This window comes from Cetorhinus maximus, chromosome 7 (genome assembly GCF_964194155.1).
Source record: "Cetorhinus maximus chromosome 7, sCetMax3.hap1.1, whole genome shotgun sequence".
NCBI lineage: Eukaryota > Metazoa > Chordata > Chondrichthyes > Lamniformes > Cetorhinidae > Cetorhinus > Cetorhinus maximus.
Genome location: NC_135885.1, coordinates 49,252,736 through 49,541,093, shown reverse-complemented (window position 1 = coordinate 49,541,093; position 288,358 = coordinate 49,252,736). Strand labels below are relative to the sequence as shown.

The window sequence follows — 288,358 nt, the reverse complement described above, 5'->3', positions numbered from 1 at the left end:
ATACTGAACAGGTCACACAGCATCTGTGGAGAGAGAAACAGAAGATGGTATTTAATGGCGGCTATGGGGGTCTCACTGGCTGGCTGGATAGCCAGCGTGAGTCCCACATCACCTCTTTTAGGGAGGGCCCGCCATATCAAGTGCCACTCAGGCACTTAACAGGATCACAGCAGGCCTTCGCCCGTTGGCAATTTGGGGGTGGGGTCCGCTCGCCAACGGGAAAATGACGCGGAATGACGTCGGGAGGAACCCCCGACGTCATCCCGGTCCCTTTAAATTTTTAGGAAGGCGGGCGGACAGCGAAAAATCAGCTGTCCGCCTGCCGACCTGTCAATGGCCAATTGAGGCCATTGACAGGCTAATTAAGATAATTAAAGACCTGCCCATCCAACCTTAAGGCTGGCAGGCAGGCCAGGAGCCCCAGAAGGCTCCTGATAATGCACGATACCTCATCCACTGGCGTTTAATAAAGTTTATGTCCTTTTTATTAACATGTCCCATCTCGTGTGACATTGTCACATGAGGCGGACATGTTAATATTTTTATTTTTCTATTTTTAAAGTTTTTTAGACTGTCACTAAACTCCCTGAGACACCACTTACTCTCAGGGAGCAGTGTGCTCTTTTGCGTGAAAGAGCGCACTTTGACAGCTGGGGATTCCCCCACCCCTTGCACAGGAACGGGCAGGCCGCTGGGCGGGCCTTAATTGGCCCGCCCACTCAAAATGGCGGTGGGCCCCGTTTTGGTGGTGTGGGTCGGCTGTCCGCCCACCGTCGAGCTGGTGGGGCCCGCATGCCCACCGAGGGCAAAATTCTGCCCACTGTTTGGCTTAGCTTCTTATGGCTAGGTGTAACATTTTACCATCTCTTTGAAATTCCAGCAAACCTAATTTATCTAAAAATGCAAATGTTCCTCATGTCTCACATTCTAAAACTTCAGCCATGTTTAAGTATTTAGCATTTCAAACCTAGCTTCCCTTTTGATAACTCAAAGCCTCCAGACCAGTTGTCTTCAATTCAATTAAGTCCCCCCCATGCACGCGCACACACACACACAATCCAAACCCCACTATTAACCTACCTTTACAATAATCACAATAATATTATGATAATTATTATAATTTCGGGACAGGTGGGCATTGAATTCCATCCAGAGTTAGCGTTTTGGGTTGGGGAACCTTTGCCAAAACTGCAAGCTCTGGTAGAAGGTCATTGGTCTGAAATGTTAACTCTGTTTCTCTCTACATAAATGCACCCTAACCTGCTGAACATTTTGTGTTTCTCTTCCAGATTTCCAGCATTCACAGTATTTTGCTTTTGACTTTCTTGTCATGATTGTCAATGCCTCACAAATCTCTTCCTTAGTCTTCTCTAGCATTCAAGACAAATCTCTTTGGATAAATGGTATTTACTGTTTTTCAGGCACTTCAGACTGTCTAGGGCTTTCATATCAATTATGTTTGCCCAGGATAATTGTTTGAAAGTAAGGGTAGCATTTCATCATAATTGATTTCTTAAATTTTCATGTTTTATTTACTTCAGGCTCTGCATTTGACCCACTGGGACAATCAAGAGGTCCTGCTCCACCTCTAGAAACAAAGAATGAAGATACGTAAGTTAGAGTACAAAACTGCTTCACAGCATGTGGATCTTAATTTGGAATTAAAAAATCCCCCTCAATAATAATTAACCATTCACTATATAATACAGCAGATCTTTTTTGTAACATTGAGGTAGATTTTCATCCTTACTGCCTGGACAGTAAGCATCTTCTTGGCAAAGCACAGAAATTGGTGGGGGATCACAGCTATTATAGGATCTGTCTGCTTTTCCTTCTGTACATGAAAGGAAAATTGGGCACATTCTTTTACTGGTATGCAGTCGTCTTCACCACATTTTCCTCTCTGCACTGATGTTTCGTGGCTCGGTGATAAAAGTGATGGGGTCAGGTCAACTGGCTATTTTAAATCCCCACCCAATTTTATTCTCTATTGGCTGATAGCACTCTAGCCCCCAGAGACTTGAGCACATAATACAGGCTGGCATTTCAGTGCAGGGCAGAGGAAGCACTGCACTGTTGGAGGTGCCAATTTTTGGATGAGATGTTAAACCAATGTCCTGTCTAATCTCTCAGATGGGCATATAAGATCTTATAAAACTAATCAAAGAAGAACAATGACGTTCTCCCTGGTGTCCTGACCAATATTCATCCCTCAACCAAAATCACTAAAATAGTTTGTGTTTATTATATTTCTATTTAGCGGGATCTTGCTGTGTGAAAATTGGCTGCCGGGTTTCCTACATTGCAACAGTGACTACACTATTAAAAAGTCTTTTGTTGGCTGCAAGTCATTTTGTAGTGTCCTGAGGTTGTGGAAGGCATTATAGAAATGCAAGTTCTTTCTTTCTTTAATAAATCAGGAAAAGAAAGCAATAATTGTGTAAACTATCAGATATCATCAAAACACAACTGGAATGCCTTTCAGGAAAGGGAGCTTGCACCACATGGCCTGGTCTAGACGTGACTTCAGTCCCACATTACCTGGTTGACTGTTAATGCCCTCACGGTATCCAAGGATGGACAATAAGTGCTGCCTTGCCAATGGCACCCACATCCCAAGAACAAATGAAATAGGTTTATCTGGCTGAATTATGCCCTGCACAATTGGTGCATTATTTGTTGGGTTAGTCCTTCGTTCTATTGCATACAGAACACAAAGTATTATATACAATGTGTGGGTATTGTATGGAAAATATGCGCCGTACTGTACTTGACAAACTTGCCATCATCAAATGTGATGGCTAGTGATTATTTTTATTTACTGTTATAAAGTATATGCATTTTGGGTTCAACGTTATATTTAGAAAAATACCTGATTCTGAAAACTGTCACTTTCCAGAGCTCCAGTAGATTTTCTGCAACTTTTTGATGGTTCTAAATTCATAGTTGACTTTCTATTTCCTTTCCACTTTCAGTTAATTTCATGTGACTAGATGGTCTAGAATATTTTCTGAATATCTTAAAAATATATTTTCATTATAGGACTGGATATTATACCTATTTTTGGCAACCTGGTAAAATGAGTCAAAACAATTTTTAATGCAGAAAATTTTTGGCTGTCTGATGTAAATTATTAAAGCCTACACCAACATTTATCATTGTGCTTCTCATATAATCGTTTTTAGGCCGGAAGAAAAAGTTAAGAATTTAGAGAAAACCGTGAATGAGTTGATTGAAGAAAGTTGCATTGCCAATAGATGTGGTGACCTGCAGTTGGTAAGAATCTCACTTGCTGAACATGTTCAACAAACATGCAAAATTGGTGGGCAGGAAAAGGCAAAACTTGTCTTTCAAGTCTGCCCCATACCTCATTATGACTTGAGGATCATGACCAGACAAATCCCACCCCAATACCCCTGCTACCATGTAAACTCCTAGGAGAGGCAAAAGCATAAGAAAAAACACAACCAAAGAATGAAAATATACCCTGGCAAATTCCTCTCTGATCCCCACAGGCTACCAAAACCAGTCTAGGAGATGGAAAATTCAGTATTTAATGCTGTGAGTTAAGTTCTGATCATGAAAAATTTCTAAGGAGAACAACAGTTCCAGACATAGACTGATGAGTTTCAACAGGAGGGATTAAGTATTCTCAGTGATGGCATGCTCACCACTGAATCAGAAGCTATGGATTCAAATTGTACTTCAGGTCTTGACCATATAACCTTGGCTGACACTTCAGGTAGAATACTGAGATTGTGCTGATTTATCAGCATTCCAGTCTTTTGAACCATTAATCCAAAGCCCCAGACTGAACTTTTAGGTCCTGATGGGGAGATCATGGGAGTCTTTGAAGCCCTCCCTGCCTTTCTGGCTTCAGCTGCAGGCACAGGCTGCCTTGTGAAGTCCTTAATTGGAAGGTGAACAGGGAATCAACCTGTTAATAGGCCATTTCCCTTAAGATTGCGACGCCATGCGGCAGCAGACACCAGCCGGGTCAGAACCTGGAAATGGCCCTGATCCTTTGATATTTTCTTTATCAGGAAGATTCCACCCATCATCATCTTTGCCACCACTTGCACTTCTCAATAATGCACCTCCTAAGTGCTTAACCAACAATATCCGTTGACAACTCAATATTGAGAAGATCAAAGCAATTCTGTTTGGCTCCCAGCAAAAATTCTTCAAAACCATTGCTGTCCCTGTCAATTCACTCAGGCTGAGCCTCACCAAGCTGGGTTTCACCTCGACAATGTCACCTGCCTCCTGTAAGACAAGATGTCCAATTTTCCCGTTGGAGGTGGAAACCTGGAATCAGGACCAAAACTGAGTGGCATTCCTGCCTCCATCGCCAGGCTGCTGGGGACCGGGATTTTGCGGCCACTGGGGCCTTAATTGACCTCGAAGCTGGCTTGCTGCCCACTTTGGCAGACCCAAGGTGGGAGTGGAGGCTGTTCGACTCTGGGAGTGGGCAGGTTAAAAGGTCTGCCTCCACTTCCATCCATTCACAAATACATTGGCCTGGATCTTCAGATGGGTATGTGACAAACATTGAGCTGTATTGGTAAGGCTCAAAAAGTATACTTAACTTAATTTAAAAGAATTTCAAAAGTATGTTAAAATTTAGGTATATTCCCCCCCACCCCATGACCCTCCCATTCACCTTATCACCCCATCCCATCCCATCCCATCCCCCAATCCCCCACTCATACCCTTCTTCTACCCATCCATATCTCTATCCCTTATCCACTTTATAAACATATGAAATCATAAGTCCAATTATAAAATCTGTATTGCTTCCAAGAGCCCAAAAACCCCCTAAATAAACAATATGACTCTTCGGAGTAGCTGTACAAACATGATCAAGAGTTAAATTGTTTATTTGGGGAATTTATGGGCTCTTGGATGCAAATGCTTTTTAAGGTGTTTATAAGCACTTGACAGTGTTGATACAGAGACTCTCAAGTATTTATAAACACATTAAAAGCCTGCATTGCATCCAAGAGCGCATAAATCCCCAAATAAATAATTTGGCCTCAGAAATGCTAATCTCAGCAGATGTCTAAACTGAAAGCATAAAAGTAGTCGAAAGTGCTTAAAAATTATTTACCTTCCCACCTCCATGCAGCTGGTGTAAAATCCGACAGCCGCAGAATCCCAGCCACCTTGCACAAAATCTAAGTGTATGCTATAATGCAAATTAGCTAGTTAATATGACCTGGGTTGTTTTGGGCCCACTCCCTCTCCCACCCTTGGGAAAACGGTGGAGGGCTGAAGTGGAGGCAGATTTCCAGCCAGCCGCTCAACGGCTGTTTATTTTGCAGACCCGCCTCCACTCCCATCTGATTTGCAACAGGAAGATTCCAGCCAAGGCATCCCAAAATGTTTCACTGATACAAAAACAACTGGATGCCAAGTAATACTAAAAGGAGAAAAGGAGGAGGCCAGAGGCGGTGATCCAAGGCATGATCAAAGCTACAGATTTGGAAGAGGCTTTTGAAAGATTCAAGAGAAATAGCAAGACAGTGGTTTATGTATCTTTGCTCACACAATGTTTATCTATGCTTTTGTGACCTCCAAACTCAGTTACTTCAAAGCTCTCCTTGTTACCCAAATTTGCCCCTTACAAGATGTAACCCATCCAAAATTTGCCAAATATACATTATCTGTCCTAATTACTTCTGTCCTTGCCAGTTTTACTTGAATCACTATCCCCAATGACATAGAGATATGGGGATAGTGTGGGGAAAAAGGCATTGTAGTGGATGATCAGCTATGATTGTATTGAATGGCGGAGCAGGCTTGATGGGCTGAATAGCCTACTCCTGCTCCTATGTTCCTAATGTATCTATTTCAATATAAAAGCAAAATGCTGCCGATGCTGGAAATCTGAAATAAAACAAAGTGCTGGAAATATTCAGCAAGGCTGGCAACATTTGTGGAGAGAGAAACAGTTAACATTTCGAGTCTAACATGATTCTCCTTCAGAACAGTTCTGATCTTGATCACTTCTTGATCATGCCTTTAGTCACCACTCTGAAACCTTATCTTACCACTTCATGATGTTCAGTTCTTTTTTGTCTCTCTGACATTGAGATACTTTGTTACATTAAAGGTACTATACAAATGTAAATTATTCTGATTTGCCTGGCCCAGTATTAAGGTATCTCTCTTTTTAAAACAAAAAACATTTGTCATTTCCTGGTTGAGATGCAATGGATGTCATTATCACCTGTATCTGCCAGTGCAACTCTATACCTGACTGAGTGGGAATATGCGAGTTAGCACTTAGACCAGACTATTTTAATTTTATTTTACCCAAGTGTTTGTTTGTAGTATTTAGTGTCTGTCCAATGAGAATTTCAAAAAGTGATGCATAGCATGTTGCGTTTTCAGTAGCTTTCTTTGAAACATACCTGATATTTAGATTCAAACTTTTAAACTATGCATAATTCCTTTTGTACTGCTTAAGGCTCTGGAAAAAGCAAAGGAAGCAGGAAGAAAGGAGAGAATACTGGTGAGGCAGAGAGAGCAAACAGCATCTTCAGATCATATCAATCTGGATCTTACTTATTCAGTGAGTTGGATAACGCATGACAGCCATCGCTCTGTGAGATGCTTTGAGAGATTAAAATCTGGATGAAGTATGACGCTTAACACTGATTACCAAAATATGGGTTTTCACTTTAGCGTGGCAGATAGAATAGGGCCGGTATGCGCCCTTAATGTTGCGACTTTCACTCTAGCATCATCTTGTGCTGGGGCCGATGGAGCATGCCTGATCAGTGTCATTTTGGAGTGGCCTCTGCTGGTCCCCGAGACTTTCTACTGCTTTTTCTCTCTCTCTCCCTCTCTCGCACTTGCTCTCTCTCTCTTGCTCTCGCTCTCTCTTTCTGTCTTGCCACTTCCCTGCCTGACTTTCTCATTCGCTGCTCCCCCCTCCTCTGGACTCTGTCACTCACCTCTTCCCTACCCCTGACTCTCTGACTTGCTGCTCCTCTGCCCGACTCTCCCATTCACCTCATTCCTGCCCCACTCGCTGTTTACCTCCCCGATTCTCTCACTCGCTGTTTCTCTGATCAACTCTCCAGCTCGCTGCTTCCCTTCTTGACCCACCGGCTCGCAGTTCCTCTCGTTCCATCCCTCATTTCCTCCCTCTTGCTGCCCTTCTGAATCCTTGCTCGCAGCAAGGGTTTGGGAGAGGAAGCAGTGGACAGGAAAGTGACAAAAGAGAGAGAGAATGGTATGAGGGAGAGAGACAGCCTGTGGGAGAGTCAGTGAGTGGGAGGTGAGTAGAGAGAGTTAACATAATTCTTCTATATTTTTAAATTTATTATACTTTAATAGTTATTTCATTTACGAATATAGGAATTTAGGAATGTACACTGTTTCAACTTAGAGTATAATGTTTTAATTTTTTTTTCTGACGGGAGAGGCCCTATAGAACGTAACTATAACTTTTACATTGGTTGTAAAGAGAGAATCTGATTAGCTTAAAGATTTCAGGAATGCGACTACAACTTTAAGTGAGGACTTACTGTATAATGTTTTGAATTGATCCTATAGCAAAAATATTAAAATTGTACAGCTTTATTTTTAATTGTGTGTGTGTTTTCCTTAGGTACTTTTCAATTTAGCCAGCCAATATGCAGCTAATGACATGTTTGCAGAAGCATTAAATACCTATCAAGTGATAGTAAAAAACAAGATGTTCAATAATGCAGGTAAGATTGAAGTATTGTACATTTAAAAAAATATATAGATGGTTCGTTGTTTTGAGCTGCATTTTATTTATCAGTAAGCGTATGTTGGAAATATTGTGATTTTGTTCAGTTTTGAATCTAATGACAGATTACCTTTCATTATACTCTTGGAACCATTACTAAATATAATTAACTTTAGCCATGGACATTTTAGAAAACAGTCTTCTCTGTTGCTGCTACGATATGTTGAGTGAAGTAATCTCCAGTAATTGGTGTCAGTGTATTATAAAGCTGACATAACATCAAATGCAAAAACAAAATACTGTGGTTGCTGGAAATCTGAAATAATAACAAAAAAATGTTGGAAGACTTAATATTTCAGGTCGATACCTATCATTAGAGCAACACTTGGGCTGTAAATGGTTGAGCACTTACTAAAATAAATATTTTTAAATTGTAAAAAGAAAAATCCAATGATACAAATTTTAATTAAAACAAAATTTGTTTGCAACTTTCAGGATATTAAGTAACCTGTTGCTCCTTAGATCACAGAAGTGACTGCAAGCAGTGTATCCCTAAGATGTTAGTTTAGCAGGAATTTGTGCAAATATAATTTTAATAAGACTAGAGCAACATATATAAGAACTTACATGCCTTTACAATGTTATTGTTTGGGGCAAGTATTTGCCACAGACAGATGTATTTCAATTTTTACTCAATGTCTGTTTGCCTGTATCACTTAAGAAACAAGGATAGCAAGAAAATAAAATTGCACTATGAGACATGCAATAGTCCATGAAGTAATAAAATTCAAAAATATTATATCAGATTTGCATATTTTTGAAAGGGAGTGAAATTTTGACGATAGAAAACCCTGTTTAATTTTTAGTGTGGATGGAATGATTTCAAGTTTGTGCTTGCAATAATTTCTGAACATCATTGATGGCAATAATTTCTGAACATCATTGATGGCTATTTTAGATGTTATTTGATCTCACCCTTTTTCATAAAGTAAATTCTGGTAGTAAAAAGTAAGGTTTAAAATTGGGTGATCAGAACTAATGATTTCAGTTACTGTGGACAAAAAGCTCATGGCTACCTTGAAATTAACCCAATTGTTCAGTTTAGAAGTGGAGGAAAATCTTGATGGTCAAAAAGGGCTAAAGGACCCGCCGTATAATTGTTAAGAATTCGATGGATGTTTGCTAAGGCATGTGGTCTATGTAAATCACAATTTGTGAATACTTGGAGAGTTTCTTATGAGTTTGAATACCATGTACAATGAACTTAAGTAGCATTAAGGATTTAACTATCTAGTAACCATAACATGCTCACCCTACAGTCTAAATGGGGTTAAATATTAATGAACAGTAGTATGTATGTCATTAAAAACTAATCCGTGAAAGCTTAATGTTTTATAAAAAGGGACAGAGAATTTAAAAGCAAAGAAGCACAGTTGTAATTATACATAGCGTTAGTCAAATTTCATTTGGAGTATTATGTTGCCGCCCTCAAAAGGAAGGATCTACTGCCCTTGGGAAAAACATTGGAACAAGTATAGGCTATTAAGCCCCTCAAAACTGTTCTATCATTAGATTTGATCATGGCTGTTCTGTACCTCAACTCCATTAATTTGTCTTTGCTTCAGATCCCATGATACTCTTGCCCAACAAAAATCTATCAATTTCAGTTTTAAAGTTTTCAGTTGATCTAGTATTCATAGCCTTTTGGGAGAAAGAGGTCCATAATTCCATTATCCTTTGTGTGAAAAAGTGTTTCCTGATTTCTTTATTCATTCACAGGATGTGGGCTTCGCTGGCTGGACTAGCATTTATTGCCCATCCTTAGCTGCCATTGTTAAGACACAGCAGTTGGTAAAGGTTGAGTCATTTAAACCCCAGACAGAAACTTGAACAACTGTCATAACCTATATTTTCAATTGATATATTTGAGATGCAGCTCTGAATTTAGGAATAAGACCACCGAGCCTCCAAAGCATTTTATATAAAACTAAATTAAACATTTGTTAATTTAACAATAAATTAAACATACACATGTCTACAAATTGCTACCATAATAACTTTTAAACAAATACTCAAATTAATCACTCCCAGGTAAATCTTCCAAGGCAACAGTAACCCATAAACTTTAAACAGACACCAGGCAAAGCATATTTGACCTCACAAATTCAAAATGAGGTTCCTTGCAATTTAGTTCCTTTCCTGACACAGTTGTTGGCTTACAGGCTGGTTAAATCTTAAATGTCTCTGACTTACACACACAAACTCCTTTCTGTTTATACCTAACTTTTCCTTTGAATGTAAATTTTCCATTGTATCCTAGGCTTTTGACATCACATCTTCTAACAATAACATTTTTACCCCACTAATTTTATTAGTAATATAAACACATTGATTGACGTCTCCCAGCTAGGTGCAAGATTTCATCCATTCTTTTGAATGGTTTATTTAAAAATGCAAATTGCTCCCTTGATATCCATGTTTCTAAACTTCTCCATGTTTACCTAATTACCATTTCAAACCTACTTCTTTCTGTACATCAAAACACCCAGACTAGCTGGCTTTAATCTCACTAAGACACACACACAGATACACACACAGACACCACTAAACTCTATTTGAAAAATAATTTCCAAATAACATTATAGACATTAATACCTCTTCATGACACCCTTGAGAAGGCCTGGCTCTGATTTTAAGATATGACAGCTTGTTTTGGATTCTCAACCAGAGGAAATGGCCCCTCTGTATTTACTGTATTGAATCCCTATATCATTTTAATAGCCTAAATTCAATCACTGCTCAACCTTCTCAGCTAAAGGGAATACGAGGAACATTTGTGCAGCCTGTCCTCATAATTTTACCTTTTAACCTTTAGTATTGTTTTGGTGAATCTGCCCTGTGCCAAGGCCAGTATTGTTTGTCTTGAGGTTTGGTACCCAAAATTGAACATAGTAGCTCAGATGGAGTCTGACAAAGGCTTTGTACAACTGAAGTATCATTTCTTCATTTTTGAATTCCAACCCCCCTGAGATAAAGGTCAGTTGCCTTTTTGATTACTTTTTGCACCTGTGCACCAGCTTTTAATAATTTGTATATGTACGGACATTAAAATCCACTTGCCCCACAGCTGCAAGTCTGTCAACATTAAGTCAGTATTCTAATTTGTCTTTCTCAGATCCAAAGTGGATTACCTAACCCTTCCCTGCATTGAACTCCAGCTGCCACAGTTTTGCCCACTCATTTACGGACATTCAAATTAGGAGCAGGAGTAGGTCAATCGGCCTCTCGAGCCTCCTCCTCCATTCAACAAGATCATGGCTGATCTGATTGTGGCCTCGATTTCACTTTTCTTCCTACCCCCTATACCCTTTGACTGCCTAGTCAATCAACAATCTATCAAACTTGGTCTTAAAAATATTCAGTGGCCCTGCCTCCACCCACCCCTCTCTGGGGAAGAGAGTTCTACAGACGCTCGCATCACTGAAAGAAAAACTTTCTCTTCATCTCTATGTCATCATAGACATAGTCTGTCTATGCCCCTTTATAATCTTCTGCTTCCATCTGCACAAATTGCTAAGTTTCTTAACTTAGTGCTGTCTGCAAACTTGGATATACAACTCTTTATTTCCTTCTCCAGCTGAGTAATACATATAACGGAAAGCTGAAGTCAAGCAGCCACTCAGAGGTTGATATGAACCTGGTATGAAAGGTCTTAACTATGAGTAAGTTTGGGTTGTGCTCCCTGGAGAGGAGGAAGCTCCAGAACAAGAATAAATAATCTTAGAATTTGTACTAAAATGTTTAAAAGTGAATCCAGAAAAAATATTCAAAATTCAGAAATACACTACCTCAGATATATTATCAACTGAAATGTTTAAAAGAGGGATAGATGTTTACTTGGGAAATAAGGATGTTAAGGGACTGGGGAAATGACTGGAACTTGGATCAAGAAGAGTTGCCGTGGTTAATAAATTGATTGGCTGAATGGCTTATTCCTATTGCTAAGTTTCTATAAGTGAAACATTTCAATATCCTTGCTTCTATGGAAGAGCTTTAATAAAAGTGTTTTTAAAATGTTACTTTTACTGGTAGGTCGGCTGAAGGTAAACATGGCAAATATTTACTTCAAGCAAAGAAATTATCCTAAGGCAATAAAATTTTATCGAATGGCATTGGATCAGATATCAAGTTCCCATAAGGAGATGAGGTGGGTGTTAGTAGAACTATTATGGTGAAGCAGCTTCTTTCCCTCACCTACACAAAAAAAGTTGTAAGTGTATATTATGACAATTTTTTTTTTCAATTTTTCTGCTCTTTCCCTACATCAGTAAGTGTTGGCAGGTTATTTGACTGTGGAGATTATTGCAGCTATGCTGAACACTGTTCTAATCAAACATTTACGTACAGTGCTCCTCAGCAGAGGTTACCGAATAGCAATCAGAAGATGGAACCCTGGTCTCTTATTTTTTATTCTTTGTAGCCCAAAGTGTTGAGGCCAATTGTAATGCCTCAGCTGTTGCCTTAGCTGAGATCAGCTAAATCAGCACAATCCTGAAATTAAACCTCACACCTCCTGATCTGTATGACTTTGTGGCAATTTCACTCTCCTTCAAACCTACCTTTTTGAGCCAATAAAGAGGTCGGGCCAGTGTCAAATTTTGTTTCTGTGAAGCATTTTGGAATGTTTTTGCTACATTAAAGGCTCTATATAAATACAATAATTGTTTCTTTTGTAACATTGCATGGTTCCATTCCTGCTTTCAGCCCATCTGTTTGACCAAACGTTTGGTCACCCTCCTGATATCTTCTACTCTGGCTTGACATTCATTTTTGTCTGATTATGCCTCTGTAAAGCACCTTGGGAAATTTTTCTCTTTTAAAGATGCTATAAGAATACAATTTATTGTTGCATAAGATTCCCACTCCTGTCAAATTTTAGATGGTAGTTCCCAAAGCCTACATTACATATTATCTTGCACCAGTGGAATGGAGTTTAGCACAAGTATAAGGTCTGTCCCATTGCCTATCACTTAGCTAAAGCATGTAGGTGTCGATCAACAGTTAAGCAGAAATTGCATTTATATGCATTGAGAAGCTAAACAACTGTAAGTAACAATACATATTATAGATGCTGCAATGAGTGGAATATCTAGCTTATACTTCATTTTGCAGTTGATTTTGGGAAATAGATTAAGTGAAGGATAAATAGTAGGCACAAGCTGGGTATGATACTAGTCTGTTGGATGAACTGTGCAAATTAAATTGGTTTTATTTGTTGTGTCATACTCAGTGCATGCCAGAATTTTTTATATCTATGAATTTCTGGGTATGTTTATGAAATTGAGGTGCCAAAAGTGTTTTTTTTCTTAAAAGGATCCTAAGTCAACATTTAAAGGTGTTGAACTTAACTGGTCCAGAAAATCTGCACTTAAATGTTTATTGTAAGAATGCATGATGCTGGTGTGTTTTATTGATGACCATGGGATTGTTATAATATTCAAGTAGTTTTAAGGAGTACCTTAAAGAAGGAGAGAGAAAGGAGGCAGGGTTTAAGCAGGGAAGTCCAGAGTTTAGGGTGTAGCCAGCAGAAGGCATCTCCATCAATGTTGGAATAATTAAGATCAGGGAAGGGCAAGAGACCAAAATTAGAGAACTGCAGCTATCTCAGGGTTGTGGGGCTAGAGGAAGTAGCATAGTGGTAATGTTACTGGACTAGTAATCTGAAGGCCTGGACTAATGCTCCAGAGGTCTTAGTTCAAATAGCACCTGGGGGAATCTTAAATTCAATTAATTAACAAATCTGGAATAAAATATTAATCATAATGAAATTAGCAGATTGTCATAAAAGCCTATCTGGTTCCCTAATGTCCTTCCGGGGGGTAATTCTGCCATTCTTCCTGGTATGGCCTACATGTGACTCCAGAACCACAGCAATGTAGTTGACTCTTAACTGCCCTCTGAAATGACCTAGTTTTATCAACCTGCTACAGAAAAGTTGAATAAGTATAAAATCAGGCCAACCACCTGGCATCGACTTGGGAACTGGAAACGGCAAAGGCACTTACTGCCGAATCGACTCTGCAAAGTTCTCTTCATAACATCCTGGGCTTTCCCAAGGTTCTCACCATCATTGATGCCAGTCTTGATCCAGTTCAATTCACTCCACATGATATCAAGTAATGGCTGAAAGCACTGGATATAACAAAGGTTATGGACCTGAACAACATCCCGGCTGTAGTACTGAAGCCTTGTGCTCCAGAACTAGCCATGTCCTTAGCCAAGCTATTCCTGTACAGCTACAATACTGACACCTACCTGACAATGTCCTGTCCACAAAAATCAGGACAAATCCAATCTGCCCCATCGATCTACCCTCAATAAAGTGATGGAAGGTGTTGTTGACATTGTTATCAAGTGGCACTTAGTCAGCAATAACCTGCTCACTGGTGCTCAGTTTGGATTTTGCCAGAGCCACCCAACTCCAGATCTCATTACAGCCTTGGTCCAAACATGGACAAAACAGCTGAATTCCAGAGGTGAGGTAAGCGTGATCGAGTGTGGCATCAAGGAGCCCCAACAAAATTGAAGTCAGTGAGAATCAAGGGGAAAAAAAAGGAAGATGCCTGTTGGCGTTGAACGCCATTCATCTTAGCCCTAAGACATAGCTGCAGGAGTTCCTCAGGGTAATGTCCTCAGACCAACCATTTTCAGCTGCTTCATCAACGATCTTCCCTCTATCGTAAGGTCAGAAGCGGGGATGTTCACTGATGTATGCAGTGTTCAATACCACATCTAGATACTGAAGCATGCAGCAAGAGCTGGGCAATATTCAGGCTTGGGCTGACATGTGGTAAGAAACAGTCACATCACAAGTGCTGGCAATGACCATCTCCAACAAGAGAGACTCTAACCATCTCGCCTTGATGTTCAAAGGCACTACCATTGCTGAATCTCCCACCATCCAACATCCTGGAGTTACTGTTGGCCAGAAACTCAACACGACCAGCCATATAAATACTGTAGCTACAAGCATAAGTCTAAGGCTGGGAATTCTGTGGCAAGTAACTCGATTCCTGACTCCCCAAAGCCTGTCGACCATATGAAAGACACAAGAGTGTGCTGGAATGCTCTCCACTTGCCCAGATGAGTGCAGCTTCAACAAAAATCAAGCAGCTTGACACCATCCAGGGCAGCCGCTTGATTGGCAACCCATGCTCCACCTTAAACATACACTCCCTCCAATACTGGTACAGAGTGGCAACAGCACCTTACAAACCCACAAAGCACAGGATGACAAATGCATGGGAACACCACCACCTGCAAGTTCCTCTCCCAGTCAAACACCATCCTGATTTGGAACTATATGGCAGTGCCTTCACTGTCACTGAATCAAAACCCTGGAACTCAAGCCCGAACAGCTCTATGAGGTGTACCTACACCATTTGGACTGAAGCAGTTCAAAAGATGGCTCACCACCACTTTCTTGAGGACAATTAGGGATGAGCAATAAATGCTGCGATATCAACATCCCATGAACAAATGAAAAAATATAAGCCAAGGAGGAGTGATAGGGATTTGCAAACAAGTATGAAAATTTTAAATTTGATATATTACCAGACCAGGAGCCAAGTCAGGAAGCACAGGGGTGATGGATGAACTAGACTTGGTGTGTTTTAGAATGTGGGCAGTAGAGTTTTGGTTGACGTCAAGTTAATGGAGGGTGCATGATGGGAGGCTGACCAGATCAATGTTAGGATAGCCAAGTCTATGGCTAACAAAAGGCATGGGTGAATTTCAGCAGTGATGAGCTGAGGCAAGGGTAGAGTTGAGCAATGTAAAGCAGGTAGAAGTAGGTGGCCTTGGTGATGGTGAGGAAATGTGATCGGAAACACACCCCTAGTTCCAAGTATGATGCCAAGATTGTGAACACCCTGGTTCAGCCTCAGGCAGTTGTCAGGAAGAGGGAATGGAGTTTTTGGCAGGAACTGAAGACAATGGCTTTGGTCTGCCCAAAGTTTAGTTGGAGGAAATTTTCTATTCATTCAGGGCAAACAGCCTGATGATTTAGGGACAGTGAGGATTGGAGACAGCCTCCTGAATTCAATACCTCCTAAAAGCTATTTTGAATAACAATTATAATTTAAAGTAATTTAAAATCTTATAGCCAAAGAACAGAAAAAATTGTTGCACAGGCGTGAGAACTTCAGTTATGTAGATAGATTGAAGAAGTTGGGGGTTTTCGTTGGAAGAGAGATGGTTGAGAGGAACTCTGATAGAGGTATTCAAAATCATGAAGTCTCTGGACAGAGGATATAGGGAAAACTATTCCCACTGGTGAAAAGATCAAGAACAAGGGGGCACAGATTTAAGGTAATTGGAAAAACAAGCAATGGAGACACGAGGAGAAACTTTTTCACACACAGTGGTTAAGATCTGGAATGTGCTGCCTGATGGTGTGGTGGAAACAGGTTCAATCAAGGTATTCAAGAGAGAATTGGATTATCATCTGAAAAGGAAGGATGTGCAGGGTCATGGGGAGAAGGCAGAGAAATGGCACTAGGTGAATTGCTCATTCAGAGAGCTGGCGCAGACATGATGGGTCAAATGGCCTCCTGTGTTGTAACAATTCTATGATTCTGTGAAAATTCTTATTCTTTGTCTCTTACGAGGTATAGAATGTAATACTGAAGGCTAATTTAATATTGAATGTCAGCTGCTCATATCTTTTTTTCTTTTTATCAATTTTTTCTCTGTTTAAACAGGATTAAAATAATGCAGAACATTGGTGTTGTATTTGTCAAAATGGGACAGTACTCTGATGCTATCACCTCGTTTGAGCATATTATGAGTGAAAGCCCAAATTTAAAAACCAGCTTTAACCTCATTCTGTGCTACTTTGCCATTGGTGATCGTGAAAAGATGAAGAAAGCATTCCAGAAGTTGATAGTGGTCCCACTTGGTATTGATGAAGATGACAAATACATTCCTCCTAATGTAAGTAAATTAAGAATTAAATGACAAGGTAGAGGTGCACTCTGATTATATGTGTAAACTTACTAGGAATGTATTATTTATGTTTGTAAAAATATGACCTTATTTCTGGTATAAAAGTCAAAATTAATGTGAAGAACAAAGAAAACCATAACAATTAAGTGTCTCCTCATTTATTATTTATTCAAGATTTTAACTCAGGATACTTGTCTTAGTTATTTTTAATAATTGATATTACAGTAATACTAATTTGGTTGATATCTATCGAGCTAGTAACTTCTACACAATTTTCTTATGAACTTTCATTGTTGACACAGACAAAGTAATAACAAAATCACTTATCAAAATTTTTTAGAGGCCACTTTAAAGAAATTACACTTGCTTTATGAATCATCTAATACTTTTACATATTTGTCAAGTCAATACAATACAGTTTACTGTTGACAATTGAGTCACATTTTGCACCAAAAATTCAAATTATCCAGTAATTCTAATTAAACAACATAAATAACACACAAAGATAGGAATTTGGTGCTCTAGAAATGGTCAGATAATTTAAGTTAAACAACTATGTGTATACAGTATATATCTAGAAGTTAAAATGCTGTTGTGGTGCTGATGATGTCACCAGGCCTTGACTTTCCAATGTAAAGTAGACTCATGCCTACTTGAGGCAGGCACCTTTCCCATGCCTGTGCTATGATAAGTTAAGTTGGTGAAGGGTGGAAACACATTAGGAATGTGTGCAACCCCTCCCACCATCTGAACCACTGACTCGCATTGCTCCTGCCAGTTGGAGAGTTGTTTAAAACTTACCCATATGTTATAAGTTTGCGTGTCCCTGCCCTTTAAAGCATACCCTCTGACTTTCCCTTTGTGAAGCTGCAGGAAGCCTACAAATATACATGAGAGGGAGATAGATGTGGTCTGAAACTAGAGGACGTGCCAGTCAGTGATTTTGACACAAATTCACATTACTGATTATGGAAGTCTTGCTATGGATTTATTGGTGTCTGCACAGTTGATTAAATGGTGCCAGTTTAGATTAATTAGATCATCCTTTGAAACCCAGTTCCTTTTCTTATAACAGCTGTTTAAGTGCATTTGTTTCACAGATCATTGTATTTGCGTTTCAAAACAAACCCTTACTGCTCATTTGATAACTTAACTTGAGCTCTGTGTCTTCCAAGTTTAGAATCATTGAGTGACATGATCCTGCAATCCTGAGTGATGATGCACTTTATTTTGGTTGCTCTAGTCTGTTACTTAAGTTACAAAGGAAAAGAAAGGAGCATGTTTATTTACTGGTTTCCTTTCCTCTTGTCATTGACTCATGCCCTCGAGATGCAAAACATAGGATAAAAGGGCAGAGTACTTTCTATTGCTGTCAAAATTTGCCTGGATCCAGTTGCTATTGGACAGGCTGTTTATTCATGCCATTCTTAGCCTCCTTTAAATATCCTTTGAGGTGATGAATAAGTGCATGGTAGATATTGGGCGTTTCATGTGAGTTTATTTCTCTTTTCTAATCAGTATGAGGCTTAGAGGTCTATGTTGATATTGTTTTGTTAGTAAATCTATTCTATTCTTCTCCAACACCGCCCCACCAACCCCCAAGGAATGTAATTTGTACAATTGACATTTTATCAGCTCCTATTTTTGATAGTTCATTCTTCTTCTTATGTACACATTATTTCATATGCTTTTTGTTTTTTTCACATTGAATGCACATTGCGGGCTGGGTTTTATGGGTGCTGTGTTCCTTATCCCCACCCTTAATATAAAGTCAGTCTGGAGTGTGCCCTTGAAAAGCTGGCAGCCGCTCAGCCATTTTACACTCAGAGTGTTAATTAGCTCAGGGCGAGACGACTTCTGGGGAGTTCACAATGACTTTCTCTCCCTCCGAGTTCCCAGTGTCCCCAGTTTCACAGTGATTCTTCAACCATGCCAGAGTTCAATGACAATCTTTCTCGCTCAAGTGCACAGTGGCACTTATTTGACGATGAAGCTCTTCTTTCCCTGAATATGCAAAGATGCCTCTTTTTTGCACACAGCAGTTTCAAAACATTCTTATTTTCTTCTGTTCATATGGAAAAACTCTTATTTTTCCCTCCAGTTCGCAGACAGGCTTCTCTTTTTCCTACTTTATAGGGACATCCTCTTTTCCAGTATGCTCTTTTACCATCCAACTCCTGCTGTTGCTTTCTTCAGCAATATCTTATAGATCAATGCAGTAAAGCAGGCTACCTTCATTCAATGTTGCTTTAGGCCATTATCTTTCTTTCTACTGGAATTTGTTTCTGAAGGTCAAATCCTGGAGAGGTTCAAGATCATTAAAACTGAGTTATAGTGACTCATGGGAGCAACCTGAATGTTATGGGGGTTGTTTAATTTGCTGTTGAAATAGTTGATGTTTCGAGTCCTCATGACCCTTCAACAGAACTAAGTAAAAATAGGAGAGGGGTGAAATATAAGCTGGTTTAAGGTGGGGGGTGGGGTGGGGGAGAGAAGTTGCGGGGGGGGGTTCATTGTAGGGACAAGCAAGCAGTGATAGGAGCAGATAATCAAAAGATGTCACAGATAAAGGAACAAAGAGGTGTTGAAGGTGGTGATATTATCTAAGAGAATGTGCTAATTAAGAATGGATGGCAGGACACTCAAGGTACAGCTCTAGTGGGGGTGGGGTGGAAAGACTGACAGGGCATTACAGGTATAGATTTAAAAATAATGGAAATAGGTGGGAAAAGAAAAATCTATATAAATTATTGGAAAAAACAAAGAGGGGGAAAATCGGAAAGGGGGTGGGGATGGAGGAGGGAGTTTAAGATCTAAAATTGTTGAATTCAATATTCAGTCCGGAAGGCTGTAAAGTGCCTAGTCGGAAGATGAGGTGCTGTTCCTCCAGTTTGCGTTGGGCTTCACTGGAACAATGCAGCAAGCCAAGGACAGACATGTGGGCAAGAGAGCAGGGTGGAATGTTAAAATGGCAAGCGACAGGGAGGTTTAGGTCTTTCTTGCGGACAGACCGCAGATGTTCTGCAAAGCGGTCACCCAGTTTACGTTTGGTCTCTCCAATGTAGAGGAGACCGCATTGGGAGCAACGAATGTAGTAGACTAAGTTAGGGGAAATGCAAGTGAAATGCTGCTTCACTTGAAAGGAGTGTTTGGGCCCTTGGACGGTGAGGAGAGAGGAAGTGAAGGGGCAGGTGTTGCATCTTCTGCGTGGGCATGGGGAGGTGCCATAGGTGGTGGTTTTCAGAAAAATATCAACCATGCATGTTTTATAGTAAGTCAGTGGAGGCTTTATGGCTAAGTTTGTGCTTGTAAATGAAAAGCATCAGCAAATTAAACAAAACAAAAACAGAATTACCTGGAAAAACTCAGCAGGTCTGGCAGCATCATGCTCAGCCTTAGTAAACACAGCTGGCTCCACAAAAAAATCAACAGTGACTTCATATAGCTCAGCTGTAGATTGGAATAGTGAACCAACCTCTAGCACCTCACCCTCTAACAGATCACTCAGTGCTACAACAGCTTCTTTCTCGTTACCTTCTTCTGGAAAGAACCAATCCAGGCCCAAAAGGTCGTCTTGCAGATGGCCACTGTCTGCTGCAGTGTATTTGTATCTGCCACCTCTGGCCTAGCTTCATAAAAAACTGAGAGATCCACAACCTCATTATTTGCCTGGGGTCTAGTAAATGGTTTCTTTGTGATGGGGAGGAAATTGCAGCTCAATGAATAAATCTCACCAACTGCTGTAGGCTGGAATTCCACTGGTTCGATATAAAACTTCTGAAATTCTTCCATGAAAAGTATCAAGCTGTCTAAATGCAGGTTGTCATTTGGTTTTTCAAGAATTCCCAGTAGTATGTCAACATCTCCACTCAATAAAGATATGCCTTGATTGTGAACAACATAGAGGGAGTCAACGATCTGTCATCTCTTGTAACAAAGAGGGACAATTAGCCGCCCTTTTTTTGGACGGCTTGTGCCACCTGGACCTTGCAATTTAATATTTGATGGGTGGAGGAGTACTGACTGAAGCCAGTCCAGATGACCAGCTAGTATGTTAACGCCAGCTCCAGTGTCAATTTTCAAGTTGGTGTCAAAGCCTTTAACTTCCACCGTAACTGATCAATAGTTCTGATTTACTTCCCCTAGAAACTTGAATTTTGCCTGTCATTGTTTCCAATTTCTTGGATGGAGTGCATATCATAAATATTCTCTTGTCTTCTTCCTCTATTAAAGTTGTTGGAATAACAAGTGTTTGAAATGTCCAGTCTTCCCGCACTGGAAGCACTCTGTGCCCCCTGCTGGGCAGTCTTTGTGTCTGTGCTGTTTCTTTGCACCATAGTGTAAGCATCTTAAGATAGCTGCTGTGGGGTTTCCTGCTCTTTTGCACATTTTGGTGGGCTTTTGAGTGGGTGGGGCTGCCTCCCTGGAGCCTACCCAGTTAACTCAGTCATCTAGAGCCCCTGTATCACAATGGATTAAAGCCCGATTTAGTTCTGAGTTTGGCCTGCTTAATGTACTGATCTGCTTGATCAGGTATCGTTCCAGGGTTTCAGGGTTTGTTCCAGAGTGAGATGTGCATCGAGCACTTTTAATACAGTTTGGAAGTCTGTGGAGGTCTCTTCTACCCCCTGTCTCAAGAGGACATGGCCGGTGGCTGGTCCTATGGTGTAAAGGAGTAAACTAACCTGGTGCTGCTGCTCTTTAGTGTGCAATCCTGTGTTGCTTGATTCCAGAGGAAGTTTATTTATCCAAAATTCCTAACCCTGGCCTCTCTTTTGGTCCTTGAGGCCTTCGAACTGCTGCAGAAAGGGCAGTGACTGTTTGACTGGTGCTGGCATCGCTACCACTTTCCAGTTGGCCGCCTTCGATATGTTTGTGGATTTTTCCTACTATCAGGTTTTCTTGCACTTTCTTGCTGTGGTCCCGTCAATGGCACTAATCCTTCATTTAGGTTGATGTCACCATGGCTCTACCATGATCATACACTGGTGGCATGGTTGCTGGCTTCTGGTTTGTGTGACCTATTTTATCTAGAAGAGACTATAGTCAGTCTGGTCATTACTTCAAACTGGTTTATTAACACAATATATAAGATAGATTACAAAGTAGCTATGTCTTTCATGAGTAGAGACTGTTCCATCCTCTCTCCCAAGTATCTAGCACTTGAATACTGATGTCACTGTTACACCATGGACTATACCACTCATTGTCATAACTATTCTATTAACCTGTTACCCGTTGTAATTAAAATTGCCCATCCCAGGAACCATTCTGGTAAATCTCTTCTGCACTCTCTGAAGGACCCTTGCATCCTTCCTAAAATGTTGTGACCAGATCTGGACGCAATACTCTAGTCATAGCTGCAACAGCAGGTTAGAAACTGGGTATTCTGCAGAGGGTAACTCACCTGATTCCCCAAAGCCTATCCACCATTTACAAGGCACAAGTCAGAAGGGAGATGGGATACTCCCCACTTACCTGGATGAATGCAGCTCCAACAACACTCAAGAGTCTCAACACCATCCAGGACAAAACAACCTGCTTGATTGGCACCTCATCCACCACCTTAAACATTCTCTCTATCCACCACCGATGCACCGTTGCAGCAGTGTTTGCCATCTACAAGATGCACTGCAACAACCCACCAAGGCTCCTTCGACAGCAACTTCCAAACCTGTGACATTTACCACCTAAAAGGACAAGGGCAGCAGATGCATGGGAACACCACCACCTGCAACTTCCCCTTCAAGTCATATACCATCCTGACTTGGAACTATATCGGCATTCCTTCACTGTCGCTGGGTCAAAATCTTGGAACTCCCTTCCAACAGTGCTGTGGGTGTTCCTACAACACATGGGCTACAGTGGTTCAAGAAGGCAGCACACCACCACCACCTTCTCAAGGGCAATTAGGGATGGGCAATAAATGTTAGCCTAGCCAGTGACACCCACATCCCATGAACAAATTTTTTTTGAAACTCTAGTTTTGGCCTAACCAGAGCTTTATAATGGTTCCTTTTTACGTGGACAACTATGCTATTCTCATATTTTCTCCTTGCTGGCCTTATTTTCTTCTTCACCTCCTTTCTCAACCTATTGTATTTGACCTGGTTCTCACTTGAAGAATTCACTTGAAATGCATCATACACCCTCTTTTTTTTGTTTCAGTATAACCTCTATTTCCTTCATCATCCATGGAGCCCTGATTTTGGTTCCCCTTGTTGGAATGCCCTTGTTGGAATGTACCCAGCTAGTACCTGAAGCATGTCTTCCTTAAAAATCATCCATTGTTCCCTTACAGTTCTTCCTGTTAGTCTTTGGTTCCATTTTACCCTGGCTAGATCCCGTATCATCAGCCCTCTTCCAGTCTAGACATTGTACGTTATATAATTCCTTGCTTTTCTCCATCACTAATCTAAATGTTATGATATGATGATCTCGCTTATCCAAGTGTTCCCCCACAGACACTTCGTCCACTTGGCCCACTCATTTCCCACACAGATCCAGGAATGCTATAGATGTAATAGAGTAATTTTTGTTTCAGAGTGAACCTGTCTCATTGCAAATTATTTCTAATTTTTTAGGATGATCCACATATGAATCTGGTGATAGAAGCCATCAAGAATGACCCACTCAGACAGATGGAGCGAGAACGGTAGTATACATCTGCTGTTTTGAAAATAACGTGCCACTTTTTAAATTTGCACTTCTGGAGCAACAAGTTATCCCTGTGAGCCTTTAAACTTCAAACAACCTGCAACAAGGGTGGCATTTCAATGTTTTTTAAGTCACATGTTCCATATGCTAATAATTAACTACATGATATTCCTTAGAAAGCAGATTACAGGGCCAGTTATCAATGTTGATTTTTCTCATACTTCTATCCCAATACTGTATCCCTGTGGAGAAATCATGTAGCTAAATTCTTGATAATAATACAGAGATGCAGACTTTTTCAAATATCAAATTCTTGCCATTAAATAATGTTTTCATTGATCTGTTTTTAGAGGAATTATTCATAACATTTTGAAAAATACCTGATAGGGAACCATTTTGATGTATACTACAACTGTGTTAAGGATTCTATTACAAAGACAAATGTAACCAATTATGTTCCATATATGTTTAATTGTGCAGGAAAGCAATGGCAGAGAGATTTATTATGACAGCAGCTAAGTTGATAGCACCCGCAATTGAAGCATCTTTTGCAGCTGGATATGACTGGTGAGAGTTAATTTGGATTAATACAACAACTCTGGACAGACTGTCTTAATCAAGTAACTTAAAGGAAACATTACATTAAAAAGCCCTGGGCAGGATAATTGGCTGGGATTTTATGCTAAGCTGGATCCCCACCACCCTGGGGTAAATGTCGGGGGGTCTGGGGGTGGTGGTTATGGGTGCAGCAGGTCCACACCAGTGGCTTGCCCCGCAGCTATTTAATGGTCAGTGGGCTGTTAAGTGACTTGAGATGATACTCCCACTGCCCGCAACCCTTACCTCTTCTGGGAAGAAAGCCCTGCCTCCAAGAGCTGTTGGTCAATCAAATGGCTGGCAGCTGTCTGGTTCCACAGCACCGCTGGGACTACATCCAGCCCCCAACGGCAACTGTTGCTCGAGCTGGACACTGAGGTAAGTGGGGGGCATCTCCCAGGCTGGCAGGCCGGGGCAAGGGAGTTGGAAGGGTGAGCGGCAGTGAAAAGACCAATGGAGCAGGGGCGGGGGAAGACCTTGGGGGAGAGGGGGATGGGAGGGCCTCCATGGGCCCCTGAGGAGGAACCCCCATTCCTGCCATCAGCCCAAGCCGTGAAAGCTGCTGGGCTTCACAGTGGCGCTAGGCATGGGAAAAGTTGCAGTGTGGCAATAAGAGGCCTTAAGTGGCATTAACAGTGTCCATAGGATTGTGCCCAATTTTAGACCCCGGTCCACCTGCCAGCTCTCCTCTGGGGGCAGGGGGTGCATAAGATTAAGCCCAATTATATCTGTATTTACTTTCAAATACAAGATATTGATTATATTATCATAAAAGTTGCAGTGTTCTCCATCAAAGAAGACACGTGGGTAATCTGCTGTTCATCATCTGTTAATGTTGTCCTTGAACCTGCCAGCAAGAAACCTGTGAATATAGTCTCGGTCTAATATTCTTTCCTTAAACTTGGGTCAGGATCAGAGTTCACTTTTTGGTGACTTGTGCTTTTGAACCACTTGATGCAATGTTCTATTACACTAGTGCATTGTGCCCAGAATAAATTCAGTTGCGGCAAATTCCATTTATATTGCACCTGTAACTACGAGCATCCCAAGGCACTTTACAGAAGATGTGTCTGAAACACATGTCAAGCCACAAAGGAAATACTGGCAGTGGCGACCAAAAGCCTGGTAAAGCAGTAGGCTTTGAGGAGGTTTTTAAAGGATAGAGAGATGGAGACCAAGGGGCTTTATGGAGCAAAATTCTAGAAATTAGAACAAAAGCAAAATACCACAGATGCTGGAGATCTGAAATAAACACACAAAACGCTGCAAATACTTAGCAGGTTAAGCAGCATCCGTTCAGAAATTAGAATTCAGGTGACTAAAGGCTTTGCTATCATTGGTGGGGACAGAGGGGAAGGTACCCATGAAGCCAGAGTCAGAGTAGCAAAGGCTTTAGGGGAGCATATATGGTTGGAGGACAATGCGTAGTTGGGGTGAGATGAGACTATAGAGGAATTTGAGATTGAGGACATTTTAACCTTGAGACATTTTGGGATGAGGAGCCTATGTGAGTCGGTAAGGTGGATGAACAGCCTCATAGACCAGCAACTGCAGGCTGTCTGTGGCATACTCCAATGATGTTGTAAATGATTTTGCTCCTGCATTAGCTCCTGTCCAGTAGCATATAGATCCCTTGACTTTATAGTTGACTTGGTATGGGTGACAAAAAGGCTAGTTCTGTTGTCTTTCTCTCCTGTCACCTACACTTTTTTTTAATTCAGTGCATCTTCCTTTGGTTTTTTTGGGATGCTAGCATCTATGCTGGCTGTAAGGGAGGAAGTGCTTGATGCAACCTGGTGTAATGTGTCAGATTCTATGGTGTAATTTGCAGCTGCTTCATCTAAGGAAGAATCTTTAGGAAGAGAAAAGAAAAAAAGATACATAGTACATCCCAAAGGCATTATTGTCAAAGAGAAGTAAGATCATAAAACATATTGTGCCACACGCAGCTGCTTGAGGATTAATAAAGTGACTATGGGAGGAAACTAGAAAATGGAGGATGTTTGCAAAGTGGTGTCAGCATTTCAATCTTTTCCACAGCCTCTCGGCCAACATAACCTCTTTTTTTTTTATTTTGGACCTTTTTGCGCGTTAACTTAAAATGGCTGACTTGTGCATGGCGTGCACAGGAGCTTTTGGATTGTCGCACGACTATGCAGCTTGAGGGAAGATTGCTTTTGGCCAAAAAGCATGCATTAGCTGTTTTAACATGGTAGGCCTATCACACATCCTAGTCCTCTGTCTATAGTTGTTCATAGTTTTGACCTGGAAGCAGAACAGATTTAGAAAGATTAAAGCAACCATCTGAGCACCCAAACAGCATCTGATAATCCCCATCGAAGAGCCAGAACTTTGTAACCTAGTTAACATGTAGGGCAGAATCTTCCCAGTTCAGAAAGGTGGGCTTGAAGGCAGAACTGGGAGGAAACCGATATGGTCCTTTGCCGCAGGCGGATCATCACTGCCAGAGGTTACCCACCAGCAGCAGATATCCAATATGAATAATTATCTATGCATTTTTGGGCTGACTGGGGACATGCTGGGACCTTCCCTGTGGCAGACAGAGCCCCACACTGAGGTTCAAGCCCAGTGTATGGCTGAAGATGGCTTGCCAGCGGCTGGTTTAAAAGGGAACAAGTTTCCACCCAGAGTTTCTTTTGGCAATACTCTTCGTGAACAGCACTTTCAAATGTTATGTGCAAAATATTACTGTGGATGTCAGTAGTTGTGCCCAGCACCTTCGGTTGAATAAAAATGTTTGGGGAAGGGTATTTTGTCTTTGCTCTGCACCCTCAAGGAGATAGCACAAAAAAACATTCATATCATACCTTCTGCAAGCATGAGCATAAAATTAGGTGTATTTATACTGCACTGCTTCTGACATGAGCAAACATTTTATTTATTTCTCCTAGCTTTCATGGATTTAGGCTATTGGAGCACTCACTTCTTGGCTTTCACCTAGTAGCTTGGCCCCCTGGTTAAAAATTGTGGCTTATGGTTCCAAAGAATGCTATTCTCCTTTGCTACGACTCCTGCTGAAGGTGCTCCAATATGTCAGTGCTAAATGCTGAAATCGTTTTCATGGCCATCATTGTACATGTTTTGCAAGAAATATTTGCTTCCAACCAGTTTCTGCAATCCTTAACTCACCATTAGGAGCAAGCAACTGTCCTTTAGTTACTGCTGACTTGTCTAGTTTTTTGCATTTTTGAGCCTACTAACATGGAGGACTTATTGAAATCCTTTACTGTGTATAGGGATCCACTCCATTGCCAGCATAATTGCAAAATGCCAGTGGTTGAGCACAACCTTGATTTTGCTGGAATCTCAGAATCAGGGTTATTGAGTGTATTTGCACTTGTATTCCAGTTTCAATCATTCATTAAATCAAAGCAATGCAATATTTGTAATCCGATAATTTGGCACCACAGTGGGTTAGGAAATTGATATCTAATCTTATGATCATGGGTTCTAATGAAGACTAGATTGTTGCTCCAAATGTTTCCTCTCTTTGGTATAAAAGTCTAAGGAGATATATTGGGCCAACTAGCTTTGTAATGGCTTTTCACAGCTTATCTTAACTATATTTGGTCATTAGTCTTTGGAATTCTCTTCCTTAGAGGATTCTTTAGAGAACAGTGGAGGCTGGGTCATTGAATATATTTAAGGCTGAGTTAGACAGATTTTTAATTGACAATAGAGTCAAGGGTTATGGGGGGCAGGCAAGAAAGTGGAGTTACGGCCATGTCAGATCAACCATGATCTTATTGACTGGTGGAGCAAAATCAAGGGGCTGAATAACCTACTGCTCCTATTCCTTATGTTTGGCCTACTTAACCAGAAGCTGTGAGAAATGGAAACTTGACGTGGCGTAGTTTGTAGTTTCATGAGAAACTTACTGTACATCTAACCCAGGATTGCTCATCTTAAGGTAGAATTCAAAAAATGGAAATATATTACATGCTCTATCACTGATAGCTTATACTAATCAAGTTAACACTATCCTAGGTCTGCTCTTCCTTTCCCCAAAGTAGCTTTGTAACATGACATGTATAGTTTTAACTTGATTAGTATAAGCTATCCTAGGTCTGCTCTTCCTTCCCCCAAAATAGCTTTGTAACATGACATGTAGTGTGAAAAGAATCTTTGCTTTTAAGGAATGATTCATATTTGAAATTGTTAATTGCTACAGGTGTGTGGAAATGGTGAAGGCTTCCCAATATGTTGAACTGGCTAATGACCTGGAAATTAACAAAGCCATTACTTACCTACGACAGAGGGATTTTAACCAGGTAACACAGGATGACACCATTGTTATTTCTGCTGAATACTTGTAAACTTGTAACTTCAACACACATCCAATAACATATCCAAACAGAAAAAAACTTGGAAAATTACCTTCTAAGAATCTAGTTACACTTCTGTTTTGCAATTAAAAAATATACACGCAGGAACAATGTAATCATGAAACAAAGTGCAGGAAGTATCAAACAGGGTGATCTGCATTTAAGAGAGAAAGTTGAGTTAGCATTGCTGGTCAGCTTCTTCAGTAGACCACCCTTTGGAAGCTCATTTTCTCTCAGTCCCCACTGTATGCAAAGAGTTGGTCTGTTGTAACTGAGCATTTTAACTTCTGTTTTCTTCTGGAAAATGTAAATCTCCATTTCAAATTATCCATCTATGGAGCAGTTTATTAATGATGGCCTCATGCTTTTGGCAATTCTTTTCAAAAGCTTACGAAAGATTTCCTGGCATTTTCATTAGCTTATGACTGCTGCAGAGGCATTGAGTTCCACATTCTGAATACATTTGTTATTTTGGGATTAAGTTCGTTGATTGCGAGCTAAATTCAGAAGTTCTTCTGATTTAGTCTCCATTATTGGCCTATTGCCAACTGTTATATGCCAGCAAGTCACCCATTCAGAAAAGAGTACAAGGGTATGGCAAAAAAAAGACTGAAGAAACATAAAAAATGACCTTGGTATAATCCTATGTACGCATGGAAGTTAACTAAATGAGGAAAAGTTAGATTACCAACTGTAGCTGTGGAATGGAATTTAGTGTCACCGATGGGGGTCCTGCCCACCAGTGGGAGAACTGATGGGAACTCTGCGTTGCATTTCTGACACTATTTGAGTGCAATCAGGAACTTACCTGGATAATACCGGACTTCCCACTGAATTAAGGCCCCATTAGGGTGGAAATCTCACCTTGAGAGCTGCCAGCCAATCAGAAGCCAACAGCTCGCTAGTACCAGCAGTGCCACCAGGAGCGGTGGCCAATCCCAGCAAGGTACAGAGGCCTTCACCAGGGACAGTTCTTTGATTCCTGGAGAAAGGTAACTGGTACGGGATTGGGATTGTGGGCAGGGATCACCAACAAGAAAGAGGGGGGGGAGTCAAAAACAAGCCCCCCCTCCCCCCCACATTTTTCCTGATGCTGAGTCCCTTGATTGGCACTGAGGTCTTGTGAATGAGGGAGCCCCCCGCCCCTGACGAGGACACTGGGGTTTGCTTGGCGGCTTTCTGTAGGCATAGGACACCGGTGCGAATCCAGTTAAACCCCTGAGCCACCATTAAAATCCTGGTTAGCTCAGGAATATTTGGTCTCAAGTGACGCATTAACAAGCCTAATTGCCTTACTGCCACCAGGGAGCAGGTTTCCTGTGTCAGACCCTTCCCACCATTCACTCAATGTGGGACAGTTTTTCCACTGCCAGGAGTCGGACACGTGACCTCCCGACCGATTCTTCCAACCCCCCTGCCATCATGTCCACTCCAGCAGGCTCCATTAAATTCTGCCCATGGTCTTTCTCATTTTCCTATGAAAAAGGTTCTATCTCCATACACAAAGCTCTCCTTAACTTTATCTTACGATGCGTGAAGTTGCTTTTTCATGTATTATAGTGAGCTCTTTTTATAACCGATACAGTTTGTTTGGACAATCAGTTAAGATGGGTGAACCAAATGCATGTACAAGGTTTGTTGGTTTGTCAGCAAAACTATTAGTTTATCTAAAACTATTAGTCAGGGAGCTCAGACACCAGTACGACCCAAGGCAAACACGTCTGCAGAAAGTGTCTGCTGCTTGTGGAACTTTGGCTCAGAGTCATTGAACTGGAGGCTAAGCAGCAGACAACGTAATGCATCAGGGAGGGGGAAAGCTATGACTGCGAGTGAGGCAGGCATGGAGGTTGAGAGGGAAGAATTAGAAGAGCCTCAGCCTTTGCAATTGTCCAACAGGTTAGATGTTCTTGCAGCTTGTATGGATGAAAGTAGGGTTTGCAGGGTGGTTGAGCGAACTGATCATAGCACTGTGGTACAGGAAGCTATTCAAGTGAGTGGAGTTTGTAAGAATGCAGTGGTAGGAGGGGACAGTATATTCAGGGGGATAGACACAGTTCTCTGCAGCCAAGAACAAGAGTCCAGAAGGCTGGGATGCCTGCTTAGTGCCAAGGACATCTGCTCTGGGCCGGAGAGGAACTTGCATTGGGAGGGGGAGGATCCATTTGTTGTGTCCATGTAGGTACCAATGACATAGGTAGGAAGAGGAAAGAGGTTTTGCATCAGGAGTATGAGCAGTTAGGGGCTAAATTAAAAAGCAAAACGTCAAAGATAATAATTTCTGGACTATTACCTGAGCCACGAGCAAATTGGCATAGGATAAATAAGATTAGAAAGTTGAATGCATGGCCTAAAGGTTGTTGTGGGAAAAATGGGTTTCGCTTTGTGAGGCACTGGCACCAGTACTGGGGACAGTAGGAGCTGTGCCACGAGGATGGTCTCCACCTGAATCGTGTTGGAACAAGCGTTCCAGTGAGTCATATAACTGGGGAAGTAGAGACGGCTTTAAACTAAATAGTGGGGGTGAGGGATAAAATGAGAGAAGATGTGATAAATTAATGGGAGAGGACAAGTAAGAGAGCAAGGTAACAATAAGGGTAATGGTAATCAGTGTGGCAGGAAGGGACAGAGCATACAAACATAAGAGTGTGCCCGCAGATAAGGCTACAGGTTGCAAAAATAGCAAAATGACAAAACTAAAGGCTCTGTGTCTGAGAGTAACTAAAGTGAACTTTGGTCCTCGAGAGAGAGAGAGAGAGAGTTTAGGGAATAAATAATCAAAAACAAGGAAATGGCAGATGAATTGAACAGATATTTTGTGTCTGTCTTTACTGTAGAAGACATAAAAAACATCTCAGAAATAATTGTAAATCAAGGGGTGAAAGGGAGGGAGGAGCTTAAAACAATTACAATAAAACTAAAGGCTGACAAGTCCCCAGGTCCTGATGGACTTCATTCTAGTGTCTGAAAAGAAGTGGTTGCTGAGATAGTAGATGCGTTGGTTTTAATTTTCCAAAATTCCTAGATTTTATAAGGGTCCCATCAGTTTGTAAAATAGTGAATGTAACTCCTCTATTCAAAAAAGGTAGAAAGCAGGAAGCTGTAAGCCAGTTAACCTAACATCTATCATAGAGAAAATGTTGGAATCTATTATTAAGGAGGCTATAGCAAGACACTTAGAAAATCTCAGTGCAATCAGGCAGAGTCAACATGGTTTTGTCAAAGGGGTTAGTGGTTGACTAATTTATTAGAGTTGTTTGAGGAAATAACAAGCAACGTAGATAAGGGGAAATCTGTAGGTGTGGTGTACTTGGATTTCCAGAAGGCATTTGACAAGGCGCTACATCAAAGGTTACTACACAATATTAGAGCTTGTGATGTAGGACGTGACATATTAGCATGGATAGAGGATTGGTTAGCTAGCAGAAAACAGAGAATAGGCATAAATGGGTCATTTTCAGGTTGGCAAAATGTAATGAATGGAATGCCTCAGGGATCAGTGCTGAGGCCTCAGCTGTTGCAATCTATAACAATGACTTGGATGAAGGGGCTGAATGTATAGTTGCTAAATTTGCTGATGACACAAAGGTAGGCAGAAGAGTAAGTTGTGAAGAGGACATAAGCACTCTGCAAATGGATATAGATAAGTGAAGTGAGTGGGCAAAAATTTTTGGCAGACGGAGTAATATATGGGAAAATGTAAACTTGTAAACTTTGGCAGGAAGAATAGAAAAACAGTATGTTATTTAAACAGAGAGATTGCAGAACTGTGAGGTGCAGAGGGACCTGGGTGTCCTGGTACATGAATCACAAAGTTAGTATGCAGGTACAGCAAGTGATTAGGAAGGCAATAGAATTTTGCCATTTATGGCAAGGTAAATGGAATATCAAAGTAGGGAAGTTTTACAACAGTTGTACAGGGCATTGGTGAGACCACATTTAGAGTACTGTGTACAGTTTTGGTCTCTGTATTTAAGAAAGGACATCATTGCATTAGAAGCAGTTCAGAGAATGTTAATTCAACTGATACCTGAGTTGGGGGGATTATCTCATGAGAAAAGGTTGGACAGGTTGGGCCTGTATCCACTGGAGTTTAGAAGAATGAGAGATGATCTTATTGATACATATAAGATCCTGAGGGAACTTGAGAGGGGGATGCTGAAAGATGTTTCTCCTTGTGAGAGAGACTAGAACTATGGGATACAGTTTAAAAATAAGGGGTCTCCCATTTAAGACACAGATGAAAATTTTTTTCTTTCAGGAGATTGAGAGTTGATGGAATTCTTTTCCACAGAGAGGAGTGGAGGCAGTCATTGAACATTTTGAAGGCAGAGTTAGATTTTTGACTAACAAGGGTGTCAAAGGGTATGGGGGTCGGCAGGATAGTGGTGTTTAGGCTGCAATCAGATTAGCCATGATCTTACCAACTGGTGGAGCAGGCTCGAGGGGCCGAATGGCCTACTGCTGCTCCTAATTCATATCTTTGTATATCTGGACAAATAAACAAATCTTCTACACATTAACTTGTTCGGTACCTTAAGAGAAAACACACTTTTGCAGACCTTTTTGTCTCTAAAGTCCTTGAACATGTTGCTCCTCAAATCTATGCCCATCACCCTCACAACTCCACATTTGAATCGCTCATATCAGATTTCCTTTCCTGCCACAGCATCAAAGTCACAAATGACATCGTCCATAACTGACCGGTGCATTAATCCTCCTTGTCGTCCTCTGTCTTAAAACAGTCTTCTGTTGTCGAGCTCCTTAGGATGTACTTGCTTTGTTATCTTTTTACTTATTTGATGATAAGAGGGTTTCCAACAATAGCTTCTATTCCCAACCTACACCATTACCTCTGGAACGCTCCCAAGATCTATCTTTGGGTCCCCCTCTTTCCTCATTTATGCATAGCCCTTGGTGATATCATTTGTAGACATAAGAGCTGGATTTGGGTGGGACCAGAAATTCTCTCTCAAAATCAGTGGACGTTTGGTTGCCTCTCCGAATTTTCCATCCCGTCCATGACAGGCCCTGCCCAAATCCCAGCCAAGGTTTGCTGCCACATACACACTTAGCCCTAACTTTTCAGCATTTTTCTTTTTTCCTCTGTGCCCAAGTTGTTTGCCTGCTTGTTCAACATCCAGTCGTGGAAGAGCTGCAATTTCGTCCATTTAAACATTGGGAAAGCTGAAGTTGGGGACTTTGACCTCCACAACAAATTCCATACCCTTGCCACTGATTCCATCCCACTTCTGGCCTTTGACTTAGGCTGAACTAGATGTTTGCAAGCTCAATATTTTGTTGGACCCCAAGCTGATACCTTTGTATCACCAAGTCTGCCTACTTCCACCTCCAGAAGGCTGCCCACTTCAGTTGCAACAACACTTAAATCTTGAAACCGTCAAAGCAGCTATTTTGATTGGTGCTCCACCACTGAGCTCAATATTTCCATACAAATGTGGATTATTTACAGAATACACTAAAGTTTATTAAGCTTTCTACAACAGTCTGCCCCTCGCAACCCTGTGAACTCTAGCGTCAAAGACAAGAGCAGCAATACAGTATTATGGGGACACTGTCACCTCCAAAATCTCCAAATCATACACCATCCTGACAAACATAAATCACCAGTCTCTCACCATTGTTTTCTCAGAATTCTAGAATTTCCTGCTTAACACCATCAGAGAACCACCATCAGTACAACAATTGTAATAGGCCAAGAAGAAGGCCCAGTACTATCTTTTTCAGGACAATAAATACAGCCTTGCTAGTGATACCCATATCCAAAGAACAAATAGAAAAATGAATGACAATGAAATAAAGCAAACGTGTATATAACATCTGAGGGAATGGAAAAGGTAAATCTGGATGTCATTTTACTGTTTTGAACTTCTCACATGATGGGAGATGTAGAGGCCCTTGAAAAGGTTCAGTAGAGGGTTACCAGATTGATCACTGTCTTTAATCTAGAAAGGTGTAAAATTTGGCAAAACTTGATCTGTTTCCCAGTTGATTATTGATATTTGGAATAAATTGCCAGTTCCTGCAATTGGTATGGATTAGCTGTAAACATTCCAAAGGGAGCTGAACAATTCTTGGAGGAAGCTGATATTCCTGCATACAAAAAATAGGAAGAATGTTTGAAAACAAAATGACCATAGTGTTTATTTCCTTGACCTCATTTTATTTTACTATCTTTGACAGTTGGAGAACAATTTCCTAGAATTCTTTCTTCCCAACATTGACCTACGATTTTATTAATTTGGTGTTTTACTGTCCCAGGAGGCTACATGGCTACTGTGGATGGAAATATATGGGGGAGGGGGGGAGTTGGAAAATGGCTGAACCGATTGATGGGTCAGCCAGCCTTTATCCCTCCATCTTTTTGTATGTCCGTATGTACAAATTAAATTGCAAGAAGCAACAAGGCCTTTGACTTTTGTGTATATATTTTGTTGCTCCTTTAATTCATTGAAGAAATAACCTGTATATGTACCACAAAGCCCATAATAAACACTTAATTCACATGTCAGGACTAGTCTTGAGCTGTCAGACTTTTGAACTGTGTCAGCTTTATGTAGGTTGTTGCTAGTTTTCTGGGTTAGCCTTTTTGATCTCGTACTTCAGCTGCTGAAGTGTCCCTTTCGTCCACTATTCTGAAGTGTCTCTTTCGTCTAATTGCTTAGGTTCAAAGAAAAGGTTCCAAATTTAGATTCTGGTCACAATGACTTTTGTGGTCAAGTGTCAGTTAAAGTAGACTGTTGAAAATGAGTTTTTGCAAGCCATTGCTATATATGTTGCAGATCATTTGTTTATTTTAAAATTGTGGTGACAGTATGATTATAGAAAAGAGCTTTATTGTATATGCCACATCTCTTATTAAAACACAGAAGGATACAGCCATGGAAATAATTCTAACAGAAAGTCACTAAAGGCGGAATCATCCCAGATTTGCACTAAGTGCAGCAGTGCGATGGCAGGTTTTCATGCCCTATCATTCCAAACCTGCCACATTATTTATGCACTCCCGGGAAACACATCGTTTCACCCGCCCTGGCTGCCGCCATATTTAAAATCCAGCCGCAAGCATACATCTCAGTGCTTCAGACCACCACTGCTGCAAAGAAGACATGGCCCTGAAATTGAAGAAAACTGCAGCCCCCAGGTTCAGCAGCGTGTCCCTTGAGCCCCTTTTGAATGCCATGGAGGCCCGCCAGGATGTCCTCTATCCCCACACTGGCTGCAGGATGGGCAGCAACAGCACTAACCTGGCTTGGGAGGCAGTGGCAGCAGTGGTCACTGCCAACACCCTTCAAAAGAGAACAGCCACCCAGTGCCGCAAGAGGATGAACGATCTCCTCCCTTCTGCCAGGATAAGTCACTCTTCTCATCAGTGAGGGTCCAGCAGTACAACATCCACCAGGCAACCATGCTGTGAGTGATGGGTCCTGTTTCACAGGCCACTGCCTTGCACTAATTATATCCCCTTGCTTTTGTAGGCAAATCTGTCAAACAGCCAATGGAGTCCATGACCCAGAGCCCCCAGTCAAGCCCCGAAGAAACCACTGAAGAGGAATCTGGTGGCACCCTCCCTGATGTCCCATTACAGCACTCACCCACACCCTCTACCAGTGCAGAGACACACCCAACACCTTGGTGGCACCCAGCTTTAGAATAGCCCCAGGATCACAATCTGGTGTGCGCATTGCACTGTCCGATCCACAGTAGGTGGAGACAGGGACTTCCCAGGTTTCTGGCACTCTAAGGACTGCTGGAGGCCACAACTTTGCTGAGTCCGATTCAAATAACAAGCCTCTGGTCTCGGTTATGTCACAGTTGCTGGAGCTGCGGAGGCAGACTTGGGAACATCAGGAAGGGATGTCAGATTGCAAACACGATGGAGGAGTCCACCTGCCTTCATTCTGAGGTGATAGTGCAATGGCATGCCGGCGCTGAGGTCAACACTGGTGGGATGGTAGCCACCTTGGAGACCTTGGTCCAGGACTTTGCTCCCGCACTGCTGTGCTGGCTCTACTCCATTGCTGATGGCATAGTCGGCCTCCAAAAGTGAGAGGGGTGCCAGGCAGCTCAATCTCACTCCAGCTACCCCTGCTCCTCGAGCAGTCAGCCTGGGGCACCCATAAAGAGGAGGATCAGCACACTCTGGAGTCCATCCAGGTGATGCCAAGTGTGTCCAGCCTATCTGACTCCCCTCTTCCTGTGACCTCAGCAGCTCCATCTCCACAGGCCGAGGAGAGTGCCACCGCCACCCAGCAGGACACTGAAAGCAGGCCGGGGCCCTCCAAGTCTCGGCCCTCCAGAGGATGCCCTCCAGAGGATGCCCTCCAAGGTGATCACAGACAAGGTGTCCCAGTCAGCAGGCTGCCTCCGCCTCTGCTGTGGATATGTGGGGAGCACCAAGACATAACGGCAGGATTAGGAAAGTTTGGAGAATTAGTTGCACAGCCTGGGCATCACTTGTATATACTGTTCACTATTGTCAATAAACTCCCAAGAATGTCTCCCTGCCTATGGCTCCTTGTTCTGATGAGCAGTGTTCTTGTCACTCAGATGTGAAACCTTTCTGCACAATCTAAAGTCAGGTGTCTCAGTCCAGGGTCTCTTCTCTATGCTCTGTGCAGCCTTCAGACCAAAGTGATGGTCCGGCCTCACACTCCCTGGACACATTACTGATTCTGCGCCTTGATGGTGCTTGTCATTGCTGCCGGAATGTAGTGGGCAGGCACTACAGAGTTCTCTCATTCTCACGGTGTGCTCTTAGAACCTTTAAGGAGGGGCTGGCACCTATCTCTTTAGCATCTGTAACCACTGATGCTGTGCTCCTGAAGGGCTCAGGTGCTGAAGGCAGAGGATCAGATGCTTCTAAAGTTTCATGGCTGCGTCTCTATGATATGACCCTGATCACTGAGCGCAAGTGATCTGCCCTCGGCCAGACAGGAGTCAGACATCCTCAGAGGCTATGTGAAGATTTATGGAGTGTCCTCACTGCATGTTGTTGTCGTCATCCTCCTGCAATCAAGTGACTATTAGGGTCTCCATGACAGGAGCATTTTCACAGAGGGTATTCGTGCTGCCATAAGCCAGACTGGATGCACTATAAGGGTCTATTGGGTCACCTCTCTGCATGTTGTCATCATCCTCCACAAATCTAGCAGCTATGAGGGCCTCTCGAGCATGCCTGCCTTGTCTAGTCAGTGCAAAGGCCTCATCCCCTTCATCGTCACCTCCAAGGACCTCCACCCTCATCTCCGTTGGCGACGTCCTCATCGGAGGAGACGTGCAGCTCCTCCATCTCCTCCTCAGCCAGCTCGTTCCCCCATTGGAGCACCAAGTTGTAAAAGGCACAGCAGATGACGACAATGCATGACAACCTCTGTGGACTGTATTGCAGGGCTTCACTAGACCGGTCCAGGCACTGGAACCTCATCCTCAGCATTCCGATGGTCTGCTCCACCAAGTTGCGAGCTGCAGCATGAGTCTCACTATACTGTCGCTCTGCTGCAATCTGAGGCCGCTGCACGGGTGTCATCAGCTATGGCCTCTACGGGTAGCCCTTGTCCCCGAGGAGCCATTCCTCCAGCTTCTCTGGACCCTGGAAGACTTTAGCAATCTTTGACTGACTGAGGATATAGGCGTCATGCACACTCTCTGGAAACTGTGCGCACATCTGCAGGATGTGTTTCTGCTGGTCGCACACCAGCTCCACATTTAGCGAATGGAATCCCTTGTGGTTGATGTAGTTTATCGCATGTTGCGACAGAGATCTGAGGGCCACGTGACTGCAGTTGATTGCACCCTGAACCTGTGGGAAACCCAAGTTCTGGGTGAATCCAATCACTCTTGCACCTTGGCTGTTCTGGTCCTGGGCAAAATGCATATAGTTGTGTGCCCCCGCAAAGATGGCATCTGTGACCTCACTGATGCATTTGTGGGTGGAGGTTTGTGAGATTCCACAGGTCACCTGTGGAGCCCTGAAAGGAGCCACTGGCATAGAAATTGAGTGCTGCAGTCACTTTCGTGGCCACTGGCAATGGATTCCCTCCCTGTCCCCGTGGCACCAAATCCTGCAGTAGCTGGAAGATGTGACCAACCAGTTCCTTAGACGTGCATAGTCTTCGGCGACACTGGTTCTCGGTCATCTTCAGAAATGAAAGCAGCGTCTATAGATCCTGTGTGGCGCTAGGCACCAGTATGCATTGGCTCGCTGTGGCTCTTGGGTGACGTGTGAGGGAGCCCCAGCTGCCCCTTCTTCCTGAGGTTGCTGCTCCTGTCTCCCCGCAACCAGGAGCCTCAGTCATTCTCTCCTCTGTCATCTTCGCACTCTGTAGCCATCAGGCATACAAGTAGTTCACCAGGCTCTGTGATCCTGATGTATTCCTCCTGCAGGATGAAAGAGAGAAATACTTGGTTAGCATGGATGTACTAAGAACCTGTCCTGGTTAAATGTGACAGTTCCCTAACGCTTCCCGGAGAGTGCTGGCCACCACTTGGGTCGCCAGAGATTAGTGCACTGCATGGCTGCCCTTATTAGCTTGAACCACGGGGGAGAGCAGTCCAAACTGGGATACTGTCATTGCATGGGGCAGTGAACGCCTCCAGAAGTGACTGCTCCATGGCCAGCTTTAGCAAGGAGTTTGTATAACATGTGCAGTCGTCCAACTGTTCTGCAGTCCACTAAAATGCTGATGAATTTGCAGTCTATGCTGGGGGTGGGGGAAGACTCTGGAGCACTTGGTGGCTCTTTGATGCCCCTGTGTTGCTTGAGTGGGCAGATAAGCTAGGAGCCCAATCCCAATCATATCAATGTGGCTGCGCCTAAACTGTCTCAGTTTGCAGAGGAATGGTCACTTTATACAGGTTTCCCTAATGCATGGCCGCTTCCCTCACCCACCCTACCTCCCACCCTGAATGCTTGTGCGCTATATTCAATGGCAGTGCTGCCCTTGCCCCTCCTTCTCACCACGAGTCACCTCAATGGCAGCGCTGCCCTTGCCCCCCATGCCACCAGTCACCTCAAAGCAGGGCTGTCCTTAATCCCTCCCGTCACTGATCACCTCAATGGCAGGGCTGCCCTTAACACCCCCTGCCACGAGTCGCTTCAACAATTCCAGCGGGCTGGCCTGATAATGATATGCTGATGTATTACAATGAGGTTCCTGATGTCCAATGGTGAGAAATGCGGCCCGCTGTCAGAGGGCCGAGTGGATGATTGCAAACTGGTTTCCTGCCTTCGTAAAACCAATTGCACCATGTTGTCTGCTCACGCCACCGATCACGCCCAGTGCCAGTGGGCACCGAAAATTCCACCCTAAGAATTTTAGTGGAGTTTATGTTATATCACGAATTAAATTATAGGAGAAGCATAGGTAGAGGTGACCATAGTGCATCTTCCAATAGCACAACTAAAATTTCACAGTTAGGGTTATTTAACTGCTTTTGTATCTCTGAATGCTAGGTTAACAATACAAATTCAGAAATACATAGCGTTGGATTTTCATCTTAGCGCCCGGGTATATAATTGGTATTGTAGATCAGCTGCTTATTATATAAACTGTTGATTTTCATTGACATTTATTTCAATGGAATTATGTCATTGGATCTTTTATGGCCACCTGAATAGACAAATGGCTTAAAGTCTTTTCGGAAAGACTGCAGTATGAAGAATGAAGTGTCACCTTGGACATGTGCTCAGGTCCTGCAGTGGGATTTGAATCACCCACTCAAGGACCCACTTGCAACCACCTGATCAAACCAGCTGTCTTTTTATAATGCCTTTCTGTTTGAGCGTACAACCTTTTTACAATATTTTTTCATGTGTGTGACAATTTTTGTTCTTGGGTGACATTACAAGTTAGTCCTGGGAAATGGGACACTTAACTGTGTACACCCAGAAGTATACTTTCATCCACCATCTGGGCAGTAATCTGGTGGGAAGATTGCCTGTGCTTTTCATAACATATCTGAATTTCATTACATTCATTTTAGCAGAATGAAAATTAAGCAAGCTTCATAAAGAATGTGTGATTTTTTTTTTTTCCCTGCCACTTTACCAACTCCATAGTGGAGACAAAAATCTAATATGCAGTGTTAGCTTCAAGCAATCTTAAGTTGAATGCAACAAAATGAGTCATTTAGCAGTACAGAACTTGAGTATTGCTGAAAAAAAGAAAGCTACATATATTAATACACAGGGCCCTGTTCTTTGTAGACAGAAAGAACATGTACACGCATTGTGCCTGTTTCAGCTGAACAAAATAAGTGACAGCCATACGCTGGTTCATTCCTCAAGGCAATGCCTTAACCAATCAGAGTCAAGCTGCCTGGTTTATATTTCAAACATGCTTGGCAGTTAACTATCAGTCATCATCAATTGGTGCATTCTCCATGGTAACACCTCTATCAATCAGAGTCCATTTACCAACAATCAACACTCTCTTCTCATATAATACAAATTGTTGTTCCTTTTACATTTGGTGTTCTTGCAAATTGTCCTGATGAGTGCATGTCGAAAAGCTTTTAAAAAGAAGCCTGTTTTCAGCAATACAGCAAAATTAGTTGCACAATAAAGTCTTCTCTACTTTTCTCCAACAATGTACCTGAATTCCAGCACTTGAGCTGGCAAGTGGCTTCACTGAGTAAGAGTGTCAATTAAGTACTAATATTGCCAAATTAGGAGCTTTACAATGTTGTTGACTTATGTTTACTCGAAGCTAAGTTAAGACAGCTAATCTCATTTCATGTAATAGCAGCCAGCAGGCTGAGACTTCATAGCATCAGTATAGTCTGGATTTGAATCCAATTCCCAGAAGTGAAAGCCTAGTGCATGACTCCATCTCCTAGTATATTCTATGTTTCAGGACATACCCATACACTATTTCACTCTTGTTAATTTTTAGATTATTGTACAAAACTCTAGCATCATAGGTGATAAGAACTTAGCAATGTAAAAATAGTATTTATGATAACCTTGGATTAATTTTAAACTCTATTAATAATGTTGGTAAGTCCTCTATATGTGTGCACATTTCTGTTTACATGCTTTCTGTTTTCCATCTGGTAGCAGCTACTTGCATGTGCTTTCTTTAAAAAAGCTTTATTTCTATTATTTCTATCATTAGCCTTTTTTTTTTTTGCCACCATTTCAATCTTGATCTGTATTTCTGTTTCACCTCACAGTATGACAAGGTGGGTATAAATTCCATTTGACTGTGATTTTACACTTTGAGGGTTATTTTGGAAAGGTATGGCAGTCTATATCTTTCTTCATAGTGTGAATAATCTATTGACACCCAAAGGGATTCAAAATGGAAATTCAGAAGCATTTATAACATTGTCAACTAGACCAGTAAATAGAATGACTTGAGTTGATGATACTAAAAAAAACATTTTGACATTATTCCAATTTAAGGAACATTTAAGTCTTGTTCAATTGCCATGGCACTTTTCTATTATGGCTGTTGGACTGGTCTTTATTTAAATATGTTTAGTATGGTTGGCATGCTCCAGTTGACAGAAGACTACATAACTTAGTCTCTTCTCATTTCAGCTGTGTACAATAAGTATAACATCTTAGAAAAGTGGATGTGACATTAATTTTATATCAGGCAAAATGATTTCTGATAAAAGCAAAATAATGTGGAATTCTGAAATAAAAATAGAAAATGCTGGAAAAACTCAACAGGTCTGGCAGCATCTGTGAAGAGAGGAACAGAGTTAACATTTTGAGTCCGTATGACTCTTCTTCAGACTGGTTTCTGATGTGTTTTGTCCTATGTTTTTTTCCCAAAATGCCAGTAAGGTAAGAAGATGTTGGCAGAAACAGCATTGTATTTGCGCAGTTAATAAATGCAAGCAGACCTGTGAACTGTAATTTATATCTCTCTCATGGTGCTGACCATTACTTGAATCATCATTCATAAGCCATCTGGTTATCCAACTCAGGATGTAAATTATATCCTAAGGACCTATGCGCCCACCCGGATAGACGCCATAAAATGAAGAGTCATACGGACTGAAAATGTTAACTCTGTTTCTCTTTCCACAGATGCTGCCAGACCAGCTGAGTTTTTCCAGCATTTTCTATACTATGTAGCATGCTATCTACTGTTTTAGTAAGTAGGTAACATTCAAAAAGTATTTGGAGACTACCTATTTTTGGTTGGTTGGGGTAGCAAGCAGAATATGGAATACAGCTAAAAGTAGCAGAGTGAAACTGTTATTCATGGGCTGAGAATATTCTTTCAAGATCTGTAAACTGAACAGTTCTATGTGTGTTGTTGTGTTTCAGAATATTGATAATATAGTTTTAAATTTATGTAATCTAGCACATGTGTGCTTTCATCCCCATTCTAATGCAGCCGTGTATTTAATTATATTTCTTTAAGCATGAAGATTGTTATTTCATATAGACAGAATTCTGGGTTTGCTCTTTGATCAGAAATAAAATTAATGTTTTTAGTTATCAGACCATTTCTTATCATTTTAGCTTTGAGCAGTTTTTATGAAAGGTAAGTGACAATTTATTAATTTACTTTTGATTTGTAGGCTGTGGAGACCCTGAAAACGTTTGAGAAGAAGGATAGCAGGGTTAAGAGTGCAGCTGCGACAAATCTCTCTTTCCTTTACTTTTTGGTAGGTGTTGAAGAATATTGGAATAGGTCATAATTATGGCATTTCTTATTTGCAGACACAAAACACAAACAAGTCAGATTTGAAATTTTTTTCTATAGTTCATATATTGAAGCATTTATGCATAGTTCTTGCAATTCCACATTTGGAATTCAGCATTTACCAGCCAATGTATTATAGTTTTTTTTCCCCTGTTAATTCACAGACCAAGTAAATTAACAGTGGATCAGTCAGTGTTGTTTTATTAAAATTATTATATGCTCCCAGTTCACTTAGTGATTGGATGTACCACATGGTATTGTACAGTTCCACATAGACAAGAAAGATCCCAGGTTCAATAATATGAAAGCAAATACTACAGGTGCTGGAAATCTGAAATAAAAAACAGAAAATGCTGGAAATAGTCAGCAGGTGTGGCAGCATCTGTGGAGAGAGAAACAGAGTTAATGGGCAGAATTTTCCCATGGGCTTTGGGACTGCAACATTGGGACTAAATGGGTCCTCGAGCCTGCACTTCAGTGAAATTCCAGGAGGTAGCCTCCTATTAAGGACTAGTGGGTAGACTCCCAATCCTCCTGGCCCATGGGGAGAGGTGGCCGCTTCTAAGGAAGGTGGTAGACGTTGAGGGTGCCTCAACATGCAGGTGCCCTTGAAGGTGTAAAGTTAAATTAATAAATCAGAGGAGGGAAAGCAGTAAGACACTTGGATTGGTGGGAAACCTCTCTGGAAGGATCTTTGGGGCTCTGGAGGCTGCCTTTAATTCCCGCAGCTCTCCCTTTGGAGGATGGAGCCTTTGGTTACGATTGCCCTCTCTGCTGCAGGGAGGCTGACTCCATTAAGCTGGCAGCTTCCACATATGGTGATGTACGCTCTGCTGCCTGCAAAATCTCCCCTTATTGTGGCCTTAACAATGTAAATTGGCTGCCCAACTTCGTGGTGCAGGCCAATCAGGGCCCGTACCTCCGAGAAAGTTCCTCTGTAGCGGGTATGTGTTGAGGAGCCTTCCCATTTTGGCTCCCCACTATTTTTCTGGTGCCCATACTCCTCATCTGCAACTTAACTACATGGGACTGGGAAAATCCAGCCCAACATTTCAGCCCTGTGATCTTTCTGATGAAAGGTCACAGACCTGAAAGGTTAACTCTGTTCCTTTCGCCAGACATGCTAAGTGTTTCCAGCATTTTCTGGGGTTTTTTCCCCCAGCTTCAGTACTTGATATACTTGTAATTTAAAACATTTTTCTGTAAAACCAAAAAAAAAATCCTGAAGATTCAGGTATTGCAAAGTGAAACACACTTTTCCAATAGATAGGTAATATGAGTCCACAATCTTTTTATTTATGTTTGCCCATGTTCATGCTTTCAGTATTGCCTTCTCCATCATCATTGCACAGAAAGAGTGGAATAATGGAAGTTGGAAGTTTCTACAATCACCAGCAATGCTTCTTAATAATCAACAAATGCAGGAAACATACTTGTCTTGGGAGATATTGGTCTTTTCTACTTCGGCTAACCAAGAGTTTTATTTTTATTCTTTAACGGGACGTGGGCATCGCTGGCTAGGCCAGTGTTTATTACCCATCCCTAATAGCCCTTGGGAAGGTGGTGGTGAGCTGCCTTCTTGAATTGCTGCAGTGCATGTGGTACAGGTACACCCACAGTGCTGTTAGGGAGGATGTTCCAGGATTTTGACCCAGCGACAGTGAAGGAAAAGCAATATATTTCCAAATCAGGATGGTGAGTAGCTTGGAGGGGAACTTCCAGGTGCTGGTGTTCCCACTGATGTTATGGATTTTGTTGCAAGGAGAAAAAGAAATTGCCAGCAAAAAGTCAGGAACACATTAGCCATTTGCAGATTAGATTCATGTTATCAAACTTATGGATGATAGAACAAGCAACTGAAGATTTGATCAATTCAAGTGTGGGCAGCCATGGGCAATTAGAGATGAGCAATAAATGCTGGCTTTGCCAGTGACACTGATATCCCAAGGACGGATAAAAACAAAATAGACAAATTTAGCAGATGATCTTGATCATGCATGTGCTGCCCTTGTCCTTCTAGGTGGTAGAGGTCATGGGTTTGGAAGGTGCTGTCGAAGGAGCCTTGGTGAGTTGCTACAGTGCATCTTGTAGATGGTACACACTGCTGCCACTGTGCGTTGGTGGTGGAGGGAGTGGATGTATGGGGTGCCGACCAAATGGGATGCTTTGTCCTGGATAGTGTCAGGCTTCTGAATGCCGTTGGAGCTGCACCCGTCCGGGCAAATGGAGTGTATTCCATCACACTCCTGGCTTGTGCCTTGTAGATGGTGGACAGGCTTTGGGGAGTCAGGAGGTGAGTTACTCTCTGCAAATCTCCCTGCCCCTGACCTGTGCTTATAGCCATAGTATTTATAGGGCTGGTCCAGTTCAGTTTCTGGTCAATGGTAACCCCCCCCAGGATGTTGATAAGGGCTTCCGCAATGGTAATGCCATTGAATGTCAAGGGGAGATGGTTGGATTCTCATTTCTGGAGATGGTCATTGCCCGGCACTTGTGTGGCACGAATGTCACTTGCCACTTATCAGCCCAAGTCTGAATGTTGTCCAGGTCTTGCTGCATACGGGCACGGACCACTTCAGCATCTGAGGAGCTGTGAATGGTGCTGAACATTGTGCAAACATCCACGAACATCCTCACTTCCGACCTTATAATGGCGGAAAGGTCATTGATGAAGCAGCTGAAGATGGTTGGGCCTAGGACACTACCCTGTGGAACATTTGCACTGATGTCCTGGGACTGAGATGATTGACCTCCAACAATCACAACCATCTTTTTTGTGCTAGGTATCACTCCAATCAGTGGAGAGTTTTGCCCCCGATTCCCATTGACTGCAGTTTTGCTAGGGCTCCATGACGCCACACTCAGTCAAATGTTGCTTTGCCTAGATGTCGAGGGCAGTCACTCTCACATTTGTGCAGTGCAGTGCAGCTCATTTTTCCATGATAGGACTAAGGTTGTAATAAGGGCTGGAGCTGAGTGGGCATGGCAGAACCCAAGCTGGGCATCGGTGAGCAGGTTATTGCTGAATAAATGCCGTTTGATAGCACTGTTGACGACCTCTTCCATCATTTTGCTGTTGGTGGGATTAGTTCAGCGTAGGATACTGAGTTTAAATGATTGAAAAGCCTTTGTTGGAAATCTAATAAATAAAGGTATGAATTGACATGACCTATAATGATAAAGTCAGGCACCTGCATTTTTTTTCTATTGTGACAGTAGTGCAAAATGTTACTTTTTTTATGTATGCCCTATGTTTGAAAGAAGACTGTTGTGAATCTCCTGTAATTGAAGTGGTGGAGAAAATACAGACTGGAATTCATTTTCATTGGGTTTGTGCAGGAAAATGATTTTGGACTTGCAGACCGATATGCAGATCTTGCAATGAATGCTGATCGATATAATCCAGCAGCATTAACAAATAAAGGAAACTGTGTCTTTGCACGCGGCGACTATGAGAAAGCAGCTGAGTTTTATAAGGAAGCCTTGCGGAATGATTCCTCTTTTACTGAGGCACTCTATAACTTGGGTGAGTTGCAATGTAACTTCTATTTCACTTACGATGAATGGGAAATCTTATGACTTATGAGTACGAATCCTTTAATATCTTTAGTGCCATTCTTATTCCAAGAATGCCAGTTTTTAGGTAGTTTACTCGGTGTGCACTATTTATTTAGAATTGTTCTTAATTTCATGTATCCAGAGTTTATCATTTTCTGCTAAACACATATCCATTTGCATAATTCGTTCAGATTATTTTGCTTCTTATCTATCTCTATGCTATTTTGTCACCTGGGTAGTATATATTAAATAAAATTTTATAATATTGTGAAAAACAAAATTATGTTAAAATAATGCAAAATATATTCTCCTCTAAACCATTATAAATAAGTGAACAGTTTAGTACTAGCCATGGACCCCAAATGAATTTTTCCTTATTTATTGTCTTTACTCCCTATTATTAAATATTTCCTAAAACTCCAAGTTATAACGTATCTACAGATGGACCTCATCTATAAGCTTAGTTACTTCCTCAGTACGTCAAAAGAATTTCAGCTGGACCCATTGCTTCTAAATCAACTACTTCCATGTCTTCTCCACTCTTTAGATGAGAATTTCTAGTATTCCCCTGTAGAATAATTCATACATTTTTTCCTACTAAAGATGTTAGGCTAGCTGGTCTGTAACTTGCAGGTTTACATCTCAAACTTTTGTTGACTGTCAGGATATTTACTATGCTCCAGACCCTATATAATTTCAATGATCCTGGAACTCCTAAAATATTTGCCAGAGTTTCTTTTATTTTATAATTAATTTCCTTGAAGTTTTGAGATTGTATTCCATACGAACAATGGACAGGTAATTATTTGAGTTTCTCCATTACACATATTTTATTGATGTCTATTTGTTTTAGAGATTCCTAAGGCAAAATGACTGGATTATCAGTGTTCAGTGGTAAATGTGAATAAGCTTCTGTATGTCTGTGATTTAATGTGGAAGTTCTTTTACCTTGCATTTAATTTTTTTCTCTATCAACCTTTACCCTTAAAAATATATAGTATGGACATGGTGAAAATCGTATTGCAACTATGTACGTTGACAATCAGATCATATTGGATCCACCTACCTCAAAACAAGTGTTCAACCACAAATACACCATAAGTAGGAAATATGATGTCATTGCTGTCACAGAGACATGGTTGAGAGAGGGGCAGGATTGGAAGCTCAATATTCCAGGATATAGGGTCTTCAGGCAAGACAGGGAAGGAGATAAAAGAGGAGGAGGTATCGCAATATTGATCAAGGAATCAATTACAGCAGTAAGGAGGGATGACATCTTAGAAGGTTCTTCAAATGAAGCCACATGGGTAAAACTGAAAAACAAAAAAGGAGCAATCACATTGCTGGGAGTGTACTATAGGCCCCCAAACAGTCAGAGAGAAAAAGAAGAGTAGATATGTAGGCAAATTTCAGAGAAGTGTAAAAATAATAGGGTAGTAATAGTGGGGAATTTCAACTTCCCCAACATTAACTGGGTTAGTCATAGTGTGATAGGTTTAGAGGGAGCGGAATTCTTAAAATGCATCCAGGAGAGCTTTTTAAACCAGTGAGTAGAAGGTTCTGGACTTAATTTTAGGGAATGAAGCCAGGCAAGTGGTAGAGGTATCAGTGGGGGAGCATTTTGCAGATAGTGATCATAACTCCATTAGATTCAAGGTTGTTATGGAAAAGGACAAGGATGGGCCAGAAATCAAAGTACTAAATTGGGGTAAGGCCAATTTTAATAAGATCAGATATGATTTGGCCAGAGTGGATTAGGAGCAGCTACTTTTAGGTAAATCTGCGCCAGAGCAGTGGGACTCATTCAAGAAGGAAGTAGGGAGAGTATAGGGCCAACATATTCCAGTAAAGACAAAGGGTGGGACCAACAAATCCAGGGAACCCTGGATGCTGAGGAACATACAGGATTGGATAAAGAGAAAAAGGGAGGCTTATGGCAGATACCGAGGGCTCAAAGCAGCAGAAGTCCTAGAGGAGTGTAGAATGTGTAGGGGGAACTTAAAAAGGAAATTAGGAGAGCAAAAAGAGGGCATGAAAAAACATTGACAGGTAAAATAAAGAAAGATCCAAAGTTATTTTACAAGTACACTAAGAGTAAGAGGATAACTAGGGAAAGAGTAGAGCCCATTAAGGGCCATAGTGGTAATTTGTGTGTGGAGCCAGAAGACATAGGTAGGGTTCTAAATTAATTCTTTGTGTCAGTGTTCACAAGTGAGCGGGACGACGTGTGTATGGAAATCAGGCAGAAGGACTGTGATATAATTAAAGAAATTCACATAGAAAGGGAGGAGGTTCTAAGTGGCCTGGCAGGCTTAAAAGTAGATAAATCTCCAAGCCCGGATGAAATATATTCCAGGCTGTTGAGTGAGGCAAGGGAGGAGATAGCAGGGGCACTGGCAATAATTTTCAATACCTCTCTGGCCACAGGAGAGGACTGGAGGACAGCCAATGTGGTACCGTTATTCAAGAAGGGAGGAAGGGATAAACCAGGGAACTACAGGCCAGTCAGTCTAACGTCAGCAGTGGGGAAACTATTGGAGGCAATTCTGAGGGACAGAATTAATCTACGCTTGGAGAGGCAGGGATTAATCAAGGACAATCAGCGTAGTTTTATTAAGGGGAGGTCATGTCTGACCAATTTGATGGAATTTTTCAAAGAGATAACTAGGTGTGTAGATGAGGGCAATGCATTTGATGTAGTCTACTTGGACTTCAGCAAGGCTTTTGATAAGGCCCCGCATGGGAGACTGATAACGAAGGTAAGAGCCCATGGGATCCAAGGCAATTTGGCAAATTGGATCCAGAATTGGCTGAGTGACAGGAAGCAGAGTGTGATGGTGGAAGGGTGTTTTTGTGACTGGATGCCTGTGTCCAGTGGGGTTCCACAGGGATCTATGTTGGGTCCCTTGCTGTTTGTGGTATACATAAATGATTTAGACTTGAATGTAGGAGGGTTGATCAGTAAGTTCGCGGATGACATGAAAATTGGTGGGGTGGTAAATAGTGAGAAGGATATCCTTAGATTACAGGAGGATATAGACAGGCTGGTCAGATGTGCTGATCAGTGGCAAATTGAATTTAATCCTGATAAGTGTGAGGTGATGCACTTGGGCAGGACAAATAAGGCACGGGAATGCACAATGAATGGTAGGACCCTGGGAAGTACCGAGGATCAAAGGGACCTTGGTGTGCATGTCCACTGGTCCCTTAAGGTAGCGGGACAGGTAGATAAGGTGGTTAAGAAGGCATATGGGATACTTGCCTTTATTAGCCGAGGCATAGAATATAAGAGCATGGAGGTTATGCTGGAACTGTATAAAACGCTGGTTAGGCCACAGCTAAAGTATTGCGTGCAGTTCTGGAATCCGCATTATAGGAAGGATATGATTGCACTAGAGAGAGTGCAGAGGAGATTTACCAGGATGTTGCCTGGACTGGAGAGTTTTAGTTATGAGGAGAGATTGGATAGACTGGGGTTATTTTCCCTGGAGCGGAGGAGATTGAGAGGGGACATGATTGAGGTGTATAAAATTATGAGGGGCATAGATAGGGTAGAAAGGAAGGAACTTTTCCCCTTGGTGGAGGCATCAATAACCAGGGGACATAGATTTAAGGTGAGGGGCAGGACGTTTAGAGGGGATGTGAGGAAGAATTTTTTCACCCAGAGGGTGGTGGGAATCTGGAACTCACTGCCTGAAAGGGTGGTAGAGAAACCCGCATAACATTTAAGAAGTATTTGGATGTGCACTTGCAATGCCGTGGCATACAAGGATATGGGCCTTGTGCTGGAAAATGGGATTAGAATAGTTAGGTACTTGTTTGACTGGCGCAGACTCAATGGGCCGAAGGGCCTTTTTCTGTGCTGTAGACCTCTATGACTCTAATGCAGTAGAAGAAAGGATGCTGACACTGACCCTATATAAGACTATAAATGTCAACAAATTTTCATGTTAGGCAATTAAGCAACACAGAGTGTTTGGCTCGCAGTGCACTGAGCGCTAGGATGCAAGTTTGGTCCCACAATTTCCTCTAGTAATAAAATAAATGGAAGTGGATGGCTGATGCTTCCACACGTTCGCGGAGTGAAAATCAGAGTGCCAGCCTTGTAGAATTCTCAATCGTCCATAATCACTGGCTATGATGGCTATAACATGATGATGTAATTTTGAGGATAGAACTTGATTTCTTTTTCCTTCTCTTTTCAGCACTGGGTCATCTCTGTCATGGCTCATCCTTCCCCAGTGGGAAGGGAAGGCAATTTGCTTTCAGAGTTCCACCCATGCAGCTGTAAATGATCTCTAAGAGGTGGCTGTAAGTGACCCATGCATTACTCTCCCTCTCTGCAGAAAATTATATGGTGCTTACTCTGCACCATTCAAAAATTATACAATTATGGTAAGGAACTTTATGTTGTGAGGGCTTGCAGGTATAAATTCTTATCATGAGATAGGTTCAGATAAAAACGGCACCTCAGATCATTTATTGTCATTCCTCAAGAAGACTAACATTACCACTTCATCTCACCATTCCATGGTACCATGCAATAATTCTCCAACACACTTTTCTAATTTGTCATTTCTTTACATTCTTGTACTTTTTAAATCCAGGTCTCACTTACAAGAAGTTGAATAGACTGGAGGAGGCTTTGGATTGTTTCTTGAAGCTCCATGCAATCATGAGGAACAGCGCTCAAGTTATGTACCAGATTGCAAGTCTGTATCCTTTCCAAAACTTTGAGGTTGTAGAGGCTTCATTTGAAGAGCTAAGGAATTTTCAGCAAGTGATGTTTGTATGAATATTTTGGGAAATACTGCAGCTTCTCTGATGATTTTGTGGATAAATGCATTGCCTAATGTAATAAGAAAGAACTTGCACTTTCATAGGGCCTTTCATGACCTCAGGATATCTCAGTAGCCTTTACAGTCAATTAACTGCTTTTTGAAGTGCAATCATTATTGTAATGAAGGGAAATACAGCAGTTAAAGTGTGTGTAACAAGATAGCACAAACAGCAATGAAATTGTCCAAAACAGTAGAACCAGAGGACATGACCTGCACTTCAAGTTAGGTCGGGGGAGGGGGGAGGCGACAGCAGCAAACCTGTAGAAATGTGGGCTCATGACAGGCAAAGAAGGGGAGGCTAAACCTTTTAACAGGGAATATGTCCCCAGCCCACTGTGTATTGCCGTATTTATGGTGGTGGATTGCAAGGCATGTGGGTCTCCTGATTGAGAGCCTGATTTAAAGTTAGCTGCTGCCAGCTGGTTTTTCAGGGCTTGAGAAATCTCACCAGCAAAAGGGAGGCAGGAGCTGTTGGTTCCAGAAGTTTTTATAGCGCACATTGTGCCATAAATGCTTTAATAACGGAAAATGGCTCAACTTCAAGGAGTAGGCACAGCCTGGAAGAATTTGTGTTTTTAAAAGACGCTGCCCCTTAAAGGGTTAATACATGAACTCTGGTTGCTGCTGTTCCTGGAGAAGGCAGCATTGTATAAGAAAAGGTAACTAAGCAGTTTTAAAGAAGCTGGAAACCTCTTGACCCAGGTGGACTGTTTACAAAAGGGTCACCTGGTGGTTTATGCCTTTGATTGAAAAAAAGACCATGCCTGGAAACTGTGTTTAAAAGCTGGTGGGCTGGTTTTGCTTTGGTGGAGAAAACAAGAAGCATCAACTGCTTGGCTAAAGAAGACAACAGCTCCTGAAGCTCCAGACCCAGACGAAAGCAAAAAGTGAATGGAAGCTGCTTCGAAGTCACTTCTGAAATCGACTGACTGGAAGCTTTCTGCAAAGTCTGCCTGAAAAGTCGTGCAACAGTCATTGTTTGTTTTGCAGAGCAGTGCTGGGAGACCAACCATATAACCCGGACACCATTTTAAGGACTCCATCATCTATCCTTTTCCCTTGAACCATTGACATTTAACCTTTTGGCAGAATTCCTCTATTGTATTTTTTGTGTGTGTGTGTGTGTGTTTATACGTGTTTGTTGGTGTGTGTGTACGAAACCTGGGCATTGAGTGGTCATTCTGAAATTCTTAGGTAAAGTACGTATTTGACCTTATAGCTAGCTGGAGAAATCATTTAAATATATGTTGTCTAGTGGACTTGGTCTAGTGGAACTAGAGACAGTTAGTGCACTCCTCCCATCTCAGTCGTAACAATTGTCAGCAAGGAGATGCAGGAGTACACGCCAGGTCCTTAAGGAAGCTTTTGAACCCCTCGGCTGCCAATCACGGCCTCTTTCCAGCATTTGTTATGATTGACGACATTCCCCCCAACCCTGATCATCCGCCTGATCCATGATTGCAGCCAACACCCTCCAGCTCACCACCTCCCAATCTCTGGCCAGCCCAGCGATTGAAATTGCTAGGGCCTGTCCCCAAGGATTACTAGCCGCAACCTCCTGCTGCTGCTTTACCCATTCAGCAGCAAACAGAACAAAAAAATTGCAGTGAATCTCTGCTATTAAATTTGACAAGATTTCCACATCTCTGGCCTTGATATGTTTCCCCTGCACTCACCCACCTGGTCCTCACTCTCCATAAATTTTGAGAGAGACGGGCCAGTGCAGGCCCAGAGGGAATTGGGCTTTGCCACCATGGATGGATTTCCCCAGATCCAAAGGGTCTTTTGATTGCACCCACATAGTCATCAAGGCACTGACAGACCAGCCAGCTAGATCCATCAACTGAAAAGGCTTCCCCCTTACTGAATGTCCAACTGGTCCATGATCACAGGAAGTGCATCTTGCAGATCTACACTCGGTTCCCAGGCAGCTGTCATTATCCCTTCATCCTGCAGTCCCAGGTGCCGCACCATTTCAGACCAACATCCAGGCTCTGTGGGTGGCTGCCGGGGGATAAGGATTATCCCCTGAAGGGGTATCTCCTGACCGCTGCCCAGTACCCCCACACAGAGGTGCTACAACCATCTCCTAACACAACCTGCATTGAGCTGACCATTGGCATGTTGAAGATGTGCTGCCTTGACCATTAGGGTGGTGCCCTGCAGTACAAGTTGGCCAGTGTGTCCTGTAACACGGTCGTCTGTTGAGTGCTGCACTTCATGACTATGCAAAGAAGCCTGGAGTTGGATGAGGAGGGGAGACTGATACACCACTCTTCCTCATGGGTATATGGGGACAAGGAAGACAAAGACGATTAAGGGGGCATTGCAGAGGAGGCCAGGGGCTACAAATTGGAGAGAGGCTGCCAATGCCATCCCAGGCCTCACAGCGATCAGCAGACTGGAATGGCCACAAGGATCACGCTCAACTGCTGGTCTCCTAGGTTTATGGCAGATGACTGCAAAACTCAACTTCCATCAGAGAGAGAAATTATTCTGCAAGCATACACATCTGGATAATTCCATTTCTACCCAGAGACATGAAGCATAGGGTCTCCATGTGAAACTGCCCACTGTTGATTGTGCCTCACTGTCCTCCTGGTCACTGGTGATGTGTGATGTGCTACTCATCTTGTGCTTGATTTTGGCTCCACCAAGGTTACTGTGTCTACAATGGTGGGTGGTGTGGATATGATGGTGCAGGCTCTGTGGAGTCCCTCATTGCTGAGTAGCCTGGCGATGTATGTACTGTTCCACTCTGTGGATTGCTGGCTGCAGAACCTGTAGGAGGTACAAGAAAAAGGTATTGCTGAGAACTCGGACAATTTAGTAGGTGCATCAGCACAACCAACCCCATAAATGACAGCGATAAACTAGCCACAGTGTGCACTGGACAGGAGTCTGCTCCATACCCTTCACCCGAGGATAGAGCTAGCAAATGACCCTTCTCATCTCAGCTCCCAGCCTCACCGTCGTCGATGACCTGTCTCGATGGCACCACAGTAATGTCCAGCACTATCTCTTCCATGGCTGTGAGATGGTGTTGGTCCAACACTCTGTCCAGACACTGTGTGCAATCTCCCAGTTATTGTGAGCCCTCATTCCTGCAGGATGAGGAGAGAATGATACATGAGTAGGTTGCCCTCCCTCAACTCTCACAGCATGACATTGGAGAAATGTTGGCATCGTGGTATTGTCACTGGATATTAATCCAAAGGCTTTGGGTAATGCTCTGGGGACACGTGTTCAAAACACAACATGGCAGCTGGCAGAATCTACTGTTAATCATGGCACAGTAGATCCAACATGTAAGATGGCCCAATTTTTTTGCCTAGAAGTCACGATTTTGTACCTATTCAGCATATAAATGGTACCCTCCACCCACTTTTCAGCTATGGCATGTTATACTCACATTGGTAGTCAGCCTCAATTTTTCACCCCACAAATGCATGTTTTACTTGTACCTTATGATTGAGTGTAAAGGATCAAGCAGGTGTTCCAAGCTGAATGAGAAGATGCGTTGGAGTGTAAGACACGCTCACTCTTTGTGTCGGATGCTGATGACATTTCAAAATGTCATGCGGTTCGTTTTTATATTCGGTGTCTAAGTTGATGCCAGTTTTTGGAGGGATTTTTTTGAGGCTTCAAAGATCAAATGATAAGCCAACATCTATGGTAAACTCAATTAATAAATTCAATTAGTTTTTTAAAAATCTGGAATTGAAAGCTAGGAGGTGATTTCAGCCAGAGACCGGGAACAAAATCTCCCGTTTCTCAACCACAGCCTCAGTGAGGACCTCCAGGAGGCTTCCATAAATTTTGGGTCCACTCATGTCTGTCTGCCCCTACCAGTGCCGACTTGATCCTGATCAGCTCCCTGCACAGACATTTTCGCAGCAAGTGGCAGGCACAGTCATTGCTGTCGTTCACCTTTTCAAAGGGCCCTCCAGTCCTATGTCCTGCCTTTTGATCACTCCTTGGATTTGCTGATTGGGAACCAAACCCATCCCAGGGCCAATTGGATCATCTGCATCTGGAAATTGCATTGCATTAGTGATGCTGACACCTGGTGGGATCGGAACCCAGAACTGCTCTGATGGGCTGGTTCCTCACCCAGCCCAAGGTTTGTGCAGATTAGTTTTGAATTTATCATCCTTCAAGTACAAACTATGTCCTCTGGTTCTACTATTCTGGGCCAAGTAAAGGAGCTTATCATGATCTACATTATCTAGTCCCTTTTGAATCCTAAAAACAGCAATCACATCATGCATCAATCGTTTGCTCGTACAAGCTTTGATCTGAAGCTGTTGAATTGGATGCTCCTGCCTTTTTTAACTTATAGGAAGATGACAACAAAGAGGAGCTTCTCAAATTTCTCTTGTAGGGAAGGGTTTGGAATGAAAAAAGAAGCTAAATCTTCTTAGAAGATAGCTTTAGCAGTACAGAGACATGGTTGCAAGATGATCAGGGTTGGGAAATAAATATTCCAGGGTACACAATATTTCTGAAAGACAGAGAGAATGGCAAAGGAGGAGGGGTAGCCCTGATAGTAAAGCATAACATAAGATTAATGAGAAAGGATGTGGCCTCTGAAGATCATGAAGTAGAATCAGTATGGATGGAAATTCAGAATAGCAAGAATCAGAAATGCTGGTGGGAGTAGTTTATAGCCCCCTAATAGTAGTTATACCATTGGACAGAGCATTAAACAAGAAATTATGGAACTTGTAACAAAGACAATGGATGGAATTGTCCCAGGTTCGCACAAGTGCGGTGGCGGGTGGATAAAACAGTGTTTTACTTGCTGGCCGCAATGGCAGCTTCTTATGACGTATCGTCCCACACCCGCCATATTAATTATGCATTCCTGGGAAACATGCTGTTTTGATAGCAGGTGGGTGGGCTCTGATTCACTGACCACACCGTCACCTCGCAGTTTCATTGCACCGGGTGCCACATTTAAGTACAGCTGCATGCACATCTCTCAGTGCCCCCAGTCCAGGACTGCTGCAAATAAGACTTGGCCCCGAAAGGCAAGAAGACTGCAGGTTTAATGATGCTTCCCTCGAGCACCTTTTGGACACTGCCTGCCCACCGTGATGTCCTCTACCCCCACTCTGGCTGCAGGAGGGGTAGCAATATTACCACTCATAATGACTTAGTAAGCGATGGCAATGGTGATCAGTGGCAATGCTGCACAGATGAGGTTGGCCACTCGATGCAGATAGAGGATGAGTGATCTCATCCGTGTCGCCAGGGTGAGGCAATCATCTCAACACTCTAAACTCACATGCTCAAGCCCATCATACATTCACTGGCATCTCACTCACTGCCAGCTCAGGGACATCACCACTCACTCTTTCACATTCCCCCTCACATCTCCATCTGGCCTCATCTGCTTTGGAAACTGCCTCCTCAGCCCTCACCATCTTGAGGCCACTTGTACAGATCACCTTGTGCTTCCACACAAACCCTGGGATAACCCCCTTCCTCAGTACAGCCCTCACCCTGCAGCCTTTTCCCTTGCCTGAGGCCACTCCCCCCCCCCCCTTCCCCCCCTTCCCCAAGCAAGCCCTAGCCCTGCATAATTATGGGGGACTTCAATCCTCATGTAGACCGGGACAATCAAATTGGTAAGGGTGCTCCAGAAGATGAGTTTGTAGAATGTTTTTGTGATAGTTTCCTGGATCAATACTTTGTGGATCTGACTCAGGATGAAGCTAGCTCAGATCTAATATGGTGCATTGAGGCAGGGTTAATTAGTAATGTCATAATAAAAGATCCACTGTGAAATAATGATCATAATACCATTAAATTCCATGTTAAGTTTGAAAGTGACTTGAAAATTGCAATCAAGAATCTTAAACTTAACAAAGCTAAGGGGAAGACCTACTAAGGTTGATTGGGTAAATAGACTAAATGGTATGGCTGCAAATGGACTGTGGGAAACATTTAAGTAAACAATTCAAAATGTTCAACAAAAATATATTCTATTCAAAAGCAAAAGCTCATCATGAGACACCCATCTGTGCCTCACTCAAAGTTTAGGATAGTATTGGATTAAAAGAAGAGGCTTATAATGCTGCAAAGAACGGTAGCGAGTCTGAGGATTTGGGAGTGTTTGAGAAACCAACGAAGGGTTGGTTGATAAAAAGGGAAAAAATAGAATAAGAGTAAACTAGCCATAAATATAAAAACAGATTGTAAGAACTTTTATAAGTATATAAAAAGGAAGAGAGTAGTTTAAGTAAACATTGGTCCCTTAGGAGCAGAGACAGGAGAAATTATCATGAGAAATGGACAGAGGCATTGAATATATATTTTGTGTCAGTTTTCACAGTAGAAGTCACAAGTTGCATTCCAGAAATAGAGTATAACCTAGGGGCTAAAAAGAGTAAGGGAATTAAGATAATTAATGTCAGCAGAGAAAAAATATTGGAGAAACTTACAGGACTAAAATCTGACATATCCCTGGGACTTTATGGCCTACACCTTAGGATTCTAAAAGAGATAGCTGCAGGGATAGTGGATGTGCCTGGCTATGTTTTCCAAAAATTCCTTAGATACAGGAACAGTCCCATTAGATTGGAAGTTGGCAAATGTAACACTGTTTTTCAAGAAAGGAGGGAGAGAGAAAACAGGGAACTACAGACCAGTTAGCTTAACACCAGTAGTTGGGAAAATGCAGGAATATATTATTAAGGAAGTCTTAACAATGCAAATAGATAAGTATAGAATGATTAGACCAAATCAACATGGTTTTATGAAAGGGAAATACTGTTTGACAAATTTATCATTGTGTTTTGAGGATGAAACTAGTAGGATAGATAAAGGGGAACCAGTAGTACTAATATACCTAGATTTCAAAAAGGCATTTGATAAGGTGCCACACAAAAGGTTAGAAGGCAAGGTGAGGGCTTATGGAATTGGGGTAATATATTAGCATTAGAGAGGATTGGTTAATGGTCGAGAACGAAGAGTGGGCATAAGTGTGGCATTTTCAAATTGGCAGGCTGTAACTAATGGAGTGCTGCAAGGATCAGTTCTGGGGCCTTAACTATTTACAATCTATGTTAATGATTTGAATGAACAGACAGAGAGTAATGTATCTAAGTTTGCTGATACAAAGCTAGGTGGAAAGGTAAGCTGTGGGGAGGACAGAGGCTGCAAGAAGGCATAGACAGGTTAAGTGAATGGACAACAAGGTCGCCGATGGAGTATGATATGGGGGAGTGTGTGGTTATTTACTTTGGTCATAAGAATGCAAAAGCAGAATATTTTTTAAAAGATGTGAAACTTGTAAATGTTGAGGTTCAGAGAGAATTGGAAGTGCTGATACAAGGAAGGTAGAAAGTTAGCATGCAGGTACAGCGAGCAATTAGGAAGGCAACTGACATGTTGGCCTTAATTGCAAGGGGATTGGAGTACAGGAATAAAGAAGTCTTGCTGCTTTAGAGAGACAACATCTTTAATACTGTGTGCAGTTTTGGTCTCCATATTTTAGAAGGATATACTTGCATTGGAGGTTTACTAAGTTGATCCCTGGGATGAAAGGGTTCTCCTATGATGAGAGGCTAAGTAAATTGGGTTTATATTCTCTGAAGTTTAGAAGAATGAGAAACTATCTCATTGAAACATGCATGATTCTGAAGGGGCTTGGTGGGCAGAAGTTGAGAGATTGTCTTTACTGGTCAGGGAATGTAAAACACGGGGCACAGTCTCAGGATAAGGGACCGATCATTTAGGACTGAGATGAGGAGGAATTACTTCAGTCAAAGGGTTGTAAATTCTCTACTCTAGAGGGTTGGGGATGCTCCATTTTTTGAATATATTTAAGGCTGAAATAGACAGATTTTTGGTCTGTCAGGGAATCGAGGGATTATGGGGAGCGGGAAAGTGGGGTTGAAGCCCAAGATCAGCCTTGATCATATTGAATGGCAGAGCAGACTCAATGGGCTATATGATCTATTCCTGCTCCTATTTCTTGTGTTCTTGAGAGGTAATTGAGCCATTTGAGTTCATAGTAGCTGGTGAGTTCAAAAATGTTAACAGGAAGAAGGAAGCAGGATGGAACTATGCCCTAAAGAGTTCATAAACTCTGCATCACAAAGATAAAATAGTGAAACTGGAACTAAAAAAACCTTTACCATTTCCCATGCTCCTATTTTAATCCTGCCTCCACACTGACTGTGATTAATACCCCTTGTTCTCACATTTTATCCCACCAGCCTGTACATTTGTCAAATCATTTTTGCCATCTTTTTCACACCAACAAAAAAGATAGATTTGAAAGAGGGCTTTTAAAGTAGAGGGAGGTGAAGAACTGGAGGAGTTTAGGGAGGGAATTTGAGAGTGTGGGTCTTAGTGACTTAAAGCATAACAGGTTGTGACATGTGGTAGAAAGTATAATGAGGAATGGAGGTTTCAATAAGGGGAAAGGTGTTGCCACCAGTGAACCAAGTTTCAATCAAAAGCAGCATGTTTTTGCAATCATCTACAATAATGTTGTGCACGGCAAAGCCTTATGAATGAATGGGTATTCTTCAGGAAATGCAGTGACTAGCGGTGATTGATAGTTTCCAAGAAGGTAGTGGTGAGTGGAGTGAGTTGGATAAGATGGAAGTTGGTGAGGTTACTCCTACATGAGTGATTGGGCAGGTAGGTAAATGTGGGAGAAGAGTGGAGCAATTGGGGTTGCTGCTTATAAAGTAGCAGCAATGTATTGCTCAATGGGCACTTTGCAGAATGCCAAGAGAAGCACAAAGAATTACTCAGTGCTTATTCAAGGTGGATTTCAGTGAAGAATATGTTTAGAAGAATAGGATGGCAGAGAAGAAGTCATAATTTGGGGCTAAGTACCCAAGAAAGGAGAAATTAAAGATGGTGGCAGATTTTAACACTCATTTTCTTTGCAGCAGGAACTGCTAGCAATGTGGGATGGATGTGTTGCCACTCCTTCCCTTTTATTTTGTTTATCTTAAACTTTTTTTCAGTTCTGATGAAGGGTTATATGTGAAACATTAACTTGCCATTTCTCCTCACATCTGCAGAAGAGCAGGATGGCGGAAAAGAAGTAACTCATTACTTCATCTCTGCCAAGCTACTCTTCTGCAGATACTCCTGACTCTCATCTCCCTTGAATAAACTCAGATTATGCCTCACTTTGTATTCTGTGAATGGCTCATGGCTGTCTCTTTATAAACTGTGACCTCAGATGCCCTATCCTTCTGTCTCACTGATCTTCCTGCTAACTGACTGCTGACTGTTTCCAGCATTTTCTGGTATTTTTAGATTCTTAGTATTTACTACTCTTTGCATTTTGCTTGTTGATTATTTACTTGTTGTGCTGTTCATTCTCAATTGCTACTTGTATATAAGAATGCAGATAATTATGACAACAGCTTGAAGATTATTTTATTGCAGCATCCAGATTGTTGTCCATGAATTCTGTGTTATATTGGAATTTAACCCTGTGTCACGGTCAGAATTTATGTTTTCTTACTGTCCACGATCAATGTGTTTTGTATGGATGGAGTGTTTGTTTTCTTACCCTCAGAACAATTTCCACAATTTAAATAATCCCAGCAGCAAGCTTTTTGTGAATTTAAAAATAAGGAAGGTTCTTTTTTAACACACACTTCCCCGGGAGATTTAAAAACCAGAATCTCACTCACTTGGCTCACCCACGTTATCATTCATGCAACGGTTAGATACAAAAGAGGGAAAAAAAACAATAAAATGACAATTTATTATTGTCTCAGTCTCTTTTGTGACAGGCCTATAGTTTCTTAGATGAGTTAATGCCTTGGTTGAAGTGAAGGTCTTATAAAGCAGAGGATTTTCAGTAAGCTGTGAAGTTTCTTATATTCAAGTGTCCAGGAGGTTTGGTTCTCAGGTGAACTCGAAGTTGAAGTGAGTCGGGAGTAATTCTTCTCTCACTTTCAAGGGATTGCTGTTTATTCCTTGGCTGCTTAGATGACTCTCACTAGTTTGATGGTTGTCTCTTCGATCTCTGACTCTGAGCAGCTTCTTGCTGAATTTTTAAAGTAGACTACAAAATGACTTCCTCACCATGTGACTTGTACAAGTTCAAAGTTCTTTTTTCCAAAAAAGGGATGGTGTATATTGATTACACCCCCTGTGTTGTCATTTGACACTTTTAAATTTGCCCTGTCTAGTTTAGATAAGTGACCAAAACTGTGCAAAGGATGGTCAATGGAAATCCTTGCACATTCGTCTAATAGACATGGAGTTTTGATGTTTATTTTGTCCAGCTGGGAGGCAATAGGTCTTTTGTTGATGATCCATCCTTAAACAAAGGGACATGTGAATTCTCCGAATGGCTGTGAATGTCCATATTTAATTAGGTATTTGCTGGACTGTCTGGAGCCCAGAAGCCATTTTAATACACTATTTGTGTTCAAAATGATTAAAGTTTGACTGAAAGTTCATAATATACTGGAACATGACACCTGCTATCATATTATTGTTACCGGAAAAATATCCGCATATGACAGTAGACATTCTGACTTTGAAAGAAAATCTGATCCTTGACTTCCATTGTTTGAGATATGAAATGTTGGAAGATCTTGCCCAAGCCATTGAATGGCTCATGCAGTTGATTAGCGTTGCCCCCACTGACCCACAGGCACTTGCCAAATTAGGGGACCTGTACGACAATGAGGGAGACAAGTCCCAGGCCTTCCAATACTATTATGAGGTATTTAACCAGCAATGGAAATCATAAACTAGCTAGTCTGGGGACTTTTTATAACCAGTTATTAAACTAGTGGTGTCATTGAATGATCAAGTTAACAGTATGGGTCTCAAAATCATTCAGGGTATGTGACACCAGCAGTCAAGATCATGGCCAGTAATGCCCTCTAACACTGACCCTGCCAGACTATGCAGGATCACAGGAAAGGTGATAGCGTAATGGTATTCTCTATGGGCTAGTAATCCAGAGACCCAAGGTAATGATCTGGGGACCCGGGTTCAAATCCCATCATGGCAGATGAAGGAATTTGAATTTAACTGCAAACTCAGCCCTGTCGACCTTGCAAAGCTTGGGTTCCGCCAGGGCCACTCAGCTCCTGACCTCATTATAACCTTGTTTCAAACATGGACAAAAGAGCTGAACTCCCGAGGTGAGGTGAGAGTGACTGCCCTTAACATTAAAGCCGCATTTGACCGAATGTGGTATCAAGGAGCCTAGCAAAACTGGAATCAGGGGGAAAACTGGTTGGAGTCATACCTAGCACAAAGGGAGATGGTTGAGGTTGTTGGGGGTCAGTCATCTCATCTCCAGTACATCACAGCAGTAGTTCCTCAGGGTAGTGTCCCAGGCCAACCATCTTCAGCTGCTTCATCAATGACCTTCCTTCCATCAAAAGGTCAGAAGTAGGGATGTTTGCTGCTGATTGCGCAATGTTCAGCACCATTCATGACTCCTCAGATACTGAAGCAGCCCATGTGCAAATACAGCAAGACCTGGACAATATCCAGGCTTGGGCTGACAAATGGCATTTGTGCCACACAAGTGCCAGGCAATGACCACCTCCAACAAAAGAGAATCTAACCATTGCCCCTTGATGTTCAATGGCATTACCATCACTGAATCCCCAACTATCAATATCCTGGGGATGAATAAAAACGAATCTAAAAAAAATTAACCCTGAAAATACCTGTGTCACAGTGGAGGTTCACCAGCCCATACAGACTTTGGTGCCTGTTTCCATCTGGGAAGGTTTTGTTTTTATTCATTTACAAGATGTCGGCTTTGGTGGCTAGGCCAGTATTTATTGCCCATCCCTAATTTCCCTTGAAAAGGTGGCAGTGAGCTGCCGCCTTGAACCACTGCAGTCCCTGTGGTGTAGGTGCACCCAAAGTGCTGTTAAGGAGGGAGTTCCAGAATTTTGACCCAGTGACAGTGAAGGAACGGCAATATGTTTCCAAGTCATGATGGTGTGTGGTTTGGAGGAGAACTTCCAGGTGGTGGTGTTCTCATGTACCTGCTGCTCTTGTTCTTCTAGATGGTAGTGGTCGTGGGTTTGGAAGATGCTGGCGAAGGAGCCTTGGTGAGTTTCTGCAGTGCATCTTGTAGATGGTACACATTGCTGCCACTGTTCGTCTGTGGTGGAGGGGGTGAATGTTTGTGGAAGGTGTACCAATCGAGGGGACTGCTTTTCCCTGGATGGTGTCAAGCTTCTTGAGTGTTGTTGGAGTTGCACTCATCCAGGCAAGTGGAGAGTATTTCATCACACGCCTGACTTGTGCCTTGTAGATGGTGGACAGGCTTTGGGGAGTCGGGGTGAGTTACTCTCTGCAGGATCCCTAGCCTCTGACTTGCTCTTGTAGGCACAGTATTTATATGGCTAGTCCAGTTCAATTTCTGGTCAATGGTAACCCCCAGGATGTTGATAGTGGGGGATTCAGTGATGGTAATGCCATTGAACATCAAGGGGCAATGGTTAGATTTTGCCTTGTTGAAGATGGTCATTGCCTGCCACTTGTGCGGTGCAAATATCACTTGCCACTTGTCAGCCCAAGCCTGGATATAGTCCAGGTCTTGCTGCACATGCACATGAACTGCTTCAGTATCTGAGGAAGTGCAAATAGTGCTGAACATTGTGCAATCATCAGCGAACATCCCCACTTCTGAACTTGTGATGGAAGGAGGGTCATTGATGAAGCAGCTGAAGATGGTTGGCCTAGGACACTACCCTGAGGAACTCCTGCAGCGATGTCCTGGAGATGAGATGATTGACCTCCAACCACAAACATCTTCCTTTGTGCTGGATATGACTCCAACCAGCGGAGAGCTTTCCCCTCTATTCCCTTTGACTCCAGTTTTGCCAGTGCTCCTTGATGCCACACTCGGTCAAATGCTGCCTTGATGTCAAGGGCAGTCATTCTCACTGCACCCTCTGGAGTTCAGCTCTTTTGTCTATGTTTGAACCTCATTACAGCCTTGGTTCAAAGCTGAGAGGCCCTGAACAGGTTTATGTTAAGTAAGTGCCACTTGATAGCAGTGTCGATAACCCCTTCCATCACTTTACTAATGATCGAGAGTAGACTGATGGGGCAGGAATTGGCCGGGTTGGATTTGTCCTGCTTTTTGTTGACAGGACATACATGGGCATTTTTCCACATTGCCAGGTGGATTCCAGTTTTGTAGCTATACTGGAACAGCTTGGCTAGGGGCCTGGCAAGTTCTGGATCAAAAGTCTTCAGAACTATTGCCAGAATACTGTCAAAGCCCCTAGCCTTTGCAGTATGCGGTGCCTTCAGCTGTAACTTGATATCACGTGAAGTGAATAGAATTGGCTGAAGACTGGTGTCTGTGATGCTGGGGACCACTGGATGAGGCCAAGATGAATCATCCAATCGGCACTTCTGGCTGAAGATTGTTGGGAATGCTTCAGCCTTCTCTTTTGCACTGATGTGCTGGACTCCTCCATCATTGAGGTTGGAGATATTTGTGGAGCCTCCTTCTCCAGGTTTAATTGTCCACCACCATTCATGTGGCAGGACTGCAGAGCTGAGATCTGAACCATTGGTTGTGGAATCTCTTAGCTCTGTTTATCACTTACTGTTTATGCTGTTTGGCACGCATGTAGTCCTATATTGTATCTTCACCAGGTTGACACCTCATTTTTAGGTATGCCTGGTTCTGCTCTGGGCATGCCCTCTTGCACTCTTCATTGAACCAGGATTGATCCCCTGGCTTGGTGGTAATGGTAGAGTGGGGAACATGCCAGGGGATGAGGTCACAGATTGTGGTTGAGTACATCCCTGCTGCTGCTGATGGCCCACAGTGCCTCATGGATGCCCTGTCTTGCGTGCTAGATCTGTTCAAAATCTAACCCATTTAGCACGGTGGTAGTGTCACTCAACATGATGAAGGGTATCCTCAATGTGAAGATGGGACTTTGTCTCCACAAGGACTATGCGGTGGTCACTCCTACCAATACTGTCATGGAGAGATGCATTTGCGGCAGGCAGGTTGGTGAGGATGAGGTCAAGTATGTTTTTCCCTCTTGTTGGTTCCCTCACCACCTGCCGCAGACCCAGTCTAGCAGCTTTGTCCTTTAGGACTCTGCCAGGTTGGTGTGGTGCTACTGAGCCACTCTTGGTGATGGACATTGAAGTCCTCCACCCAGAGTACATTCTGCGTCCTTGCCGCCCTCATTCCTCCCTCCAAGTGGTGTTCAACATGGAGAAGCACTGATTCATCAGCTGAGGGGGTGTCTTACATGGTAATCAGCAGGAGATTTCCTTGCCCATGTTTGACCTGCTGCAATGAGACTTCATTGGGGCCAGAGTTGATGTTGAGGACTTCCAGGGCAACTCCCTATTGTAAACCACTGCGCCACCACCTCTGCTGGTGGGACAGTGATGGTGGTGTCTGGGAGATGATCGGTAAGGTTATGATTTTGTGAGTATGACTATGTCAGGCTATTGCTTGACTATTTGTGGGGTAGCTCTCCCAATTTTGGCACAAGCCCCCAGATGTTAGTAAGGAGGACTTTGCAGGGTCAGCAGGGCTGGGTTTGCCATTGTCGTTTCTGGTGCCTCAGTCGATGCTGGGTGGTCCGTTCGGTTTTGTTCCTTTTTATTGACTTTTTAGTGGTTTTATATAACTGAGTGGCTTGCTAGACCAGACTATGCCATTTCAGAGGGTGTTTAAGAGTTTACTGCGGATCTGGAGTCATATGTAGGCCAGACCAGATGAGGATGGAAGATTTCCTTACCTAAAGGACATTAGTGAACTGGATGGGTTTTTACAACAATCAACAATGGTTTCATGGCAATCATTAGCCTTTTAATTACAGATTTTTATTGAATTCTGCTGTGATAGGATTTGAACCCAGCTCCCCAGAGGGGGAGCATCTGCGGAGAGGAATACAGTTAACGTTTCGAGTCTGTTTGACAGTTCTGATGGAGTCATACGGACTTGAAATGTTAACTGTATTCCTCGCCGCAGATGCTGTCAGACCTGCTGAGTTTTTCCAGCTATTTTTATTGTTATTTTTGTTTCAGATTTCCAGCATCCACAGTATTTTGCTTTTATCCCCAGAACATTACCCTGGGTCTCTGGATTAACAGTCCAGTGACAATACCACTACGCCACTTCCTCCCTGTGACCTGTTCTTTTCCCCGACCCACACCACCATCTTGAGAACTTATGTTTCTGCTCCCTTACAAAGGGCTGATAAAAATATTAAATACTGATCTTTTCACGAAAATGACCTAAACCCCACTGGTGGGGCCCATGTATGCCCTTCAGTAGACTACACAATGCCTCATGTCAGTGGGTATACTGACATCCACCTCACCAGATCTAATTGAGGAAGCAGGTTTTCTCTGTAGAGGGCTTACACTTCTCGTCCTGGCTCCCTCTGATGGTAGAAGTCCATGTTTAGGACTGACCAAGGTTCTGCTCCAAACAAAGCACCCCTCCTCCTTTGCTAGAAGTAACCAGCATAGAATTGTGTGGGCTCCCCTAGAGAAAAGATCCTTTTCTCCAGGGTTTCTACCAGTCTCTCACCGAAGTTATGGCAGCAGATTGGGAGAACCACATGGAAGTTCAGTGATAGTGAATTCAGGTTATTAGATAATTGTGCAGGAAAAGAGAAAATGAGAGAGATTTAACTAATCAACCAGCATCCTTGTTCACAGCTTGCAATGTGAGTATAACAACATTTCGTAAATTGCTGTCATTACTGTTCTCCGAAATTCTCTCCTAAAGCCACTTCACCTTGCTACCACTGTTATGATCCCCTTAGAAACCAATCATTTTAAAAAAGATAGTGACTAATTTAAAGGAATTGCATGAGAAGATTTCAAGTTTTAAGACTTTGCATACTAAAAGCAATCTCAAATAAGCATTACTTAGTGGGCAACTAATACTGTAAACTGCAGAAAAGATAACCTTTATTAATGTCTCAATGTCACCAATAACCCCATTGCCACACACTGTATATACTTTACAGCATGCTTTCCACAAAATTGCAGCCTTTACAGGAACAGTCCACAGTCACTCTCGGCTCCAAATAGGTTTACTTCTCCCCGTTTCGCTGAGTTGTAACATCCATTGACTGACGAAAGTCCTCTTCCTCAGTCCTCTGAGAGTTCCTTAGCCAACTTTCAGCAGTAAAGCCCACTCCAGTGATTTCTTCTCCCGACCTTACCAGGGAATATTTTCCAACGTCCTTAACTAACAGCAGGTTCCTCCTCTTCAACAAGTGGACAAGCTTTCCATAGCATTCTGCCTTGTAGCTAACAGAGAAAACAGTCTGTTTCCCTCTTCAGACTGCAGCTTCTGCCGTTCTTGTATAGGGCTTTCTCTCGTGTCTCTCTTTCGGTGTCCAGGGCTTTTTTAATCAGACTGCCTGGGAGTTTGTAAGTGTACACAATACAACACAGCTGCCTCTTTCTTTATGAAATATAGTATGTGGGTTCAATAAGTCTTAACCTGGGCTCCCTGTCCTCTGGTAACCATCACTAGGCCTGTTGCTGGGCAAAATTCAATACAACTTAACACTATACCCCTTTTCCAGGACATTCTTTTTTCCTTTAAATTAAAAGAGATAATTTAAACATAACCATCTTATAAAACCTCGCATTGTTAACACCTCCCAAGAAGTCCCTTCTAAGAAAAACTCTGACCGACGGTTTGTTCTTACCCACAGCCCTTCCTCAACCTTGTTTTGATCTGTTCCCAGTTCTCTGTTTAAAATATATTCTAAGGTGACCTTTAAAAATGTTTGTGATTAAGTTTTTGATACATTTTATAATTAAGATAAAAGTGGAAACCTAATTAAATGGAATAATATTGCAACAGTTATGATGAACTTGATATATCTTTACTTTCCAGTCAACTGTATTAAGTTGGGCTTAAAAAAATAAACCTGGTAATACTGCAGTTTTATATATAAATTGAATATTCCTTCACATTCTGAATCTTAAAATGAACATATCTTAAGCTAGAAACTGGAAGTGTGGCACAACAACAATAAGAAAAAGAATTACGAAGGAAACTGAACGTATATACAGCAACCTTCGGCCATTCTGCCTTACAAGGGCCAGTTGTGAAAGGCGTTGCTGATGTAGCTCTTTAAGTGCCAACAGCCTGCGCTGACAATACAAATGACCTCATCCCCAAAATGTGGAATGGGGTCTCCAGCCTGGGCTCAAAAAGCATGGATGCTTTGTTCTACTTGCAGTAATAGAGCCGACTTCTTTAGTGGCCCAAGTGTATTATTGCCAAACAATTGATGCCTTTCAGTGAATTCAAGGCTGTTAACAGATCTTAAGACTTAATTGAAAATAAACTACTTTTCTTTTATTGTGTTATCTGATCCCTTAAATTGCATTGCAGCCTTGTAGCTTAGTAGGTAGAAACCTTTATCCTCCCTATATGTTCTTTGAAACATGCTTGACATCTAGTTTAGCGTGCTTTGTGAATACTTTTGGGGAAAATGTTAATTTTGTACAGTACATTATGTTGGTAATTAAGTAGTGTGGTTTTAAAGCTGTAACAATCTGCATTCATGGAGGAGATGGTGGTGTAGTGGTAATGTCACTGGACTAGTAATTCAGAGACCCAGGTTAATGCTCTGGGAACATAGGCTCAAATCCCACCAATGGTGGAATTTAAATTTAATGAATTAATAAATCTGGAATTGAAAGCTCATATCAGTAATGCTGATCATGAAACTATCATCAATTGTTGTGAAAGCCCATCTGGTTCACGGAGGGAAGAAAATCTGCTGTCCTTACCTGGCCTGGCCTACAAGTGACTTCAGACCCATAGCAATGTGGTTGACTCTTATCTGCCCTCTGAAATGGCCTGGTAAGCCACTCAGTTGATGGCAGTTAGAGATCGGCAACAAATGTTGGCCTTGCCAGCAATGCCCACATCCCATCAAAGAATAAAAAAAAATCAAATTCAAGCTTGTGATGTTGAGAGAATTAAACAAAAATCTTGGTGGGAAGCAAATTAGATAAACTTTAAATGAACATGTGATGCTATCTAGCTAACCCCTTGCTTTGTTTACTGTTATTTTTGTCAGTCATTTAGATATTTCCCGTCGAACATCGAGGGCATTGAATGGCTTGGAGCCTACTATATTGACACACAGTTCTGTGAAAAAGCTATTCAGTACTTTGAACGAGCAGCACTTATCCAGTAAGAAATATTTTGTCTTTAACATTGTGTGTTGTATCTCATATTAGGCATAACAAAAGATGGCCATTCAGGAAAATGCTAGCTTCTCTGAGTATTATACATAGAAACTAATGGTTTTCAGAAGTGACCTGTTAGGTCTATCTAAAAGGCTAATGAGGTTTTGATGTAACATCTTATCTGAAAAACCTCTGATAATACAGCAATTTCCCCAGAACTAATCTGGTGTGTCAATATTGATAATGCACTCAAGTCCTGGAATGGTTCTTGGACCCAAAACTTTCTGATGCAGAAAGAGGAATGTTATCACTGAGCCAAACACAGTTATTACTGAGATGTTGAAAGCATTATAGCCAAGGCTCATCTTCTCCCTAACTGACACTCACGTATATGCGCTTAATGGAGAGCCAAAGAATGAGAACCCTGACTCCTTTTAAAATTAGTTTTACTTCTTAGCATGCAGACACTGACCTTTCTGACTACATTACTTACTGGGTCATTAGGAAAAGGTTATTCAATAACTTAAGTTTAAAAATCTGCCAAGCTTTTTGCTTCAGTATGAAGATTCTGTGTTAAGAATTTTTGTTAATGGAAGATGCATTTTTATGGCATTACTGTGTAACTCTCTCAGTGCTAGGTTCAAACATGCAGTTCAGGAGTTCCTATACAGAGCCTAGAGTCACGTGTCATAGTTAGATGGCAACTTTCACACAAATGCATCAGAAATCTGTGTTTTATTTCTTAAACTGTCCCAGCAGAGATTTGCTACTTAGAAACTTACCAGTTATTACCATTTATTTAATGCTGAATTTGATTTATTTGGTTTGGTTTTTTTAGCAATTGATAAATATTTTTGTGGTGTACACAGTGCCAAATTTGAAAGTGTCCATATATGTACTTCCCATGCAGTGAGCCCTCAATCTTAGTCCGGGAATTATGTGAGGTATCAAGTAAAGCATTTAAATCATTGGGAGAGAAAGAAAATCAGATGGTAAGCCATCTCTCGTGTCCCCTGCCTTTTGCATTACTCAGCACACAAAGATGAGAAGCAATAGTGTTGGACGCCGGGAAAATTGTGATTCCTCTGCGCTCTTGTATAAGGAGATCTAAACTGGAAGGGGTGGCAGGAAAATACAATGCAGCAGATTTAAGAAATGAAGTTTGGAAAAAATACTTAAAACCTTGAACAGGAAATAGTTTTAGTTGAAAACAATGCAAAAGTAATTAATATTTCTTCTCAATTCTACAGCCAGGTGATGAGGGTATTGAAATAACACTTTAAAAATGTATTTTTAATGCAGGCCTACTCAAGTCAAATGGCAATTAATGGTGGCTAGCTGTTATAGAAGAAGTGGTAAGTTAAGCATTAGATTGTTGTTTATATTGTCCAGATTCGAAGCTTTTCCATCTCAAAATTGGATACCTGAAACAAAATGTTAGCAAGAGTCAGAAATGTTAAAAATAATGTTTCATTTTACACTTAACATCATGTTGAATAGTAAAACTTACAAGGAATAAAGTAATAGTTGGCAATTGAGTGATGTAATACTGATGTAATAGGTACAGTAGTAGTAGTTATGTTACTGGACTCATAATCCAGAGACATGAATTCAGATCCCATCACGAAAGCTGGGGAATTTAAATTCAATAGTTAATTAATCTGGAATTTGAAAAAGAAGCTAATAACCAAAACCATTGGATTGTCATAAAATCTCATCTGGTTCCTTTAGCGAAGGAAATCTGTCGTCCTTACCCTGGCTTGTATGTGACTCTAGACCCACAGCGATGACTCTTAACTGCTCCCTCAGTTGCAAACCATTCAATCTACCTGTTGTAGATGCAACTGTCCAAGACAGTATTGGTAGAGCGACCACTGCACAGTCCCTCCATGTTCTGTGGCACTACCATTACACAAAATGGAAAATATTCAGAAGAAATCCAGTAGCTCAAAACTGGGCTTCCATGAGATGCTGTGGGTAATCAGCAGCAGATTTGTATTTCACCACAACCTGTGACCTCATGGCCTGGCATATTCGTCTTTCTACTATTACCATCAAGCCAAGGGATCTGCCCTGGTTCAATGAGGAGTATGGAAGAGCATGCCAGGAACAGCACCAAGTGTACCTAAGAATAAGGTGCTAACCTGGTGAAGCTACAACACAGGACCACATGCAAGCTAAATAATAGTCACAGACAAAACTGAGCGATCCCACATCCAATGATTCGGATCAAAGCACTGCAGCCCAGCCACATTCAGTCATGAATGGTACAGAACAATTAAACAGCTCATGGGAGGAAGAGGCTTCATGAACATCCCCATTCTCAATAATGGCAGAGCTCAACAAGTGAATGGAAAAGACAAGACTTAAGCATTTGCAACCAGCTTCAGCCGGAAGTGCCAAATGGATGACCTAATTCCATCTGTTCTTGAGGCCTCCACCATCACAGTTACCAGTCTTCCACCAATTCGATTCACTCCACGCAATGTCAAGAAACAGCTGAACACACTGGATACAGCAAAGACTGTGGTCCCCAATAACTTCCTGGCTGCAAAAGAGTTGTGTTCCAAAACTAAACACACCTCTAACCAAGCCATTTCAGTACAGCTACAAAACTGACATCTACCCGTCAGAATGGAAAATTGCCCAGGAATTTCCTGTGCACTAAAGTCAGGACAAATCAAATCAGGCCAATTACAACCCCTTCAGTCTACTCCTAAATCATCAGCAAAGTGATGGAAGGTGTCGTCGGCAATGCCACCAAGCTTAGAGCCAGGGAGAGAAAACATGCTTCTCCTGTTTCAGGGCCCCTTATCACACTACAGCCCCTCCCCCTCACATCCTTCCGGTGACCAGAATTGGGAACCATAATCACAGTGGGGTCAAACTGTTTTACATAGGTTTAGCAAAACTTCTTGACCTTTTGTACCTTTATTTATGAAGCCCATGAATAGCTTAAGTTTCAGCATGATATACCTTACAACCACTACTTTGTGAGACAGTTGCTCACAAATTGGTCATTGTTATGATATGGCAGGTGGTATTTGCCAGGCTGACCAAATCCACAAGGGAACCTTGGCCACGCTATCATAACAATTTTGCAATTTGTATTTATTACGTGAAGGCTTGTGCACTGAAGTCAGAAGTAATGAGTCCATTACCACCTTTAGAGATTTTAAAGATTAAATTAAAACATTTATTAACAAAAAAAGAAAAAACTTAAACACATACACAAGATTATAGTTACGCAGTTATAACAGTTCCCAAAATTTCTACTTAACCAGACTCCCAACTACACACCCCCTTTTAAGGCAACAGCCAAATAGATTCCAAATTTATAAAGTCATCCAGCAGTTCTACCACAAGCACCCACTGGACGGTGGACTTCCAAAGGCTTTTAACACAACTTTGGTTACTGGAAGAGCAAACTTCTGCAGGGTGGCTAGAGGCTTTTTCCCCAAGTCTGTTTCACACAGTCACCTTCCCAGATCTCTCATGGCCACACCTCACACTGCTTTCCATCCTTCTTTAAATATATTTTATCCCTTTTGATTGGTAAATCTCATTGTTTCCACTTGTCTTTATAAGTTACTTTTCTCAGGATATAATCATTTTTCATTATGGCCAGCACTTTTGAGAAAAATCAACGTAATAACCTTGCCTTATTTATCTTGCCAATTGTAAAAATCTTATCATGTCCTTTTGAAAATCAAACAACTTTCTCACTTACCTAAAAATATCATTTTCATTCACTCTCTATCTGTTGACCTCACCCTAGCCCTACTCATCTCCATTTAAAACTCCAGTTTTACACCTCACTTCTTTGATATTGTAAACCTTACTGTCCAACTGTCTCTAGTTTAATTAACTTTGTCACACACACAGAACCACACGCACCCCACCCCCCCCCCCCCAACCCACACACACACACACACACACACACACACACACGCTTTAAAATACCCCACAATAATATTAGGAAAAATATGATAATTTCTTGACAGCATTCATATTATGCAACCAGCTCTGCTTCTTTGAACCTGGCACCATGTAATATCCAGACAGAAACATCCAAGAGACTTGAACATCAAACACTGGAAGCAACAATCCCATGTACAAATAAGAATATCTGAACTAACAGTGACACATTCTATTGGTGCATAACTCCTGGTTTCATTTCCAAATGGCAAAACCTTCCAGTAAATTAGCCCCAACCAATTCACCTGCAATAATGTGGCCCAGTGTATGGATAGGTTTTTGGTGAGGGAGGGAGGAGGAGGAGGGGGAATGGCATGCGCGTGTGTGACCGGCTCACTCCCACGCTCTCTCGCTCTGTCTCTCTCTCTCTCTCTCTCTCAAATTGGGGTTCAACCCGTCATATGCTGATGAACTGTGGTTCCCAACCCTCCAAGAATGATCCAGAGTTTCCCGGAAGCGGGGGAGGTTTCTTCCCTGTGCACTCTTTCCAATAGCCAGGAAGATCAGCAATATAAGTTTCTTGCCAAACTGCATTCCAGATCCACACCTCTACCACAGGAGTAACAGTCAGTAGGGGTAGGAAAACCAGGAATCAGGGGCAAGGTTCAGGATGGAGAGGGGGTGTGCACTGCTATTGGTTTGCCTGTCAGGTAGATCTCCCTGGCAGCGGCCAATTAGGATGCTGTGTCCGGGAGCTCTGTTGAATCAGGAACGACGGCTAGGTTTCAGAGTCGGGATGTTCAATCTGGCCTGTGGATATGGCTGTCTGCCACCTGCACAGACGGGATGGTGCTGCCAGTAGCAAAATCTGCGAGTTGGCCCAGGGTCTCTGGGCCCCCTGAAGGCATGTGGCATTCACTCACTAGTGCCAGGGCATGAGGTGGCCACTTGAGAGAGAGAGAGAGAGGTGGTGCTTTGCAAGCCCAGGCCCCCCACCGCCGAAGGCACAGGCCCCAGAGATTAGCACTGTCTGCACCCCCTCTCCCGGGCCCTGGCTAATTGGCATTTACATACCAATTACCTGCTTACCAATGCTCAGTTTGAATTCCTCCAGGGGCCACTCATTTCCTGATTGCATTATAGCCTAGGTCCAAACACGAACAAAAAAGCTGAATTCCAAGCATGTGGTAAGAGTGAATACCCTTGACATTCGACCGTGTTTGGCATCAAGGGGCCCTAATCATATTGAAATCAATGGGAATTGGGGGAAAATTCTCCACTGGCTGGAGTCATACCAGCACAAAGGAAGATGCTTTTAGTTATTGGAGGCTTCATCTCACTCCCTTTACCTCCGGCATACCTTGGCTGCAACGTGTACCATCTAGAAGGTGCATGCAGTAACAATCCCAAGACTTCACCTCAGCCCCACGCAGTGATGATCATAAGGTCAGAAGTAGGGATGTTCACTGATGTTTGCAGTTTTCAGTTCCATTCGCAACTCCTCTGATAATGTAGTCTGTGCTGCTTGCAGAAAGCCCTGGCTTGAGCTGATAAGTGGCAAGTAACATTCATGCCAGGCAGTTACTATCTCCAATAAGAGAGAATATGACCAGGACAAAGCAATCTGCTTGATTGGCACCCCATCCACCACCATAAACATTCACCCCTTCCACAACCGGTACACTGTGACAGCAGTGTCTATCATCTGCAAAACGTGTGCGGCGAGTTACCAAGGCTTCTTGATACACCTTCCAAATTTACTGTATAGAAAGACAAGGGCAGCAGGAACATTGGAACACTAACACCTCAGTTTCCCTGTAAACTGCACACCATTCTGACATGGAAGTACATCGTCATTCTTTCATTGTCATTGGGACAAAACCCTGGCACTCCCTAACAGCAATGTGTGCACCTTCACCACTTGAACAGAAACATAGAAAAATAGAAGCAGGAGTAGGTCATTCGATCCTTTGACCCTGCTCCTCCATTCAATATGATCATGGCTGATCCGCTACCTCAACGCCATACTCCCGCTCTCTCCCCATATCCCTTGATGCCTTTAATGTCTAGAAACCTATCTATTTCCTTCTTAAATATATTCGGTGGCTTGGCCTCCACAACCCTCTTGGGTAGAGAATTCCACAGGTTAACCACCCTCTGGGTGAAGAAGTTTCTCCTTATCTCAGTCCTAAATGGTCTACCCCGTATCCTGAGATTGTGACCCCCTGTTCTAGACTGTCCAGCCAAAGGAAACGTCATCCCTGCATCCAGTCTGTCCAGCCTTGTCAGAATTTCATACGTTTCAATGAGATCCCCTCTCATTCTTCTAAACTCGAGTGGATACAAGCCTAGTCGGCCCAATCTTTCCTCATATGTCAATCCTATCATTCCAGGAATCAGTCTGGTGAACCTTTGCTGCACTTCCCTCTATGGCAAGTATATCCTTTCTTAGGTAAAGAGACCAAAACTACACACAATACTCCAGGTGTGGTCTCACCAAGGCACTGTAATGGTTCAAGTAGGCAGCTCACCACCATCTTCTCGAGGCCAATTATGGATGGGTTATAAATGCTGGTCTTACCAGTGACACCCACAAATAAAGTAAGCACATGCTTTGTCTTGCCCCATTTTAAGTCATTTAGATTTAACATAATTTGATTTATTGGAGCTGGTATTTGAGTTTGGCGTTGTGTATTTGCATTAATGTCATTTCACACCAGGTGTGATGTAGGGTCACTTAACCTGATCGCCATTTTGGAGCAGCCTCTCGCACTTGCTGACCTTCTCGCTGGCCAATTCTCCTACTCCCAAACTTCCCGTTTATGACCTTCCTGCTCGCCGCCTCTCCAGCTTGTGGCTTACCTCCGCAACTCTGCAACTTGAAGCTGCCCTTGCTCCATAGGTTGCTTGCTGCCTCTCTGAGAGCAGGAGGGTCAGGCAGCGGTAGGGTTGGGAGGGGGAGGGTTGGCCAGCAGAGGGTCAGGAGTGGGAGGATTGGCCAGCAGTAGGGTTGGGAGCAGGAGCAGTGGCAAGCAGGAGAGGCGACCAGCGGGAGGGTTGGGAAGGAGAGGGGTGAGGTGCAGAAGTGACAGTGAACGGGAGGTAAAGGCATATTTGGGCCATCTTTAGAGGTTCAAGATGTTATCATATTTTATACATCCTTATGTAGTGCTAATTTACTGTCTGTAAAGTTACAACAGCTTGCATTTACGTAGTATCTTTAATGTAGTAAAATTTCCCAAGGGACTTCACAGAAGCATTATCACACAAAATTTGACTTTGAGCTACAAAGGAAATAATCGGGCCAGATGACCAAAGGCTTCGTTAAAGAAGTAGGTTTTCAGGAACATCTTAAAAGAGGAGAGAGTGTTGGAGTGGTTTAGGGAGGGGACTCCAGAGCTTAGGGCCTCGACAGCTGGAAGCATAGCTGCAAATGGAGGAGCCAAAAAAAATTTGGAGATGCCAAGGAGGTCAGAATTGGAGGAATGGAGAGTTCTTGGAGAGCTGGAGGAGGTTACAGAGAGAGGAGGGAGAAATTTAATCACAAGGATGGACAGTATTTGACATTTTATTGCATGCAATGTTTTGGTCAGATGGAAGATTCATATTAGTTTTAACCTGGCACATTTTTGTGTTAATTTTAAGAAATTTTTAATTTCTACATTTATAAAGTTGTCTAACACTAAAGTAGTCATATTATGTTTATCTTTGTTAATACAGGTAACTATCAAAAGGCACTGGAAACATACAAAGACATTCATCGAAAATTTCCCGAAAATGTTGAATGTAAGAGATGTTCTCAAATGATGGTCATAGTTTTCATATCGACATATCTTTTCTGTGTTTAATAACATGTGAATACTTCGAGACTTTCGATTGGAGATTTCACTGTACCTAATTTTATAGTGGACATTTTTGTAGCCATAGCTTAATAAATATGAATGCATGAATTGTACATTTGGTTCCTCATTTGCTGGCTTCCAACAAACCCATGTAAATTGTTTTAATGTAGAGTAAAACTGCATTGGGGCAATTTTTGCATTAATCAGGCAGATGATTAGCAGTGTGCCTGTGAGATCCATCTGATGACCTTAGCATGTTTCTGATCCATTCTTGTAACCTGATATCACTTCATTATCAATAGCAAGCTATCACTGCTGTACAGATGCTTATATGCAGTTCATCGATCAGTGTTGGGGATGAGAAGGGAGGGAGGCGGGGGATGATGTACAGCCTCTCTGTGGAGCTGAGCTAGGAGAAGCAATCCAGGGAGCAGTTATGGGAGACTTTTTGTGAGCCAGAAGAGTATTCATGCTCCTTGGCAAAGCATTTGCAAAGCTGTGACAAAGCTGTATATCCCTTTTTTTGGAGCAACCTGCAGTGATCCCTTGAAACACCAGTGTTATTAGCCACTCAATGCTCAGTTCTATTGGGCAGAGCCAAATTTGCATCTGGGCTCTAAAAGCATCTTGAGACATCAATTTAAACATTTTAATGAGTCCTGTTTGGGCATAAGTGTTGACTGCCTATAAGAAGAACCACTTAAAAATCGCATAGGGTGGGTCTCTGGCACAAAATCAGTGCAGAGTTCTCTCTACCGCTTCATTCTTGCAGAAAGATGGGACAGTATCCAATGGAATTTTCCACATTGACTTTGTAATGAAACTGGTGTGGCACCTGCTGGAAACAGTGGCAAAGTGCTAATGTCACTGGACTAATAATCCAGAGGCCCAGGCTAATGCTCTGGAGACGTAGATTCAAATCCCACCACGTCAGTTGGTGGAACTTAAATTCGATGAATAAAATCTGGAATTGAAAGCTGGTCAGTAATTGTGACCATGAAACTATCACTATTGCCATAAAAACCCATCTGGTTCACTAATGCCCTTTAGGGAAGGAAATTTGCCATCCTTACCTGGCCTCTACTACATATGACTGCAGATCCATAGCAACATGGTTGACTCTTAACTGCTTTCCATTCAAGGGCAATTAGGGATGAGCAACAAATGCTGGCCTTGCCCACGTCCCATGAAAGAATAAAGAAAAAAATCTGCATATTAATAAATTTGCACGTTTACTTTGTTTTATTGTAGTTTCTCAGAAGAAAGACTACTTTGAGAAATCCTCTGCTCTGTAATTTTATTTTTGTCTGCTCTTTCCAGTGCAACAATAAGGTGTTGATTTTGTTTGCCTTTGACTGATTCTTTGTTCAGGTTTGCGCTTTTTAGTTCGTCTTTGTACAGATATGGGACTGAAAGAGGTTCAGGAATATGCCACACGACTGAAGAAAGTTGAAAAAATGAAAGAGTTAAGAGAACAGGTAAGGAAGGACTAAGTATAGTAAAGGCAAATTTTTCAGTGTGGCATGCCAGGAAAAGATCCCCTGCACTAGTGTGATATCCCAACACTTCACTATCTACACTGAATAGAGCTGCTAGACCTTTTCAATCTAAAAACCTGTGGCAATAAAAGACAGAGCTTTTTTAACAATGAAATGATATTTACTTGCACTTTTATTTTTAAAACAGCGTGTGAAGTCCGGCAGAGATGGCAGTGCACGTGGGCGTAGAGAAGGCAGTGCTGGTAGCGGTAGGTATACCAAAATATTGTTTAATACAGTGAAAATTATTCTTAAGTTAAATTGTATGTTTTTTTTCTTGAACAGTCAAGAGAATCTCAATCCTTACAAATTTCAACTTTAAATCTATGTGGTGATGAAATGTCTTTCTTTACTGATTTCAGCAGACAATGTGACTGTAGAGTGGTGAAATGTTGCTATTATTCATCCATATTTTTTCACCAAAGTTAGTGAAGACATGAATTACTCCCTCAATCATCTTCTATCATTATAACATTGATTATTCCTTCAATTTTACCCAAAGTATTGCTTGCTTATTAACTTTTATATGTTGCTATATCTTATTGTTCTGCCCAAAGAGGAAGCTGCTTTGCTGTTAAATATGTTTAATTCTTACTTTATGACTCAACATATTTTTCAACTTAATTTAATTATTGGACTAGTCTATCCTGAAAAGTCTCAGGGAAGAAAATCAGTGTTCTTAAGGTTTGCTACAAAAAGGAAAATCATTTGAGTAGATCAGGGATCTGCATAAAATAGTTTTATGTTAATGGGTATCCTCACATATGGAAGCAGAGAAGGTTTAAAAGAATTGCAAAAATTTGTTGTTGAACCAATAGCTTTGGATTTTTTTTTCTTTTCATTCATTCATGGGATACGTGCTTCACTGGCTAGGCCAGCATTTATTGCTCATCCCTAGTTGGCCTTGAGAAGGTGGTGGTGAGCTGCCTTCTTGAACCGCTGCAGTGCATGTGGTGTAGCTACACCCATAGTGCTGTCAGGGAGTTCCAGGATTTTGACCCAGCGACAGTGGAGGAACGGCAATATATTTCCAAGTCAAGATGGTGAGTGACTTGGAGGGGAACTTCCAGGTGGTGACGTTCCCATCTATCTGCTGGCCTTGTCCTTCTGGATAGTAGTGGTCGTGGGTTTGGAAGGTGCTGTCTAAGGAGCCTTGGTGAGTTCCTGCAGTGCATCTTGTAGATGGTACTCACTGCTGCTACTGTGTGTCGGTGGTGGAGGGCATGAATGTTTGTGGATGCTTTATCCTGGATGGTGTCAAGCTTCTTGAGTGCTGTGGGAGCTGCATTCATCCAGGGAAGTGGGGAGTATTCCTGACTTGTGCCTTGTAACTTTGTAACAATAACAAAGTTCACTTAAGAAACATGGAAGCAATTATAGTTCCCTAAAACATAATGATCTTCATAAACAAAAAATGGAAAACCATTTTCTTGGATGCTAGCTTAACTAAAGAAAAAATTTTAAAGTGGCAGGATGAGGCTAAACTGTGGTGATCAAAAAATTGCATAAATCATAGAATGATTACAAAACAGAAGGAGACCAGTTGGCCCACTCCCTTCTATCTCCTGATTTATAGTAACCTTCAAAAATAAATATGATAAATAATTGAAGGGAAAAATCTGCAGGCTTAAGGGGTATGAGTGGGGAAGTAAGACTAGTTGGATAGTTTTGCCTGGGAGTCAGCGGGTGGAAAGGAGGTTTTCCAGAATGGTTCCAGAGATGAGGGAATTATCTACAAGGACAGGTTGGAAAAGCTGGGGTTGTTCTCCAAAGAGCTGGGCTTTCCAACATGCGGGTTGTGACTCCCAATCGGGTCGCGAGTTGAGATTTTGGAGTAGTGAGCTCTGAGGCAGCAATGGCTGCCTTGGCACTCATACTGATTTCTGACAGCTGCAAGGCCCCTTTAAATGCTTGCATTTTTTTGTTGGTGCATGTGAGCTCATGGACTGCTCTCTGAGGCCCAATTGCTGCTGTAAAAAAGAAGCCTGTGAATAGGTAATGTTCCCCTCTCCCACCCTGCTCAACAACTGAAGGCACCCCTCCCCTCTGAACAACTGAAACTCCTCACTCAACAGCCCTGGTCTTCCCTCAGATTTTCATTCTGGGGTCACACGAAGTCTGAGGCATCAAAATGGGTCACTGACAAAAAGTTAGAGTAAAGGAGATTGAGGGGAGATCTGATTAAAGTGTACAAGATTATGACAGGTTTAGATAAGGTAGACAAAAAAAAGCTGTTTCCATGAGCTGATTGTACAAGGACTAGGGGACACAGATTCAACATGTTTGGCACAAGGTACAGGGGGTTGTGAGTAAGAACCTTTTTACATAACAAGTGGTAATAACCTGGAACTCGCTGCATATAGGGGTGATGGAAGTGAAGACCATCAATACTTTCAAAAGAAATTGGATAGGCACTTGAGGGAAATAAATTTGCAGAGCTATGGGGATAGAATGGGGACTGAGATTGGCTGGATTGTTCTACAGAAAGCTGGCATGAACCGGGTGGATTGAATGGCTTCCCCTGTGCCATAAAGACACTATAATTAGGCACAAATGGGCTGAATGGCCTCATTGTATGCTGCATCACTCTATGATTCAATTGTATGGTTTTAGAATGTTGGAATTGAACTAATTGAGCTGTGTGCATTTCTCCCCTCAAAATTTGCAGCTGCATAAACTCATTGAAAAACAGACCTGGTTACTTGGCCACTTTACCAAAGATTTCAAAATCATATAATTGAATTTTACAGTTTAGAAGGAGGCTATGAGACTGATCAAAGATTTCTTTATCACCAGAATTGAGCTGCTGTTCTGTGTCTGCGTCTTCCATTCACTCTATACTTCTTGACTACACCCAAGCCCCTCCCTCCATCTCAGGCCTGACTTCACAACATCCTCGAGATTCTCCTATTTCTGTCCAACACAGACTGGATTCTTATAGTTCCTAATTAATACCCCTTCACTCTGCTGAATCATTTCCAGATCTCACAGCCATTTGGCCTTAGTCCACTGCTGATCAACACTGTCAACAGATCCATCTGGGGAAATGCTAGAATCCATTATTAAGGAGGTAGTAGCAGGACATTTAGGAAATCATAATATAATCAGGCAGAGTCAACATGATTTAGTAAAAGGGAAATCATGTTTGACAAATTTATTAGAGTTCTTTGAGGATGTAACAAGCAGGGTGGATAAAAAGGAACTAGTGGATGCAGTATATTTGGATTTCCAAAAGGCATTCTATAAAGTACAACATGAAAGGTTATTGCCCAAGAGCTCATGGTGTTTGGGTGATATATTAGCATGGATAGAGGAATGGCTAACTAACAGGAAGCAGACAGTCAGAATAAATAGGTAATTTTCAGGTTGGCAAACTGTAACTACTGGAGTGCCGCAGGAATCTGTCCTGGGGTCTCAACTACTTATGATCTTTATTCATGACTTGAATGAAGGGACTGACAGTACTGTAGCAAAATTTTCTAATGATACAAAGATAGGTAGGAAAGCAAGTTGTGAGGAGGATACAAAAAGTCTGCAAAGGGAAATAGATAGGTTAAGTGAATGGGCAAAATTGGCAGAGGGAGTATAATGTGAAAAAATATGAGGTTGTCCAATTTGGCAGGAAGATTAGAAAAGGAGAACATTATTTAAATAGAGAGAGACTGTAGAATGCTACAGTACAGAGGGATCTGGGTGTCCTTGTACATGAATCGTAAAAAGTTAGTATGCAGTTACAGCAAGTAATTAGGAAGGCAAATGAAATGTTGGCCTTTATTGCAAGGGGGAGTATAAAAGTAGGAAGTCTTGATATGCCTGTATAAGGCATTGGTAAGACTGCATCTGAAGTATGTGTATAGTTTTGGTCTTACTTCAGGAGGGATATAATTGCATTGGAAGCAGTTCAGAGAAAGTTTACTAGGCTAATTTCTGGGATGAAGAGGTTGTCTTGTGAGGAAAGGTTGAGCAGATTGGGCCTATACTCATTGGAGTTTAGAAGAATGAGAAGTGATCTTATTGAAACATTTAAGATTCTGAGGGGCTTGACAGGAGAGATGCTCGGGGGATGTTTCCTCTCGTGGGGGAATCTAGAACTAGGGGGACACAGTTTAAAAATCCCATTTAAGATGGTGATGAGGAGGAATTTTTCTCTCAATGTCATTAGTCTTTAGAATTCTCTTCCACAGGGAGCAGTGGAGGCTGGGTCATTGAATATATTCAAGGCTGAGTAGACAAATTTTTGATTAACAAGGGAGTCAAGGGTTATGGGAGACAAACAGGAAAGTGGGGTTAAGGCCACAATCAGATCAGCCATGATCTTATTGAAAGGCGGAGCAGTCTCGATGGGCTGAATGGCCTACTTCGGCTCCTATTTCTTATGATCCTATGTCTCCTAAGGCATTGTCGCCCATGATTGAAAACACCTACTTAGAAAGCCTACTCTTGTTGTATGACACCTTGGTTGAGTGTCACAGACCAGGGTGAAAAGATTTAATCAGGGATATTACAGCAGGCCTGATTAGTTCTTCAAAGAGAACCTGTGTAATATTCCTGTGATGTTTTATGATTGTAACTGTGTGAAATATTAACTTTTCATTTAAGAAGCACAATAGTGTGACTTTTAACCATGATGTTTTAGAATAGCTAATCAGTGTCTAAGACATTTGGAACGATGCCTGTGTGGAAACAAATCAAATACGTCGGTATTTACATGCTAAGAAATGCTGAGGTTGGATGTATGAAAGGGGTCTGTAGATGTGCAAATTGGATGAGAGTGAAAGTCAAATGGCATGGAAAAGGGAAAGGATATGCTAGTGAATAGTCATTGATGTTTGCCAATCTAATTTCAATAACATCAGCACATAGGGGTGCCATCTGCTCAGACAAGTGTAATAAAGTTCATGTGAAATTGGAGAAACTAAAGGGAGTTGTAACAGATACAGTAACATGGCAATGATAAATGAATGTTATTATGAGAGAGGTTATGCACCTGGGAAGGGAGCCACAATGAATCCTCCACAGCAGAAAGGAAACCTTTATTGATGTAGTTCCCAGGCCAGATAATCATTGTATCCACTTGGTAAAGCTTCCATTAGTGGGACTATAGCGCAGTATCCTCTTATTGCTATGGTGATTTTGTTGCTTTGCTGAAAGACTTGGGCTATCATAAATAAAAAATAAATTGATTTTAAAATATGCATGTGTTCATGTCTGATTTGACAGGCCTGACCCCAAATTGTAGTCAGACACACAGTTACTTGCCAATGCACTTAACCCCTCTGGTCTTGTCTAACAATACCCCTTTTCCAACCCTCCTTTTCTCTCTAAAGTTTTGGAATATGTTATCGCCACCCAACTACATATTGCCAATCCCTGCTGAAATACCTTCAGTTCACCTTCTGTCCTGTTCATAGCACTGAGACCACACTTGTCAAAGTCACCAATGAAATCCTGTGACTACGATTATTATAATTTGTCGTCTTTGCTTATGTGTTGGTTTTGAATAGCATCACATTCTAATGCCTCTCCTCCATGACTCTGACTTTCATGACTTTATTTAGCATGCATTCTCATGCACTGGATTCTCCTCTTATGCCTGAATAGTCACTTCCAGTTTGTGCAGAGCTTCTATCTTTGAATAATTTCTATTTCTCATTTATATGTTGCCCTTCAGTGACATTATCTGTAAGCGAAGGATTAACTTTCACATGTATGCCCACCAGCTTTGCCTTTTTAACACCATCTTTAATTGGGTGACTGCACAAAGCTGTTCAACTTTTTGTTTAATGTGAATCCATAGATTGTTTGCAGCTCTATAATGGCAGGCTGAAGCCACCCTGTTTGGCCTCCATCAGAAACTCCTGCGCTAGCTTCTGATATATTTTCTATTCTTGAATACCTGCTGAAGATCATTTCAGTCTGTGAACTGAGCTTTTTTAAAATTATTCATTCATGGGCTGAGCATCGCTGGTAAGATCAGCATTTATTGTCCATCCCTACTTGCCCTTGAAAAGATGTTGGTAAGGCACTACAGTCTATCCAGAGTAGGTACACCCATAGTGCTGTTAGGAAGAGAGTTCCAGGATTTTGATCCAGCGACATTGAAGGAATGGCGATATAGTTCCAAGTCAGGATGATGTATGACTTGGAGGGGAACTTACAGCTGGTGATGTTCCCATGCTTTTGCTGCCCTTGTTCTTCTTGGCAGTAGAGATCACAGGTTTGGAAGGTGCTGTTGAAGGGGCCTTGGTGAGTTGCTGCAGTGCATCTTGTAAATGATACACACTGATGACAGCGGAGAAAATGAATGTTTAAAGTGGTGGACAGGTTGCCGATCAAGTAGCCTGCTTTATCCTGGATGGTTTCGAGCTTCTTGGGTGCTGATGCGGCTACACTCATCCAGGCAAGTGAAGAATATTCCATTGCATTCCTGACTTGTGCCTTGTAGATGGTTGACAGGCTTTGGGGAGTTAGGAGGTGAGTTGCTCACTGCAGGATTCCTAGCCTTTGACCTGTCCTTGTAACCACAGTATTTATATGGCTGGTCCAGTTCAGTTTTTGGTCAGTGGTGACCTTCTCGTGATGTTGATGGCAGGGGATTCAGTGATGGTAATGGCATTAGACATCAAGGGAAGATGGTTAGAGTCTCTGTTATTAGAAAAGGTCATTGCCTGGCACTTGGGGCTTGAATGTTACTTGCCACTTATCGGCCCTAGACTGAATGTTGTCCAGGTCTTATTGCGTGTGGGAATTGACTTCTTCAGTATCTGAGGAAATGGTACTGAATACTGTGCAATCATCAGCAAACAGTTCCACTCCTGACCTTATGTTGGAGGGAAGGCCCTTGATGAAGCTGCTGGAGATGGTTGGACCTAGGACGTTACCCTGAGGAACTCCTGCTGCGATGTCCTGTGGCTGAGATGATTAGCCTTCAACAACCACAACCATCTTCCTTTGCACCAGGCATGACTCCAACCCGTTGGAGAATTTTCCCCCTGATTCCCATTGACTTTAGGTTTGCTAGTGCTCCTTGATGCCACACTTGATGCTGAGGGCAGCCACTTTTACCTCACTTTTTGAATTCATCTCTTTTGTATGTTTGGACCAAGGCTGTAATTAGGCCTGGAGGCGAGTGGCCCTGTGGAACCCAAACTGTGCAGCTGTGAGCAGATTATTGCTGAGGAAATGCCAGTTGACAGCATTGTCAATGATACCTTCCATCACCTTGCTTATTATTGAGAGTAGACTGATGGGGTGTTAATTAGCTAGATTAGATTTGGACAGCTTCAACCCCCATAACCAGTCCAACATCAAGAATGTATATTTCTCCTCTCAAACATTCCGTGTCAACATTGCTACTTTCTACCCCTACTGCCCTGTGAAGCCTTATTCATATCCTCCAGCCTCAATTTTGCCCCTTGCTTGGCTCTTTAACCTCATCCTACATAAATTCAAACTCAGAGAGATGTTCTATGCCTGCTTACTTTCCTGCACAAAATCCCAGTTTCCATTCCAATCTCCACTGGCTCCCACTCCTTAGTGTATTGATTTTAAAATCCTCGTTTTCAAATCCCCCCACAAGCTCTACCTCTTTGGTCTGCTCCACCAGTAGATCTCTGTATGTGAGTTCCCCTTTTCCACTTCTGCTCTGTTACACATTTCCCCTATCTCTACTCAACTTTTTGTGGCAGAGATTTCAGCCACGCTCACACTTTGGAACTCCAGTCCTTTCAACAGCAGGAATTGTGGTGGGAGAGACTGGAAAATTTGGAGTGAGGCCAAAAGTCGAAAATCTACTGGCAGGAAAGAAAGTTGCAATCTTCCCCTCAGCACTTCCATGGCAGGTCATCTTTCCTGCTGGTGAACGTTGGGATTGTAATTTGCAAGTCATGAATGCTCATTAACAGGCAACAGACCAGAATCTTGAACTCCTGTGAAATCTTCTGCCCTGCCAGCGGGAAATCAGACCATTCTTTTCCCGATCTGCAAACGTAGTGTGAACCCGGCGTAGGAGATCTCTTTCAGTTACCTGCCACTAGAGGCTACCTTTGCCATTTGCACCACTCTTCTCCCAGCACTGGCAGGATATCGTGCAGCAGATGGCATGCACACAAAGGAAGGGGGGGAGGTTCAAACACACGAAGGAGGGGGAGGGTGTCAGGAGGTGAGGTCTAAGGTGGGGGGGGTGTGGGGAAGGTAAATTATGCAAGTGGTTGGGGAGGTAGAGGGCGGGTGCCCAGGGAAGGGCAACTCTGCAAGAGTGGGCTGGGGGGGTAATGGGGTCTTGGGGAAAGGCAACTCTGCAAGGGTTGGGGGATCCAAGGGAAGAGCAACTCTGTGAGGGGAGGGTGTCTGGGGAATAGCAACTCTGCAAGGGGGTGGGGTTGTCCAGGGATGGGCAATTCTGCAAGGGGCAATGTCCGGGGAAGGGCAACTCTGCAAGGGAGTGTCCGGGGAAGGGCAACTCTGCAAGGGGGTGTCCGTGGAAGGGCAACTCTGCAAGGGGGAGTATCTGGGGAAGGGCAACTCTGTAAGGTAGGGGGGTGGGGTCTGGGGACGGGCAACTCTGCAAGGGGTTGGTGGTGTCCGGGTGCCTTTTAAATATGGTGCCCGGACATGATGACGGGGCAGCCAACTTCCTGCCCAACCCGCCACGAGATTTGACATGAACCTCATGGCAGCATGATTAATGAGCTGAACTTCACACAATTTGGCGGAGGTTTACCCACTATGCTCTGCGGTGGGAGTCCCTCCCACATCCCACCTCCATCATAGGATTTAGTCCTGGAGTGGAAGATTCCACCCTCCCTCCCTAAAACCCTGCACTGTGCTATGTCTCCTTAAAATCGAACTCTTTGGCACTACTTTCAGCTACCTTCTCTCACTTGATTCCTACCCCAACTTCGTATTCCTTCCCAAACTTAGAATATTTCACAATTTTAAAAATGCTAAATAAATCTAAGTTGTTGCCTTGTGTGAACTGTTTCTTGGCTACAAATCATTGATACAAAAAGATAAATGACCAAAGAATTAAAAATAGTCTATCTAACCTCGGTGTTCCAAGTTCAGATTTCTCTCCAGATAAGATAATGGTCGCAAGTTTGTTTATTCAGCAAATTACCTTGGGAATCATTATCTGAATTCCTCTGCAATATTATTGTCATTAAATGTGCCTAATCCCTGTAAGTGGAGTCAAAAATTAGCAGAATGTTCCCTACACGTTACAAACTTATCAATCAGCAATCAAGTGTGGGTCACAAAAAGTACAGATGATCAGATTTTGAGTCAAGGACTAAAATGATTAGTAATGAGAAATGAAATTGACAACAATTCTGCAATAATGCATGTTTATATTTGCCTCTGCACTTTCCAATCTGAGACCTGACCCAGGCATGACTATAACAACAACAACAACTATTTATATAGTGTCCTTAACGCAATAAAGGGTTCTAAGGCTCTTCACAGGAGTATTATAAAACAAAATACTGACCCACTTAAAGAAATATTAGGTCAAATGACCAAAGGTTTGGTCTTAAAGAATGCCTTAAATAAGGCAAGCAAGGTAAAGAGATGGCAAGGTTTAGGGAAGTAGCTTCCAGAGCTTCAGACCTAGGCGATAGCTGGCCACCAATGATGGAACGATTAAAATCAGGACTAATCAAAAGGCCAGAATTAGATGAGTGCAGATATCTCGGAGGGTTCTGAGGTTGGAGGAAATTACAGAGATAGGAAGAGGAACAACCATAGAGACCTTTTAAAACTAGGGTGAGAATTTTAAAATTAACACATTACTTAACCAAGAAGCCAATCCAAATCAGGGTTGATAGGTGAACCAGAATGTTTGCGAGTTAGACACGGACAGCAGAGTTTTGAAATGACCTCAAGTTTATGGAGGGTAGAATGTGGGAGACCAGCCAGGAGTAAATCTAGGGGGATAAATGAGGATTTCAGCAGCAGATGAGCAGAGACAGGCACAGTCAGGCAACATTACAAAGTAAGTAGTCTAAGTGATGACGCAAATGTGTGGTCAGAAGTACATCTTGGTGTCAAATATGATACCAAGGTTGCAAACAGGCTACTTGTATGTATGGCAAATAAGCCGCTATTTAAGTATGTATCATGAATTTGAATTTTATAAAAATTAATGGTTTATGGATCAACCAGTCCTATTCATTGTCACTGTATCTTTTGACAAACTACATAACCAGGATTGGTGGAGCATTCATTAGGTAATGAATCTATAACTGCACTCTGGTAAAGTTAATTGAAGTCTGTTTTTGCTTTGAGAGCAATCATAAAGGTCAAATTTGTGACACATTTGCCTTTGCTATGATTGTTTTTCACTGCAGTCACCTAACACAGTATCTATTCATCTACATATTACAAAAATGTTGTAATTGCCTGCACTTTCAGCCATGCTACCCATACTTCATGTGTCACACATTTATAGTTGTAAACTTATGTGTCAACATCTCGCCATGGAAAAATCTTATGAAAGATTTCTACTGGTGAAATCCTCTATCACCTGAACTTGCTTGTTCAAACAATTTTGTCTTGGTAACTAGAAGCTCTAATCTCTAAAATTATTGTATAACCAAAATAAAATTGCTATTTCACAGTAATATGTCTAAACATATCCATTGAATTGCTTTTTGGTGTCTCCGCTCAGTCTTATAGTCTTGCAGAGTTGTGGCTTTATTCATATTGCTTCAAACTTTACAAGCTGCTTAGCACACTCTCATATAACTACTTGAACATTGAACCGCGAAACTACATTTGTAGCAGACCCATGTGCTCCAAATTCCTTAGCTGAGCAATTAATGGAGCTCTTGAGAAAATTGCATCTACTCCAGTTCCAATGTACTTTCTCCTCTTCACTTGCATTCTGTACTTTGCTAAGTGCTCTGTCCTGCAACTCACTAAATTACCTCTTCACCCAACCCTGGTATTAAATTATATCAAGATAAGCTTATTCATGCATACAAGCTTCTCTTATGAAAAATACAAATTTGGAAATTTTCAAAAATCACAAAATCAATACCCTGAGCTTCCCTAAGTTTTAATTTCTTCCTTTGTTCTGAATATGATCTTTGCGAAACAAAGCATTCTGTTCATAATGGACATTTACATAATGCACAGAATTCTAATCTGCCCCAGAGTCTCAGTGGATGCACTGTATGCTATTGTGTCTAGAAAACCCCATCTCTAACCTTAGCTGTTTGCCTTGGCTCTCACGTCTGAGTCAGATAGGTGATCGCATGGTACTAAGGGAGTGCTAGATTGTTGGAGATGCCACCTTTCATTAAACTATGGCCCCATGAGCCTTCTTGGTAGGTGTAATAGATCCCATGGTACTATCTTGAAGAAGAGCAGGGGATAGGATTTCCAAACCTCCCGAAATGGCTGGGAGTCTACTGGAATCGGCATCAATCTCCCAGTGCCCAAAGAAAGCCTTCCGAGAGATTTTAAAAATGTATCCTATTGACCTTATTGAGTGAGTTGGGCCTATTTGATCCATAAGCATCGTCACCCCCGAAACTAGGAAGAAGGGCCCCATGGCACTGGCTGGGAAATGTAGACCCTCTATCCCTGCGTGGCGGAGAGCAGATTACAACTCCCAGAGGACACTGCAGCCAGGGGACAGTTTGGTGATGTGACTTGTCAAGTGAAATGCCATAAGTTGAGGTAAAGGTAAAGCATAGCGGCTGGATATGGCCGTGACAGAGGGTAAGTAGCAGCTCAGTTGAGATTGAGATTTTATTGTCACTGGTGTTTCCAGTATCTCTTCCCACCTTTCCAATTATTGTACATTGACAGCAGTAAGAGGAGGTGGGGCAGGATTTGTATTTTCTCTGTTCGTACAGCCAACTCATAAACCTAGAATCCACTCCCGTCATGTCACCGGCTTTCTATGATGTCACTTCCTCCGATGTCTCCTGGAATATGTAGAGCCCATGTTGGCAACCTTAGCAGGGGAGTGTGGCCAAATTTTAACCCTTAACCAGCATCACCATAACAGATTATCTGGTTATCTCATTACTTGCTGTGCACAAATTGATTACTGTCTTCTCACTTCATCAGTGGCACACTTCAAAAGTACATTAGTGACAGAAATGCTTTGGGATGCTCTAAGGCTTTGCTTAAATTCACACAAAAACTGAATCTTTAAATAGGTTTCAAAAGACACATTTTTGCCTGTGGTGCCCTCTGATGGTAGAACCTGTACCTTACATATCCACACAAAATCACTAGATAGGAGGAGGGCATTTGGTATATGCACGTGATCCGACCGTTTCTTAAATTAAACTAAGGTTTTGACATCCGATACTCTACATGGAAGACCATTCCAATTGTTAATAACTTTATTCATGACATTCTTCCTGATATTTATCCTATATTGTCCATTCATCAATTTTACATCGTCCCCATTCTAGTATCCTGGAATATGTTGAAATAGTGCTATGAATTAACATTATCAACTCCTCATAATATCTTATATCCTGCTGTGAGATTTCTGTTTGTCACCTCCTTCCAAAGATATGGTTGCTTGTTTATTTAAAAAGTTTACTTTAGTTGGGTGACATGATTCTTCTTTCTGTAGTCAAATTTTCCACAAGCTAATAATATTCCTGAAAACTCTGTTCTGATGAACAATATTGAAGAATTGTATTTCTGGATAGTGAAAATGCACATTTCTTGATTTTGTATTTAGTCTTTTTCTAACTGACAGATAATATGATTGGAAATCAGCTTTAGAGAATTTCTTGCTGTGTTTAGAGGAGAAAGAAATTATGGGGAAAGTACAATGATATCTTCTATTGGATGACATTGTATAGATTATGCTGGAAGGTATATACACTTACTGCATTTATTCAGATCCCAAAATAGCAACAAATATCACTAACATTGTCAAAATAATGTAATTTGTATTACTACTATTGCTTGAAACATCTTTAAATGATTCAGCTAATTTATTTGTAAATTATGCTGTCGTCTGAAGTGAGGAAATAAGTGGAGATTTGTACCTCATTTCACATAGGAACCTTCAAAATGAGCACAGAGGCCTTAAATAGCTTCAAATTGGATTGCACTTAAACCTACCTCTCAGAATTGAAAGGACACTGTGATAATTCAGTTCTTTGATTTTAAGCATTCAGATTCTGAGATTCTGTAGTATGCTTTCAGTTTATTAAAATAGTTGGAACATATATATGAGATCCTAACGTCATTGTGACATACACATGTGGAGTTATGAAATACATTCCCAATCTTTAGGGGCTCCATTAGCTTGTAATACAGTTTACTTGAAGTGTGTTTTTTTAAACATGTTATATGGTTTTAGAAATTTCCAATTCATCCTGGCTCCATGTTCAAAGTATGAATAACTGTCAACATGAAATAATCTTGTATATTGCATTACATTTGTGAATAAGGCACAATGCAAGACCTTAGCAAACTTCAGGAATGTGTTAATTTAAATTGGCCTTCCCATTGATTCCTATTGTCTTGTGCTATATATTTATGTTTTGAAACACTGTACCTATACAACTCCTAAGACCTACTTCCTTGTATTATCTACCAGAGAATTGAATATATATTGTTTGGAGTTTGAGATTGTCAACTTCAGGTACGAGGAAAAGGTAGGGCAATGGCACTAGGTCATAATGCTCATTTGGAGAGCCGGTGCAGACATAATGGGCCGAATGGCCTCCTTCTGTGCCGTTAAGATTCTGTGATTATTATTTGTAGAAAAACCTACCTTCAAATAGATCATATTTTTCAACCTTACTAATTCTAACAGTTTTGAGTTTATCTGAGTGTTACCCAGCCAGAGGTGGAGAATGCTGTGTTGATAATCTTTCAAAATGATAAGTTCTATCTTGTTTACTTGTTTGACCTCTTCTTATATTATCTTTAATCAGCCCTGACTATCTGATTTTGAAAGTACAACATTCAGGCAATGAGAAAGTTGTCGATGAAACCTGTAGAATAATGTCTTGACATGTTAGCTATACTAGCTTCAAAAGAATCCTTATGAACCTCAGCAAACAGTCATTCTATTATTTCCATATTAGTACATGGAGGGGTAGATATTCGATTCCATTTACTGCAATGGAATTGAATATTAGATGCTACATGTAACGGACGGCTACTCCAATACCACTCGTTTTGTGCAACTGCCTGAGACAAATTTCTAACCCCAGTCCATCAATGCACCTCCTTAAATTTAATGCAGAGGTTCCCATTTTTGTGATCATAATTCCATCTCGGCCTGTTCTGCATTATTTCAGAAAATGGGCAAAGTAACTATGTTACTAGTGCCAAAGGAGAACGGATGAGTGCCAAGTTGAAGTCGCTGCCTGGGGTTAATGATCCTTATGAAACCAGCAACAATAAAGATATAGGCAAGTACATGGATCATCTTTTTCTTTATGTTGAGGATAAGGGTCTCTCTTAATACATACTGGTGATGCAGAAAAGTATATGGCATTGTACAGTGATCATTAGGCAAAGTGAATAAATAATTCTATACTTCCCATGTGTAAGAATTTTAGTATTCTATGAGAATAGCAGGTGTTTCATAATTAAAGGAAGTTTTTTTTGCCGTTATGTATCTAAAATCTCTAAAACAGGCTGTGATATTTCTATAAGCTATTACAGTGGTTCTTAGGGCAGGATTTTTCTTATGGCGGGCAGGAGAGAGCGGGGGCGGGCGTGTAGCCGATTGCCGCCTGTGATCGCTCCACGCCACCATTTTATGTGGGCGGGCCAATTGAGGCCCGCCCAGCGTAATATGCAGCCGGTAGCGCTCAGCGCTACCTGTGTGGGCAGGGGGAGGAGGGAAAGTCAGGGCCAGCATTCCCTCATGCATGCGTACAAAAGAGCGCTTCAATCTCCGTGAGGCAGATTGAATCGATAATAAAATTATTAAATAAAAAGTGTAAAAATTTATTTAAACATGTCCCCTCATGTGACTATGTCACATGAGTTGGGACATGTTTTTAAATTTTGGAAATTTAAAAAATTTATTTAATAAATGCTTTAGGAAACCTCAGATAAAAGCAAAATACTGCGGATGCTGGAAATCTGAAACAAAAACAAAAACAGCTGGAAAAACTCAGCAGGTCTGACAGCATTTGCGGAGAGGAACACAGTTAACGTTTCGAGTCCAGATGACTCTTCATCAGAACTCAACGCAGATGCTGAATTTTTCCAGCTATTTTTGTTTTAGTTTAGGAAACCTCATCCCGCTCGTGGATGAGGCTCCCTAAAAAACGCGAAGGCTGCTTGGCCTTTTCGCCTGCCCGCCAACCTTAAGGTTGGACGGGCAGCGATTAGAATAACTTTAATTAGATCCTTAATGGGCCATAATAGGCCGTTTACATATCCGCAGACACACAGCCGACTCTGGCACGCACCCGCCTAGCAAAACATCACTACTGAGTGTAATGACATCAGAACTGTTCCAATTTATTTTTGTTCTAATCACGGACCACCTACCTGTCCTACCCCACCGCTTTCGCTTGCCACTTCAAAAAAACATGTCAGAATTATGAGCACTATGAATATTTTGCTGCTTTTTCTTTTCTTTTTAAATGTAATAAATTTATGGGCATTTTTTATTAAATACTATAAAATTATTAATTCATGCCAGAATCAGAAGTATAGATATTTTCATATTATAAACGTGAATGCTACAAAAGAATACATTGATTTTAAACATTCTAATATGTGTTCTAAAATCATCACTAGCAGTAATGAGCATTTTAAATAGACCTAGGTAGGATAGTGAAGGCAAATGTTCCAATTCGTGCAATGCCACAGGAGATTAACAAGTAGTGAAAATTATTTTTATCCATTACTTAGTTTTATAAATAACTTCCTAGTTGTGTTGCTTTGCTGCTGCCTTGCATTTTTAGGTGTTCTATATTTAAATTTCACGTGTTTTACTGTATGTATCTCCAAACTGATATTTTAGTTTTAGGCATAAGCTTAATAGTCAATTTAGGTATGCTGTGTTATTTAAAATGACCCACGTAATGGAAATATGTCCTAGTTCATAACATTTATATTTTACGATTATCTTTACAAATTAGTAAAATTGTCTTGGCCTCCATGATAACTTTGAATGCATCCTGTAGTTTACTGATGGATGGGATTCAAGTCTTTGCCTTCCATCAATCAGCAAAAGTAAAGCTTATCAGATTTCTGATTGAACTTTGACTTAACTCTGTAACTAGTTGAGTAAACCATAGAGCTCAGATTCAATTTCAATTAACTTTATTAACCCACAGCCAAAATTCTAATTTGTGGATCAGAAACAGAAAATATGAAATTACTCATTTCTGTAGGTAAAGTTTAAGACTTTTCAAGCAATTTTTGACTGGTAGATTCATCTTGATTTCAAACATGTAAAACAGCTAACAATTACCCAGCTGACAATTATTCCTGAATGATTTGCATTGACCTGTAAAATAATTTAGTAAAAATGTGTGCTGTTTGAAATAAATTTTTTCATTGTTCTCTGTAATAATAGATGCTTCATATGTGGATCCACTTGGACCACAAATAGAAAGGCCCAGAACTGCAGCTCGAAAACGGGTTGAAGATGATGAATTTGCAGATGAAGAACTAGGAGATGATTTGTTACCAGAGTAATGACTTCCAGGCCAAAAAAAACAAAGAAATGTCACTTGCATAGCTGGTGTATTTTTTTTTTGCTTTGATAATGTATACATTAAATGTATTCATTTTATATTTGTATTTTCTTTAATGTACCTACTAATGTGTTATTTATTACATTTGTAATTAACTATAAGTTACTTGTAAATATAAAACTTGTATATTTTTAATATTTTAAAATTTGTGATATAATGTTACTATGGCTCATTAAAATGTATGTTTAAAGGTAGACTAATATCACTAGTTGTAATTACATTTGATTATCTGTTAATTGTTTAATATTTCATTTATACGTAAGGAAGATATTTAAATATTTAGGATTTAAGGCAGAAATTAATTTCTTTTTATCTTTATGCCTTTATAATTCCATTCTTGTACTTTTTCTGAATGATGCTTTTTTATTAAATATAAAATCAAAACTGATATGTATAACTGTAATTTTGTAAATAAAACTAGAGCAGTCAAATGGCTTTAGGCAGACTGCCTTCCTTCTATGAGGTAAGCTCCAATTATTCTAGTAGCTCAACAGAACTATAAAAATGGATTGTTGCTGACTTAACTGTTAAAAGGAGAATGGACATGCATGTGATGAGTGTGTTTGCTTTCCACACTCCCCGCCATATCAGTTGTCTAATGGAGAAATGATCAGGGCAATTTCTCCCTGGGACTCTTGGCCTTTGGCCACCATGCCTTCTCCAATATATATTGCTTCGGGGCAACTACTCAGCATCAGTATTGGCTCTGCAAAGTCACATGAGCAGGTGCAATGAGTTTCTGTCTTTAGCAAGTACTGTTTATCAAGGAAGTCTTGTACAGTAATTTTTTTCCTCACTTTTGAGTCTCAGAAACTAGGAATATAGTGATGAGAACACCATTCCAATGCTATATTAATCAGCATGAACTGAGTTTAAAGTTTCCCATGTCCATTATTTTTAATTATGCATATTTTTAAAAAGATGACTCTTTATGAATATAATGCTGTGCTGGGTCGTAAAATACATCCGCAGTTCTGTGGCTGCACTTGTGTGACAACACTGATGCAGTGTAGATGTAGCACATGCAATTCAAATGGGATAGATCAAATGGTGGTAGAGAAACAAATCCAACAAAAGCTAAGCAATTTTGGAGTTAATAGAAACATAACTGATAGTTGCAATGAAGATGTAGAATGAACTGACAACTGGCTAGATATATAAACAGTTGCTATGTAGATATTTTAAAGAGAATGACCATCCTTGGATAAACTGCCCAACTGACAAGATGAGAGCAATTTGAATGTTCAGAACTTGGTTATTCGGTATCGATGGTGCAAGTTTTGGGCAATATGCAATAGCATTAACAGAGGAATTAAATTATGATCTTTGAGAAAAATAATATGGGAACACAAAAGCTCCTTGATCCACAAAACAGCAATCAAGATTCTGGATAATTTTTTTAAATGAAAAACATTTAGACAGTGTGTAGCTGAATTGAATTTTACATCAATTTTCTACACTGCATACCATCTGATCAAGAATAATTGTCCATATTTGGACCATCCAGAACTAATTGAACTGCAGAAAATAAATGGACCAAATCTTGGAATTACATTACACTCGTGTTGCAATGCAACAGAAATCGGTGCCACATCATTCAGAATGTACAAAAGAAAATGTGCAACCAGGTTCAAGGAGATCAAGGTAAGATATCAATTTTAATTGATGAATCTGTATCTAGCGGTATATTTTGGATGTGACACAAATAAAACATGAAAATCCTGATCAAAAACAAGCTGTCCAACTAGTTAGTTTGAATGTTTTGAAAGTCATGAATTTCATGACAATGTTTGCAGAACGGTTTAGTTGCATGATGATGGCTGGGCAACATTAGGCAGAAAAATAGGGTTGATAGTACCTTTGGAGTAAATATTCAGACATCGCCATATGGTAGAGTCCAAATCACATGCTTGAATTAATGCGATGATGAAGTGAATGGTTTCAACCATCGTCAGACATTATTGATAAACTATAATCAGTATAATCATTCACCATTTAATCAAAAAAGTTGTTCTGAAGACCTTCATTTACAATCAAATAAAAATTTGTTACGTATTAGGAAACAAGTGGGTTTAAAGTTCATATAGAACCATAATGATTGTACAGAATAACTTGAGGTATTTCATAATCATTTCCTTGCTGTTGCTTCACAAAACAGAAGAGGCAAAGGACGACAGGGCTTTATACATAGACTAGCCAAGACTGCACTCTCCTGAAGTTCAGTAAACATCAAATATAGCACAATTCTCCTATTATTAGCTCCAGATTACTAGCCAGCAAATATATTCAATTGATTTTTGTGAACAACAGATTTAATAAGTGCTTACAGATTTGAACTTGATCCACAAATTATAAAATTGTGTTTGACTTTGAATATGTTCACACTGAGTTATGATCTAGAATGCAATACTGAAAGGGTTATGGAAGCAGATTCAATAGTACTTTCAATAGGAAATTGGGTATATACGACAATAACTTGTATTTATGTAGCACCTTTAATGTAATGAAACATCCCAAGGCACGTCCCAGGGGTGTTATAAAACAAAATATGACACTGAGCCACTAAGGAGCTATTACGGCAAATGATCAAAAGCTTGGTCGACAGGTTAGTTTTTTTAGGGAGTGCCTTAAAAGGAGGAAAGAGAGGAAGTGACACACAAAAGTTTAGGGAGGGAATTCCAGAACTTTGGTCCCATGCAGCTGAAGGCATGGCCACTGATGGTGAAACAATTAAAATTCGGGATGCTCAAGTCACCAGGGGTAATGGATGAACAGGATTTGGTGCGAGTTAGGACACAGGCAGCTGAGCTTTGAATTGGCTCAAGTCACTCAGGGTAGAACGCTGAGGGCAGCCAGGAGCATGTTAAAATAGTAAAGTCTAAAGGTAGCAAAGGCATGGGTGAGGGTTTCAGCAGCAGTTGACCTGCAGGGGCAGAGTTGGACAACTTTATGGAGGGGATGATAAGCAGTCTTACTAATGTTGTAGATCTGTGGTTGAAAGTTCATCTCATGGTCAAATATGAAACCAAGGTCGTGAATACTTGGGTTGGTGCCTCAGTTCCAGAGAGAGCAATGGAGTCAGTTTGCGGTTGGCGTCAAAGACAATGGCTTCAATCTCCCCAGTATTGGGGGATCTTTGACAGGGCCCATGGCCTTGGCTGTAACCAGTGCCTTCAGCCATTTCTCCCTATCAGATGGTGTGGATTGAATCGGTTGCAGCCTGGCATCTGTGATGTTGCAGACCTCAGGAGAAGGCCAAGATGGATCATCCACTTAGCACTTCAGGCTGAAGATGGTTGCAAATACATCAGCCTTATTCTTTGCACTGATGTACTGGGCTCCCCCAACATTGACAATGGGGATATTTTGGAGCCTGCTCCTTGGGTTAGTTGTTTAATTGTCCACAAACATTCAAGACTGGATGTGGCAGGACTGCAGAGCTTTGATCTGATCTTTCGATTGTAGGATCTCTTAGCTCTGAGTATTGCATGCTGCTTCTGCAGTCTGGCATGCATGCAATCCTGTGTTGTAGCTTCACCAGGTTAGCACCAAATTTTTAGGTATGCCCAGTGCTGCTCCTGGCATGCACTCCTTGTTGAACCAGATTGATTCCCTGGTTTAATGGCAATGGTAGAGTGAGGGGTATGCCAGGCCATGAGGTAACAGTATATAATTCTGCTGCTGCAGATGGCCCACATTGCCTCATGGATGCCCCATTTTGAATTGATAGACCTGTTCTGAATCTATCTCATTCAGCCTGATGGTAGTGCCACACAACACAATGGATGCAATCCTGTGTGTGAAGATAGAACTTTGTCTCAACAAGGACTGTGTGGTGTTCACTCCTACCTGTACTGTCAGGAACAGATGCATCTGCGACAGGTAGATTGGTGAGGACGCAGTCAAGTAGGTTTTTCCCCTCTTGTTTCTCTCAACACCTGCTGCAGGCACAGCCTAGCAGATATGTACTTCAGGACTCGGCCAGCTTGGTCAGTCAACAGTGGTGCTATTGAGCCACTCTTGGTGATGGACTTGGAAGTCCCCTGCCCAGAGTACATTCTGTGCCCTTGTCACCCTCAGCACTTCTTCCAGTGATATTCAACATGAAGGAGTGCTGATTCATCAGCTGAGGGTCGTAATCAGCAGGAGATTTCCTTGCCCATGTTTGAGCTGATGCCTTGAGACTTCTTGGGGTCTGGAGTCAATGTTAAGGGCAACTCCTTCCCGACTGCATACCACTGTGCAGCCGCATCTGCCAATGGGACAGGACATACCTAGGAATCGTGATGGAGGTGTCTGGGACATTGTCATACTCACAGAAACATACCTTACAGGCAATGTCAGGCTGTAGCTTGACTATACTGGACCATAGCTCTCCCAATTTTGGCACAAGTCCCCAGGTGTTAGTAAGGAGGACTTTGCAGGGTTGACTGGGCACAGTGTGCTGCTTCTGGTGCCTACGTTGATGTCGAGTTTCTTTTTGGCTTTTCTGAAGTGATTTGGTACAACTGAGTGGCTTGCTAGTTAAGAGTTAACCACGTTGTGTGGGCCTGGAGTCACATGTAGGCCAGACTAGGTAAGGACAACAGATTTCCTTCCCTAAAGGGCATTAGTGAACCAGATTAGGTTTTACGACAATCCAATAGTCATTACTGAGACCAACTTCTAATTTCAGATTTATTAATTAAATTTAAATTCCACCAGCTGTTGTGGTGCGATTTGAACCCATATCCCCAGAGCATTAGCCTGGGTCTCTGATTTACTAGTCCAGTAACATTGCCACTATGCAAACGACACTCTGGATTAGGTATTGTAAGGGACATCAGTGGTTCAGAATGACTTCCTGACACTTGTACCATGTATCCTTGATACCCTTGTACCATGTGATGAACTGACCTTTTAACAGCATCAAAATCACAAACGTAGCATCTGATGATTATATATTGTACCTGTGAACCCTTTTATATATATGGACTGAAAAAACATTGAAATTTGTGAAATTATTTGTGGAATAAATTGCTAATGGCAGCACAGAAATATGGATGATCAGTTAGTTTAATAGATAATACATTATGACAAGCCCTTGCAATCCATGTGTCATTATTTAGGACACAACTTCAGTTACAATTCTTTTATAAAACAGGGTTTTTCCATTTTTAAAAACTTACAAGATGGAGTCCAAATCTAATCTAGACTCATAATTTATATAACAACGAAATTCATTTGATAAATTCCTATTGTGTTTTGGGAGAAATTTGCACATTTTCACAGAAAGTAACTTTGCTGCTAGGTCTTCCATGATTGCACCTGAAATAGAAAAATTCAACTATATTATAAATAGATAGCTTATCCAAGGGACCATCCTGAGCCTAGAATTTTAATAAACTATTTTAAATCATCAAAGCTGAGCCCAATCAATTATGAGTGGGAATTCTGGCTGATTTTTCCCCTTTTCTAATTGAGCCCCACAAACTAACAGGAGACTCTCAGCATTATCCCAGCTGACATCAGTTAAGACCAGATACATGAACAAAGACAGGGAAAGTGGGGATGAAATCTGGGATTTTTCTGTTCTGTTCTTGGCACACTGTTTATTCATTCAACCATTATATTTAAAAAGCTTATATTTATATAATGCCTTTCAAATAATGAAACATCACAAGGCACTTTTTAGGATAAATTGTGAACATTGAACATGAACTCGAGAGGTTAAGGGGAGTGAGGAACAGCATAACTAAAGTAAGTTTCCAGAAGGTTTCTGAAAGTGGGGTGAAGTTTAAGAATTCCAAAGTTCAACAAAAGAGTCGCTGAAGGCTTGGACACTCATTGTGAAGGGGAAGAAGAGGGTGGGGGGGGGGGGGTGGAGGCGTGGAATAAATCACACACTAGACCAGAAAAGATGAGAATACAGAACACAGAGCTTAAGATGACTACAGAGGTCAAGTGTGGCAAATTCACGAAAGCATTTCAAATTAAGGTGTTTGAAGTAGGGGACCAGCAAACTCACTACTCCTGGCATGCCCTTCAAAATTCTACATTGAACCAAGGTTGGCCTCCTGGCTTGATGGTGATCAAGAAATGAAAGATGTGCTGGGTCACAGATCGTGGTGGTATACAATATTCCTATTCCTGATGGTACCATTGAAGCACTGTGGGCCACATTTTTGGCTGTTAAACCTATCTTTAGCCTGCCCCACTTAGCAAGGTGGTAGTGCCACACTACCCATGGAAGATGTCATCACAATCTTCACAAGGACTGTGGTCACTTCTAGCTATTCTATTGTGGCCTTCTGGATTTCTGTTATTCTGCACTTGTGTCTCTCCTAAAGTTGCTGTCAGTTACAGTGGAGTAATCTTGCTGTTATTTCTACCACAAAATCCAGGCTATTATCTTATTCCAAAAATAAATTTAGTTTAGGAATCAACAGGACTTGCACACCAATTAGTTGCTTTACTGTAAGTCTGATCCACACCACTGCTGTCAATGGAATCATGTCCGTAGACCCATCTAGAGAGTGCAATCAATAAATTTATATTCATATTCCTTCAATATCCAACATTCACGTTTCATTAGCTGCTAAAAGTTGGTGATTTTCTATGAACACAATAAAATGAAAGATGTCCACATACCAGTACAAAGAAGAATCTTTCCTTTTGTTAAATATTTGACTGTTAATGCTATTTTGCTGAGACACTCTTCTGAAAGATAGGGTGGATCGACTATCACTATGTCGCAACTGTGAGGTTGGAGATCTTCATGTAAATTCATAGGGTAGTTATAGTCATAGAAAACAAACTCCTTCCCATAAACTGAAAACCGCCTGTCATACTCCAACAGAACAGCAGAGAACTCTCCATTCCAAAGCTGCTTCAGTTTCTGATATACACTTGGGGTACTGATACAGGCAATTCTGAAATAGAAATTACATAAATAAAATACAATATTTCAATGCATCACTTCTGTATATAGACTGACATTTTTAGCCTCCAAGTTCAAACAAGCATAAGGTGCTAGAGAGAGCTTGGAATTCCTTAATTCATATTTTTAGGAGTTTCACCAGAGACCTAGAAAAATAGAAAGAAAAGTAATACTTATAGAAGATATATTAATTTTTCTTCAAGTGATTCCATTTTTCAGATGCTTCTGATGGTGCAATGAATAGTAGTAGCACGCTGCTTCATCCTGAATTATGCTCCTCCACTCAACTTCAAGAATGGAGTAGTAGGGTTTCCAAGATTTGGAGGGAAGGTTCACCCATATAATTTCAAGTGTGTATCAAAAGGGGCTGAACTTCAGAGACCTGAAATGAATTTGCATGCCTAGGCTTGGATGGTTCTCTAGATAATTAGACCCAAGTACGGTACTGAGCCATAAAAACCAGGAAGGTCTTACATTTCGATTCGAGTTAGCCAGTTTCAGCTAGGCTGCTCTCAGAAACGAGAGAAGAAAATATTGGACACATGATACAATCCTGATCACGAACTAGCAAACCTTTCTAGAAATAGGGACACTAACAGGAATGAGCTCTGCTGTGATATCTGTCATAGTCAAATACCTCAACAAAACTCAATTTTCTCAGACTAAAACAATAGTCATTATTTGCACATGGATTACACAGTTGTTTTAGTTCGGGCCTTTTTGTTTTGGCAATATTGCTTCCCTTCTCTGCTGTTGACATCAATTCTTTGTTATTGTCTGGTTCAATAAGCTAAAATACCCATGGTACCCCAATCAAGTTGTTAATATTCAGTGTGAGCCTCAATGATGATTGTTGGCAGATATTCTTGATGGAGACATCAGATTCAACCCCAATCCTGCCCTCACCCAATATCACCACATCCAACATTGGAGCCTGGATAGGGATCAGCACAATTCTCCCCTCCTTAAATCATAGATGCTGAGTCAATGTATAAATAACATCCTTACCACAATATGGAATTGAATACAATATCAGGAATTGAATATGAAACTTTCCTAATTCACATGTCTCAGCTACTTCTTGCATGAACTTAGGTTTGCTTCTTGATTAAAATAATGCACCTGAGAAACATTAAGTTACTTATACAGCTGAAAGAACATATATACCTGCTGTCACTTCCTGCAGCTTCAATTGCCTCCTGGGCTAGCCGTAGAGCCGTTTCATCACTGTACCAAAATTGGCTTAATTGCTATTAAAAATAATTTTATAAATTATAGTTTAGCAACATTACTGGTCAGTAGTCTTATTTAAAAGTTGTATCATGCAGTCAAAAATGAACATCCTAAACTATAATTCTGTGCAAATGTCCCAATATTCACAACTATATTCAAATTATAATCGAGTTGAATGCATCATCTAACGATATTCTATGAAATCACATCTAAAGAAGTTAACCTAAAACAAAAACTACCAAGAAAAAAGATCATCTGCGCATGTACGCAAAAGTAAATGTTAAATTTGTAAAACTTGATACATCAGAGCCCGAAAGAGTCAGAATGTTTTTTCAACATCAAAGGCTTTGTACAGACAGGAAGCACAGAATTATACAGCACAGAAAATGCCATTCACCTCATTGTGTCAGTGCTGGCTCTTTGAAAGAGCTACAAATCCTACTTCCCTGTTCTTCCCACAGAACGCTGCACATTTTGCCTTTTTAAGCAAATATCCAATTTTCTTTTGAAAGGAACAATTGAATCTGCTTCCACCATCGTTTAGGCAATGCATTCTAGATCATAACAATTCGCTGAGTACAAACATTTTTCACCTACTCCCTGGATTTTTTTTGTCAATGATCATAAATCTGTGTTCTCTGCTTACCAATCCCTCCAGCCACTCTCAGTTTCACTCTCCCTATTTACTTTATCAAAAACCGTCATTATTGTGAAAACCTCTTAAATATCTCCTTAATCATCATTCTGAATTAGCAAAGTGATTCCTAATCTCCCAGTGCCAGTATTTATATCCTAATGGGCTAAGCCAATGAGACAGTAGCCCATGCTGTATGTTACAAATTTAAAAAGCAGGACACTTTAAAATGAGCTTCAAGCCTCCAAGCATTTATTTTCTGAGCAAACAAGAATGTTTTTAATGACAAAGACCTGGTAAAATGTAGTCTTAAGACTACATTTGGAAAATAAACATTTACAGGAAATGGGAGACTTCCTTTACTGTATGGCAAGGCTTAGAACATTCTGTTTTCAACAAAAGTAATTTTTTAAAGAATTTTTGTTTCGATGAAGAAGAGATATGTCAGTCCTGGAGAATTTTAACATTTATCAACTTTATCCACCAAAAGTTAGCATCAAACATATTCAGGTAAATGGCTACACACAGGGTAAAGTATATTCAGATCTGCCCCAACAATGCGCCTTAATTTACCAGTGAGAGACACCTTACAACTGTTATTCTTTAAGGCTACCATAAGTGAGGCTATAATTAGTATAAATTAAATCCATTTTGTGCTTCACACTATTCACCAGCCCGCCATCATACTTAAATAAAATCCTAATGACAAAAGAGTCCGCCCATGCTACTGTAGTGTACATGTACCAGAAAATGTCACCTAAGTAATATTGTTCCAGCTATATTTCAGGAATAGATAGCCAAATACAAATCATCAGTATTTTACCCAGTCTTCTTCTATGGACCCAACAACATAATTACTGAACCCTGCATATTGCTTCTTCTGTTGATCCAACTGGAACTCTTGCAGGGCGGCCAAAGCATGGGCTGACAACTGAGTGTCGTCATCATCATCACTGTCATTCATTCTGACAGCAAATTACCCTGGAATAAATCAAAAGGATGTATTGTACACACCAAATAATACAATAACACAAACATCCAACTTCCCTTCGTGGCTCCAATGTTAGTTAAAATATAGTTAATAGGTTCTGTCCCTCTCTCCTTCAAATCTGCCATCACCTCTCACCTCAAAAAAACAACCCGTGACCCCACTATCCTTGCAAACTACTGCCTCATTTCCAACTTCCCTTTCCTCTTCAAAATCCTTGAATGTGTTGTCACCTCCCAAATCCCTTCCCATCTTTTCCAGAACTCCATATTTTAATCCCTCCAATCAGGTTTTTGCCCTGCTACAGTACCAAAATGGCTCTTATCAATCTCACGAAGTAAATCCTTTGTGACTGTGATAAAGGTAAACTATCCCTTCTTGTCCTTCTCAATATATCTGCAGTATTTGACATGGTTGGTCACCTCCTCCAATGAGGGGGCCCATAAACTACCCCCACCAGCATTATCTGACCTTGCTATTCCTGAACCTCATTTATACTGATTCTACTTCCTGATTTTCTGAGCCAAGATCTTTTCTCACTAATGTCTTTATGTTATCCTTTATTATCAGGGCTACCCCATCTCCTTTACCATTCAGTCTGTCTTTTTAAAACGTTGTGTACGCTGAAATATTTATTTCCCAAGCTTGGTCACCTTGTAGCCAACTCTAATGGCAATTAGATCTAAACCATTTATCTCTATTTGTGCCACTAGTTCATCTATCTTATTGTTGCTAAATTACCAGACTGCTCATCTAACATCCAGTACTGGGTGAGCTGAAATTTCCTCCCATTAAATATTGGGAAGATTACATTTATTGTCTTTGATTCCACCTACAAGCTCTGTTCCTTGACTACCGACTCTATCCATCTCCTGGTAACTGCCTGAGGCTGTTCATGTGTCTGCTCCCAAGAAGAGGACCCGACCACTTGTCCAGGCCATCCATACGGCCATCTATTTTCACCTAGGAAATGTACAAACAGGAGAAAAGCCATTTAGCCCCTGAACTATTTCTTTGTCTCTGTCTCTCTCACAGCTCCGGTTTCGCTTAAGTTTCTCTTTTTGTATCGAGTTGAGTTCTCCCCAAAATGGACAATGCCACTCTCCGATTGGTCGACTGTAGAGGCATCCAACTTGCTCTCCAGTCTGAAGCCACGGAATCAAGAAAGAATACCCAAAGAACAGTGAAATTTATGATTCTATGCCTGTTCCACCATTCAAAAAAATCATTGTTGATCTGCAACCTAACTCCATATATCCGCCTTTGCCTCATATCGCTTAATACCTCCATAACGTCACCCAACTGTGCACCTGCCTCAGCTCATCTGCCACGGAAACTCTCATCTATGCCATTGATTTGACTATTCCAACACACTCCTGGCCAGCCTCCCACATTCTTCCCTCTACAAACTTGAGTTCATCTAAAACTCTGTCGTTACTCACACCATCTCATTCACCTATCACCCCTGTGCTCACTAACCTACATTGGCTCCCATTAAACAATGCCTTGATTTTAAAATTCTCATCTTTATTTTTAAATCCCTCCACGACCTTGCCCCTCCCTAACTCTGTAAACTTCTCCTGCCCAACAATCCACTAAGGTATCTGTCCTTATCTAATTCTGGCCTCTTGAACATCCCCAATTTTGAATGATCCACCATTGGGTGGCCATGCCTTCAGTTGCCTAGGTCCTAAGCTCAGGATTCCCTCCCTAAACCTCTCTGCCTGTCATGGTCTGAAATTGTTGAACTCAATGTTGAGTCCAGAAGGCTGTAAAGTGCCTAATTGAAAGATAAACCCACTGTCCCTCGAGCTTTCACTCAGCTTCACTGGAACACTGCAGCAGGCTGAGGATTGCAATGTACCATGAACTTTGTCCCCCACTTTGAGTCTGTTTTTTTTTGTCATGTGCCAGTCTGAATCTGGTTTTTCATGCTTTTTTGCTTTTGGACAGAGGTGTTCATTATTCTGCCAATCACACTTATCTGGACCAATGCTTTGTTTCTTTACTACACTATTACCACTCCCTTTGCTTTTTGTTCCATGACATTTTTGTCATGTATTCTCTCCCACCATCTACCCCTATCCCAGACTTTTGTTTTGGCTCTTCCTGCCCCCTTTCAACAGCATAACACCCATTGCCTTTCTATCTATCTTCCTTCAGTTCTGAAGAAGTCATATTGCACTCAAAACGTTAACTCTGTTTCTCCCTCCAAAGATGTTATAAACCTGCTAGGTGTTTCCAGCACTTTCTGTTTTTATTTCAAATTTTACAGCATCCGCAATATTTTGCTTTTATTTTAGCAGCCATTGAAGTTTCATTTAAATCACTGCATCAGTTGAACGAATGCACTCCCTTCCTCTGGATGTTTCACTGACTGTTGGGAAGTTTTTCCTTCAATAATAATAAAAACAGAAAATGCTGGAAATACTCAGCAGGTCAGGCAGCATCTATAGAGGTGAAAAAAACAGTTAACGTTTCATTGCGATGACCTTTCGACAGGACTGGAGGATGTTAAGGATTCAATAGTTTATAAGGTGGTTTTGTACTCGCTTTAAAACTGATCATCTCTAACTTCCAGTTCTGCCAGAAATCATCAACCTGAAACTCTGGTCCTCTCTGTACAGATGCTGCCAGACCTGCTGAGTATTTTCTGTTTTTATCCCGCACTATAACATACTGAGACACGGTTCCTACCACCCCGCCTTCATTATTTAATTCACCATGAAACCCCTAACAGCAGGAGAGCAAGACAAAAGCCCGGATAATCTTGTACTCACACAACACGTTCCACAGCACCTGACCTTTCACCTCCGACATCCGGCCGACGAACTTGATCGCGTGCAACACGGCGGCAGCGGTCGCAAAGGAAGTGACGCAACGACGCACGCAATGTTGATCCGGAAGTGCCTTGTTGCTATGGTGGGGTGCGAGGTAACAGGTCAGGAGGTCAGCGGGAGCTGAGGCAGAAGAGTCTGAGGATATTAGAGGAAAAGCAGGCAGGTTGTGGTCGTCCATCTTTGGGATTTTTTTTTAAAAGAAGAGGACAAAATGTTTCCCTTTTAATGCATTTCCAAGGAACTGGTTATCAAAGAGTAATTGCAGAGCCTCGGAAGAGCTGAATTAGTGGGTTTATAATCGAGGGGAAAATCAAATGAAGGTTTACAAATAAGGCTACTTTCTAATGCACTGTATTGGATTTCTATTATTAATTTTCAGACGGTTAACAGGTGTTTACCAAAGGTTGGAAGAAACATAAAAAGAAAAGCAAAATACTGCGGATGCTGGAACTCTGCAATAAAAGCAGAAAATGCAGGAAAAGCTCAACAGGTCTGGCAGCATCTGTGGAGAGAGAAACAGAGTTAACGTTCGAGTCCTCTTCTTTGGATCTGTTTCTGTCTCCACAGATGCTGCCAGACCGGATGAATTTTTCCAGTACTTTCTGTTTTTATTATGGAAGAAACAACTTTATCTTGATTCATTCATTAGCACGAGGTACACCTAATCGATTTTTCATGGATATTCCCAATCACCTTTTCCAAATTTATTTCTGTCAATATATCCACACAAAATCTGAGGAGAAAGGGTTCTGCTTCCAGTGAAGAATTCCAACCAAAACCTTGTATTTTTGTTTTTCACAGCTGATATGTTGTTTATTAACAGAATTTCTGTTTCGGATTTCAACATTTGCAGTTTTTCATTATCTTTGTTGATGTATAAGGTGAATTATAAAATAGAGCAGCTCAGGGTAACAGCCTCTAATTTTCCTTCTCCCCTGATGTCCACATAGTACTTCTTGATAGCATGGCGGAGATCACTATGATGGGTGTAAACCCATGAACTACCTACAAAATTACAGAATGGTTATAGCGCAGTAGGAGGCCATTCAGCTGTGGCACAGTCAGTACAATGGTGTTTGAATTGCACCCTTCACAAGAAATAGGAAGAGAAGATCATGTGGCCCATTGAGCCTGCTTCATCATTCAATATGATCATGGTTGATCATAGGCTTCAACTCCATTTTCCCACCTGCTCCCCATATCCTTTAATTCCCTGAGACACCAAAATCTATCCCAGCCTTAAATGTACTCAACAATGGAGCATCCATAACCTTCTAGGACAGAGAATTCCAAAGATTCACAACCCTTTGAGTGAAATAATTTATCCTAAATAATCAGCCTCTTATTCTGAGACTATGCCCCTGTGTTTTAGATTCCCTGACCAGCAGAAACAATCTCTCCTATCAAGGCACTTCAGAATCTTGTATGTTTAAATGAGATAGCCTCCCATTCTTCTAAATTCCAGAGAATATAGGCCCAACTTACTCAACCTCTCATCATAGGATAACCCTCTCATTCCAGGGACCAATTTAGTGAACCTTTGTTGCACCACATCAAATGCAAGTATTTCCTTCCTAAATATTGAGACCAAAACTTAACCTTGCAACCACCGAAGAATATTATTTTTTGTTCTAGGGTAACCTGCCTGCTCTTTTATATTGGGTGGAGCTAAGTCTCTAATTCATTCAAGTGGCCATTCTTCATCTGTAAACCTCATCTTTGTGACAGTGTCAACAGGCCATTTAGCTATGGAATGTGGTGGGATCATAGTTCAGTCTCATCTGAAATCCAGTCACAATAGCAATTAGGAGCAGGAAACTTTGTGTGAAAAAGGTAAAAAATCAACTGAGAACCTGATGAACATTGTGGTGCTGCCATATCTGCCCTGACTGAGATCAGCTAACAGCACAAACTGGGTATTGAACCTTATAGCCTCTTCACTAATATGGTTCAGTATCATGTAGGATATTTATTCCCAGAGCATGGTCTTGCCTGTTCTGTGTTTCAGATGAATTTTAGGGACCGCATGGCACTATTGAAAGAGTTTCCTGGCCAACCATCCTTTACTGAACAAACAAGTAATTTATCTCATTGTTGTTTGGCAGAATCCTGCTGTTTTACAAAATCAATGGTGCAGTCTCTTTGTAACTACAGTTATTGTACTTTAAAGTATGAGATGTTGTAGAGAGACATAAGGTACTTAATAAATTCAAGTATTGCTGCAACATTTGTCAGTAGCTGTTTGGAATTGCTCATGGCACATCAGAGTGTATCGACTCAACCTTTGATCTTTAATTTACTATTGCTTTCTCTTCTGCAACTATTCTCCTCTTGGATGAAAGGTGTTGGATGATATAGTATGGTGTATTAGGGAAAGGAGAACCTGAGAGCTGTACTTTCTATTCACAACTGCCAGTCATAGAAGGGAGATGGCCAGTTTTGGGTTGCTGGTGAGTGGTCCTGTGGGAGTAAAGGATTAAGCCAGGGCTGTGGATTTGCTTTGGAGTAGCCGCAAGCTAAGTCTAGAGTTTTAGGAAAAGGGAGAAAGGCCTTTGGACTGTGGAGATTTCAGTAAGATATTATCTTACATAAGAAATCTAAAGTTAATTTCAAATACTAAAGTGAAGTAAATGCTAGGAGAATCACTTCAGAAGATTAACTAAATTTGGACTAAAAAGCAAATATAATAGTATACATACCTTATAGGTAAAAGTATTACCCAGATGTGCAATCTAAGTATGACAAAATTGTGACAGGAAGCAAGTACAATCAACTGAATATGCTCACATTCAGTTCTGAAGGAGCGCTACACTGGCAGAGAAGTGGTCTTTCGAATGAGAAGCTAAGCTGCAGACTTAAAAAGCATAGAGAATCTTGAAAAGGTCTCTCTCAGGATGTAAAAAAATCTTATAGCAGTAATTTTGAAGAAGAGCAGAGTATCCTGGCCAATATGCATCTCTCAACCAAAATCGCTAAAATAAATTATCTCAGATTGTTATTTTCACACTGCTATTTGTTGGGAGCCTGCAGTATGAAAATTGGCTGCCACATTTCCTACATTACAATATTGACTACACTCCAAAGTACTTCATTGATTGTACTGCCAAGGTCTTAAAAACGCCATATAAATGCACAGTTTTTGTTTCAGGCGCAAGACTTTTAATATCACTGGTGTTCTCCCATGGCATTGCTCACATTGCTGGCTACATTGCCAATGTTGTTTTCGTGTTATTGGCAGCACATTTCGTTTCCAATGTCTTGTCTCTTTGTAGTCTTTTGCTGGTGTGTATATCTTTTGTGATTGTGTTGTCATTTCTACTTTTGTGTTTTATTTTTCTTTGTTATATTTTGCCCATTATTGCCGTCAGTGCTCCTGTCACTCTCTCTGATGCCCCTTTGCACTGTTAGCTCTCCTATTCTCCACTTGTTACTGTTCATCTCAAAAAGTTCCCTCTTTTTGGATGGAATAGTTGGGTTTGCTGCTTACAAGATGGTGCCACAACGGGCTCTTAGCAGAATGCCGAGACAGGTACAAGGGTAGCTGTGGGCTTTTCCAAGAGAGCTTGCAGTCTGGAATGAAAGGAGATTAGGATGACAGTGTAGCGGTGATGGGTTTGCAGAGGGATTAGAAGGGCAAAGTACCTGAGAGAGAAGAAATAAAAGATGTCATGATGTCAAAAGAGAAGATGGAGATAGACTTGGATTCAAAGAAGCAGAAATAAAAAAGCAAAGCGTGATGAGAGTAGATGCTTTTCAGACTGGGAGGTACTTGATTTTGATAGCTAACAAAAATATTATGCCTCTGGGGAGTGGATCAGTAACTAGACTCAAATCATTGCTGAGAGATGTAGAGGGAAATCGAGGAGAATTTTTTTCACTCAGAACATTACCTGAAAAACTGGTGGAAGCAGATCCCATGAATAATTTTAAAAGGGAGTTGAACAAGTACTTGAGGATAAGGAACTTACAGGGTTCCCGATGAAAAGTGGAATCATGGGACTAAGTACGATGAGCTGAATGGCTGCATCCCACACTAAATTTTTTCAACTGCCCATCTTACTAGTAATGCAATCCTTCAATTCTCCTACATTACAAAATAAAAGCAAAAGTTAAAAATAAGGTACTTTGGGGTGGACTTAGGTTGTGAAAGGGACTTTGAAACTAATGTTTAAGAATAAATTACAAAATCTAAGTTCAATGTGGAATCCAAAAATCACAATTTTCCTCTCATTCCACACACAATTTGAGGAGTAAATTTTATGAGTGAGCATTCCTGGTTCGAAATTTCACTCAGCAAGACAGAAGATCAGGAGATTGGATCCGTGCTGGATTCATGGCTTGTGGAATTTCTGACCTTTCCACTGCTTCTGCTTTAGTTGTGTTGGCATCACAAATTAAAAGCCATATTCCACCAACATTTATACAGGTAGCACCAGCTAAACCAGGCATAATCTGCTGAGATGGTAGTCCTGATAATGAAAACTTATAAATGGAAATAATCTAGAGATGGGAGCTGTGACTATTTGGCAGCTTGTTCTATTGTGGGACTGTCCTTAGGAAGAAAGATTGTTGATGCACTGTCGTAGAAACAAATGGTCTTTGTAGTTTGTGGGGATGGCTAACTTAGGTTTGTCATTACCGGAGGGCACCAACTACTTGTTTCTGTCAGTTCTCACCAGCCCATTCCATATTTTAGTCAGTCTGTTTCTCCCTCCTTTGCTGTAGTGATTCCTATTCCAAATCTTTGATCAAGAATGAGACTCTGGTATTTCCCATAATGGTTTGAGCAGCTTGAATCACTTCAAACTTATTTATATCACTCGCCATATAAGGATCCCCCACACAACTTGCATACTCCAGGAGTGAACGAACAAATGTTTGGTAAGCTATAATTACTATCTTGTTGCAAGTCCAAAGATTCTAATGCAATAATCTTGTTTGATTTGGATGTTTTCTGTTGAATGTGGAATCCCCACTGAAAATTGTTTTTAAGATGAACCCCCAGGTATGGTTGTAAATCAATCTACCTGTTGCAGGATTTGATTACAGAACTTAAAAGCTATCTGTTGGTAGATCCTTTTTATTAATAAACATGATAGCATTTTTTAGCATTGAATACCATTTCCCATTGGTCGTGCCATTTTTGCAATTCCAGAAGATCATCTTGCATGAATTGATATAATCTTGAGATTTTCCTGGTGCATAAACCATGCAGCCATCTGCAAATAATCACACCCTTTTTTTTTAAACTTGTTGGGAAGGTCATTTATGTCAAGATGATTAAAGGTCCCAAGTCCCAATCTGTGTTCCCATCATGGAAAGCTACATACCAGGAATGCTACAAGATGTTCTCCTCTTCCTTTCCATAAGTGACAACAGCTCTCCACACTTCACATATATTCATCAGTAAAAAGATCACCTAAGAGTTAGTAATGGCAGGGTGTTCAGCCCAGGGAGGGCATCAATCACAGTTCCATCCAAACTTACAGTCTCCAGCAGAAGACATTCCTTCTGTGTCAAATTTATGCAGAAGTACAACTTATTACTAAATGCAAGGTGGTATTAAAATACATTTTATTAGAAAAACTGATTAAGTCCAAAGAAATTCTCAACTTTGATAATTGTAAATTTTCACCCATCTTCTTTTAGAACTGCAGTTTGTAACTATATTACATATTTTTCAAGATGAGATTTCTTCCTTTCTAATATATGCACACACACATATATTATACAGGATGGTTACCTTCATTGAAAACCAGAACTTCCAACATTTTGGTCAACAGATTCAGGAAATTATATATACAGTTGGAGATATACATAAGCTTCATTCAATTTAAATTAACAGCAGCTCATTAAACTTTGGAATTTCAACAATGTAGCAATATTTAGATCCCTCCTACACCATGCAAATTTTAAAAATAATTTTTTTCTCTTGCATCGTCAACAGCATCTTCATTAACTTTTATAAAACATACAAAAAAACTTTACTGCAACAGAACCAAGTGTCTTTAGAAGACTCATCAGTTTTGAAGTAACTGTCGGATATGATTAATATTTGGAATATTACTCACTTCACAATAATGCTAACATTCACTAAATAATCTTCTGTCATAAAGTTAAACCAAACAGATTGAGTAATATCACATATGTGTTTAATGAACAAACCTAACTGACAGTTCTATAGTTAAATAAAGTGTATTCTGACCCTCTCCTCGGGTCTCATTTCTACACTAAATAGTTAAAGATCGAAACAGATTAGTTGGAGAAAAATAAATTGGAATTGCATTATCTAAAATCCAATCTATACCTTTTAGTTGACAGTTTGGAAACAGGCAACATAGTATTGTTATGACCCAGCAGTTGGTAAAGCTGAGTTATTTAAAAATCCCAGAGGGAAACTAAACAACTGTCATAACCTATATTTTTAAGTGGCATGTTTGAGATGCAACTCTAAATTCAGGAATCAGATCACTAGTTCAAGAGGTTTTATATTAACTAAATTAAACATTTTATTAATTTACACAAGTTAAATATATACACATGGTTACAAATTACTATCATAACTTTTAACAAATTCCCAAACTAATCTCCATTAAGGTTACAGCAACCCATAGACTTAATCAGACACCAGGCAAAGCATTTTCACCTTACAAATTCAAAATAAGGTTCTTTTCACTTTGGTTCCCGTGGACAGTTGTAGGCTTTCAGCTGCTTTGGTCTTACATTGCCTCTGCCCTGCACACACGAAAACTGCAATTGGTTATATCCAGCACATCTCATTGAATGTAAATTCTCATTGTATCACCAGCCTCTTTGAACTCCACCTCTTCTACTATTAAAACCCCACCCCTTTCATAGTACCAATTTTACTAGTTATATAAACATTGCTTGGTCTCTGCTAGCTAGGTGCCAGATTTCACCCCACTTCTTGAATGCTCTATTCAAAAAAAATGCAAATGCTCACTATCTCTCACATCTCAAAACTAGTACACATCAAAGCACCCAGACTAGCTGGCTTTAATCCAATTAAGACACACCCATAGACTAAACCTCTATTTGAAAAGGAAAAATATTTTCCAATAATATTATATGCATTAATAGCTTCATGACAGTACTTTTCGATAAAATTGATCAAATAATGTTTAAGAATACAAAAACCATGCCGTAATTAGCTTTTCTATAAAAGTGAATATCTGATAATTGAAGACTTTGATAACAATAAAGGTTAGTTATACAACTGCAAAATGATTGTATTGAAGAAAAAATCCTACTTTTAAAATTTCCAATAATATATGCAAGACTTTATGGGGTTGAGAAATGATTGGGTTGTAGTTGAGGCAAAACTGATTAACAAGTTAATCCACCAGCAGAAAATCAACTGGAGGAGTTAAAGCTAGCAGCAACCTAATTGGCATAATAGAGAATGGACTCTTTTAGTATTTTTACATCTGACAGAATGTCAGCCTTGGCTCAGTGGTAGTACTCTCATCTGAGTAAGGAGGTCACCAGAATGCACTATTTACTATAGCATCAGAGGGGTTGTCATTAAAGTGGGGCCCCATTTGCCTGCTCAGATGGATATAAAAAAGTCATGGCATGACTTGAAGAACAGGGAAATTCTCAACATTTTTTTCCTTCACCACCATCACCTAAAACAGATCAACTGGTTGCATTTATGCACAAACTGACTGCGTTTTGTCTCCATTAAATTAATGACTAACTTTGTAAGTAATTCATTGGCTATAAAGCAGTTGGAGGTTTCCTGAGGATTTGAAAGGCACTAGATAAATGCAAGTTCATTCTTTAACTGATGTTCCCTCCTTTGTTAGTTTGACACTGGAAGTGCAGAAGTCCTTGTTTGCAATACAGCAGTCACATTTGAAATTAACCTCAAGTTGATACCTAATAGTGTTGTTCTACTCAACATGTTTTTAATGCAATGTTGATGGATAATGGATGCTATTGTTAAACGTAGTATGGTCTAGGGCGAACTGCAAGAACATTATAGACAAATGTTGAACCTTGAACAAATGTATAGATTTAAATTGATTTGTAATTCCATTTAAGATTGAAATTAATCACTTTAAAAGGGACTACCTGTTCAGTAATAATTCTTGCTTGCCTAAAAAATTATGGATTTGAAAATCAATACTTTCTAGATTCCCACCATTACTATCTATCCAACATGTCTAGCTCCTCAAGTTAAAACACTTATGATCTGAAAGGTATTCTAATTTCTAAAACACCATTGGATTTTAAGCACTGCAAAATTAATAGTCTATTTTGGAAAACTGCTGCTAAGCTCTATTTCAAGGAGACATGATTTCTCTTTATATATACTCCTAAGAAATCAGGGATGGCCATTACTAGATAAATTGATATTTACACATAAATTCATACCTACATAAGCCATGAATCAATTTACTCAATGTCAAACAGAATTAATGAATGGCAAAACTTCTTAGATGCTGAAAGGAGTTCACAAAAGTTGCCTCAAGTAAAATTCATGAAAAATAAGAATTCTACCAAATCAAAAATATTCTGTTCCAAAGAACTGCTTTACATTACAATGTTCATCACACTCCAAATTCTAGCAATATTACAACCTAAATAATAAAGATCAGAAGTGGGGATGTTCGCTGATGATTGCACAATGTTCAGCGCCATTTGCAAATCCTCAAATGCTGAAGCAGTCTGTATCCATATGCAGCAAGATCTGGACAACATTCAGCCTTGGGCTGATAAGTGGCAAGTAACATTCATACCACACAAGTGCCAGGCAATGACCAACTCCAACAAAAGAGAATCTAATCATCTCCCCTTGGTGTTTAAATGATATAATTGCTGAATACCCCACCATCAACATACAGAGGGTTACCATTGACCAGAAACTGAATTGGACCAGCCAGTTGTGGCTGGTGGCTAAAAAAGCAGTTCTAGGTCAGGAACTCTGTGGTGCATAACTCACCTCCTGACTTCCCAAAGCCTGTCCACCATCTACAAGACATGTTAGGAGTGTGATGGAATATTCTCCACATGCCTGGATGAATGTTGCTCCAACAACACACGAAGCTTGACATCACCCAGGACAAAGCAACCCACTTGATTGGCACCCCACCCACCACCGACGCACAATGGCAACAGTGTGTGCCATCTACAAGATGCACTGCAGGAACTCACCAAGGCTCCTTGGACAGCACCTTCCAAACCCACAACCTCTACCACTTAGAAGGACAAGGGCAGCAGATGCATGGGAACACCATCAACTGCAAGTTCCCTCCAAGCCACACACCATTCTGACTTGGAACTCACCATTCCTTCACTGTTGCTGGGTCAAAATCCTAGCACTGCCTTTCCTAACAGCACTGTGGGTGTACCTATAGACTGCAGCAGTTCAAGGAGGCAGCTCACCACCACCTTCTCAAGGAAGGGCAATAGGGATTGGCAACAAATACTGGCCTGGTCAGCAATGCTCACATCTTGTGAAAGAATTTTTAAAAATTGATATTTTAACCCCCAACTTAGTGTTAACTATAACTAGCGACACGTTGCATGCTTAGAAAAAAAGTACAGAATAGATTAAAAATGTTTCAACTCCTATTGTGGTTTCAATGTGGTGTGAGCAAGCCTAGAAACAAAACTAATTTTTATTGGTGACAGATGATTTAAACAGCAGCCAAAGTTTATTTGGTCGTCACCGCATATATACAGAGAAACATTCCATGTGTATTTTTATTTTTAAAAATGTATCTTGTACTATGCAAGAAGGGTAGACTATGCAATAGTCAGAATTTGTACTGAACTTAACTGCACCAAAACATTAAAAAGTTTTATAAGAACACTTATATGATACATTTTAGGTTAGATGTCCCCAAAACATATCCTCAACTCTTTACAATTCCTTCTATGTGCAATTAAAAAAATTAACTGGTCAAAATTTTTATAAAATAATGTACATAAAATGGTGCTTGCACACATCAGGGATGTAATATAACATGACGAAATAAATCACAAAAAAGTACAAAACAATGCACAAAACATGAGACTGATTATTTAAATGCATCACAGCTATTAACTTATGCATAACCACACAAACTGGTTACACATCAAGAAAAGCTATGATTCATTCAAGACAGATTCCAGATGAATTAAAAAGGTCACAGTAGTTGTCACATGGCAGCAATTGACAGAGTATTTTATTTTTCTTGACCTGCAGTATTTCACAGCGTAGTTAAATACTTGGTTCAACAGTCCTGGATATTCCTGGTCAGAATAAGGGCTAAGACCATGGAATTGCAACTAAAATGTGGCATTATTTAAAAATGTCAAAAGTATGACAGCCAATAGTGAAGAGACATTCTTTACCTATAAATTATTTTTGTACAAGTTTTAATTGTTTTCTTAAGTACAACTTGACCTTTTGTGATTAATTTAAATTTTATGATTAAATTAGCCAACAAAGTAGTTTCAGCAGTTTAACCTTGTGTAGAATAGAAGCTATTTGCATAACATGATAAAATGGCATATTCAATATATAAATTTTTATGGGTGTAGAATACTTGAGTCTACCATCCTTTGAACTTTAATTCAAACACAATACAACATTAAGCAAATGCTAAGTAAATCTGTACACTACATCCCTTTCTCTACCACCCATTTTTTTTATGTCTGAGTTATCACAATAGATTCTAATTCTATCAGAGCAGAAAAAGAATCTTGGTCTTCAGTATGTATTTGCATTAATCTCGTAATATGAAATGCAGAATTCAGACACACAGCCAGATTGCCTTATCACTAATTTGTATACATGAAATTTGCACAAGGAATAGTTACTCTGCTACAGAGCATATATGGTGATTAAGGTTCATTATTTCAGTGTGCTGATAATCATCATCTCATCTTGCATTCCAATAGAATCATTGTTGATGGGTAAACTGCATCTGATTACATCTTCCAGAATGATACATGAAGGGAAGGGGTCTGGGGAACAAAACAGGAAAAGCCAATGCTCATTTTTACTAGGCAATATTTTAAGCTGCATTTTGTGCTTAAATTAGTTGAAACTGCATTTTTGTTGGTCTTCCTACAATGTACAACTTGTATACATGCAACTCCTTCAAACTTGATTTATTTAAATATCACAATCTTTCAGTGCACCCAAAAAGATATCACCAATTTCCATGGCGCTTATTTAAAAACAACGGACGATTGATTCAAATTATTGCAGTATTCAGTATTGTACATTTACTGCATTTTAATGGGAGACTGGTGAAAGGGAATAAAATATGCAAGTTAAATTTCAATATATGGGCCACCAAATAGGATGCACATCTCAAGCACTGCGTGATATATTGATCACTCATCTTTTCTGAGAATAGATGTACAAACATGGCATGCTGTAATAATTTGACTAATCAAAAAAAAAGCATGTATCAATATGGTTCTTGACATGTTCTATAACCATGTTAACTGGCCAGCTTGCAGAATTTGGTACTGTACAAACTTAATTTAAAATAAACAAAGTAGCTGAAAATGAAGATATAGAGTATGCCGGGTCAAATGTTCCCTCATTAAATGGAATAACCTTCACTTTGTACATTGAGTTTTGAAGTCCTGACAAAGTGGGTGGTAAATTGTGCCATTGCCCATCTAAGGGAAAAACCCCCAAACATAAACAGAGTATTTGAAGAGCCCTGGAGTTTGGGAGTAGTTCCCCTACAGAAAACTGATCTACAAACAGTCTGCAGAGACTCTCAAATGTATTCTATTTCCTCCTCTGTAGATTAGATCTCATATTCCAGAAAAAGCGAAAAGCAAAAAATGCAGCAACTTTAATTCCATTAGCTACTTTAATTTTATTTTAAATTGAGTGTGTTATGGGACCCATACAAAATTCCACTTAACTTGTTTGCTGGCCTGAAAAGAAATTTAACCAAGTACAATTATTTTTCAGTAGTTTTGACATACAACCTGTACAAAGTTCATCAAAGAGGATACTCTCTCTTCTCGGGTGAACAGAAAAACCACCAATACCAAAAATAAAAATGCACAGCAAGTAAATCAACACTGAAAAGGGAAAGATTAGTGAACATTTTGGATGGAGGCTTTCATTAAAACTGGATCATATCCAAAGTTACCCATCTTTCTCTTTCAGATGTTGAGCAAAACTACTGTACATTTTCTATTTCGTCTATTAAATGGTGTGACCACAAGCTTTGTTCACTTCATCCCTATTTTTAAAACTAATTTGCATGTTCATACTCAGAACTCTCTCATCCTGATTAATTTAATTTTTCATTTTGGAATCCTGAATGTACCGTGCAGTATTATAATATGCAGTTACTTATGTATCTACATTGTCATTTGTTGTCCAAAGGCTAGTCAAGGCGAATTTGTCACAAACAAAATGCCCAACAGATTATTTACATTTATTCTAAAAGTGTTAAAAGTTTGATTGACTATGCAACAGCATAAACTAGAGTTTTTTTTTAAACTAATGCCCAGTTTATCCTGGTGTACATTATTAAAGAATTCACACCCTAGAATTCATTATTGCTCAAATAAGACACAAGAACCTAGCAGTGTGACAGTTCAGGTGTAAAGTTTTGTTTTGTTTAAAAAGTAAATCCCTTTAAGCCTTAATGTAGAACTTAAATGACTTAATTTTAGTATCCAAAATGACGATTTCCATTCTTAAGTAAATGTTAACACTACAGGTACTTTTGACACCAAACAATGACAAACTTTTCATTTTAGAGGAAAGGGAAATTACAAGAAAAAAAACAACACAAAAGTTGCCACTTTGGCAATCCAGTTTCAGGTGTTTCAGAACACAAAGTTTTCATATTTACAGAAAATAAGGCAACTGGTTACAATTCCTAAAATTCACGGTTGGGAAGCAAAAATATATATTTTATTCTGAATAGCAGGCAGTACAAAGTGAATCTGAAGTATTGTGTACGACGTGATCACTGCCTGATATGGAAAAAAAAATCAAGTTTCGAACGCTACAATTTGGTGTTTTCTTTAGGTCACAAATAAATCCATATGCTGGAAAAAAAAATAAAGCTCATTTCAGCCATAACATTTACAGCTGTGTATTTTGTCTACAGTGATTCCCTCAAAGCAAGGGTTCAAATATAAGCAATAAGACAGTTTATCTGGCCATTTGGGCAGCTGGTTTAAACCAGACATGAAAAGGCACTGGATCCATTCACTGTGCCCATTCATCCACACATACTGGAATTTTCTAAAATACACTATTTTCATTCATTTTTTTTTAAGTAAACGATTAGATTATATGACAAATCATGGCTAAGAAATACTGGCAACTGAATAGTGGTGGGTTCATCCTTCTGTCTTAATGTGGTAGGCTTAGACCAAATATCCTGAGAGCCTAAAATCCAAGATGGCAGGCAACAGCCTTTAAACAGGTATAAAATTCAGTCAACTTTGATTTTCCATGCTTTACAGTGCATTCTTCAACAAGGGTGTTTGCAGCTCAAGTCTATTTAACACATAGAAGACCACCGACATTTGCCATAAAGTCTTTAAGGCTTTTTAGGAAGGCCATCCTTTGCTTGCGGTCCAATGTGGGAGGAGTGCTGCTTCCAGTAAGATTGTTGAAGGCATCTGCTAATCGTTGATATATAACTGGATCCTGCTGGCTTGATAGTAGGGTTTCAACTAATTCTGAATACTCAGCCTGTTGAAACAATACATGGAATGTCTCATCAATTTCCCCCATAAAGCAAATAAGAAAATAAAATATACTGAATCTGAAATTGGTTAATTTGAAAAGGGGAAGGGACAGAGAAAGAGTTTTTAAAGCAGTTTTACCTGATGCAGACATACTAGTGTGTAGAAGGCTTCACCTGCAGCATCAGTAAGTTCTGCATTGTGCTTCTGCAATACCAGCATATCAAAGACGAGCTGTAATGACAAACTCTACAGAATGAAAATACATTCCAAGCACATTATGATAAATTTTTTCACTAGATAAGTTGAGTATATGCATATTAATATACTGTATGGGAAAAAGTGCAGCACTTAACCCAATATGCTTCTTGGTGGTTGTCCTTTTTTGTTAATATACCACCTCAAATCGTTTTATTAGAAATACCAGTGACAGATCTGTGACTAACAGTTCACCCTTGTATTGCATAGCTTTAGAAATGAAAGTAGAAAGCTCATAGATAGGTAACTCCAACAGGTCCAGAATTCAGATTTGATCTGAAATGTGAGGGTAAGAGGCAGATTCGCTCACCCTCTTCCCATTTTGAATCAGAAAGATACTAAAAGTTAGTATCTTCAATGTCAACTGAGCAGAATGCGTCGTGTCCAGTCAATTGGCTGAATACTTAGTGCCAATGTCGTCTGAAGGGGTTGGCTGAAACTAAAACATTGATTAGGTCAAAAATGATGTATAGAAAATTCAAATTCTCAAAATCAAATAGATTTCTTGGAGGGAGCATACTTATTCACATGGCTTCCTCTAGCTAATTTTAGTTCTGCATTGTAGACACTTAAAATGGTACTAGTCAGAACGTTCCCCAGAGACTAAAGAACTATCTATAATGGTGCTACAAGTCCATGTGTCAGTTGGAATGCAAGAATGAACTGAAGGACCTATTTGGAATAAATGTCAATTAGAGCAATGCAGGTGACTGGTTTATGTATTATTTAACAACCAGCATCCTGACCATGCTGACAGTTGGAACTTTGAAGTCCAAGAAAGTATGTATGTAATTGCCTGGAAGACAGAATGTAGCTTGCAGCAATCTACAATAACTTATTTTTATATAGCACCTTTAAAGTAATGAAATGTCCTAAGGCACACATGGAAACAAAGTATGACACTGAGCCACGGAAGGAGATATTAGGTCAGGTGACCAAAAGCTTGGTCAAAGAGGTAGGTTTTATGGTGTGTCTTAAAGGAGGAAAGCGAGGTAGAGAGATGTAGAGTGGAGATTTCAGAGCTTGGGGCCTAAGCAACTGAAGGCACAGTCACCAATTGTGCAGCCATTAAAATTGTGCATGCACTGAAGGCCAGAATCAGAGGAGCACTGATACCTTGGAGAATGGTGGGGCTGGAGGACATGAGAGACAGGGAGGGGTGAGGTCATGAAGGGATTTGAAAACCAAAGATGAGATTTTTAAAATCAAGATGTTGCTTGACCGGGAGCTGGGGGTGATAGGGAAACAGAACTTGCTGCGAGTTGAGACATGGGCAGCAGAGTTCAGATAACCTCAAGTTTACAGAGGGTAGAATGTGGGAGATCAGCCAAGAGTGCATTGAAATAGCCGAGTCTAGAGGTAACAAAGCTATGGAGGTGGAAATAGACGGTCTTAGTGATGGCATGGATATGAGATAGGAAGCTCTTCTCTGGGTCAAACATGATACCAAGGTTGTGAACAGGCTGGCATAATCTCAGAATATTGCCAAACTGCATCATACCTTCCACAATAGCTGCTTTTGCTGAAGTACTAAACCAACAAATATAAAACATTCGGATATTTCTCTCCAATTTAATATGATAGACATGGCACCTTGACTGATATCCTCAGGTTAGGTCAATCTGTGATTGGGTAAGACATTTTTAAAAGTAACATTTAAAGATTTGGACGAGTAGTTTTTTTAACTTTGTAGAATGAAATCCTGAATGATGTTTACAAAACTGTTCATCAAGACGACACTAAAGCACAAGTAGCAAGACCAGGTCCATTTGCAAAGCATAAGCTAACTACTATGGCTAACAGCAGGAGGAACAGAACAACTGAGCAATTAGTTGCAGGCAGAGCCTTTATAAAATACAAAATTGAGGTGGGGATTACGTGACTTGCCCAGTGTTTCTGTAGTGTACTGGTTATCACATTCACCTCACACACGTAAAGTCCCCGGTTCGAAACCAGGCAAAACCATTATCCAAACTTGCCAATTTAGAGATAATAAAATTTGTGTAATTCATGTTTACGCTTACAGTGCTGACTTTGTCTGCACTGGAGTGCTGCTTTGGGCTGCAGTAGCGTGCTTAATTTGGAGTTTGGTGACTGAGGGAATTTAAGGGTTAATTTCTATCTAAAGTCTAGTCTTTCTTTAATTTAGTAATTAACTAAAAGTTGCTGTTTGGGGTGGAAGGAGGTGAGTTTTAGGCCAGCTTTTAAACAGGGTTTATACAGGCTCTGCTTGCAACTACAACTAGTTAATTAGATAACTGGCTTAAACAGGTTTTCAGAGGCTAGATGCAGAGAGTATAAAAACAGGCCATCTTACAGTGCTGACTTTGTCTGCTTTGGGCTGCAGTAGAGTGCTTAAGTTGGAGTTTGGTGACTAAGGGGGTTCAATGAGGAGGGAACAAGGTGATCCTTTGAGTACTGTGAGCATGGTCGGGTAAATATTTACTACTTTTGTCGCTTATAGTTTGTAAGGTCTTATTTTGTGGTTCATCGTTTGTAAGGGCTATATTCTGTAACAACGAAGAGCAGGGAAGAAGGGCCCTAGAGTAATTGATATTATTTGATATTAAGTATCTTCCAAAAGGTTTAATTTAATTTAAAGGGGTAAATCATGGCAGGAGAGCTGAAAGCCATGGTGTGCTCCTCCTGCTCTATGTGGGAAGCCGGGAACATTTCCAGTGCCCAGGGCCAGCATGTGTGCGGGAAGTGTCTCCAGCTGCAGCTCCTGGAAACCCGGGTTTCGGAGCTGGAGCGGCGACTGGAGCATCCATGAGGCAGAGAGTATCGTGGATAGCATGTATAGAGGGGTGGTCACACCACAGACTAAGAGGCCACAGGCAGGAAGGGAATAGGTGACCACCAAGCAGAGCAAGAAGACTAGGCAGGCAGTGCAGGAATCTCCTGTGGCTATTCCACTGCAAAACAAACGTACTGCTTTGGATACTATTGGGGGGAATGACCTCTCAGGGGAAAGCAGCAACAGCCAAATTCGTTGCACCACAGTTGGCTCTGCTGCACAGGGGAGGAGTAAAAAGTGTGGGAATGCAATAATTATAGGGGATTCAATTGTAAGGGGAGTAGATAGGCGTTTCTGTGGCCGTAAACAAGACTCCAGGATGGTATGTTGCCTCCCTGGTGCTAAGGTGTCTCAGAGTGGCTACAGGATATTCTGAAGGGGGAGGGTGAACAGCCAGTGGTCGTGGTACACATTGGTACAAACAACATAGGTAAAAAAAGGGATGAGGTCCTAAAAGCAGAATATAGGGAGTTAGGAAGTAAGTTGAAAAGTAGGCCCTCAAAGATAGTGATCTCAGGATTACTAACAGTTTCCACGTCCTATTCAGAGTAGAAATAGCAGGATATATCGGATGAATACGTGGCTGAACAAATACGGATGAGGGGGAGGGTTTCAAATTCCTAGGACATTGGGACTGGTTCTGGGGAGGTGGGACCAGTACAAACTGGACGGGTTACACCTGGGCAGGACTGGAACTGATGTCCTGGAGGAATATTTGCTAGAGTGGTTGGGGAGGGTTTAAACTAAAATGGGGGATGGGAACCTATGCAAGGGCTCAAAGGAGGGGGAATCAAGGACAAGAACAAAAGTCAGAAAGGGGAATAAGAAAAGTGATAGGCAGAGAAATCAAGGGCAAGAATCAAACAGGGCCTGAGTGAAAAATAGTGGGAACGGGACAAGTAATATTAAAAAGACAAGCCTTAAGGCTTTGTGCCTTAATGCCAGGAGCATTCGCAATAAAGTGGATTAATTAACCGCGCAAATAGATATAAACAGGTACAATATAGTCAGGATTACGGAGACATGGCTGCAGGGTGATCAGGGATGGGAACTGAACATCCAGGGGTATTCAGTGTTTAGGAAGGACAGACAAAATGGAAAAGGCGGTGGAGTTGCATTGCTGGTTAAAGAGGAAATTAATGCAATAGTGAGGAAAGATATTAGCTCCGATGGTGTGGAATCTGTATGGGTAGAGCTGAGAAACATTAAGGGACAAAAAACATTAGTGGGGGTTGTAAATAGAACTCCGAACTGTAGCGGTGATGTTGGGAAATTAGAGACGCATGCAATAATTATGGGTGACTTTAATCTGCATATAGATTGGGCAAATCAAATTAGTAACAATACTGTAGAAGAGAAATTCCTGGAGTGTATACGGGATGGTTTTCTGGACCAATATGTTGAGGAACCTACTAGAGAACAGGCCATCCTAGACTGGGTACTGTGTAATGAAAAAGGAATAATTGGCAATCTAGTTGTGCAAGGCCCCTTGGGGATGAGTGACCATAATATGATAGAATTCGTCATCAAGGTGGAGAGTGATGTAGTTGATTCTGAGACTAGGATCCTGAATCTTAATAAAGGAAACTATGATGGTATGAGGCGCGAGTTGGCTATGATGGATTGGAAAAAGTTACTTAAAGGGATGACGGGGGATAGGCAATGGCAAACATTCAAAGAGCACATGGATGAACTGCAACAATTGTTTATTCCTGTCTGGCGCAAAAGTAAAACAGGAAAGGCGGCCAAACCATGGCTTACAAGGGAAATTAGAGATAGTATTAGATCCAAGGAAGAGGCATACAAATTGGCCAGAAAAAAAAACAGACCTGAGAATTGGGAGCAGTTTAGAATTCAGCAAAGGAGGACCAAGGAATTGATTAAGAAAATAGAGTAGGAGAGTAAGCTTGCAGGGGACATAAAAACTGACTGTAAAAGTTTCTATAGGTATGCGAAAAGAAAAAGATTGGTGAAGTCAAATGTAGGTCCCTTACAGTCAGAAACAGGGGAATTTATAATGGGGAACAAAGAAATGGCTGACCAACTAAATACATACTTTGGTTCTGCCTTCACAAAGGAGGACACAAATAACATACCACAAATGTTGGGGAACACAGGGTTTAGCGAGAGGGAGGAACTGAAAGAAATCAGTATTAGTAGGGAAACGGTGTTGGGGAAATTGATGGGATTTAAGGCAGATAAATCCCCAGGGCCTGATAATCTACATCCCAGAGTACTTAAGGAAGTGGCCCTAGAAATAGTGGATGCATTGGTAGTCATCTTCCAAGATTCTATAGACTCTGGAACAGTTCCTACAGATTGGAAGGTAGCTAATATAACCCCACTATTTAAAAAGGGAGGCAGAGTGAAAACAGGGAATTATAGACCAGTCAGCCTGACGTCAGTAGTGGGGAAAATTCTAGAGCCCATTATAAAAGATTTAATAGCTGAGCACGTGGAAAACAGTGGCAGAAGTGGACAGAGTCAGCATGGATTTACGAAAGGGAAATCATGTTTGATAAATCTACTGGAATTTTTCAAGGATGTAACTAGTAGAGTTGATGAGGAGGAGTCAGTGGATGTGGTTTATTCGGACTTTCAGAAGGCTTTCGACAAAGTCCCACATAAGAGATTAACGTGTAAAATTAAAGCACATGGGATTAGAGGTAGTGTATTGAGATGGATAGAAAACTGGTTGGCAGACAGGAAACAAAGAGTAGGAAGAAACAGGTCTTTTTCCGAATGGCAGGCAGTGACTAGTGGGTAACCGCAGGGATCAGTGCTGGGACCCCAGCTATTCACAATATATATTAATGATTTAAGTGGGGGAACGAAATGTAATATCTCCAAATTTGCAGATGACACAAAGCTGGGTGGGAGGGTGAGTGAGAGAAGGATGCAGAGATGCTTCAGTGTGATTTGGACAAGCTGAGTGAGGGGGCAAATGCATGGCAGATGCAGTATAATGTGGATAAAAGTGAGGTTATCCACTTTGGTAGCAAAAACAGGAAGGCAGGTTATCTGAATGGCTATAAATTGAGAGAGGAGAATGTGCAACGAGACCTGGGTGTCCTCGTACACCAGTCGCTGAAGGTAAGCATGCAGGTGCAGCAGGTGGTAAAGAAGGCAAATGGTATGTTGGCCTTCATAACGAGAGGATTAGAGTATAGGAGCAGGGGTGTCTTGCTGCAATTATACAGGGCCTTGGTGAGACCACACTTGGAATATTGTATACAGTTTTGGTCTCCTTACCTGAGGAAGGATGTTCTTGCTATAGAGGGAGTGCAGCGAAGGTTTACCAGACTGATTCCTGGGATGGCGGGATTGACATATGAAGAGAGATTGAGTCAGTTAGGATTATATTCGCTGGAGTTCAGAAGAACGAGGGGGGATCTCATAGAAACCTATAAAATTCTAACAGGACTAGACAGGATAGATGCAGGAAGGATGTTCCCGATGGTGGGGGAGTCCAGATCCAGGGGTCACAGTCTGAGGATACGGGGTAGACCATTTAGGACTCAGATGAGGAGAAATTTCTTCACCCAGAGAGTGGTGAGCCTGTGGAATTCGCTACCACAGAAAGTAGTTGAGGCCAAAATATTGTATGTTTTCAAGAAGGAGTTAGATATAGCTCTTGGGGAGAAAGGGATCAAAGGATATGGTGTGAAAGCGGGAGCAGGTTATTGAGTTGGATGAGCAGCCATGTTCATAATGAATGGTGGAGCAGGCTCGAAGGGCCGAATGGCCTACTCCTGCTTCTATTTTCTATGTTTCTATGACCGTTGTGTGATTTGAGATGAAAGTGATAGGTAATAAGAACATACGAACAAGGAGCAGGAGTTGGCCATTCGGCCACCCGAGCCTGCTCCACCATTTAATAAGATCACAGCTGATCTGAAAGTAATATCAAATCTGCATCTCGCCTGTCCCCGATAACCTATCACCCCCTTGCTTACCAAAAATCTATCCACCTCTGCCTTAAAAATATTCAAAGACTCTGCTTCCACCGTCTTTTTAGTAAGAGTTCCAAAGACTCACGACCCTCTCAGAGAAAGAATTTCGCCTCATCTCCATTTTAAATGGGCAACCCCTTATTTTTAAACAGTGACTTCTAGTTCTAGATTCTCCCACAAGAGGAAACATCCTCTCCACATCCACCCTGTCGTCCCCTCAGGATCTTATATGTTTCAATCAAGTCACCTCTTACTCTTCTAAACCCCAGCGGATATAAGCCTAGTCTGTCCTCTTAAGACAACCTGCCCATTCCAGGTATTAGTCTGGTAAACCTTCTCTGAACTGCTTACAAAGCATTTACATCATTTCTTAAATAAGGTGACCAATACTCTACACAGTACTCCAGATGTGGTCTCACTAGTGCTCTATCTAACTGAAGCATAACCTCCCTACTTTTGTATTCAATTCCCCTCGCAATAAATGATAACATTTTATTAGCTTTCCTAATTACTTGCTGTACCTGCATACCAGCCTTTTCAAATTCATGTACTAAGACACCCAGATCCCTCTGCATCTCAGACTCTGCAATCTCTCACCATTCAGGTAATATGCTTCTCTTTTATTCTTCCTGTCAAAATAGACAATTTCACATTTTTCCACATTATACTGATTTTGCCTGTGACTTCAACTCCCACTTCCTCAGTGCGATGAGGAGTGTTGGATAAACAAATATTAAAGAATGTAATCAAAGAGTGCTTAAAAATTTCAACTCTGAAGAAAATTCACAAGCTGTTGTTTGCCAAAGAAAGTGGTTTTCCAACTTGTATATAAAAGCTCAAGAGTACAAATATTTTTTTTTTTCCAAAGTGACTGGAAATGGCAGACTCATGGCAATAGAATAAATGTTAGTTATTACATAGTTATGACAAAAAAATCCTCAATACGAGCAGAATTTTAATCACAGAGCACAAGATTAAAAGTGCTTTCTCAATGAATAGACATGCAGTGATCAAAAAAATAAGATGGTCAATTTAAGTCGCTTGGATATCAGCAATTTAAAAAGAATTCACTACAATTCCCTATTTACACCATAACCACACAAAATGTGGTCAGAAATTACTGGCATTTCAGCAATATAAGTTGTACCTTAAGAAAATGTCTGGTTGCAGCGAAGAGTGGTGATTCTGTCTCTTGTGCCTTGGCACACGTTTCAGCCAAAGGTGTGAGGGCTTCCAAACAGAGTTGAGAAACTTCAGATGTCATCCTAAAGGGAAGGGTTAAGGAAAGATGCAGAACTTCCATCCAGCTATCTATTTCCTTATTTGCAGTTTAAAGAAACAAGATACATGTGAAAAATTCAAATAGGATCTATTCTGTGAATGAACAAATATATCAAAATTATAATTCAAAATGTGTCATGAATATAGTAAAGCAAGATATATAGATTAATCCTCAGAGCTCCTGGAATCATAGTAATAAATTGGGCTCTGCTCACGTCCATCTTCAATAATACACAGAAATCTTCAAAGACATTGAATCCACAATATTATTCAAGTGGTTACTTAACTGTCACCCAATTTCTATTCTATTAACTACTAAAAAATAATTACAGTTTCATAGAAGTCCAGTAAAATAAATTATCCAATGCTTGAGGGTTTCCATCTTAATCTCAAAAATGAAAACTGGACCTTAGCAATAGATAAGGGTGAAACTATTGATGGTTATTTGTGGAACATTACATGTGCTACTCTTCTTGTAGTTTCTGGAGAGAAAAATATCTGAGACAGATCTGTGCCCATACAAAACACAAACTCGCAGACTGCAGCAATCATCACTACCCCAAACCATCAGATCAATCCAAGATATAAACCAAGCCAAACATTTTATGTCAATGTTATAATTCTCACAAATCAGACATTCTAATAGCAGTAAAAGGATACGAAGTCATGCCCAATTCTAAAGAGTACATAAGACTCTTAAAAAGTTCTTCAGGAAGCTGTGGTATTTTCTCAGGAAATATTTCACAAATGAAGGTGATTAATTTGTAATACTGGTTACACAATGATGGAAACTGTCAAAGTAAAAAAAAAAATTGTTGAAAATATGAATCTAACATAATACACATCGAATAGAATTGTCCAAACCCCAAGAACACTTCCACCATAACATTTCCCAGAACTATATTTACCAATTACAACCATCCACTATCACCACCCTATTTCCATATGCTTTCATGACTTGATGTTTTTAAATTCTATAATTACTAAAACACGGTGTATGGTTCTTTTCATCCATACTGTTCTACGCTCTAACAAACTATGTAAATTTGCTACAAGTCTCCAGTTTGTAGGAATTAGAAAAGGGATTGTGGTTCCTTATTTTCCACTTATCTGTCATTATATTAACATATGAATTAGGAGCAGTAGGCAATTCGGTCCCTCGAGGCTGCTCTGCCATTCTACAAGATCATGGCTGATCTGATTGTGGCCTCAACTCCACTTTTCTGAGTACCCCTAAACCCTCTGATTCCCTTGTCAATCAAGAATGTATCTAACTCAGCCTTAAAAATACTCAGTGACCCTGTCTCCACTTCTCTCTAAGAAGAAAATTCCACAGATCAATGACCCTCAGAGAAAAAAAATTCTCTTCATCTCCGTCTTAAATAGGAGACCCCTTATTTTTAAATCAGGTCCCCTAGTTCTAGTCTCTCCCCACAAGGGGAAACATCCTTTCAGCACCTGTCAAGTCTCCTCAGGATCTTACATGTTCCAACAAGGTCATCTCTCATTCTTCTATACACCAACGACACAGGCCCAACCTGTCCAACTTTTCCCCATAAGGTAACCCCTTCATCCCAGGAATCAGTTGGGTGAAAGTTCTCTGAACTGCTTCTAATGCTACTATATCCTCTCTCAATAATACTGTACATGGTATTCCAGATGTGGTCTCACTAATGTCCTATCCAATTGTAGCAAAACTTCCTTACCTTTATATTTCATTCCCCTTGCAATAAACATTCATATTAAAAATACACTTTACCTTTAGCAAGTCTTGTGACATAAGTGGCAGTACAATATTCACTCCATAAAGGACTACATCAGCAGCTGACACTGATCTGTTTCCAGGCTGTCCAGATTCTTGCCCACGGAATACTTCATCTATATAGAAAATACAATGTAAAAAGAGCGCTTCTTTTAAGCCACTTATTTAGTGATCAACAGTCACTGAAGTATACAATATATGTTGGTGGGCTTGGTGAGACATAAGCCTGCATATAACATTTTGTTTAGTTTTAACAACCCCGGAAGGACACTACTGTAATTTTGTACGTGACATCGCTTGCTGGAAGACCAAGAAACTTTGAAAACGATTCTGTTGTTTTTCATTAGTGAATTAAAAAGCAAAATTAGTTAGTTCAACTTCCCAAATACCATTTTAAAAAAAAATATGAATTTTATGTATTTCAGGAACAGTTTGTCACTAGGAGATTTTCACAATGACTTCTCAGGTCTGATGATAAAGCTAAAAACTCCCCTTTCCCCTTCCATCTCCTTATTCCAAGAGTTAATATTTACAAGCGTCCTGCAGTTCCAACATTGGACAGCATTGCTGAGAATAATAGCAATACACGAGCCCTAGAACAACAAAAATCAGAAACAATGCTCCTCCACCCACAAAACAATAGTTTTATAAATTCAAAATTACAAGCTACAGCATTGTGGATGCAAGGATGGGTTGGTGGATCGGCTTTCAACCCTCTACCACTGGTCATTCAGCTCCACAATATTGTGGTAACAGTAGCCTGTCAAGGTTTTTTCTCCTCTTCCCCCAAGTGGCACAGCAGAGATTAGTAGCTTGAGAGATGGTGAACCTGAATCCAGATACCACTACTTTGTACCACTCCTTACCATAGCAGCTGTATAGTATTCCCAGATATAGCAAATATTAGTTGCTTTCAAAAGCACAATATTAAATTCCATGTGTGTTAATTTCAGTCCTAAGCAATGTAGCAGCTCATCATGGCCTCACTCTTAACATGTATTCCAAAATGTAAATACACTTTTGGGATACATTTTAACATTGAATTATTGTGCATTATTGGAATTTTACACTGTCAGAGGTATTCATAATTTATACATGTGGTATTCATGAGTTAGAAGCACTCTGCATGTGAAAAACCTCCAATAATAAATAAATCACGTTGTACTATCATAGAGTTCTTGGTTGTTATTGTACGCAAACGCTAATGCATACCTGTGTCACTGAAGTCTATAAACTCCTTTGATAGGAGGTTAGTCAGAAGTTCCATAATGAGCAACAAGTCTTGATACTGCTCTTCTTCTGCTGCTACATCAGTCCGTTTCCTGCCTAAGCTGTTCTTAGAATAAACCTGTAGTAGCGTCAGACAGGCTTCATACAACTTCATGGCTTTTGACTGAAAATTAAAACATTATGTTAGATCTGATCGAATAATTTCAAAACTTAATGTAAACTTTCATTCCAAACAGGCACTGGGCTGTGTTTTCTTTCCCGTTTGTAATAGAAACTCACAGCTATGAAGCTGACATATAGAGATGAGAGGGTGGATCCATGTTAAGGCTCAACATGAACATCATAGTTGCTGTGGAATTATTTATTTTAGTATTATAAAACACATTCACATTTTAAAACATTTAACATTACAGGCAATTAAAAATAAAGGATGGGGGCTTATCTCATTATTTTGGACACGAAGCATTGTCATTTGTAATGTACTTATTAAAAAAGAAAACTCACATTTATCTAGCAACTTTTACATCTTCAAGAAATTGCAATATGTTTCTATACCAATGATTAACTTGAGTGATGTCACTATTATGTAGACAAACAAGCCAAGCACAGCAAGTTCCCAAAAATGAGGTAGGCAAATGGACTGTTCCAAAATTGGTGGAGATATCCATGCAGACTATGACAACAAGGGAGTTTCCCTGCTGTTATTCAAATAGTATCAGTGGATCTATTATCTCCATGTAACTGATCTACCACTTAACATGGAGCTTCAGTTTAAGGCCTTGTCTGAAAGACAACATCTGACAATGCAGCATATCTTTAGCAATGCACCAAAGTATTGGTCAAGATTCTACTCCAAGTTGGGGACTTGAACCGAGGATCTTCTGATCCTGAGGCAAGAGCGATGTAATCTCACACTTTTATTAACAAATGGTTACTGAACTAAGTAAAAGAAACTTAGGCAAAATTAAAGTATTCCTGCTTGGAAGACAACAAAACATGAAATACTTGTCAAATATAGACAATTTTAACAGTGTTTTTCAATAATATTCTTCCTTTGACTTCTTACATTCAATTATGTTTGTTTTTCATCAGTTTTCACACTGAAATGAACTAGCAGATGCAAAAGGCAGAGAATCAAGCAGAGATTGTTTTTCTAATTCATTCATGGGATATGGATGTGGCTGGCAAGGCCAGCATTCATTGCCTATCTCTAATTGTCCTCAAGATGGTTGTGGGGAGCCACCTTCTTCAAACACTGCAGTCCGTGTGCTGTTAGGGAGGGAGTTCCAGGATTTTGACCCAGTGACAGTAAAGGAATGGCAATATAGTTCCAAGTCAATATGGTGTGTGGCTTGGAGGGGAACCTGCAGGTGGTGTTCCCATGACTCTGCTGCCCTTGTTCTTCTAGCTGGTAGAGGTCGCAGGTTTGGAAGCTGCTATCCAGGAGCCTTGGCTAGCTGCTGCAGCACAACTTGTAGATTACAGAACTTCAGAATTGGTACAGTGCAGGAGGCCATTCGGCTCATCTAGTCTGCACAGGCTCTCTGAATGAGCAATTCACCTAGTGCCATTCCTCCACCTTCTCCCTGTAACCCTGAACATTCTTCCTTTTCAGAAAACAGTGTAATTCCAAATTGAATGCTCCGACTAAACCTCCACCACACTCTCAGGCAGTGCGCATTCAACCTTAACCACTCGCTGCGTGAAAAAGTTTTTTCTCAAGCTGCTTGTCCCTTTTGCATCTTTTGCCAATTACTTTAAATCTGTGCCCTCTCGTTCTTGATCCTTTCATGAGTGGGAACAGTTTCTCCCTATCTACTATGTCCAGGCCTCTATGAATACCTACCTCTATGAAATTATTTCTCAGTCTTCCCAAAGGAAAACAGTCCAACCTCTCCAACTATCTTTATAACTGAAGTTCCTCAACCCTGGAAGCATTATTGTGAATCTTTTCTGTACTCTTTCCAATACATTCTCATCTTTCCTAAAGTGCAGCATCCGGAACTGGATGCAATGCCTAAGCTGAGGCCAAACTAGTGTCTTATACAAGTTCAACATAATCTCTTTGCTCTTGTACTCTATGCTCCTATTAATAAAGCAGAGGATACTGTATGCTTTCTTAACTGCTTTCTCAACCTGTCCTGCCACCTTCAATGACTTATGCACATATGCACCCATGTCCCTCTGCTCCTGCACCCTCTTTAGAGTTGTATCCTTTATTTTATATTGTCTCTCCATGTTCTTCCTACCAAAATGAATCACTTCACATTTCTCCACAGTGAACTTCATCTGCCACTTGCCTACCCATTCCACCAACTTACCTATATCCTTTTGAAGTTCTACTCTATCCTCTTCACATTTCACAATGCTTCCAAGTTTCGCATCATCTGCAAAGTTTGAAATCGTGCCCCATACACAAAGGTCTGGGTCATTAATATATATCAGGAAGAGCAAGGGTCCCAACACTGGCCCCTGGGGAACAACACTGCAAACCTTCCACCAATCTGAAAAACATCCAGTAACCACTAATCTTGTTTCCTGTCACTCAACCAATTTTATATCCATGTTGCTTTTTTTTCCCCTTTTATTCCATGGGCTACAGCTTTGTTCACAAGTCTGTTGTGCTGCACTGTAGCAAATGCCTTTTGGCAGTCCATGTACACCAAATCAACAGCATTGCCCTCATCAACCCTCTCTGTTACTTCTTCAAAAAACGCCAGCAAATTAGTTAAACACAATTTTCCCTTAACAAATCCATGCTGGCTTTTCTTAATTAACTCGCATTTGTCCATGTGACTATTAGTTTTGTCCCAAATTATTGTTTCTAGAAGCTTCCCTACCACTGAAGGTAAACTGATTGACCTGTAGTGGCTGGGCTTAACGTCACACCCCTTTCTGAACAAGGGTGTGACATTTAGTCCACTAGCACCACCCCTGAGTCTAAAGAAGACTGGAAAACTATGACCAGTGCCTCCACAACTTCCACACTATTCCCTCAGTATCCTTGGATGCATCGCATCAGTCCTGGTACCTTATCAACTTTAAGTGCTGTCAGACTATCCAATATATCCTCCCTTCAACAATTTTAAACCCTTCTAGTGTACTAATTACCTCCTCTTTCACTGTGGCATGAGTAGCATCTTCTTCCTTGGTAAAGACAGATGCAAAGTATTTAATAACTCAGCTATGCCCCCTGCCTCCACGCGCAAATCCCTAATTGGCCCCAATCCTTTTTTACCTAAAACTACCCTTATACCATCTATATGCCTATAGAAGGGAATGTCAAAGTCTTCTATATTAGTTGTCTTTCTTCATACTCTCTCTTTGCCCCTCTCATTTGCTTTTTCACTTCCCCTCTGAAGTTTTTATATTCAGCCTGGCTCTCCATTGTATTATCCGCCTGACATCTGTCATAAGCACACTTTTTCTTCTCCATCTTAACCTGTTTCTTTTGTCATGAAGGGAGCGCTGGATCTATTTACCCTTTTGAGAAAATATACCTTGACTTTGCCCAAACTCTTTCTTCTTTAAAGGTAGCCCATTGTTCAGCTATGTTTTTCCTGCCAACCTTTAACTCCAATTTATCTAGCCCAGATCCATTCTTACCCCATTGAAGTTGGCTTTCCCCCAGTTATTCTTACTCTGGATTGATCTTTGTACTTTTCCATAACCAACATAAAATATATGATACAATGATCACTCCACTAAATGTTCTCCTACTAACACATAATCTACTTGGCCCACCTGCTTCCCAAGAACCAGTCTAGTAGTGCTTCCTTTCTCATACTGCTGTAGAAATTTTTCCTGAACACACTCTAGGAGCTATGGCCCTCTCTGCCTGTTATACTACCACTATCCCAGTCTATATTCAGACAATTATAATCCCCCAATATAACTGCTCTATAATTCTTGCGCCTCTCTAATTTCCTTGCAGATTTGTTCCTCTACATCCTTCCCACTATTTGGCAGCCTATGGACTTCAATGTAATTGCACATTTTTTGTCCCTTAGCTCTAGCCAAATTGATTCTGTCCTTCACCCCTCTGGGACATCATCTCTCCCCAGTACCGCAATGGTCAATCAATACTGCCACTTCCCCCCTTTTCTTCCTTTCCTATCTTTCATTAACATCTTATATCCAAGAATATTTAACACCTAGTTCTGCCCTTCTTTGAGCCAGGTCAGTCTGTGCCTGTAACTTATGTTAGGAAATAGAGACAGTTTAAGTAAGTTATATTTGTATTTGTGGGTGTTAGGAATGAGTTTTAGCTTTAATGTTGAAGTTTGATTTGTATTTTTGTATGTGTGTGTGTGTGTGTGTGTGTTGAGAAAAGGTCAAATTGAGTTTTAGTTTCACTTTAAAAAGGTGCCTGCATTTATAATGATGTTTTTTTCACGATTGTTGCAACTAGATTAAACAAACAAGAGTAGAAGAATTGGGCTGTTGCCTAGCAACAGGGGTCCAGAGAGGCAGGTCCCTCCCACAGACACACACAGAAGAGGAGAAGCAGCAGTTTGATTTTGGAAGCTGTCTGAGTTCAGTTTGTTTTGAAAGTAGCTGCCAGGAGAGACTGGAGCAAAGGGGACAGATAACCAGTCCCAAGCTAAAGAAAAGACACCAAAATCCAGAGGAGCAGAACAGGGGAAAGTTCCAAGCAGACCTTCTAGTCAAGGGAAGAACAGAAATCTGGAAAAGGTCCTAAGTGAAGTTAAGAATGAGGGGCAGAGAAACACTCTAAGCTTCAAGCTGCAGAAAGCAGATTTAAAGTGAGAACACCTTGCAAGAGGCAAGAAGCTCCAAAGAGACAACTTGAAGTCTGTAACTCTTTGCTATGGGCATGTGAAGCAGTGGTAACGTTGATGGCTCAGTCGGAGAGAGAGTGTGTGTGGAAGACAGCTTGAACGCATGTGGTGACCCGGGGAGAGGAACATCGGAAGGAGAGTTCGAAACCCTGCGGGTGAACCCTTGCGGAAGGCACCTGTGAGAAAGTGTCACTTTGAGAGATTATTCCAAGGGGAAGTCTTGTAAAGTGGAGATTGGAAACCCTCGTGTAAAAGACGGAGTGTAGCGAGACCGGTTGTCTCATGGTGTGCCAAGCATCTGGGGGAAGTTGCAGAGAGATCCATAGCATCTGGTTGAGGTGGCATCTGTCACTTGGTTTCAGAGTGTGGTGTGTCTGATCACAGGGTGCCTATTGGTACGTGGACTGTGTACTTACTATGCACATTAGAGTATAAGGTAGCTTTCGTAACGTGTTATCCTTACAAATATGTATATCTGTAAAGGTATAGTTGTGGGTGAAGGAGTATTGTAATACAGTTCATCTTTTCTTGTTTAATAAATGTTTTATTCTTTTGTTAAAAGTCCATCAGGTGACTCTCTCCTGCACCATCTTTCCAGCCATGTATTCATCTGTTTTATCTTATTTTAATACTAACTTGCTTGTGGTACAGGGAGTAATCAGGAAATTAATATTTTTGTGATCCCACTTGCTAATTTTCTACCTGGCTCCCAAAATTCTGATTGCAGGACCACATCCCTCTTTCTGCCTTGTTTGTACCAATGTGGACCACGACTGCTCCGGGTGCTCTGAAGCCATTAAGCAACATCCTTGACCCTGGCACCAGGAAGGCAATTATCCTGGATCATGTCTGTAGCTGCAGAAACACCTGTCGATAGGATATTGAATCACCTATCACTATTGTTCTTCCAGTCTTTCCCTTGTACCCCTGTGTACAGCAGAACCATCACTCTCATCAGTATTCAAAATGGAATACTGGTTGGAGAGTGGAATGCACTCAGGGGACTCCTGCACTACCTGTCTGTTTCTTCTCGAATGTCTTGTGGTCACCCATTCCCTGTCTTCCTGCATACCCTTAAGCTGCGGGGTGACCACATCGATAAATGTGCTATTCATGAAGCCATCAACCTCAGACAGCAGCTGCTACTCAAGTTCCAAAACCCCAGGCTCAAGCTGCTATAACTGACACAAATCGTTGTCCAGTACATGGAAAGGGTCCTGCTGTTCCCACATAGCACAGAATATGCACCCTAGAAGGTACACACTGCTGCCACTGTCCATTGGTGATGGAGAAAGGAAACATTTAAGGTAGTAGATGGGTTGCTTTGTCCTAAACAGTGTTGAGCTTCTTGCGTGTTGTTGGAGCGGCACTCATCCAGGCAAGTGGAGAATACTTCATCACACTCTTGACTTTTGTCTTGCAGATGGTGGAAAGGCTTTGGAGAGTCAGGAAGTGAGTGACTCACTGCAGAATTTCTAGTCTCTGACCAGCTCTTTTAGCTGCAGTTACTTATATAGCTGGTCCATTTAGGTTTCTGGTCAATCATGACCCCCCCTCAGGATGTCGATGGTGGGGATTTCAGCAATGGTAATGTTGCTGAACGTCATGGGGAGATGGTTAGATTCTCTCTTGTTGGAGATGGTCATTGCCTGACACTTGGGTGGTGCAATGTTATTTAACACTTATCAGCCCAAGCCTGAGTATTGGCCAGGTGTTGTTGCATGCAAGCATGGACTGCTTCAGTTTTTGAGGAATTGTGACTGCCACTGAAACACCGTGCAATTATCAGTGAACATGCCCACTTCTGACCTTAAGATGGAGGGAAGGCCATTGATGAAGCAGCTGAAATGGTTAATCCTTGGGCACTATCCTGAGGAACTCCTGCAATGATGTCCTGGGGCTGAGATGATTGGCCTTCAAACACTTCCTTTGTGCTAGGTATGACTCCAATCAGTGGAGGACAGGCTGGTTGGCTACAGTGTGTACCTTGACCTTTGAGAACAGCGGAAGGGGCATGATGTTTGATATGATCTGCCAGTCTTTGGGACATACCTAGCATCACATCGGCACTGAAATTCATATACCACATTACCCATTTGTGTGATAGGTAGAACGTCTTTTTGGCTTGACGGCAGCATCTTGCTAGTGGTGAATATCACTCGTGTTGATACTGCACAGTAGCAGCATGAAACAGCTATTTTGATATACCTTGCTTTTCCAGGGTAATCTGAGGTAGACTAGGCAATTTTCAGGGCTGAAAGTGATTGCCATTCATGAGTTTGCACGATATACAGTGCAAAATGATCTGGTCAGGGCAGCCATTATCCCGCAGGAATCCTTTGATGCGCCCTATTTCAGCATCAAGCTTGCATGGTGAGCAAATGGCTCAGGCCCTATTTATGAGGTTGTCAATAAGGCCAATCTTATAGCATATAAAACTAAGAATACCAACGTGTATTTTAACCAGTGAAGGTAAGCTTGCAGTAGACCGTGGTAGCGAACCCCCTGGAAGATTTCTCAACTAGTATGTCAAGGAAAGGGAGTTCATTTGACATTTGCCATTTCAATGGTGAATTAGGCACAGGATGGAGCCCATTAAGACATGTAAGGAAATTATGACATGCAGCTGCAGATTTAAATATAGCAAACTTACCATTTACATAGCAGAAATATGCAAGGGGGTAGGAGGTTAGGTGCAATTCCATCAAAGACATATTTCTTATGGAGCCCAACAAAGATGTTTGAGAGAACTGGGCCTAGAGGGCAACACCATCTATTTAGGCATACATGGTGTCATTAAGACTGAACGCAACTGCGCGAGTTGCTAAGTTCATAAGTTCAATGAATACTGATTCACACAATGGTGGTGGGTCTAGATTACCACGATATAGTGCTGCAGCGCAAATATCTATGGCTTCATTAAGTGTGAATAGGTTAGCAAAGTCTAATGAGCATGTGGACACAGCATTGCTATCAATATGCAAGTTCTGTGTGGTCTTCGCAAATGTAAAGGAATCCTTCACCCTGTATGTGGAAAACTTGCTCAAAACTGTTCGTAACAATTCGCCCAACCATTTGGTCGTCATGTTGTGCAGAACCGGTCATATATAAGATGAGGGTAAAGAGACATCACTCTTGTGTGTCTTGGGCAGCCCATACATGCGCAGATGCAGTGGGCTGTGAGGACGAACCCTGTCATATATATCATGTGTGCTTGCAAAACTCAAAACACAGGGTCCAACATTAGATGCAATTCTGCGATTGGATAACATTTGCTAAACAATCCTCACTGTGCTAAGAATTACGCTGACAACCAACTTAAGATTGTCAGTTGGGCTCACAGTGTGGCACATTTGCATGTATTGGAAGCTACATATATTAATACACAGGGCCCTGTTCTTTGCAAACACAAAGAACATGTATACACATGCTGCCTGTTTCAGGTAAACAAATTAAGTGACAGCCATTCGCTGGTTCATTCCTCAGGGCAATGCCTTGACCAGAGTCAAGCTGCCTGGTTTAAATTTCAAACAATGCTTGGCAGTTAACTGTCAGTCACCATCAACTGGTGCATTCTCCATGGCAACACCTCTACCAGAGACCACTTGTTAATCAATTAGCATTCTCTTCTCATATGGTATAAATTGTTGTCCCCTTCATATTTGGTATTCTTGTGAATTGTCCTGAGTACAAGACAAAAAGCTTTGACAAAAAAAAGTCTCTTTTTTCAGTGATACTCAAGTTCTGTACCACCAAACAACTAAAAAAGTGTAGTGAGGTGGATAAACCAACAGTAAAGGTCAGACATGGGAAAGATAATTCCAACTACCTGAAACCTGGATTCATTTGGACTGGATTTAGGAACAACATACAACCTTTATGAATTCTACATGCTGAGCTATCAACTAACAGAAAGCATGAAGCTGTGCAATCTTTCCTAGCATTTGGAAATTCAGTATACAGCTGTGGTTGGTAAGTACTGGGAAATGTTTCAGAGGCTCTATGAACAACATGCATTTAAAAAACTACAGGTTGAGTACTATTATTGTAAAACCAGTGGAGGTGCTCAATCATATTTAGTTGTGTGTTTCTAAAGCTAGTGAGCCTTAACTGCACATTATTTTTATTGTGAATAATGTGCAGTTACTGGAGGGAACGGGACACCTGATTTTGTCCCACTTTTCAATGGCACAATTATCCATCGTAATAACAATATGGCTACTAATATAAAAGGACAGATTATTAAGTCATAGGAACAGGATAAGCCACTCAGCACCTCAGACCTACTTGCTATTCAATTATATCACAGCTGATTTATAGTTGAACTCCAATTTTCCACCATTGCTCCATATCCCTTGATACCCATGCCCAACAAAAATCTCAATCACGGAAGCTCCAAATGCCTTTCCAGCTACAGATGTTTTGGGAGGGGATTCCAAGTTTCTACTATCCTTCGTATGGAAAAGTGCTTCCTGATTTCACTTCAGAATGGCCTAGCTCTAGTTTTAAGATTATGTTGTCTTATTCTTGATTCCTCCACCAAACGAAATGGCTTCTCAGGATCTAGCCCACAAAATCCTTTTTAACATTTTAAACAACTCTATCAGGACACCCCTCAATCTCCTATACTCAAAGGAATACAAGCAAGTTTATGCAATGTGCCTGTAGAATTTAATTCTCTAAGCCTCAGTATAATTCTGATGAAATCTACCCCTCTACCAAGGCCAAGATATCCTCCATAAGATTTGGTGCCCAAAACGGTACACCGTTATACTCCAGATGTGGTCTGAGCAAGGCTCTCCACAGCTGAGACATAATTTCCTCCTCTTTTGTATTCCAGACCCCTTGAGCTAAATGCCAACATTCCAATAGCCTTTTAACTGCATTTTGCATAAGTCTATTAGCCCTTTATTGTATGTATTTGAACTCCCAAATCTAATTCCTAATTTTTCACATTTAGAAAATACTCATTTATTTTCCTTTGGTCCAAAGTGGATGGATCTTATACTTGCCCACATTGAACTCCCTTTGCCATAGTTTGTCCATTCACTTAATTTTTATATTCACTTTGCAACTTCCCTTCTTCAATCTACATTAGTTACTGTTGCTTCTGAGACGTCAGCTGCAAACTTGGATATGCAAAATTTTATTCCTACACCCAAGTCATTAATAAATATGTTGACAAGTTGAGGCCCTTGAACAGATCTTCAGATTACATCAGTTGTCACATCTTGTCAACCTTTTATCCACTTTCTCTATCTCCTACCTCCCAAACAATTTCTAACCCAAGTCAAAAGACTACTTTCAATTCCATGCACTCTGATTTTTTGCTAATAATTTATGTGAAACTTTATTAAATATCTCCTGGAAGTCTAAGCAGTTAACATCCATAGACACTCCCTTATCTACCTTATTTGTGACCTCCTAAAAGCATTCTAAACTATATTGGTCAGACACAAAATCAAAAATTCTGTAATATTCTCAATATAAGCAATTCAACCTATATATCTCATAAAGGCATGTTTAGTTAATTCAAGACTTTTGTTTTACTGTGTTGTACAAAGAAATGGGACAAATTTCCAGTTTTTTCTGTAAGTTCAGTCGTTCTCTGGAGGAGAGAAGAGGACATCCTGATTTGCCTCTATGGACTGCACAAGGAAGTCCCCATCTTTCATGTGGATAATCACTCCAGTGTTTGATCAGCTCCACTGGATTGATTTTTATAGCATTTTTGACACATTTGAATTTAAAACATGAAGGTCGAGTATCCTTTATCCGAAACCCTCGGGGCCCACTGCATTTTGGATTTCAGATAATTTTGGTTTTCGGATACTGCATATAAACTTACGTTACAATAGCCTAAGCTAGCTATAGTCTAAAGTAAATAAAATGGCTAGAGAAGTAAGATGTATCACTGAATAATAAATACAGGGTACCTGAAAAAGTTTATTTTTGGCATGATCACCACAAAAATCACAAGGTAAACAATGCAGACAAACAACTAGACTTTCCACGCTAAAGGTTGATGAGGTTAAAAAAAAAGTGTGTGGTTTTTGGACGTGTTCCCTGTTTGGATTTGCGGATAAAGGATACTCGACCTGTACCACTTTAAAGATTTGGAGTGAATGTGTTCACTAATTAAAGACCAACTGAAGCATTCACTTGCAGGCTTGCCTCCTGATCCTCACAATGAGAGCAAGGGGTCTTTGTTCTTTGGAGAACTTTGCGTAAGAAGTTGATTTCTCATTTGAATACATTTAGCTTGCAATTATTCAAAATTTGACTAGGATGCAGTACTTTCCATAACAATGAAGTTGACAGTTTCATCAATAACAATTTCATCACCAAGTTGGCATATGCAATAAACCAGTCATTGAAATAATGAAGAAAGCCTCATCGAATTTTCGTATAGTAAAACAATGACCCTGTGGTTTTCAGGAAGCAGTTAGCTTCTCTTTGATTGTTCATATAATGTAAATTTTCTGAATTAGCACAGACTCAGATGCTACATATTTCCTCTGTAATGAATATTCTCTGTGCTGGCTGCAATCAAGACTAAGTATTGAGTACCCCTTAAGCAGACAGTGGTCTGATCCTTCCTTCTTGTCCATCAACAGCGAACAGAAAATTTCTGCATAGAATCGTAGTAAGCCCACTCATACAACTGATGATAATGTAACTGCAGATTTTTATAGTCTGGTACTTAGAACATGCAGTATATTTGAATTTCCTTCTTCTCTGCATAAAACCAAATTTGTTCAGAACTTCTAATCAATTAACGAGCATTTCCAATCAATTCATTTTTTTCCAAAATGAACTTTTGTTCATTTTTAACGTAATAGTCACATAGCGAGTAATTTTCGTCTCACTATTATTAAAGGAGACTGACCTAATTCAGGTCCTACGTATTGAGTAAACAGCACGTAAGCAGTGATGCAGAAGCATATTAAAGGCTAAAATTTTTACTTCTCTTTAGCTCTGAAGGGTCATACTGACTCGAAATGTTATCTCTGTTTTTCTCTCCGCAGATGCTGTTAGACCTGCTGAGGTTTTCTAGCATTTTCTGTTTTTGTTTCAGATTTCCAGCATCCGCAGTATTTTGCTTTTATCCTAAAATTTTGCTTTTGGACAAACATTTTACTGACTTACAATGACATAGCAAAATAGTGGAATCCGTTCTTACTCCACGATCATGTAAAGCAAGCGTCTAAAACACTTCTTTCTCCCATGGACAGGAAACACCGACAGTAATTGTGGGTGAGGGTAAATTATGAACCATCCAGTTGTTTTCCCAGTAAAATGTCCTAAGAAGGTATGTGGAACAAAGTAGCGTTGATTCTACTCACCTCTCCAAGGTAGCAGATTTGTTTATGTGCAACTTCAACAAAAACTTCTATGATCAAGTTAACAGTCTCGGGTGTGTTCTTGTAAATTTCCATTAAACCAATGCAATTATTGAGAAAGTCCATTAAAAAGGTGAACAGAATGGCTACATTGTCTATCTGTGTTGCTTCAGCTATTCCACAAAGTGCCTCCAGTGTGGCAATGATCTCCTGCTTCACCTCTTCTTCCTGACAGATTTGTTGAAAGTTTTCTTGGTTTATAACATTAAGAAATCGCTGTTGGAGTGGCTGGAGAACCTAAGAAAAATATATTTTACAAATACATGATAAAGTGAATCATCATGGAATATTTCTCATCTTGAGATGAGGGTTTCAACAATCATAAATTTTGTTCCTTTGAAATTTAATTAAAAATTAGCTCTGCGACATTTCTACAGATAAGTCTGAAAATCTTTTTTAAAAAGTCTGATATCCAATGTCCTCAAATGGATACAACTGTGATGAGGCCTTGATGGTATCTCAGCTTGCATTGCAGTTTTGATCTCCTTGATTAGAGGGCTATGGGGCTTTCGTGCCTGAAGCACATGGATTTGCATGGTAGCAACAACCTATATTTATATAGCACCTTAACGTAAGGCACTTCACAGGAGTATTATAAAACAAAATATGACATCGAGCCAAAAAAGGAGATATTAGATTGAATGACCAAAAGGTTAGTCAAAGAGGTAGGTTTTAAGGAATGTCCTGAAGGAGGAAAGTTAAGAAGAGAGGTAGAGAGATGTAGGGGTGGAATTCAGGAGCTTAGGTCCTATGTAGTAGTTTAGGATTTATTTTGTATACTCTGTTGTCCACAAGTTGACTTCAAAAAGTCACTACAATAATCTAATACAAAATCAGAGATTCAGCCACATAGCTGTCAGGTCAAGCCCAATCTATTCTTATCCTATGAATACATAATGTTTGATGTTGCATTTCCCATTGCAACATACCAACTCCTAAAGCCAAAATCTTTTTAAAAATCTGAATTTAATGCTAGTGATGCTGCTCCAAGCCATTCTTTGTACTGAATATATCAGTTGGTTTAAAATGAAAAGTTCCGATTAATACTAGGGATCAAATGGTTGTCATGCCCCACTTATCTCCAAGTACCTAATGATCAATGGTCATGAATCAGCAGACCTAATTTTCAAGTTTATGAGTATAATGGTGCAAATTTTGGTTGCAGCATATTGGTTAACTGTCTAGCAATATGTCTCAGCACAAGGGTAGCATTGCTAACTAGCTACCTACCTTTGGGTCTTTTTATTCATTCATGGGATGTGGGCTTCGCTGGCTGGGCCAGCATTCATTGCGCATCCCTAGTTGCCCTTGAGGTGGTGGTGGTGAGCTGCCTTCTTGAACCGCTGCAGACCACATGGTGTAGGTACACCCACAGTGCTATTAGGAAGGGAATTCCAGGATTTTGACCCAGCGACAGTGAAGGAATGGCAATATATTTCCAAGTCAGGATGGTGAGTGACTTGGAGGGGAACTTCCAGGTGGTGGTGTTCCCATTTATCTGCTGCCCTTGTCCAAGATGGTGGTCATCGTGGGTTTGGAAGGTGCTGTTGAAGCAGCCTTGGTGAATTCCTGCATCTTGTAAATGGTACACACTGCTGCTATTGTGCGTCGGTGTTGGAGGGAGGGAATGTTTGTGGATGTGGCAAAACACACATTAATCAACTAGCCTTAGATGTTGAAATTGCATTTAAGTACTGATACTAAGAGGAAACTAAGATGGCTATCGAGTACACAACTCTCCTTAACATTAGCCAATGTCACAAGTAATAATACGAACAAGGAGCAGGACTAGGCCATTCAGCCCCTTACGCCTGCTCCACCATTTAATAAGGTCATGGCTGATCTGATAGTAACCTCAAATCTGCATCCCACCTGCTGCCAATAACCTATCACCCCCTTACTTACCAAGAATCCATCCACCTCTGCCTTAAAAATATTCAAAGGCTCTGCTTCCACCACCTTTCCAGGAAGAGTTCCAAAGACTCTCAGCCCTCTCAGAGAAATAATTTTGCCTCCTCTCTGTTTTAAATTGGTGACCCCTTAGTTTTAAACAGTGACCCCTAGTTCTAGATTCTCCCACAAGAGGAAACATCCTCTCCACATCTACCCTGTCAGGATCCCTCAGGATCTTATATTTCAATCAAGTCGCCTGTTACTCTTCTAAACTCCAACAGATACAAGGCTAGTCTGTCCAACCTTACCTCATAAAGCAACCCGCCCATTCCAGGTATAAGTCTGGTAAGCCTTCTCTGAACTGCTTCCAATGCATTTACATCCTTCTTTAAATAAGGTGACCAATACTGTACACAGTACTCCAAATGTGGTCTCACTAGCGCCTTGTACAATGGAAGGATAACGTCCTTACTTTTGTATTGAATTCCCCTCGCAATAAATGATAACATTCTATTAGCTTTCCTAATTACTTGCATACTAGCCTTTTGTGATTCGTGCACTAGGGCACTCAGTTCCTTCTGCACCTCAGTGCTCTGCAGTCTCTCACCATTTAGACAATATGCCTCTCTTTCATTCTTCCTGCCAATGGACAATTTCACATTTTCCTACATTATACTCCATCTGCCAGAGCTTTGCCCACTCACTTAACCTATCTATATCTGTTTGTAGTCTCATGTCCTCTTTACAACTCACTTTCCTACCTGTCTTTATGTCATCAGCAAATTTGACAACCATCCCTTCAATCAATTCATTTATATAAATTGTAAACAGTTGAGGTCCCAGCACTGATCCCTGTGGCACGTCACTCATTACATCTTGCCAACCTGAAGGTTACTCATTTATGCCCATTCTCTGCTTCCTGTTAGCCAGCCAATCTTCTATCCATGCTAATGTTACCCCCTGTACCAAGAGCTTTTATTTTCCACAATAACCTTTGATGTGGTACCTTATCAAATGCCTTCTGGAAATCAAAGTACAGTACATCCACTCATTCCCCTTTATCCACAGCACTTGTTACTTCCTCAAAGAATTCCAATAAGTTGGTTAAACGCTATTTCCCTTTCACAAAACCAAATAAGATCTGTTTCGTTTGAAATATTTATCTTTGTATCAAAACTTCTCACTTTGCATTTGATCAGGTATTCAATTAAGCTAAGGCTGTTTTAAAAAGAGCAATTGTTATAAATTTGCACTTGTCAAGTGATTTCCTTTCCCACATCCCCTGAGGCACAGATTCATACTCAGTACAGTTCCACAACTGCTGACTAGCACTTCATCCAATGGGCCATTCTTGCCTAGATATTCCTGGGTCCCTGATGCAGGGCTGTAAATGTGGCAGAAGAGGGTTTTGCCTAAACTCAGAAGCCTGACTCCTTCATAAATCACAAGGTTAACTAATTTTAGTGATATTGGCAGGATATCGATGATTGGCATGCCAACAAGAAAAAACCTTCCAGATAGCGCCTTTCACAACCACAGGACGTTCCAAAGTGCTTTACAACCAATGAAGTACTTTTAAAATGTAGTTACTGTTGTCATGTAGGAAATGCAGCAGCCAATTTACACACAGCAAACTCCCACAAAGAGCAATGTGATAATGACCAGATAATCTGTTTCTGTGATGTTGATTGAGGGATAAGTATTGAACAGGGCACTGGGGATAACTCATCTTACCTTCTTCTGAATAGCACTGTGGATCTTTTATAGGGCCTTGGTTTAATATCTCATCCAAAAGAGAGCACCTCCAACAGTGTAGCACTCCCACAATGTGCACTGCAGTCTTAGCCTTGATATTTGTGCTCAAATCCTGGATAGGGACCCAAACCCACAACCTTCCAACTCAGGTGCATGAGTGCTACCAGCTGAGCCACAGCTGTCAAAAGGGTCAGGTATGCCAGAAGAGCATGGAAAATTCAGGAAGGGGAGCAGATCAAGGGTGTGACTTGGAGCTCCATGCAGTTAAATAGCTGAGCAGGTTTTTGGAAGAAGGACTGAAATGGCTCTTTGAAGTTGAAGTGCTGCTGGTCCAAATTAGAGGACAGAGATGCAATAGTTGGAGTATCAGGGAAGAAACCATCAGATGCTGCAGTATAGGTCATGAAGGAGGAGGAATCATGCTTGCAATTGGGATTCAATTTCCATGCAGTAAGAAATTTAATGACCTCACTAGATCAGAAGTTAGACAAAGTTTTAAGGTGAGTTACAGGTGAGATGTTGGAGATGTCTTTCTTTTGAAAAGAGCTTCTACTTATATAGTGTTCATATCTTTTGAATATGCCAAAGCACTTGATGCCTAACAAGTATTTCCGAAGCGTAGGCACTGTTTAATTGTGGGGAAAAACACACGAGCAAGTTTCCATAAATGGCAATGAAATAAATGACTTTTCAACCAATTTCACTTAAATAGATTAAAGAAGAAATGCTGGCTAGGGCACCACAGAACTCTCACATCTTTTTCAAACCGTGTCTTGGATAGCCACGTGGGGAGACAAATGGGGCCTCTATTTACGTCTCACTGCGTAGCACCATGTTTCTTGTTCCAAAAACAAAGTCACTTCGCACTCACATCAAGTGTTTAACATCCTGCAATGTTTGCCAGCAGACTGAAGTCTCACAACCAAAGTCCTTGCTCCCTTACAATCACCATTACTGTCCGCCATTCCACAAATTCTGACTGACTGTAATTGCTAGATCTGGAGAATGCTGTAGCCAATTAACACGATGCATTCCTTCTGTAGAAGGCAGCAATACATGCCAGAGATCTAGAGGAGGACACGCCAACATATGCCAGTTAACAGCATACAAAGAGGAAGCAATGGTAATAACTGATTTCCACTCTGACCTGGCAGCTGGAGATGGGGATGTGGGGGTCTTAAATTAACGTATATTGTCTTATTTAATATTTCTATGTATTTTTCAATCTTTTCACCAGCTACCACTCTCTTGATCTGAAATCCACAAAATAGCTAATTTAGAAAGAACGTTGCTCAAGCAGACCAGACTTAACAGCACTGTCTTTTCTTTCAGAGGCTACAAGCCAGGATACTACTGAGAAGTTGCTAAACATGACCTACTGAGACCCTCCAGCTTTGGCAAATATTTATGTAAATAAGGAATCGACATGTGGTGAAACAGAGAGCACAAGGAATCCAGAGGGTGGAAGCGTAGAAGTGAAACCTGATGTAGTTGAGCAAATGTGTAACAACTCTGACTGTCAAGCATATGGATGATTTTTTTTATTCGTTCACAGGAGAAGGTGGTGGTGAGCTGCCTTCTTGAACCGCTGCAGTCCACGTGGTGTAGGTACACCCACAGTGCTGTAAGGAAGGGAGTTCCAGGATTTTGACCCAGCGACAGTGAAGGAATGGCAATATATTTCCAAGTCAGGATAGTGAGTGACTTGGAGGAGAACTTCCAGGTGGTGGTGTTCCCATCTTATCTGCTGCCCTTGTCCTTCTAGATGGTAGTGGTCGTGGGTTTGGAAGATGCTGTTGAAGGAGCTTTGGTGAATTCCTGCAGTACATCTTGTAGATGGTACACATTGCTGCTACTAAGCTTCAGTGGTGGAGGGAGTGAATGTTTGTGGATGTGGTGCCAATCATGCGGGCTGCTTTATCCTGGATGGTGTCAAGCTTCTTGAGTGTTGTGGGAGCTGCACTCATCCAGACAAGTGGAGAGTATTCCATCACACTCCTGACCTGTGCCATGTAGATGGTGGACAGGCTTTGGGGAGTCAGGAGGTGAGCCACTCGTCGCACGATTCCTAGCCTCTGACCTGCTCTTGTAGCCACAGTATTTATATGGCTAGTTCAGTTCAGTTTCTGGTCAATGGTAACCCCCAGGATGTTGATAGTGGGGGATTCGGTGATGGTAATGCCATTGAATGTCAAGGGGCGATGGTTGGATTCTCTCTTGTTAGAGATGGTCAATGCCTGACATTGTGTGGTACAAATGTTACTTGCCACTTGTCAGCCCAAACCTGGATATTGTCTAGGTCTTGTTGCATTTGGACACGGGCTGCTTCAGTATCTGAGGAGTTGCGAATGGTGCTGAACATTGTGCAATCATCAGTGAACATCCCCACTTCTGACCTTATGATGGAAGGAAGATCATTGATGAAGCAGCTGAAGATGGTTAGGCCGAGAACACTACCCTGAAGAACTCCTGCACTGACGTCCTGGAGCTGAGATGACTTCCAACAACCACAACCATCTTCCTTTGTACTAGGTATGACTCCAACCAGTAGAAAGGTTTTCCCTGATTCCCATTGACTCCAATTTTCCTAGGGCTTCTTGATGCCACAATCGGTCAAATGTGGCCTCGATGTCAAGGACAGTCACTCTCACCTCAGTGGTGCAGCCACAAAGAGTAGGATGCCAGGAGAGGATCAGTTACATGTATTTGGAGATAGTGGCAGGTGCATGAGCTTATGCAAAGCTTTCCTTATCAGATCAGTTATCGTAATGCGGGAAGTACTGAATGAAGAACCGCAGACCTCGGGGACCATTTGTTGATTATGATGTCAATTGGATTGCAAAGTATACAGTGCACTCTCTCAAAAGGAACTAAAGAATTCTCAAGGATTCAAGGATCTTTTAGATTCAGTGAAGTCCATTCTCCTAATCATCTCTGGTAACTGGAACTGTGTTCCCAGAACAAATGGAGATTTATTGTTTGCGCCTCAGATATTGTTTCTCCTCGCAGAAGCAGCACAATGGGACACTCCATTCAAGTAGACCAGAAAAAGAGTGAACCTCTCTCAGGTGCATTCCATGACTGAGGATGAAGAGAAGGCTGACCTCCATCCCAAGAATATTTTGCAGCATCTCAGACTCCAGGCCACCGTGTGCTACATAGGAGGATACTTAGAACAGGATAGAGAAAAGCCCATATGGTCACAAGAGGTGTGAAATGACAAAACCAAATAATATTTTTGTAAGAAGCTGGAATATGTAATACAAGAGGACGAAAACACAAAGAAGCCCCCGAATGACAACTGAAAACAAGTATCAAATGTGTTAATGTTAAGGCTCAGGATTAAGATTTTACTTCGACCATGAAGAAATTGGTGAAAGGAGGGAGATCTTTGATGAGTTCCTAATAATAGTACCCTATTCATCTATGGAATTATGCCAAAATAGATCTGTCTCACAGGCATCTAGCAGCTGCTGGCACAGCATCTGTTTCTTATTCTACATGGATCAGGTTGTCAACATCACCAGTGTCAAGCTCTGGGGCACCTATTATCAATCCACTCCTGACTGCAAAATTGTGAATCACATAGTATGGCTATGTGATAGCATATGATATATGCCATCAGAATTTGCAACATGGTTCATACTGCAGACCTTCTTTTGAGTGTTCAACTGGATTGCTCAATTCTCAATGTCTTAATATGTGCTTCATTGTAGCATTCCTCTGCAAAACTGGTGGTCCTACAAAGAAGGATCAAGAGCTGCAAGTAGTGAGAACTCCCTGTCACCCAGCAGCCATACAGTCCTTTGCCACTACAGTGCTGAGACACTGGACTGAAAGTATAAAAATACCATGATAGCACCCAGCATATCATGAATTTGCATGCAGGAAGCGGTGCCTGTCCTTGAAAATGACAGGTAGGGAATGGAATGGAAGCGTTTACAGCTCATATTAATGAAACTCTACATTTGGGACATGCAGTGTAAAGTAAGTACAATCAATAGCATCCACAACCCCAAGGAATCCAGAAATCCAGGATAATCTGATGGGGGGGGAGAGAGAGAGAGAGAGAGAGAGGGGGGGTGGGAAGAGAGAGAGAGAGAGAGAGAGAGTGTGAGGGGGTGGGAAGAGAGAGAGTGTGTGAAAGGGGGTGGGAAGAGAGAGAGTGTGTGTGTGAGGGGCTGGGAAGAGAGAAAGAGTGTGAGGGGGTGGGAAGAGAGAGTGAGTGTGAGGGGGTGGGAAGAGAGAGTGAGTGTGAGGGGGTGGGAAGAGAGAGTGAGTGTGAGGGGGTGGGAAGAGAGAGTGAGTGTGAGGGGGTGGGAAGAGAGAGTGAGTGTGAGGGGGTGGGAAGAGAGAGTGAGTGTGAGGGGGTGGGAAGAGAGAGTGAGTGTGAGGGGGTGGGAAGAGAGAGTGAGTGTGAGGGGGTGGGAAGAGAGAGTGAGTGTGAGGGGGTGGGAAGAGAGAGTGAGTGTGAGGGGGTGGGAAGAGAGAGTGAGTGTGAGGGGGTGGGTAGAGAGAGTGAGTGTGAGGGGGTGGGTGAGATAGTGAGTGTGAGGGGGTGGGTGAGATAGTGAGTGTGAGGGGGTGGGCAAGATAGTGAGTGTGTGTGGGTGGGGGGGGAAGAGAGAATGTGATGGTTGGGGTGGGAGAAGAGAGTGAGGAGTTGGGGGCAGAGAGAATATGAAAGGGTGGAGGCAGAGAGAGAGTGAGGAGGTGGGGGGAGAGTGAGATGAGGGGCTCAGGAGGGAGAGAGAGAGTGAGTGTGAGGTGGTGGAGGATGTGAGAGGGAGCGGGGATGGGCTGGGGGAGGGAAGAGTGATTCACATTAATTCCTTAACTGTGACAGCCTGAGGATGAGAAACATGGTATAGTGATTGTACTTCCTGCTGGCAGCTTTGCATGGAATTTACAGCACAGAGACAGGCTAGTTGGCCCACCCCATCTACGTTGGTGTCTATGTTCCACACAAGCCTCCTCCCACCCTTCTTGATCACACTATCAGGGTAACCTTCAGCTTCAGCTTTCTTGTGTTTACAAGTTCATTGAAAGTATCTGTACTAGAATCATAGAATGGTTACAGCACAGGAGGCCATTCAGCATATTGCCTCTCTGTTGGTTCTCTGCAACAACAACTCAGCTAGATCCACTCCTCCGCCTTTTCCCTGTAAAACCTTCTCTTCAAATAATTATCCAGTTCCCTCTTGAAAACTGCAATTGAATCCATCTCCACCGCACTCTCAGTCAGTGCATTCCAGATGGCCAAACTATTTGTTGCATAAAGAAGTTTTTCCTCATGTCGCCTCTGGTTCTTCTATTAATCACCTTAGGGTTCTCAACCTTCTGCTGGTGGGAACAGTTTCTCCCCATTTATTCTATCCAGACCGTTCATGATTTTGAACACGTATAACAAATCTCCTCTCAAACTTCTCTTCTCCAAAGAGAACAGCCTTAGCTGGGCCAATCTATCCACATAACTGAAGTCATCCTCGGAACCATTCCTGTAAATCTTTTCTGCACTCTTTCTAAAGCCTTCACATCTTTCCCATTGAGGCTGAACCAGCGTTTTATGAAGGTTCATAACTTACTTGCATTTGTACTCTGTGCCCCTATTTATAAAACCCAGGATTCAGTATAATTTATTAACTGTTTTCCCAACCTGCCCTGCCACCTTCAATGATTTATTCACGCATGCACCCAGGTCCCTCTGCTCCCGCATTCCCTTTAGAATTGTACCCTTTATTTTATGTCACCTCTCTCATTCTTCTGACCAAAATGTATCACTTCACACTTCTCTACATTAAATTTCATCTGCCACGTGTGTGCCCATTCCACCAGCCTGTCTATATCCTCTTGAAGTCTATCACTATCCTCTGCACAGTTCTCAATGCTTCTGAGTCTTGCATCATCTGCAAACTTTGAAATTGTGCCCTGTACACCCAGGTCTAGGTTATTAATATAAATCAAGGAAAGCAGTGGCCCCTCTATATACCACCCCAGTTACAAGTAAAGTTTTCTGTACTTCATGTTTTTAATAGGCTTGAATTAAATAATTAAACTGTTGCATAATGAAACTCTAGCTATGCTAAAGACTAGTGATTCAAAATACCACACGGTTCAAAATAAAATGCTTATTGCCTACCGGCACTAATATTTTTCACTTAAAAAGCATGGTTTACTGATTTTTGGGGACTCAGATGATTAATACATAGGAAAACAACGTAATAGTAGATTTAGAAATGATATGGCTGACACATTTTCTTAGAGCTCCTGCACCTTAAAATTTGCCCTACGCCACTGGTCAGAGCTGTGCCTGCCATAGGCCTTGGTTTCAGGTATGGCTGCAGCAATGTTCAGAATCCCTTCGATGATTCATGAGAAAGTTTTCAGTAATTCTGCCTGGTCCATACATTCTACTGGATGGGTACTGTTGATAAGGTGTGGCTCTCCACTGGTGCTGTTTGATTAATTTGGCTTTCTTCCCAGTTTCCTGTTGTTTCTCTTCAATGAGCATGTGGATTCTCATGGTGCAGTCCTCAAATCCTAACTCAGCAATGATTTTGAAATAAATGCTTTCCAAGGATGATAATGAATGTTGTGAAAGATTTCTTGAGTATGAGTGTTAAAAGAAATTGCGATATTTGCAGTGATCATGAAGATATGGCCAAAAATCTTGTGCAAACTCTCAGATGAACACTATCTTTAACCAAGTTTATCCACTTTGATGAATTAAGCCTTTTAAAAGATAATGCATTTTTCAAAGGTGGATGAGAAGGCAGAAATAACTGAATTTAGGATAAGCGATGTCATCATGTCTACAGCACCATCATTTGCACATGGCTGCTACTGGGAGGGTGGGTGCTTCTAACGGGACTCACAATGAACGCTGAACCAGTAAGATATTCCTTGCCTCACAGACATAGCTGCTAATTTACAACATCCCCAATCCATGAAAATTAGAGTGTCAATGTCGGCAGCAAATCAGACTATGGAGGATACCACAGCTCCGCTTGATTCTATCCTGTACTGACATTTACATATGTTCCAGCAGGGCCACAGGATATGGAAGTGGTAAATTATATAGCAGAGATCAGCTAACTTAATGAATACCAGCGGATTGAACCTAGAACCTTCTGGTTAATATTCTCTTCCAGAGACATTTACTCCATCACATTTACTAACCTTAGAGTTCTGGAACTCCCTCAGAAAACTTTGGACAAAATATAAACTTAATCCATATTCAAATTCTCACCTCTGTCCAATACTGTTGTTTTGTTTCTGTATCCACATGAGCAAACCCTGCCAAAACCAGGGCTTTCATCAATGTCCGTTGTACACTACTAGGAAGGTAGTTCAGTGGTGGACTTCGACTTGCATACTGTTTTGCCAAATTCCACCAGCTTTCACATTTTATTACTAAGTTGGCCCTAAAAGGAAACAGTTATCAATTACCACTCCTTAAAATAAGTTCAAAGAAGGGAACTATAGTTACCTGAAAGCAGTTATGACCTTACAATTAACTCTATAATTGGCATTAAAATCATGAACAAAATAAGAACTTGCTTTAAAAATAACATGACGTCTATATTTCATTGCACGATTTAAGTAGTCACAAAAAACAGTAATGCCAAGTGAAATGGCCTAATTTTTCAAAAATACATTTTTGACATACCAGTAGCTTTAAAGTTATAATTCTTTTGAACATTCAGCTATTTTACAAAATCTTTGGGCTGTGCACACTTTTGAACTTTTATGTACAATACACTTTAGAACATTTCAATCATTAGTCAATAAGCTACTTAATGTGTTACTCCAAGTTAAATGTTCATGTAATCAATACTCCAGATAAAGCCTCAAAAGGCTGTATGGATGATTGTCAAAAATGCAACCTCATTTTCTTAATAAAATTATGTTATCTAGTGCTGGCCACCTGTTTGAGGCTAAGCACTGAAATATAGCATCATCTGCTTCCAGCAAACTACCCCATCAGTGCTCAAGTCATTTCAGTTAGGCAATGTGTGGTTAAGTAATCTTTTGGAGAAACAACTGAATTAGTCATTGTTAGTTCTTATGCTGGAACATAACACACAAATAGAAACAAGAAAGTCAAGAGCTTTATGGAAAAAAAATGCAATGGGTTCTATAAACATATTAAAGACTAAATTTAATTTGGGAATTTATACCAAACACGACAGAATATGAAAGTAAAGAGGTCATGCTAATTCTAAACAAAATAATGGTTAGCTAACATCTGAAATACTTTGTGCATTTTTGGGTTCTTCAATACAGCAAGGAGATATACTAGCCTTGAAGCAAGTGCAACACAGATTTACCAGGATGAGGGGTTTGATTTACAAGGAAAACAGTTATGTTCTAAAATTTTACACATAGTCAAAATGGAAAAAAGGACTTTGTAAATGTTGATTAATACCATGAGCAAACCCAGAGTCAAGGGGCATACAAGATATGCATTAGATACACAAATAGGAAGATTAGAATCTTTTTTGTGCAGTCAGCAGAACATGGAATGCTTTGCCACAGTGATAATCGATGTTAAATCAATTATAACTAACAAAAAAGTCCTTGATAATCACTTAAGAATATGAAAGAGAATGTGGAGAAAGCAGATGTGTAAAAATCAGCCTGCAAGAGGTCTAAATTCAGTACAGGCAAGGAGGGCCTAATGGATCCATAATTTCAGTTATTTATTCCTTTAAATACTATATAAGAGTTCAAGAACTGGTTTCTAATGGTAACTGTGGCAACATAGATAGGCAAGAGGCAAATATCTCTCGAAAAATCAGCTTTTGTTGAAAGTTGGCTGCTAAATTATGGTGACTGATGATTTTTGTTCTATTGTTATTGCCCACTTTACCAAGTACCCACCGTTCTCTCCTCTCTACTAGCGTTACAAGGAGTTGAACTGTATCATTTGCCAGGTCCTGTTCTGCAATCCACACTGAAAGATTACTGATAACTTTTTCTAGAAGGTACCCGACAATCCACTGAGCACCTTCAGTGTCTGCACCAAATGCTGTACTTAACGGTAAACTTATCTGTAAGGAAAGAGGACATGCATTAAAAAGTTAGTATTGATGCCCATTCAGCTCTTTGGGCAGCAGGAAACTTTGCAAAAGTTCTCCAATAATGGGCAGTGCACCATTATCTTGGTGTCCTTGGGAAGGCACAGATAAGTCTTCAGTTTCTTTGATAACTTCGCTGCTTTTTAAATTCACTGTTTTTTAAACTAATCTCAAATTTTCCACTGGAGTTATTTTTCACCATTGTTCCAACAGTATTGCTCATGATTATAAAATAATAAAGATAATATAGCATATTATCAGTTTTAGAATCTCTAGCAAAAAATGGACTACTTTTATTTTGTATCGTGTTTTCTCTTGCAATTTGTACACAGCAAGCCCTTACAAACAGTAAGTAAATGAAAAACCAAATAATTTATTTTTGGTGCGGCTGTTTAGGGAAGAATGTTGGCCAGGGTACCAGGAAAACCTCTTGCTCCTTTGAATAATACCATAGGATCTTTTCACTTCTATCTGAACAGGTTAGTTCAGGGTTAGTTTATTATGCAAAAGATAACACCTTTAAATAATGAAATGAAACTTCAGCCTAAATGAATTGTTCCAGGTCCTTGGTTTGAGGCCATCGCTACCAACTAAGCCAAGTTGACACTTTCATCTTGTTTACATAATTACGACCACAACATATTTTGATCGCCACTACTTTGTTCTTCCCAAGATTCGTTGTAGCTTTGTCTTATTTTCTTCTAAATCAATCAGGAGACATAAAGAAAGCACTAGAAAACAGATCCCTTTAGTATGCTTCCCTTAGTAATTTCTTTTAACCTTTCATAAAAAAGGGACAGAACACATGATAAAATTTCACAATGTAGTGCAACTTGTCCAGTAACATAGGAAACTGAAAATGTTGGTCAAACAAGCAAACCAAATTATTGGATATAAAATCATCCAACAAAAGAGAAAAAGGGGCTATTTTGTGATAAGGCCCCATTAATCATTTAACAGTTTTTCAAACGCTTTGGTGTGAAAAGAAGTCCCAATACTGTGAACTGTTTGGTCTCCATATCATAAAAAGGATATTGAGGCATTGGAGAAGGTTAAAAAAATAGATTTTCTAGGATGGATACCAGAACTGAAAAATTAGAGCTATCAGTAAAGACTGGACAGGCTAGGGCACTTTTTTCTAGAAAAGTGAAGGCTGAGTGGCGACCTAATATAAGTCTTTAAAACGATAAAGGGGTTCAATTGGGTAGGCATAAAGAGGGTATTTCCACTTAAAGGCATTCAAAAACATGGGGTTATAAATGTAAAATAGTCACAAATACATCTAGTAGGGAATTCAGGAGAAACTTCCTTAAGAATGTGAAAAGCACTACCCACAAGGAAGTTCTGATGAAATCTCACAGACCTAAAATGCTAACTCTGTTTCTGTCTCCAAAGATGCTGCCTGACCTGAGTATTTGTTTATATTTCAGATTTCCAGCATCCACAGTATTTTTCTTTTGCACTATCACAAGCAGTTGAGGAAAAAAGCATCTTTGCATTTAAGGGTAAGCTAGATACGCACATGAGAGAGAGAAAAATCAAGGGTATGCTTGGGGATGCTCACCTGAAATATGAAATTATTCATTTTGGCAGGAAGAATAAAAATGCTTATTATCTAAACGGTGATAGACTGCAGAGCTGAGATTTACAGGAGCCTGGGTGTCCAAGCGCACGAATTACAAAAGGCTAGCATGCAGGTACAGCAAGTAATTAGGAAAGCTAAGGGCATGTTATCATTTGTGAGGGGAATTGATTACAAAAGTAGTGAGACTATGCTTCAGACTTGCAGGGCACTGGTGAGGCCACGTTTGGAATACTGTGTACAGTACTGATCTCCTTACTTAAGGAAAGATGTAAATGCATTAGAAACAGTTCAGAGGTTTACTAGACTAATACCAGGAATGGGCAGGTTGTCTTATGAGGAAAGGTTGGATAGGTGTAAAGAAAATATTTTTATTTTTTTCTTGGACTGTGGCTTTAAAAACTACCATGGCTGCAGTTTAAGGGAAATGTTCACTAGAGCAAGAAGAAGAAAATCTTCTAGAGCAAGAAGAAGAAATGTTGCTATCTCCTGAAACAGTATGTGCCAGGTTGGACAGAATGGTGCTGGAGAGATGACCTGGTTTAAGAGGGAACTGCCTAGTGATGGCATTTTGATTGGCTCCTGACCAAGTGGCCAGGTTGTGTGTGAGGATAGTGCAGTAGATCAGCTCCTAGCCTAAAAAGAGGAAAGAACTGAAACCTCTCTCTCCTGTGTTTTGTAAGACTCCAGTAATCCTGCCATAGTAGCTAGCTGGCTATTCCTCACATTGCTGTATTCTGCTTTCTTTGAGAAACCCCTGTCAGGAGGAAAAGGGTAAAAATCACGAGTAGAGACATTAAAAACAAGTTTCAACCAGGGAATCACAGACTGCAAGTGCTGGGGGACCGCCTCGTGTCAGCCACAACAACCTGCAAGGAATTTGGAAAGCAATCAAAGTCAACCCATCTAATCCTGAACTCCAGATTGGTGATATTGGACTGTTTTATCTCACCCTTAAAATCCATGCTGTGTGTCTCGTGTGTGAATAGGGGTTTAAGAAGGGGTAGAGTTTAAGTTATAGAGTTAAAAGTTAGCAGTTCATATTTCTTTCTTTTTCCACTGGTTACAGACAATTTGTGTAATAAACAGTTATTTATTTGTTAAGTTTACAAACCCAGTGCTCGTATTCTTTTAACCTAAATTAAACAGTTAGGTAGAATTGGGGCAATTTAGTGGTCTGAATTACATCTTTCACATCTGTCTCAGCTCAGGAAGCAGTGGGGCTTGATACTACAGCGCACAATCCCCAGTGAGTCATGACACAGGTTAAGACTTATGTCCACTGGAAATTTAGAAGAGTAAGCGGTGACTTGATTGAAACCTTTAAGATCCAGAGGGGTCTTTACAGGGTAGATGTGGAGAGGATGTTTCCTCTTGTGGGAGAATCTAGGACTGTTTAAAAATAAAGGGTTGCCCGTTTAAGACAGAGATGGGGAGAATTTCTTTTCTCTCAGAGGGTAGAGTTTTTGGAACTCTTCCTTAAAAGGTGGCGGAAGCAGAGTCTTTGAATATTTTTAACAAGAGGGTGAAAGGTTATTGGGGGTAGGCAGGAATATGGGGTTGAGTTTACTATTAGATTAGCCATGATCTTATTGAATGGCGGAGCAGGCTTGAGGGGCCGAGTGGCCTACTCCTGCACCTAATTTGTATGTTCATATGTATGTATGTATGTTTGTATGAAGCATAAATGTCAGCTTAAGCCAGCTGGGCTGTTTCTGTGCTATAGATTCCATAAATATAAATTAGGTTCTGTAATAAACTGGATGACTTTACGTAGAAAAATCAGGAAATCCAAAGTCTTGCTAACCATACTAACAATTTCAATAAGTTATTATATTTCCAAGAGTAGATACCCATACTGACCAAAGCATCTTTGAAATGTGTGACTCTGACATTGTACAACAGAGGTTAAAGTGCTTCAGTCTAAACAGTGACCCAAAAGCATGACTTTTGTTGGATACACATGAAAGGGATAGCTGAAGGATTCTTCAAACTTTCTTGAAATCAACCTTATCTATTACACAGAATTGGCCCTACCTGGAATGCACACACAATTTATTCTTCACTAAAAATCATTATATCCAATTTTGAACCGAGTAAGCAAATTAAGCAGGTTTGTTTGAATATGGATTTTTTCAAAGAAAACTAGCAATATTGGGGCTGATATATATTGGTACCAAACGCAGAAGTGAAAAATATGAAGGCGCTGTGCACTTGAGTCTACGTTATAGCTTAAAGTCATCAAAGGGATGCAATGACCTATCAGATACACTACTCATCCAGATATGAGGGGGAACTGACACATACTACAGGTTCAATTAGGGGGCATGCACAAGAATTTAAAAATGATTAAGTGAACATACTCATATAGACATGGAAGACCAGATCTGAACGCAAACCAAAAAATTGATTAAGAAACAATAGCTTGTTACAAATGCATTCAATATTGAATACCTGATCATAAAGTTTTTCATCTACTAAAAGGTAGGTCTTTGTCCATCGTTTCAGGAACCACATAATATCTTTGCCCATTTGAGGACTGAGGAGTTCTGTCAAGTTTGCCCTTGTGGCTCGAGACTCAACTTCTGAAGCTCTCAGAACAGCAGCTAACAATCTGGAAATAGGAATTTCGGATCAGTTTGATGTGTTATTTCACAGGTCCTTTCAGGTTTACTTACAGTTTCAAATAAATTTAAACTTCATAAAGATACACTTTAATACTTTTATATTTGCAACCCTAAAAAATAACAATTAGATTCACATTTCTCCTAAAGGTACTGAGCGGTACTGTTCAACAAGCATGTTTTACCCTCATACCCCGCCTATATGTTATCCTTCAAGCATCAACTAGCTATTTGAGCATGCGTTGAGCATGCTTTTCTTGTCCTACACATAGAACTCAAGAAATGAGAACTATGGTTGATCTGTCCGCTCAATGGAGCCAATGGTAAGGTCCTGCCATTGTGCTAGCTAAGATCAGCAAACTTAGAGTCTAAGCATCAAACTCAGAACCATACTTGTTTACATTGCTCAACACCACACACTAGATATTTAACAATTAAATCATTGAAGGGCATAGAATCAAGATAGACCATCACACAGAAATCAGATGTTTGATTTGAAAGAGATGGAAAAGATGCATCCAACCGACTGCCTAAATTGCTAATACACTACTAACAGTCACACAGGGAGAGCATTTTGCAGATGTTTGAAGGGCATTTGTGCTGCTCTCCAGAGTGGAGAGTATAAATACATAGACTGGAACTTTGAACTTCATTTGGTGTGTAAAACAGGCAAACCCCCCAGATTGGCCACCTGTTACACACGCCCTCAACTCTCCCCCACCCTATCGATTTTCCATTCCATTAAAGTCCTTGAAATCCCCACAGTTTAAAGTTCAACCCATAATAAAACAATAGCAAGTGAACTGAAAAAAGTGTAAAAATCAAAGTTAAAACCAAAATCTGTTTCTATTCATAATTTAGAAAGTTAATTTTCATCTAATATATTAACCAACACCCAAAGAAATAAGCTGTAAACCTTGAGGACAGCTTTAAGTGTAAAAACTTACAATTTTTTAAATAGGCATTTAATTGAAACCTTTGTTTCATTACAGAACATTTTATAGAGTGAGAACACCAGTCAAAGCACAGCACCATTACTGAATATTTATTAAATGTTACGTGATTGCCATTTGTAACATTTAAACAAGTTGTGAAGTGCTTATTCATAATGTTTAAAATACAAGAGTTACCGACAGAACTCCAAGACAACAAATGGTTAGACTGAACTTTAAAAGTTAATCTAAAACTTTGGTCCATAACTTCCAATCTCCGGGGCATTGTACCGGGGTGGGGGAGAGGGACCCAAAAATGTGCTGGGGAACACCCCATCTTCCTGGAAGTCCCCACATAAATTCCATGTCAATTGCCTGGAAAGTTCAAACTTCTGTTGGGCAATTGCTCTTCACTGGGAACCATCCAAAACTCCGATATAAATCGCAAACTTCGGATAGTTCTGACTGCCTTACAGGAATAGATACTCAGAAAAAGTTAGAAGAATTAAAACCCCTTCCAACTCCTGGGTAACCATAACACTGACCAACCCTGTCTTCCGTACCTTCAGCTCAGGTGCCCTCAACTGAAGGCCTTGGGAACCCGGTGTGCTGCACCTTCCTCACCCGGCCCGAGTTGGAAAGCTGTATTTCAGTGTGTAACTAGGGGACGAGTGGCAATCTGACTGTGATTGACACTCCACTGAAGTTATGGCCTTTTACTTTCTTTATTACCTATTCCTTCATGGGATATGGGAGTCGCTGGCTAGGCCAGCATGTGCTGCCCATCCCCAATTGCCTCGAGAAGGTGGTGGTAAGCCACCTTATTGAACTGCTGCAGTCCATGTAGTGTAGGTACACCCACAGTGCTGTTAGGAAGGGGGTTCCATGATTTTAACCCAGCAACAGTGAAGATATAGTTCCAAGTCAGGGTTGTGTGTGGCTTGGATGGTAACTTGCTGGTGGTGGTGTTCCCATGCATCTGGTGGTCCTTCTTGGTGGTAGAGGTCACAGGTTTGCAAGGTGATGCCGAGTGAGGCTTGATGAGTTGCCGCAGTGTATCTTGTATGTGGTATACACTGCTGCCACTATGTTGATGGTGGAGGGAGTAGTGTTTAAGTTGGTGGATGGGGTGCCAATCAAGCAGACTGCTTTGTCCTGAACGGTGTTGAGCTTCTTGAGTGTTGTTGGAGCTGCAATCATCCAGACAAGTGGAGGGTAGTCCTCCACACGCCAGACTTGTGTCTTGGTAGTGGATGGTGGACAGGCTTTGGGGAGTCAGGGGATAAGTTACTCACCTCAGAATTCCCAGCCTGGGACCTTGTAGCCACAGTATTTATATGGCTGGTCCAGTTCAGTTTCTGGTCAGTGGTAACCCCACCCTGGATGTTGATAGTGGGGGATTCAGTGATGGCAATGCTATTGAATGTCATGGGGAAATGGCTATTGCCTGGTACTTGTGTGCTGCGAATGTTACTTGCCACTTATACTTTCAATAGGTCCAAGGTTTTGGGTGGAACAAGATAGCAGTTTCTAATTTTCTCAGTGATTACAGCTAATTTTAGAAAGATTTTGAGTGAAAACTATATGCATAGCAACCTTTCTTCCAATCATATCACTTAAAAAAAAAAATCAACTCTTACCTAATCACAGAATCTGTTCTGTTACATCCTGGAATAGAGGAAGCTTTTTCCCCTGGGGAACCCAGAATCTGAAGTGTTGTGTTAATGTCAACTTCAGTGGCATGCTTAATGGAATATTCCATTATTTCTGGAGGTATAAGAGGAGTCTCTCCCTGAGTATCATCAGCTAAGAGGTAGCCTAGCAACATTAACAAAGATACCAGGTTACAAGTACGGTTTAGCATTCTGTAAAATTAATTTATTTCATTTATCTTGACAAGCGACAATGAACATAAACCAAAGTGAATTTCATATAACAAAATATTTCATTATACAGAGAGAAGATCATGCAATTAAGGAATACAGTTTAAAGCAGACTTTCTCTCCATATGCGTTGTTTTCCATGTCAAGATTCTCCCAAGTACTTTGGTTATAAAAGCACCAACTTCCTACCTACAAACAGAGATATTCATACCAACAATACAAATCCATACATAGCATTGCTTTTTACAATCCAAAATGTTGTGTACATTCCTTTTTCAAGTAATTTGACTCCTTGAAATGCTTATGAAATGGCCACCTTGCACTGCAGCTACTTTTGCTCTCTAAAGAGCATTCTTCCATAGTTAACTAAAATGAACTCTACTCCAGCAAACAACATACATTTAAACTTTTTGGCTACTCTACAATAGGTTGTTATGTTAGTACACATGGTCTGAAATGATCATTTTAAGGAGAGTGCTAAACAGACCAAAGGTTAAAGAAAATTGACTTGTTTGGTGATTAGCAAATTTAAAATTCTTTTTAAAGAACTGCCAAGTCACTTGGTTTAATTTACACAGCCTTCTTTTTAATAAAGATAAATATAAACACCCATTAGTCTTTTTCTTTCATATTTAAATTATTACAATCCCCATAGAGACTTTTTTTTAAAAAGAAAGGAATTCCCACAATGCCAATGGAAAGAAAACCAATGGACAAAATTTCAACTTCTAAAACTTTTACAGTAACAAATCAAAATCAACACAATTTAAATATTAACAGGCAAATGATACTTCAAATAAACAGGAAAATGTCACTCTAAATCATCGATACAACAAAGATATGTTGTACAAAGCTACAAGCACTCCCACCCCTCATCATTAAACTCAGTTACTGAGCCCCACAGCCCTCTGCATTTCCCAGGTGGGGATTCAGTTCCTTTACTTAGACAGGAAGTAGGCCCCAAGTCCCTTCTGACAGCAGTTTCACCACATCCGATTTCCAATGGCCCCCAAAGGTTACATCTTTCCCAGCCTCAATGCTCAGCTCTTGGAATCTGCCTTTTTGGTCTCCTTCAGTAGCTGCTATGACTTTCCACCTCAGCTCCCTTACACCCACAGTTTCATAGTTCCTGTCCTATTCTCAGAGACTTCTCCCTGTTTCTTCACTAGGATGTGTCTGTCTTCTTTCTGCAACTGTTTTCTTCTCCCAGCTGCAGAACCCCAAGCTGTAATTAGATATCCCAATTAGCTTTATTCGCCTTTTTATTTAAAGCTTCTATCCCATAACAACCTCAGCCAGAGTTTAACTTATCAGAAATCTAATAACCTCAATGCCACAGTTATCTTAGTTTCACTTTGTGAAGAACCTTCACAAAAAGAAAATACAGGCTTTTCCCAAAGCGCAAGGTTCGTCACGATATACTTAGTAGTGAACCTACCTGTGACTAAAAGTAGCCAATGAATATCCTCATACAAATCATCCAGTACTTTATTATCCAATGTTGCTGGCCCTGGTGATGAAAGAAACTGCTGTTGTTGCCTTTGTAACTGGCCATGAAGTCTTGTTACTCTATCTTCCAATAAACTGCATGAGGCAAAAGAAAAATCAAGTTTATCAAATTACAGAATCAATTCATTGGCATTTAATCCCCAAATGTGCACATAAGGAATCTCTAAAGGTTATTAAAAAATGGCAATTGATATTTGTTCCAGGGGCTGGCTGTAACACACTGTACAGAGGGGGACAAGATGTAGGACGCATGACTGACTATCTCAATTGCACTCTTACAAGGTGGACAAATCACCCTGGGTGCTATTGTTATGCTATTACAAAGGTGAATATAAAGGAACACTGACAGAAACACTGGAACAGGTTTCCAAGAAAAAAAAGTGTATGGGAGAAAGAAAGGGACAAACAAAAATTTATCACATTACATAGTCATGACTAAAATCAAAAACTAATATTTATCACTTATTCCTTCATAGCTCTTATTAAAAAATGCTCTAGTATTTACAAAGTTTAAAGTATAGAGATTATACAGTTATTGAATCATCTTATTTAAAACTCGATCGAACATTCAGATCAATAATCACCTTGGTTCTGGATTATTTATCTTTACATAGATCAATATTGTCCAGTAGAAAACGGTAGTCACATGTAATGGAAACATCATTTTAACACAAAATGCTTCACTCGCAATACAGGCAAATGTACTTCACAAATATATTTACTTAGTATCTGGCACCATTCAATGCTAAATGTTGCGGTCTTTCCTTTTCAAAGATTAGAATACAGGTATGTATTTTTTTTATTCTTTTACGGAATATGGGTGTCGCTGGCAAGGCCAGCATTTTTATTGCCCATCCTTAATTGCCCTTGAGAAGGTGGTGATGAGCTGCCTTCTTGAACTGCTGCAGTCCATGTGTTGAAGGTATGCCCATGGTGCTGCTAGGGAGGGAATTCCAGGGTTTTGACCCAGCACCAGTGAAGGAATGGCAATGTAGTTCCAAGTCAGGATGGTGTGTGGCTTGGAGGGGAACTTGCAGGTGGTGGTATTCCCACACATCTGCAGCCCTTGTCCTTCTAGGTGGTAGGAGTCACAAGTTTGGAAAGTGCTGTCGACAAAGCCTTCCTCGAGTTCCTGCAGTCTTGCAGATGGTACACGCTACTGCCACTGTGTATCGGTGGTGGTGGAAACTGATGTTGAAGGTGGATCATGTGGGCTGCTTTGTCGGGATGGTGTCGAACTTCTTGAGTGTTGTTGGAGCTGCTCTCATCCAGGCAAGTGCAGAGTATTCCATCACACTCCTTACTTATGCCTTGTAGCTGGTGGACAGGCTTTGAGGGGTTAGGAGGAGAGCTACTGATTGCAGAATTCCCAGCATCTGACCTGCTCTTGTAGCCATAGTATTTATATAGCTGGTCCAGTTCAGTTTTTGGTCAATGGTAACCCCAGGGATGTTGATAGTGGGGGTTTCAGCGATGGTAATGCCATTGAATGCCATGGGGAAATGATTGGATTCTCTCTTGTTGGAGATGGCCATTGCCTGGCACTTGTGTGGAACGAATCTTACTTGTCACTTAACAGCCCAAGCCTGAATGTTGTCCAGGTCTTGCTGCATATGTGCATGGACTGCTTCTGTCAGACAGTACTTCTTACAGCTTCTAGGCTTTCGTCCAACAGTTTCAAGCGACAATTTTACTCTTTCACTTGATCAGAACGATTGTTGAGAATGATAACTTGCACAATTAGGTGCAACCGACTGGCCCTCCCTCTCCATTCAGAACACAGTTGCAGATTATGTCTTTTGCCAAGATGTGCCCTTTTTGAGTGGCTGGCTATTGGAGCAAGGTGAAACATGTTCACATTTGAAAACAAAGGCAGGAGCAATTGGACTAACTGTGGACAGACATTCGATCTCAGTTTTTGGAGCAAGGGGGAGCGCGAGAGAGAGGTCTCACAGAGGTAAAAGGCTGCAGCTGGCGTGGTCAGAGAGAAGGCAGCTCTGAGTTCACTGTAAACTACCAGGTGGAATGCGAGAGGTAGGACAGTCTCTGGTAAAAGAGATGCATCCAAAGGCACTCTAAAGACTCGGGAAGATTTGCCTTGGCGAGGCTGGAAGCAGACCTTACAATTGGTAGTCAGCTTGGAAGTTCTCCAAAACCAGAGGGAAGTATCTTTCAACGTTCATTTGACATTACTGGCTCGGCAAAGTGGAGACGTGAACCCACTGGAAGCTGGGAGTGACCGTGGACTGTTTCCTATAAAGTCTGTAATCCTGTGGTGAGCATGCTGTAATGTATATTCTCTGTGATATGTATGCAGTGTGGAGTTATCAGTTTCGTTAAAACATAAAGAGAATTAGCTGCCTACCAAGTAATGTTTAATCAATGTTGTTTTTAGTTTGTTTGCTACAGCAAAAGTCTTAAAACTTGAAATTCCTTTAAGTTGGTCACTGGGAGCACAAATATCTTTTAAAAAGTTTTAGGCCTCTATAGGGATCGCAACAAAATATGCTGTGCAAACATGAGTAATTAGATCACATCCCAACACAGGTGTCCATTACACATTTTTTAAATTTATGAATCAAATATGCAATTAGCTCCATCTGGATTTCCAATTAACCACATGTGGCTAACAGCTAACTTATTGGGCATCATTGCCATAGATGATTACTGTCTGTTAACCTATCAATTTAATGACTTTTTAAAACATATTTATTCTTTCATCGTATGTGGGAGTCATTGGCACAGCCAGCATTTGTTGCCCATCCCTAATTACCCTTGAATGGAGTGGCTTGCTAGGTCATTTCAGAGAGCAGTTAAATGTCAAGCACACTACTGTGGGTCTGGAGTCACATGTAGGCCGGACCAGTAAAGGACGGCAGATTTCCTTGCCTCAAGGACCAGCTGGGTTTTTACGACAATCAGCAACAGTTTCAAGATCACTATTACCGAGACTAGCTTTTTAATTGCAGGTTTTATTAATTGAATTTAAATTTCACCAGCTATCATGGCGGAATTTGAACCCATGTCCCAGAGCATTAGTCTGAATCTCTGGATTATTAGTCCAGTGACATTACCACTATGCCACCATCTCCCCATAATATACATTTAATGACTTAATAAGAGGAGAAAACAAGAAATGTTAGAATTCAAAAATATTCAGGTTCATTTTTATCTCAGTTTCAGAAGAACTTTTTTTTGATAATCCTCTACATGATGTTCCATGTGCTGTCTGAACGTACATGTTGCTCAATTCCTGAAGGTCATCAGGTCCAACACATTATAGGAAATGTGCTTGCTTTTTGGAGTTGTTTGCATTGTCTGCGCTATAAAACCATTCCTATTTGATGGGATCGGATTACAGCCTCACTACACCCCTTATTTGTCTGTGCCAGTCGAATGTCCCAATCCCGCTAACTACACTAGCTGGTTCTTCTATGTACACATATAAAGGGACAATGGAAGGCTGACAATTCAGACATCTGTCTAGTTGCATTTCATAAAAGATTATTTCTAATGTCCCAGAACTTACATTCCCTGCAGGGGGGTGGGGGCCAGGAGTGACCGCAGAAGATGCACTGGGGGACTCCCTACTCCACCACTAACCGCTGATTCCCCCACCCTGACACCCCACCTCTGGTTTACTCTGCCGACCTCTCAACTGACCATCAGATACACGCACGCACCACACCCCCCAACCCTAACACCCACCCAAGCCTATTCTACCCCCTCAACCCCCCTCCCCTGACTGACCATGCGACCCCTCTCCACCCTGATCCCCATGCTCTTACTTTCTCCTTGGCTTCTCAAAGTGGCTGGGACTTTTAAACTTACCTGCTTTACAGCAGTTAGTGTGCAAAAAAGGGGACGTGGCTTCACTTCCGCCGAATCTGCTGCCCTACACTGGAAGGAGTCCTGAGCCAGGTACACTTCACATTTCTCACTAGGCCTGGTTTGGCAGAGCGGGCAGGAAATGTGCAGCTCCTGGCCTGGAAAAGTAAAAAGGAGCAGAGTGGCAATCCCATTGTGATTGCCACTCCTTGGAAATTCTGGCCCAATATTTGTTCTTAGGAATTCAGAGCTAGGCTGGTATTGCAGTCACTTTGATAGAACTATGGAAGCATACAACATAGCTTGGCCCATTGTGTCTATACCTGCCCTTTTCCAGAGAAATCCAAAGTAATCACGTTGCCTTGCCCTCTCCCCAGAGACCTATTATATTGTCCTCTGCTCCAAACGTTCCAGATTCAATCCTCAAACTATTGAGTTAGATGATCTAGATTAGGGCATTAGTAAGGTACCTCAAAATGAAAATGAAGTGAAGTATCTTTGAACTTTTTGCTATGGCAAAGGTGTTTTGTAAAATATAAGTTATTACAACTAGTCTTGGTTAAAGATGGGAAAATAGGCCTAGGTTTTCACTCCAAACGGTTTTCAGCAAATCCTGAGGTGTGGCACATAGATGTCAGGTTAGGTCAGAATTTTGTTTGGCTATGATGCTTCCCATGAATGGATAGCCCTTCAGCACTCGGTATTACGGCTGACATATTAATAATTGCCACCTGGGCATGATGCTGGAGAGAGACTACCAATGTTATAGTACCCCAGGCAATGTCTTCAGGAAGAGACTTAAAAAAAAGGCAAACAAAAAAGGATCTCTTCTCAATCGGATTGGTCAAGGAAAGAATAAATGGAAGCAGTGTAACTTCCCAGAACACACACTCGATATACTTTTGCCTCAAGTTATGAGGCAGCAACCAATTCCATTTAAAACTCATTTCTGAACATTTCCCAAAATGAGCATTATAGAGATGGCCATATGAATTTAAGATGGAGATGATAATTTATTTTAAGTCAATCGTGTGATAAATTCTTGTAATAATAAATTAGCAACCTACCTTATAAGAAGTGGTATGCAGTGGTCTGCTGCTATTCTTCCTAGCATGCCTATACTTGCCAACTGGTCTGAGAACATCTCTCGGTCATCTTCTTGTACTTCACTGATTTCTTCCTCGTCACGTGTCGTTACACCATTGGTGGTCTAAATAAAGACAAAAAAGTTAGATATTTGAATATAAAGTTGTAAAAATCTTCACCAATGTAAAGCTCTTTGGTAATACTGCATGATTAAAATATTAAATACCAACTGACTATTTATTCTTCAACTCTGCTAGTTATTTTTGCCTCATTGTTCTTACCATTCCCTGAACCAGGCAACACACATGTAACCTATTTGCAATCTGTTACTCATGTTAATTTCAAATGGTTTGATGGATGGTGGGTCGAAAGCACTAAGCGTGATTTATTTTCACATTGCTTTGCTTTTCCTATTCAGTACTTCGCCTGCCTAAATCTCCTAAAATGCTCCCTCCTGCCCTAGCCCTGAACTCGCATCTTTCTTGCCCATGAGACCCACCTCCTGCTCCCTTGATCCTATTTCCTACTAAGCTGTTGATAACCCAACTGCCATTCCTGGTCACTGTGTTAGCTGCCATCATTAACACTTTTTTTTTCAGGTTCTGCCCTTTCTCCTTCAAATTTTCTGTCATCACCCCTCTCAAGGAACCAACCCTTGACTCCACCATCCTTTCAAACTACCATCTATCTCGAACCTTCCTTTCTTCTGCAAATTCCTTGAACATGTAGTTGCCTCCCAAATTCATTCCAATCCTTCCCCGGAACTCCATATTTGAATCCCGCAAATCAGGTTTCCATCTCTGTCACTGTACCAAAACAACTCTTATCCAAGTCACAAATGTCACCCTATGTGACTGTGACAAAGGTAAACTTTCCCTCCTCATCCTTCTCGACCCTGTCTACAGCTACTGACATGGTTGGCCACATGATCCTTCTCCACTGCCTCTCCACTATTGTCCAGCTGGGTGGGACTGCTCTCACATGGTTCCTTTCTTATCAATTTAATCACTTGCAATGATTTCTCTTCTCACTCCCACAATGTTACCTCTGCTGCCCCCAAGGATCTGTTCTTGGATCCCTCTTGTTTCGCATCTACATGCTGCCCCTTGGTGACATCATCCAAAGGCACAGCATTAATTTTCATATGTACGCTGACAACATCCAGCTCTACTGCACCACCACATCACTCTTGATTCTTCCACTTTTGCTAAATTATCAGGCTCCTTATCTGACATCCAGTACTGGGTGAACAGAAATTTCCTCCAAATATCGAGAAGAATGAAGCCATTGTTTTTTAGTCCCCATTCAAAACTCCGTTCCCTAGATACCGACTCCATCCCTCCCTTTGGCAAGTATCTGAGATTAAACCAGACTGTTTGCAAACTTGGTGTCATGTTTGACTCCATGATAAGTTTCAACCTCATTTTTTAAAATTCATTCATGGAATGTGGGCGTTGCTGGCTAGGCCAGCATTTATTGCCCATCCCTAATTACACTCGAGAAGGTGGTGGTGAGCTGCCATCTTGAACTGCTGCAGTCCCTGTGATGTAGGTACACTCACAAAGCCGTCAGGGAGAGTGTTCCAGAATTTTGACCCAGCAACAGTGAAGAAACGGCAATGTAGTTCCAAGTCAGGATGTGTGTGGCTTGGAGGGGATCTTTCAGGTGGGGTGTTGCCGTGCATCTGCTGCCCTTATCCTTCTAGATGGTAGCAGTCATAGGTTTGGAAGGTGCTGTCTAAGGAGCCTTAATGAATTGCTGCAGTGCATCTTGTAGATGGTACAAACTGCTGTCACTGTGCATTGGTGGTGGAGAGAGTGGATGTGTGCCAATCAAGCTGGCTGCTTTGTCCTGGATGGTGTCAAGCTTCCTGAGTGTTGTTGGAGCTGCACTCATACAGACAAGTGGTGAGTATTCCATCACACTCCTGACTTGTGCCCTGTAGATGGTGAACAGGCTTTGGCGAGTCAGGAGGTGAGTTATTACCACAGAATTCCCAGCCTCTGACCTGCTCTTGTAACCACGTTATTTATACAGCTAGTCCAGTTCAGTTTCTGGTCAATGGTAACCCCCAAGGATGTTGATAGTGGGGATTCAGTGATCATAATACCATTGAATGTCAAGAGGCGTTGGTTAGATTCTCCCTTGTTGGAGATGGTTATTGCCTGGCACTTCTGTGGCGCGAATGTTACTTGTCACTTGTCAGCCCAAGCCTGGATATTGTCCAGGACTTGTTGCATTTGGACATGGACTGCTTCTGTACCTGAGGAGTCACGAATGGTGCTGAACATTGTGCAATCATCAGCGAACATCCCCACTTTTGACCTTATGATGGAATGAAGGTCATTGATGACGCAGCTGATGATGGCTGAGCCTTGGACACTACCCTGAGGAACTCCTGCAGTGATGTCCTGGCACTGAGATGACTGACCTTCAACAACCACAACCATCGTTCTTTGTGCTAGGTATGACTCAAACCAGTGGACAGTTTCCCCCCAGATTCCCACTGACTCCAGCTTTGCTAGGAATCCTTGATGCCATACTCGGTCAAATGCTGCCTTGATGTCAAGGGCAGTCTTTCAACCAATAAGATTGCTCATTTCAGCCTCCATAACATTGCCCCATTTTGTCCTGCCTCAGCTCATCTGCTGCTACAACCTTCATTCACGCCTTCGTTCCCTCCAAGTTTGACAATTCCAATGCACGCCTGGCTGATCTCCCTCATTCAACCCTCCATAAACTTGAGGTTATCTAAAACTACTGCTCGTTTCATAACTCGCAGTAAAACCTGTTAACAAATACTCCTGTGTTTGATCTCCTTTGGCTCCTGGTCAAACAACACCTTGATTTTAAAATTCTCATCTTTGTTTTCAAATCCCTCCATGGCCTCACCACTCCCTATATCTGTAATCTCCTCCAGCTCCAGAACCCTCCAGAATGCCTAGGCTCAATCAATTCTGGCTGTTTGAGCACCCCCAATTTAAAACGCTCAACCATTGGTGGTTGCATCTTCAGGAGCCTAGGCCCTGACCTCTGAAATATGTTCCCTATACTTCTGCCTCCCTACTTCACTTTCTTCCTTTGAGACACTCCTTAAAACTTACCTCTTTGACCAAATTTTTGGTCATCTGAACTAATATCTCCTTATGTGGCTCAGTATTATATTTTGTTTTATAATGCTCTTGTTAAGCACCTTGGGAAGTTTTATGTTAAAGGCACTATATAAATATAAATTGTCATTCATTGTGCAGCCTGAATTAGATTACGAAAAAAATTAGAGTACAAATCCATATCTCATCATTCTATGGATCCATATGCCACAAGTGAAAATTTGTCTCAATGAATATAATTTGTGTGTCCATACATCTATTTTACTATTAATAGCAGAGAATGCTTGTATCAGAAGAACTGCATAGAATCCGCAGTCAGCATGAACTTGTATTTTTACTTCCATGACTTTAAAAACAAGGCATTCCCTTTGAACCCAGTTCTTTCAACGATTGTATACAACAAACCCCAGAGACTGAAAGCTTGCGTGTTGTAATCCAATGCAGTGGTCACTATATCTAAAAAGATTTTAAACTTGAAAAGCATACAAGCCATTGACTATGTTAGGTGCAGCTAATGGATAAGCAGAGTTCAATGACTGAACCTCTTTTTACCTAATACTACCAATGTTGCTGTGCAACACACATTATAAATTCACCATAGCTGTCATCAAGCATGACTCCAATTCCCATTGCATGTACGCACTTCACCTGCTTTTAAAAAGTTACATATAAGTCACATCCAGCAACTCAGTAACACAAAAGGTTCCCTGTCATCCTTTAAGGATTAAAGTATTCCTTTAAGGATATTTTTAAGGCTGAGTTAGATTCTTGATTGACAAGGGAGTAAAAGGGTATAGGGGGTAGACAGGAAAGTGGAATTGAGGCCAGTCAGATTAGCCATGATCTCATCAAATGGCAGAGCAGGTTTGAGGGGCTGAATGGCCTACTTATTTTCCTAATTCTTCTGTTCGTAAGTATGTAGATCACCAAGTCCAGAGCAGCAGTATAGCTGCACCATACATCATTAAGCTACCAGGGTACTTCTCATTTTAGCCAAATTTTTGCCTATCCATTCAACAACTACAATGATTAATACAGAACATAAACCTAAATTTTGTGCATTGTGAAGTATAATTCATTCTGGATAAAAATACAAAAAGACAAGACAAGGAAAGCTGCTTACAGTTTCGCACAATTTACACTCAGCCATGCTCTAAATACATAATGCCTATGGGGGCCAGAGCTTATGCAGAACTTGCATAAATGCAGCTCTCCCTTTCTTAGAGGCAAAAGACTGAACAAGAGAATAATTTTGGGCTTTGTCTTGACATGTCCTAGTGACTTGTTTACATAGCAGCATTAACACAACCCTGGAATTAGGCCTGCCTTTCAGGAAAGGAAGTATGTTGTATGGGTTGTTGATAGCTTATCGAAATAATTTTCTTTGTCCAACATTCTCTGAAATAATCAGAGACCCAAACAATTACTTTAACATGCATTTTAATATTGTTCTACAGGCAGTACATTTGCAGTCTCACCTGCCTATATTGACTTAAAAATGTTACACATTAAGAAAGCAAAAGCAGAAGTATTAAGTGCAAATTTTGTGAATGTGGATCAGTTTCCCATGCTTCCTATTTAATGATCAAGATATACCACACTTCTGCGCCTAGGGAAGCTTACATTTAGCAGAAAATGCATTTATCATCTAAAAGTAAAGATTACAATCTGAGCTCTGAATATTCAGGATTTTTTGAGAAGGGGTCTGTGTGCACATACCTTTCATTACACTACAGCTGACTGTATAGTAAGTGTTAACGGTAAGATCACAAGCCAACAATCTTCAGTTTCATATAAATGCTTCATGGATCACAGGGTTAGATACTGAAATCAGTTGTCAGATAGTTTAAATATATGAGCAGTGGACTTCATGATGATATAGCCAGGCACCTTAGAAAAAGAGGTGAGAGGCAGTTTACATGATATAATGGGGAGTATTAAGACACCCTTAGAATAGCTACCATTAAACTGATCCTCTTGTGAATTAAGTCACTTGTGAGTTACTTCATCAGCCTAAGTGTGCAGATATTTTTCATAATATCCATAAGTCTCCCAATGTAGTTAACAACAGTATTGGCTGTTGCTTTACTGCATCAATCCATAATATAAGTAGTCCATCTAAATATTGCAGATGGAAATCCGATTATCTTTTGAGAGAAACTCCAATGTGTGTGAAAATATTAATATCAACAAAATGAAAGGAATGAATTCAAAGTTTCAACAGGAAGGACTGACTAGACTGCCAAGATCAGTTTCACAAACATGTCAGGAATCTAAGCAATCCATCTCAGTGAACACCCAAGTGCACAAAATAACATGTCCCCAGCAATGACCTAGACATTCTTGTATCGAGGAATCTGATTGATCAGGCTGGCCTGGGATTTTAAACCCCTCAAAAGAATCCTCTTTTTTAAATTAAATGTCCAGCTGAAAACATATCGTGTTACATTATTACATAAATGATAGTGTTGCACAAGTGCCATACGAGAAAGCATTCTTCTAAATACATTGAAGATAGTCTGAATGATACATGGTAAGAATTTTGTATGGTTGAATTTATTGCAGACCCATTGGGCTTCATTTTAGAGGATGCTGTTCATTATAAACGTTAGCAAACTAAGGAAACTGGTTCCTCAAAGTGAGAAAGATACTTAACTTAAAATACCCTGACCAATATTTGTAAGCATGTTGGCATTATCGGTCAAACTCAAGTTTGCCTTATTTAGTATGAAATGATTTAACTGAATGTAAAGGAAATATAATATTCTGTAACCATGAATGTATCATAAACCCATGTACTCTTATGGTTATATATGTTATATATACTCTTAAGCTTATATATGTGAATATTTTGTTTTACAGTTAAGGGGACAACCTAAATAACATACGTAAGAATGCAATAAATTAAGCTCAAAAATTAGATGTTAAAAAATTGCAAAATTAGTCACGTTTCAGCTCAATTGATAAGATTGTCTGAATCAAGGTTCCAGTCCCACTGCAGGATTAAGAGCAAAATCTATGATTTTAGATTTAAGAAGATTTAACAACAAAACCTGTAACATTAGCACAGTATTAAATGAGCACCAACCTTTGGATGACTAGTAAAGGGTAATAGGATAGTCAAAAGGAAGGATGGGGTAAATTAGGGAACATAAAGGACATTGTGTGGAAGCAGAGAGCATAGCGAGGTACTAAATGCCTACTTTGTCTTTATTAAACAAGAGAATACTTTCAATATCACATTAAAGGGAGACGTAGAAGAGAAATTTAATAAGATTAAAATAGATAAAAGAGGTGGTAATAAAAGGATACATCTTCCAAAAAGCCAAGATAGCCACATTGGGCTGAATCACCTCCTTCAATGCTGTATTAGTCTATGTAAAAGGGGTTTTACCTGTTCATGTAGCCATTAAACTGTTCTGGTTAACATTCCTCTCTGATTCACTGCCACTAAAAGTTGATTAACTGGTTATCCATCTTACTATTGTTTATGGAGTCTTACTGTGTGAAAATTATTAATGTATTTGTCATCAATTAACTGCATTTCAAAGAAAAGGTTTTAAAGTGCTGAGACATTACCCTGTGCTGTGATAAGGCACAATGTAAATACAAGTCTTTCTTTTCTTTCGTCTTATTTTTGAAGCCTACACAAAATTATAACCATCTAGGTATTGTTGATTCTTTGGATAAAGTTACCAAAAACTTACCCTTTCTATAAGTTCTAATCAGGAAGTTGAAGATTTCATGCCCCTTAATAATCTCTTTGGTGGTTCCCCAGTGGCAGTAACAGCAATGCCTAGTGCAATGCTAAAGCAACCATTGAAAGTATATTATCTTCAATTCCTAGACTGTCCTGAAGTAGCAAGCCTCAGCTGGGCACACCCCAGGCTAAGAAGAGGAAATAAAGAAACAACCATGGTCCCTGATCATCATCGGGGAAACTCTTGCCCATGTGAAGTCACCTTGTTAGGACAGGACTGGGCTCAGCTGTTGCACCTGCAGAACTGAATAAACTACTAACACTTATTTAGGCTCATACATGAAAGATTGTATGAGCAAGGTAACAGAGGGCTGCTCACAGAAGTATAACAGAGCAAGAGTTAGACAGCTTTAGAAGAGTGGCAAGTAGTCAATAATAGTCAAAAACTATAAGGGTAAACATTCATATTGTTGTGCCATTCAGGCAGAAAGAGCGGGAAGTGGCGAATCCTGCTATATTTAAAATAGAGGGTCCTTACCTTTGCATTCACAGATTTCCCAATGCTACCTTGAAATCATATTAGATGGGCTAGGGTGAAGGATGGCTGCTCTCTTTTGCATACAAGGCTAATTTCCTCAGGAGAGCATGCAAAATGCATAGCCAGAGAAAGTGGATGGGCAAATATAGCAATGGTCTGAGAACCTGGCTCCAAATGTGGAAAGAGATGGAAGGTCTCAGGAAAGCTGCCAAAGTAAAGCTGTCTTAAAGATTCCAATATCAAATAACTGTCCCAAGTATGCATGCCACAAAATGTTTCCTCATGACCTGTTACTCTTTTAGTACTGCCCAATGCAAAGCACTCAGACAACTTTACAGCTCTTTCAATATTCACTATGAATGATCATACTTGCAGCATGATGCAAATTCAAGCTGCAAATTACAACTGGTAACACTAACATCCTAAAGGTACTTTACATACAAATCCTTCTAACACAACATAGTTTCACATTTGAGAATTCATCTACAATGGGTTGAATGATGAATACTTTTTGTCAATATATGAGCTCTTGTAACCCACTTTTTATGAACAAGCAACTTTCTGACTTCAAGAGAGTGGTATCATGGAGGCAAGATGACACCAAAAGATGGAACTAAGGTGCGGAAAACCACCATATCATACCAGGACTTAAATTAAGACCAGAGAGTTATCCTACATTGTGCCAGATTAAATGGAGTCTTTGACCCATAACCAAGGCAAATAGTTCATAAAATCTTTACAGGATAGTCTCCAAAAGAAGTATATCAAGAATATTACTTGCTTCGGGATTTATATATACAGCCCTTGGATAAATTACCACATGAAAGTAGTGCTCTCAGTAACTGAAGCACACCCCTGACCTAGCTGATCAGACTCAAACTAAATATTGAAGGATGACCTTGTCAAGATAAACCCAGCACAATGTGTTAACCGGAAGTTATTTAAACAGTTATAAGTTTTGACCTTCTTGTGAAAGTAATCTAATGTTTGATGACAGTAGCAGGGTGGTAATGTGATGAAAGAAAAGGGGAAAAAAATCTTACCTTAAGTTTAAATCAGAGTCAGAGTTCAGGAACTCCAGTTCCCAGCGGGCCTCGGAACTTCTGCACACGTGCTGGCTGGAAACTGGTGCACATGCGCAGTTTGAATCTTTTTCTGTTTTCGTGTCTTCTTCACATGCGCCGGGCGCTGGGAGATGGCCACACGTGCACAGCTCACTGATTTCACACATGTGCTGGTCAGGAAAGGGCCGCATATATTAGTTCATGTTTACATGCTTCAGCCAGGAACCGGCCCTGCGCACATGCGCAGAAGAATAAGAAGAAAAGTGGAACAGCATGAAATTACAGGTCAGGGATCCAAAGAGGTGCACCATTGCAAAGAGGGTGTCCCAGGGAGCAGGACATGGGGAGGGGGACAGGGAGAAGCTCCCAAACCAAAAGGGTTCAAAACAAGGGAGTGGGACAGAAAGGAGGTCCCAGAAGACAGTCCCAGGTAAGGGACATGGACAGAAATCAGATACAGAACCTGTTAAGTTGAAAGAAAGGATCAGAGCAATAGGCTCCGAATTGAAGAGAGAAAGCTGTGGGGAGCAAACGTGGAGTAAGTGAACTTAAGAGAAATCCTGAATATCTGAGAAGGCAGGTGATGGTTGGTGACTCCGTGCTGCAGTCTGTAAAGACAAAGGTAACCTTCGGAGCAGTGGTGTTCTGCTTGACACGGCCAAAAATCTGAAAGTGTCCTTGGAAGGTGAAGCTTGAGTATACGCGGTGATCGAGCGTAAATGAATCTCAGAAGGCGAGAGTGAAACCCTGGAGGTGGATCCTGATTGAAGCTGACCAAGTGGGAGTGACTTTTGGAGAGAATTCCATGGCGAGATCTTCAAATGTGGAGATTGGAAAGCCTTTTGAGAAAGACGGCATTTCAGTGAGACCGATTGGCTCACGATGTGACAAGCTCCTGGGTGGGTTGTTGAGAAATCCATGAAATCTGTTTTGGCGGCATCTGTCACTTGTTTTGGGGTTGGGTGCCTGACCACAGTTCACCTGTTAATTCACATGCACCGAGTACTTACCTTGAATATTGGAGTATAAGATAGGTATTGTAAATTACCTTATCTTTCCAAATTTGTACGTCTGTACACATATAGCTGGGGTGAAAAAATAGTGAATATTCGAATCATTTTCTTGTGTTTGTATTGAGATCTTTCCAACCTTTTTGTCTGGTATAATATAATTCTTTTTTCTTGTTTAATAAATGTTTTATCCTTTGTATTAAAAGTTCATTAGCAGGCTCCTATGAATTTGTTCATTAGCTTACCGCCACGTATTTCTAAAAAAAAAATAAAAGTTCAGACCTATCAAGACAAGTTTCACTCTGGGATCTGACTTGTCCAGCACTAACATCAGCTGAGATCGTAGCAAAGTGGGGGCTCCTGCGGGATTAAAAATCCTTAAATTTAAGTGGGATATATGAATCCTTAAAGAAATTAGTATGTGGAGGTACTGGGCATAGGAACAGGATTTGCTGTGAAGTATATTACACTGGCTGGAACTCAAAAATGGCTTTGACTATTGCTAAGACTTTTCTGGGAATAGAAAATGTAACAGTGGATTATTTGAAACCCTTGACTAAGGCTAAACTGAGAGAGTTAGCAGGTAAATTGAATGTAGAAATAAAAGCAGGATTTCACAAGGGTGATATGATTAAAGTAATTACCCAGCATTTAGAATTAAAAGGAGAGAAACCTGAAATTGACTATCACAGCTAAAGTTAGCTAAGATTCAGTTGCAAATGAAGCAGCTTGAGATAGAAAGAGATAGAGAAAAGCAGAAGCTTGAACTGGCAATAGAGGAGAAAGAAAAAGAAAGAAGTGGAAATGCAAAAGCTTGAGTTCAAGTTTCAAAGAGAAAGAAGTCAGACAACATGACTTGGCTAAAGAAAATATTAGAATAAAGGATGAAAGAAGAGATAGTGGTTCAGAGAATGAGCTGATTCCACTGAGGATTTTGATTTAACTAAAAATCTTTGTTTCGTGCCTAAAATTACACAGGGTAGAGTTGAAAGGTATTTCACCTCATTGGAAAAGATAGCTGTGAAGTTGAAGCGGCCAAAAGATGTTTGGACCTTATAATGTTAAAGTGTCCCAAAAGGTACAGCTAGGCACAGTAGTTTGTCAGAAGAGCAATCTGCAGGCTATGAAGAAGTTAAAAGGGCAATACTTAATGCTTATGAGCTTGTCCCTGAAGCTCATCAATTCAAGTTTAGGACCATAAGAAAGAAAACTAAGCAGGCATTTGTGCAATTTGCAAGAGAAATAGAAATGCTGTGGGATCAGTGGTTTTGATCACTGAAATTAGAACAAAATTTTGAGAACGAGAGAAATTATGATTATGGAAGAATTCTGAAATAGCACTGCAGTAACGATTAGGACTTATTTAGATTAGCGTCAAGTATCAAAGATCTGACTTGTCCAGTATTAACATCAGCTGGGATCATAACAGTAATGTAGAATCCAGAAATCCGGACTAATGCTTCGGAGATATGAGTTCAAATCCTGCCACTGGAGCTAAAGGAATTTAAATTCAGTTAATTAATAAATCTGTAATAAAAGTCTATAATGATCATGAAACTATTGGATTGTCATAAAAATTGATCTGGTTCATTAACATCCTTTAGGGGAGGGAATCTGGAGTCCTTACATGGTCTGGCCTTCATATGACTCCAGATTGACTCTCAACATATGTGGCCTAGTTGTAGCAAACTGTTACAGAAAAGTCAAAAAATTAAGTCAGACAGACCCCTGGCATCAACCCAGGCTCCAGAAATGACAAAGGTACAAGCTGCCCAGTCAACCTTGCAAAGCCCTCCTTGCTAACATCTGGGGACTTGCACCAAAATGGGAGAGCTGTTCTACAGATGAGGCAAGCAACAGCCTGCCAATGTTTATACTCACCAAATCAAACCTTACAGTCAAATGTTCCAGACTTCTCCATCACTATTCCTAGGTATATCCTGTCCCACTGGCAGGACAGACCTACCAGAACTGGTGGCACAGCAATATACAGTGGGGACAGAGCGGTCCTGGGAGTCCAACAGTGACTCCAGACCCCATGACATCTCACTGCATCAGGTCAAACACAAGGCAAGAAAACTGATTACCACCTACCGCCCTCCCTTAGCTGATGAATCAGTACACCACTTGGAAGAAGCACTGAGGGCAGCAAGGGCACAGAATGTACTCAGGACTTCAATGCCCATCATCAAGAATGGATCGGCAGCCACACCACTGACTGACCAAGCTGGCCAACTCCTGAAGGAAATATCTGCCAGACTCGGGCTGTGGCAGATAGTGAGAACCAGTAAGAGGGAAAGGTTTACTTGACCTCGTCCTCCCAAATTTACCTGTCACAAATGCATCAGTCTATGACAGTACTGGTAGGAGAGACCACCACACTGTCCTTGTGGACACTCTCCATCATGTTGTATGGCACTACTACCATGTTAAATGACTAGACGCAAAAGAGTTAGCAGCTCAAAACTTAAGTATCCATGAGGCATTGTTTGTCATCAGCTGCAGAATTGTATTCAACCACAATCTGATATCTCATGGGCCAGCATATCCCTCTCTCTACCATTCCAAAAGACCCAGCAGATCAACACTTGGTGCAATAAGGAGTGCCAAGAGTAGCACCACGCATACCTAAAAATGAGGTGCCAACCTGGTGAAAACACAAAACAGGACCACATGCGTGCGAAACAGTGGAAGCATCATGCTGTAGATCAGGCTAAGCGATCCCGCAACCAATGGATCAGCTCTAATCTCTGCAGTCCTGCCACATTCAGTCATGATGGGTGGGTAGCAATTAAACAATTAACCAGAGGAGGTGGCTACAAAAACATCATCATCCTCAACGCCGGGGCAGCTCAGCATGTCAATGCAAAAAGACATGGCTGAAGCATTCACAATCATCTTCAACCCGAAGGACCAAGTGCATGACCTACCTCTTCCATCTACCGAGATCCCCACCATCATAAATGCCAGTCTTCAGACAATTCAATTCACTCCACAATATATCAAGTAACAGCTGAAGGATTTGATACAGCAAAGGCTAAGGGACCTGATACCACCCCAGTTAAGGTACTGAAGGCTTGTGCACCAGAACTAGCTGTATCCTTAGCCAAGCTATTCCAGTACAGTTATAACACAGGCATCTCTCAGACCTCGTGAAAAATTGCCCAGATATATCCTGTCTACAAAAATCAGGACAAGTTCAATCCAGCCAATTACCACCTTATCAATCCATTCTCAATTGTTAGCAAAGTGATGGAAGGTACCATCGACAGTGCTATCAAGCCACACTTCAGCAATAGCCTGCTGACCGATGCAAAGTTTGGGTTCTGCCAGGGCCACTTGGCTCCAGACCTCATTATGTGCTTGGTCCAATCGTGCACAAAAAAAAACAAAAAAAAATTCTAAAGGCAAGATCGAGCCCTTGATATCATGGCAGAATTTGACTTTGAGTGCAGCATCAAGGAGCCCTAGCAAAATTGAAGCCAATGGGAATCGGGGGGAAAGCTCTACTGGTTGGGGGTCATACCTAGTACAAAGAAAGATAATGTGGTTGTTGAAGGTCAATCATCGTCACCCTACAGGACTTCCTCAGAATAGTATCCTAGGTTCAACCTTCGTCAGATGCTTCATCAAATTACCTTCCCTCAAACAGAAGGTCCAAAGTGGGAGTGTTTGCTGATGATTGCACAGTGTTCAGTACCATTCAGAGCTCCTCAGATTCTGAAGCTGTCCATGCCTGCATGCAGTAAGACTTGGCAACATTCAGGCTTGGGCTGATAAGTGGCAAGTGACATTCGTGTCATGCAAGTGCCAGGTATTGATCATCTCCAACAAGAGAAAATCTAACCATCTCCCCCTGACATTCAATGACATTACCATCGCTGTTTCCTGCACCATTCACACCTTGGGGGCTATCATTGACCAGAAACATCTAAAAGATGTCCTGCAGCAACTCACCAAGGCTCCTTTCACAGCACCTTGCAAATCTGCAACCTCTACTACCTAGAAGGGCAAGGGCAGCAGGCACATAGGAACACCAATACCTGCAAGTACCTTTCCAATTCACTCACCATTCTGACTTGGAGCTATATAATTTTTCCTTCACTGTCACTGGGTCAAAATCCTGGAACTTCCTCCCTAACACCACTGTGAGTATACCTGCACCACATGGACTGCAGCAGTCAAGGCAGCAGCTCAACACTATATTGAGGGCAACTAGGAATGGGCAATAAATGCTGGCCTTACCAGAGGCTAACACAGCCCAAGAGCAAATAAAGAGCAAATGAAGTCTAGTTTACATTAGTTTAGCATGTGAAAGAAATGTCTATTGATAAAAGTTCTCACTCAGCATAAGTTAAGATATTTAACAAACTACTTTGGCTCCCCAAGTCTACTTCAATGCCACATCCATCATCAGAAACATATTATGCAGAACAGTACAAGCTGGAGTCATAATTAAGCATGAAACTTGATCTGAAGTTGATCTATACAGTGTCTCTTGCCACACACAATTAGGCCATCAAGTAATGCACACTTGATTTTTCCAGTAAAAAATTATTTGGTGATTTTCATATGGCTCAGTTGGTAAAGTTAGCACACAACTGAACAAAACTGTCTACATATTTCCACGACTAATTCATAATGCGTATTGTTAGCCGATCTCAGGTGGAATCGCAGTTGCAGTGGTACATTTGGCTTAAACGTCCAGGATTAAGCAAGTAATAATTATCCCTGATGCTGTCCGTTGACCTTGCTGGAAACTGCATGCCACAGGTCACATGAGGACAGGATCATATTCAGCTGTGATACCCACAAATGTCAAACAGCCTGAAAAGTCACTTGTTAAAGCTCACATATGAATAATAACTCCACTGGAGGGCACCTAGTCTCCATGCAACTGCACCCCGGGAGCCAACAGCTTCAAAAGGCAAAGGAAAAGAATAGGGAGAAAACAGCAAAGGGATAATGGCAAAGGGAAAATTTCAAATCAAGTTAGTTAACATTGGATAATTTGACCCAAAGCAGCTCCACATTATTAAAAGCAATAATTTGCAAGATTATTTCAAAACGTCAATAAAATTTGGATGGTATTGGAGCCTTCTAAAACAAGAATGGCCAACAGAGGGCAAGAATAAAAGATTTGCTACTTCATTACAGTTAAAATATAATATTCTACATCTTTTATGCTAGAGGAAAAGTGAAAAATATAAACAAAGCAAACCTTTAAGGAGGACTCACCAAGTTTCTTGTGCCCTCTGGTGCTGCCAAATGGCATTGAATGTAGGAATTAAAAACTTGTACAGCATGTTGAGTGAAAAACCCTTTATGGAAATGCTTATTGTCTTGTACGAGTGTAAGCCACGACTCAAGCAGTTTGTCATACGCCTCCATATACACCATGTCATCTTTGTCCAGCTATAAATAAATACATTGCATCAGTCACTCTTTACTAAATGACTCAACTGAATGGAAAGTAAATATATAGAAGCAAAAGAACATTCATTTCTCTAGGCAAAAAACATTATAAGAATATCTCCACAACCAAAAGCTGTAAGCATTTTCCACCACTTTTCTGAAAGCCCATAGCAAGACCAGTACAGTAAAAAAAACTATTTTTTATTGATAATAGGCGAGGAATGTTCTGACAATGGCCAAAACTACAGACAGAATTGCACTGCACTGTTAATATCCCCCTATAAAGCATTGATGCAGAACAAATCTTGAGTAACTTGTACTAAATGGAGTTTGATAATTTAGTCAGAGAAGATATTGCCTCTACAGACTATACTCGAGTAGAAACAGGATAAAAAAGGCAAAAAGTAAACAATTCTCCAAATAAAGCCATCCAACTATAGGAACCATAAGTGTTAAGTAAAGATTTCAGAGTTTGAACTGCTTGAATCTTCTGTACATTTGAGTGAACAAATAATGAAGTCAATTTATTTATCGTGTTGGTTTTCGCTTTCTCTTTCTCCATAGACCCTATTAGAAAGGAAAATATACTGCAGATATGAGCAACCATGCTTAGGGGTTAAATCCAGGATTATTAAAACTAACCCACAAGTCTTATTTATAGCAGGATGTGTTTATTTTACAAATACCAATAGCAGCTGGAGTGAGAATGCCTTGAAGGGACATTGGTCTTTATAGCATAAACTTAGCATTTGCAATTTAATATTGCATTTCTAACATTTTGTTTTGAAAATAGTGCAGAAACTAGTTTTTACACAATAGGTATACACATTAAAAAGGTGCAATTCAACTTATATGAAAGAGACTGCCAATACAATAGTGTCTGAACAAAACTGAAATGATGCCAATGTACACAGGAATAGGAATTTTCTTTTCTCTTTACCACAGAATTTGTGGATTTGACTTTGTTCACTTATAAATCTAGCTACATTTTTAGCTTTGTCAACTGTGCTTTATAACCCAATTTCTCCTTTCCCCATCATACTACATACCATTCTTTAAGAATGCCCTCAAGCTCCTGATAATGCTAATGTGAGGTGGCTAGCAGTTGTGTGAAGATAGAATCAGATTGCCTATTAATCCTTCACATTTGGGTAAGAATCTTGGATGTTACTGGAAACTCAAACACTTGGGAAGTTATCAAAATACATGCAAAACTGATTCCTAAACCCAGTTTCTTAAATTTCCTGTCACTACAAAATCACTCAATTTTCATACATACGATGTTACGAATACATTTTTCAGTAGGTAGGAATGTTAGCGAAAAACAAAAATTAGTAGGCACTATTCTTTTAGTCAAAGCATCTAGAATTAGAACCATATGTGAATGATATTAAAATGTACTGCAAATATTGATTGATTGTTTTACAGAACAACATTAAATTTTACAAATTGATAGTAAAATTACGAGATGAAGTTGGCAAGGAACCCATGAAAAGAATTCAGAACAACGTACAATTGACACCACTACAAAGACACTCAATATTCTTGCACACAAAATGGTGATACGCTGATACTAAATTTTTCTAAATTGGAAAACGCCTTACTGGTCTGCACAATCTGCAGTATTACTAACATCTCAAACTCTCTCCTTAAAACTTACTGAAAGCCATCTCCACATAGCAGAATCCAATTTACATTCAATGCGAAAAATACCAAATCAAAGTCACAAAACATTTTGTGTAAAATAAAAGGTGTCTAATTTTTCCCTCCCATCTTCCCCGCCCCCCCACCTCTACTTCATCCACCACACAACTTCTTTCACTCCTCTTTGCCTGAAGATGTTTATTTCTTGCTGGGATATGATTTGAAGACTCAGGCACTCTCTGATACCCTGTCGAAATAGCCGTTCAGAATTTATTTGGACCGAGTGCCAGCAGGTTATTAACTGCAGGGAACATTAGAGGCAGGTTTAATCTTGCCTTCACTTAATATCTACATGAATGTATTTCCAACAAGAGTTGATTTTGACTGGTAACCAATTTTTCCATTAATATTCTGAAACACATCAGTACTTGCAACCTTCATGTCACTCCATCAACTACCACAGGTTTTTAAACTGTATGGCTCAGCTAACACTGCTATAACCAGTCAAGCCATCAGTGGAGCTACTTTCTACATCCAACTTATTTTTTGCAAATTCTTCTGACTAGTATGCCATGTCAAACTATTAAAAGCCAAGAATGTTGTTATAAAATAATTTTCTCCCTTCAGAACAAAACAGTTCCTGTCACACAAATAAGAGCTCTTTGGTTATGTAATTTACCATATAGGAAAATATACTTGGATTAATATCCAAACCATACTGGTAATATTCAGGTCATTTTGGAACTGGCAAGTCTGTGGCATTTTTCTATTCTCTAATCAAACAATTTTGCTGAAAATGTGCAATTTTGAGACCAGAAAACCACTAGAAATGTGTCAATAGTCTAGTGTCTGTTCGTTTTCAAGTCAGAAGTTAAAGGCAAAACATGTCACAATAAAATGAAAAATTACTCACTACTTCTTCCAGAGCAGCACTCCGTCCAAAAGAGCAGGTGAGATGTGTGAGGCAGTTTATGAAAGAAGAAAATAGTTCACTTGGAATGGCAGTTAAGATACTGCGTGGGAACTCTGAAATCAAGTTGCTCATAACATTGGAAATTCCCACAGCTTCAGAATCCTCGATTTCTATCCTAGAAAATTAAATGGGCTAGAAGTCAACTCCCACAAAACATAAACCAAAATAATCAGAAACACAAAAGAAAAACTGATTTACTAAAAATCAAGTTAGTTTGATTTATATTTGCAGTTTTTGATTTGAGATTAAACTACCACAGAAGCAAATTGCTCCTTAAATATTCTGTAATGGCACAAAAAAAGTGATTCATCTTGCTGGTTTGTAACTTCTGAACATACCCGTTAATCATATTGAGCAATCCTTCAATAAAGTGAGCCAGGTAATCAACCTGTGCTCTCTCATCAGGAAATATAGGTCCATGGATGGAGGCCAACTGTGCCAGGCATTGCAAGGAGTCCTGTGCCATGTCAGAATCTTCTCTGATTTTACGATGTACCTACAAGAAAAAAAACTGTCTCAATTTGAACTTTCCTCTTTAGCTTTCAGTATATGTATTAAAAGTTTGGACTTAGAGGTTTTTTTCATTAGTAGAGAGTCCTAAAAAAAAAGTATTTCTTGGGCTTTCTCATCTAGATCACAGCAGATAAAAATCAATGCAAAGCTGAGCAAGCTTTTTTTTCATTAGTAGAGAGTCCTAGAGAAAAAAAAGGAAATTTGTCCTTAGATTGCCAAATAATGGGCAGCCATTCAACTAATAGCAAACTGTTTGACCAAAAATCTGCAAAATACTGGCATATAATGCATATACATATGACCTCTTGAGCCACTTGCTACATATGAATGTCAATATCTAAAGACATACATAGTTCAAATTGGCAAACGAATACAATGGTCTAAATTGTGTAAAATCAGACATACTAAACTTGGTAATTACACGGTCTTAGAATAAGACCAGACCTGCGTGTTTCATGACTGAACTTTACAAGTCAGGATTTTTTAAGCCGAAATCAATGCCCTTGTACATTTGTCACACATCAGAACACTGCCCAAATAAAAGTCAAAACTGAGCAAGGGAAAGAGCAAAGAGTATATTTAATGACATCTTAGTTTGAGAACTGAAAGTTATGCATTGCCTTTACAAAATACTAGAGTAGTTATGGCTAATCCATCAATAGGCTGTTATTTTAGGTGTGCCTGTTTATTCAGTATAAATTGGTGACAAATTGCAAACAGCTTTGGCAAGCAAGCACAGACATCTGTTTTAGCATTAATCCGTTAAGGATAAGAAATTAAAGTAGCTTTAAACTGTCATGTTGTCAATAATAAAAAATGTATTGTGTACTGTAAATAAGGATCAGTTTTACTGCATTACCAGGAAATATGAATTCAACAAAAATATTAAAACATAGCAAAATGCAATGCATTCAACAGGGATAATGACAGTTCGCATCCTATCCATTACAGGACCAGTCTGATAAGCCATAACATATAGCAGGCAACTTTGTTCCTGAAATTACAACACTGCTTTTCAAAAATAGGCTTTATCTGGGATCACATGATAAAGCACAATTAGTTTCATCCATGTAAAAATGTCACACGGTTTACAGTTAATCACAACTGATAACATTTGTGCGCTATATTTGCATTCTTACCAGTGAACACAGCAACTTAATGGCTTTACAAAAAGTCCAACCAGCCATTGGAAGTTTGAATTTAGAGTTTCCTACTTAATGAACAGGAGATCTTGTGGTGCAATGGGTAGCATCCCTGCCTCTGACCTAGAATCTCTGGGTTTGAGTGCCACCCCAGGAGTTGATGGCCAAGGGAGGTGCAGATACATGTTGGGACTTTTTCACGACGTTGGAACTTCTGCTCCCTCCAGATCTCTGTTACTCAGGCGTGTGGTGTTTCATGTGCTTCTGATGTTAACCCTTTACTCTACATCTCCCCCAAGTCTTTATTCCACATGGCAGGCTGGTCAGAAAAATGAGATCCCATGGGATACAGGGGAAGGTGACGAGTTGGATTCAAAATTGGCTCAGTACAGGAAACAAAGGGTAATGGTCGATGGATGTTTTTGCGAGTGGAAAGTGGTTTCCTGTGGCATTTCACAGGGCTGCGTCGGGGCCCTTGCTGTTCGTTGTATATATTAATGCTTTGGACTAAAATGTGGGAGGCATTATTGGGAAATTTGAAGACGACACAAAAATTGGCCGGGTAGTTGACGGTGAAGGGGATAGCTGTTGTCTCCAGAACTATATCAATGGTTTGGTTGAGTGGGCAGAAAAGTGGGAAATGGAATTCAATCCAAAGAAGTGTGAGGTAATGCATTTGGAGAGGGCAAACAAAGCAAGGGAACAATCAATAAAAGGGAGGATATTGAGGGAGGTTGAGGAAGTGCGAGACCTTGGAGTGCAAGTCCACAGGTCCCTGAAGGTGGCAGGACAGGTGGGTAAGGTGATAAAAAAAGCATATGGAATGCTTTCCATTATTGGATGAGGCATTGAAAAAAAAAGCAGGGATGTAATGCTGGGGCCGTATAAAACACTGGTTAGGCCACAGCTGGAATTGTGTACACAGTTCTGGTCACCACATTACAGGAAGAACATAATTGCTCTGGGGGGGTTTAAGGGGGGGTTTAAACCAGATTATATTTCACCTCTCTTCTATTTTTACTTAGTTCTGTTGAAGGGTCATTCGGACTCGAAACGTTAACTGTGTTCCTATCCACAGATGCTGCCAGACCTGCTGAGTTTTTCCAGGTATTTTTGTTTTTGTTTTGGATTTCCAGCATCCGCAGTTTTTTGCTTTTATTTTAAATATTTTAGGCCTTTTGTCACCCATATTTTCCTCAAGCACTCAATTAATCTCTATTCAAGATCATCTGCTAAATGTCTTTTTTTAAATCTGTCCTTGGGACATCAGTGTCACTGGCAAAGCTACCATTTATTGCCCATCCCTATTTGTCTGTGGCTGCCTACACTTGAACTGATCAAATCTTCAGCTGCTTGTTTTATCATCCATACGTTTGATAACATGAATCTAATCTGCAAATGGCTAATGTGTTCTTGACTTTTTGCTGGCAATTTCTTTTTCTCCTTGCAACAAAGTCCATAACATCAGTGGGAACACCAGCATCTGGAAGTTCCCCTTCAAGCCACTCACCATCTTGACTTGGAAATGTATTGCCGTTCCTTCACGGTCACTGGGTCAAAATCCTGGAACTCCCTCCCTAACAGTGCTGTGGGTGTACCTATAACACATGGACTGCAGTGGTTCAAGAAGGCAGCTCACTACCACCTTCACAAGGGCAATTAGGGATAGGCAATAAATGCTGGCTTAGCCAGCGATGCCCACATCCCATGAATGAATATTTTTAAAAAGAGAATAGGGTTCTCCCATTACAGGAATGGGCAATTGGTACCCCGAGTGCTGCTGCCATTGACGCAGGAGGAACAGTCTTTGTATGTGCGGTTCGCACATACCCAGCTCTGTGGCTGTCCTGGCTTACAACCAAACCATGTTGTCTCGGCCCTGCTGGTAGGAACTAATAGAATGTACTGCATTATTGCTGGTGGTGAGGTCCACAACACTGAAGCCAATGAAAACCACCTGGAAACTCCAAGTCCTGAGGGAGCAACACAAACTGGGGAAGGGAGAGAGCACACAACACAAACTGGGCAAGGGAGAGAGCATGCACGCACGACAAACAAACTGGGGAAGGGAGAGAGCACACCACCCCAACTGGGAAAGGGGGAGAGCACACAACACAAACTGGGCGGGGGAGAGAGCATGCACGCGCAACAAAAACTGGGAAAGGGAGAGATCATGCATGCGCAACATGAACTGGGAAGGGAGAGGTGTACAACATAAACTGGGAGAGGGAGGAAGAGAGGAAGGCAACACAAAGTGGGCCAGGAAGAAGGGTTACACTAAATAGGATAGAAAGGGAGAGAGCAACACAATTTGAGGGAAGGCGTGTTCATGGCTGTATTTTACTATAGGAGTCAGACAGCTTTGGTGCTTGTTAGTGAGGTCTGAGCCTCAGATACCTGAAGTTGAGTTTCATCGACTGATGTCTGGAAGTCAGTGTATTGAATTAAGTTATAATAATACAACATAAACAAACCTATGTATTGTAAAATGTCACAAAATTGTTTTTTTTTTGAATTAGTGATGTATCTCATGAAATTGGTAAGGCAGAAACATCACAGGAATAGTTTATATTTAAACATCATATAGTCAAATCTTTATATCCTTTTGTTTTCTTTGATAAAGAGTGTTACTCATCTCACTATGAAATAAAAAAGTCAAATATTTTGAGCTTAGTGATACTGAGACACTCAACTAAGGTAAATGCAATAAAATTTGCAAACAGCAGGCAAGTATCGCATGATGAAATGTCATGTGATTAAGCATCACACGAATGGTATTATGTGAATACAATGTGATCATGTCATATGATCAATCTCCAGGAATACAAACTAGAGTTGGAAACCCGAGATCACAGAAACAGTGATGCAATCTTCCACTAGTTTCCCCAAAATTATTCAGAACATAGTTGACACGTAAATAAAAGTGAAATCTGGGCAGTGGATATATAAAGGAGGGATTGTAAGCAGATGTAAAATCGTATTATTCGGTGCCATCAGAAAAATAACGGGGAGGCATTTAATTCACCTCAGTCAAACTGAATTTAGGAGTCTTTTGAGGGCTGTATAGTGTTTTGCACTAAAGCACAAGGTTAACAAATCACTTAGGAATTCAAATGTTGTTACACCTTAACATTGAAGACCACAACGTACCAACTTTCAAAAGTAATTTTTCCATTTGTAAGACAATGAAAACATTACAAACATAGATAGCACTTCATGGGGAAGTGCAATAGGTTTACTTCCACAATTAAAAATAACAAGATTAGTATCTTATATGGACACCATGGAGCCAGATCACATCTACATCAGAGATTTAAAATCATCCTCTGGTAAAGCAAAATGGAGCTGTGTGTGTTGTGCTTGAATGCAAATGGAAAGCTCCACCCATCAGCATGCGAAAGTCAGTTTAGTTTCACCAACTGTCAGCATTTTAAACTTTGCTATGCATATAATGTCTTGCATGTAGCGTCTCCTTAAGCTGGTTTTACATCTCATGTCTAATTACAATTCCAGTGATTTCACATCCAAATTGCCATTCCTTCACCGTTGCTGGATCAGAATCCTGGAACACTCTTCCTAACAGCATTGTGGATGTTCCTACACCACATGAACTGCAGCGATTCAAGAAGGCAGCTCACCACCACCTTCTCAAGGGCAATTAGCAATGGGCAATAAATGCTGGCCTAGCCAGTGACCCCTACATCCCATGAAAGAATAAATTTTAAAAAGTAATCGTTTGTACTACTGCAAAGCTATAATGACATTACAACACAGCTGGTGCAAAACTGTTTGCACCCTGTATTTATAAACACTAGAAGTTTGAGAATGGTAACAATCATCATACAATTCTTTAATCTATGCATCTGTCAAGAAGCTATCTCACACTTTTAAAAAAAAATAACACAACAAGGCCATTAAGAGGCTAAGCGTGTGGCAGCAAAGCAGGCCCCAGACCAAGAACACAATGAGACTAGCGCGAGGATGGCCTGAGGGCAAGAACTCAGCAAGATTAGCACGAGGATAAATGCAAGCCCGATAGTGAGAAGACAATGAGACTAACAAGAGGATAAGGGAGCTCAAGTGGGTTCAGAGCTGACTAACTGCATTTAAAAAAAGGTGTGACACCTCCGGAAAGCAGATAAGCGATTGGTTGGTGAGTATTTCTCTCATTTTCTCTCTCTCCAAGCTAGGCCATTCATTCAAATTAGGAGCTGGGAAATTAAAAACTTTAATCAGGATTAGTATATCCGGCTTCAGTTCTGCTGAAGGGCCATGAGGGCTCGAAACGTTGACGGATTTCTTCTCCGCCGATGCTGCCAGACTTGCTGAGTTTTTCCAGGTAATTCTGTTTTTATTTTGTTTAGTATATCAGTAGGTGAATTAAGAATATTAGCACAGATCAGGTCTAGAGGCATTAATTAAAATTAATAGTTTAAATAAGGTACTAAGTAGATTTAAAAGAGGAAATAAAAGTTTTTATTATTGATCATGGGTGGGCATCTGAGACCTGTTGCCTGTGATTCCTGCACCATGTGGGAACCTAAGGACGCTTTTCATGTCTTGGGGGACGTGTATCCAGAGTGTCTCCCGCTGCTTCAGCTCTAGCTCAGGACTTCCAAACTCGAGGAGCAGCTGGAATTGCTATGGAGCATCAGAAAGGATGAGTGTTTTCTAGATGATACATTCCAGGAGTTTGCCAGCCCACTGGCAGTATCAGTTCTGGATATCAGATGGGTGGCCATCCTAAGAATAGGAAGAGCGAGGCGATACAGGATTCTTTGGAGTGTATGTCACTCTCAAACAGGTACACAGCACTGGAGACTACTGGGAGTGATAACACTTGAAAGGACTGTAATTCAGGCCATGGCATTAATTGGCATGGGACTGCATACGAAGGAAAAGCAAAGAATAGAAAGCCAGTCATTATAGGAGATTTCATAATCAGATGGACAGACAGGCATTTCTGTAACCATCAACGTGAGTCCCACATGGTGCACTGCCACCCTAGTTTCAGGAAAAGGGAATGACTTGGGAAGGCAATGAACCAGAAATTGTGGTATGCATGAGTACCAACAAGAGAGCTAGCGGTATTAAGCTTCCAGATTTTCAGGAGCTAGGAAGTTAATGGGGAGGCAATGATGTAGTGGTTTTGTCCCTGGACTATTAATCCAGAGACCGAGGGTAATGCTCTGGGTTCAAATCCCATCACAACAGATGGTGAAATTTGAATTCAATAAAAATCTGGACTTAAAAGTCTAATGATGACCATGAAGCCATTGTCGATTGTTATAAAAACCCATCTGGCTCACTAATGACCTTTAGGGAAGGAAATCTGCAGCACTTACCTGTTCTGGCCTATATGTGACTTCAGACCCACAGCAGTGTGGTTGACTCTTAATTATCCTCTGAAATGGCCTAGCAAGCCACTCAGTTGTATCAAACCACTAAAAAGTCTAAAATGAATGGAACCGGATGGCCACCAGGCATTGACCTAGGCAACGGAAACGACAGCTGCAAACTCAGCCCTGTTGACCCTGCAAAGTCCTCCTTACGAACATCTGGGGACTTGTGCCAAAATTGGGAGAGCTGTCTCACAGAATAGTCAAGCAACAGCCTGACATGGTCATACTCACAGAAACATACCTTATAGACAATATCCCAGACACCACCATCACTATATCTGGATGATGTCCTGTCCCACCAGCAGGAGACCCCCAGCATAGTTGGCTGCATAGTCAGGAGGGATTTGCCCTGGGAGTCCTCAACACTGATTCTAGATCCCATGAAGTCTCATGGCATCAGGACAAACACTTAACACATACCACCCCCCCTCAGCTGATGAATCAGTACTCCTCCATGTTGAACACCACTTGGAGGAAGCACTTAGGGTCGCAAGGGTGCAGACTGTACCCTGTGTGGGGGACTTCACTGTCCATCACCAAGACTAGCTCTGTAGCAGCACCACTGACCAAGCTGGCCAAGTCCTCAAGGGCACAGCTGCTAGACTGGATCTGCGGCTGGTGGTGAGGGAACCGACAAGAGGGAAAAACATACTTGGTCTCATCCTCACCAGCCTGCCTGCCGCAGATGCATCAGTCCATGACAGTATCGGTAGGAGTGACCACCACACAGTCCTTGTAGAAGCGAAGCACTATCTTCACATTAAGGATACCTTCCATTGTGTTGTGGCACTACTGCCGTGTTGAATGGAATAGATTTTGAATAGATCTTGCAACTCAAGACTGGACATCCATGAGATGTTGTGGGCCATCAGCAGCAGAACTGTGCTCAACCACAATCTGTAACCTCATGGCCTGATATATCCCCCACTCTACCACTACCACCAAGCCAGGGGGTTAACCCTTGTTCAATGAAGAGTGCAGGAAGGCATTCTAGCAGCAGCACCAGGCATACCTAAAAATTAAAAAAAAACAAAAACATAAATACCTGGAAAAACTCAGCAGGTCTGGCAGCATCGGTAGAGAAGAGCACAGTTGACGTTTCGAGTCCTCATGACCCTTCAACAGAACTGAGGACTCGAAACGTCAACTGTGCTCTTCTCCACCGATGCTGCCAGACCTGCTGAGTTTTTCCAGGTATTTATATTTTCGTTTTTGTTTTGAATTTCCAGCATCCACAGTTCTTTCCTTTTATACCTAAAAATGAGATGTCAACCTGGTGAAGCCACATCACAGGACTACCTGCATGCCAAACAGCATATCAGCAAGTGATAGACAGAGCTAAGCGATGCCACAACCATTGGATCAGATCTAAGCTCTGCAGTCCTGCCACATCCAGTCGTGAATGGTGGCGGACAATTAAGCAACTCATCAGAGGTGGCGGCACCACAAATATCCTCATCTTCAATGATGGGAGAGCCCAGCACATCAATGCAAAAGATAAGGCTGAAGCATGTGCAACAATCTTAAGCCACAAGTGCCAAGATAATCCATTTCTGCATGCTCCGGGGGTCCCCAGCATCACATTTGCCAGGCTTTAGCCAATTCAATTCACTCCATGTGATAGCAAGAAACGGCTAAAGGCACTGGATACTACAAAGGCTATGGGCCCTGATGACATACCGAAAATAGTACTGAAGACTTGTGCTCCAGAACTTGCCATGCCCCTAGCCAAGCTGTTACAGTATAGCTATAACACTGGCATCTACCCAACATTGTGGAAAATTGCCCAGATACGTCCTGTACACAAAAAGGAGAACAAATCCAACCCAGACAATTACTGCTTCATCAGTCTACTCTTGATAGTCAGTAAAGTGATGAAAGGAGTCATTAACAATGCTATCAAGCAGCACTTGCTTAGCAATAGCCTGCTCACTGATGCTCAGTTTGGGGTCTGCCAGGGCCACTCAGCTCCGGACCTCACTACAGCCTTAGTTCAAACATGGACAAAAAAGTGGAGCTCCAGGGGTGAGGTGAGAGTGGCTGCCCTTGACATCAAGGCATCATATGACCGAGTGCAGCATCTAGGAGCCCTAGCAAAACAGGAGTCAGTGGGAATCAGGGGGGAAAACTCTCTGCTGGCTGGAGTCATACCTAGCACAAAGGAAGTTGGTTGTGGTTGTTGGAGGTCAATCATCTCAGTCCCAAGGTGCCACTGCAGGCGTTCTTCAGGGCAGTGTCCTAGATCCAACCATCTTCAGCTGCTTCATCAATGGCCTTCCTTCCATCATAAGCTCAGAAGTGGGGACGTTCGCTGATGTTTGCATAATTTCAGCACCATTCCTAACTCCTCAGATACAGAAGCAGTCCATGACCAAATACAGCAAGATCTGGACAATATCCAGGTTTGGGCTGACAAGTGGCAAGTAACATTCACGCCACAGAAGTTCCTGGCACTGTCAATTTCCAACAAGAGAGAATCTAACCATTGCCCCATGACATTCAATGGCGTTGCCCTCACTGAATTCCCCACTATCAACATACTCAGGGGATTACCATTGACCAGAAACTGAACTGGGCTAGCCATATAAATATTGTGGCTACAAGAGGTCAGAAGCTTGGAATCCTGTGGCGAGTAACTCACCTCCTGAATCCCCAAAGCCTGTCCACCATCTATAAGGTACAAGTCAGGAGGTCCAACAACACTCAAGCAGCTTGACACCATCCAGGACAAACAGCCCGCTTGATTGGCAGCTCATCCACATTCACTCCCTCCACCACCAAACACACAGTGGCAGCAGTGTGCACCATCTACCAGGTGCACTGCAGGAGCTCACCAAGCCTCCTGACACAGCACTTTCCAAACCCGCAACAACCACTACCATCTAGAAGGACAATGGTATCGGACACAAGGGAACGGCACCACCGGGAAGTTATCCTCCAAGCCACTCACCACCCTACATTGGAAATGTATCGCCGTTCCTTCACTGTCGTTGGGTCAAAATCCTGGAGCTCCCTCCCTAACAGCACTGTGGGTATGCCTACACCACATGGACTTGTCATGATGTGGCAGATGATGTGTGCCAGCCGGACCAAATCCCCTAGGGAAACTTGGTCACGTTATCATAACGGTTTTGCAATTTGTATTTATTAGGAGATGTGTGCACTGAATTCAGAAGTAATGAGTCCATCAAGACCTTTAGAGATCTTAAAAATTAAATTAGAATATTTACTAACAAAATAAAAGATTTCAAACACATACATAAGACTACAAATTACTTACTGCTATTACAACTCCTAAAATTCCTAATTAACCTGACTTCCAGTTACACACCCTCTTTAAGGCACAGTCCAAAATCGGTTTTAGATTTAAAACAAACCCAGCAAGTTAACACAGTACCCATTTGACAGAGGAATTCCAAATGGCTTCCCCACCTTCAGTTGCTTTACATAGCAGACTTATGCACAAATGGTAAGGGACTTCTTGAAGGCTGTTTCTCTCACACCTATTAGATCTTACATGGCCCTTTCCTCACATTGCCTTTCATTTTCCTTTATACATGTTTCTCTCTCTTTAATATGTATATTCTATTATTCCATATGTCTTTGAAACTGTATCTTTCTCATAATATAAAACTTTCATGTTGCCAATATTGTCAGTAACCTTTGGGAAAAATAAACACACTCCTTAGCCTTGCTTATTTGGCTAGTTGTAAACAGTCTAAGATCCCTTTAAAATCCAACAATCCCTTCCCTTATCTAAAAATGCAAATTCCCTTCACACCATACATGCTAAGCCAGCATCCATGTTTACTCATTAGCATTTCAAGCACATTTCTGCACCTAGCTTCTTTTGATGATTTCAAGCTTGCAGTCTGCTTGACTCCAAATGTAATTAACTCATGCAGACAGAACCACCTATACTTATACCCATAAACCTACTTTATAATAACCAGGAAAGTATTATGAAAATGACTATACTTTCGTCACAGCCTGCAGCGGTTCAAGAAGGCAGGCTCACCATGACCTTCTCAAGGGTCATTAGGGATGGGCAATAAATGCTGGCCTAGCCAGCGACACCCACATCCCATGAATGAATAAAATAAACAGTAGGACTTTGAAATAGGAAACTAGGGAGGATCAATGCATGGCTAGAGGCAAGGTGCAGGAGGGAGGGCTTCAGATGCATGGGGCATTGGGACCAGTTCTGGGGCAGGAGGCACCTATTCAAAAGGGATGGGTTGCAACTCAACATGACACGCAAGGAGGCTCACTAGTCTGGTTTGGGAGGATTTACTCTAAATTGGCAGGGGGGTGGGCAATAGCATTGAAAAGTGGAAAAGAGGGATAAGGTGCATAAAGTGAGCTTGTTGGACAGTACTAGAGATGGGAGTAGTACCACCACATTAGATAGGAGCGGACCAAGAAGCACTATGAGAAATACAAAGACAGCTTTACAATGCATGTATCTAAATGCACAAAACGTAGTGAATAAAGCTGGTGAGTTACAAGCACAAATAGCCATGTGGTAATATGATGTAGTGGCAATATCATAAGCATGGCTTAAAATGATGAGGACTGGATGCTAAATATTCAAGGATACAAAGTGTTCAGAAAGGATAGGGAAGCAAAAAAAGGAAGTAGGGTGGCAGTACTGATTATGGAAGAAATTGTAATGTTGGAAAGAGAGAATGTCCTTGAGGCACCAAAGGCAGGCTCCATTTGGTTAGGGCTGAGAAGCATAAAGGGTATAATCACACGACTGGGTGTATTCTATACGCCTCCAAATAGCTAGAGTGAAGTAAAGCAGCAAATCTGTAAGGAAATCAAAGATGTACTTGGGTAAGAGTTTAGACTATTAATGCAGAAGAACAAGGAACAATTTAAAGATAAATGTCTAAATTGGAACAGCTAATTTCAATGGCATGAGAAGGGATGAAGTTAGGGTAAAATGGAACCAAAGACCGACAGGAAAAGCTGTAATAGAAGAAAGGGCATACGATGGGGGACCAAAGCCAGCATTCCTTGGATGACTAGGAAGAGAGAATATGATGAAACAATAGGGTGTATAATGTATGTCAGGTTAACTCTTCAAGCAAGTAACAGGACAAATGTAATAGTCTGAGAGGGAAAGTGAAGAGGAAAATAAGATTGGCAAAGAGAGAATATGAGAATAGTATGGCAGTTAACAAAGGGGAACCCAAAAATCTTCTACCGGCTGGTAAATAGTAAGTGGGTAGTAAGAGATGGAGTGGGTCCTATTAGGGACAAAGAGGGTGAGACATGCTTAGAGGGGCAGAACAAACCTAGAATACTTAATGAGTACTTTCTATTGGTTATTTATTAAGGAAGCAGCAGCTGACAAAATATCAGTAGGAGCAGCGATGGCAGAGGTTAAAGATGGGATGAAAATTGAGAGGCAAGAGGTTCTGGAAAGGCTGGCCTTGCTTAGAGTGGATAAGTTGCTTGGTCTGGATGGCTTGCATCCCAGGGTTGGAGATACCAGAAGGGCTTGCCAAAATCTTCCCCAGATATGGGGCGGTGCCAGAAGATTGGAGACACATTGCTCAAGAAAGCATATGAGGACAATCCTAGTAGCTACTGGCCAGTCAGTTTAACATCAGTGGTGGTATGAATTAGAAACAATAATCAGGGGGGAACAAAATCAACTAGCACTTGGAGAGGCTTAAGTTAATTAAGGAGAGCCAGCACAGGTTTGTAAAAGTCAGATCATATTTGATAAATTTAATTTAGTTCTTTTATGAAGTAACAGAGAAGGTTGAAGGGTAAAAGCAAAATACTGCGGATGCTGGAAATCTGAAACAAAAATAGCTGGAAAAACTCAGCAGGTCTGACAGCATCTGTGGAGAGGAAGTCAGAGCTAACATTTCAAGTCCGCATGACTCTTCTTCAGAACTTGATCAGAGGTTGATGAAGGGGGTATAATGGATGTTATCTACATGGATTTTAAGAAAGCATTTGACAAACTATTTGGATAAAAATTGGCTTAAGGACAGAAAACAGTGAGTCATGGTAAATGGTTATTTTTCAGGCTGGAGGGTAGAAGGTGAGGTCCCCCCAAGGGTCAGTGCTTAGATCACTGTTCTTTTGATTTATATAACTGACTTGGACCTAGAATAGAGAGTAAAATTTCAAAATTTGCTGGTGATGCCAAACTTGGAAGAATGGCAAACAGGGGGGATGATAAAAATCGACTGGTATCAATGATACAAAAGGACACAGATGGGCTAGCAGAATGGGTGGACAAGTAGTAGATGGAACTTAATACAGATAAGTGTGAAGTGATGCATTTTGCCGGAAGGGCTAGGGAGAGGCAATATAGATGTAATGACACATTTCTAAAGAGCGTACAAAGACAGAGGGACCTGGGGGTGCACTTGCATCGATCTTTAAAGTGGCAGGACAGGTTGAGAGAGTGGTTAGCAAAGCATATGGGATTTGGGCTTCATAAATAGAGGTATTGAGTACAAAAGAGGGAAGTTATGCAGAACCTTTATAAAGCTTTGGTTAGGCCCCATCTGGAGTACTGCATCCAGTTCTGATCGTCACACTTTAGGAAAAATATGAGTCCTTGAGAGGATGCAGAGGAGATTTACCAGAGTGGTTCCAGGGGTGGAGGATTTTAACTACAATGTTAGGTTGGAGAAGCTAGGGTTGTTCTCCTTAGAGTAAAGGAGATTGAGGGAGATTTGATAGAAGAGTACAAGATTATAACTCTTGGTTAAGGTAGACAAGGAAAAACTGCTCCCATTAGTTTTGAGCAAGAGATGCAGGGCAGATGTGAGGAAGAGCATTTTTATGCAGCAAGTAGCAATGACCTGGAATTCCCTGTGCGTAAGTGCGGTGAAAGCTGAGGCAATCAATGATTTCAAAAGGAAATCGGATGGGCACTCGAAGGTAATAAACTTGAAGGCTAAGGGCATAGAAAATGGAAATGGGACTTCAGAGAGCTGGCATAGTCTCAGCGGGCTGAATGGGCTCCTTCTGTGCTGTAAACAGCTATGACTAGAAGTATTCACTATATAGATGCAGCATGAGTGGATGGCTTCCAAAATACTACCTTTTCTAACTAATCCAGTACCTGAAGACAGGAATCAATTTTTGAATTTAGATTTAAATCTAATATTCTTTAAGTGATATTAATGGTGAAACGTAAAGGGAAAATATCTATGAATGTATGACACACAGTTGAAGTTACAACAGGAGTTCTCGAGATGTATATTTACTGAAGAAATACAACATAGAAACTCAATTTCTTAACATCCTGGTCATCTCTGATTTACTTCGCCCCCTGAAACACTCTTGGCACTTATGTTTTGCAGTATTAGAAGTAATTCTGGAACATTTTCATGTGATGGTGCAGCACACACTAAAGCAAATAGTGAAGTATTTGGAGCGGAAAAAGTGACAAGTATAGTCTTTAAAAGAACTGGGTGTATTTCAACTAAATGTCTGTTTCTCAGTTGATTTTTGGCAGCTTTGTAAAATTTTGGGTTAACTGTGCAGCACCTCAAGGTGAAAAAGAACACTATAGCTTCTAACATTTGACATTATTGCACCATGCAAATACAAAGTAGTTAGAGTATAAGTTACAGGATTTACACTGATCTGTTTTCTTACTAAATAAGTTGTGGTGCAAAATTAACATCAATCTATCATTCACAGGCACAATTATCTTAGTGTGCGTCATCTAGCATCATAAACGACATCTTCTAGAACAAACCTAAAATACACAAACAAAAACATTCCTCACTGTATTATAAATTCTTGCAAAATCATGCAAATATTTAAACAATATACAAAAAAACACAAGGGTGGGGAAGACCTACTTCAACAATACTCCAACATAACACATGATCAATAACTGAAACATTATGCAGAAGTTACAATGATACAGCTTCTCCTGGTCTTCAACCCAATTACTGAATATAAATTTGGAATACTACTTACTGTAAAGAAGAGATCCATAACTCTGCTGTCCAGAAGTGTCTCTCGCCAGGATTCTGTTGGCTTTAACATCACATTTTGGGAGGATTCAAACATAGCTATATAATGCCTGCCCAGTTATCTGGAGTCAAGGTCAATAGAGGAGCATTACTGGGGAAAATACTTCTTAGCTACAACTAACATGAGTTCAGAGGGAGAATGTAATGGAAATAAACTTTAAGCCATGTTAAATACATGGAATAACTGCAGCATGAGGCCAAGCAATAAAAGCATTTAACTGTTCAGAAACAAGACCCATGAATGGTCGCAAGATAAAAGTTTGATTACAATCATGTGGCATTCCATTGTGATATGATCACATGAATAACCACAGTATCTGAAATGGTACGACGGCGGCGGCAGTGGGGGGGTGGGAGGGAACAGGCACTTTAATTAATAGGTGTCGTGATTTATAAGTGATAGCACAAACAGACTCTTTTCCCATTATTGTCCAATTACTATTTCTAATATTCAGAGGTTAAACATGTATTTATTAATAACAAACTGTAGTTAGTCAGTCTGTGGCACTCTTTTGACACTGCACATGTACATACAACAGATGTCAGTCTTGGCTCAGTGGTGGTACTCTTGCCTGAGTCAGAGGTCATGGGTTCAAGCCCCGCTCCAGAGGCATGAGCACATAATCAAGATGAATACTTCAGCACAATACTGAGGGTGTGCTGCACTGTCAGAGATGCAGACTTTCATATGAAATGTTAAACTGAGGCCCCTTCCACCTGCCCTCACAGGGGGATGGGTGAATTCTCATGACACCATGCAAAGAAGTGCAGGGGGCATCTTCAGTGGTTAACACTTACTCCTGAAATCATCACTAAGAACAAATTACCTATTTATTTATCTCATTGCTGTTTAGGGGGCTTGGCTGTGCACAATGATTGCAACGTTTACATACTTGAAAACAATATGCCTACAGTTCAAAAATACTTCATTGGCTGTGAAACACTTTGCAATGTCCTGAGATGTGAAAGGTGCTATATAAATAAAAACATTTTTTTAAAACAAGCATGAGCAGATTCAACATATATAACTTTTCAACTGTATTTTCAAGGAAAGTAAAATGCCTGCTTTAATGAATCTTTTTCAATAAACCTTGGAATCAAACAAAAGTTCTTAAAATATGTATTTTAGTTGTTACAAAATGCAGAGACTTCAAGCATACGGATGCACAAAGTCACATGTGGAATTTCAAGAAATTTGCCAGCATAATTTTGATTTTCATTTTAGTATAAAAGACCGGGCAATACACAAACACTACAGACACAGTGACGAGAAGAAAAGGCAGATTACACTGTCTGATTGCCATTATTTATAGCTGACTTAAAAATATTTTATGTTTTATTAAAAAAAACAAACTGGCAAATGACCAGCACAATTTCACAGCAATACTTTAGCTCCTCTAGAAGTAGTTACTCAAAATGACCAACAATGTAAAACTGCTGCCTGGCACAGTAAAAATATAACTAGGTTTCTTTAGTAAATACTAAAATTGATCTTAACATACTATTTCAAATGGATCAGACATTAATCTCTGAAGCTAAACTTATTTTGTGATGGGAAATTTAAACAAAGTAAAAATTCTACGTACCTATTAGCAATATCTCTTGACTATTGCTGCTGGAGGTCTGGCAAAATTTACCTCTGACTGAAGTTACTTGATAATTACTTTATACGTTTAGAGAAAACTGTGAAGTGCACATAATAATAACGGCACAGCTGAAGAGCATCCTACTTGAAAGGAACACCTATATATAGCTTGCGTGTGCTGCACTCATGCATTGTTTGGCTCTTCTGACTTGGGAGGCATTCCATAGATTTTATTGTGCTCTGTCAAAATCTATACTCTCATTTAGCCAAGAATGCAGGTAGTAATTTAAATGGCAATGGTTTTGCACCTTTTTAAGTCACAAGTTACAACATTTGGCATGCAATTATTTTACAATTATAATTCAAGCTATAAGCCTATACCACAAATAACTGCATTTAAGAGAATTCAAGTTAAAACAAAATCCTTCTTCTCAAAAACATCAGTATAAGAAGCACAACATTTTTCAAAGCTCTTGTTAAGTGGTCTAAAATGAAAGTTGGATCCATACAACCAATACTTAACCTTAATACCAACTGTTGAATAAAACTATAAGAAAGGTCACTTAGGATGTCTGGGATGTAATAAAGCTGTAAAATTTCTTCATGATCACTTTAGGCAGCTGCTCACGTGCAAAGTCATGGGTTTCTCAGTTTGTTAAAACATAGACAAAAAACACTTTCCTCAAAATAATGAGGTGGAAAAGCATTAAATTACAGTCATCTTAACAAATGGAATTAAAGACAAATGATCAAATCTTAACATGTTCACTTGTCTCAAATGATCAGAATTACGCTAGACAACTTGTGATCTCTTCAAAGGAGTTAGATTTATTGGCACTATTTTAACCAGCTGCAATATTTAGCAGTCACATCCTGTTATTTTTAGTAAGACAATTCATACTAATGTACTGATGACAATTTTGGCACCATAGGATTACTGAGCTATGTAGTTCACAACAACTTTCAAAGAACTAGCGATGGCTAGTTGTTTAGAGATATATGATCAGAGTAAATATTAACAGAAATACCATAATCTTTCTGCCTGTAATAGTGCAATCTAACATAAGGGTCAACAGCATTTTTATTCCTACCGTGCGTTATACCTAGACTCCACATACTTATTAAACCCAACATTTTATAGCAATCCATTTTGACTGTGCACTCAAGGGTCAAGCAATTTTCAATCATTGTTATAGAGAATTTATTTTTTTAAATAACCATAGCTTATAAAATAAGATAACCAAATAAAATGGTTATGAAAAAATGCCAACCTGTGGAATTTACAATACTTTCTCCTTCTCCTATTGTTCGCCACTCCAGAAGACACTTGCTTGGTGTTGCTCCACAGGACATATACTGCCCTCCGTCCAAGTCCGTATTTTCAGATTTGAGTATTGGCTGCGTATTTGATTTTGGGTGGGGGCCATGACAATGAAATCCAATCCTGTTCTCACCCAATTATCCACACACAAAAAATTCCATCAGAAGGAGATCATTAATCTGGTGTTGGAACTCCAGATCATTTACCCTTCTCCAGCCAAGGGTGCAGTGGCCCATCTGCTACTTTGGCCGGTATAGACTAACAGCGCAGAACAGAAATTTTACTTGGGAATTTTGTGGTGCATATTGCTTAAAGATGGCGTCTTTATCTCTAAGTTAAAAGAGGAGTGAAAGTGGAACTTCACCTCAGCCAAAATAGATTTTAAAAATATTCTCTAAAACACAGCCAATCTTCATCATCCCTCCAATCTCAAAACAAACAAATGAACACAACATGCCCCCACACACCAAAACATTAAGCTTAAGAAAGGATATAATTCGGTGGAAGAAAGTTCCAGCTCAAGACTTGATTAGCTAGTGCAAGGTAACGCTGAAATACAGAAGACAACTGAGCACTGAGGTTTTCCCGTCGGCTGAATTCCTGAAGCACCTCAACCGTCAAAACAAATATTTGGCGAAGGTCATCTTCCTGTATTTTCGGTAACAAGAACAAAAGTAAACACACACATAATCTAGTTAAATTCAATACTAATAAGTATTTTGATTCTGACTTTGTGATTTTTTTAAAAAGCTAGGCTTAAAGCTTTCTACTTAGTGATCCTGTCTATTTATTGCATATTACTATGCATGTTTTTTTCAGAAAATGTAATGATGAAAAGAAACATCACTGGAAAACAACTGAAACAGTAGCTGCAAGTGAAAGTACAATGCTATATTGTGGCCCGTTTTCTGCATGCATTTCCCTACTTTTCTCCTTCATTCCTATCTCAATTAGGCAACTTGCAGCATTATACAGACAGCACTGTAGAGTTTCAGGTGGGTTCGGTTGGTGCCCTCCCCTTTTTGGATCAGCTGCCATGAGAAAGGGAGCTAACCTAATTCACCAAATGAATATTTGAGCTATACAGATCAGCAAAATATGATGGCCATTCCCTGGTTTGTGCAGAATTAGTTGATCTTAGCCAGGATAAAAGCAGAGTCGTTGCAACTGACCATGGTGCCCATCCCCCTCCTTAGCCCAGGAGGGGAAAAATTAGGCAGGATTCTTCTTCCTGACTGTTAATTAATAATCCTGCTGGAAGAGCATATAGACATTGAATAAAGATGGGATTGGGCTCTCTTGTGATGCAACCTGTGGTTAAATAGCCTTCTGACACTCAAATGCAATGCTCATTGGCTGGGGAGGTCAGAATTGTACCCCAAAAAATAGAAAATCAAAATACAACATGAACACATAGTACTCCAAATGAAAGCTCCAAAAACAGGCTACATGATTGGGAAGGAGATGGAGAGTTAGTAAGACACTCTCTGAGGCCTGCTACAAATATTATGAAAAGTCAAAACAAAAAAAAAACAAAGCTATATGGGAGTTCATGATTATTCTGTAAATAAAAAAATAAAAGGTACAGGAAAAGGTGGTTACAATAGATAACTCCAAGAACATCTAGTGCCAGCAACAAAAGGACAACAGGGTGAATGGCATTCTCCCATTTGGGGTTCTTTATACGTTCATATTTCAAAACTATTAGAGGATAAAATAACCAAGGTCACTCCAGCTGTTCCTGACCTTTATTTAGTTTCCCACTAGTTTAATTCAAAACATTTAGCTCCTTCTCAGGTCTAGCTCATTGTTTTTCTGAAACTGTTGCAACAGCTTTCAGATATGCCAGCTTCAGTTAAGACAATACGAAAAGTGAAAAGATAACCACAAGTCCATGGGACAAGTGCACCCTGCCAAAGTCCAGGTCTAGCGATGATCTTATGAGTCCGAGATGACGAAAAGCATTAAAATGTAATGCTTTAAAATATTAAATGATTAAATATTCAAGGATAAAGTTATTACAAGTTTCAGATCAAGTCAGAAATAATGGTCCACTCAAAGATAGTTCAACACATAGGTTTGTCCACTGAGACATTTAGTTTCATTATTTCCTAAAATATATAGTATATTTAATTTCTTGAGGATACATATTGGCACACAAACTTTACCTGAAATATTCTTTTGCAGCTTCCATGGAACTCCATACTGAGGCCAATATTGCTGGTTTTAGTGGAACTTGAGAACTCACTTAATAATGCTGTTAGGATTGAACAGGCCAATGTCTGCTGCAAGGTAAATTCAAGAAATATTAAAATTTGAACTGCAGTAGCTACAACTTAAAAAAAACTACAGACAACAAATATTGCAGTAGTGCATTTTGGTACCATCATCCCTGAAGTCCCAAGAGCCTGAATGAAAGGGCAAGAGGCAGCAGTGGGGGAGGTGGCTGTTGGAAGTTGGAAGCAATGGTGCGCAGAAAAGGATCCGAAGAGAAAGGGGTAATGGCAGGGGGAGAAAGGTAAAGAAGTGGAAGAACGTGTAACAGCTAGAATGAAATGCCAAAGGCAGCAACAGGCAATTGTAGCAACTTTCCCTGACCTTCATACGGGTGTGCCATAGAGAACAGTGCCATAGTGCCATCTACCTTCAATAAAGAGTTAGAGCAACTCACTGGAAGCCAAGATTTTACATTAATTACATCTATCAGTCTTGTTTAAACAGCACAAAGGGAAAATCATGATAAGAAGTGCTATCTTTACAGAACACATTATATAACACTTACTATAGTTACATACACTATGTATTTTATTTTAAAAATTAACATGTAGTTGCCTTATAGTGAGAGCGTAACCCTCAAACAACACACTGTTGGAATTTTAGCTCTAAAATTTTGATTCACTGTTGGAATTTTGGCTCTTAAACTTTGGTTAATTAAAAGTTCCTGGTTTAAACTATTCATTTAGAAAGTAAATTTACATATAAACACTTAGTTGATACACATTTTTTTTTTACAAATGTGATTCGACTCCCAGAACTTGTAACTGTGTCATAGGAAAATCGCAGGAATGGGCTGTATAAACTTAGTACGGTTGACATTAAAGATAACTGAGAATATTTAACATTAGGTCAGATGTTCTATAGAATGGATGTGATTAGAGCTGATTTAGTATGACAGATGTTATCTGGGTTCCATCTATAACAATCAAATACTGGAAATTGGAAAGCAAAATTCGCACATCTCAGTGGGAGTGATTATGTAGATAAACATGGCAGTTATTTCGCTCATAGAAAGATTCCAGAAGTGATCAGTTAATCATTTTGTATTCATGTTGTTAGTTAGAGGAAGGAATGTTGACCAGAACACTGGAAGAAAATCAGATTCTTTGAATACCACCATTGTACCTTGAACATCCTGCATCTTTAACAACTGCTCTAATGTCACAGACAACGTGTACTGAGGTAGTCCAGCATTAGAATGTCAGCTTAGCTTGTCAACTTCAGTCCCGGGTCAAGGATTCAACCAAAAATCCTATTATGCAGAGGTGAGCGTGCGACCATCTGAGCCAAGTTGAAATTGAACCAAGCATATACAGCACGCAGGGCAATTTGACTTCAGATTCAAAACTTTCCCAAAAAATCACTTTTCTCAAGTAAGAAAATTCTTAAGAATATAAATGCTGAGTTATCAATAAGTCTGGGCATCAAGGCCACAACTAGGAGGCAACACTTGTCCAAGCCGTTTAGTAAGGTTATCCAATCAATAACTGATCATAGAGATCCACGGCACAAGTTCAGACATCAGCTAGTATGGCAGTTGGGGCACCATAACTGATAACACAGTCCCTGCATTGAGGAAGTGAGACAAGTTTCTATGTCTTAACTGCTACCAAGAGTGCCCTGCTGGAAATATGCATGTATGGACATCAGAGCAAGAAAGAATTCAGTTCCACTATGACAGCCCCATTAGTCAAACAGCACATGAATAACTGCTGTTTGATCAAGTTATTAGTCAGAAACCAACAATTCCCATTTACAAAGCACCTTTATTGTAGAAAAGCATCCCAAGGCACTTCACAGAAGATTAATTAGACAAACATAAATAAGGAACTAAAAAGATATTAGGAGAGGTGACTAAAAGCTTGGTCAAAGAGGTATGCTTCAAGGAAGGTCCTAAAAGGAGGTGATGGTGGATCTGCAGAACCAATAGTGTCTTAACTGCTGAAGGCACAATTATTAATGGTGACATGAAGGTTGGGGTTGGGGGAGTTGAAGTTCCTAAGGGGCCAGTGAAAGGAATGCAGAATCTGCAGAGGACTGAAAGGGTGCAGTGGCTTAGTGAAATAGGCCATGGAAGGAGTTAAACCTGAAGCATTTGGTGATTGGGAGTTAATACAGATCAGTGAGCAAAGGGATGATACGTGAGGGGACCGGTACATAGCTACAATTTTGGATCAGCAGCAGTTAATTTTTTAAAAATTCATTCATGGATGTGGGTGTTGCAGGCTAGGCCAGCATTTATTGCCCATCACTAATTGACCCTGAGAAGGTGGCGGTGAGCTGCCTTCTTGAACCGCTGCAGTCTATGTGGTGTAGGTACACCCACAGTGCTGTTAGGAAGGGAGTTCCAGGATTTTGACCCAGGGACAGTGAAGGAATGGCGATATATTTCCAAGTCAGGATGGTGAGTGGCTTGGAAGAGAACCACGTGTCTCCTGCACTTGTCCTTCTAGGTGGTAGCAGTCACGGGTTTGGAAGGTGCTGTCTATGGAGCCTGGGTGAACTCCTGCAGTGCATCTTGTAGAAAGCCCTATCTCGAAGCCACCAAGAGCATTAAAATGGTGGTGTCTGGAGGTTATCTGAACTAGGTTCAGACAGAGATAAACAATATTACAGAGTCAGAAGTAAACCATCTTTGTAAAGAGGATATGGGTTCAGTAGCTCAGCTCATGGTCAAATAGGGTTTCAGTATTGCAAACAGACAGTTCAACCTCAGTGTCTGGGGAAAGTGAAGAAATCCATGCTGAGGGTACAGAATTTGTAATTGGGCTGATGATGGTGGCTTTTGGTCTTCCCAATGTTTACTTGGGTAACTACTACTCTAAAATTGGATGTCGACAGGCAATCCAACATCACCGTGGTAGCAGAGGGAACTGTAGAGGTGACAGAGGAAGCATACCTCATTTTTTCAATGATACCTTCAAGGGACAGCATGACAGTGAGGAAGCAGAGGGGAGCAAGGATTGATCCTTGGGGTCAGAGATAATGATGCAGGGTGGAAAGAGAATCTAGTGCCAGACAGCATCTGGCTATATCTGAATAGGTTAGCAATAGAACCCAGGAAGTCAATAACCTGGACAACGAGGAAGACATATTGGGTGAGGATGGTGTAGTCCACTATGTCAAAAGCTGCACCTCAGTCACAGACAAGAACAGTGAAACTGTAACTCAGTATGAATTTAATCATTTGTATTAGCATCTTTAATGTAGTTAATGCCTCAAGGTGCTGAATAAAAGTAAAAATAAAAATGATAAGGGAGTTAACCAAAGGTAATATTCAAAAGGTAGGGTTTTTGAAGGTCTTTCAAAGAATGGAAAAGCAGCAAGGCAGCTTAATTTAGGGAAAGAGTTCTATAGTGTCTGGCCTAGACAGCTGAAGGTTCTACTACTGAAATAGAACAGAGGAAGAATGGGATGTAGAGGTGACCAGAGGCAGAAGATCTGAAAACACTTGTTGGCACATAAGTGTGCATGATGTTGGCAAAAAACAACAGCTGAAGCAAAGGGAGCTTTGGGTCATGTTAAAAAAGCATTTGTGCCATCATGTCTGCACCAATAAATACCAATCCTAGGAATAGTAAATTCACCTGTATTTTCATCATGGAGTTCAATTTTTCTTTAATCAATACAAGCTAGCAGAAACCTAAAACAAGATTTTAAATTGCTCCTTCCCAGTAAATTATAAAGATAATGCAGCTGAATACAAGAGGATTGAAAAAGGCTTTGTTGCAGTTTTAGTATTGCCCACATAATTTGTGAAATCATGCATTAGTCATGCACAACTCAAGGGGGAAACTGGAGCATTCTTCAAATGCCAATTTTGAATCAATCTCAATGCTTCCTCTCCCCCTGTAGATTTATCCCAAGATCATTGTCAGCATTGTTACTACTTCAAAGTGACTGGCTAGAAGCCCAGACCATATGGTGCCAAGGTGGGGTCTGCAGAAGTGTTAATGTTCAAAGCTATGTCTGTGAAGCCAATGTCTAGAGGGAAATTGCTGTGCGTCTTCCTACCTAGTTAATCACTGTACACTGCAAGTATGTTACCAGTGTGTTTCTATTTATACAGCTGCACACAACAGCTGAAGTAATGCTGTTGGGTCAGCTGCAACATTTCAGTTCAGAAATGCCACTCATGAGTGATACCTTGACCTTGGTAGCTTAAGTTGAGTTGAGTGTATTCAGGCCGAGTCACAGAATATTAAGGCACACTAGCATTATATATTTGCAGTATAGATAGGAGCCAAATTTTAACATGGGACAAAAGGTCAATGCCTAATAATACTTCATAAACCAATTGGTTTTGTGAAAATTATGGTTGATTCATAATTTTTCCACCATTATTAATTCGTTCATAATCTTGTCACTTTCAACTTGAAAGCCAGAACTCATAATAAGCTAATATTTTTATCAGTAAAAGCCATCACGAGTGTTAATTTTGTGACAAGCAAATCTAAAATCGGACAACATCCTTCAATATGACATAATGAGGAACTTGAATAGGGGATGGGGGAATATGGTGCAAGTGTATTTCCTAAGCGCAATATAAAAATATTATAACCCCATTGATTATAAACACATTTATGTTTTTGCTCCAAATGGTGTTATGAGGAAATGCTTGCTCCTGGTGTTAAGGTGCGAGTGCCAGTCAGTCAATTTGAAAATGTAATTAATAAAGTGACTGGCATCTATTGTTAACGCCAATTATCAATGGCGTAATAGGAAATTTGTTTTAAGGGGACATTTGTTCCAGCATCAAATAATTACTTCATACATTCTGGTATTAAGGTTATTGAGCTTATGCGAAGATGCAGACTGGGTTTGGTGCTCGTCAGTTTTCGTTGATAAATGCTCAAATGTCTCCTTTCCATTACAGTTGAAAACTTCCATTTGGTGCAGCTGTTTCACTGCAAATTCCTATGTGGAAAGAGTGCAGAAATATTTACTCCAATCTTGGTTCAGAGTTAAAATCATGACCTCTGTGAAGCAGACCTGACTTCAGTTACAGATTTACAGAGTCTACAGTCATTATGGTACAGAAGGAGGTCACTCAGCCCATCGAGTCCATGCCAACATTCTGTGGACAATCCATTCACAATCTGGCTCCCCCGTTATATCCCCATACCCCTGCAAGTTTACTTCCTATCAAATTTTTGATAATCTTCGTCTCCGATTTCACCAGCCTTACAGGCAGAAAGTTCCAGGTCATTATCACTCGCTGCATAAAAATGTTCTCCCCACATCCCCCCGTATCTCTTGCCTAAAACCTTAAATCCGTGTTCCTTAATCTTTGTGCCATCAGCTAAGCGACTTTTATTTGTCTACCTTATCTAAATCTGACAATCTTGCACACCTCTATCAGATTTCTCCTTTGCTCCAAGGAGAACAACCCCAGCTTGGTATCATTGGCAAAATTTGAAATTTTACTCTGTATTCCAATATTCAGATCATTCATAAATATCTCCTCTTTAAAGGTCACACTTTGTTTCATAAGAGCTTTTCCTGTCAGTCTTTAGTTCTATTTTACCATGGCTAGATCCATTAAAGTTAGCTTCCTTACAATTTAGAATTTCTACTTTAAATCATTCCTTGCTCTTCTCCATTATTAATCTAAACCTTTTGATACGATGACCATTCTTACCCAAATGTTCCCCTGCAGACGCTTGGTCCAATTGGCCCAACTCATTTCCCAGCATCAGATCCAGCAATGCCTCATTCCTAGTTGGACCAGGAACATACCGGTCAAGGAAATTCCCCATCTTTTTCCTCTACTCTAACATCATCCCAAACAACATTTGGCTAATTGAAGTTGCCCAATACCACCACTCTATTGTTCCTGCACCTCTGTGATTTCCCTGCAGATTTGTTCCCTCTCTAAATATTTGGAGGCCTAAAGAATACCCCCAGTAGCGTGATCATACCCTTTTTGTTGCTCAAATCTCACCAAATGGATTCTGTCAAGGGCATCCTCTTTTTCCAACACATCATCTTCACTCATCAGTACTACCAACCCATCTCCTTTTTTATCTTCCTTAACTTTTCTGAACACTTTGTATTCATGAATATTCAAGTTTCCAGTCCACACCATTTTCAAGCCACATTTCCAATATTGCCACTAAATCATATTTCCACATGGCCATTTGCACTTGTAGCTCACCAACCTTATTTACCATACTTTGTGCATTTACGTACGTGCGTTCTAAACCTATCTTCGTATTACTCATAGTACTTTTAGTCTGCTCCACCTAATATGGTACTACTTCCTTCTCTAGTACCATCCAACATTAGGTTGAACAAAATACTGAACATAAAGTCACCTGTTTTACATTGCCATCATATGAAACACTCATGCACCATTCTGCACCGTGTTAAGATACAAGACTGCGACCAATAAAAAGTTCAGCATTGACTGTCTTAAGATGTTGGGTATCACAGGATCAGCATGTGGTCAGGAAGGCCAATTATGCTCAGTATAATTGCAGATATCCAAAGAAAGGCCTGTTCTTCATGTCATCTGTATTTCCCAAGCAGGAGAACTGAAATATTAATTCTTCCTAGCACTTTTTGAAAGGCACAGGTCAGAATATCTTCTCAGCAAATTATTTTTAAATAAACTTTGACAATACTAATTTCTTCTACAAATAGTGATGTAAAATTAATATTCTAATACCACGCCCTTTAAAAGATAAACACTTTGATTTGCTAACTTCAAATATATTCACCATGGAAAGATTAGAGGGAAGTCCATCAAGTATGTCCCATTCTTTGCCACATTGGCATATGGTATCAGTTTACTTACCACTGGATGTTAATAAAATTTTATACTGTAATGTTTACACCACTGTATCAATCAAGGGCAAGGGTTGCAGGATGCTATTGACGGACAAGGAGCAGGAGGCAAGGTGGATGGAACACTTTTGGGAGATCATCACCCAGTCCAACCCCAGCTCCACGTTCCAGTTCAATGACAGCATCGCAGCTTAGCAGCTGAACGTCACCTTGGAGAAACTGCCACGTCAGAGGTCCAAAAAGCCATCAAGAGCCTGAACAACAACAAGGCTCCTGGGATTGACGAGATACCAGCAGAGTTATTGAAACATGACAAGAACACCGTCACAACAGAGCTCACAGACCTGTTCAACAAGATCTGGACTGAGGAGGACATCCTGGATGACTGCAGGCAAGGACTAATTGTAGAGTTGCCAAAGAAAGGGAATCTCAGCGACTATAGTAACTGAAGGGGCATAACTCTGCTGTCAGTACCTGGCAAGGTCTTCAGCATGGTGCTCCTCAACAGATCAAAAGCAGAAGTAGAGAGTATCCTTAGTGAAGAACAGGCAGGTTTCTGAGGTAACAGAGCATGCAATGAGCAGATCTTTAATCTGAGGAACATCAGAGCAGAGCCTAAAGTATCAGTGCCACTAGTTATCAACTTCATTGATTTCAAAGCTTTCGACAACTTGCATCGGCAGTCACTCTGGTCATCACAAGACAGTGTGGCATCCTGGAGTAGTTTAACATCTTCAAAGCCTTATATTGTGATTCCAGCTGCTGCGTCGAGGTCAGCACAGGCACCAAGTATTCCTTCAACAGCATTACAGGAGTACGGCAAGGTTGCATAGTCTCCCCATTCCTTTTCTTCTTCATTACTGATTTCATCATGAGGAAGGCGAAGGTGAGTGCAGGCTTTGGCAGCCTGTGGCAACACCACCATTTGACATACCTGAATTTCGCAGACGACATCACCTTGCTGACCGAAGAATCATGCATGCTCCAAGACATGACCATCAGTCTCGAGAGTAGCAACTCCAAGGTTGGTCTATGCATCAGCTGCAAGAAGGCCAAGACAATGACAATTGGACAGCAACAAGGCCCTCCCCCATCACCATTGGGCAACAGAACATCTAGGACATCGGCCACTTCCACTACCCAGGGAGCAACATCTCCAGGGAGGGTGATGTAGAAATCGACGTCCACATAAGAATCAGCAAAGCAGCATTGATTTTCCAACAGCTCTACAAGTCTGGATGTCCAACACCATCAAAATTGCCATGAACCTGCTACTCTACATGTTGATAGTAGTACCAATTACAGCGTATGCCAGCAAGACATGGAGCAGCCAAAATGTCACATTAAGTTGGGCATCTTCCACCAGTGCTACATACGCAAAATCCTAGACATCACATGGAGAGACAACATCACCAACGAAGAAGTGCTACAGAGGGCTGGTCAAAGGTGCCTGCAGGACATCATGATGAAGAGATGATTGAAGCTGGCATCACCTTGCCTACTGTTGACTACTTTTACCAGAGTGATCTTAGAGTTTATGGCCAGAAGACAGATCAAGTTGAAGGGATCCAAACAGGAAACAGTGATGTGTATATTTATGTAACAATTGCATATTCAAGAATTTGGGAAAACGGAGAGGTTTAAAGATGTAGTAGTTAGTGAAAACAGTAGAGTGGAAAATGAGTATTTTAACAACCAAGGTGATAACAGTAGTTTAGAAGGGTGGAGGGGGGTTGCAGTGAGAGAACAGTGCCAAAGAAGGGAAAGCAACAAATTATATATATTTTTTGACTGTTCCTTATATACAGAGATGTCTCAAAACATGGGAGGTGGACACTGAGCAGAGCAGTTCCAGAGGTTCTTGGCATAGCAGCTGAAGAAACAACTGTTGGTGGGATGGAGGGAGCATGGAATGGGAAGTAGGCCAGAAATAAGAGGTACAGAGGGATCAAACCACTGATGTCCTTGTTATGCTGGTGCTCCCATTATGGTGTTAGGTGGGAAATTCCAAAATATTGGCCAATCAGCAATGAAGGATTGTCTATATATATGCATATCGGGATGGTGCGAGACTTGATGGAAAACTTGGAAGTGGAGGGTGTTTCCATGCTTTTTTCATTCTTCTTGGTGCTAAAGGTTGCAGGGAAATGTTGTCAATGCAACCTTGGTAAATCTGCTACAGTCCACCTTACAGGTTGTACATGCTGTAGCCACAGTGTTCCAGTGAGAGATGTGGTGAACATCCAATCCATCAGCAGGGGTGCTGATTGAGCGAATAGTTAAGTCATGGATGATGTTCAGCTTCAAGTGCCATTATTCTGGATGGGTCTGCAATGTCAACAAGTGTGTGGCTGAAGACGAGATGTTGGGTGTCCAGGAGCTAAAACAATATGGAGAAAAGGTGAAGAGCTGGCAATGTCAGATAGGAGATGCAGCTGGGGTTGGGAAGGTTGCAAACAGAAAATGTGTTAGGTCTCATGGAAGAGTTGGATATAATGACGGCTTTGTGGAGATGGGTGAGAAGTTGTAGGGTTTCCACTATTTCTTCATCCTGAATACACTGGGATATTGCTCCCATATTCAATTTTTGGCAACTGAGAAAATGTTCTTGCCTCTGGCCCTACAGGGGCTACCAGGAGAGAGATGGTGAAGAGAAAAAAACAGAAAGTAAAAGTAAAACCATCTGAGATGTGACAAAAGGGCACAGAAATAAAACACTACTAACAAAGGTATCAATAAAGGCAACAATGTGAAAACCAAGAGGCAGCAGTGAATACTTACCACTGCTGGGTTACCACTGCTTATTAAGTGGCTGACTTCATGGAAGATGCTGTTGCAGACAATGGTTTTGTCTAATGAGCCTCGCTTTACAATTACTGCTACTGCTAATAATATCTGCTCTCGAACATATTTCTGAAGGCTATAAAGAAATAATAAACACATTAACTACTTTCAAGAGAAAATTATGGTAGGTATACAATTAATCTTAATAACTATGATCAATAATATATCAAATGCAAAGAACCATATGTTAAAACAAATTCACATCAATGTCTTTTAGCTCATTTGCACTCAACCTTATAGAATACCAACCCTATCATCTTCCCATTACAACACATATTCATTTGTTAAATGGGTCCAGTGTCCTAACCTAATGACTCTTCCAGGCAATCCAGTCCAGCTGGTGAACATCAGCATCAAGAAATACTTCCTGACATCTGTACTAAATTTCTACTGAAAGGGGAAAAGGTAAAGGTCTACAAACGTGTATTCAAATAGAAGTTCACCAGCTGCCAGTTAAATTTAAAACAACTGGACAACTGTGTGTTTTTAAAAAAACTCCATGGTATTTTTTTCAAACAATCATGTACCAGCAGTACTATTGCGCTGGGACTATTTTTCTAAGGCGGGGTCTCGACTGGCTTTGTGATTGCAGTTCAACATTAGTAGTTGCAAGTCTTGATTTGGACTGGTCTGAAAGACTACACTGCCACAATTCAAAGTCTCTGATATAACTGAGTATTAAACAGGCAAGTCCCCAAAAAAAGAAAATCTCCTCTGATTTGAAGGTTTAATGCTTAAAGGAAAACCCACTAAACAGATTCAAATTAATAGTCTAATTAATTAACCTGACAATCTGCTTATTTTGCACTTGGATTATAATAAAGAGTAATCAGTTGGAATAAGGGGACAGTTAGCTCCGTTGGCTAGATGGCTAAAGCGTGACGCAGAATAACGCCAACAGCGTGAGTTTAGTCCCCGTACCGGCTAAGATAGTTCTTGGGGCCTACCTCCTCACCTTGCCCCACAGTAATATTATGGCATAACCCTTGGACAATGCAGACGCTACATGGAGAGAGAATCAGTTGGAACATGTATCACAATTATTGAAATATACTCCAAACAAACCTGAAATCCATTACTATAAATGAAAAGTTGCAAAAATCAAACCGCTGGAGTATGCTAGTTTAATAATGAATTCTCATTATATCGCAAGACTCAATTTACATAGTTTACACGCACTTAGGCCTTTGTAAGACGTAAGTTAATAGGAATGTCCGTAGTGATTCAATGCTGTTTTTTTCCAAGAGTACCCATTCTCGCACAACTGCTTCCATTATGGTTGTGGCAGCTTGAAAAAGAACGTAGTCAACTTTACTTGTTTCTGCAAAGAAGACACCAAAAAAATTTAGACAACAATCATCATTCCTTATTACCAATTATATAGTATAATTATGTATAAACACTGGCAAATTCCACATAACAATCAATAGTGGGAAATGTTTCACCAACTGCATTATGCATCAATATCTATGCCAAAACAGGAAATGAGAATAGCAAGAATTGGAGCACATCATCATGCTGCTTCCTGGGTAAACACCCACAATTCTTCACATGGGAGGTGCCATTCTCAGCTAGACAGTTGAGGAGGCCATTCACCCAAAGTACAAAGAGAAACTGAACATACAGCTAAATTAAATATATTCATAACCTTCTTACCAACTGTTTAAAGAACCACACTAGAGAAACTCGAGGCAAGGTCATTAATCAGCTCAGTCAGGAAGTGGTATGGCAGGTGAGAAAAGGAATGGGGAGAAATTACTATTTCCTTAAGAATAAATAGTGTACAAAAGTTTTTTAAGTTATGTTGACAAACTTAAAGCTGATGACCCTTTGCACTGTTACTTGGATTTAGATCTACCAATATCTGATATCCGAATCTCTGTACATTGACCTATGTTACAGAACTTCAGTCTCACCCACAGAACTAACAGTCGCTCCTATTAGTTAATTCCTATTTCATAGAGTCAGCCAAGAATTTCCAGGTCAGTTACAAGTCCCTCTACTTTGTTCCAATACTGTACTTTAATTGCAATATCAGAACAGCAACTGCTGGTATACCAATATGATTTTTTCTATTTTCCACACAGCTTGTGACCTCACTAATAATTTCCAACACAAGGTGAATTGTGGGACGCTTCAAGATAAGTTAAGACTTAGTTCACAAGATCTTACAGCCTGCACAGCCACTCCAATCCCCAGTACAAATCATCTTTTAGTATGTCTGCGAACCTAAATCATAACATTTGACCAGTAGAACTGTCAACATTATTGTCCATAGGATATATAAAAAGCGAATGCCAATTCACACTTGTGGGCTGTATTCAAAATTCAAAAGCATAGCCACACATTGATGGGAACAGTCTTTAAACATGCAGCAGCAGCAATCTGCAGGAGCAGAGTGGAGGAACAAATTCAATTCTTGCCATATCCTAATACTAACCATGCTGGTGTGGAGAACTGTTGAAAGATGTGTGCCTAGCCATGGTAGGGGAGAATTTAAACAAAAACAGGGGAGTTATCACCAGGCTACTTTAGTAAAACTAGTGACTATCTGAAGATTAACAATGGCAGAAGGCAGACAGTAGGTTGCCTACCTATTCCCTCATACCGTAGCAGGTGTATGGCTCAGCTAGACACACATGGAGAGAGAGAAAAAAAAACAGAATATCAAATTTGACAATCCCATTAAAAAAAGAATGTTGAAGCAGAGGCTCTGTTATCTTACACGCTTCAGTACGCTTTCATAACTGATGACGGGATGATTTCCTCAGGGCTTTATGCAGAACGTGCAAACAGAATTAAAAGCAGGGAACTGAGAATTATCCTTTAGTAATCTTGATTTTAAGCATATAGAAACAGGACAGATTTACCTAATATGTGTTTACATACTGCAAATGGTGATTTTGATTTTCTAAATGACAGGAATATGTGTTCTGCATGTTGACGTTGTTCATGACTGACCATGGATGGGGGTGCCTGTGGAAGAGGAAAATAAAATATTATAACTGATCATCTTTTGTCACTAAACATGCAAATTGGCAGAAAACAAAATTTAATGTTTTATTTTGAATTGGTTAACAAAAATGCTGAAGCTCTCATACAAGGCTAACAGTGTAATTTTACAGCTACATGCATGAGCAAAAGGAAATATGTTGAACAAGGGTCACTGCTTTTGGAGCACCAACCAACAACTTATATTTATATCATGTCTTTAATGTAATAAAATGTCCCAAGAGGCTTCACTGGAGCATTATAAAACAAAATATGACACTGAGCCACATAAGGAGATATTAGGTCAGATGGCCAAAAGCTTGGTCAAAGAGGTAGAGAGGGGGAGAGGTGTAGAGAGGGAATTCCTGAGCTTAGCGCCTAAGCAGCTGAAGGCACCACTACCAATGGCAGAGCAATTAAAGCTGGGGATGATCAAGAGTCTAGAATTAGTTGAGCGCAGATATCTGGGAGGATTTTGGATCTGAGGGGATTAGAGAGATAGAGAGGGGCCAGGCCATGGAAGGATTTGAAAACAAGGATGAGAATTTTAAAATCAACATGTTTCTTGACCAGGAGCCAATGTTAGTTAGCAAACATAAGGGTGATAGGCGAACAGGGCCTAGTGTAAACTAAGACACGGGCAGAGTTTTGGATGACCTGAAGTTTACAGAGGATTGCATGTAGGAGACCAACCCACATATGTGCTGGAATATTCGAGACTAGAGGAAACAAAGGAATGAATGAGGGTTTCAACAGATGAGCCGACACAGGGGCTAAATTGGGTGATGTTACAGAGCTGTGGTCTTACTGATGGCGCAAAATCATTTAAAACAAAAAGTAAATCTCTTAACTCTCTACTGCAGTATTGAAAGAGTTCAATGTCAAAGGTGCAGCAGCTCCAATGAGACATTAAACTAAGTTAAAAGCAAAATAAAAAAACAGAAAATGCTGGGAAACTCAGCAGGTCTGGCAGCATCTGTGGAGAGAGAAACAGAGTTAACATTTCGAGTCTGTATGACTCTTCTTCAGGTTTCAAACTAAGGCTCTGTCTGCCTCTTCCCATGGATCAGGTAGACCAAAATTGATTAGACTGTGCTATGGAAAAGAATGGGAATTCTCAGAAGTGGCCTGGCCAACATTTCCCTTCAACCAACACCATCAAAAACAGAGATAAAAACAAAAAACTGCGGATGCTGGAAATCCAAAACAAAAACAGAAACAGAAATACCTGGAAGAACTCAGCAGGTCTGGCAACATCGGCGGAGAAGAGCACAGTTGACGTTTCGAGTCCTCATGACCCTTCAACAGAACCAAGTAAAATTTTTACTTAGTTCTGTTGAAGGGTCATGAGGACTCGAAACGTCAACTTTGCTCTTCTCCGCTGATGCTGCCAGACCTGCTGAGTTTTTCCAGGTATTTCTGTTTCTGTTTTTGTTTACCATCAAAAACAGGTTAGTCAACGTACTTACTGTTTGTGAAATCTTGCTGACTAAATTGGCTACACCATTTATCATCCAAGAGTAATTGCTCTGATTTTATTTTTTAAAAATGAATAATTCTGTGACATCTGGAGGGACACAAAAAGTGCCTATATAAACACAAGCTGATTGTAACAGAATTGAACTATTAGTCAGTAACTTTGGCATCAAACCTATTTTGAAAACAGCAGCCTAAGCAAGTAATAAGGGCATTAAATAATTGACACCCCTTTACATAAATAGGAATATCAACTGTTTTCATATTGTATAACAACTTCACCTAAATGAATTTATTTCAGACAACAGCTCCCTCTTCTGCCAAGAATCAGTAGTGCAGCCACATACTGTATATACTGCGCTGTTAAACAAAGTAATAGAACGAAGCATTAAGATGTGGATTAATCAATTCCATAACATATTTCTGAACTCAAATCATCCGTTGATCAATGACTGCTTTACGTATTAGTTTAGTGCAAACCATGTTTTCTTCACAGATGTGTCACAAAAATATTCAACCACATAAAAATTAAATGTAAAGAAATGACGAAACTTGTGCTTCATCACAATGGTTAAATTGTTTTCTTGACTCCCAGTGAAGTTCTCACAGCTCCACTATAGCACACTATTGAGATATCAAGAAGAGTCTAGAGTTCACAACAACCCCAGGCAACATTTTGTGTCTCTGAAACACTTCCACATGCACCTTTCACCTGCCTTCCCTCTGCCACCAAAAACCTAATCCATACCTATATCACCTCAAGGGTAATTTCTTGAATCCTCTCTTTATCATCCTCCCTTTTTTGCCCAATTTATTCAATCCACCCTATTGTCCCAAACATCCAACAAGCTCTAGTGATTCTCTACTCCATTTTATAACTTCATAATTCTTGTTTCAGGTCCCTCCAATATCTCACTTTATATTACATGAGCAAACATCCCCAACCAAATATGACAGCCCACACCTACACTGCTATTACTCTGCATTACCACTTGTCATCCACTTATTCTGTTCTGCTAGTACAAGTCATTGTTTTAGTCAGTACAACCATGTTCTTTGAAAGTTTTTTCCGATTACTATTTTGCCTCCCATTGGAAGTCTCTCTCCAACAGTACTTACATTTTCTTCCCCCAACAGTACTTAAATTTTCTTCTCCCACTCCTTACTCAAGATACCCCTGTCCCTCATGTAAAGCTCTCACTCCACTGTCTTATGAGAGCTATTTAAATGTTATTTGTTGTTGGGGAAGAAAAGTACACAAAACATAAGTCACTCGTATGCCTTTCACTGTCTAGCTACAGAGCTTCTGGTTCCTGGAAAGAGACCTTCAGCCCATTTTCTTAACCATGAAGAAAGTCTAGCATAGAAAATAAAGGAATAGAAAATACTGAAAACAATTAGGGATAACCTAAAACATTATTTATTATTTAAAAATTGAAACATCTGAAAAATTGTCTGGAAAGACCCAATCACGAGAGCTGACTAGATTAGCTAACGCAAGGTGCTTCACTCATTCTGACTTTTCTTTTGCATATTAAACTGCACCATGCAGAAAGAGCTCTGTTGGAAAGCAGCTCTCTTAATATCATCAGCACTCTATTTTTAAAATTAAAGTTAACTATATAACTTTTTAATCTGTTCACCATTTTGTTTTGAAGTCATTCTTAATTTAATATGTATCTTTATCTTTATTTATACTTTACGCCCTTCTCACTCCAAAATATTTCCGCTCCAAACCAAATACATACAAAAACCATGTAAACTCAAGTTCCCCATTTAAAATGAGCAACATTTTATTTGATCTGGGAGAACTTCTCCAGCTAACCAGTTCTCTTTGATGTTCTCGATGGAAAATGGCAGATTATCTTAGCACACTATTCTCTCAATCATTTGAGCAGCTCCATCTTACCACCATATCAGTCTGACAACCACTGAGTTATAATCAAAGCTGAAATGTACAGTCCAAAAATACATTTCAAGCAGTCATGAAGCTTGTTCACATTTCTAGCTCTTTATTACAGCATAACATGGCTAAAATTATGTTTCCCCAATACCATATCTTTTGATGACTTTTAAAATCTTTCCATCCCTAAATGCAAGTACAAAGTTACGCACATTGTTTAAAATTTGTTTCAGCTGCAAGGTAGAACTCAAAGATCTAATGTGATGACTGCTACAACACAGAGCTATAAGAGGCACTGACAAATGTTTCTTCTTTTTATACAGAGGAGCAATAAGATTGTAATAAGAATGATTTTAAACAGGTAATAAGCTCAACCAGCTGATGATGTGATTAAAGGGCAAATCTGCTTAAAGTGCAGTGGGTATAGAAATTCTGGTGCAGGTGGATTACTGATAACTAAAGGGAGGTGTCAGAATAGGGATGACAAAATTGTTTACCACGCTTAGGAGAGGCTCAAAAGGCATTTCAGCCACCAGAAGCCTTTGGCAAACCTGTAGGTAGAAAGGTAAAAAACGCGAGGCAAAACCATAGTGAAAGGAGCCGTACATTGCAAGAAGAAGTCTGCAGGCAAGGGACAAATGGCTGCTAAAGTACAGCTGGTGCTGCATGAGGTTATTGTGATGAAGATGGCCACCTTCGCTTCTCCAAAGCATCACTGCAGGTCAGCACGCAAGGTTGTAAGTTTTAGGTCACAGCTGACCAGTTCAGTCACTGACCACGCCAGCTATATGCTGCATGCCAGTTGTCAGTGCCCTTACAACAGATGGTACAGTTATTCATCTGGATGTCTGGTGAGTCAGGCCCATGAGGGCAGTAACTCCCAGCCACTGCCAGGTACCTGCCAAAATAATATTAGAGAACGCTGACTTTTGATCACATGGCACAGCCTCTTTCATGTTGTACCACGAAGCATTGCAAACTGGGATGGGGAGTTATCTGCTATCCCAACTTCCTTTTGGAATAGGGATCTCTACAGGCACTAATACATGTCAAAGTGAAATATGCGCACCTCTATAGGTGCAGGTGTGCTGGTACCAGCAAGTGAATAGAATTCCTGCGATGCAGCCTACACTGTTTTTCATGGGGTTCAACTAAGCCCCTGCTTCCTCCTGCCACCACCACCACCCACCCACCCACTACCATTTTCCCTCATTCTCTTCCTCCAAAAAATCAGACAGGGATTCCCTGTTATAAAAACAAAAAGCTACTGCGGATTGAGGATTCCCTGTTGTTGGCAATAATAATGGAGTTAGTAGCAGAAAGACATAAGACAAGTCTGTGGCAAGGAACTCACCTCCTGTTTCCCCAAAGACCTTCCACCATCTACAAGGCATAAGTCAAGCGCATAACTTGTACTTGTCTGGAAGAGTGCAGCTCCAACAATAAACAAGAAGCTTAACATCATCCATGACAGAGCAGCACGTTTGATCAGCACCCCATTGACCACCTTAAATTTCACTCCCGCTACCACCGGCTCAACGTGGCTGCAATGTGTAGCATCTATAAGACGTATCGCAGCAACTTGCTAAGGCTTCTTCAACAGCACTTCCAAACTCCATGGTATAGAAGGACAAGGGCAGCAGGGATAAGGGGATACCACCATCTGCAAGTTCCCCTCCAAATCACACACCATCCTGACTTGGAATTATATTACCATTCCTTCATCGTTGCTGCGTCAAAATCTTGGAATTCCCTGCTTAACAGCATTGGGGGAGTACCTCATCACAGTGACTGCAACAGTTCAAGAAGGTGGCTCACAACCACCTTAAGGGCAATTAGACTTGGGCAATAAATGCTGTCCTTACCAGTGTAGCCCACATCCCATGAACAAACATTTGTACAAAGGCTAAAGAATGGCTGAGTGGTTTTGATAGTCCAAAGGAGGCCTAAGGGCCAATAGAAAACAAAAAAAATCAACAAACATGAAAAGCAGTTAACACTACTATGCTTTTTGTTAATTTCTGCATATTTACTATTATCTAGCGTCCAGATAGCCACCCATATAGATGCATATGAATATTAAGAAATACAATGCAAGACAGTGGGAGGCTGATTTACCTATTTTAATAAATATCTTGCCTCTTCCAGACAGGCATCGCCTCTCCTGATGCTTTGCACGTGGAAAACATACTTGTGAATGGGGAAATTTGGCATTATGTTTGTCTAATTTTTCCAATCGGGAAAATTTAAATTAATAAGCCATGTTACAACAGATTAAACTAACTCAACCATCTGATGAAAATGTGTGTATACCTTTCACTGTGACAATTAAATGCACCAATTCTCACCTCCATTCCACCACCCTCTATTTTCTGTTGTATATCTTTTTTGTAATACGCTATGAAGGAGTGTCAAACAGCATATTAATAGGGTGCCCAGGCTATTTCAACCCAATTCAGCTGATGGCACACTGCGGGGACAGTGAAGTGGTATGGTGTACTGCAGTGTCAACATATCACCATAGAGTGGAAAATACAGCTTTAATTCTTAATTCTACCAAATTCACTATTTCATAGAACCATAGGGAAAAGGTATCTGGTGGAGATCAGCTGTTTCTCTATTGGGGCTAGGGAGAGAGGAAAAAGGATTCTTGACAAGATTTGAAAATCAAAACCCTAACCCCCAGCTAGAGTTAAAAAGACACAATCAATTGGCATGGATGCAAAATGATCCATTTTCATAGGAAGTGTTCTACGGCCAAACTAGGTGACTTTGTGAAGTTGAAAAATACTGCTAATGTAAACCAAAACTTCAATGCCTACACTTTCATACAACTTCATCACAAGATTACATTACAGAATTACTAATCCTGAATAGTTTGGACTAGCAATTCATTGCGCAGAATGAGACATTTGGGAAACTGATGACTAAATAAAATTATATAGTAAATACATCTTCACAGCCTAAAATCATTAGTAGCAGTCATAGAAAGTTAAGTGGGAGAGTTGTCATAAGGGAGTGAAACAATGCAACATCAATAGCTAATAATAACACCCTCAGTGCCTCCACTGCTATATTTAAGTAGCAATTCTCCCTCTTGATTCTTGATTTTTAAGTGGTAAATTCTAAACATGAAATCTCTCACTGTTCATCATTCAGCCAGTTTTACTCCCTCATCTGTCGTCAAAAGTAGCAATTCTGTGTTGTACCTCTTGCTTGCCATTCATGACTTTTGCTGGAAAGTGCATGTGTTTGTGTCAGTTGGTAACAGAAACTTCCTCACCTGCGATGCTTCACAGTGAAACACACTGTTAATATTCAAACAAAGACTATCTAGGTGAGACACTGGAAGGCACCTAGCAATTGTAGGTCCAGAAATCAATATTAAAATCAGCAGTTTCATTAATGAGAGGGGGAAGGGGGAAAAAAGAAAGGAAAAGAGAAAAAGAGAGAGAGAGAATATATATGGGAGATAAATTAAATAAAGACAAATGAGAAACTGAATATATTTGAGGAGGAAAATTGTTACAATTAAATTTCTCATAAAACAATTGCAAGTACCACTGGATCTGTGAAGATTCCATATATTAGAAGTGCGGTACGTTGGAACTTCAGGTGTATTTAACAAACCAAACTGGCAAAGTAGCTAGAGTTTCTTTATTAATTAAATAGGCTGTTCATCATCAATCCCCAAGTATAACTTTAGGTATAGAAACTAGTGAAAGTCATGTTCAAATAATGTAATCTGAGTATTGCTGAAAAAAAGAGACATCTCTAAGCTTTCATCATGCACTCATCAGGACACTCACAAGAATACCATTATAAGGGGGAAAACAACCATTTGCACTGTATGTGAAGAGTGCCATGGAGAATGCACCACTCATGATGACTGACAGTTAACTGCTAAGCATTGTCTGAAATTTAAACCAGGCAGCTTGACGAAATTGGTCAAGGCATTGTCCTGAGGAATGAGTCAGCGAAAGGCTGTCACTTATTTTGTTTAGCTGAAACAGGTGCAATGTATGTACATGTTCATTCTGTCTGCAAAGAACAGGGTCCTATGTATTAATCTATGTAGCTTCCAGTACATGCAAATGCACCATATTGCAAGCCCAACTGACAATCTTAAATTGGTTGTCAGCGTAATTCTTAGCACACTGAGGACTATTTATCAAATAAAAACAGAAAATGCTGGAAAAACTCAGCAGGTCAAGCAGCATTTGTAGAAAGAAACAGAGTTAACATTTCGAGTCCATATGACCCTTCTCCAGCTCTGAAGCTGAAGCTTTCGCATCTGTATGACCCTTCTTCAGAGCTGAAGAAGGGTCATATGGACTTGAAACGTTAACTCTGTTTCTCTCTCCATAGATGCTGCTAGACCTGCTGAGATTTTTAGCATTTTGTTTTTGTTCAGATTTCCAGCATATGCAGTATTTTGCTTTTATCTTATTATTTAGCAAATGTTATCCAATCGCGGAATCACACACGCATAAAGCAGTGGTGCTAACCTGGGAACCCTCCAGTCCAAAAAACTGTTCACTGCTACTCTCTGCTTCCACCACTCAACTTCATATCCAAGCTAACTAGCAGGGTATATAATGGGGGACCAGCAGATGTGATATACTTGGATTTCCAAAAGGCAGTCGATGAGCTGCCACGCAAGAGGTTAAATGCAAAAGATAAGGGTTCATGGAGTTGGGGGTGCTATATTAGTATGGATAGATGATTGACTAATGGACAGGAAGCCAAGAGTAGGGGTAAATGGGTCATTTTCAAGTTGACATACTATGACTTGTGGAGTGCCACAGGGATCAGTGCTGGGGCCCCAGCTATTTACAAGATATATTTGGATAAAAAGACAGAGCACGATGTATCTAAGTTTCCTGGTGATACAAAGCTAGGGGGAATGCAAGCTTTGAGAAGGACAGAGATATAGACAGCTTAACTGAGCAAAGTAGCAGATGGAGTACAATGTGGGGAAGTGTGAAGTTATCCACTTTGGTCATAACAATAGAAAAGCAGAATAGTTTTTAAAAGGCGTGAAATTTGCAAATGTTGATATTCAGAGAGGCTTGGGTGTACTTGTACAAGGATCCCAAAAATTAGCATGCAGATACAGCAAGCAATTAGGAAAGCAAATAGCATGGCGGCCTTTATTGTAAGGGTATTAAAGTAAAAAAATAAAGATGTCTTGCTACAACTGTACAGAGGCATTGGTGAGACCACACCTGTGCACTTTTGATCTCCACATTTAAGGAAGGACATACTTGCATTGGAGGTGGTACAGCAAAGGTTCAGTAGATCAGTCCCTGGGACAAGAGTGTTGTCCTGATGAGAGGCTGAGTAAATTGGGTCTACATTCTCTGGAGTTTAAAAGAATCTCACGAAAAACATTCAAGATTAAGAGGTTTAACAGGATTAGATTCTGAGGTTTGGAAATCTAGGGCAAGGGGGCATGGTTTCAAGATATGGGACTGATCATTTAGGATTGAAATGAGGAGAAATTTCTTCACTCAAAGCATTATGAATGTTTGAAATCTTCTATCCCAGAGGGTTATGGATGCCATCATTGAATATATTTAAGGCTGAGATGGATTTTTCGTCTCTCAGGAAATCAAGGAATATGGAAAATAGGCAGGAAAGTGGAGTTGAAGTCCAGGACCAGGCATGATCATAGTGAACGGTGGAGCTGGCACGATGGGCTGTATAATCTGCTCTTGCTCCCATTTCTTATGTTATCTCTAACCAAATAGATTCAGCCCTAACCCCTCCAAGACATCCTCTCTCCAACACTAATATTCTCTTTAATACTGCCATCTTCTCTCCTTTTTTCTCTTCCCTATCTATCTTGAACAACTTATATCCAGGCACAGTTATCATGATGTCAGATGCTAGATGTTACGGAGGGTGGGGGGGTGTGTACTGCTCGTCACACTCCGGCTACAACGTCAGTCAGAAACTGACTGAAGAAGCCAGCGATAATACCTAGTTGTTGCCACCCACATTGTAAGTGTGGAACTTCCGCCCCTCACTGGGAGGAAGTCCAACCCTCAGGAGCTGCTGGCCAATCTGACTGACCTCCAGCTCCATCAGTCCCAGCAGTGCCAGAGCTCAATAGCGGGCTCAGGATGAAGTGGGAATGTTCACTGATAATTGCACAATGTTCCACACCATTCGTGGCTCCTCAGATACTGAAGCAGTCCATGTCCAAATGCAGCAAGTCCTGGACAATATCCATGCATGGGCTGACAAGTGGCAAGTAATATTCGCGCCACACAAGTGCCGGGCAATGGCCATCTCCCCTTGACATTCAATGGCATTACCATCGCTGAATTCCCCACCATCAGCATCCTGGGAGTTACCATTGACCAGAAACTGAACTGACTAACCATATAAATACTGTGGCCACAAGAGCAGGTGAGAGGCCTGGAGTCCTGCGGCGAGTAACTCACCTCCTGACTCCCCAGAGCCTGTCCACCATCTACAAGGCACAAACCAGGAGTTTGATGGAAGGCTCTCCACTTGCCTGGATGCGTGCAGCCCCAACAACACTCAAGAAGCTTGACACCATCCAGGACAAAGCTTGATTGGCACCACATCCACAAATATTCACTCCCTCCTCCACCAATGACACAGTGGCAGCAGTGTGTACCATGGACAAGATGCACTGAACAAACTCACCAAGCCTCCTTAGATAGCACCTTCCAAACTCATGACTGCTACTATCAGCAAGCACATGGGAACACCACCACCTGGACATTCCCCTCCAAGCCACTCACCATCCTGACTTGGAAATATTGCACCTTTCCTTCACTGTCACTGGGTCAAAAGCCTAGAACTCCCTCCCTAACAGCACTGTGGGTGTACCTACACTACATGGACTGCAGCAGTTCAAGGCAGCTCACTACCACCTTAGGAAAGGGCAATAATGCTGACCTAGCCAGCGTAGCCCATATTCCATGAATGACGATTGACCTGTAATTATTTATTTAAATATGGTGGGTGGGCTGCTGATTGCAGCGCTATATTACGGCTGACAGCTCAGAGCATGCAAGGCGGTGGTGGGCTTGCCACATCTTGTATTTTACATGGACCGCCCCACCCCAACCCCAGCCAAAAACACGTCCAGCGGTGGGGCCGTAAAATCTAGCCCCCTATCTCCACGTAGCTATTTGTACCTGCAGCTCTGCGACCTTATTTACCATGCTTTGTGCATCTACATAAACTACAAGAAACTGTTCTGAGTTCTGTGCTATTATCTGCAAAGCTCTAATGGTACAATAGAGTCACAGAGTCATAGAGGTCCACAGCACTGAAAAAGGCCCTCGGGCCCATCGAGTCTGCGCCAGTCAAACAAGTACCTAACTATTCTAATCCCATTTTCCAGCACTAGGCCCATTGCCTTGTATGCCATGGCATCGCAAGTGCAATGTAGAATCCGACTACAACACTGCACATTTCTTTCCATTTTCCATGTGCACATCAAAAATACCATGTCCTTAAAGATGAATGGTTACAAACTATGATTAATACACAGAAGCTAGTACAATCCCTGCAGTGATTGATTATCTGTGATACTGAGATCTATTTTATCATGACATCTTAATGACACCGCTGGAACAAAAATGGCATGCACCAAAAACAAAATCACTACTCCAATATATTACATAGATTCACAGACTACCATCAGCTGCTCAGCAGAAAATACTGAGGTTAAGATATCAATTTGTGACATCTCAGGCATTTTTACACTGGTAACTGCTTATGTCAAATTTTAGAGGACAGACAGCTCCAATATTCTAGTAATCACAGACTCAGAAAAACAATGTCTTATGATTTTGACAAAGAGTAAGAGCGCATATGAGCATTAGTCTCCTAGAATCCGAACCAAATGATTGGCATTGCAAAAGTGGCTTCAGGTCCTTGATTTACTCACTTGTAACAAACTACAGGACAACACAGACCCAGTGGGACCAGTTTATGAGGTGAACCATGCAGTAACAGAATTTCCAAAAAACAGTACATTCTTGAACAAAACCAAGCCAGTTTTGGGGAGGGAGGGGAACAAAGACTCGACCACAAAGAAGGAGAATAAAGATAAATCAGCATATATGTCACACTAATTCCCAGTTAAGGTTAAAATCCAGTTTGGAAAAAAAGTGCAGGACTAAGAGCAATAACATTAATTCATCGCACTGGTATCCCTTGTTGCAAGGAGAAACATTCGTACGAAGTTGACATTGTTATCGTAGAAGATGGTAAAGTGTAATGCACAAATGTCATACATATGTAAAATCCCAAGTGGCAGTGACTATGCTATTCCTATTTATCATTTAATGGTATACAGGTGCCTTCTCACTTACATCATTGACTTTCTGAGAGATCATTATCCAACGTAAACATCATGGCTCTGGCATTCATTTACAGTAAACAGCTCCATTAATGGTAAAGCCTCTTCCTAAAAATTACTGCAAATTATTTCCTCTCCCACAAAAAGCAATTGTTTTCTGCCAAAAGAATATTCAACTCAAGTTCAAGCTAGTAGCAGTGATTGGGCAGGTGTTTGAAATTTGATGAGAAAAAGGATGTGATTTTGAGGGGAAAAAGAAAAAATGCAAACCAAATTATAAATCTTTGAAGTAGGAAAGCAGAGGCTTAGCAGTTAAGGTAAGAACTTTAAAAGTTGAGGGACAAATTGATCAAACCAAAAAAGATATGGGGGTACTGTATATAAAAAATAGTATAGAATACAAAAGCAAAGTAGTCATGTTAAACCTGTTTGAATACGGTGTCCAGTTTTGAGCATCTTACCTTTAAGAAGAATACCAAGGACATGGATTGAGACTTTAGGTATAAGAAACATGTGCCTTTTTTTATATATGAAAAGGTGTCCAAAATTATGAATAGTTTAAGGAATTAAATCAGTAAAAATTATTTTCATTGACTGTAGAATTAAATAGAAGGCACAGATTTTAAATCATCAAAAGGATGAAGGGAGAGCTAAAGGATTTTTTTCTTTAGAAGTTATTGCTGCATGAGATGCTGCTGGTTTAGAAAATAAATATTTGGAGAAAAAAATTCAAAGAATATGGAGAAAGTGCAGGAAAAGGTACTGATTCATTAGCTCTTTTTGTGAGCTGACAGGCATGCAATTGTCCAAAAACCTCCATCTATGCTGTGAAATTTTATAATTCTACAAAAGACGAGGAAGGGAAAAGATCATGGAAATGAAATTAGATTCTGCAATTGAAGACCTAGCACTGGCAGAGATACTATAGCATCCTTCTTTGTTGTAATTTATGAAAAACAAGCTGCGAATGTTCCATAAAGTCATTGTCCAAAATCTTAGCAGTGCTTTTCAGTAGCTTTTGGCTGTGGGTGCCTGGTGAAACTCTTTAGGCGCTTTACATTGATTAGGCAATGTGAAACTTGAAATCAACTACCCCCACAGCAGATGCTTAATTGTGTCCCTGCCATTTTTCGTGTACAATCGTGTACATGTGAGGATCAAACAAGTCCGACATAATATTTGGACAATCAATGTATCTTGCATTTGTCACCACATTGAGAATTTTTTCCATTATAAATTCCTATTTCCATGATTAAAATAACTGTTCATCTAAACTTGGGAGCTGCTGGGGGGCATCACCATTGCAAGACTGTACAATTATACTGTGACAAGTTTACATAGGCAATTTCCATAATAAACATGGGCATTGGAAATTACAATGGAAATTTGTGTGAAATGGCTCAAGGGAGGACCTTAAAATGGAGATTGAATTATTTCAGGGGAAGCAGTGGCATAGTGGTATTGCTGCTGGATGAGTAATCCAGAGATCTTGGATAATGGTCTAGGGACCTGGGTTCGAAACCCACCACGGCAGATGAAAATCTGGGATTAAAAGTCTAATGATGCTGATTGTTGTAAAAATCTATCTTGTTCACTAATGTCCTTTAAGGAAGGAAATCTGCTGTCCTTGCCTACATGTGAATGAATAAAATAAAAATTTGGACACCCTTGTCCAATCAACCTTCTGGTCTCCAAACCAGCTTCATCCAAAGGAAAGGTGAATTTTCACTGTCATCACAGCATGAAAGGAGGCCATTCAGCCCATTGAGTCCATGCCTGCTCTCTGTAACGCAATCCAGTCAGTCCCATTTCCCTGCTCTATCGACGTAACTCGGCAAGTTTAGTTCCCTCAAATGCCCAAACAATTTTCTTTTGAAATCATTCATTGTCGCCACTTCCACCACCCTCATAGGCAACAAGTTCCATCCCCCTGCAGTATAAAGCAAGATTATAATTTCTATATTCAAGTAAATAGGCTCCTGGTGGAACAGATTAGAACCAATGTGACCAAGTTTCAACTTACTTCACATAGCATAATGGGAAAAAGACAGACCAGCAACATTTACTCTGGGCCTGCAGATGGATGATTATTCTAATATTCAAATAACCCACAAGTGACTTTATAAAATCTGGTCTTTTCTAGGCTTTAGCACTTACACAACACTCAGTGAAAGTCATCGTTACTTGATCGAAGTTTAAAATAGTCAGATCAGCTAAAATATCTATTTAGCACACTGAACACAGAAAAACATCCCAAAGTGCTAGAGAGCTATAAAGGGGAAAAAACGCCAAGAGATATTTGAAAGGGGGTCAAAAGCTTGGTCAGAGGGTCTTAAAGGAAGGGAGAATTTTAAAGAAAGACAGCTGCACTAGAACCCAGGAGAACGAAGAGCTTGGCGGGGTGATGCAGCACGTGGGTAGATTTAAACTCAAGAACGAGAATTTTAAATCTGAAACACTGGGAGACGAGGGACCAAACTTAGGTCAGGTAAGGACAGGAATAATATCAAGCAGGACTTGATGTAGATTAAGGTACAGACTGCACAATTTTGTAATGAGCTGAATTTGATGGAGAGTGGGAGGCAGGCTGGGTTAGCAATACAATGGTCAAGTCTGGACGTGAGAAAGGCATAGGTTTTAGCAGTAGATGGGCAGAGATATGGTCAGAAGCATGTGACGCTATGGAGGTTCACAGATTATGAGCAAAAATGAGCATGCCCAAATTACACATCTTACCTGCAGCTCAAACTGCAGTCACTTCCTTTAACTTTTTTTTACTTGTTCTTGGCACAAGGGCAGTGTTAGCAAGGTCAGCATGTGTTGCCCATTCTTTACTGCCCTAGAGAAGGTGGTGCTGAGCTGCCTTCTTGAACTGTGGCAGTCCTTGTGTTGTAGGTACACCCAAAGTGCCGTTATACAAAGGGAGTTCCAGGGTTTGGACCCAGCAATAATGAAGGAACAGTGATATATTTCCAAGTCAGGATGATGTGTGTCAAGTTGACTAGCTATTTTAGTTTACGAAACCAAACACTGCAGAAAATATTACATCAACTTCTTAATACACTGCAGGTTTCTGGTAAGGAAATAACATTTTTAAACCAGGTTATTAATTTACAAGTAAGCTACAGTATCCCCTGATTGCTCAGCAGCTTTATTAACAAGCTGCATTCATGCATCATTTTTCATGTAGAAAAACGTCCCAAGTCACTTGGCAAAAGTATAATAAAAAAGGATACCGAACCAGAGCTGTAAATATTGGGGGCTTGGTCAGATAGGTGAATTTTAAGGTGGATCTTACCCCATGTGGCCATGCAAAACAAGGAGATCTCAGATTTGATCACCACTATGGACTTAGCCAATTAAGGGGCTGCTGCAATTGATTGAGGGAAGAGGAAAACAAAAAAATCAAATCAGCCAGTGCTCCAGATTCTAATCACTAATGATTGACCCAGTGATGGAAATGCTTTATAAGGGTATCAGATGAAGACAAGATTACTCTGCTGTGATGCCACCTATAGTTAAACAGCTTGCTATGCTTATCATTGAGGCTGACACGAACAGCTGACAAGGTACTGTTGGTCTTGGGCAAGGTGCTAGTGGATGCCTGGTGAACCACAGATCACGAAGGCTCTGGCACTTTCAAATGAAGTGAGGAAATAAAATGTCAGAAATGGAAAAGAATGGATTAAAGTTACAAATAACAGAAATATCATGCTATTAGATTCATATTATCGATTTATCTTTTCTTGTTATCTTACATTCAGGTCTTACCCTATTGTCATTGCCTTCATTTATACCATCCCCACGACCAGTTACAACTAAACGTTAGACCAAAATCAATATCTGAAATAATGAACTGTCAACCGTGTGAAGTGACTGTTTATATGGAGCATAGATAACATTCCAAGGTCAATCTATGGCCAATATCTGTAATGTGTTCTCCCATACAAAGGCAGCTTCTGGCATAGGATTTTTACAGAGTTACTTAAAACACCTATATATGGTTGTATGATACTGTAGCAATTTTAGTTTCTTAGTGGATGTTTAAAAGCAATTGCAAACCAGTGCCTGTCAAATGCAGCCTTAGATTTGAATCCTGTAAATCAAATTTAGTCGGGCAACCCATTCTGAAGCCTATGGCGCTCATCAATAGACATTAACCTTTCAAATTTCACTGAAATGTTCCATGCCATGCCACCTCAATGGAAAAACCCATAAGAAGCAACATACTTCCCAGTTATTTTTTGTTGTTGCAGGCCTTTTTTTGTGGCCACGAACACAGTAACTTAAAGAGGCCAACTTGTGCGCAGCCTACATGAGAACTTTCAGGTTGCTGTGTGGCTGAGAGGATATGGTGATAATAAATGTCAACATTTACCTGCAGTACATGTTAAACTTATAGTTGGCATTGCAATGGGCCTTTTCAACCTTGAATGCCACATAATATTACATGCTGAAACATCTCTAACACAGCGGAGTTAATACCACATTGGTACAGTCGATACAAAATTGCAGGCTCTGTCCACCACGTGTCACTGTAGAGCAGCCTGATTTTTTTTTTGCCCCTTTTTCATTTCTGCCAGGAACCATTTCGGTTTAAGTAAAGAAAATATAGTAAAAATTTGCAAACAGATTCTTAGGAACTGGCATTAGCTGCCCTTCCTCACCCCTGCCCAGGTATCCTCATTTTCAAAATGGTCTTGTCTGTATTGTAAAAACTTCCCAGTAATCTTGAAGAACTAGCTATGGAAATGATCAGCAATTGCCACAATGCTAAGAATCCCCCTTCCATAAACTAGCATTCAGCTCTGGTCACTTAACAGTGCTGCAGTCTAATTACCTGTTTCATCTCAAACCATGCTCACTCAGGGTGTAGCTGTAGTAACTTCAGTAAAGAACTGCATTTCTCAGTTCTACTTACCAGCATTAGAGCAGGCGCAGGACAACAAAAAAAAATGAAATGTGATGACAGGCTGTGCTTGTATTTTGAAGCTTCCAAAGGCAAATTGAACAGATTGAGAAAACTTTGGAACGGTAAACACAATAGGTCACATTACATGTAGGAGCAAAACTGCAGTTCTCTGGTTGAGCTGCAAATTACAGGAAGACTTGAGTGATAGCTGGGACTTACTTCTGTGCATCACTCCACAGAGCAGCAGAGAGAGTCAGTACAGTTATCCACCTATACTTCCCAAAGTCAATATTCCCCAAATAATCCAACCTATTCCTGTTCTCATTGGACCTATACACATTTTCCAACAGGGATTGTTGGGCATCACACAGGAAACTCTTTCGAGTTATCAACAGTCACAGATTGCAACTCTTTCGAGTACAATCACAGTTCTTGGTTTTCCGGGAGTGGGACATGAACCCACAACCCTCTGATTCAAAGGCGAGGGTGCTATGAACTGAGCCACAGCTGACACCAACAGGAACATAGCTGATCCTTAGCCCAGGAAACCACAATTTATTGCATTCCAACTGTTGTATGGGGCAGCATTCACCTAATTCGGCACTGAAAGTGAATCATATCTGGGATATTCTGATCAAAATAGCTTCATCTGAGTCAAAAAATTTGATTTCAAGCCCCACTCCAAGAATATAAGAACATAGGAAATAGGAGAAGTATGCCATTCAATCCCACGAGCCTGCTCCACCTTTCAATTAGATTATGGCTGATATTCTACCTCAATGTCATTTTTCCTGCACTATCCCCATATCCCTTGATGTCTTTACTATCTAGAAATCTATCAATCTCTGTCTTGAACATACTCAATGACTGAGCCTCCACAGCCTTCTGGGGTAGAGACTTCCAAAGATTTACCACCCTCTGAGTGAAGAAATTCCTCCTCATTTCAATCCTAAACGGTCTACTTCTTATTCTGAGATTGTGTCCCCTGGCTCCGCAGCCCCCAGTCAGGGGAAACATCCTTCCTGCATCTACCTTGTCCAGCCCTGTAAGAATTTTGTATGTTTCAATGAGATCACTTCTAATTCTTCTAAATACAGGCCCAGTCTCCTCAATCTCTCCTCAAAGGACAATCCTGCTATCCCAGGAATCAGTCAAGTGAACCTTCATTGCACTCCCTCTATGGCAAGTATATCCTTCCTTAGGTAAGGAGACCAAAACTGTTCATAATACTCCAGGCACCGTCTCACCAAGACTCAAAGCAATTGCAGCTTTACTCCTATACTCAAGAGGAGTAGAAGACTTCTTGCAATAAAGGCCAGCATACTGGCATTTATTGCGAAAGGAATAGAGTATAAAAATAGGGAAGTGTTGTTGCAACTGTACAAGGCATTGGTGAGACCGCACCTGGAGTACTGTGCACAGTTTTGGTCCCCTTACTTGAGGAAGGATGTAGTTGCATTGGAGGCGGTTCAGAGGAGGTTCACTACATTGATTCCAGAGATGCGGGGTTTGTCTCATGAGGAGAGATTGAGCAATTTAGGCCTATGCTCGCTAGAGTTTAGAAGGATGAGAGGAGATCTAATTGAGGTATTTCAGATGCTAAAGGGGATAGACAAAGTAGACATGGAGTGGATGTTTTCCCTTGTGGGGCATTTTAGAATGAGAGGCCATAGTTTTAGGCTAAGGGGTGGTAGATTTAAATCAGAGATGAGGAGGAATTACTTTTCTCAAAGGGTCGTGAATCTGTGAAATTCACTACCTCAGAGTGCAGTAGATGCCAGGACGCTGAATAAATTTAAAGAGATACAGATTTTTAATTAGTAACGGGTTGAAAGATTATGGGGAGAGGGCAGGAAATTGGAGTTGAGGCCGAAATGAGATCAGCCATGATCGTATTGAATGGCAGGGCAAGCTCGAGGGGCTGAATTGCCTACTCCTGCTCCTAGTTCTTATGTTCTTATGCCGTTTGCCTTCTTTATTGCTTGCTGCACCTGCATGCTAGCTTTATGACTCATGAACAAGGACACCCAGGTCCCTTTGGATATCTACACTTCCCAATGTCTCACCATTTAAGAAATACTCTGCATTAATGTTTTTCCTACCAAAGTGGATAACTTGACATTTTTTCACATTATATTCCATCTGTCATGTTCTTGCCCACTCATTTAGCCTGTCTAAATCCCCTTGAAGCCTCGTTGCATCCTCCTCACAACTCACATTCCCACCTAGCTGTGTCATCAGCAAACTTGGAAATATTACATTTGATCCCCACATTTAAATTGTTGATATAGATTGTGAATAGCTGGAGCCCAAGCACTGATCCTTGCGGTTCCTACTAGTCACAGGCTGCCAACCCAAGGATGACCCATTTATTCCTACTCTGTTTCTTGTCCATTAACTAATTCTCAATTTATGCCAGTATATTATCCCATTAAATTGTTTACTAACCTCTTGTATGGGGCCTTATCAAAAGCCTTCTGAAAATCCAAATACACCACATCCACTGGTTCCCCATTATCTATTCTACTAGTTGTATCCTCAAAAAACTCCAACACGTTTGTCAAACATTATTTCCCTTTCATAAATCCATGTTGACTCTGCCCAATCCTATCACTATTTTCAAAGTGTTCCGTGATCACATCCTTTATAATAGATTCTAGCATTTTCCTTACTACTACCTACCAAGGGGAGTCAGGAAAGTAGAGTTCATGCCACAATCAGATCAGCCATGATAATATCGAACGGTGGGGCAGGCTCAAGGGGCTGAATGGCCAACTCCTGCTCCTAATTTATATGTTTGTATGATGTCAGGCTAACAGATCTGTAGTTCTCCATTTTCCTTTCTTAAATAGTGGGGTTACATTTGCTATCTTCCAATCCGTAGGAACCATTCCAGAATCTATAGAACTTTTGAAGGTGACCACCGATGCATCCATTATCTGTACAGCCAACTCTTTCAAAACTCTGGGGTGTAGATTATCAGGTCTAGAGGCTTTGTCAACTTTCAGTCTCATTAATTTCTCCATACAAACTAGGAGGAGTAGGCCAATCGGCCCTTCGAGCCTGTTCCACCATTCAACAAGATCATTGCTGATCTGATTGCAACATCCGCTCCACATTCCTGCCTACCCCCAATAACCTTTCAGCCCCCAGTTTATCAAGAATCTATCTAGCTCTGCCTTAAAAATATTCAAAGAGGAAGAGTTCCAGAGGCTCTCTACTCTCAGAAAATATTTCTCATCTCTCTCTTAAATGAGCAAACTCTTATTTTTAAACCATGAACCCTAGTTCTAGATTCTCCCACAAGAGGAAACATCCTCTCCACATCCAGTCTGTCAAGACCCCTCAAGATCTTAAAGGTTTCAAACAAGTCGTCTCTTACTCTTCAAAAGTGGATGCAAGCCTAACCTGTTCAGCCTTTCCTCATAAGACAGCCCACATATTCCTGGTATTAGTCTAGTAAACCTTCTCTGAACTGCTTACAACGCATTTACATGTTTTCTTAAATCAGGAGACCAATACTGTACACAGTACTCCAGGTGTGGTCTCACCAGTGCCCTATATAACTGAAACATAACCTCCCTACTTTTGTAATCAATTCCCCTCACAATAAATGATAGCATTCTATTAGCTTTCCTAATTACCTGCTGTACCTGCAAACTAGCTTTTTGTCATTCATGCACTAGGACAACCAGATCCCTCTGAATCTCAGAGTTCTGCAATCTCTCACCATTTAGATAATGTGCTTATTTTTTATTCTTCCTGCCAAAATGGACAATTTCACATTTGCCCACATTATGCTCCATTTGCCAGATCTTCGCCCACTCACTTAACCTATGTCACTTTACATCCTTACATCCTCTTCACAACTTACTTTCCCACCTATCTTTGTGTCATCAGCAAATTTCGCAATCTTCAGTGCCTTCATTCAAGTCATTTATATAAATTGTAAAAAGCTGACGCCTCAGCACACCACTCATTACATCCCACCAACCAGAAAACGACCCATTTATGGCTACCCTCTGTTTCCTGTTAGTCAGTCAATCTTCTATCCATGCCAATATGTTACCCACCGCACCATGGGCTTTTATTTTCCACAATAACCTTTGATGTAGCACCTTATCAAATGCCTTCTGGAAATCCAAGTGCAGTACATCATTGGTTCCCCATTATCCACAGCACATGTGACTCCTTCAAAGAACTCCAATAAATTGGTTAAATATGATTTCCCTTTCACAAAACCATGTTGGTTTTGCCTGATTGCCTTAAATTTTTCTAAGTGCCCTGCTATAACATTATTAATAATTGCTAACATTTTCCCTATGACAGATGTTAGGCTAACTGGCCGGTAGTTTCCTGCTTTCTGTCTCCCTCCCTTTTTGAATAAAGGAGTTACATTTGCTATTTTCCAATCTAATGGAACCTTCCCCAAATCCCGGGAGTTTTAGAAAATTAAAACCAGCGCATCAACTATCTCACTAGCCACTGCTTTCATGGCCCTAGGATGAAGTCCATCAGGACTCGGGGGTTTGTCAGCCTGCAGTTCCAACTTGCTCAATATCACTTCTCTGGCGATTGTAATTTTCCTCAGTTTGTCCCTCCCTTCTATTTCCTAATTTACAGCTATTTCTGGGATGTTAGTACTACTCCAGTACTACTTCTTTACTAATACTAATTTCTTTGAGTTCCTGATGCCCACTAGTCTCTTGGTTCTATAGTATTTCTGGGAGATCTTTTTGTACCTTCGTCCATGAAAACATTTACAAAGTATTTGTTTCGTTTCTCTGCCATTTCCTTATTCCCTATTGTCAGCTGTGGCTCAGTTCATAGCACCCTCGCCTTTGAATCAGAGGGTTGTGGGTTCATGTCCCACTCCCGGAAACCAAGAACTGTGATTATACTCGAAAGAGTTGCAATCTGTGACTGTTGATAACTCGAAAGAGTTTCCCTATTATAAATTCTCCTGTCTCTGCCTGTAATGGGCCCAGGTTTATCTTTAATCTTTTCCTTTTTACATACCTACATAAGCTTTCAGTCTGGTTTTAGGTTTCTCACTAATTTACCTTCATATTCTATTTTCCCTTTATCAGTTTATTGGTCCTCCTTTGTTGAATTGTAAAATGCTCCCGATCCTCAAGCTTACTACTTTTTTGGGCAACTTTACTCTTCCTTTGGTCTAATACAATCTTTAACTTCTCTTGTTAGCTATAGTTGGATCACCTTTCTTACTGTTCTGTTTTTTCTGTTGGGTTTTTGTGCCTCAAGGAAATGTAAATTTGTTGTAAACCATGTAGCAATTCTTTAAATGCTAGCCATTGCCTGTCTACCATTGTATCTTTCAATGTGGTTTCCCACTCAACCACAGCCAACTTGCTCCTCAAACCTTCGTAAATTTCCTTTATTTAGATTTAAGACCCTAGTTTTGGATTGAACTACGTCACTTTCAAACTTATGTAAAATTCTAGCATATTATGGTTACTCTTCCTTGAAGGTTCCTTTAGCCCTTTTTTATTGCACAATACTAGATCTAAAATAGCCCTTCAACAAACTGTTCTAGAAAACCATCTTATATACATTCCAGGAATTCGACCTTCCCAGTATCAGTGCTAATTTGGTTAACCTAGTCTATATGTAGATTGATTACTGTATTATCAACGTACGGTCTATGCTAACACTTGTACTGAATAAGTGCTGCATTGTCAAAGGCAAAATCTCCCACATGAAATGTTAAATCAAATCCCCAACTGCCTACTCAGGTGGACATAAATGATCCTGTGAAACTGTGAAGTGGAACAGAATAGCTACACCAATGTATTCCTCTACATTCCAACATCAACATCATCAAAACATATTTAAGGAGGTAACATATTTGCTAATGAGGAAAATGCAGCACACATAGTGTACATGGACTTTAAGAAGCCTCAATGTGTTGAGAGATTGTAGGGTCTGCTATTAGGCAGAGGAGAGCAAACCGTTATAAAAATCAAAGTGAGACAATTCAATTCACTCCACATGATATCAAGAAATGGTTGAAGGCACTAGACACAGCAAAGACTATGAGGCCTTGAAAATATCTCCATTGTAGTACTGAGCCTCAGAACCAGCTGCCTTCCTACTCAAGCGATTCCAGTCCAGCTACAACAGTGGCATCTACCCGACAATGCGGAAAATTGCTATGTAAATCCTGTCTACAAAAAAACCAGGACAAATCTAATTGAGCCGATTAACGCGCCCTCGGTTTATTCTCAATCATTGGCAAAGTGATGGAAGGTGTTCGACAATAGTGCAATCAAGCTGCACTTACTCAGCAATAACCTGCTCACCAATGCCCAGTTTGGATCCCACCAGGGTCACTAGGCTCCAGACCTCATTACAGTCTTCGGCCAAACATGGAGAAGGGAACTCAATTCCAGAGGTGAGGGGAGAGTGACTGCCCTTGACATGAAGGCAGCTTTTGATCGAGTATGGCATCAAGGTGCTTTAGCAAAATGGGAGTCATGGGGAATTGGGGTCGGGGGTGGCAGGGGTCCTCCGCAATGGGTGGAGTCATACCTAGCAGAAAGGAGCTGGTTGTAGTTTTGTTGGAATTCTTGGAAGTCAATTATCTCAGACCCAGGACATTGTCACAGGAGCTCAACAGGGCGGTATCCAAAGACCAACCATCTTCAAGCTGCTTCCTCAATTACCTTCTCATCAACATAAGGTCAGAAGTGGGGATGTTTGCTGATGGTTGCAGTGCTCAGTGTTCCTCAGACACTGAACCAGTTTGTGCCCACATACAACACCCAGGCTTGGGCTGATAAGTGGCAAGTAACAAGTACTAGGCAACTGACCAATTCCAACAAGAGAGAATCTAACCATCTCTCCTTGATGTTCAACAACATTAATATAGAATCATAGAATGGTTACAGTACAGAAGGTGGCCATTTGTCCGTTGTGTCTGTGTTGGCTCTCTGAAGGAGAAATTCATCTTGGGCCACTCCCGCACCTTCTCCCCATAGCCAAATCCCCCATTTTCAAAGTCCTGGCAGTCACCGTTAACCAGAAACTTAACTGGACCAGCCACATAAATACTGTACCTACAAAAGGTCAGAGTGAATTCTGCGACAAGTAATTCATCTCCTGACTCCCCAAAGCCTGTCCACCATTTACAAAATTCAAGTCAGGAGTAAGATCAAGTGCTCTCCACTTTCCTGGATGAGGGCAGTTCCAATAACACTCAAGAAGCTTAACACCTTGAAAGCCCATGGATGCCACTTAATCAGCACCCCATCTATCACCTTAAATATTCACTCCCTCCATCACCAGCGCAGTGGCAGCAGTGCATACCATCTGCAAGATACTCTGCAGCAACTCGCCAAAGCTCCTTCAACAGCACTTTTCAAACCTACAACCTCTACCACCCAGAAGAACAACGGCAGCAGATGCATGAGAACACCAATGCTGGCCTTGCCAGCGACGCTCACATCTCAAGGGATGAGTGAAAAAAAATAAAAGGGCAGTTTTTCCACTGAGTGGGCAAACAATGGTTGTTGTATCCCACAGGGTTCAGCTCTGGGGCCACTTTTCATTGTACACATCAATGACTTGCCCAGGTAGAGCGCTCTCAAAATTTGCAGTTAACACCAAAAAAAGGGGTATTAGTTAATTCACAGAAGATCAAAAGTCAATGGAAATGGATACTGATATAGTGAGTGAAGGACTAAAAAGTGGCAGAAAGAAGTCAATGTCAGTGTGAGAGGATGCATTTTTATGAAATGAAATAGCAGTAATTATGCACTAAATGGAAGTAGGTTCAGTGCTGTGGAACAGCAAAGGATTTGGGGCACAGATTGACAGGATATTAAAGGCAATACAACAGGTTGATAAAAACAAAAAGTGAATGGAATTCTAGGTTTTATCAAAAATTATAGCCTATAAACGGCAGTAGGTAATGATGACCCTATACAAAACCGCAATGACAGTACTGTGAGTTACACTGATTTCCACATTATAAAAAAAGCTTCTGTATTTTTCCTAAAGAGACCAATATACATTCATGAGGATGTTGCTTGGTATGAGAAAATAAAAATACAAAAAGACTCGAAAAATTGGTTCCTTTTATGTTGGAACAATACAGATTACAGGACATCACAGAAGCATTTAAAAGTTTGAAGGTGAAGGGTGGTAGATAGAAGCAAACTGCTTTCTATGATTGAAAGGGGGTCATGAACAAGGAACCATACATACAAGATCAAATACAAAAGGTTTAGAACAAAGGCAGAGTGTGTTATGATCCCCGTAGAGATTGATAACTTTTGAAGAGATTTGAATTCCCAGTGACCTACTTAAAAGGAACTAAATAAGAAGATTTCAAGTTAAGACTTTTTCTGTAACAAAGTAAAATCAACATCGACGAAACATGACTTAGTAGGCAACTAACACTCTAAACAACAGAACAGGAATTCTTTCTCAGCTTCTTAACAAGACCGATAACCCTGATGCCAGACACTCAGCAGAGTTGTACACACTCTCACTGGCACATGTCTTCCTGAGTCTTATTAGAAGTCCCTTCACTCAATCCTCCTAAGCATACCCAAACAGACTCCCAGCAGCAAGACACTATCCAGTGACATCTCGGTCTTTAAACCTTTAACAAGTTCATCTCTCCGAATGGAGAATCTGTTCTCACCAGCAGTCTGCTCTCACAGCAATAGCTTTCCTGCTCTTTTACACAGCAGCATCTCTTCCTCTCTCTGTCCAGGATCTCTGAATCAGACTGCTCGAGAGTCTGCAAGTCTACTCAGCTGCTCTGTCTTTTGTGTTCAGGTGTTAAATCTGGCACCTTTCAATAAAACTTGAACTGTTGCCCTTATCCACACAGGTTTATCGTTGGGCAGAACTAGTAGCAGGTGTAATGTGCCATTTTACCTTGAATTAAAAGTGACAGTTTAAAACATAACCATCTTATAAAATCTCACGCTCGTAACAAGAGCAGGAGGAGCATCTTTACAAGAGAGTTATGTGGCTCTGGAATTCACTTCCAGGGTTAGTGCTTCAGATTGAAATGTCAACATTTAGATTGGATAAGTGGATAATGGGAAAAGCAATGGAAGGTTTAGGAAGAGTGGGTAAATGTGTTTAGGACTATTTGTACACATGGAGGGTAAATGAAACATGGTCTGGTTGAGCTGAATGGCCTCTGTTGTAACTTCTAGGTATTCATTAGTAATTTTGTCAGCCCTGTTTGTGGAACTTTGCTGTGTGTAAATTGCCCGCCATGTCTATCTATATGGTTACAAAAGTGCACTTCAAAAGTAACTCAATATTTGTGAAACTCTTTAGAGTGCCCAAGAATGTGAAAGGCACTATTATTCCTTCCTTCTTAGGGTACAGAAGGAATCTAATATTTTGCTGAGATTGCGTTTTATTGTATGTTTATTATACATAATTGATTTTTAAGATGCCTGAATTCGAACTCAAGAATAAATCAGAAACAATTGTTCTGGTATCGATTTACTACGAGATTTGAGTGCACAAAAAGGTAAGTCAACTTTAAAATGCAATATTAGAAATCTCTCATTTTCCTCCACCAAAACTTAAAATCCACTTTCTGCTTAAAAATATACCAAGAGGAACTGGGTGGCAAAGTGGCTTAGGTACAGCTTGATCTGTGTCCTGTGTGACTTGAGTCCAAATGAGAGGTTGTCAGATTGCTGCTGTTGAGAAACCTGCAAGATGACACAGTAGTTGCTTCCTGAGGCTGGGATTAAGGTATATTGCTGCAGGATAGAAAGCTTTACTCTCAGCTAACTGTGATATACCTGATCTAAGCACTCAACACTGCTCAATGCAAGTGTTTCACTCAACATTCAGGAAGAAGGTGTGCATCACAAACACCTGTTCTTATTTCAAGATTAATACTTCAGTATCCAAGAAAGATATACTTTTCAACATTGATTTTTAAAACTAGAAGCTTAATTATCTTGATCACCAACATTAAACAATACCACCACACTTATGCTAAAAACTGCCTGGATTTTGAATTAATAATGATGAAACTGTCAATGTTTGCTACCATTACTCTTCAAACAGACTGCAACATCTGGAATCCTCATATTTATGGCAGAATTTTCCCAAATTTGCACTAAGTGCAGTAGCGGGTGGGTAAAACAGCATGCTGCCCACTGACGGCGTTGACAGGTTTTCACACCGCCTCATTATTTATGCACTCCCGGGAAACATGCCGTTTCCATGGCAGGTGGGGTCCTCATTTGCCCACATAGCATTATCCCGCTGTTGCATCACACCAGGCGTCATGTTTAAAGGCCAGCTGCAAGCACTGCACTCATTACTTCCAGCTCACCACTGCAGCCTGGGAGACATGGCCCTCAAAGGCATGAAGACTGCAGCACCCTGGTTTAATGATGGGTCCCTCGAGCGACTGCTGAATGCCATGGAGGCCTGCCAGGATGTCTTGGACCCCCGCTTTGGCTGCAGAATGAGCAGCAACGTGATCAATCTGGTTTGGGAGGTGGTGGCAGTAATGGTCAGTGCCAACACCCTACAAAAGAGGACAGCCACCCAGTGCCACAAGAGGATGAATGATCTCCTGCCTTCCGCCAGGGGTAAGTCACTCTTTCCATCACTCTCAACGCACACACTCATAAACCCATCACACACCCACGGGGCCCTCACTCGCTGCCAGTTCAAGGGACATCACCATTCACTCTCTCACACCCGCCTTCATTGTCCTCATCCCATCCATGGGACCACTCATCACCCGCACAGGCCAGGCACATTTATCATGTGGCCTGGCAGGCATCCTGCTTACACTTTCTCCATCTCGATCCATGCAAGACAAGCTGGCACACAACAAAAGAGAGAGGTTGCCGACCAGTGGCGGAATGCCCGAAATCAAGGTCCTCACGGACATTGAAAGTAGAGCCACCAGCTGACCTGCCACGATCTAGACTGGTCCTGTGATGACGGTGAGGTCGGCGCTGCTCTACCAAGTGAGGATCCAGCAGTGCAACACCCATCAGACAACCATGCCTGACCACTGCCATGCACTAACTATCTCTTCTTGCTTTCGCAGGGACATCTGGCAAACAGGCAGCAGAGTCCATGACCCAGGGCCTCCAATCAAGCCCCAAGGAAACCTCTGAAGAGGAATCTGGAGGCACCCTCCCTGAAGTCCCATCACAGTGTTCACCCACACCGTCCACCAGCGCTGAGACACACACCTCGGTAGGACCTAGCTTTAGAGTAGCCCCAGGATCACAATCTGGTGAGCACATCGCACTGTCTGATCCACTGCAGGTGGACACAAGGCCTTCCCAGGTGTCCAGCACTCGAGGGACTGCTGGAGGCCAGAAATTTGCTGAGTCCGAGTCAGATGACAAACCCCTGGACTCGGTTATGTCACAGTTGCTGGAGCGGCAAAGGCAAGCTCGGGAACATCAGGAAGAGATATCCACTGCACTCGTCAGATTGCAAAGCCTGATGGAGGAGTTCATCCGCCTTCACTCTGAGGTGATAGCGCCAGCATGTCAATGCACTGAGGTCAACACTGGTAGGGTGGTGGCTGCCTTGGTCCAGGACTTCGCTCCTACCCGCTACACAGGCTCAACTCCATTGCTGATGCCATAGTTGGCCTCCAACAGTGTGTACGCGAGAAGGATGCTGGGCAGCTTGATCTCACTCCAGCTACCCCTGCTCCTCAAGGAGTCAGCCAGGGGCCCCCGGGCACCCATAGAGAGGAGGATCCGCAGGTGCGCACTCACAGGTCCATCCATCCAGGTGACTCCAAAAGCACCCGGCCCATCCGATTCCTCTCTTCCTGTAACCTCAGCAGCTCTAGTTCCGAGGAGGGGGCCAATGCCACACAGCAGGACCCTGAAAGCAGGCCAGGGCCCTCCAAGTCTCAGCCCTCAAGAGGATGCCCACCAAAGTCATCACAGACAGGGCGTCACAGTCAGCAGGCTGCGTTCACCTCCACTGTGGATGTCTGGGAAGCACCAAGATGTAGCGGCAGGGTTAGGACAGTTAAGGAGAATTAATTGCACAGCCTGGGCACGGTTGCTAATCACTTGTACATACTGTTCACTATTGTCAATAAACTCCCAAGAATGTCTCCCTGCCCATGGCTCCTTGTTCTGGTGAGCAGTGTTCTTGTCACTCAGATGTGAAACCTTTCCACACAAGGCAAAGGCAGGTGTCTCATTCAAGGGCCTCTTCCCTGTGCTCTGTGCAGCCTTCAGACCAAAGTGATGGGTCCGACCTCTCTCACGCTGGTGTGATTACTGATTGCCTGCACCTCGGCAGTGCTGAAAGATGAAAGAGAGACACACGGTTAGCATGAGTCTACTAAGAACCTGTCCCTGGTTAAGTGTGACGGCTTCTTAATCCTTCCCGGAGAGTGTTGGCCACCACTTGAATGGCCAGAGATTAGTGCGCTGGATGGCTGCCCTGTCAGCTTGAACCATGGGGGAGAGTGGTCCAAACCAGGATGCAGACATTGCAAGGGGCTGTGTGCACCTCCAGCAGTGACTGCTCCATGGCCAGCTTTAGCGAGGAGATTGTACAATGTCTGCAGTCCATTAAAGTGCTCATGAATTTGCAGTCTGTGCAGGGGGTGGGTGGAGCTCTGGAGAACTCGGTGGCACTTTGATGCATCTGCGTTGTTCGAGTGGGCAGATAAGCTAGGAGCCCAACCCCAATCATATCAATGTGGGTGTGTCTGAACCGTCTCAGCTGCAGAGGAATGGGCACTTTCTACAGGTTTCCTGAATGCGTGGTCACTTCCCTTGCCCACCCTACACCCCCCACCACCACCACCCCCCCCCCCCCCCCCACCCCACCCCAAATGTTTGTGCACTATATTCAACTGCAGGGCTGCCCTTGCCCCCGCCCCAGTCACCTGAGAGGTAGGGCTGCCCTTAACCACCACTCTACCCCGCCACCAGTCGTCTCAACGGCAAAGTTGCACTTTCCCCCCTGCTCCCCCTCACCCACAAAAGTCGCTCCCGAGGCAGGGTGGCACTTAACCCTGACTCCCCCGGCGTTGTGGAAGTCCGCAAAGCAACAGGTGACACTGGCGAACTCCGCAGAACGTTGCTGTGCACTCACCTCCAGTTCACCCAAAGTGCAGGCCGCCAAGTGCACATCATCTGTGTGCTGTTGTGAAACACGTTGGCGTGCTTTCCCGCCAATGTGGGTGGACGATCCAGCAGGGGTGCATGAGCCTAGCAGGATGGCCTGGAAACGATAATCTAATGTATTACAAAGAGGTTCCTGGCGACCAATGGCAGGAAACATGGCCCACCATTGGCAGGCTGAGCAGACAATCGCAACCTGTCTTCCCGCCATCGTGAAACAGATCACGCTATATTGTCCGCTCACGCCAACTATCACACCCGCCGGGCACGGAAAATTCTTCCCTTAGTGTTAAGCCATTTTCTGTTTGAGAGAGTACTTCATTGTGATTGGCTGTTTTCCCTGCTTGATGATATCATTGTTGCTCGATAAGTCAAGGGGGTGGGGGAGGTGAATCCCCTTGACTTCGAGCCAGATTCAAACTAACATTGTGAAAGTGCAAATCTGCACCAAAGAGATTGCCAGGTCTTTGCAGGCAGCTTTCTTCACCACTGACCTCAAAAAACATGCCATTATATAGGCTGTACTGTTTCTCACAAAAATTCTTAATACTGCACACCAACCCTGACATACCTCATCTTGATTCACGTATGCAGCTACCAAATTGTGCTCAATGTTTAGGAGGAAACCACAGCAGCCATCATGTACAGACCATTTCATCTAATTACATCGCAAGAAGAGAAGGCCATACAACCCCTTAAGATGTTCCATGACTCAACAAAAGCATGACAGTTCTGCACCTTAACTCTATTTACCTACTAGCATTCTACAGCCTTTGAAAGCATTAGCTAACAAAAATTTACTGACCCCCTTCAAACTTTCAACTGAACCAGTATCCATAGCCTATTGGGGAAAAGTGTGTTCCAGATTTGCACTGTATTGTGCAAATATGATTCCTGATTTCACCCATAAATGGTCTAGCTCAAACTTTAAGACTATGCCCTCTTGACCTGGATTAACCCACCAGAGAAAAGTTTATTCGTACTTGACCCTGTTCGAAACCCTTTACGATTTGAAATACCCATTCTAAGTTCCAGGGAGTTTAAACCGTGTATGCCCTCTAGCCCTTATAATTTAACCCTTTAAGTCCCAGTATCATTCTGGTGAATCTATGCTATACTGCCTCCAAGGCCAACATGTCTGAGGTACAGTGACCAAAACAGAACATAGTGCTCCAGATGAGGTCTGACCAAAGCTCCGTATAGCTGAAGTATCGCTTCCTCACATTAGAATTCCAAAGCCTTTGAGATAAAGGCCAATAATATTTTGATTATTTTTTGTACCTGTGCCCTACCTTTTAATGATTTGTGTACATGGATACCTAAATCACTTTGCTTTTCCATAGGTCCTAGTCTCTCACCAAGAAGAAAACTTGTCAATTGGTCTTTCTCAAATCCAAAATGGAAGATATAATATTTCTTCACATTGAATTTTACCTGCCATAGTTTTGCCCACATGCAGTGTGTTTCTTTACTTAGTGTGATCTGAGAACTTGAATAGAGAATTCATCATTCTTTCATACAAGTTGTATGGTGAAAAGCTGAAGCCACAGCACAGGTCACTGGAGAATGGCAAATGCCGTCCAAGAACAAGCCCTTTAAAGAAAGACTTGCAATTATATAGTGCCTTTAACGACATAAGGATGTCCAAAAGCATTTTACAGACAATTAAGTACTTTTGGCGATGTTGTAACAGGTGTTATATAGAAATACAGCAGCTAATTTGCACAGCAAGATCCCACAAATAGCACCATGATAATAACCAATCTGTTAGGTGTTCAAAATAGTGCTGAGAGATCTTCTACGTCTACATGTGTGTGAAAACAGGGCTCTAGTTTAATGTTTCAGCTGAAAGATGGCACACCTACATCGCATTTCCTCAGCACTGCACGGGGCCCATGTCTCCAATTCTGTGCGATCCCATTTTTGCTAACAATTTGTTTAGAATCCTCTGAAATGCCTTCTGGAAGTCCATGTAGCCGACAACCATAAGACAGCTATCCACCATGCTAGTGATCTCCTCAAAAATTGAACTATTATATTTGTCACATAAACATGCTTTATATCAAATAACAATTTTTTTAATCCACCAGCTGGAAACCCAAATTGAACTTTTTACAAGCAGAGATTAAAGGTGACATGAGCTCGCAGCTGAAGATGGCTACCGAATTTGCATCACGACAACATCCACATTCCAATTCATTGAGATGGAGACATCATGTCTGTCAAAGACCCATCAAGGGCAATGACCAGTGGAATGAGAGTGAACTACATATCCTGCTCCCATTAGCAAAGCATCAAGGCAATCACCCGAGGTATTCAATTGGTGGAGACGAACCATAAAATCTAATCGCTCGGGCAAAGGGACCCTAGCTGAAAGCTGGGATTCCAAGGCATGAGTGCATCAAGCTACAATGGGAATACCTTAAACCCAACCACTTGAACAATGGGACTCTGGTTGAGAGGGGGATTCCCAGACATGGGAATTACACACAAAAAAACTAGAAACGAGCATGTTAGAATCAATGGGCGACAGTCATGTAACAGGCCCACCCTTTGTGTTTAAGCTTCTGCTTTCTCTGCAGTAAGAGGATAAGCAGGTGAGATGTTGACAAGAGAAGACCCTAATGGGGTCTCTCCTTCCTCTCTCCAACCTATCTTTCAAACCCTATTTGCTGACTGTGACCACCCAGGGATGCCTCTTCTGCAGACAAAGGTTTCTTGAAGAAAATCAACCCAGCACTACTGTCTCCAGAAGGAGAAATCAGCCGGCTACAGTTTTAAATTGGATCCACGAGGGAAAGAGCAGCACCACCTAATTCATCCTGAAGTCAGCCAAGTCACCAAACTACAGACCCTATGCCTCTTCTATTTCTCTGGACTCCAATTCGATTCATCAATCTTTCCCCACTCTATTTTGTGTGTGTGTGTGTGTGTGTGTGTGTGTGTGTGTGTATAAACTGAGTGTGCATGTGTGCAAAAATCAGAGTGCATTTTATTTATTTCTTTCTTTGTTAAACTCAAGAAAACCTGTCCAAATGGTTCTTGTATGATCACAGTGCGTGAACAGTAAACATTCGCTGAATTACCCTTTTCACAAAAACGCTGTTAGAGTCAAACAAGGAGTGCGAAGAGAGGGGAGCCATTCAACCCCTCCCTCTCCTGATCATAACAGAAATTTGTAGGTTGCATCTGTGATCGAACCCACAGGCAAGCAAGAAATTGGAAGCGGGAAACCAAATTGATCCCTATAAGTGATTTAAAACCTTCAATACAGGCTTTGTGGTTTTTAGTGCTAGAGTACTAAAATGTCCACATTCGAGGCCACTACCTTCCTAGTACAGAATGAGGTAACTTGGGGCAGTTTAAAAGCGCTATCCATTGGAGAATTAAGGAGTATAGCTAGGCAATTAGAGATAAATATCCACCCAAAAGCTAGGAAATCCAAAATCCTAAAACTTGTGGCCAATCATTTTGAAATTAAACTTGAAGGCCAGGAGACAGGCATAGAATCTGAAACAGACAGGCTAGCTTTAGCAAAGATACAGTTGGAGCAGTGGAGACTACCAGGAACAGAAAGAGGAGACACAGGAACTGAAGGAGAGAGAATTCCAGGAAAGGGAGAAAGACAGGACTTTCCAGGAGGAATGGCAGGAAAGAGAATAAGGCAGCATGAACTGAGTAGGGAGAGGTCCACTGTACCCAGTGAAGGCACCACTAGTGAAGGAACTGCACCTAGCTCAGGACTGAGCTCTTAAAAGTACACCCAATTGTTACCAAAGTTCGATGAGGGAGCTGTGGAAGTGTTTTTCATCTCATTTGAAGCCTTTGAAGTGGCCAGCAGAGGGCTGGACCCTGCTACTGCAAAGCAAACTGTCCAACAAAGAGTTCATCAAAAATGCTACCCTGAGTGCATACGAGCTTGTACTGGAAATGTATCACCAAAAATTCTGAGTTCTCTGAAAACAGACTAAACAAACGTACATACGAGTTCAAAGAACAAAGAACAAAGAAAAGTACAGCACAGGAACAGGCCCTTCGGCCCTCCAAGCCTGCGCCGATCATATTGCCCCTCAACTAAAACATTTTGCACTTCCGGGGTCCGTATCCCTCTATTCCCATCCTATTCATGTATTTGTCAAGTTGCCTCTTAAACACCACTATTGTACCTGCTTCCACCACCTCCCCTGGCAGCGAATTCCAGACACTCACTACCCTCTGCGTAAAAAACTTCCCCCGTACATCTCCTCTATAGTTTTCTCCTCTCGCCTTAAATCTATGTCCCCTAGTAATTGACTCTTCCACCCTGGGAAAAAGCTTCTGACTATCTACTCTGTCCATGCCACTCATAATTTTGTAAACTTCTATCAAGTCGCCCCTCAATCTCCATCGCTCTAGTGAGAACAATCCGAGTTTCTCCAACCTCTCCTCATAGCTAATAACCTCCAGACCAGGCAGCATCCTGGTAAACCTCCTCTGTACCCTCTCCAACGCCTCCATATCCTTCTGGTAATGTGGCGACCAGAATTGCACGCAATTTTCCAAGTGTGGCCTAACCAAGGTTCTGTACAGCTGCAGCATGACTTCCCAGCTTTTATATTCAATACCCCTGCCAATGAAGGCAAGCATGCCATATGCCTTCCTGACTACCTTATCCACCTGCGTTGCCACTTTCAGTGACCTGTGGACCTGTACACCCAGATCCCTCTGCCCGTCGATGCACTTAAGGGTTTTGCCATTTACTGTATAATTCCTGCCTGTATTAGACCTTCCAAAATGCATTACCTCGCATTTGTCCGGATTAAACTCCATCTGCCATTTCTCCGCCCAAGTCTCCAACCGATCTATATCCTGTTGTATCCTTTGACAATCCTCTTCACTATCTGCAACTCCTCCAACCTTAGTGTCGTCTGCAAACTTACTAATTAGCCCAGTTACATTTTCCTCCAAATCATTTACGTATACTACAAACAGCAAAGGTCCCAGCACTGATCCCTGCGGAACTCTACTAGTCACAGCTCTCCATTCAGAAAAGCGCCCTTCCACTGCTACCCTCTGTCTTCTATGACCAAGCCAATTCTGTATCCATCTTGCCAGCTCACCTCTGATCCCGTGCGACTTTAACTTCTGTACCAGTCTGCCATGAGGGACCTTGTCAAAGGCCTTACTGAAATCCATATATATAACATCCACTGCCCTTCCATCGATGATTATCTTTGTCACTTCCTCGAAAAACTCGATCAAGTTAGTGAGACATGACCTCCCCTTCACAAAACCATGCTGCCTCTCACTAATACGCCCATTTGATTCCAAATGGTAGTAAATCCTGTCACAAAGAATCTTCTCCAATAATTTCCCTACCACTGACATAAGGCTCACCGGTCTGTAATTTCCTGGATTATCCCTGCTACCCTTCTTAAACAATGGAACAACATTGGCCATTCTCCAGTCCTCTGGGACCTCACCCGTAGCCAGTGAGGATACAAAGATTTCTGTCGAGGCCCCAGCAATCTCCTCCCTTGCCTCCCTCAGTACTCTGGGGTAGATCCCATCTGGCCCTGGGGACTTATCCACCTTAATATTCTTCAAGACGCCTAACGCCTCCTCTTTTTTGATTTCAACATGATCCAGGCTATCTACACTAGTCTTCCCTAGACAAATCGACCGCTAAGTCCTTCTCTTTGGTGAATACTGATGAGAAGTATTCATTTAGTATCTCTCCCATTTCTTCTGGCTCCACACACAGATTCCCACCTCTGTCCCTGAGTGGGCCTACCCTTTCCCTGGCTACCCTCTTGCCCTTTACATATGTATAAAAGGCCTTGGGATTTTCCTTAATCCTGGTTGCCAGTGACTTTTCATGACCCCTTTTAGCCCTCCTGACTCCTTGCTTAAGTTTCTTCCTACTTTCTTTATACTCTCCATGGGCTTCATCTGTTCCCAGACTTCTAGCCCTTACGAATGCTTCCTTTTTCTTTTTGACTAATCTCACAATATCCTTCGTTATCCAAGGTTCCTGAAACTTGCCATGCTTATCCTTCATCCTAGCAGGAACATGCCGGTCCTGAATTCTTATCAACTGACGTTTGAAAGCCCCCCACACGTCAGTTGTTGATTTACCCTCAAACATCCGACTCCAGTCTAGATTCCTCAGTTCCTGCCTAATATTGTTATAATTAGCCTTCCCCCAATTAAGCACCTTAACCCGAGGAGTTCAAAAGGGTTAAGCAACTTGCTTTCGACCGGTGGATACAGGCGTGTAAGATAGAGCACACCTATGAAAGCCTCAGAGAGGCAATCCTAGTCGAGGAGCTCAAAGCTCACTTCCTCTTTCCATAAAAACCCTCATGAGGAACAAAATGTTTCAAAAGCCAGACAGGCAGTAACTCTGGCTGATGATTATGAGCTTGTCTATAAACCCTTATCCCAAGGGAAACTTCTCTGGTCACCCACAAAAACCTGAAAAGGATAACAGTTGGGTGATAGGAGGATGAACAGCCATGGGCGAGGAGGGAAAGCTTGAAACATAGGAGTCCTCCTCAGGCCAAAAAAGAAAGTGCTGAGAACAGGAGTGATGCCCTAAAATCCTGTGCATTTCCACAGCAACAAGGCACGCCACCTTCGAACTGATTGCTGGAAGTTACAGGGAAAATCCATAGGATTCGATGGGGTACACCAGATCAGTGCAGGCAAAGGGACCCAGATGGAAAGCATAGCAGACAAGGGTGTGGCAGGAAATCCCTGTAAATGTGCTTCTGAGAGTGCAAGAGAATGTAACAAAACCCGAGAGTTACCAGGGTTTTGTGTCTAAAGAAGAAGTGATCTGATACGCCTCGAGTGAGGCAAGTAAGCCAATAATCATACTTGAGTATACAAGGGCTACCCAGTCCTTTCTGCTAGGAAAGGGCATGGCCTTTCCACCAGAGAGCAAACTGAATGTCAAAATGTTAGTGAACGGTATCAGGGGAAGGTATATGCCCATACCTTTGCAGCAGGTGCACCTGGAGTGCAACCTTATTTCAGGACCGGTAATCGTAGGGGTTGTCCCTAATTTACTGGTGGATGGGATCGACCTGCTCCTTGGTACTGACCTGGTGGGGGTGAAGCTGTTAGCTTCCCCAATGGTCTTAGAGACCAAACAAGGTAAGGGAAGACAGAGCAATTACTAGCGAAGTTCCCTGGCATTTTCCCTAATTGCATGGTAACCCAGCCCGCAACCAAAAAGCTCCAGCAGAGGATGCTGGACCAGCACTACAGGTGTGCAGATGTCCCTGCCGCCTGATTATCCAAAACCTTCTTCAGAAATTTAGATGAGCCAAAGGAAGTGTTAAGCAGATCTTCCTTGGTTGAGGCTCAGCAAGCCGGCCCAGTGTTAAAAAAGTTAGAACAGACTACCCAAACTGAAGCTGAAGCACAGGGAGTTATGGAATGCTATTATTTTTAAAAATTAGCTGATGAGGAAGCGGAGACCTCCTCACAGGCCTGTGGATGAAGGGCAGACAGCAGTCCACCAGCTAATAGTGCCACTAGGGAAATACTGAAGATAGCTCACGATGGGCTGGACATGTCAGTAACCGAAAAACCGAAGCCCGCACAAGCCAGCATTTGCCTGGCCACACCTCCACAAAGTTGTGGTGGAGTTTTGTAAAACTTGCCACATATGCCAGGTTGTGGGGAAGCCCTAACCTACAATAAAACTTTCGTCCCTATTCCCATACCAGCCCCTAATTCCCATTTATTTCCAAAAATATACTTTATTCATAAAATATCCAAAAGAACATTCCAAAACATTTCATACTGGTCATTATGGAAAGTGCAATAATATTCAACTTTTCGCCATGGAGCACGTTGCACTCAGATACCCCGATACAGCTGCATTTACTATATCCATGCAATGAAGAGCAAATAGCACGAGGGGTTCTACACAGTTACCTGCCCCAATTACCAGCACTATCACTGGAAGGCCTTAGGTAGTGGCCTTTACCCATTGTGCCTTTGTGCCAGCTGCCCGCTTTAGTGCGTCCTTCAGTACATAGTCCTGGGCCTTGGAATGTGCCACTCTGCAACACTTGCTCATAGACAACTTTTTCCACTGGGAAACCAACAAGTTACGGGTGGACCAAAGAGCATCTTTCACCAGTTTGATGATCCTCCAGCAGCAATTGATATTTGTCTCCATGTACATCCCTGGGAACAACCTGTACAGCACAGAGTCGTGTGTCACTGAGCTGCTCGGGATGAACCTTGATAAAACCACTGCATCTCTTTCTGGACCTTCTCTGCAAAGGTACATTCCAGAAGGGTGTGCGATGGTCTCTTCCCCACTCAAGGAGTGTATGGTGGCGCAGAGACTCCAAGTGTGTATAAAGGATCTGACAGGGAGTGCTCTTCTCACCACTAGCCAAGCTACATCTTGGTGCTTGTTTGAAAGTTCTGGCGATGAGGCATTCTGCCAAATTACTTTAACAGTCTCCTCGGGGAACCAGCCAACAGGATCCACCATCTCCTTTTCCAGCAGGGCCTCGAGGACATTACACGCGGGCCGCTGTCGGATGGAATTGTGATCAAAGGTGCTTTTCTGCACAAACTTTTTGATGAGGGACAGGTAATATAGCACGGTCCAACTACTTGAAGTGTTCCACAGCAATGTGGCCGGACCCATCCTTCGCAACTCTGGGGACTGGTAGAATCTCAGAATAAAGTGACACCTGGTGTTTGCGTACCAAGGGTCTATGCACAGCTTGATGCAGCCGCACACAAAGGTAGCCATCAGGATGAGGGTAGTGTTGGGTATGTTATTTCCACCCCCTCTATTCAGAGCTTTATACATGGTGTCCTTGCGGACGGGATCCATCTTTGACCTCCAGACAAAATAGAAGATGGCTCAGGTGACCATTACGGCACAGGATCGGAGTATGGGCCACAACACATACAGCAACACCAAAATCACCTCACAACTGATGACCGGGTTCTTACCTGCAATGGAGAGGGAGTGCCGCTCCCAAATGCCCAGTTTCTGCCTTACCTTGGCGAAACGTTCTTCCCAGTTATTGGATACCAGCTTTTGGGGAACCATTCAGCAGGGTGTTAGTGGATTGTGTGGGGCCTCTGCTGAAAACAAAAGGGGGCTACCAGTATCTTCTCACCATTATGAATGTGGCTACCTGATTTCCAGAGGCCACTCCTCAAAGAGCAATCTCTGCCAAGGTAATGGTGGAGGGACTAAATCAATTCTTTACCCAATAGAGGTTGCCTGCCAAGATCTAGTAAGATCAGGGCACGAATTTTATGTCCAATATTTTTCAAAAGGTCATGGGCAATCTGGGCATAACCAGCTAAATTCATCAGCCTATCACCCACAGTCACAAGGAGTTTTGGAATGGTACCATGAGACCCTAAAGGCCCTGTAAGGGCATACAGAAATGAATGCCCACATGACTGGGACAAAAAGCTGGGATTTCTCCTGTTTGCTACCAAGGACTCACCCAATCAGTTCACCAATGTAAGTCCCTTTGAATTAGTTTATGGACACAAGATGAGAGGTCCACTTAAACTATTAAGGAGAGGGTTTTAGAGCAAAGGGAAGAATCCTCCATATTAGAAAACATCCACACTCCATTAGCGGCTCACCAGAGCCTGTGCTGTGGCTCAGGAGCACCTTAAAACCTTCCAGAAAAACTATGAAAAGGCAAGCAGATAAACATTCCAAAGCCAGAATATTTCAGCCAGGAGACCATGTGTCAGTGCCACTACCAGAACAGCGTGATCCGCTGAAAGTCAAGTTCAATAGCCGCTACAGGTGTAGTAAAGAAGATTGGCATGGTGAGTTATTTAACTGACACCCAAGACTGTAGGAAAAAACAAAGGCTGTGTTATGTCAATATGTTAAAGCAGTATCACAAACAGGAAGGAAACAAAGAAGCACAAGTCTGTCAGGTAGTCAGGAAAGAAGGTGGCAAAAGGGACAGGGAGGACGAGTTAGAGAGAGAGAGAGAGGAAAGACCTAGATGACACCCAAATTGAATCCCCTATCGTCTGGTTAGCTAACACTGAAATGTTGGGGAGATTAGATACCGTGCTCTCCTATTTAAATGCAGAACTGAGAAGACCTGACTAGGCTGCTTGCAACATTTAAGGAAATTCTTCGGAACAAACCAGGGTGCACAACCCTAGCCCTACATGATGTGGATACAGGAGAGACCCCTCCTTTAAAACAAATTCCCTGTTGCCTAGGTCCCAGGAAACTGACCCAGGTTTGGAAGGAAATTCAGTACATGCTAGAGCACCACCTGATTGAAGTCAGTCAAAGCAGCTGGAGCTCCCCAGTTGTGCTTACGCCCAAGCCTGATGGCTCAACCAGGCTCTGCCCTCCCAAAACTCTTTCTCCGGTACATCGATGATTACTTCGGTGCTGCTTCATGCTCTCGTCGGGATCTGGAAAAATTTATTAATTTTGCTTCCAATCTCCACCCCTCCATCATTTTCACATGGTCCATCTCTGACACTTCTCTTCCCTTCCTTGACCTCTCTGTCTCAATTTCTGATGATAGACTGTCCCCCAATATCCATTACAAGCCTACCGACTCCCACAGCTACCTCAACTACAGTTCCTCACACCCCGCTTCCTGTAAGGACTCCACCCCATTCTCTCAGTTCCTTCGCCTCCGTCGCATCTGTTCTGATGACACTACCTTCAAAAACAGTTCCTCTGACATGTCCTCCTTCTTCCTTAACCAAGGTTTTCCACCCACGGTCGTTGACAGGGCCCTCAACCGTGTCCGGCCCATTTCCTGCGCATCCGCCCTCACGCCTTCTCCTCCTTCCCAGAAACATGATAGGGTCTCCTTGTCCTCACTTATCACCCCACCAGCCTCCGCATTCAAAGGATCATCCTCTGCCAACTCCAGCATGATGCCACCACCAAACACATCTTCCCTTCACCCCCCCCGGCGGCATTCCGTAGGGATTGTTCCCTCCGGGACACCCTGGTCCACTCCTCCATCACTCCCTACTCCTCAATCCCCACCTATGGCACCTCCCCATGCTCACGCAGAAGATGCAACACCTGCCCCTTCACTTCCTCTCTCCTCACCGTCCAAGGGCCCAAACACTCCTTTCAAGTGAAGCAGCATTTCACTTGCATTTCCCCTAACTTAGTCTACTGCATTTGTTGCTCCCAATGCGGTCTCCTCTACATTGGAGAGACCAAACGCAAACTGGGCGACCGCTTTGCAGAACACCTGCGGTCTGTCCGCAAGAAAGACCCAAACCTCCCTGTCGCTTGCCATTTTAACACTCCACCCTGCTCTCTTGCCCACATGTCTGTCCTTGGCTTGCTGCATTGTTCCAGTGAAGCCCAACGCAAACTGGAGGAACAGCACCTCATCTTCCGACTAGGCACTTTACAGCCTTCCGGACTGAATACTGAATTCAACAACTTTAGATCTTAAACTCCCTCCCCCCATCCCCACCCCGTTTCTTCCCCCTCCCTTTTGTTTTTTTTCAATAATTTATATAGATTTTTCTTTTCCCACCTATTTCCATTATTTTTAAATCTACAACTAATACCTTGTCAGTCTTTCCACCCCACCCCCACTAGAGCTGTACCTCGAGTGTCCTGCCATCCATTCTTAATTAGCACTTTTCTTAGATAATATCACCACCTTCAACACCTCTTTGATCCTTTTGTCTGTGACATCTTTTGATTATCTGCTCCTATCACTGCTTGCTTGTCCCTACAACCACCCCACCCTCAACTTCTCTCTCCCCCGCCCCCCACCTTAAACCAGCTCATATTTCACCCCTCTCCTAACTATACTCAGTTCTGTTGAAGGGTCATGTGGACTCGAAACGTCGACTCTTTTCTTCTCCACCGATGCTGCCAGACCTGCTGAGTTTTACCAGGTAATCCTGTTTTTGTTCTGCACTGATTACAGGAAGGTTAATGCAGTGACCAGAGACAACTCTTACCGATTCCCTATCTGGAAGACTGTATTGATAGAGTAGGAAGCAACACTTACATAACAAAAATAGATTTGTTAAAAAGGTACTGGCAGGTTCCCTTAACCATGCGAGCTAAGATTATCTCAGCTTTCGTCACACTGGACAGCTTATCCCAGTGCCAAATTATGCCATTCGGATTAAGGAATGCCAAAGCCACCTTCCAAAAGCTGATGAACCAGGTAGCGGCTGGCCTACCCAGACGTGTAGTATATCTGGATGATCTGCTAGTATACAGGGACCACCTAGACAAGTTAGAAGCCCTCTTCCAAAGGTTACAGTAGGCTGATCTAGTGATCTCACAAAGAGCGAGCCCACTAAAGCTCAGGTAACTTACCTAGGGCAAGGGCTGCTCAGCATAGCAAACATACAGGCATTGATGGATATCCCCATCCACACGACCAAATGGAAAATGATGCATTTTTTGGGGGTGAGTGTTCGACCCCAAGTTCGGCCTAAACTTCAGCACTACAGCACCCACCCAACCCCTCAACACACAGACTTGTTACAGAAAAGAGTGATGGTAGTGTGGTCAGGGAGGTGCTAAACATCTTTTGAGAGGCTGAAAGCCATCTTAACCAACGAACCAGTGCTAACAGCTCCAAACTTTACAAACCATTTAAAGTGGTAATCAACGCTATTGACCTTGGGGTAGGTGCCATCCTGCTCCACATGATGAATCAGGCATCAAAAGGCCGGTGGGTATTTCTCCAAAAAATTAAACAGACACCAAAAGAGATACTCCGCTGTGAAGAAGGAACTCTAGCTCTCAAGCACTTTGAAGTATAAATCCCAAACTGATATAGAGAGACCTTGCTCATACAGTTCATAACCCTTTGACCTTTATGGAGAAATTCCAAACCCAGAATGCAAGATAATTTCGATGGAGCCTGCTTTTGCAACCTTATCACCCAAAGATTATCCACATTGCAAGGCAAAACAATGCAATAGCTGATGCTTTAACCAGTGTTTAACTCAGCACAGAATCATCCTTGATGAAAACTTAAACAGAGCATAGTTATTGCAGTGTAAGGTTGGTAAGTGTGTTTTGAGGATGAGTGTGTATATTTTTTTATTCCAACCATATAATGAAATGCTGCTGTTGTCATATTTCATTCCACATCATGTGGAGGTGTCACAAAAGCATGGTTTATGTCAAATAATGATTTTCTAATCCAGCAGCTGGAAATCCGGATTCAACTTTTTAAAAACAGACTTAAGGTGACTTGAGCTTGCACCCAAAGATGGCTGCACAATTTGCACTGTACCTTCCACATTCCAGTCTACTGAGGTGGAGACACCATGTCTGCAAAGGCCCATCAAGGACAATGTCCAGGGGAATGAGGGAACCACATATCCTGTCCCCATTAGCAAGGCAATCACCCGAGGTATTCAACTGGTGGAGACAAACCATTAAACCCAATCGCTTGGGCAATGGGACCCTGGCTGAGGATGGGGAATTCACAGACATAAAATGATTCAGTTACAAGGGGATTTGCTAAATTTGCTGATGACACAAAGATAGGTAGGGAAAGCAAATTGCAAAGAGTGCAAAGGGATATGGATAGATTAAGTGAGTGGGCAAGATGGAGTATAGTGTGGGAAAAAAAGTATGGTTGTCCACTTTGGCAGGAACAATAGAAAAACAGAATATTATTTAAATGGAAACTGCAGAACGCTATAGTACAGAGGGATCTGAGTGTCCCTGAACATGAATCACAAAAAATTGGCATGCAGGTACAGCAAGTAATTGGGAAGGCAAATGGAATGTTGGCCTTTATTGCCAGGGAAATGGAGTATAAAAGCAGGGAAGTGTTGCTACAGCTGTACAGGGCCTTAGCAAGACCACATCTGTAGTACTGTGCAGAGTTTGGTCTCTTTAAGGAGGGACATAATTGCATTGGAAGCAGTTCAGAGAAGGGGTTCACTTGGCTCATTCGTGGGATGAAGGGGATGTCTTGTGAGGAATGATTGAGCTGGTTAGGCCTATATTCATTGGAGTTTAGAAGAATGAGAGGTGATCTCATTGAAACATAAAAGATTCTGAGGAGACTTGACAGGGTGGATTTTGGGAGGATGTTGTGAGGGGAGTTTAAAACTAGGGAGCGCAGTTAAAAATATGGGGTCACCCATTTAAGACTGAGGAGGAGGAACATTTTCTCAGAGGGTTATTAGATTTTGGAATTCTGTATCCCAGAGAACAATGGAGGCTAGATTGTTGAATATTTTTAAGGCTGAGTTAGACAGATTTTTGACTGACAAGGGGGTCAAGGGGGGAACAAGTAGTAAAGAGGAGTAAGGCCACAATCAGATTAGTGACAATCTTATCGATTGGTGCAGCAGGTTCGAGGGGCCAACTGGCCTACTCCTGTTCCTATTTCTAATAATTACAAGAGCATCAAACATCAGAAGAACCAGGGACAGAACAGAAACAAAATGTTTCACACGGACCAACATTTGGCTGCTGCTTCAAGAGCATGAACAGTGTTAAATTCTTGTTACATAAGTCACTAACATTTTCTATTAGTACATGCCTGTTTTAGCATGTTAGTGCAGTGAAACAACATACACAACAGCATAAAATGATGGAATAGGGATTTGTCTCCTCCAAACTAAGCTCCTGATAAAAGCTGCATGCTGGGGATAGATACATTGAGTTTATGAGGTGAGAGGAAAATAGTTCATTCCCAGGTTGTTTTCATTTACCTTCTGCCACTGGGAAAGAACAGCAAGCAGCCCTGGGAGAATTTAAAAAAAGGCTTGCAATGGTACAATGCCTCATGTTTCCCAGAAACATCTCAAAGCATTTCATGTGCAATTAATTATTTTGAAGCATAGTGACTTATCTAGGCAAATACAGCAGTCATTTTATACAAATCAAGAACTATAAATAGCAATGAAATCAGTGACCATTTTTGGTTGCAATGGTTGAGGAACAATGTTGGTCAGCACACTGGGTTAACTCCTCATTAATTCTGAATAACGCCGTGGGATCTGTATCATCCACATGAATCATCAGCAGGTAAACAGGCCCTCAGTTATCTATTCCTTTTACGAGATGGTTAAAGGACAGCATTTCTGACAATGCAGCGCGCCCTCAGTGCTGAGTGGCATCCTAGAACATGTGCTCAATGTTTGTGGTAAAGCTTGAACATCCGATTAAATGAAGTAGCAAGCACTCATTAAAAGAGTGACGTCAGGGTGGGGAGAAAGAGGAAAAAAGTGCTGAGTGGTGTTCCCCGTTGATCCTTGTAGGGGTCCCTACAGCTCCTACTCTACTTGGATTCAGATATCCAATACAAAATGGTCCAAAGTAGCTGCCCTCAACATCAAGGCAACAATCCAATGAGAATGGTACTAAAGGCTCTAGCAAAACTGAACCATGACAGTCAAAGGAAAAACTCATGCTTGTGGAGTCATACATGACACAAAGGAAGATGGCTGTCATTGGAGAAAAATCTTCATCCACGGACATCACTGCTGAGACATCACTTAGGAAGCATTCTCGGTCAACCATTTTTTGCTTCCTCAATAACCTTCTGTCCATCATAAGGTCAAGAGTGGAGTTGTTCAATTCCAATCTACAGTGTTACACTCCTTTCACAGCTAATAATGAAGCAGCCCATGACAGATGACAACAGGACTTGGATAATACCCAGGCTTAGGTTACGAAATGACATTTAGCATTCTTGTCGCATATTTGCTAAGTAACTGGCATCTTGAAAAGTAAGTCCAGTCACTCAAATGGACCTTCAACTCGCCACCACTGCCAAGATCACCACAACCAACATATCAGGGACTAGAAGCTGAACTAGATAAAGCCATAAGAACACCATGGCTTGAACAGCAAGGGAGAGATTGGCCCGTCTATAATTAGTGGCTCACCACTTAATCCCTCAAAGCCTCTCCACCATCCACAAGGTTGAAATCAGGAGCGGGTCAGTTTATTCACTACTTGAATGGATATAGTTGCAACAATATTCAAGAAGCTAGATATCATCCAGGATAGAATACTTGATCGGTACCCATGCCACATGTCTCAACATCTACCAATCCATCACCAATGCATGACGACTGCAGTTCACATGATGCACAGGATACAAAGCAGCAACTCACCATGGTTACTTCAATTATGTCCCCCTTTCCTGCAACCTCTATCAATGAGTAGGATAAGAGCAATAGTGTTGTGAAGTCCCATCATTTCTATTTGACCTCATCTTGGATAATATATATATAATTTTGTGAGCATCAACATCATACAAGAACTGCAGTTCTTCAAGAAAGTGCCTCACCACCAGCTTCTCAACGCAACTTGGAATGTGCAATGAATGCTGCTTTTCCAGTGTCGTCTACACCCAGAAAACAAATAAGAAAAAAATTCATAGATTAAACTAAACAATGGGCTGAGGGGGAGCCAATCATCTACAAAAAAAATCTGTAAATGGACTACATAAGTGGCAGATGAAATTCAACACAACTGACTGAAGTATTTGAGGAGATAACAAGGAGGGTCGATGTGAGTAGCATATTTGATGTAGTCTACACAGATTTTAGCAAGGGTTTTGAAAGTCCTGCATGACAGATCAATCAGAAAATTAAAAGTTCATGGGGTCCAAGGGAAAATGACAAGTTGGATCCAAAATTGTCTTAGTGGCCAGAGACTAGAAGCTGAACTAGACAAAGAATAATGGTCAACAGATGTTTTTGTGACTGGAAGGCCATTTCCAGTTGGGTCTCACAGGGCTCAGTACTCAGTCCCTTGCTGTTTGTGGTATATAATCAATTACTTAAGTTTAGGGTGCATGATTAAGAAGTTTGCAGATGATATGAAAATTGGCCTTATGGTGGTTGAGGAGGAAGAAAACTATAGGCTGCAGGGAGATATCAATGGGGTGATCAGATGGGCAGAAAAATGACAAATGAAATTCACAGAAGTGTGAAATGATGTATTTCTGGAGGGCAGAAAAGCAAAAGGAATACACAATAAATGGTGTGATACTGTAGGGTGTAGAGAAACAGAGGGACATTGCAGTGCACATACACAGATCCCTGAAAGTAAGACAGATGGATAAGATGATTAAAAAGTATATGAAGTATTTTCATTTAATGGCCAAGACACAGAGCACAAGAGCAACTGTACAAAACAAGAGAGCAGCTAGAGTACAGTTCTGGTCATGGCATTACAGGAAGGATGTGTTCACTGAGAGGGTTCAGGGGTTTATGGGGATGTTCCAGGTGTGCAGCATCTTAACTAAGAGTAAAGATTGGATAGGCAGAGGGTATTTTCTTTGGAACAGAGGAGGCTGAAATGTATAAAAGTATGAGGAGCCTGGATAGAGTAGATAGGAAGCACAATCTTCCATTAGCAAAGAGGTCAATAACCAGGAAGCATAGATTTAAAGTAATTGGTAGTAAGGTAAGAGGACTTCAGGAGAAATATTTTCACCTAGAGGATGTTAGGGTCTGGAACTCTCAGCTAAAAGAGTGGTAGAGGCAGAAACCTCATTGCAATTAAAAAATACTTGGATATGCATTTGCAGGTGTAACCTATAGAGCTATAAACAGCTGGAAAGAGGGGTTAGGCTGGATAGTTCTTTTTCAAACAGCACAGAAATGATGAGATGAATGGCAGCTTTCTGTGCCATAAACTTTGTTTTTCTTTGTTGCCAAGTACTACACATTGGATGGATAAGCTAAGCTATGTCTAATAGACTCATACAATTTTTATGCTCAGTCAGCAGTAAACAACTCAAAAATGCTACGGTTGTAAAAGACAGAAGGTCGGGGTGGAGTGGGTGAAGTTCCAAAGGAATTCTCCCCCTCATCACTATATGTTTGGTCGCAGCTTCTTTGAAACCCATGAAAAATAAAGTAAACAGTCTATATACGATTTTTCCGGGGATCCCTTGGCTCTGCTAGCAAAGTTAGAGTTGATGAGGAGAACCACTGTAAAAATTCATCCCCAAAGTACCAAGAGTTTTAATATAAAATAAAATTTCAACCTGAAACACCAACTCTTTCTCTCCTGACTTCAGTATTTCCAGCATTTTTTTGCTTTTATTTCATATTTCCAGCATTCACGGGGTTTTGCTTTTGTATTAGCATTTTTAATAACTGATTCATGCACGAGTGAATCATTCCCATACTGTGACCGATTTCTCCACAGTTCAAGTCTGCCAACTAAATGAAAAAACTTCAATAAATAATATGTTAAGAGTTCTGTCAGACTGGTTTTAGGTTTGCTATCAAGATTTTAAATTAAGAACAAACTGTGCCAGGTATCACACAGTGAAAGATTCAGATAAAAATCACACTGTCAATAGTAGCAACCCAATCTACAACTTTGGAGTTTGCACGTCATTACAATTAGTGTTGCTAGATTCAAGTAGTGTTGGAATTTTCACTAACAAATAACGAACCAACAGAATTATGCCCATTTGTATCTGGGGCATACAACTCTCTTTTTACCCAAATACATTACACTTTAATAGTGTGGGCGGGGTGGGGATGGTGGCATGGGGAAGCAAGGGAAGAAACATCATGAACTTTGGAATCAAGTTTGTCACATCACCTTCCTGTAATTTTCAAACTACTTCTACACCAAAAGGAGGCCCACTTAGAAAGTACAATATAATCACTGACATAAATATAAATGCACTGTAGTTAATTGAATGGTTTCATAATCAAACACTACGAATGGTAATAATTACATTCGTAGTAGTGTTTAGCAATCATTGCTTGAGAATGGTGTTCTATGCTTCATGTTAGGAGTTTAAATATTCTGTTGAATATCAAGAATGCAATGCAAGGCATACCCAAGGAACAAAAGATCTGCAGGGAAAGTAGTGCTCCCCACATTCTTAATTCTATCATTACACAATTGTCTAGAATTTGCTCTGTAATTCCATGATGTTAGTGCACGCACAAGTTTAGAAATCGCTGGAGATCTTACGGGATAAACTCAAACCATTAACATGATATTCTGTCCACTATTTCATAGAACGTACAGCCCAGAAACAGGCTATTGGGCTCAACTGGCACATGCCAGTGTTTATGCTCCACAGAAGAATGCTCCCTCCCTTTTTATCTACTCTATCAGCACAATCTTCAATTCCTTTATCCCTCAACTGTTCACTTAGCTTCTCCTTAAATGAATCTATGCTATTCACCTCAACTCCTCCTTATGGTGGCAATTTCCACATTCTAACTACTCACTTGGTAAAGAAGTTTCACCTGAATTCCCTATTGGTTTTATTAATAGCTATCTATCTTATATTTATGGTCCCTAGGTTTTGCTCTGCCCCACAAGTGGAAATATATTTTCTTATTAAGCTCTTTCGAAACTTTAAAGATCACTTTCAGTTTATCCCTCACTTTCCCTTACCTTAAATCTACTCCTTGCCTTACAGAGAAACAAATTATGAGTTGAAAATAATAATGTCTCCACTACAATAGTACACAGAATGAGTATTACCTGCAAATATGGATAATGTCAATTAGAATTAAAAAAAGGAAATGCTGGAAATACTCAGGAGTGCAGATGAATGCTCATCGACCTGAAACATTAACTCTGTTTCTCTCTCCACAGATGCTGCCTGACAAGAGTATTTCTAGCATCTGCAGTATTCTGTTTTTCACTAATTAGAGTTACCTAGTTTAAGAACTGGGTACAGTTCAAACATTAATACCTCCAAGATACTTGCATTGATGAAAGAAAAGTGGCTGACCTACGGAAGTTTATTTGCTTCTAGAAAACTTAGCTGTGCAAGTATGAATACTATTAGTATATTGGCTCTCCACTGGTCGGAGTCATACCTAGCACAAAAAAAGGTGGTAGTGGTTGTTCTACGCCAGTCATCTCAGCTTGAGAACATCGCTGCTGGAAAAGTTCCTCAGGGTAGTGTCCTAGTCCAATCATCTTCAGCTGCTTCATCATAGACCTTCCTTTCATCATAAGGTCAGAGGTGGGGATGTTCACTGATGATTGCACAATATTCAGCACCATTTGCAGCTCCTCAGATACTGAAGCAGCCCATGTCAAAATGCAGTAAGACCTGGACAATATCCAGGCTTGGGCTGACAAGTGGCAAGTAACATTCGTGCCACGTAAGTGTCAGGCAATGACCATCTCCAACAAGAGAGTTCCAACCATCACCCCTTGATGTTCAATAGCATTACCATCACTGAAGCCCCCACTAACAACATCCTGAGGGTTACCATTGGCCAGAAATTGAACTGGGCTAGCCATATAAATACTGTGGCTACAAGAGCAGGCCAGAGGCTAGGAATTGCGCAACAAGTAACTCACCTCCCGACTCCCCAAAGACTGTCCGCCATCTACAAGGTGCAAGTCTGGAGTGTGATGGAATACTCTCCGCTTGCCTAGATGAGTGCAGCTCCCACAACACTCAAGAAGCTTGACACCGTCCAGGACAAAGCAGCTCACTTGATTGGCACCACATCCACAAACATTCACTCCCTTGGCCACCAAAACACTGTAGCAGCAGTGTGTGCCATTTACAAGTTGCACTGCAGGAATTCACCAAGGCTCCTTACACAGCACCTTCCAAACCCATGACCACTACCAACTAGTACAAGGGCAGCAGATAAATGGGAACACCACTACCTAGAAGTTCCCCTCCAAACCACTCAACATTCTTACTTGAAAATATATCACCGTTCCTTCGCTGTTGCTGGGTCAAAATCCTGGAACTCCCTTCCTAACAGCACTGTGGGTGTACCTACACCACATGGACCACAGCAGCTCAAGATGGCAGTTCACCACCACCTTCTCAGGGGCAACAAGGGATGGACAATAAATGCTGGCCCAGCCAGCGAAGCCCACATCCCGTGAATTAATTTTTTTAAATGTCCCTCGCTAGTGAGGCCGATTGTCTTCCATGAGTCCACATGGCTGAGGCGGCCAATTTACGTCGGGCATTTGTTGTCATATGGGGCATCGGGTTGTGTATTATCAGTTCAGGTCACGGTGTGTTCTTTTCGTTGCTCTCACTTTTCCTCTTCATTTTGTCGTCTTTGGGTCTGGAAATGCTGCAATCCATCCCACAGACCTGCCACCATCTGATTCAATCCATGGCAATGGTCTCCCAGGAATTGATGTCAATGTTGCAATTCTTCATATTGGTTTTCAGCACATCCTTGAAGGGCTTCTTCTGTTCTCCTCTGGTGTGTCTACCCTGACTGGGCTGGGAGAAGCTGACCTGCTTTGGGAGTCTGGTATTTGACATCCAAACTACGTGGCCAGTCCAATAAAGCTGATGGCGGATGATCATAACTTTGATGCTTTTGGTGCCTGCTTGTGAGAACACACTGATATTGGTGCATCTGTCCTCCCATTTAACGTGCAAGATCTTCCGCAGGCAGCATTGATGGTATGACTCCAGTGCTTTGTGGTCCTGTCCAAAGGTTGTCCATGTTTTAGCACTGTACAATAAGGAAGGGATCACAAATGCATGGCAGACCATGAGCTTGGTTTCAGTTTTCACGGCCACGATCTTCAAACACTCACTCCTTCAGGTGGCCAAAGGCAGCACCAGCAGATTTCAGGTGATGCTGGATTTCATCGTCAATGTCAGCCTTCTGTGAAAGATAACTTCCAAGATAATGGAATTGTTCCACGTTTCCCAGGCACTCATCATGAATCCTAATCAATAGGGCTGGGGCATGTGCATTTGTAGTTTGCTGATGGAGGACTTTGGTCTTCTGAATGTTGAGTGTAAGTCCCATCCTCTTGTATGCCTCAGTAAATACGTCAACGATTCTCTGGGGATCCGCTTCCGACACAGCGCTTACTGCAGCATCATCAGCGAATTGGAACTCAATGAATGAGGACAGAGCGGTCTTAGTTTTTGATTGGAGTCATGTGAGATTAAATAGCTTACTGTCCATTCGATAAGTAAGCTGCACTCCTGTAAAAGCTTGTCTCTAGTCAGATGGAGCATGGCAGCAGGAAAATCAAAGAAGAGAGTTGGAGTGATGACAACCTTATGCGACACCTGTCTTAACCTCAAAAGGGTCTGTAATGAATACTTTGTTAAGGATCACCGCTCTCATGTTATCATGGAGCAGGTGAAAGATGATAAATTTGAGGGCATCCATACATCAGCAGAATCTTCCAGAGTGCCTCACCATTTAAAGAATCCAAGGCTTTGTCAAGTCAAGGAACGCTATATAGAGGGGTTGATGTAGTTAGTGATAATTTTCTTGCAGTTGGTGAGCTGCAAAAATCAGGTCAGCCATGCCTCTTGATGGCCTGAACCACATTGAGATTCAGGGATTAGCTCCACAGCAAGTGTAATCAGTTGATTAAGAGTTCTTGTAATGATCTTTCCTGCAACAGTAAACAGGGAGATGGCTCTATAATTTCCAGAGTTAGATCTGTCCCCTTTCTTGAAGATTGTCACAATCATGGCTCTGAGCCCTGACAATATTCCAGCAATAGTACTGAAGACTTGTGCTCCAGAACTTGCCACACCCCTAGCCAAGTGCAGCTACAACACTGGCATCTATCCAACAATGTGGAAAATTATCCAGGTATGTCCTGTACACAAAAAGCAAGACAAATCCAACTCAGCCAATTACCGCCCCATCAGTCTACTCTCCATCATCAGTAAAATGATGGAAAGGGTCATCAACAGCGTTATTAAGTGGCACTTACTTAGCAATAACCTGCTCACTGACTGTTTGGGTTCCGTCAGGGCCACTCAGATCCTGATCTCATTACAGCCTTGGTTCAAACATGGACAAAAGAGCTGAACTCCAGAGGTGAGGCGAGAGAGACTGCCCTTGACATCAAGACATCATTTGACCAAGTGTGGCATCAAGGAGCTCCAGCAAAACTGGAGTCAATGGGAATCAGGGGGGAAACTCTCCACTGGTTGGAGTCATACCTAGCACAAAGGGAGATCATTGTGGTTGTTAGAGGTTAATCATCTCAGCTCCAGGACATCAAAGCAGGAGTTCCTCAGACCAACCATCTTCAACTGCTTCAGCAATGATCTTCCTTCCAGAAGGTCAGATGTGGGGATGGTTGATGATGTCGCAAATGATGCTGAACATTGCGCATCCTAGATACTGAAGCAGTCCATATCCAAATGCAGAAAGAAGTGGAAAATATCCAGGTTTGGGCTGACAAGTGGCAAGTGACATTCAGGCCACACAGTGCCAGGCAATGACCATTTCCAACAAGAGAGAATCTAAATCATCGCCCCTTGACATTTAATGGCATTACAATTGTTGAGCCCCCCACTATCAACATCCATTGTCCATAAACTGAAATGGACTAGTCATATAAGTACTGTGGTTACAAGAGCAAGCCAGAGGCTAGGAATTCTACGGTGAGTAACTCATCTCCCGACTCCCCAAAACTTGTCCACCATATACAAGGCATAAGTCAGGGGTGTAATGGAATACTCTCCACTTGCCTGGATGAGTGCAGATCCAACAACACTCAAGAAGCTTGGCACCATCCAGGACAAAGCAGCCTGCTTGATTGACACCACATCCACAAACATTCACTCCCTCGACCGCCAACACACAGTGGCAGCAGTGTGCCCCATCTAGAAGATGCACTGCAGGAAGTCACCAAGGCTCCTTAGACAGCACCTTCCAAACCCATGTCCATTACCATTTAGAAGGACAAGGGCAGCAGACACACGGAAGCACCACCACTTGGAAGTTTCCCCCTCCAAGCCACTCACCATTCTGACTTGGAAATATATCACCATTCCTTCAACGTCACTGGGTCAAAATCCTGGAACTTCCTCCCTAACATCACATGTACCTACACCACATGGGCTGCAGCTGCTCAAGGCGGAAGCTCGTCACCACCTTCTCAAGGGCAATAAATGCTGGCCTAGCCAGCGTCGCCAATATCCCATGAATGAATTTTAAAAATGGCATCCCTGGGAGATTATTCGGGACTTCCTCATCATTCCCAATCTCTAGGATAAGGGCATGGTGCTGTAATGTTAGTTCCTCTCCTCTGTACTTAAAGATTTCAGCATGGATTCCATCAATTGTACTACTTTGTTGTTCTTTATTTGTGTGATGGCTTTCAACACCTCCATAGGCATTGATGGAGTTCCAAGCTCGTTTCTAACTGGGTGTTGTGGGGTGGAATTGAAAACACTATCAACAATTGATTCTTGATTGAAATGGTATTCAAAATGCTATCTCCGATGGGAATTGACAATTTCCCTTTCCTTGATCAGACCTCCCCTGTCCTTAGGCCTCAGAGGAGCTGGTCCTTGAGTACTTGGGCCATAAATGGTCTTTATGGCAGAGAAGCCACAAATGTCATTCATGTCAAAGAGATGTTGAATTTCCTTTGCCTTGTCTGCTCACGTTCTGTCGTAGGTGCACCTTTGTACCTTGTTGGTAAGCTCGTTTCTTTGGCTTTGAGTTTGGGTCATTCCACCAAGTGTAGAAAGTTTTGCGCTTACAATCAATCAGTTCGTTGATAGCCTGATCATTTTCATCAAACAATCCTTAAGTTTCCTGACAGAATGTCCAACATGTCTTTGCTGGCATTGATGATATTGGACTTACGGACATCCCAACCACCATGGACACTTGTTTTCTGTTCTTAATTGAAGTTTGAACATTTTTCCCCAAGGCATCGTTGGAGTCTCTTTCAATTGGATCCTTCAGAGCTTTGAGGCTGATCTTTCATGGACATCTCTTCTGTTGCACCAATCGCTTGGGAGCCAGATTGATGGACATAATTGAAGATTAAGTTGGTGATAGGTCCAGCAGTCATCAGCCCCCGTCATTGCTCTGGTGTTGTGGACATCTTTGATTATGTCATCATCCTTGCCTGGAATTGCAATCGGGTGCCAAAGCCTGAACCATGGGTGTTGCAATGACGGTTTGTACTTGTTCTTCTGGTGGAACAGAGTATTGGTAATGATAAGCCCATGTTCTGCACATTTGGTAAGAAGAATGCCGCTGAAGTTGACATTTTCAGTTCCTTCACTGCCAACAGGTTCCATTCCAGACATTGGTTTCTCTTCCAACTCTGGCGTTGAAGTCTCCAAGAAGAATAAGCATGTCCTTCTTTGGAACCCCACAGAGAACTTGGTCAAGTTTGGCATAGAACTCTTCCTAGGTTTCATTGTCATCATCATCCAGAATTGGGGCAAAGGGCTGATCATGGTGGCAAGTTGGCTCCTTGCCAGTTTGAGATGAACAGTCATGAGGCGTTCATTTCTCCCAGGAGGCAACTCATGAAGCTGGTTCACAAGTTCATTCTTGATGGCAAATCCAACTCAGTGAACTCTGCGTTCTTCTTCTGATTTCCCTTTCCAGGAGTATAGCTGCTGTGGAGTTCCCTGAGCTAACCTTCTCCAGCTCACCGGGTTTCACTCAGAGCAGCAATAACATGTCATATCACTGGAGTTCTCTGGTGACAAACACAGTCCAACTCTCTGGGCGCTCACTCTTGGGTGTATCCATGAGGGTCCTGATGTTCCAGGCCCCAAACTTTACTACTTTTGTCTTTTGTATTTCTACTACAAGTGATCCCTCTGGATGCAGCTATCCAGTCTGGAGAAGTGAGGCAGACTATGTTTAGGGCACCTTTTCTAGCCTGCTCCCCAATAAGAGGTGAGCAGAGTGGATCCTAAAGAGGGCTGCTCAGTCACAGTTACAGATACCAAAAGGCACCCCTGCCTCATCTGAGTGCTAGATAGCCATCTTGTAACTGTCACTTCCATCAAAGATCATGACTAGAAGCTTCCAGACAACATAATCCTAGGGCAATTGCCCATCAGAAGTTTGAACTTCCCAGGCAATTGCTATGCAATTCTTACCTAGGAACTTCCAAGGGTTGGGGCAGGGGGCCCCCAGCACATCTTTGGGGTACCCCCATACCCTCCACTGCCCTGGAGCTCATAAGTTACGGCCCAATATCTACCTTATATTGTAACGTTCAGGTTAAGTATATGAGGTACATATGAATTAACAAGCTAAATGTGGTCAAACATACCACGCTACACAATAAATGGCAGATGTGACCAAGACAGAGTCCATGGATTTCTCAACAACCAACCCAGGCATCAGTAGCAGAGTCAACCAATCTCACTGAAACTCTGTCTCTGTCACAAGGGATTTCAGTCTTCACCTTCAAAGACCTATCTTGGCAATTCTCTCCAAAAGACGCTTTAACTTAGACAGCATCAACAACAGCCCACCCCGCAGGGTTTCAATCATGCCTCCCAAGATTCCGTTCCCCTGAATTCCCGGGTATGCACTCAAGCGCCAACCCACAAGCATAACTTCAGCTCATCAGCTGTGCCTCCAAAGGGGTACATTTGCCCCGAAGGCCCACAGCACGGAGTAACCAACCTTCTTTGGCCTTCTTGACTCTTCAGGGCTTCTCCTGGGCCCTCTTCTACTGGCAACCCTTTTCCTGTTTGGAGCCTGTTTCTCTGCTTCTCTTCTTTTAACTGAACTGGGGCCTTTTTCTGTCCCTATCCCCTCTTTGGGACCTCTCTCTGTCCCCTCTCCCTTTGGGACCTCTCCCTGTCCCTTCTCCCCATCCTAGGATGCTTGTTGTCAATGGTGCTCTGCTCCCAGACACATGACCCAGGTCTTCACGCCATTTTTCTTCCTGCACAGGCACCCTGGGCCCACAGAATGTAAAAATTGTAGACCTGCAAGGTGCAGCCCGCTTTTCTTCAAAAACTCTGAGGTGCATCAGGGGTTGAAGCTCCCACCTCTGTTCTCAACGAGCTAAGTATAGCTTTCATAACACCCTTTATATGTAATTGAGCAAGCACAACAACAGGGCCTAGCTTTCAAGGAAGTAGGTTACAGACACCATTAAGAGTATATAACACTGATCTCTATGACATACAGTACCCAAAGGAAGAAAGTCTACTTGCGGGTAGGAATATCTACCTACATTTACCACTTTACCTGTATTTAAAGACTGTAGCCTGATTAACATTTGACAATGACAGCAACAGAGGGTTAAGAAAAACACCTTAAATTTGTTTCTGGCTGTGCATTTTTTTTTAAAAAAGGAGCAGTATTAGCCTTGGTGTATTTTCCCCCTCCTCATTCCATCCCACATACCAGTGGCAGCCTGCCATGTCATAAGACGATGGTTTGTGCCATGGTGGCCAACTCTGTGTTAACTATCACCTGGTGTGGCTCAGGTGCCCCACTCTGGAATGGCAGTCTCTGCTGCATTTGCTACAGGGTAAGACAGTGGGCTGAGATGCATGATTCAATGACCTCTGTTTTCTCTGGGCCCTCTTCTCAGACAGCTGAACTTCTTGTTTTGCTCACCTCTTCCATTGCCCTTCCAGTCAGCCTCCAGAGGTCACGGCCTTCAGCGGCCATCACCCAGTTGTCAGTGGCAATGTCACCATCTTATCTATCTAGCAGGTGTCCTCATAGCGGAGGTATGGATGGCCAGGTCATGCTCCAATTCAACATACAGAAAGTATTTGGGTACCACCTGCCATCACAGCCAAAACAGCACCTGGCCTGGTTCCAGGTCTCTGCCAGTGTTGCTCTATTGGACAGGGCAACAGAGTGGATACCTACGATACACAGGTTTTCAAACTAAGGTCACTGAACCTCTGAAATCCACAAAGTAAATCCTGTGCCAGGGGAGAGGAGTGTCATCAGGTTACTGTTGGGCAGTGTATTCATTCACTTTTAACCATTTTCTGCAATAGTAGTATTGCTTTCCTTTTGGTAGTGAACACTGTCACTGTAAGGACATGCATTACAGGAATGTCAATGTTTACAGCAGCTCCCCCTTGCAAACTTTCATACTCAGTTTACCCAACAGAGCAAGTGTTTGCACTTATGTAGGCCAATGCATCTTGTTTGAAACGTCGACTTTTGCTTAATTTTACCAAAACCTTATAAAACCTTGTATGGACAGGGAAACCTTATAAATGCATGGTTACTCCAAAGAATAAAGTAGGTCATTTTCAGTAGCTTAAATCTGGCATCCCGAGTTGAATTGACAGATCAACTTGTCGACATCAGTAAGCTTTGATTTCAAAACTGCACACCACAAGGACTTCAGATCTAACAACATTTTCGCTATAGTACTGAAACAGCGCACAGAGCCCTTTACAATCATAGCCAAGTGAAGAAAGCACTCAGTAATGCGCATACCTCCACCATGCTGTGTTAACCTAAAATTATTACAATTTTGAAGCTCTTCCTTGAGACTTTTCCCTGCCTGGTTGATGTCTTGTAACTACAGAGCTGAGAAAAGAAATTTTTCTTAAGAGCTTCCATCTCACTGAGGGGGCTTCAGGCCAATCCAGATCCAACAAACTGCTCTGAATAAACTGCTCACATTTTGACAACTGCAACAAATTCCACCACAGCAGCTGGACAATTCAAAACATTCTAAAATAATGAACAACATTTTAATAAAGAAACAACCCACAACATACTAAAAAGTCAATTCGTCCCATCTCCAATGTTAACGGATCCTTTAAAAAAAAACACTCCCGGATTCGGATTCAGATCCGCATCTGCACCAAAAACTAATCCTTTCTCTCTTGGGTCACATCTCATCTGTGAACCAAGCTTCATTGAAATCTGTCCATTAGTTTTTTGAGATATATTGTTTACAGACAAACAGGCTAACAAACGGGTGAAAACATTACCTCTGCCCACCTTCAGTGATGAAGGTAACAAGTGAGCGGTAAGCAAAGTTTGGATACTAATAAGTATAACAAATAATTCATAATACACATTATTCATCGAGGCACAACAGTGTGATGGGAAAACTAATACTTTATACTTTTCCACTCCAATATCTCAATGCACAGTTTAGTACAGAACTGAAACAATATACAGCACCAAGGATTTATTATAACTCATCCCAACATCAAAAATGAAGGAACTCTTGGGAGAAAGTGACCATAATATGATAGAATTCACCCTGCAATTTGAGGGGAAAAAGCTGGAATCAGATGTATTACAGTTGAATAAAGGCAACTACAGAGGCATGAGGGAGGAGCTGGCCAGAATTGACTGGGAGATGAGCCTAGCAGGAAAGACAGTGGAACAGCAATGGCAGGAGTTTCTGGGAGTAATTTGGGAGACACATCAAAAATTCATCCCTAGGAAGAAGCAGCATACTAAAGGGAGACGAGGCAACCATGGCTGACAAGGGAAGTCAGGGACAGCATAAAAGCTAAAGATAAAGCATACAATGCGGCGAAGAGCAGTGGGAAACCAGGGGATTGGAAAGCCTACAAAGACCAACAGAGGACAACTAAAAAGGAAATAATGAGGGAGAAGATTAAATATGAGGGTAAACTAGCCAGTAATATAAAAGAAGATTGCAAGAGTTTTTTTAGCTATATAAAGGGTAAGAGAGGGGCAAAAGTGGACATTGGGCCGCTGGAAAATGACGCTGGAGAAGTAGCAGTGGGGAACAAAGAAATGGCGGAGGAGCTGAATAGGTACTTTGCGTCAGTCTTCACAGTGGAAGACACGAGTGACATCCCCAAAGTTCAAGAGAGTCGGGGGGCAGAGGTGAGTATGGTGGCCATTAGCAAGGAGAAGGTGCTAGGAAAACTGAAAGGTCTGAAGGTGGATAAATCACCTGGACCAGATGGATTACACCCCAGAGTTCTGAAAGAGATAGCTGAAGAGATAGTGGAGGCATTAGTGGTGATCTTTCAGGAATCACTGGAGTCAGGGAGGATCCCAAAGGATTGGAAAATAGCTAATGTAACCCCCCTATTTAAGAAGGGAGTGAGGCAAAAGACGGGAAATTACAGGCCGATTAGCCTGACCTCGGTCGTTGGTAAGATTTTAGAGTCCATTATTAAGGATGAGATTTCAGAATACTTGGAAGTGCATGGTAAAATAGGGCAAAGTCAGCATGGTTTCATCAAGGGGTCATGCCTGACAAATCTGTTAGAATTCTTTGAGGAGGTAACGAGTAGGTTAGACAAAGGAGAGCCAATGGATGTTATCTACTTGGACTTCCAGAAGGCCTTTGAAAAGTGCCGCACAGGAGGCTGCTCAGTAAGATAAGAGCCCATGGTGTTTGAGGCAAGGTACTAGAATGGATAGAAGATTGGCTGTCTGGCAAGAGGCAGAGAGTGGGGATAAGGGATGGCGGCCAGTGACTAGTGGAGTTCCGCAGGGGTCAGTGTTGGGACCACAACTTTTCACTTTATACATTAATGATCTAGATGAAGGAACTGAGGGCATCCTGGCTAAGTTTGCAGGTGATACAAAGATAGGTGGAGGGACAGGTAGTATTGAGGAGGCGGGGAGGCTGCAGAAGGATTTGGACAGGTTAGGAGAATGGGCAAAGAAGTGGCAGATGGAATACAATGTGGAGAAGTGTGAGGTCATGCACTTTGGTAGGAAGAATAGAGGCATAGACTATTTTCTAAATGGGGAGAGAATTCAGAAATCTGGAGTGCAGAGGGACTTGGGAGTCCTAGTCCAGGATTCTCTTAAGGTTAACTTGCAGGTTGACGCGGTAGTTAGGAAGGCAAATGCAATGTTGGCATTTATTTCGAGAGGACTAGAATATAAAAGCAGGGATGTGCTGCTGAGGCTTTATAAGGCTCTGGTCAGACCATATTTAGAATATTGTGAGCAATTTTGGGCCCCGTATCTCAGGAAGGGTGTTCTAGCCCTGGAGAGGGTCCAGAAAAGGTTCACGAGAATGATCCCAGGAATGAAAGGCTTAACATATGAGGAACGTTTGAGGACTCTGGGTCTATACTCAACGGAGTTTAGAAGGATGAGGGGGGATCTGATTGAAACTTACAGAATACTGAAAGGCCTGGATAGAGTGGATGTGGGGAAGATGTTTCCATTAGTAGGAGAGACTAGGACCCGAGGGCACAGCCTCAGAATAAAGGGAAGACCTTTTAGAACAGAGATGAGGAGAAACTTCTTTAGCCAGAGAGTGGTGAATCTATGGAATTCATTGCCACAGAAGGCTGTGGAGGCCAGGTCATTAAGTGTATTTGAGACCGAGATAGATAGGTTCTTGATTGGTAAGGGGATCAAAGGTTACAGGGAGAAGGTGGGAGAATGGGGTTGAGAAACTTATCAGCCATGATTGAATGGCGGAGCAGACTCGGTGGGCCGAATGGCCTAATTTCTGCTCCTATGTTTTATGGTCTTTACACACTTATGGTGATACAATAATGACTTCTTTTTCAGTCATCGACTGATATTGAGCAAGTAACAACTTCCCAAAACCATTTCAGTTCAAACCCTGAATAGCAGCAGACGGTGTATCAATAGTTACCTGTGATACCTGAAATTGACTTCAGTTTTGAACTGGCTACTACCAAAGTTGCGACATTTAAAAAGAAAGTTACACATACAACCAGTTTATCTTCAAAACTTCTGCGTTAAAAAATTTGTGTCCTTGTGTTAAATTGTATACTTTCCACGCAACAACAGCTCCAAAGTGGTAAGTAATGAGAACTGCTCTCTCTGACCCGCCCTAAACTCCACTCCCCAGCTACCGACTCCGTCCCTCTCCCTGACAACTGTATGATCTGAGATTAAGCCAGTCTGTTTGCAACCTTGGTGTCATATTTGATCCTGAAATTAGCTTTCGATCTCATATTCATGCCATCACTTAGATCGCCTATTTTCACCTTCTGTACGATTGTTCGACTTCGCCTCTGTATCAGCTCATCTACTACTAAAACCCTCATCCCTGCCTTTGTTACTTCTGGACTCGACTATTCCAATGCACTCCTGTCTGGTCTCACTCCGTAAATTTGCTGCCCATGTCTTAACTCACAGCAAGCCCCGTTCCCCCATCAGCCCCGTGTTCGCTGACTTACGTTGGCTCTTAGTCAAGGAGTGTCCTGATTTTCAAATTCTCATCCTTGCTTCCAAATTCTTCCATGGCCTTGCCCCTCCCCATCTCTGTAATCTCCTCCACCCACAACCCTCAGATATCTGCTTTCCTCTATTTCTGGCCTCTGTACATTCCCAATTAAAATTGCTCCACCATTGGTGGCTGTGCCTTCAGTTGCCTAAGCCCCAAGCTTTAGAATTCCCTCCTTACACCTCTCCGCCTCACTTTCCTCCTTTAAAATACTCCTTAAAACCTACCTCTTTGATCAAGCTTTTCATCTGATCATCTGACCTAATATCCCCTCATGTGGCTCAGTGTGATTCTTTGTTTTATAATGCTTCTGTGAAGTGCATTGGAACATTTCATTACGTTAAAGGCACTATATAAGATGTAGTTATAATAATAAAAACTTCTCTAATTAGGCACTTTACAGGAATATCCACCAATCAAACAACAATCTATCTTTCCTGATTAAGCCAAAAGCAAATCTAAGTTATTGTTTCTATCTTTATTTTGGACATGAGCGTTGCTGGCAAGGCCAGCATTTGTTGCTCATCCTTAATTGCACCCGAGAAAGTGGTGGTGATCCACCTTCTTGAACTGCTACAGTCCATCTGGTGTAGGTACATCCACAATGATGTTAGGAAGGGAAGTATCGAACTAGGCTTTCATATTAGTTCCTATGTCTGGTGAATTTGATAGCTGTTAAAATGATGTCTACTGGTCTGCTTTGGAGAAGTGTTAATATAAATATATCCCCCTGATGACAAATAAAGTCACCACCCAGAGTAGTAATTAGCCATGATGATGAGAAAGTTTCAGGTTTAGTCCATGATCTGTGCTCAGCTGACTGAAATAGTACAGGTACTGCGATTCGTTTCAATGTATCTGGGGTAGGAAGCAAGGGTGGGTGAGAAGCACCTTTGGATTTCTGTTCTAGATCAATACTTGCAAGCAATCACTGGCTTTCAGCCAAAAACTGAATTTTGCTGTTATACTGTCCAAACTCAGTCTACAGATCACTGTCCAAGTTGACACAAGTCAGCCTCTTTTCCTTTTATTCATTCTCAGGATATGGGCATCGCTCGCAAGGCTAGCATTTACTGCCGAGCCTTAGTTACTCTTGCAAAGGTGGCAGTGGGCCTTCTTCATGAGCCACTGCAGTCCATGTGGTGAAGGTACTCCTACAGTGCTATTACATAATGAGGAATAAATTCTTTAAACATTTCAGGTAAGAAAGATATGTTGCCACAGCTTTTCATCTTGTACTCTTTAGAACAAACGCAAGAATGCCATCACAACAACTTATACTACAAGACACCCTTTTCCCCTATAGTATAATTTCCTTCATTGAACAAGTACAGATAACTTCCTTTGTAAGCGGCAAGATTGAAACAGCACCTTCCAAACCCACGATCGCTACCATCTAGAAGGGCAGCAAATACATGGGATCACCTCCACCTGGAAGTTCCCCTACAAGCCACTCACCATCCTGGCTTGGAAATACATCGCCGATCCTTCAGTGTCACTGGGGTCAAAATCCTAGAACTCCCTCCCTAACAGCACTGTGGGTGTACCAACACCAAAAGAACTGCAGTGGTTCAAGAAGGCAGCGCACAATCCCACCTTTGCAAGGGCAATCGGGGATGGGCAATAATTGTTAGCCTTGTCAGCAATGCCCACATCCCGTGAAACCATAAAAAAACTACCTTCATAACAGCTCGATTGCTCCAAAAGGGCACCCTACTTTCACCAAACAGCTCTCCTACCCTTTACAATTACCTTAAAAGGTTGCTGCTTGTTAGCAGGTTTTAGCTTCAGTTTTCTTGCAACTTTAATGGTTGAGGCAATCACTACTACATCATCATCTGTGGTCAAATCTGTACAACCCCAGTAGCTACACAGACTCAGACCCAGGCTGCAAGATTACTGGAAGCCAGAGGAGAAAAGAATTATGGCTATCAACACTGAACTTACATTTGAATAAATAAGCATTTGAAAAAAGAACTTGCATTCACATAGTGCCATTCACGACTTCAGGCTGTCCCAAAGCACCTTATCGGCATTGAAGCATAGTCACTGTTTTAATCCAAGGAAACACCGCAGCTTTGGTTCAACAACATTGAAATAAACAACCAGATACTATTTTAGTTAAATGATTAAATATTGACCAGGGCACCAGAAGAACTCTTCTGCTCGTCCTCAAATAGTGCCATCAGATATTTTATATCGACTACAGGAAAATATAGACGGGCTGGTCAGATGGGCAGAACAGTGGCAAATGGAATTTAATCCTGAAAAGTGAGAGATGATGCATTATGGGGGGACTTACAAGGCAAGGGAGTACATGATGAATGGTAGGACCCTAGGAAGTACAGAGCATCAGAGGGACCTTGTTGTGCATGTCCATAGATCCTTAAAGGCAGCAGGACAGGTAGATAAAGTGGTGAAGGCAGCATATGGGATACTTGCCTTTATTAGTCGAGGCACGGAATGCATGAGGAGGGGGGCTATAATGGAGCTGTATAAAATGTTAGTTAGGCCACATCTGAAGTGGTGTGCAGTTCTGGCAGCCACACTATAGGAACGATGTCATTGCAACAGAGAGGGTGCAGAGGAGATTCACCAGGATGTTGCCTGGGCTGCAGCATTTCAGCAATGAAGAGAGAGTAGATAGGCTGGGGTTGTTTTCCTTAGAGCAGAGAAGGCTGAGGGGGGACCTGATTGAGGTATACAAAATTATGAGGGGCATAGATAGTAAGAAACTTTTCCCCTTAGGAAGAGTCGATAACCAGGAAGCATAGACTTAAGGTAAGGGGCAGGAGGTTTTGAGGAGATTCGAGGAAAAATCTTTTCACCATGAGGGTGGGGGTATCTGTAATTCACTGCCTGAAAGGGTGGTAGAGGTGGGCACCCTCACAGCATTAAGAAGTATTTAGATGAACACTTGAAATGCCATCACGTACAAGGCTATGGGCCAAGTGCTGGAAAATGGGATTAGAATAGATAGGGGCTTGATGACTGGCACGGACACAATGGATTGAAGGGCCTCTTTCCGTGCTGTAAAACTCTGACTCCGCCTGAAAGGGTTTAATGTCGTACCCAAAAGACAAAGGGAAAAGGACCTGGAGGGTACCCACCTCCACAGAAGCACAATTAGGAGTCAATACCTTTCATTGGATGAAGGAAGGAAATTGAAGAAAAAATAACTCCCTTAAATAAACCTAAGTTTACACAATATGTTAATAAACCTAAATTATTCAAAATAGGAAACATTGAAGTTATTTTAAAGTTATAATCTAAAGACTATCAATTTGGCATTTTGGTATGCATTTGAAAACAGTTCAGATATTCCCTCTTTTGGGTGACATAGCCCTGCAATACATTACATGTGATGACCAGGCAGAGTATGCCATATTAGTTCCATGAACATGTGCTCCTTAGACTCTTGTTCTCCTTTGCCAATTCAAACATTAGAGCAGTCAAATATTAGTCACTGTTGAGAATTCTAGTTCATGATAGTTTTAAACATTATAATCCAAATGACTTTGTACAACACAAAATATAGCCTCCATTTCACAACTCCTCAGCCAGTGGCTATATTAATTTAGATTGAACGTTAAAGATGAAGGTAATGGATCTTTACCATCCCTAATCACCTATTTATGGTGTACCTGAGCGGGTCTCACCAAGAATCACCAGAGCTTTAACCTGTGATAAACGCCATTTTAAAGCTCAAGTGCAATCTTTTATTAAAAGTTTCGCTTTAAGCATCACAATTCCGATTTGCACATAGCATGGAAAATTACTTTTTCTCCCCCACGGGCTGCACTGAATTGTAAGTTAAAAATACAAATCTTTAAAACAAAATATATTTTTAAAATCAACCAATATCACCACTGAAGATGAGAGCAAACAATCTGACATAGATCCAGTAGTTCCCTTAGTATATTAAAGGTAAAAATTAATGCCCCAATTAATAAGGTGGGGTGTAGAACCGTTCGTGATTAAGAGAGCGAAACAAGTAGAGTTGGACAGAGCCGAGTTGAGCTGCACCGGCTCGGGTTGTCCTGGGCTCAGGAGGAGCGCCGCTCCCGGGCTGGAGTTTTATACAAACCCCGGGTCTGGGGAGTGCGCCACGCACGGGCTTTCACTCCCCGTCCTGTCAGCTCCATTAACCCAAGGCAAACAATAAAAACCCAAACTGGGAGCTAGCAGCACTGCCTGTGAACTGAGTGATGGAGCAGAGCGGTGAACAGGGCCCTTACCATTAAAACTTTGGCGGCGCTTTCCAGCTGAGCGATGACTTCGGCAGCGCTGAGAGCCGCCATGTTGGTGAGAGAGTGACATCCGGGGCATTGTGGGAAAAAATGGGAGGAGGGGGAGGAGAGTGAGGGGGGGAGGGGGGGAGGGGGGGAGGGGGGAGGGGGGGAGAGGGGAGGGGGGAGGGGAGGGGGGGGGGGGAGGGGAGGGGGGGGGAAGGGGAGGGGGGGGGGGGGGAAGGGGAGGGGGGGAGGGGGGGAGGAGGAGAGGGGGGAGGAGAGGGAGGAGAGGGGGGAGGAGGAGAGTGGGGAGGGGGGGAGGAGGAGAGTGGGGAGGGGGGGAGGAGGAGAGTGGGGAGGGGGGGAGGAGGAGAGTGGGGAGGAGGGGGGGAGGAGGAGAGTGGGGAGGAGGGGGGAGGAGGAGAGTGGGGAGGAGGGGAGAGTGGGGAGCAGGGGAGAGTGGGGAGCAGGGGAGAGTGGGGAGGAGGAGGGGAGAGTTGGGGGGAGGAGGAGGGGAGAGTGGGGGGAGGTG

General features: G+C 41.3%; 3 protein-coding genes across 6 annotated transcripts in view; 1 reads left to right on the top strand and 2 right to left on the bottom strand.

The window, feature by feature from the left end:
- The window catches only part of ift88 (intraflagellar transport 88 homolog), a 137,877-nt gene extending 41,869 nt beyond the window's left edge, over positions 1 to 96,008 (top strand). Inside the window, exons 7-26 of the mRNA XM_078545465.1 lie at positions 1,542 to 1,611; positions 3,186 to 3,276; positions 6,473 to 6,577; positions 7,622 to 7,724; positions 11,819 to 11,933; positions 16,489 to 16,720; positions 23,317 to 23,387; positions 23,870 to 23,956; positions 28,179 to 28,278; positions 42,895 to 42,981; positions 46,359 to 46,545; positions 51,185 to 51,293; positions 61,988 to 62,138; positions 69,496 to 69,611; positions 70,910 to 70,962; positions 77,246 to 77,311; positions 78,739 to 78,845; positions 79,054 to 79,114; positions 93,194 to 93,307; positions 95,440 to 96,008. Of these exons, the coding sequence (XP_078401591.1) occupies positions 1,542 to 1,611; positions 3,186 to 3,276; positions 6,473 to 6,577; positions 7,622 to 7,724; positions 11,819 to 11,933; positions 16,489 to 16,720; positions 23,317 to 23,387; positions 23,870 to 23,956; positions 28,179 to 28,278; positions 42,895 to 42,981; positions 46,359 to 46,545; positions 51,185 to 51,293; positions 61,988 to 62,138; positions 69,496 to 69,611; positions 70,910 to 70,962; positions 77,246 to 77,311; positions 78,739 to 78,845; positions 79,054 to 79,114; positions 93,194 to 93,307; positions 95,440 to 95,561 (2,147 nt within the window). The 3' untranslated portion in view covers positions 95,562 to 96,008. The remainder of the gene's footprint in view (positions 1 to 1,541; positions 1,612 to 3,185; positions 3,277 to 6,472; positions 6,578 to 7,621; positions 7,725 to 11,818; positions 11,934 to 16,488; positions 16,721 to 23,316; positions 23,388 to 23,869; positions 23,957 to 28,178; positions 28,279 to 42,894; positions 42,982 to 46,358; positions 46,546 to 51,184; positions 51,294 to 61,987; positions 62,139 to 69,495; positions 69,612 to 70,909; positions 70,963 to 77,245; positions 77,312 to 78,738; positions 78,846 to 79,053; positions 79,115 to 93,193; positions 93,308 to 95,439) is intronic.
- Positions 96,009 to 100,657: 4,649 nt separating this feature from the next.
- eef1akmt1 (EEF1A lysine methyltransferase 1) lies at positions 100,658 to 108,271 on the bottom strand. Of its 3 annotated transcripts, none has more exons than XM_078545466.1 (5): positions 108,175 to 108,271; positions 105,230 to 105,387; positions 103,707 to 103,789; positions 102,251 to 102,531; positions 100,658 to 100,927 (listed from the first exon to the last, which is right to left on the bottom strand). In XM_078545466.1, the coding sequence occupies exons 2-5, from the start codon at positions 105,368 to 105,370 to the stop codon at positions 100,785 to 100,787; spliced, it is 648 nt and encodes a 215-aa protein (XP_078401592.1). In that variant the 5' UTR covers positions 105,371 to 105,387; positions 108,175 to 108,271; the 3' UTR covers positions 100,658 to 100,784. The 3 variants fall into 3 exon arrangements, with proteins under 3 accessions (XP_078401592.1, XP_078401594.1, XP_078401593.1); XM_078545468.1 differs by having other exon boundaries at positions 108,180 to 108,223; XM_078545467.1 differs by lacking the exon at positions 108,175 to 108,271 and adding an exon at positions 106,231 to 106,357.
- Positions 108,272 to 117,895: 9,624 nt separating this feature from the next.
- xpo4 (exportin 4) lies at positions 117,896 to 287,921 on the bottom strand. Of its 2 annotated transcripts, none has more exons than XM_078545457.1 (23): positions 287,833 to 287,921; positions 221,812 to 221,917; positions 220,121 to 220,262; positions 218,879 to 219,017; positions 209,200 to 209,316; positions 207,526 to 207,679; positions 204,070 to 204,182; positions 189,383 to 189,540; positions 188,985 to 189,159; positions 186,251 to 186,427; positions 171,572 to 171,714; positions 166,606 to 166,751; positions 164,925 to 165,102; positions 162,183 to 162,342; positions 157,950 to 158,119; positions 156,316 to 156,490; positions 145,362 to 145,655; positions 133,196 to 133,376; positions 131,981 to 132,099; positions 130,882 to 131,012; positions 130,088 to 130,205; positions 122,074 to 122,166; positions 117,896 to 121,939 (listed from the first exon to the last, which is right to left on the bottom strand). In XM_078545457.1, exons 1-23 carry the CDS (start codon positions 287,893 to 287,895, stop codon positions 121,742 to 121,744), a joined length of 3,450 nt encoding a protein of 1,149 aa, XP_078401583.1. In that variant the 5' UTR covers positions 287,896 to 287,921; the 3' UTR covers positions 117,896 to 121,741. The 2 variants fall into 2 exon arrangements, with proteins under 2 accessions (XP_078401583.1, XP_078401584.1); XM_078545458.1 differs by lacking the exon at positions 287,833 to 287,921 and adding an exon at positions 221,536 to 221,570.
- Between the last annotated feature and the right edge of the window lie 437 nt (positions 287,922 to 288,358).

Excerpts from the sequence above, each read along its gene's own strand:
- eef1akmt1 (XM_078545466.1), bottom strand. The coding sequence starts at position 105,370 with ATGAATGACAGTGATGATGATGACGACACTCAGTTGTCAGCCCATGCT. Across the intron at positions 102,532-103,706 it reads GCTGCAGGAAGTGACAGCAG|AATTGCCTGTATCAGTACCC; the intron begins GTATATATGTTC and ends TTTCTATTTCAG. Across the intron at positions 100,928-102,250 it reads AAAGATTCTTCTTTGTACTG|GTGCAATCATGGAAGACCTA; the intron begins GTATGTGGACAT and ends TTTCTATTTCAG.
- xpo4 (XM_078545457.1), bottom strand. The coding sequence starts at position 287,895 with ATGGCGGCTCTCAGCGCTGCCGAAGTCATCGCTCAGCTGGAAAGCGCC. Across the intron at positions 221,918-287,832 it reads GCGCCGCCAAAGTTTTAATG|GCACCCCCATCCATGGTCAG; the intron begins GTAAGGGCCCTG and ends CCTCTTCCACAG. Across the intron at positions 165,103-166,605 it reads TTGGCTACTTTTAGTCACAG|GCTACCTCTTAGCTGATGAT; the intron begins GTAGGTTCACTA and ends TAATGTTGCTAG.